The 248,998-nt window shown below is 50.8% G+C and overlaps 18 protein-coding genes across 32 annotated transcripts; 10 read left to right on the top strand and 8 right to left on the bottom strand.

Moving 5' to 3' along the window:
- Positions 1 to 1,426: 1,426 nt before the first annotated feature.
- On the top strand, positions 1,427 to 4,957 carry LOC147224728 (intestinal mucin-like protein). Its single transcript, XM_086162868.1, has 16 exons — positions 1,427 to 1,565; positions 1,666 to 1,913; positions 2,018 to 2,201; positions 2,312 to 2,525; positions 2,639 to 2,814; positions 2,965 to 3,034; positions 3,115 to 3,215; positions 3,299 to 3,330; positions 3,424 to 3,601; positions 3,710 to 3,814; positions 3,924 to 3,964; positions 4,065 to 4,187; positions 4,286 to 4,384; positions 4,483 to 4,611; positions 4,716 to 4,755; positions 4,836 to 4,957. Exons 1-16 carry the CDS (start codon positions 1,427 to 1,429, stop codon positions 4,955 to 4,957), a joined length of 2,001 nt encoding a protein of 666 aa, XP_086018994.1.
- A 2,140-nt stretch (positions 4,958 to 7,097) lies between these two features.
- LOC147224729 (uncharacterized) lies at positions 7,098 to 35,527 on the top strand. Its single transcript, XM_086163662.1, has 47 exons — positions 7,098 to 7,161; positions 7,418 to 7,727; positions 7,822 to 7,936; positions 8,021 to 8,111; positions 8,185 to 8,294; positions 8,369 to 8,591; positions 8,700 to 8,825; positions 10,010 to 10,127; positions 10,219 to 10,357; positions 10,448 to 10,552; positions 10,648 to 10,720; positions 10,798 to 10,935; positions 11,010 to 11,174; positions 11,249 to 11,343; positions 11,436 to 11,562; positions 11,641 to 11,893; positions 13,572 to 13,618; positions 13,703 to 13,803; positions 13,897 to 14,048; positions 14,154 to 14,292; positions 14,375 to 14,482; positions 14,572 to 14,751; positions 14,835 to 15,074; positions 15,193 to 15,349; positions 15,507 to 15,635; positions 15,748 to 15,895; positions 16,072 to 16,112; positions 16,205 to 16,387; positions 18,314 to 29,740; positions 29,960 to 30,177; positions 30,263 to 30,434; positions 30,559 to 30,803; positions 30,927 to 31,110; positions 31,759 to 31,960; positions 32,047 to 32,225; positions 32,303 to 32,372; positions 32,494 to 32,618; positions 32,698 to 32,729; positions 32,804 to 32,972; positions 33,210 to 33,314; positions 33,418 to 33,458; positions 33,556 to 33,675; positions 34,014 to 34,109; positions 34,190 to 34,318; positions 34,529 to 34,565; positions 34,735 to 34,858; positions 34,945 to 35,527. The coding sequence occupies exons 1-47, from the start codon at positions 7,098 to 7,100 to the stop codon at positions 35,114 to 35,116; spliced, it is 17,724 nt and encodes a 5,907-aa protein (XP_086019788.1). The 3' UTR covers positions 35,117 to 35,527.
- Positions 35,528 to 41,825: 6,298 nt separating this feature from the next.
- On the top strand, positions 41,826 to 46,274 carry gtf2h1 (general transcription factor IIH, polypeptide 1). 3 transcript variants are annotated; one of them, XM_086162870.1, is made up of 15 exons: positions 41,826 to 41,974; positions 42,402 to 42,570; positions 42,657 to 42,849; positions 43,267 to 43,432; positions 43,519 to 43,612; positions 43,793 to 43,942; positions 44,050 to 44,129; positions 44,220 to 44,353; positions 44,430 to 44,517; positions 44,621 to 44,709; positions 44,807 to 44,924; positions 45,049 to 45,139; positions 45,252 to 45,367; positions 45,488 to 45,580; positions 45,666 to 46,274. In XM_086162870.1, exons 2-15 carry the CDS (start codon positions 42,417 to 42,419, stop codon positions 45,750 to 45,752), a joined length of 1,653 nt encoding a protein of 550 aa, XP_086018996.1. In that variant the 5' UTR covers positions 41,826 to 41,974; positions 42,402 to 42,416; the 3' UTR covers positions 45,753 to 46,274. The 3 variants fall into 3 exon arrangements, with proteins under 3 accessions (XP_086018996.1, XP_086018995.1, XP_086018997.1); XM_086162869.1 differs by having other exon boundaries at positions 41,826 to 41,969; XM_086162871.1 differs by having other exon boundaries at positions 41,826 to 41,969; positions 45,548 to 45,580.
- Positions 46,275 to 46,359: 85 nt separating this feature from the next.
- On the top strand, positions 46,360 to 56,441 carry hps5 (HPS5 biogenesis of lysosomal organelles complex 2 subunit 2). 2 transcript variants are annotated; one of them, XM_086162843.1, is made up of 23 exons: positions 46,360 to 46,511; positions 49,001 to 49,126; positions 49,214 to 49,324; positions 49,408 to 49,472; positions 49,538 to 49,730; positions 50,625 to 50,755; positions 50,833 to 51,051; positions 51,132 to 51,203; positions 51,305 to 51,393; positions 51,474 to 51,652; positions 51,733 to 51,891; positions 51,995 to 52,154; positions 52,755 to 52,848; positions 53,108 to 53,254; positions 53,362 to 53,430; positions 53,510 to 54,039; positions 54,130 to 54,250; positions 54,318 to 54,467; positions 54,533 to 54,652; positions 54,751 to 54,864; positions 54,932 to 55,038; positions 55,228 to 55,507; positions 56,159 to 56,441. In XM_086162843.1, the coding sequence occupies exons 2-23, from the start codon at positions 49,019 to 49,021 to the stop codon at positions 56,217 to 56,219; spliced, it is 3,279 nt and encodes a 1,092-aa protein (XP_086018969.1). In that variant the 5' UTR covers positions 46,360 to 46,511; positions 49,001 to 49,018; the 3' UTR covers positions 56,220 to 56,441. The 2 variants fall into 2 exon arrangements, with proteins under 2 accessions (XP_086018969.1, XP_086018970.1); XM_086162844.1 differs by lacking the exon at positions 46,360 to 46,511 and adding an exon at positions 46,580 to 46,725.
- A 1,157-nt stretch (positions 56,442 to 57,598) lies between these two features.
- Positions 57,599 to 63,435, top strand: epx (eosinophil peroxidase). The gene is given in 16 exon segments (XM_086163663.1): positions 57,599 to 57,773; positions 57,841 to 57,992; positions 57,994 to 58,177; positions 58,717 to 58,849; positions 58,920 to 59,049; positions 59,119 to 59,325; positions 60,428 to 60,791; positions 60,852 to 61,012; positions 61,079 to 61,337; positions 61,411 to 61,581; positions 61,661 to 61,898; positions 61,961 to 62,172; positions 62,232 to 62,396; positions 63,046 to 63,129; positions 63,207 to 63,297; positions 63,372 to 63,435. Coding segments are annotated over 16 exon segments (2,784 nt in total). The 3' UTR covers positions 63,430 to 63,435.
- Positions 63,436 to 63,974: 539 nt separating this feature from the next.
- rab3il1 (RAB3A interacting protein (rabin3)-like 1) lies at positions 63,975 to 72,688 on the bottom strand. 4 transcript variants are annotated; one of them, XM_086162877.1, is made up of 13 exons: positions 72,624 to 72,688; positions 72,247 to 72,447; positions 69,015 to 69,198; positions 68,782 to 68,877; positions 68,206 to 68,283; positions 67,705 to 67,941; positions 67,410 to 67,529; positions 66,929 to 67,057; positions 66,310 to 66,422; positions 66,083 to 66,106; positions 65,637 to 65,736; positions 65,150 to 65,216; positions 63,975 to 65,067 (listed from the first exon to the last, which is right to left on the bottom strand). In XM_086162877.1, the coding sequence occupies exons 2-13, from the start codon at positions 72,423 to 72,425 to the stop codon at positions 64,982 to 64,984; spliced, it is 1,413 nt and encodes a 470-aa protein (XP_086019003.1). In that variant the 5' UTR covers positions 72,426 to 72,447; positions 72,624 to 72,688; the 3' UTR covers positions 63,975 to 64,981. The 4 variants fall into 4 exon arrangements, with proteins under 4 accessions (XP_086019003.1, XP_086019005.1, XP_086019004.1 ...); XM_086162879.1 differs by lacking the exon at positions 67,410 to 67,529; XM_086162878.1 differs by lacking the exon at positions 66,083 to 66,106.
- Positions 72,689 to 72,907: 219 nt separating this feature from the next.
- Positions 72,908 to 77,127, top strand: best1 (bestrophin 1). Its single transcript, XM_086162859.1, has 8 exons — positions 72,908 to 73,441; positions 73,521 to 73,615; positions 73,782 to 74,015; positions 74,710 to 74,864; positions 74,953 to 75,030; positions 75,388 to 75,540; positions 75,618 to 75,850; positions 75,928 to 77,127. The coding sequence occupies exons 1-8, from the start codon at positions 73,290 to 73,292 to the stop codon at positions 76,979 to 76,981; spliced, it is 2,154 nt and encodes a 717-aa protein (XP_086018985.1). The 5' UTR covers positions 72,908 to 73,289; the 3' UTR covers positions 76,982 to 77,127.
- Positions 77,128 to 77,134: 7 nt separating this feature from the next.
- On the bottom strand, positions 77,135 to 81,144 carry fth1b (ferritin, heavy polypeptide 1b). Its single transcript, XM_086162897.1, has 5 exons — positions 80,986 to 81,144; positions 80,072 to 80,179; positions 79,830 to 79,976; positions 78,475 to 78,600; positions 77,135 to 77,755 (listed from the first exon to the last, which is right to left on the bottom strand). The coding sequence occupies exons 2-5, from the start codon at positions 80,171 to 80,173 to the stop codon at positions 77,597 to 77,599; spliced, it is 534 nt and encodes a 177-aa protein (XP_086019023.1). The 5' UTR covers positions 80,174 to 80,179; positions 80,986 to 81,144; the 3' UTR covers positions 77,135 to 77,596.
- A 257-nt stretch (positions 81,145 to 81,401) lies between these two features.
- On the bottom strand, positions 81,402 to 90,349 carry incenp (inner centromere protein). Of its 2 annotated transcripts, XM_086163101.1 has the most exons (21): positions 90,167 to 90,349; positions 89,333 to 89,481; positions 89,075 to 89,185; positions 88,416 to 88,999; positions 88,277 to 88,316; positions 88,078 to 88,144; positions 87,812 to 87,941; positions 87,654 to 87,693; positions 86,575 to 86,662; positions 86,336 to 86,476; positions 85,369 to 85,386; positions 84,802 to 84,911; positions 84,595 to 84,712; positions 84,421 to 84,519; positions 84,181 to 84,344; positions 83,974 to 84,094; positions 82,429 to 82,542; positions 82,299 to 82,334; positions 82,155 to 82,214; positions 81,925 to 82,075; positions 81,402 to 81,852 (listed from the first exon to the last, which is right to left on the bottom strand). In XM_086163101.1, exons 2-21 carry the CDS (start codon positions 89,470 to 89,472, stop codon positions 81,677 to 81,679), a joined length of 2,508 nt encoding a protein of 835 aa, XP_086019227.1. In that variant the 5' UTR covers positions 89,473 to 89,481; positions 90,167 to 90,349; the 3' UTR covers positions 81,402 to 81,676. The 2 variants fall into 2 exon arrangements, with proteins under 2 accessions (XP_086019227.1, XP_086019229.1); XM_086163103.1 differs by lacking the exon at positions 85,369 to 85,386 and having other exon boundaries at positions 81,405 to 81,852.
- A 522-nt stretch (positions 90,350 to 90,871) lies between these two features.
- On the bottom strand, positions 90,872 to 101,023 carry pgghg (protein-glucosylgalactosylhydroxylysine glucosidase). The gene is made up of 14 exons (XM_086163755.1): positions 100,778 to 101,023; positions 99,193 to 99,475; positions 98,917 to 99,127; positions 98,415 to 98,850; positions 98,225 to 98,344; positions 97,757 to 97,888; positions 97,579 to 97,690; positions 94,803 to 94,875; positions 94,586 to 94,722; positions 92,467 to 92,600; positions 92,294 to 92,389; positions 91,595 to 91,692; positions 91,296 to 91,519; positions 90,872 to 91,122 (listed from the first exon to the last, which is right to left on the bottom strand). The coding sequence occupies exons 2-14, from the start codon at positions 99,428 to 99,430 to the stop codon at positions 91,046 to 91,048; spliced, it is 2,088 nt and encodes a 695-aa protein (XP_086019881.1). The 5' UTR covers positions 99,431 to 99,475; positions 100,778 to 101,023; the 3' UTR covers positions 90,872 to 91,045.
- A 2,148-nt stretch (positions 101,024 to 103,171) lies between these two features.
- On the bottom strand, positions 103,172 to 116,211 carry LOC147224738 (protein phosphatase 1 regulatory subunit 12A). Of its 4 annotated transcripts, none has more exons than XM_086163759.1 (25): positions 115,816 to 116,211; positions 113,145 to 113,275; positions 112,953 to 113,071; positions 112,198 to 112,354; positions 111,983 to 112,127; positions 111,825 to 111,899; positions 111,669 to 111,745; positions 109,597 to 109,814; positions 109,422 to 109,513; positions 109,163 to 109,348; positions 109,008 to 109,090; positions 108,833 to 108,922; positions 108,610 to 108,702; positions 108,472 to 108,540; positions 108,311 to 108,401; positions 108,108 to 108,230; positions 107,923 to 108,025; positions 107,729 to 107,832; positions 107,589 to 107,645; positions 107,496 to 107,518; positions 107,356 to 107,419; positions 107,180 to 107,284; positions 105,486 to 105,536; positions 105,281 to 105,331; positions 103,172 to 104,269 (listed from the first exon to the last, which is right to left on the bottom strand). In XM_086163759.1, exons 1-25 carry the CDS (start codon positions 116,089 to 116,091, stop codon positions 104,183 to 104,185), a joined length of 2,670 nt encoding a protein of 889 aa, XP_086019885.1. In that variant the 5' UTR covers positions 116,092 to 116,211; the 3' UTR covers positions 103,172 to 104,182. The 4 variants fall into 4 exon arrangements, with proteins under 4 accessions (XP_086019885.1, XP_086019884.1, XP_086019883.1 ...); XM_086163758.1 differs by having other exon boundaries at positions 109,163 to 109,345; positions 109,597 to 109,838; XM_086163757.1 differs by having other exon boundaries at positions 109,597 to 109,838.
- A 1,399-nt stretch (positions 116,212 to 117,610) lies between these two features.
- Positions 117,611 to 123,639, bottom strand: pnpla2 (patatin-like phospholipase domain containing 2). The gene is made up of 9 exons (XM_086163761.1): positions 123,305 to 123,639; positions 122,703 to 122,935; positions 122,170 to 122,235; positions 121,294 to 121,503; positions 121,083 to 121,143; positions 120,539 to 120,733; positions 120,055 to 120,187; positions 119,847 to 119,969; positions 117,611 to 119,510 (listed from the first exon to the last, which is right to left on the bottom strand). The coding sequence occupies exons 1-9, from the start codon at positions 123,489 to 123,491 to the stop codon at positions 119,279 to 119,281; spliced, it is 1,440 nt and encodes a 479-aa protein (XP_086019887.1). The 5' UTR covers positions 123,492 to 123,639; the 3' UTR covers positions 117,611 to 119,278.
- A 4,057-nt stretch (positions 123,640 to 127,696) lies between these two features.
- On the top strand, positions 127,697 to 137,459 carry pidd1 (p53-induced death domain protein 1). Its single transcript, XM_086163756.1, has 15 exons — positions 127,697 to 128,729; positions 128,843 to 129,256; positions 129,354 to 129,512; positions 131,512 to 131,560; positions 131,631 to 131,832; positions 131,905 to 132,054; positions 132,664 to 132,837; positions 132,911 to 133,055; positions 133,124 to 133,259; positions 133,347 to 133,497; positions 133,568 to 133,691; positions 133,760 to 133,875; positions 134,698 to 134,805; positions 134,884 to 135,074; positions 136,811 to 137,459. Exons 1-15 carry the CDS (start codon positions 128,192 to 128,194, stop codon positions 137,043 to 137,045), a joined length of 2,892 nt encoding a protein of 963 aa, XP_086019882.1. The 5' UTR covers positions 127,697 to 128,191; the 3' UTR covers positions 137,046 to 137,459.
- A 1,601-nt stretch (positions 137,460 to 139,060) lies between these two features.
- Positions 139,061 to 146,544, top strand: slc25a22a (solute carrier family 25 member 22a). Of its 2 annotated transcripts, none has more exons than XM_086163764.1 (11): positions 139,061 to 139,152; positions 143,714 to 143,897; positions 143,976 to 144,101; positions 144,165 to 144,220; positions 144,300 to 144,390; positions 144,694 to 144,748; positions 145,221 to 145,281; positions 145,451 to 145,595; positions 145,670 to 145,824; positions 145,912 to 145,987; positions 146,062 to 146,544. In XM_086163764.1, the coding sequence occupies exons 2-11, from the start codon at positions 143,878 to 143,880 to the stop codon at positions 146,213 to 146,215; spliced, it is 939 nt and encodes a 312-aa protein (XP_086019890.1). In that variant the 5' UTR covers positions 139,061 to 139,152; positions 143,714 to 143,877; the 3' UTR covers positions 146,216 to 146,544. The 2 variants fall into 2 exon arrangements, with proteins under 2 accessions (XP_086019890.1, XP_086019889.1); XM_086163763.1 differs by having other exon boundaries at positions 139,116 to 139,267.
- Positions 146,545 to 153,769: 7,225 nt separating this feature from the next.
- On the top strand, positions 153,770 to 205,280 carry syt7a (synaptotagmin VIIa). Its single transcript, XM_086163765.1, has 13 exons — positions 153,770 to 153,918; positions 175,071 to 175,174; positions 180,221 to 180,300; positions 181,274 to 181,408; positions 183,002 to 183,172; positions 184,569 to 184,976; positions 187,969 to 188,100; positions 195,708 to 195,810; positions 200,296 to 200,563; positions 201,540 to 201,709; positions 201,909 to 202,023; positions 202,179 to 202,378; positions 204,294 to 205,280. The coding sequence occupies exons 1-13, from the start codon at positions 153,885 to 153,887 to the stop codon at positions 204,396 to 204,398; spliced, it is 2,025 nt and encodes a 674-aa protein (XP_086019891.1). The 5' UTR covers positions 153,770 to 153,884; the 3' UTR covers positions 204,399 to 205,280.
- Positions 205,281 to 216,653: 11,373 nt separating this feature from the next.
- On the bottom strand, positions 216,654 to 219,975 carry lrrc10b (leucine rich repeat containing 10B). Its single transcript, XM_086163766.1, has 2 exons — positions 219,904 to 219,975; positions 216,654 to 218,642 (listed from the first exon to the last, which is right to left on the bottom strand). Exon 2 carries the CDS (start codon positions 218,582 to 218,584, stop codon positions 217,400 to 217,402), a length of 1,185 nt encoding a protein of 394 aa, XP_086019892.1. The 5' UTR covers positions 218,585 to 218,642; positions 219,904 to 219,975; the 3' UTR covers positions 216,654 to 217,399.
- Positions 219,976 to 225,790: 5,815 nt separating this feature from the next.
- fads2 (fatty acid desaturase 2) lies at positions 225,791 to 231,086 on the top strand. The gene is made up of 13 exons (XM_086163915.1): positions 225,791 to 225,969; positions 226,314 to 226,647; positions 226,717 to 226,827; positions 226,908 to 227,105; positions 227,177 to 227,278; positions 227,348 to 227,473; positions 227,545 to 227,605; positions 227,679 to 227,755; positions 227,839 to 227,936; positions 230,123 to 230,219; positions 230,294 to 230,373; positions 230,449 to 230,574; positions 230,646 to 231,086. The coding sequence occupies exons 2-13, from the start codon at positions 226,459 to 226,461 to the stop codon at positions 230,695 to 230,697; spliced, it is 1,317 nt and encodes a 438-aa protein (XP_086020041.1). The 5' UTR covers positions 225,791 to 225,969; positions 226,314 to 226,458; the 3' UTR covers positions 230,698 to 231,086.
- A 190-nt stretch (positions 231,087 to 231,276) lies between these two features.
- eps8l2 (EPS8 signaling adaptor L2) lies at positions 231,277 to 246,332 on the bottom strand. Of its 4 annotated transcripts, none has more exons than XM_086163913.1 (21): positions 246,192 to 246,332; positions 243,611 to 243,661; positions 243,135 to 243,181; positions 239,631 to 239,695; positions 238,989 to 239,150; positions 238,251 to 238,400; positions 237,903 to 237,982; positions 236,608 to 236,708; positions 236,458 to 236,528; positions 236,250 to 236,376; positions 236,060 to 236,148; positions 235,904 to 235,978; positions 235,504 to 235,652; positions 235,255 to 235,423; positions 234,469 to 234,503; positions 234,270 to 234,375; positions 234,092 to 234,193; positions 233,012 to 233,069; positions 232,755 to 232,926; positions 232,545 to 232,677; positions 231,277 to 231,743 (listed from the first exon to the last, which is right to left on the bottom strand). In XM_086163913.1, exons 2-21 carry the CDS (start codon positions 243,643 to 243,645, stop codon positions 231,672 to 231,674), a joined length of 1,998 nt encoding a protein of 665 aa, XP_086020039.1. In that variant the 5' UTR covers positions 243,646 to 243,661; positions 246,192 to 246,332; the 3' UTR covers positions 231,277 to 231,671. The 4 variants fall into 4 exon arrangements, with proteins under 4 accessions (XP_086020039.1, XP_086020038.1, XP_086020037.1 ...); XM_086163912.1 differs by having other exon boundaries at positions 236,458 to 236,531; XM_086163911.1 differs by lacking the exons at positions 243,611 to 243,661; positions 246,192 to 246,332 and having other exon boundaries at positions 243,135 to 243,331.
- Positions 246,333 to 248,998: the final 2,666 nt, after the last annotated feature.

Consider the following 248,998-nt stretch of genomic DNA (forward strand, 5'->3'; position numbering starts at 1 on the left):
GTCTACACCCAAGACTACCGAGCCTCCAACAACACAGCAATCATCCGCAACCACAAAATCAACCATCCCACCAACTACACCTCCAACCACAAAACAGCCAACCACAAAACAGCCAACCACAACCACAGAATCTACATCCTTACCATCTAGACCTCCTGTAACAACTGAAGGACCAAGCACCCCTGTATCCACATCCAGGACGACAGAGCCTCCAACAACAAAACAGACAACCACAACAGGGCCTACTACACCGTCTGGGGAACAAACCACACCCAGATCTACTGAGGCCCCCTCAACACTAAGACCACACACGTCCACCAAATCTACATTGCCACCTACTACGCCTGTCACATCGGAACCAACAAAACAAACCACAGAGTCTACAACACCACTCACTGGACCACCTGGTACTTCTTCAGCGTCGAGCATACCAGTGTCTACACCCAAGACTACCGAGCCACCAACAACACAGCAATCATCCACAACCACAAAATCAACCATCCCACCAACTACACCTCCAACCACAAAACAGCCAACCACAACCACAGAATCTACATCCTTACCACCTAGACCTCCTGTAACAACTGAAGGACCAAGCACCCCTGTATCCACATCCAGGACGACAGAGCCTCCAACAACAAAACAGACAACCACAACAGGGCCTACTACACCGTCTGGGGAACAAACCACACCCAGATCTACTGAGCCCCCTTCAACAATACAACCAAGCACAACCACAAAATCTACAGCTTCACCAACTGTACCTTCAACAACAAAACAATCTACTATAACATCCAAATCTTCAACTCCACCAACGGAGTCAACAACTACAACAGGAGAAGTCCCTTTTGTTTCTACATCTACAACACCATTTGTATCTATTATAACTGGCTCCCCAACAGCTCCAGCAACTTTGCCCCATGTCTCCATAGTTGAAACAACAACAACTGCAACACCGATGAGCAGTACCACAGAATGCTTCTGCATTGTAAATGGTACCCATTATAGACCAGGTAAGGAACTTATATATTACCTTTCAGGTAATGAAATTTCCCATTATTACCCAACTTAAATACCTTTCAGGCGAGACAATATTCGACAAGAAACACATCGGCTCAGGGATATGTCTCACAATGATCTGTACAAATGCCTGCAAACTAAAAAACGACACTGAACCCTGCTGGACCACAGCTGTGCCGACGACCACACCGCCCCCACCAGATTGCCCACAGTGGAACAAGACAGTAAGCATGTTAATGGACCCCATTTAAATGCAAATGACCCTGTCATGTTTTCATGCTTTCAGTATCATAATCATACATAACATCACCTGATCTTTCAAAGTTTCTGAACATAGGATGTTATTTTTCCATATCTTCTTTTTTCACATCAGCAAAATCAGACCTTTGAACTTTGCAACTGTACCATGGCACGATGCATCACTGGCAACGTGGTAGAAATTATTGACTATGAGTGTCCACCCCAAATAATTACTTGTGTCAACAAAAAGAAACCGGTTCCAGAACAGAATAATACAGGCTGCTGCGAGAGCAATGTTTGTAAATGTAAGCGACCCTGTTCATTTTCCACATACCTGTTTTCCGCCTTTCGTACCTGTTTGAAAAAAAAAAAAAAAAAAGCCATTTTCCGGCTGTTTCGTTTCAGGTGTGTGTGAAGGCTGGGGAGATCCTCATTACATCACATTTGACGGTTTGTACTACAGCTATCAAGGAAACTGTACATACGTCTTGATGCAGGAAATTTCACCAAAGTACAATTTGAAAGTGCTCATTGACAACGTCTTTTGCGATCCAACTGAATATGTTTCCTGTCCACGATCTTTAACCATATTGTATGGTGAAAGAGTTTTCAAACTCATTAACCACCAGCTTGTTGGAGCACCAAAATTGGAGGTACAACATCTTCGGTTTTTGAAAGTTCTTTTTGAAAAAAACCGGAATGGCTTTGACCGTGCACCTCTGTTCAATTCACCAATCTTTGCTATTTTTCATTTTAGGCCACCAAAGATGGAGTACCTCTGAAACTACCATATTCTCAAGATGGTGTGAAGATTCTGACTACTAGCCTGACCTTGTATTTTGAGATCAAGGACCTACATGTGTACATTAAGTTCGGACTCACTGGCTTCATACTGGATGTTCCCTTTACCCTCTTTGGTGGAAACACACAAGGCCATTGTGGTAAGGCTTGCCGTCCTTCTAGTGACCGCATGAGTAAATCCTTACTGCAGAGTAAGAGAGAAATTCCAGTTCATTTTTCTCTGCTTCATTTGTTTTCCCTTTGTTGCCAGGCAACTGCAGCAACGACCAGGCAGATGACTGCAGCCTGCCCGGAGGTCAGCTAGTACAAAATTGTGCTGTGATGGCTGACTATTGGCCTGTGGAAGACAAATCCAAACCTGAATGCCGCACTCCACTTGAGCTGCCCCCACACAATATGTCTATACCAAATCTTGTTTTTGAGCCATGCAGGGAGGACTCCATCTGCGATCTGCTGAAGAGCAGGTGCGGTTATCTCACTTCACTCTTGGTCATTTTGCTCAATATTTACGAGTCGCTGCTACGTCTTTTGGTGACACATGAACGGCCGAGTCTGACTCACTTTTCACCCTCAACAGTGTTTTCGAAGCGTGCCACAAAATTGTCTCGCCTGACAACTTCTATCAAGGTTGTATCTTTGATAGCTGCCACGCTTCCAATCCAGAGATGGAGTGCATGAGTCTGCAGAGGTATGCTGACAGCTGTCTGCAGGAAGGGGTTTGCCTGGATTGGCGAAACCACGCCAAGCTGTGTGGTAAGCAGCAACCGGTCCCTTCATCGTAAACACTGGAATCGTTTTGGGGTTTTGTCAAATGTAACTTACGTCAGATAGGCTACATTAGATTTAATGGAACACACAGCATGTAGACGGAATAACACTGACCTCAGTTTTTTGAATAAACAGTGACTGACTGTCCATCAAACAAAGTGTACAAGCCATGTGGTCCTGTAGAACAGCCAACCTGTGCAGATGTGTAAGTAACAATAAAAATACGCATTAGCAGTGGGGTATTTCATGTCTAATTTTGCTAACTTTGCGATGATCCAATTTTAGTCATAATATAGATCACTCAGACTACATGACAGAGGGCTGCTTTTGTCCTGATGGGATGAAACTCTTCAGCAAAGAGTCGGGCATATGCGTGCATGAATGCGGTGAGTGTCATAGCCTGTAGTGCGATCAATGATTACATCACATGGTTCATGAAACTTGACGACATGGCTTGTTTTCTGAACAGGATGTCTCGACCCTGTGGGCATTCCTCGTGCTGTGAGTGAACTCTCGAGGGGAAAACCCCAAAAGCCGTAAGATATATTTTACCAGGTGAGGCCATCGGGTCACTGCTCTGCGTATGCCTTACAGGTAAATCAAATGTTCGAGTACATGTGTCAAAACTGCACCTGCGAGGAGTCCACCTTGACTGTGAGGTGCGAGCCGAAGGTCTGCGACATACAACCAGTTGCCAATTGTAGCCGTGAAGGCTTCGTCCCGGTCAGCAAGACAAATTCAACAGATCCCTGCTGCCCCACTTTTGTTTGCCGTAAGATGTGTAGCATTGGCATCCATTGAGACATCTGGACGCCACACACTAGTAACTACACCTTACCGGAGTTTGTTTGTTGATACCAATGTTTTACGATCTCCACAGAATGCAACACACACACTTGCCCATTACCAAACATGACTTGCCCGGCGGGACATGTTTCACACGTGGTCACTCACGAGGGGGAATGCTGTCCAGAATATAGCTGCGGTAAGCAGGTCAAATCGAAGTTCGAATAAATTGAAGCACCAGCAACAGTTGTTCATTCCCATGTCATACAACTTCTTATGTCTTGACCCACGTCTTCCTTCCATCACAGAGCCCAAAAGAGTTTGTGTTAATCAAAGTGTTGAATACCAGGTAAAGAATCTGAGAAGTACATCGGCTCCACAAGTGATTATCAAAACATTTTCGTTAATCCTGTTTCTTTTCGCGTTCTGAAACGTTGTCCGTATAATAGCCTGGTGCTTCAGTTCCTGGAGATTTGTGCAAGACTTGTATCTGCACCGATGAGGTGAACAACAACACTGGTCTGCTGCAAATTAAATGTGAGCAGGAAAAGTGTAAAACAGACTGCGACAAGGTAAGAAGTCGATAGACTATCCCGGCAGCTCCATGAGAAAAGACCAAAAGGTTAATTCAAAACTGGACTTGGCAACCCCGCCCCCCTCTTTCTCTCAGGGATATGAATACATGAAAGTAGATGCAAGCGTGTGCTGCGGGAAGTGTGTACAGACGCACTGCATCCTAGATAATAATGGTACAGAGGTGTTCCTGAAGGTGAGTTGGATCGTCACCCATGCTACTTAAACTTTGCGTTTAATGGTGAAAGTGGACAATCAGAGAGGGAGCTCATGTCTGAACTTTACGCTCTCCAGCCAGGGGACGCCTTGCCAGCAAATGGGAACATGTGTGAGCATCACAGCTGTGTTAAAAGTGGCCAGATGTTAATGGCTGTCAAGTCTAACACCATCTGCCCTCCATTTCAACGCAGTAAATGCCAGCCCGTGAGTGCCAGTCCCGACGGAGCAGGATTTACGGTGTCTTTGAAAAGACAAACCAACAAGACACTAACGTCATTTCCTGTTTGCTTTATCGTTCGCTTCCGCAGAACACGATTCAAACCACAGCGAATGGCTGTTGTAACGTCTGTGAGTATTTTGGGGTTTTACTTGACTATTTTGAGAAACATGCGAGAAGCTAATAATTGCTCGTCTATTTTGGAAAAAAGGTGTCGAGCGGGACTCGTGTACGCTGGTTTCCAAAATGATCCAAGTGGAATGGGAGAACTGTCAGTCTGAACCGATGGTCATTCCACGCTGTGAAGGATTCTGCAATACTTTCACCAGGTAAGACAGATAACCTTAACAGATTCGGGTCATTTGAAATGTTCAGGTCTGGGTGACAGTGGACCTCTGTTTTCCAGCAGATACTCCAGAGAGGTTTCCGCCATGCAGCACCCCTGTTTGTGCTGTACACAGTCACGCTACAGCAACCGCACCGTCGAGCTGCACTGCCCGAATGGTGATGTGGTTCCTCACACATACATGCACGTGGAGGAGTGTCGCTGCAGGAACACAAACTGCGGCGGAGCAGAAGGACCCTGGGCTCGCAAGAGGAGAAGCATTCCGATGGTGTAACTTAAAAAAACCTGCCCCGACAATCACCAAATCTTCTACAGTGAAAGTACCATTGATTATAGTGTACTGATTACTTGAATAAATAAAAATGAGCAGCAAATGATGCCTTCTTCTACTGTGCATTTTGTTCTTCGCTTGTCATTTTGTCATGTGTGGGAGGGCTGGCAGCACCTGCCCTTCACTGGCCACCTATCATCGTACACAGGCTCATCACTGCCTCTTTCGCACAGAGATAACACAAGACCCCCGTTGACCATGAAGGTCAAACCAGAGGCCGTCATGTTGTGAATGCTAACCACTGCACCATCTAGTTGCCATCATGGATGTTGCCCCTCCCAAGGCAAATTTGCATGGTGCCGCTGCTACAGGTAGACAGCAGAATGATGGGGAGGCAACATCCCTCCCTGACTGCATACAAAGCGTTGATTCAAGGTGAACGGCTGTTTCACCAATTGACATTGATGTAATTGATGTGTCAGGACACTTCAATACATGTTGTAAGACATGTTGACACAATTCTTGTGTTCTTGTGTTTGACTTTCATTGCTTGTTTATGATTCCTCAAACAAGCGCTTGGTTAGTTTCAACAGGCTGAGGAGAACAGGAGTACTCAGGCTCTTGAAACTGCAGGAATACAAATGGCTATTTTAGTAGTGCTTTAACCCTATGTTGATGGAGGGGTCAGTAAGCAAACTCCCCTCACAGCAAGAAGAAGAGAAGGTTCCTGGTTCAAATCTAGTCATCAACTGAGTTGTCTCTGTGTGTACTCCCCATGTTCTCCTGCTAGGGTTACTTCCATGTTCTCCTCCCTGGGTTCACCAGGTTCTCAATCTTGCTCCAACAGTCCAAAACCGGAAGGAACTCTAAATTCTACGTGGGTCTCAATGAGAGGGTTAGGTGACTCTATATCTCTGTGTTAAACCCCACCCTCCCCACAGTGTCAGCTGGGATTGGCTCCGGCCTCCCCTTCCTTCCCCCTTGGTACTCTGCATGTTGGATAAGATTTCATGGGTGGTTGAATAAACTAACAAAAGTAACATTGCAAAAAAATAAATTCACTGATTAGTTAAAATAGTAATTTTACTCTTGAAGTTAAATCAAAATACTCAAATAACCACAAACAAATGCTGAAATACTGACGCTGCTTCCTCGGAGTGAGTGAGTCTGTCTCCCAGACGTCAAAGTTAATCATTATTTTTTTTTTAATGTCTGCAGCCATTTTTGAGATTACATTTCCTCCTGATGCTCAGGTCCTCATTACCTGAACAGAGCATGACATTGAGAACGTGAGATAAATGCACCAATGTGTGTCGAGTTTTGATCCCAGATTTCTTTCACCCAAATCAATGATAAATTGATAGTTGATAAAGTTGATAAAGTCAAGCCCATCAATCACCGTGCGAGTGTGTCTCTGAGACTGAGACCACATTGCCTTCACTAGCATCCTGGATGGGTCCCTGTATCCATTCAGGATACAATGCGGTTCATTGTGGAAGGTATACACTTTATGTTTGAACACAAGTGCGCAATCAACTTCCCTTGCGTAGGGACGGGAGGGGGGGGCAATGATGGAAGCGCAGAGATCGGTCATTTGTCCCACTTCGTGTTTGTCTTCCTCATCGGGTAATGTGTAATTTAAGATTACCGATGAGCGTGATGGGCCGGGCCCACGGGTGGCAGAGGGGAGCCGGAGGGATGGCATGTTGTTTTAGCCTCCTCCAAGCAGAAACCACAAAGGAGCTGACACCCAAAATGACTCGATCGCCCCTCCTTGACTGTAAACAGCCACGGACATATATTACCTGACGACAGTGGCGCCGGGACCATTCGGATTCCTCCGGAGACCGTCCAGGATGTCTCTCCAATGGGCGGCGCCATGGCTCTGCCTCTGCTTTGGCATTTCAACGGTGACCGGCGGTATGTGCACTGACCTGGAGACAAAAATCACACCTAATTTAGCAAAAGTACTGATATATAGTCAATGGATAATATTGTGTAGAAGGGATGCCGGTAGGATCACCGCTGGTTTAGTGGGTGTACCGGAGCCAACCCGGGCCCAAAACTCCCTCAGAAGAACAGCCTTATGTGGAGATTCGATCCTGATCTCCACTGACTAGTACATTATTCCCAACTCTTAGACTGAAACAAAGAAATGTCTCCTTTCTTTTTGCAGGTATGAGTCCAATGGTAACCAAACTTACACCGCTGAAGAGCAAAATAGAAGAGATCCCCGATCACGACAGCCAGTTCTGCAGCACGTGGGGGAGCTACCACTTTAAGACCTTCGATGGGGATTTCTTCCAGCTCCCCTCCACCTGCAACTACATCCTGGCATCCCACTGCAAGGCCTCCTACGAGGACTTCAATATCCAGCTCCGGCGACAGGAGACAGACGGGGTCACCTGGATTAGTCGGGTCATCATGAAGCTGGACGGGGTGGTGGTGGAGCTGGCCAAGTCCTCCATCAGGGTTAACGATGAGATGTGAGTCCGCCGCCGCTGACAGTGCAAATGGTCGCGGTGGTTCGTGATCTGCGGGGTTAATTTTGTTCTGTTTTTTGTTCCTCTTCACTTCTAGCGTCAAAATACCCTTCAGCGAAGCTGGAGTTTCCATAACAAGAACCGGTACCTATGTTAAAATCAAAGCCAACATTGGATTAGTTGTCATGTGGAATGAAGAAAACTCTCTCTGGGTATGTCTGATCATATGGTTGCATCTAGATATATACATATCCATACAAATGTATGATTTTCTCTAACTCCTGTGCTCCATAAAGGTCGAACTGGACAACAAGTACAAGAATCAGACCTGTGGCCTGTGCGGCGACTTCAACGGTCTCCGGAACTACAACGAGTTCATCGACACCAGTAAGTCAGCTGCCGAATCCCGAGGTCCCGAGCGTTCGGTGTTTCCATTTACCGAACGTTGGTGTCCCTGTAGATACAGGGTTTTCGCTGACCACTGAAGAGTTCAGTGACTCCTGGATCAACAACGGTCCCACGGACAGCTGCGAGAAACTCCCTGCGGTCTCATCGACCTGTGAAAATCTGGTACTTTTATATCCCTTCGTTGTAGCTGACCACACAGAAGCAGAGCTGAGAAGTAACTTGACCATGCTTCACAGACAAACGTCTACAACCAACGATGCAACGACCTTCTGTCCGGACCCGCCTTCTCTAGCTGCACAGAGCTGATCGACGGCTTGAGCTTCCTCGCCGCCTGCATAACGGACCTTTGCCACAATGACGGCAACCCCTCCAGCATCTGCTCCACCGTATCGGAGTACTCCCGTCAGTGCGCCCATGTTGGTGGCAGCCCGAAGCAGTGGAAGACGGAACAATTGTGCGGTAAGAACAAATGAAATCAAACGGAAATAAATGAAATCCTCAACGGTTTAACCATTATCTGTTTCAAACGGCTGCATCTACATTTCAATTCCCCATTCACTCGGACAGGAAAATCGTGCGAGTTCAACATGGAATACAAGGAGTGTGGAAGTCCCTGCAAGGACAGCTGCAGCAACCAGCAGGCCAGTCAGGTCTGCGAGGATCACTGCGAGGACGGGTGCTTCTGTCCGCCTGGTAGGCCTTTCTTCTTCCTATAAGACCATCAGTGCTGGCGGGTGTCGTTTGCTTTATTCAGCCTCCTTCATCTCCTCCTCCACTTCTGCATAAGGCAAAACAATATCAAACATAGTCGCCTTCTTAGCATAATTGTTTGAGTCATTTTTTTGACAATTTGATTTTCTTTGCCGATAATTATTATAAAAAGGTGTCAAAATCGTAGTAATATGGAGTATACATATATATATCGGTCTATATTTGAGTTCAGGTTGTTTTATCTTTCACCAAAGTTTGTCGAATAAATCCAAGATCACCTTCTGGTTCTTGACTTTTTACCCCATCATATATCCCAAACATTCAGATCTTTGGTGGCCTTTACTTCTGAGCTGCAGCATCAGAACCTGAAGTTCCAGCTGGTGCTTGGAAATCTCACAGATGTGTTGCTTCATTTTTATTTTGCTTTTTTAATCTGAATATATTTGCGGAACTGAAATGCCGAGCTTAGGGATTCAATGGGTTTGTTGAGATTCCCTGTGGTTTGATAAGAGTATCAGGAAAGGTGTAGAGGACAGAGCAGCCATGGTGTCTGAAGAAAGGGGGGGAAGACATGCAGGCAGCAGAGATGAAGATGGCGAGGTTCCTCTTTGGGAGTGAGGACGCTGGAGAGGATCATGAATGAGTTGATCGGAGGACGAGAACATGTTGGATGTTCTGGAGATAAAGCTGTTTGGACATGGACAGAGAAGGGAAAGTGAAAGACGCTGCAGTTGGAGCTGCCGGGCAGGTGGCCAAGAGGAAGACCAGAGAGATGGAGGCATGTAATTGGCTGTGGGTTAGGTGGAGCCACTGGATTGGCTGTGAGTTAGGTAGAGGCATTTGATTGGCTTTGGTAGGTAGTTGCAGATAATCGGCTTTGGGGACCTATGACGGGAGCAACCCAAAGGACAAGAAGTTTGTTGGTATTCCTTCCCAAAGCCAGGAAAAAGAATATTATGATACAACATGTATATACACCTCTATTATACTCTTAATTTTCAATCGATGTTATGTCACTATTTTGATATATCACAGTTTACCGCACAATTGACTGCAAGGTAACAATATCCCTTAAGAATACAATTAAATTCAACATTGAAAATCAGCCTTAAAATCCTTTCAATCTCTCTCAAACAAAACTATATATTTTTTTAATTTTGTCACAGGGACCATCCTTGACGATGTCACCTACAGTGGCTGCGTTCCGGTGGACGAATGTCCCTGCCAGCACCAGAGCAAGCTCTACAAGTCCGGGGAGTCCTACTCCAAGGCTTGTGAACACTGGTAATAACTCGTAGACCCAGGGAGGGGTTTTATTCTAGTTCTGTTTGATGGAGGGAACGGAGACATGATGTGACCTGCTCTTTGTTGACAGCACGTGCACACGAGGCCAGTGGAAGTGCAAGGACACGGACTGCCCAGGGGAGTGCACTGTGCTGGGCGGCTCCCACATCTCCACCTACGACGACAAGACCTACAACTTCCACGGAGACTGCACCTATGTTCTCTCACAGGTGGGCATTCCCAAAACCACCTGGTCTGAAAAATGAATTTGCAGCAGCAGGGCAGTGGTGATTAAACGCTTTTTGTCTTCCCCACTTCAGGACACCAGCGGTACCTTCGTGGTGCTGGGAGAGCTGAAGAAATCTGAGAGATCCACCCAAGCCACCTACCTGGCTTCGGTCTCTCTGCAGTTGCAGAAGTCCAAGGTGAAGGCGACTGAAAAAAAGACATTGAAGTTTGGGATTAAAAGGCAGAAGTTTGAACACTTTAAAGTGATGCAAGATATTTGTTCTTCGAGCAGCAGGCAATTGCGGTCAAAGCCAGTGGGGATGTTTTGTTCAACAAGGTGCATTCTCAGCTGCCCCTCTTCACCGGTGAGTCATCGGCCCACAAAGTCAACCCTGTTTATCTATCAGATTAAACCCAGTTGCACCCCTTTCTCCTGCTGCAGATGATGTCACTGTCTTCAGCCCGTCCACGTTTTTCATTATCATCCACACGACCTTCGGCCTGGATTTGGAGGTCCAGCTCAAGCCTGTCATGCAGGTTTACATCAAAAGCAGTGTTTCCTATAAAAGGAACCTCACAGGTGCGTTTTCATCCTTTTGTCTTTTGCTTGTTTGCAAAGACGATCCCTGATTGAATCACTGCGCCATCATGCAGGTCTTTGTGGGAATTTCAACGATGTGGAGTGTGATGACTTCAGAACCATCAGTGGACTGAAGGAGGGAATTGCTGAAGTCTTCGCCAACACCTGGAAGAACGAGGCGGTCTGTCCGGACGTAACCTGCTCGCTGAAAGACCCTTGCACTGAGAGCATTGACAGAGGTGGGTCAGCGTTTTGCTTTTGGACCTCCGTCCCGCCAAGACCTCCTTGCTAACCTCTCCACACCGCTTTGCAGAGAAGTTAGCCAAAAAATTGTGCTCCTTGCTGACCGACCCCAAAGAGATTTTCTCCAAGTGTCATTCAGAGATAAACCCTGAGGCCTATCAAGAGGTGAGGATTCTTTGCAGATGAAAGTCTTGTTGGTGCAACTTGAGCCCCTTTGGCATCATTTTTTTTCTTTCTCTCACCCCCTCGCTCCGCAGAACTGTATTTACGACACCTGCGCCTGTGACAACAGCGAGGACTGCATGTGCGCAGCCATCTCCTCCTACGTTCGTGCATGTGCCACTGCCGGAGTCTCATTGAGCGGATGGAGAAACAACATTTGCGGTGCGTTTCACCCAAAAGCATCAAATAAAGGGACACGTTTTTTACCTTAATTCAATGCCGTTGCTCCTTCCCAAACAGAAAAATACACCAACTGCCTGCACCCCTTGGTATACAGCGATCAGCTGACAAGCTGCAGTCCCACCTGCCGCTCCCTGAGCCAGTCGGACCCCTCCTGCGTGGTCAATTTCACCCCAGTCGACGGCTGCAGATGTGCCAAGGGGACTTTCCTGGACAACAACGGGAAATGCGTGCCAGCAGCACAGTGCCCCTGCCACGTGGGCGACATGGTGGTGCGTCCCAGGCAGTCCATCCAGTACAACGGACAAACCTGGTGAGGATTTGAGACATTATCTGCACAGAGTTAGGATGTCAAACTGCCTCATTGCACAGCAGGGTTGGCAAGCAAAATGTACTGTTGAAGTGACACATTATGTTGTTGTTCAAAACTGATAGTTACACCTAAGCAAGTGAGGTACCGGCCTTTCCTGAATATTTCTGTACAGATCAGCAGACTTGTCACCTATTTTGAAATTGTCAGGCTTGTTAGCCAACGGTCAGTCTGCAGAGGATGGACTTACAACATAGGACAAAGAAGCTATTTATGGAAGTGAGTTGGCTTAATATTAAATGACGCAGAATATCCCCAGAGATGAGAGAGTGGTAAATGGTGCAGACTTCAATGGACATGTCGGTGCAGGCAATAGAGATGATGAAGAAGTGATGGGCAGGTTTGGTATCCAGGATAGGAACCCAGAGGGACAGATTATGGTTGACTTTGCAAAAAGGATGGAAATGGGTGAAGTGAATATTTTTTTCGAAGGTAGGAGCACACAGGTACATCTTGTATTATGACTCTGGTGACGAGGAAGATCAAGAGGACAAAGGCAGAGCAGAGGACAAGGTGGTGGAAGCGTTATATGGTTTTCAAGTAGGAGTTGAGAAGGACACTGGGTGGTCAAGGACAGGTTCCAGATGATTGGACAACTACAGCGATAGTCAGGTAGGAGAGTACTTGGTGTGTCATCTGGACGGAAAGTGGATAAGGAGACTTGGTGGTGGAAGAAGTGCAGGGATATATACAGAGAAAGTTTGTAGCAAAGGAGAAGTGGGAACAGACGGGGGTACAGGAAGATACAGCGTAAGGTAGAAATAAAGGTAGCGAAGGCAAAATAAAGGGCGTAAGATAACTTGTATGCTCGGTTGGACAGTAAGAAAGGAGAGAATCATTTATGCAAGTTGGCTAAACAGAGAGACAGAGGTGCAAAGGATGTACAGCAGGTACAGGATGGAGAGGGAAATATATTGACGGATGGGAAAATGGAAAGAGTACTTTATGGAGTTGATGAATGAAGAAAATGAAAGACATGGAAGGGCAGAAGAGGTGACTATTGTAGACCACAAAACAGCAGAGATTAGTAAAAGTGAAGGTAGGTAAACAGTCTAGAGCAACAGAGAGTGTGGAAAAGAGGTAAAGAAACTGGCTCAAGCTGGACAATGATAATGACAAAATGACAGGAGGCAGCTGGAGGTTGCAGAGATGAAGATGTTGAGGTTCTATTCAAGAGTGACGAGGATGTATGCCTGTGACCTGGAATAAGTCCATCAGACGGACAGCACATGTTAGATGTTTTGGAGAGAAAGTCAGAGAAGCCAGACTGAGATGGTTCAGTCATGTACAGAGGAGGGATAGAGAATATATTGGTAGACGTATGGTGGATTTAGAGCTGCCAGGCAGGAGGTCTAGAGGAAGACCAAAGAGAAGATTTAAAGCCATAGTGAGAGAGGATATAAAGTTAGTTGATGTGAGAGAGGAGGATACAGCAAATAGGGTTAGATGGAGATGATTGATTCGATGTGACGACCCCTGAAAGTAAAAGCCAAAAGGAAAAGAAGAAGAAGTTGGCTTAATCTTAAAGCACAGGTTAAATTGCGGATTCCTCGAATTGATATAGAACACTGAAGATGGAAGAGTTTTCCCTTTCCTTCAGTCTCTTGTCGTTCTCTTTCAGCTCCTGTCACAGTGGACAACTGACCTGCAACGGAAGCCATGGAGAAAGTAGGTGAACAGTGTTTCCCCAACACGGTAATGCCAAGCCCACGTGCAATGGCCTGCTTTTTAACACTCGGCCACTGTCTTTAGTCTGCAAGGAGCCTCTGGTTTTCTTCGACTGCCTGAAGGCAAAGGCAGGTGACCAGGGATCGGAGTGCCAAAGAAGCTGCCAAACCCTGGACAAAAAATGTGTAAGACTAGCTTCTGTGTGTCCTCTTCATGTCTACATGGTTGTGGTTTGAAGCAATATCAGAACACATACATGCTTTTGTTTCACTGGACAGGAGAGTGAACACTGCGTCTCGGGCTGCGTCTGTCCGGCTGACCTGGTGTCCGATGGTAAAGGTGGCTGTATTAAGGAGGACGAGTGTCCCTGCATGTACAACCAAAAGTCCTACAAGCCTGGTGAGACCACATCAGTGGAGTGCAACACCTGGTGGGTATCGAGATGCAGATACAGCTCTGCGCACCGCTCCATGGTTGTTTTGGTCACAGCCTCTTAGCTTCTGACCCACAATCCCTCCACATTATCAAACCACAGCACTTGCAAGGACAGAAAGTGGCATTGCACAACAAATGAGTGCGATGCAACCTGCACCATGTACGGAGAGGGACACTTCATCACCTTCGATGACAAGAGATTCAACTTCAACGGCGACTGTGGCTATATCTTCACTCAGGTACGCTTCTGAACTCATGGCCATTGCGATTTTTCATACAGCAAAAGCGAGGCTTGCTGTGCTGAAGTCTACTGTCTTGCAGGATTACTGTACGGAGGGCAACAATGGCACCTTCAGAGTCGTGGCCGAGAGCATCCCATGTGAGACCGGCGAAAGCATCTGCTCCACCGCAGTCAAGCTCTATTTGGGGGTAAAAGCCACAGGAATAGAAAGAAGGAAAATAAAAAAAAATGTTTCTAATGCAACCAGAGAAATTTGCAACTGCTCCTTTGCTTTCAGAACCATGAGATTGTCCTAGCAGAGGAAAATGTCAAAGTCATCAAACGGAGCACAGGGAAGGAAATACCCTATCACATCCACACTGTCGGCCTGTATCTCGTCATCGAGGCGAAAAATGGCCTTGTTCTCATCTGGAACAAGAAGACAACACTCATGATCAAACTCCGCTTCGATCTCAAGGTGGGGGTACCAGGGGTTCAGTCAGACTGATTCTTCATATAGCTGTAGCTCTGACTGATGAACCTAAACTTGCTGTGTCACAGGGGAAAGTATGTGGTCTGTGCGGGAACTATGATGGAAACATCAAGAATGATTTCATCACCCGCAACAAGGAGGTGGTGGTTGATGCCCTGGAGTTCGGAAACAGCTGGAAAGTGTCGCCCACCTGCCCTGATGCGGGCACAGTGAAAAACCCTTGCAAGCTGTACTCACACAGGGAGGCGTGGGCACTGAAGCACTGCAGTATCATCAAGAGCGAGGTCTTTCAAGGCTGCCATACAAAGGTAAAATGAGCCCCATCATTGGATACACTGTGAGCAAATAGCTAGTACTTTAATCCCAGTTGGCTGTTCAGCTGGCAGTTTAGTCTCTACTTGGGTTGATGACGGCATTTCTTGCCAGGTGGACCCCAAACCCTACTTTGACGCCTGTGTCAGAGACACCTGCGCCTGCAACTCAGGTGGAGACTGTGAGTGTTTCTGCTCAGCTGTGGCGGCATACGCAGCCATCTGTAATGAGGCTGGGGCCTGCGTGAAATGGAGGACGCCCACAATATGCCGTGAGTTTTTTATTTGTATCCCCATGTGGAGAGAGTCAAAACAAAATGTCCCCCCAAAGCGCAATTCCCCATGGTGGAAGCTTCTGAGGAGCATAAGGAACATTCAGGGTGTGAGTCTTTGCTGCTCTGTTAATTGGCCCCCCTTCTGTCTCACCAGCGATGTTCTGCGATTACTACAACCCCGACGAAGAGTGTGAATGGCACTACGAGCCGTGCGGAAAACCCTGCATTAAGACGTGCAGGAATCCCTCTGGAAAATGCTACACTGACATACCACCACTGGAAGGTACAAGCACAGTGAGAAAAGTGGTCCAAATCACTTGCCTGTTGTTGTTTTTCAGTGGTGCCTTCTAAAAGGAACATTTGTCCGTTTTTGCTTTTTGCTTTTTTTTCTCCAGGTTGCTATCCACACTGTCCAGCAGAAAAGCCTTACTTGGACGAGTCAGAGATGGCGTGTGTGCCAAAGGAAAAATGCGGCTGCTATCATGATGGGAAACATTACAAAAATGGAGAAATCATGCCCACGAAAGAAAACTGTCAGAAATGGTAGGACACTTTATTTGTTTTGTTTCACTTTGTGTAAACGATGATAACCTTTCCATTAGTTTTAAAAGGACCTTGTGAATTCGGGGTGGTAAATGATCACAACTTTGATAATTGGCATGAAAATGTGCACATTGTTCTTGCTTTTGCGTAAAAACATTCCTCTTCTTTATTTTCAGTATTTGCGCCTCAGGTGTGGAGTGTACCCGTGATGTCCAAGGTGGCAATGATATATTGAATGTATGATTAAAAGGATCTTGCGTTCATTCAACAAAAATATTGATCGCTGTCCCTCTCAATTGTATTTTGCAGAATGTACTTGTATCTATAAAGGGCGTGAGTACAAGTACAATGAAACCATCTATGAAACCCATGATGGAGATGGGACGTGTATCACAGCAGTTTGTAGAGAAGATGGTGAGATCAGAAGGGATGCAAAACCCTGCATTTCAACCACAACACAACCAACCACAACCTTCTCTTTCGAAACAACTGGTAAGTGTAAAAAAAACAAAGGTAAACATGATTTCTATAGAACACATTTCAATCCCTGTAAAAAGGAAATTTGAACTGAGTTTCTCTTTTGGACTATGTCAGAAGCGACTACGACATCAACACCAGAAACTACCAGTGAAAAACCGAGTAGCACACCCCATACCACAACGGCCCTCCAGCATACAACATCCACAGGAGAACCCACACCAGGAACAACAACAGAAAGACCCATCACCACTACACCCACCACCGTCCCAACCACCACAAAAAGGTCTTTCCCAATAGACGAGACAACTACCTCCCTGGTCACTACAACAACTTCTATTACAACCCCAGAAATAGCCACCCCAACAGAAGATAACTGCTACAAGTGTGAGTGGTCAAAATGGCTCAACAACAATTACCCTGAACCCGGCCCTGAGGGTGGAGATTATGAGTCTGTCTCCAACATTACCGATGTTGATCTCAGTGTCTGCTCGCGAGCTCTGGAAATAGAATGTAGAGCAAAGCAATACCAAGATGTATCTTGGCAAGACCTGGGTCAAAAGGTCATATGCGACCCGAAGGAAGGCCTCGTCTGTCATAACAAGGAACAAGGTGTACCGCCTGCTTGTTTTGACTATGAAATACGTGTCAGATGTTGCATTTACACATGTGGGGAAGAGACCACTCCGACAATCACGACGACAACAAGCGCTCACACAACCACCGGAAAACCAACAACAACCGTCCTACAACATACCACAACTTCTGGAACCACAGAAAAGCCCACAACAGAAAAAAGTACAGAAAAGTCCACATCAGCAACCACAGAAAAGCACGTCAGCACAACCGCTCTAACTACAGCTGTCACAGTCACTCAAGGATCCACCACCACAACCCCCGAGGTTTTTACAAATAGCCCTGTAGTGACATTGTCCCACAGTACTGCGGCGCAAATTAGTCAAACCACCAAGGGAGCTCCAACACCAAAAACCACACAGGGGCCTACTACTACAGCTGAAGAAACTACAACCACTCAATCCACGGTTGGGACACTTACTACCACACGCAGTAGTACAACAGCCTTCCAGCATACAACAACCACAGTACAGCCCACACCAGGAACAACAACAGAAAGACCCATCACCACTACACCCATCACCGTCACAACAACCACAGGAAGACCCACAACAACTGTCCAATCCACAAAAGAACTCACCCCCACCCCAACCACCACAAAAAGGTCTTTCCCAATAGACGAGACAACGACCTCCCTGGTCACTACAACAACTTCTATTACAACCCCAGAAATAGCCACCCCAACAGAAGATAATTGCTACAAGTGTGAGTGGTCAAAATGGCTCAACAACAATTACCCTGAACCCGGCCCTGAGGGTGGAGATTATGAGTCTGTCTCCAACATTACCGATGTTGATCTCAGTGTCTGCTCGCGAGCTCTGGAAATAGAATGTAGAGCAAAGCAATACCAAGATGTATCTTGGCAAGACCTGGGTCAAAAGGTCATATGCGACCCGAAGGAAGGCCTCGTCTGTCATAACAAGGAACAAGGTGTACCGCCTGCTTGTTTCGACTATGAAATACGTGTCAGATGTTGCATTTACACATGTGGGGAAGAGACCACTCCGACAATCACGACGACAACAAGCGCTCCAACAACCACCGGAAAATCAACAACAACCGTCCTACAACATACCACAACTTCTGGAACCACAGAAAAGCCCACAACAGAAAAAACTACAGAAAAGTCCACATCAGCAACCACAGAAAGGCACATCAGCACAACTGCTCTCCAATCCACAGAGGAATCGACTATCTTCGAAACAACCACAGAGAGACCCCAAACCACAACAGCCAGCCAACCCACAGAAGAACCTACTACCTTCACAACAACCACAGGAAGACCCACACCAGGAACAACAACAGAAAGACCCATCACCACTACACCCACCACCGTCCCAACCACCACAGAAAGGTCTTTCCCAATAGACGAGACAACTACCTCCCTGGTCACTACAACAACTTCTACAACAACTACAACAACTACAACAACTTCTGTTACAACCCCAGAAATAGCCACCCCAACAGAAGATAACTGCTACAAGTGTGAGTGGTCAAAATGGCTCAACAACAATTACCCTGAACCCGGCCCTGAGGGTGGAGATTATGAGTCTGTCTCCAACATTACCGATGTTGATCTCAGTGTCTGCTCGCGAGCTCTGGAAATAGAATGTAGAGCAAAGCAATACCAAGATGTATCTTGGCAAGACCTGGGTCAAAAGGTCATATGCGACCCGAAGGAAGGCCTCGTCTGTCATAACAAGGAACAAGGTGTACCGCCTGCTTGTTTCGACTATGAAATACGTGTCAGATGTTGCATTTACACATGTGGGGAAGAGACCACGCCGACAATCACGACGACAACAAGCGCTCACACAACCACCGGAAAACCAACAACAACCGTCCTACAACATACCACAACTTCTGGAACCACAGAAAAGCCCACAACAGAAAAAACTACAGAAAAGTCCACATCAGCAACCACAGAAAGGCACATCAGCACAACTGCCCTCCAATCCACAGAGGAATCGACTATCTTCGAAACAACCACAGAGAGACCCCAAACCACAACAGCCAGCCAACCCACAGAAGAACCTACTACCTTCACAACAACCACGGCACAGCCCACACCAGGAACAACAACAGAAAGACCCATCACCACTACACCCACCACCGTCACAACAACCACAGGAAGACCCACAACAACTGTCCAATCCACAAAAGAACTCACCCCCACCCCAACCACCACAGAAAGGTCTTTCCCAATAGACGAGACAACGACCTCCCTGGTCACTACAACAACTTCTATTACAACCCCAGAAATAGCCACCCCAACAGAAGATAACTGCTACAAGTGTGAGTGGTCAAAATGGCTCAACAACAATTACCCTGAACCCGGCCCTGAGGGTGGAGATTATGAGTCTGTCTCCAACATTACCGATGTTGATCTCAGTGTCTGCTCGCGAGCTCTGGAAATAGAATGTAGAGCAAAGCAATACCAAGATGTATCTTGGCAAGACCTGGGTCAAAAGGTCATATGCGACCCGAAGGAAGGCCTCGTCTGTCATAACAAGGAACAAGGTGTACCGCCTGCTTGTTTCGACTATGAAATACGTGTCAGATGTTGCATTTACACATGTGGGGAAGAGACCACTCCGACAATCATGACGACAACAAGCGCTCACACAACCACCGGAAAACCAACAACAACCGTCCTACAACATACCACAACTTCTGGAACCACAGAAAAGCCCACAACAGAAAAAAGTACAGAAAAGTCCACATCGGCAACCACAGAAAGGCACATCAGCACAACCGCTCTAACTACGGCTGTCACAGTCACTCAAGGATCCACCACCACAACTCCCGAGGTTATTACAAATAGCCCTGTAGTGACATTGTCCCACAGTACTGCGGCGCAAATTAGTCAAACCACCAAGGGAGCTCCGACACCAAAAACCACACAGGGGCCTACTACTACAGCTGAAGAAACTACAACCACTCAAACCACGGTTGGGACACTTACTACCACACGCAGTAGTACAACAGCCTTCCAGCATACAACAACCACAGTACAGCCCACACCAGGAACAACAACAGAAAGACCCATCACCACTACACCCATCACCGTCACAACAACCACAGGAAGACCCACAACAACTGTCCAATCCACAAAAGAACTCACCCCCACCCCAACCACCACAGAAAGGTCTTTCCCAATAGACGAGACAACGACCTCCCTGGTCACTACAACAACTTCTATTACAACCCCAGAAATAGCCACCCCAACAGAAGATAACTGCTACAAGTGTGAGTGGTCAAAATGGCTCAACAACAATTACCCTGAACCCGGCCCTGAGGGTGGAGATTATGAGTCTGTCTCCAACATTACCGATGTTGATCTCAGTGTCTGCTCGCGAGCTCTGGAAATAGAATGTAGAGCAAAGCAATACCAAGATGCATCTTGGCAAGACCTGGGTCAAAAGGTCATATGCGACCCGAAGGAAGGCCTCGTCTGTCATAACAAGGAACAAGGTGTACCGCCTGCTTGTTTCGACTATGAAATACGTGTCAGATGTTGCATTTACACATGTGGGGAAGAGACCACTCCGACAATCACGACGACAACAAGCGCCCCAACAACCACCGGAAAATCAACAACAACCGTCCTACAACATACCACAACTTCTGGAACCACAGAAAAGCCCACAACAGAAAAAACTACAGAAAAGTCAACATCAGCAACCACAGAAAGGCACATCAGCACAACTGCTCTCCAATCCACAGAGGAATCGACTATCTTCGAAACAACCACAGAGAGACCCCAAACCACAACAGCCAGCCAACCCACAGAAGAACCTACTACCTTCACAACAACCACGGTACAGCCCACACCAGGAACAACAACAGAAAGACCCATCACCACTACACCCATCACCGTCACAACAACCACAGGAAGACCCACAACAACTGTCCAATCCACAAAAGAACTCACCCCCACCCCAACCACCACAGAAAGGTCTTTCCCAATAGACGAGACAACGACCTCCCTGGTCACTACAACAACTTCTATTACAACCCCAGAAATAGCCACCCCAACAGAAGATAACTGCTACAAGTGTGAGTGGTCAAAATGGCTCAACAACAATTACCCTGAACCCGGCCCTGAGGGTGGAGATTATGAGTCTGTCTCCAACATTACCGATGTTGATCTCAGTGTCTGCTCGCGAGCTCTGGAAATAGAATGTAGAGCAAAGCAATACCAAGATGTATCTTGGCAAGACCTGGGTCAAAAGGTCATATGCGACCCGAAGGAAGGCCTCGTCTGTCATAACAAGGAACAAGGTGTACCGCCTGCTTGTTTCGACTATGAAATACGTGTCAGATGTTGCATTTACACATGTGGGGAAGAGACCACGCCGACAATCACGACGACAACAAGCGCTCACACAACCACCGGAAAACCAACAACAACCGTCCTACAACATACCACAACTTCTGGAACCACAGAAAAGCCCACAACAGAAAAAACTACAGAAAAGTCCACATCAGCAACCACAGAAAGGCACATCAGCACAACTGCCCTCCAATCCACAGAGGAATCGACTATCTTCGAAACAACCACAGAGAGACCCCAAACCACAACAGCCAGCCAACCCACAGAAGAACCTACTACCTTCACAACAACCACGGCACAGCCCACACCAGGAACAACAACAGAAAGACCCATCACCACTACACCCACCACCGTCACAACAACCACAGGAAGACCCACAACAACTGTCCAATCCACAAAAGAACTCACCCCCACCCCAACCACCACAGAAAGGTCTTTCCCAATAGACGAGACAACGACCTCCCTGGTCACTACAACAACTTCTATTACAACCCCAGAAATAGCCACCCCAACAGAAGATAACTGCTACAAGTGTGAGTGGTCAAAATGGCTCAACAACAATTACCCTGAACCCGGCCCTGAGGGTGGAGATTATGAGTCTGTCTCCAACATTACCGATGTTGATCTCAGTGTCTGCTCGCGAGCTCTGGAAATAGAATGTAGAGCAAAGCAATACCAAGATGTATCTTGGCAAGACCTGGGTCAAAAGGTCATATGCGACCCGAAGGAAGGCCTCGTCTGTCATAACAAGGAACAAGGTGTACCGCCTGCTTGTTTCGACTATGAAATACGTGTCAGATGTTGCATTTACACATGTGGGGAAGAGACCACTCCGACAATCATGACGACAACAAGCGCTCACACAACCACCGGAAAACCAACAACAACCGTCCTACAACATACCACAACTTCTGGAACCACAGAAAAGCCCACAACAGAAAAAAGTACAGAAAAGTCCACATCGGCAACCACAGAAAGGCACATCAGCACAACCGCTCTAACTACGGCTGTCACAGTCACTCAAGGATCCACCACCACAACTCCCGAGGTTATTACAAATAGCCCTGTAGTGACATTGTCCCACAGTACTGCGGCGCAAATTAGTCAAACCACCAAGGGAGCTCCGACACCAAAAACCACACAGGGGCCTACTACTACAGCTGAAGAAACTACAACCACTCAAACCACGGTTGGGACACTTACTACCACACGCAGTAGTACAACAGCCTTCCAGCATACAACAACCACAGTACAGCCCACACCAGGAACAACAACAGAAAGACCCATCACCACTACACCCATCACCGTCACAACAACCACAGGAAGACCCACAACAACTGTCCAATCCACAAAAGAACTCACCCCCACCCCAACCACCACAAAAAGGTCTTTCCCAATAGACGAGACAACGACCTCCCTGGTCACTACAACAACTTCTATTACAACCCCAGAAATAGCCACCCCAACAGAAGATAACTGCTACAAGTGTGAGTGGTCAAAATGGCTCAACAACAATTACCCTGAACCCGGCCCTGAGGGTGGAGATTATGAGTCTGTCTCCAACATTACCGATGTTGATCTCAGTGTCTGCTCGCGAGCTCTGGAAATAGAATGTAGAGCAAAGCAATACCAAGATGCATCTTGGCAAGACCTGGGTCAAAAGGTCATATGCGACCCGAAGGAAGGCCTCGTCTGTCATAACAAGGAACAAGGTGTACCGCCTGCTTGTTTCGACTATGAAATACGTGTCAGATGTTGCATTTACACATGTGGGGAAGAGACCACTCCGACAATCACGACGACAACAAGCGCCCCAACAACCACCGGAAAATCAACAACAACCGTCCTACAACATACCACAACTTCTGGAACCACAGAAAAGCCCACAACAGAAAAAACTACAGAAAAGTCAACATCAGCAACCACAGAAAGGCACATCAGCACAACTGCTCTCCAATCCACAGAGGAATCGACTATCTTCGAAACAACCACAGAGAGACCCCAAACCACAACAGCCAGCCAACCCACAGAAGAACCTACTACCTTCACAACAACCACGGTACAGCCCACACCAGGAACAACAACAGAAAGACCCATCACCACTACACCCATCACCGTCACAACAACCACAGGAAGACCCACAACAACTGTCCAATCCACAAAAGAACTCACCCCCACCCCAACCACCACAGAAAGGTCTTTCCCAATAGACGAGACAACGACCTCCCTGGTCACTACAACAACTTCTATTACAACCCCAGAAATAGCCACCCCAACAGAAGATAACTGCTACAAGTGTGAGTGGTCAAAATGGCTCAACAACAATTACCCTGAACCCGGCCCTGAGGGTGGAGATTATGAGTCTGTCTCCAACATTACCGATGTTGATCTCAGTGTCTGCTCGCGAGCTCTGGAAATAGAATGTAGAGCAAAGCAATACCAAGATGTATCTTGGCAAGACCTGGGTCAAAAGGTCATATGCGACCCGAAGGAAGGCCTCGTCTGTCATAACAAGGAACAAGGTGTACCGCCTGCTTGTTTCGACTATGAAATACGTGTCAGATGTTGCATTTACACATGTGGGGAAGAGACCACGCCGACAATCACGACGACAACAAGCGCTCACACAACCACCGGAAAACCAACAACAACCGTCCTACAACATACCACAACTTCTGGAACCACAGAAAAGCCCACAACAGAAAAAACTACAGAAAAGTCCACATCAGCAACCACAGAAAGGCACATCAGCACAACTGCCCTCCAATCCACAGAGGAATCGACTATCTTCGAAACAACCACAGAGAGACCCCAAACCACAACAGCCAGCCAACCCACAGAAGAACCTACTACCTTCACAACAACCACGGCACAGCCCACACCAGGAACAACAACAGAAAGACCCATCACCACTACACCCACCACCGTCACAACAACCACAGGAAGACCCACAACAACTGTCCAATCCACAAAAGAACTCACCCCCACCCCAACCACCACAGAAAGGTCTTTCCCAATAGACGAGACAACGACCTCCCTGGTCACTACAACAACTTCTATTACAACCCCAGAAATAGCCACCCCAACAGAAGATAATTGCTACAAGTGTGAGTGGTCAAAATGGCTCAACAACAATTACCCTGAACCCGGCCCTGAGGGTGGAGATTATGAGTCTGTCTCCAACATTACCGATGTTGATCTCAGTGTCTGCTCGCGAGCTCTGGAAATAGAATGTAGAGCAAAGCAATACCAAGATGTATCTTGGCAAGACCTGGGTCAAAAGGTCATATGCGACCCGAAGGAAGGCCTCGTCTGTCATAACAAGGAACAAGGTGTACCGCCTGCTTGTTTCGACTATGAAATACGTGTCAGATGTTGCATTTACACATGTGGGGAAGAGACCACTCCGACAATCACGACGACAACAAGCGCTCACACAACCACCGGAAAACCAACAACAACCGTCCTACAACATACCACAACTTCTGGAACCACAGAAAAGCCCACAACAGAAAAAAGTACAGAAAAGTCCACATCGGCAACCACAGAAAGGCACATCAGCACAACCGCTCTAACTACGGCTGTCACAGTCACTCAAGGATCCACCACCACAACCCCCGAGGTTTTTACAAATAGCCCTGTAGTGACATTGTCCCACAGTACTGCGGCGCAAATTAGTCAAACCACCAAGGGAGCTCCAACACCAAAAACCACACAGGGGCCTACTACTACAGCTGAAGAAACTACAACCACTCAAACCACGGTTGGGACACTTACTACCACACGCAGTAGTACAACAGCCTTCCAGCATACAACAACCACAGTACAGCCCACACCAGGAACAACAACAGAAAGACCCATCACCACTACACCCATCACCGTCACAACAACCACAGGAAGACCCACAACAACTGTCCAATCCACAAAAGAACTCACCCCCACCCCAACCACCACAGAAAGGTCTTTCCCAATAGACGAGACAACGACCTCCCTGGTCACTACAACAACTTCTATTACAACCCCAGAAATAGCCACCCCAACAGAAGATAACTGCTACAAGTGTGAGTGGTCAAAATGGCTCAACAACAATTACCCTGAACCCGGCCCTGAGGGTGGAGATTATGAGTCTGTCTCCAACATTACCGATGTTGATCTCAGTGTCTGCTCGCGAGCTCTGGAAATAGAATGTAGAGCAAAGCAATACCAAGATGTATCTTGGCAAGACCTGGGTCAAAAGGTCATATGCGACCCGAAGGAAGGCCTCGTCTGTCATAACAAGGAACAAGGTGTAACGCCTGCTTGTTTCGACTATGAAATACGTGTCAGATGTTGCATTTACACATGTGGGGAAGAGACCACTCCGACAATCACGACGACAACAAGCGCTCACACAACCACCGGAAAACCAACAACAACCGTCCTACAACATACCACAACTTCTGGAACCACAGAAAAGCCCACAACAGAAAAAACTACAGAAAAGTCCACATCAGCAACCACAGAAAGGCACATCAGCACAACTGCTCTCCAATCCACAGAGGAATCGACTATCTTCGAAACAACCACAGAGAGACCCCAAACCACAACAGCCAGCCAACCCACAGAAGAACCTACTACCTTCACAACAACCACGGTACAGCCCACACCAGGAACAACAACAGAAAGACCCATCACCACTACACCCATCACCGTCACAACAACCACAGGAAGACCCACAACAACTGTCCAATCCACAAAAGAACTCACCCCCACCCCAACCACCACAGAAAGGTCTTTCCCAATAGACGAGACAACGACCTCCCTGGTCACCACAACAACTTCTATTACAACCCCAGAAATAGCCACCCCAACAGAAGATAACTGCTACAAGTGTGAGTGGTCAAAATGGCTCAACAACAATTACCCTGAACCCGGCCCTGAGGGTGGAGATTATGAGTCTGTCTCCAACATTACCGATGTTGATCTCAGTGTCTGCTCGCGAGCTCTGGAAATAGAATGTAGAGCAAAGCAATACCAAGATGTATCTTGGCAAGACCTGGGTCAAAAGGTCATATGCGACCCGAAGGAAGGCCTCGTCTGTCATAACAAGGAACAAGGTGTACCGCCTGCTTGTTTCGACTATGAAATACGTGTCAGATGTTGCATTTACACATGTGGGGAAGAGACCACTCCGACAATCACGACGACAACAAGCGCTCACACAACCACCAGAAAACCAACAACAACCGTCCTACAACATACCACAACTTCTGGAACCACAGAAAAGCCCACAACAGAAAAAAGTACAGAAAAGTCCACATCAGCAACCACAGAAAGGCACATCAGCACAACTGCTCTCCAATCCACAGAGGAACCTACTACCTTCACAACAACCACGGTACAGCCCACACCAGGAACAACAACAGAAAGACCCATCACCACTACACCCATCACCGTCACAACAACCACAGGAAGACCCACAACAACTGTCCAATCCACAAAAGAACTCACCCCCACCCCAACCACCACAGAAAGGTCTTTCCCAATAGACGAGACAACGACCTCCCTGGTCACTACAACAACTTCTATTACAACCCCAGAAATAGCCACCCCAACAGAAGATAACTGCTACAAGTGTGAGTGGTCAAAATGGCTCAACAACAATTACCCTGAACCCGGCCCTGAGGGTGGAGATTATGAGTCTGTCTCCAACATTACCGATGTTGATCTCAGTGTCTGCTCGCGAGCTCTGGAAATAGAATGTAGAGCAAAGCAATACCAAGATGTATCTTGGCAAGACCTGGGTCAAAAGGTCATATGCGACCCGAAGGAAGGCCTCGTCTGTCATAACAAGGAACAAGGTGTACCGCCTGCTTGTTTCGACTATGAAATACGTGTCAGATGTTGCATTTACACATGTGGGGAAGAGACCACTCCGACAATCACGACGACAACAAGCGCTCACACAACCACCGGAAAACCAACAACAACCGTCCTACAACATACCACAACTTCTGGAACCACAGAAAAGCCCACAACAGAAAAAAGTACAGAAAAGTCCACATCAGCAACCACAGAAAGGCACATCAGCACAACCGCTCTAACTACGGCTGTCACAGTCACTCAAGGATCCACCACCACAACTCCCGAGGTTTTTACAAATAGCCCTGTAGTGACATTGTCCCACAGTACTGCGGCGCAAATTAGTCAAACCACCAAGGGAGCTCCAACACCAAAAACCACACAGGGGCCTACTACTACAGCTGAAGAAACTACAACCACTCAAACCACGGTTGGGACACTTACTACCACACGCAGTAGTACAACAGCCTTCCAGCATACAACAACCACAGTACAGCCCACACCAGGAACAACAACAGAAAGACCCATCACCACTACACCCATCACCGTCACAACAACCACAGAAAGACCCACAACAACTGTCCAATCCACAAAAGAACTCACCCCCACCCCAACCACCACAGAAAGGTCTTTCCCAATAGACGAGACAACGACCTCCCTGATCACTACAACAACTTCTATTACAACCCCAGAAATAGCCACCCCAACAGAAGATAACTGCTACAAGTGTGAGTGGTCAAAATGGCTCAACAACAATTACCCTGAACCCGGCCCTGAGGGTGGAGATTATGAGTCTGTCTCCAACATTACCGATGTTGATCTCAGTGTCTGCTCGCGAGCTCTGGAAATAGAATGTAGAGCAAAGCAATACCAAGATGTATCTTGGCAAGACCTGGGTCAAAAGGTCATATGCGACCCGAAGGAAGGCCTCGTCTGTCATAACAAGGAACAAGGTGTACCGCCTGCTTGTTTCGACTATGAAATACGTGTCAGATGTTGCATTTACACATGTGGGGAAGAGACCACTCCGACAATCACGACGACAACAAGCGCTCACACAACCACCGGAAAACCAACAACAACCGTCCTACAACATACCACAACTTCTGGAACCACAGAAAAGCCCACAACAGAAAAAACTACAGAAAAGTCCACATCAGCAACCACAGAAAGGCACATCAGCACAACTGCTCTCCAATCCACAGAGGAACCTACTACCTTCACAACAACCACGGTACAGCCCACACCAGGAACAACAACAGAAAGACCCATCACCACTACACCCACCACCGTCACAACAACCACAGGAAGACCCACAACAACTGTCCAATCCACAAAAGAACTCACCCCCACCCCAACCACCACAGAAAGGTCTTTCCCAATAGACGAGACAACGACCTCCCTGGTCACTACAACAACTTCTATTACAACCCCAGAAATAGCCACCCCAACAGAAGATAACTGCTACAAGTGTGAGTGGTCAAAATGGCTCAACAACAATTACCCTGAACCCGGCCCTGAGGGTGGAGATTATGAGTCTGTCTCCAACATTACCGATGTTGATCTCAGTGTCTGCTCGCGAGCTCTGGAAATAGAATGTAGAGCAAAGCAATACCAAGATGTATCTTGGCAAGACCTGGGTCAAAAGGTCATATGCGACCCGAAGGAAGGCCTCGTCTGTCATAACAAGGAACAAGGTGTACCGCCTGCTTGTTTCGACTATGAAATACGTGTCAGATGTTGCATTTACACATGTGGGGAAGAGACCACTCCGACAATCACGACGACAACAAGCGCTCACACAACCACCGGAAAACCAACAACAACCGTCCTACAACATACCACAACTTCTGGAACCACAGAAAAGCCCACAACAGAAAAAAGTACAGAAAAGTCCACATCGGCAACCACAGAAAGGCACATCAGCACAACCGCTCTAACTACGGCTGTCACAGTCACTCAAGGATCCACCACCACTACTCCCGAGGTTTTTACAAATAGCCCTGTAGTGACATTGTCCCACAGTACTGCGGCGCAAATTAGTCAAACCACCAAGGGAGCTCCGACACCAAAAACCACACAGGGGCCTACTACTACAGCTGAAGAAACTACAACCACTCAAACCACGGTTGGGACACTTACTACCACACGCAGCAGTACAACAGCCTTCCAGCATACAACAACCACAGTACAGCCCACACCAGGAACAACAACAGAAAGACTCATCACCACTACACCCACCACCGTCACAACAACCAAAGTAATATCAACCACACAGGTATCAACAAAAGAAGTTGGCACCACTTTGGGACAAACCACAGAAAAACCCTCCCCCCCAACTTCCACAACACCCGAGGTGCCAATCTCTACTCAAAAATCTACCTCAGCAGAACGGACCACAATCCCAATTACAACATCCATCCATACCAAAGCACCAACTACATCACCTGAGGCCATAACAACCACCTCAGCCACAGAGTTGCCCTCATCTTCATTAGCTCCAAGTAGAACCACCATTTGCTTCTGCAAGTATATGGGCCAAATTATCTCTCCTGGTAAGCAGTTTTCTCATTACAATTCTGAACCCCAGAGCCGAATTGTGTCTTTATATTTACATTTTGTTGTTACGTAACATTATGTTATGTTGATGATTGGACAGGAATTAGGTTCTTTTGGCCAAATACTGTAGAATTAAAACCACATATCAACTGGGACGGTTTGTGATTCATGTCACTGGTCTTTTTAACTGACTGCATTCATTTTTTCCCGTTAAGGTAATTCAATTTACAATAAGACTGATGGGGCCGGTTGGTGTTTCACTGCATACTGTAATCTCACTTGTTACATTGAGAAATCTTTCGGACCATGCCCGTCCACCACTCCACTAACTCCCACAACCGGCCCAACCCCTGGCTTTACTACAACCAGCACAATTCCTGTAACCACACTGCCGCCCCCGGAGGACTGTACCTATCTCAACCCACCTCGAAAGGTATTTCACCGTAGCTCTCCACAATTTTATTTCAGAGGTATTTTGATTTGATCTTTCACTAAAATCTCATATTTGTTTTTGACAGAATGGGGAAGTCTGGAAAGACAGCAACTGTACGACTGAGACATGTGAAGATGGAAAAGTAGTGACAGAACATGTACAGTGTCCACAAGTGAAGGAACTCATTTGTGACAATAAGATTCCACCAGTCAAAGTGTATGACGAAAATGGTTGCTGTTACCACTATGAATGCAAATGTAAGCTTGGCCGGAAGCAATATAGTCATATAAGAAGTAACCATACCATCAGAATTCTGTTGCTTGTTGTGTATAATAGTCAGTGTCACTGTTTGTTTCTATTTGTTTGTGTTTTTTTTCCCAGGTGTCTGCGGTGCCTGGGGAGATCCTCACTACACCACCTTTGATGGCCAATATTACAGCTTCCAGAAAAACTGTACATATGTCCTGGTCAAAGAAATCGTCAACCGGCACAATTTAACGATCCTCGTCGACAACGAAAACTGCGATGCCACTGGGGCTGTCACCTGTGTCAAGTCCTTGATAGTATATTACCAAAACTACGAGATCGTTCTTCGACAGGAGAGGACGCCAAAGACAGTCAACGTGGTGAATAATGCCAATGCATCCACGCTGACTGAGCCAAGTCTTGTGGTTTGCCTGCAGTATGCTGTCATACAAGTGATGCTTTGCTGTAAGTAAGAAAGTAACGCGAATGCTTCCATCGTCCAGGTATATGTCAACAAGAAGCAGGTTTTCCCGACCTACTCCAATGATGACTTCATCATTACCAGTAGTGCAATCCAAATACTCCTGAGAATCCCAGCGATTCAGGCCGAGGTGGTGTTCAAAGGTCTACACTTGAAGGTCGAGCTGCCATTCTCCAAATTCAGTAACAACACAGAGGGACAATGCGGTAAGCTGAGAATCGATTCATTCAGTTAAAAGGTAGGAGCTGGATGAGGCAAGATGTTGGTAATTGGAGAGGTAACAACAGCGTTGGCTTTGATACAATAACTTCAATGCACTGACCTGCAATAATAATAATATGAGCTCATAATATGAGCTAATGTTGTAGTGAATATTCCTTAGTATGGCATTTTTCAGCAAGGGACCACAACACTTCAGGAAGCAACCTGTTAACACCCTATTTTTTCATCGCCAAACTACCTTTTGAGTGGTGTCCTGACAATGCGGCCCTGGGACCAGTTACAGCGACCTGCCTGTCAAATAGTGACAACAGCTAGCTGAGAATGTTCCTCAGAGACCTCAACAAGTCAAAAAGTCAGAAAGCTAATAAAAGAAGAAAAAGCATGCCAACGGCTGGGTCGCAAATAACTCATGCAATATCTCGTTTTGGTCCGGATCCACTGTCACCCCCACAAGACTGTCCTTCAAATGATGGACATCCTATTGATCCTTTCTCATCAAGAATTGTTGTTTTACATTAGATTATGTCACGATGATGCAATGTCGTGGCTAAAGCTCTGAGATTTTGGGAGGGCATCTGTATTCAGTATCTTACCAGTGACCACGTCAAACAGTCGGTGTTTGTCCTGACCAGGTTACTGCGACAATAAAAAAGAGAATGACTGCAAACTACCAAACAGCCAAAAGGTTGTCCATTCCTGCCAGGAAATGGCCGATCATTGGAAGGTATTGGACAACAAGACCTACTGCAAGGAGTCAACCACGACCGTGGCCCCAGTCTCAACACCCTCACCTGTGCCCTGCAAGGCCGAAATCTGTGAAATTATTAGCAGCGAGTAAGATTGTTTTAATCCACCTGAACAATTTTTTACCAGTTTTGATCACCTGGATTAACAGCATGTTTCAATACTCATCCAATAAGGATTTTCAAGGAATGCCACAAGAAAATCCCGCCGACGAACTATTACGAGGCGTGTCGTTTTGACGTGTGCCAAATGCCAAATTCCACGGTGGGCTGCTCCAGCTTGGAGGCCTATGCAGAACTGTGCGCCTCTGAGTCAATTTGCGTGGACTGGAGGGGCTCCACGAACGGCCAGTGCGGTAAGAAGGCTTTGGTCTTTGGTGAAAATCTCTTGGGTCATTTTGGATCCGTCAGCAAACGCTCTTTGGTTTTACAGATTATGAGTGTCCCGGAAATAAGGTGTACAAACCCTGTGGGCCGACTGTCGTGCCCACCTGCAACGCAAGGTGAGTGCTCCCTTTCATTTTCACAAAAATCAAACAAGACTGTCATTAAACTGCTCTTACATGAAGGAGGGCTCCCTATCCGGTTGGTTATGTGATTATACACGTGTTTCTTCATTAACAGATACAATGAAAAATACACAGACAACACTCAAAAAGAGAAGAGTGAACCAGTCCAAATGGAGGGATGTTTCTGCCCGGAGGGCAAAATTCTGTTCAGCTCGAACTCTGACATCTGTGTCACAGCCTGTAAGAAATTATTTTCACCTGGATGTAAAGAATATTTGTTGACCGAATATATTCAGTAATGTATGTATATTTTCTAAAGGTTGCACTGGACCTGACGGCCAGCCCAAGGAGGTGAGCTAAGCAACTGGTGAGCGAACACCACATTCTTGCTCGGACCCTTAACCCCAGTTTCCTCTCCCGAACAGGTTGGCGACACGTGGACCAGTGGATGTAAGACGTGTGACTGCGACGAGGACACGATGAGTGTCCAATGTAAGCCCATCACGTGTCCCACTCGGGCGCCCGTCATCTGTGACAAGGATGGGGAGGTGCTGGTCAACCGCACCGTGAACTGTTGCAATGAAGCTGCCTGCGGTGAGTTGAGTGCCAGGGAAATGAATGAAGTCTCTCGTTGGTTGCCAGAGGACAGATGCCGACTGTAAATTGGAGTGACACCCACTCTACCAGTTGAGCTGCAGTCTCAACTTAGAACTAGAACTTAGATGGTAGCCTAATTTTGGAACAATTCAACGAAAGCAAAAAGTTCAAACACTCGATTCAAAGAACTCTTGCCATCATAACTCGCGATGCTCGTTTCCATCCACCCGACAGAGTGTGATAGCAAACACTGCAAGATATCTTCCATCACGTGTGAGACGGGATTCCAGCTGAAGGTGACGCCCCCCACCGACGGCTGCTGCCCCACGTACACCTGCGGTACGATGCCTCTGCAGTCATACCAACTTCTGGTATTCAATGTTCCTGGAAAGAAAACACGACTGTCGTAACGGCGCATGTTGTTTTGTTTTTTTTTCTCCAGAGCCCAAAGGCGTTTGTGTCTTCAATGATACTGAGTACAAGGTGAGGAGCACTAGAACCTGCTAGGGGTAACTTTCATACCATTTGTCGCTCTTGTGTCATGACTGTCAGCTTCTTTGCTTGTTTTTTGTCTTCGCAGCCTGGAGTATCATTCACTGAAAGCGCGTGCAAAACCTGTAGCTGCACTGAAGAACAAAATCCAGTGGACCAGCTGAACGTCCTGAAGTGTCAGACGATTTTCTGTGACCACTGTCCTTTGGTACGGTTCCACAGCGATAGGTCTATTTTGGTTATGTTGGTAATGTTAAGATCAAGACAGTCGCAGTGCGACTCCAGCGGTTGACCGGGTTCTCTCTGTATGTTCTCTCCATGTTCTCCTTCCTGGGTTCTCTGTATATGTTTTCTCCATGTTCTTCTGTCTGGGCTTTTCCACGTTCTGCTGTCGGGGTTCTTTCCAGCTTCACTGTCCTCCTCCCACAGTCCAAAAAGGTCTGCAGGTTCACTGACGCCTTCACGTGGTCTGCAGGTGCTATAGGTGAGCAGGAAAAGCAGTGTAGAAAAGGGAATGAGTGATGTGCTCCCTCTGTTCCATGTTAGGGCTACGAGAGGGTGGAAGTGCCTGGTGAGTGCTGCGGAAGGTGTAAGAAGACCAGCTGTGTGGTGAAGATCCTCCCAAAACCAGTGCTGCTCCAGGTCAGCCTCTGGACATGGATTCGTGTAAGCGGTCGCTTGTTGTCCACGGCCACTGACTACTTCTCCTCCGTCTCTCACAGCCGTCTGAGATCTGGTCACCACCGGACGACAACTGTACCTTATATTTCTGCAAAGAGACAGGGGACGACCTGATACTTTCCAGGAATCAGACCGTGTGCCCCGACCTTGACCCCGACAGCTGCGTTCCCGTGAGTCCGCAGAGACACCCTGCAGAGGACCTTGGTCGTTCTCTCGCCTGAACATCTCAATAAGGGCTGGTTTATCGTTGCATGATTAGTCCTAGCATCGTTGTGGAGTGTTAAAGAAATGATTTGAATATCACAACTGATTTAAGTTGAATTGATAAATTATGTTGTCAAGTGTAACTACATACCCAACTGTTGTTGTTTCTGTTGCAGGGAACCGTGCAAATAAAAGATGGCTGCTGCCTCTCCTGTAAGTATTGGCCAGTTGGGTACATCCAATCTGTACGTTGTCTGTTCTAAATATGTAGCTGAAAATATAAACAATGATTGTCTTTCACCGGAACATGTCAACATTGTAGTAGTAGTTGAGGTTGTCAAGAGTTTGAGATGCTGATGACAATGTCCCCTTTCGTCTCCAGGTCAGTCCCGTCATAACTGCAAGATCAGAAAGAGTACCACCACACTGGTGGCAGGGAACTGCAAGTCAGTCGATCAGGTGGAGCTCACATCCTGCGACGGTTCCTGCGGAGAGTCTTCATCAAAGTGAGTTTCGCCAGCAGCGACTTGTCCAGCTGTGCGTGTCTATGTTCATGCCGACTAACGGTGTCCATCTCTGTCCCTGCGCACAGATACTCCGCCGAGAGCAACAGCATGATGCATCACTGCTCCTGCTGCAGGGAACTGGCTACCAGCAAGAAGGAGGTGAAGATGAAGTGCAAGGACGGCACCGAGGTGATGCACTCGTACATTTCCGTGGACAAGTGCGGCTGCAAAGTCACTGAATGTGAAAAGAAGGATTAAAACAATCTTCCCTCTCCGTCCATCTCACCCACAAGATAAGACATATTAACACGTTTTAAAATCTCCTCCATGAAGAAAGTTGGAGTGCGGAAGCCAGACACGTTTCTTTTCTCTTCACTGCCCGGGGTAAAAGGCAGGTGATCAGATATGGAGAACCTTGGAGTCACCTCCACCAGAGAAAATAAAATTCACATTTCAGTTTACTAATAAAACTTCAGAATATAACAAAGTTGTTCAGAAAAGAGTACGTCTGGTGTCTTTGGCGCCAAAGCCTCATACAACCCAAAGCCTCACCGTTCATGGAGTCCCCGTCTTACCCTTATTGACCACTGTTGATTCTTGCATGTGTTTGCGTCATTTTTTTCTGATCGAGGAGAAAAGCTTGATTTCAATAAATGTTTTCTGTTTGCAAAGCATTTTTTTGTCTGTTCTGCCTCTTATTTCTATAAAAGTGGGCCCCTTGTACTGTTATCTGTCAGCTGCAGTCAAGAGACAAGGTAACAAAATCCAAAATCCACATATCTCGAAGTGCAGGCATACAATATGTACAGGAAGTACACGTTATGAGTGTATCGTAAGCAACTCCTGGAAAATATGCCATAAACTAATGAATATTAGTAATTCATCCTCCCATCCATCTTCCCCCCCTTATCTGGGGTCGGGTCGCGGGGGCAGCAGCCGGAGCAGTGAGGCCCAGACCTCCCTCTCCCTTGCCACATGGTTGAGCTCCTCTGGGGGAACCCTGAGGAATTCCCAGGCCAGCTTGCAGACATGGTCTCCCCAGCATGTCCTGGGTCTCCAGGAGGCATCCTGACCAGGTGCCTGAGCCGCCTCATCTGGCTCCTCTCTATGCGGAGGAGCAGCGGCTCTACTCAGAGCTCCTCCTGGATTACCAAACTTATCACCCTATCTCTAAGGGAGAGTGCGACCACCCTGTGATAACTAATACGGGCGCTTGTATCGTGATCTTGTTCTTTCGGTCACTAGTCAGGGCTCGTGACGTGAGGGTGGGATCGACCTGTAAATTGAGAGCTCCCCACTTTGGCTCTTCACCAGGACAAACCGGTACAGAGTCCACATCGCTGCAGATGCTACACCTGTCGATCTCCCGCTCCATCCTCCCCTCACTTGTGAACAAGACCCCAAGATACTTGAACTCCTCCATTTGGGGCAGGACCTCTTCGCCGATCTGGAGTGGGTATTCCACTCGATAGGAGTTCTGTGTTAGAACAGAACTCCTATAGCGCAGAGGGGTGTCACTAACAACCGGAGGTGGCTCAGCTGGCGCGCTAGATCTGATCAAAAGTTACTTGCTATGCTACTTTATCAACTCACTGTGATAGAAAGCACAACGCCAGTATACGTTCTTTGGGTAGAATCAAGAGTGATCCATTTATTCCACCAAAGTCCAATGCATCATATTAAGCAAAATATCCACAGACGACATTCCAACCAAAGCAAGCTAACATAGCGCTTGGCATTTTAGATCCTGCTTTAGCGTCCTACCCGGAAAGGTAGGACACCCAACCAATAACACACAGTTCCCACGTATATACCCAATAATGGCCAATTAACATGCGCCACCTAGTGGACAAATAAATAAATGAATAAATCATCCCCAAAAACAAAACATGCATTTTGGCTCCTTCACAACGGCCCCTAATTGTTGATGGCAGGCAGACACAACAATTCACAAAAAAAAAAGAAAAAAAAGAGAAAACAAAAAGGAACCAACATGTAGCAAAAACCAAGTGGTAAGTATAATGTAATCACACATTCATAATCATACCCCATGTACTAAGCAGAGTTTAGTCACAGGTCTTTCAATAGTATTGGATTTTGTCTGCGACCTGACAGACTGCACCAGGCCCTGACGATCAGGAAATACCTGAGTTCGCTCCATGATGTCATAAGCTGTACTGTAGTGCGCCACTGCTCTCTCATTTCAAATGGCGGCTTTGAGAGAATGGTCCTCAAGTTTACAGGCATGTCCAGCTCCTGCACATATCTCAATTCCTGCATAACATTGCAGTAGCCACGTAAGAAAAAGGAGTAGGCCTGCAGTGACTTCACATCCTCTGCTTTAACAGCTTGCCAGGCCAGTGCTTGCTTCATGTAAGTTGTTGCCAACTTGTATGGATTGCCAAAGTGAGGAGGCCCTTTGCTACTACATAGCCACCCTATGATGGCAGCTGCACACCAACTCCTGGGGCTGACCTTTGGTGAACTACTCTAAATAATAAAGTCTTCCGTTCCAGCCTTGCTCTTCACACCCAGTTCAAAGGCCTTCATGAATGGCCGCAACTGGAGAGGCTCCACATCGAACACTGGTATCTCCCTTGATGGTAGAGATGAGAAGCGCTGCTCATGAACCAGAGTGGCTGTGACGTCATTCTGCCTTTGCATTATTTCCAACAGGTCAGGTGAGTGTGTTGTGTTGGATGCACTACTGGTAGGAAGTGGTTGTGCAGCTATTATATGCTGTTGATGTGCTCCATGTAATGTTGCATGTTGTAAGTGAGGGACATTGTGTTGCTGGCTTAGAACATCGTTGCACCATTGTTCAATTTGTTTTCCCCACATGTCTGATGACGGTTTGTTGGTAGGTGGTAGTGGGCCTTTGGTGGACACACGTTACATTTGTTGTGGTAGACCAGGTTGAAATTCCATTGCATTGGGATTAAGGATAGCCACTTTCCCTTTTTCCTTATGCAGATACAAATTCATGCTATCTGAGCATGAATTCTAACCCTGACTCTAACCCTATTCTCTGTATCCTTCTCTCTCACACCAACTACCTTCATATCCTTTCTCATTATGTCCATAAATCTTCTCTTTGGTCGTCCTCAAGACCTCCTGCCTGGCATTCGTCTCCATTCTTCAGGCATCTTCTCACTCTCTAAGATCCTGTTGAATAATCGAGTCAGAAACTCTACGGCTGCCTCTCCTAGACACTTCCACACCTCCACAATTGTTATAAGTACGCCTCTGCATAAAAATTATAACCTTATTAACATTAAAGGAAACAAAAACGAAAACAATATAGTTCAACTCACAACAAAGAATAACTTCATTAACATTGTTTCTAGGTCTTTCCTCTTCTCCCACTGTAGTCTCAGCGAAGCCAAGCACTACGTACGCTTCGTCATATTTCCTCGTCTTAGCTTTCGGGTGACTTTCTTTTGTCTCATTATCTTCGTCTCTCTCCGCCTTTCTTTTCATCCCTGTTAAAAATGTTTTCATGTTGTCTCTTGAGGGTTTGTTTACTGAACTTCATATCGCCTGCTCGGTGCAAAAAAAAAAACCCTACACCATAGAGCTAATACTCCCTCCGCACACTCTGACAATGAGAGCGCCAATGCCAACTACTGTAGAGGATGTGCAATTACACTTTATTCATGTACGGCAAAAAAAAGCATGTTCCCCCAGGGTCACACGCCCCACTATTTGAGAAGGACTGACTTATACTAATCTGTGCTACTTTGTGGTCTACAATACCCACCTCTTCTACCATTGCCTCTCTTTCATTTTCCACATTCATCAGCTCTTCAAAGTACTCTTTCCGTCGTCCAATCACTCTTCTAGCATCTGTCAATACTCTCTATCCTTAATCACCCTGACCTGTTGTACATCCTTTCCATCTTTATCTCTGTGTTTCGCCAACCTGTGTAGATCATTCTCTCCCTCCTTACCGTCCAACCGAGCATACAGGTCATCGTACGCCCTTTGTTTTGCCTTTGCTTCTTCTGTCTTAGCCTTATGATGTATCTCCCTGAATTCCTGTCTGTTCTTCAGTCCTCTCAGTATCCCACTTCTTCTTTGCTAACCGCTTTCTCTGTATATACTCCTGCACTTCCTTATTCCACCACCAAGTCTCCTTATCTACTTTCCTTCCAGATAACCCACCAAGTACTTTCCTACCTGTCTCCCTGATAGCACTAGCTGTAGTTGTCCAATCATTTGGAAGTGTCAGGGTATCACACCTGGGTCCAATTCGTAATCGGCGCCAGCTGCAGCAGATGCCGCTAATCAAGATCCCTATAAAGGGCAGCGGCACGCTCTGCCTGGGGCCGGGGGATTGTGGCTCCCCCAGACCACTGCGGAGCCCTATCACAACCGGACCCGGCTGGTGTAACAGCTGACCATGACCGGACCCCTACCCCGTTACGACCGGACCCAGCCAGCCGGTGTAACATCTGACCCTGTCCGAGACCCCGTCCTGGTGAGACCCAGCCCTGTGCAACTCTGTCTCGGGGCCAGGGGCTTACCAGCGACACCCTACCTGCCGTTTCTACTCAAAGCGCTTTATCCCAGATTCCTGCTCCGAGGTGTGGTTCCCTGCCCGAGTCCGCCCCCGTGCCTCGTGACAGGAAGCTCACCCTGACCACCCAGAGCCTTTCTCAACTCCTCCCTGAAAACCATACGACTCTCCTCCCTTTTCAGCCTCCACCACTTTGTCCTCTGATCTGCCTTTGTCCTCATCTTCCTTGTCACCAGAGTCATCCTACAAACCACCATGCTATGCTGTCTGGCTACACTCTCACCTACAACTACTTTGCAGTCACTGATCTCTTTCAGGTTACCTCGTCTATACAAGATGTAGTCTACCTGCGAGCTGCTACCTCCGCTCTTATAAGTTACCCTATATTCTTGTGTTTTCTTGAAAAAAGTGTTAACTACAGCCATTTCCATCCATTTTGCAAAATCTACCACCATCTGTCCCTCTGCATTCCCATGCTGTGTACCAAATCTGCCCATCACTACTTCATCCCCTCTATTGCCTGCACCAACATGCCCATTGAAGTCTGCAACAATTATCACTCATCTCTGGAGATATTCTACATCACTTCCTCTAACTCATTCCAGAACTTCTCCTTCTCCTCAAACTCACATCCCAGCTTCTAGCCTACCTTTCCACCTGGTCTCCTGGACACACAGTATATCCACTTCCCTTCTCCGCATCATGTCGACCAACTCTCTACCTTTTCCTGTCATAGTCCCAATATTCAAAGTCCCTACTCTCAGTCCCAGACTTTTGCCTTTCCTCTCCTCTCTCTGCTTCCAAACACGCCTTCCTCCTCTCTTTCTTTGACCCACAGTAGCCCAATTTCCATTGGTTCCCTGTGGGTCATCGGTACCAATGGTGGTCGTTGTTAACCCAGGCCTCGACTGATCCGGTTTGATCTGGTTACTATGATTGATTCACATGTTTGGTTTTGGCAAAAGTTTTATGCCGGATGCCTTCCTGACGCAACCCTCTGCGTTTATCCAGGCTTGGGAACGACTCAGGGAGGCTGGCTCAGTCACCATTAGTGAGGCTGCATTACATGAAATTGTACTCTAATGCTAGCATAAAATGCTGACCATGGATCCAAAAGTATAAATAAATTCGATGATAAACGGCAGGTGAAAGATCGCTAGCATACCAATGCTAATTGAAAGCAATAGATAGTACCATTCATTAGCATCCGGTGGAGTACACAAACTTTTCAGTCACAATTAACAATTTGGCCAAGTAAATTTGCTCCCGTGCAAGACAGCTCACCTACACCTCACTAAACACTAATCTCTGTTACTTTGTGGTTCACAACTTCTGCTCTTTGTTCTCTCTCATTTTCCTCCTTTATCAGTCCTTCAAAGCACAACTTATAAACAATTCACCCTCTCATATAGAGACATGCAATTATTCATTAACTCATTCACACATCTGGGCAATTTAGGATCTCCAATGAACCCCCGGCATGTGTTTAGACCAGACCTGGGCACTTTACGGCCCGCGGGCCACATCCGGCCCGCCAAACAATTCTCTTTGAATATTTTTAACAAATATTTTCAATCAATGATAAATTCAGAAACTCCCTATATTTTTCCTTTTGTTTGATTTTGTATGGATGATTGCATTCAAAATAATGTTGGTGCATTTATATGATCATCAAAGATTAAGTTGAAATAAAATGCCGAAAAATGTAAATATTTAAATTACAGTTTTTATATTGCTCAATTTACATGATATAGAAGTTAAATATAAAATGTAGCCCACTTGCCGAAGTAATTGCCCACCCCTGATTTAGACTGTGGGTGGAACCCGGAGAACCAGGAGGAACCCCAGGCAGACACAGGCAGAACATGGAGATGCCACACACAACGGCCCCCTTTGGGCTCTTCTTGTTTCGGGGCGGAAGCAAAAACCACAACACAACTGTAATGCCCTCTATCTGGTTGTCAAATATTTTTATGTACAAAATGCAAAGCATCACTGACCACAGCATAGCTGTCTGAATAAATGCATTGTTTAAAAAACTCATCAACGAGTATAAGCACCTCTTAACTATACTACTTTGTATAGAATTAATACCCCAAAATCTACTTTTTGGGTATTACTGAGTCACTAATTGTTAAATGTGAGATTTCCTGATTAGAGATTAAAAAAAAAACAAAGAGCACAGAGCCTGGCGACTGCACTTCAAATTCTGATAAATATGGCAAATGGTTATTCACGAAAACAATAACAAATAAATATGTATATTCATGTATATATCATGTATATTTGAGTAGGATAAATGGAAAACTATGAAATGTTTTTTTCTTATGGGGAATAAATGCATTAAAATGCATTATTATTGTCATAATAAAGTAAACTCCCAGAGGCGGAGCTAATATTCTGCCGTTGTACACCGCCGGACCGTTTTAGTGTAACACAGAACTTGTCAGTCATGTCGGCGTTCAAGTCTCCTAGATAGGAGAAGAGTAGTCGAAATTGGGTTTTGGACGACTCCTTCTTCGCTCACATGACTATCGAGCCATGTATTAAGGGGAAACCGAAGTATTCGTCGCGGAATCGATTGAATTCGAGGTAAAGTAAGTCTTTTTTTTTTACCTTTTTCCGCGGACTTCTCCCCCAGGATTCCCCCTCCTCCGCTCTGGACTGCAAGCTAGCTCGACGCCGCTTAGCTAGTTAGTTGATCCGGCGGAACCCGCGGCGAAACCCGGCGAATCGAGCCCGGCCGAGGGTTCTCGGGGAGCGGGCTTTTCCATTCGGGACGTCGGGGAGAGACCACCGGAACTCATTTCCGACGGGCGTCTCGTAGAAATCCCGCTCGATGTACTCGATGTACTACTACCGTAATGTTGCTAGTATCTTCGTATATGTGTAACTCTTGTGTTGTTGCACATGCGCAGCACAGTTTTAGCCAATGTTTCTCTTTGTGTATGTGTGTGCTTGTGCTTGTGTGCTTATGTGTGTGTGTGTGTGTGTGTGTGTGTGTGTGTGTGTGTGTGTGGCCAGTGACGCGTCTTGGACATGGCATCTCTATCTGAAGAGGTGCTTCTGGTGGTGAAAAAGGTTCGCCAGAGGAAGCAGGATGGCACCCTTTACCTCATGGCGGAACGCATAGCCTGGGGCCCGGAGGGCAAGGACCGCTTCACTGTCAGCCACCTGTACGCGGATATTCGCTGTGAGTATTTCCCCACGCCATCTGAGAGAACAGCCTCTTATGCCGACGCCACGCGATAGTGACAGCTCCCCGTCTGCTCTGTTCAGGCCAGAAGATCAGCCCGGACGGCAAATCCAAAGTCCAGCTCCAGCTGGTCCTTCACAACGGCGAGAGCACCACATTCCACTTCTCCAACGAGAGCAGCGCCCTCAAGGATCGGGACGCCGCCAAGGAGCTGCTGCAGCAGCTGCTGCCCAAATTCAAGAAGAAAGCCAACAAGGAACTGGAGGAGAAGAACAGGTGAGGTTCTCCGAAAACCCCATTTAAAGGGTCGGACGCACTGATGACTACCCAGCTTAGCGCGGTTTTGAACCGGGACGAGCCGCACATAACGGTGTGTATCGTGTGTTGTCGTTCTGCAAGCTGAAGGAACTGGCACTACAAATAGCCAGGCTATACGTCTTCGAATGTCCCTGGAAAGAGTCACGCACATCAGAGCAGGCCGGGTCCACAGGGACGTTAGAACCAACCTGCTGCGTTCAGGAAAGTGGGTTAGAACCAGCCGGCCCCTCAGCTCCCAGACATCTCCAGATTTTAGGAGCTGTAAAAGAGGAATTTGTTACATAATGCACACAAGAGGATTTTGCATTTTCTTTTTCTAATTGAATATTGCTTTTTGTGAAAATATAATCATAAGTGACGGCTTTCTGCCTGCAGGATGCTTCAGGAAGACCCGGTGCTCTTCCAGCTGTACAAAGACCTGGTGGTCAGTCAGGTGATCAGCGCGGAGGAGTTCTGGGCCAACAGGTTAGGAGGCCTCAACAGCACGGACCCTGCCGTCTACAGCAGCAAACAGGAAGTCGGCATATCTGGAGCATTTCTGGTGAGCGGCGCCGGCCTCATGTTGACCCCTGTGACCCCTGCACCAACAACATGCATGATGGTCTGGGATTTTTCTGTTGGTTACAGGCAGACATCAGGCCTCAGACAGACGGCTGCAACGGCCTGAGGTACAACCTCACCGCTGATATCATCGAGTCCATCTTCAGAACCTACCCTGCAGGTAAACACAGCTGGGTCAGTAGCTTAGCAAAGGCACGGGGAGGGAAAAACTAGAGCTGGACGGGGAATCCGGCGTGTCGGTGGCGGCTCTGTTTTCCGACGAGATGCTTCTCGTCATGAAAATGTCAGCTCGTGTCCTTTGTTTACAACCCCCCTTTTTTTTTCCCCCCCGAACGTGCAGTGAAGCAAAAGTACGGTGAAAACGTTCCCCATAACCTGACGGAGAAGGAGTTCTGGACCCGCTTCTTCCAGTCCCATTATTTCCACCGAGACCGGATCAACACAGGGACGCAGGACATCTTTTCAGAGTGTGCCAAGCAGGACGAAAAGGGTAAGGGTGACAACTACATGGGTCGCATGCAATCGGGACGAGTTTGCGGCACGCTAACTTCCTTAGCATTCAGCGCTAGGTGAAACTTGCAAATGTTTTAAACACAGGGTTAAAGTCCATGGTGGTCCAGGGAGTGAAGAACCCCTTGGTGGACCTTCTGTCTCTGGAGGACAAGTCCCTGGATGAGGTGGGTCTGCATGAGACGGCGTCTCAGATCGGCCTCTCCCTGGTCCTCCTCATATTCGCTTCCTTTTCTGCTCCCTCCCACGCGACGCAGGGTTACGGCGTCTCCGTCTCAGCGCCCTCGACCTCCAACTCCAGCAGGACGGTGAAAGAGAGCAGTAACCACGCCATCATCAAGAGGTTCAACCATCACAGCGCCATGGTGCTGGCAGCCGGCTCCCGGCGAGGGTACGCACATCACCGCATGGCGACTGAGTAGTCGGCGAGTGTTTTCCCCTCTCTAACCTTTGTCTGATAATTAAAGGGAAACTCCAGCGGACCAGGCCAGCGAGACGGGCAGCGCCGATGGAAACTCCCGCGACTCTGACGTCTTTCAGCCTCCCCTGAAGAAGGTCAAATGGCTCTGCAGCTTTTCTTTGTTTTTATTTTGGAAGAGCTCAATGTTGTGATGGATTCCATCACTGTCTGTTTGCTTGTTTGTTTTTTTTTATCCAGGTGAAATTACAAGAAGCCATAGAGTACGAGGATCTGCAAAGCAGGAATGGGCCAAAAACGGTGGCGTTAAACCTGAAGAAGTCCGACCGGTACGCTTGATCCTCCACGCTCCGGCCGCTCAGCCGCTGTGACCCAAAGCGAGTCAGAAGTGAACTCATCCCAATTTGTGCTTGGTCTCGTTTGAAGCTACGCCCACGGTCCGATGCCCCTTCAGTCCCACCACTACACAACCAGCCAAGACATCATCAACTCGGTCAACTACATCCGCCACGAGATGGCAAATTACAAACCCAACCTCTCTCAGGTCACATCTTTCACACTCTTTGCATCCGTTTCTTGCCGAGGCGCCTCAGCATCCGGCAAGCATCTCTATATTGGAGGTTTTATATTAAACGGTGTGGGATGTTTTTTTTTTTGGCCTCGTGCAGGTTTTGTCCAGCGCCACTGCGACATCTGCAATCGCCACGCTTTCTCCGGGCGGCGTCCTCATGCAGGCCGGAGCTCAGCAAGCCATAAGCCGTATGCGACTTCATCCATATTTTTCTTTTATCGTTTTTCCCCTCCCATCACCTCTATCTTCTCCGCCTGTCCGTCTCTCAAAGCGCTTTTTTTTCCTGGGGTTCTTTTGCAGAGATGATTCCCTCTGAGGTCCAGGGGGAGCTGAAGCACCTTTACACTGCTGCTGGGGAGCTACTGAGACACTTCTGGTCCTGTTTCCCAGTGAACAGCCCCTTCCTGGAGGAGAAGGTGACTTCCTGTGGTTTCCTGTATCATGGACTCAAACGGCTCTCCTCCTGTTGTTTTTATTGTATCAAAACTGCATCCCTTTTTTTTTTTTTTTTTTTGGTTTGCCCTTTGTTTCCATAGGTAATGAAAATGAAAACCAACCTGGAGAGATTTCAGATGACCAAGCTTTGCCCTTTTCAGGAGAAGATTCAACGTCAGTACTTAAGTACAAACGTAAGTCCGCCGCTCTGGATCGCATCAGTTTTCTATTCTCGGGGTGTGTGATCCGCCATCTCTGGGCTCGACCCCGCCTCTGCAGCTCACCGGCCACCTGGAGCAGATGCTGCAGACGGCCTACAACAAGTTCCACGCCTGGCAGACCCGCCGCATGCTGAGGAAAACCTGACGGCGGTTTGTCGGCGAGAGGACGAGGAATACAAACTGGAGGAAGGCGAGGGCCGTCGAGGGCCCCTCCACCCCGACACCGCTGCTGTGAAGACACCAGATGGCGGCCCCGATTGGCTCGCCTCAGCATCACGACGACAAAATGGACGGGCGCCCCTCAGAACTCAGTGACAAAAAAAAAAAAAAAAAACGTTTCTCTCTTTTTTTTTTTTTTTTTTCTTTCCCTCCTCCTGTTTCGTTTTCCTGGACGGAGGCAGAGGAGTGGAGGGGGCGGCAGGCCATCCAAGGAACTTCAGCATCCACTCAGTTTGACCAAAACTTACAGATGGACATCAGAGAGGCCCTCGGGTGGCGGTGGAGGATGGTCTGTGTTTTCAAATATTGCACTGAAGAAAGAGTGTGTGTGTGTGAGTGCGTTTGTGTGTGTGTATGTGCGCGCGTGCTCCTTTGGTGACCCCCAAGCCTCACCTGGCAGCAGGGGCCACTAGATGATGTTTTGAATAAAAATGTAAAAAGTGGATCTAACGTCAATGAGTGTGTGTTATGATGTATGCACGTGACCGGATGTTGCCCTGAGACAGAAGTGCACACACACACACCGGGCCGGGCGCGAACACGCCTCCAGCAGGAAGTGAGTGTCAGCCGAAGCGGTGGTGAAGGGGCTGCAGGGCGGGGGGGCCGCCGACTTGACTCCGCGGAGGCTCGGAGGAAGACGCCGGTGCGGACCGGCAGCGGCACCGGGCGCGTCACCGATCGCACGGTGAGTTCCCGCGGAGGGGGAGCGCGCAGCGGGAGCGCGCCTCCGGCTAGCAAGGCGGCTAGCTTTTTTTTTCGGTTTGTTTTTTTTTTTCCCCCCCGAGCCACGCAGCTTTCACTTTTTGGGGGGCGTTTTGGAAATAAAACAGCCGCACGGGCCGCTTTATAACGGGGGAGTGAGGAGCGAGGGTCTGGGGGAAAGGATACCGGAGGCTGAGGTTCCCGTATTTCGTGTTTTATCGGTGGTTTGATGTGTTTTTAGCCTAAATGCTAGCCCTGGTTATCAGCAGACAGGTCTCGTGACGGCCCTCCCTCTGCGCGTGATCAATAAGGTTTACAGGACTGTGTCAGAAAATTTAAATATTGGGATAAATTTCTTTATTTTCTGTAATGCGATTAACAATACAAAAATGTCATTCATTCTGGATTCATTACAAATCAACTGAAATATTGCAAGCATTTCATTATTTTAATATTGCTGATTAAGGCTTACAGCTGAAGCAAATTCAAAAATCCTATCTCAAAATAGTAGAGTATCATGGAAAAGTATACCAGTAGGCTAATCACTCGAATCGTCTAATTGAGTCGTAACACCCGCGAGTGTGTCCTGAGCCTTGAAAAACACCAATCGCAAGTATGGGGAAGACTTCTGATCTTACTGCTGTCCAGAGGACCACCATTGACACCCTCCATCAGGAGGGCAAGACACAAAAAGAAATTTCTCAAAGAGCAGGCTGTTCACAGAGCGCAGTCTCAAAGTACATTCGCAAAAAGTCTGTCGGAAGGGGGGAATGTGGCAGGAAACGCTGCACGACCAAGAGAGACGACCGCAGCCTCAGCAGCATTGTGAGGAAGAGCCGCTTCCAGAATTTGGGGGAGATCCAGAGACAGTGGATCGAAGCTGGAGTCCAGGTATCAAAAGCCACTGTTCACAGACGTGTCCGGGAAATGGGCTACCTGTACAATAGCCGCATTCCCGTGGTCAAGCCACTTCTGAACTCAAGACAACGGCAGAAGCGTCTGACTTGGGCTACGGAAAAGAAGCACTGGACAGTTGCGGAGTGGTCCAAAGTCCTCTTTTCAGACCAAAGCAACTTTTGTATTTCATTTGGAAGTCAAAGCGCCAGAGTCTGGAGAAAGGCTGAAGAGGAGCAAAATCCGAGTTGCTTGGAATCCAGTGTGACGCTCCCGCAGTCGGCGATGGTGTGGGGAGCCATGTCAGCTGCTGGTGTTGGTCCACTGTGTTTCATCAAGTCCAGAGTAAATGCGTCCGTGTACCAAGAGATTTTAGAGGACTACATGCTTCCGTCTGCTGAAAAGCTCTACGGAGATGACGATTTCATTTTCCAGCACGATCCGGCACCTGCCCACAGTGCCAAAACCACCAGTGACTGGTGTACCGACCATAGCGTCACTGTCCTCGATTGGCCTGCCAATTCCTCTGACCTGAACCCCATTGAGAATTTGTGGGATATCGTGAAGAAGAAGCTGAAAGACTCCAGACCCAACGATGCAGAGGGGCTAAAGGCCGCTATCGAAGCATCCTGGGCATCCGTAACACCTCAGCAATGCCACAGGCTGATCGCCTCCATGCCACGCCGCATCGATGCAGTAATCCGTGCAAAAGGATTCTCAATCAAGCACCGAGTGCATTAACGGACATTTTCAAATGATTGATTTTGTTTTGCTGTTATGATTTTTTTTTTTTTTACTGTGTCCGTGGAAATATTCTAATATTTTGAGATCGAATTTTTGAGTTTTCTTAATATGTAAGCCATAATCAGCGATATTAAAATAGTAAAAGGCTTGCAATATTTCAGTTGATTTGGCATTTTTGTTTTTGGAATTTCATCACAGAACGTAAAGAACTTTATCACAATATTCTAATTTTCGGAGACGGTCCTGTATAAAAGATTTAGGCAGTGCGTGGAACGTGCACGTCAATGCAGGGAGGGGGCACAGGTGGCGCGTTTACGACCGGCGTGGAAGAACGGTGTTGACCTATCACCCCTTAAACACACACACACACACACACACACGGTTTACAATGAAATGTCAACACTTCTGTCACTTTTAAAAATAGTCCCAGTCAGTCAGAATGAGAGGGTGGATTTGATGCACGAATGAGAAGGTCAATGGTTGTATGTCACGATCATTCAGACCCTGGAGGTGTATCTTCTCTTTTCGGAGCCTCCGCTGGCTGCAAACATTTTACCGTGGCATTCAGAGGGAACCGCTAATTCTCACACACACGGGAGGTTGCGACGCCCCACCCCCGAGGAGGTTCTCCACTTGCGTGCAAACATCTCGTTGGTTCCACTTCCTACCTCGGTAGTTTCTCTAGTGAAACCAGTGACTCCACAACAAATTAGGACATGTTTGTTAGCGCGCAGTGTGTGTGTGTGAGTAAGTAGAGTCACGGCTGCTCAATTTGCGACGGCCAGCTCACCAGCGAGAGTCACATGACGACCCCGCCTTTCTTCGCCCTCCCAGGCCTGGACCACGGTGAAGATGGCCGTGGTTCCGGTGCTGCCAGAGAACCACCACCACGTGCTGGCGGAGTTCGACTGCCTGGATCCGCTTCTCTCCACCCTGCGCTTGGACTCGGGCCGGCTCAAGGTGGGTTCGCAGCCGCCGAGGTTCCTCGGGGTTCTCAGGAGGGGATGTGTTTTCTGGTACCTGAGAGGGCTCTTCCACACTCTGCAGTGCACCTGTCTGGCCGTGTCCAGGAAGTGGCTGGCCTTGGGAACGTCTGCGGGCGGCCTGCACCTGATCCAGCGGGAGGGCTGGAAACAAAGACTCATCCTCACTCACAAGGTAAGGGGCCGCCGCCGCCGCCGCACGCAACCGAGGAACGCATCGTCCTGCCGCCTGACCCGCGATTCAACCCTCTCCTCCAGGAGGGGTCCATCACCCAGGTGTCCTGTTGCCCTCATGATGAAGACTTCATCGCCGTGGCGACAAGGTTGGATTCCGCGAAGGCCTCCGTGTCCTTCGCCGTTTGGTTTTTCACCCCCTCTCCTCCTCCAGCCAGGGCCTTGTGGTGGTGTGGGAGCTGCAGCTGGAGCGGCGCGGCCGGCCCGACAGGGCGATGGCGTCCTGGGAGCACCGGGGCCAGGCCGTCACCGCGCTCTGCTGGGACACCGCCGCCCTCCGGGTGTTTGTGGGCGACTCGGCGGGGAAGGTGTCCTTCATTCGAGCGGGATCCTCCAAGCTGGGCAAGGTACTCAAACGGTCTCCACGATGGAACTCGAACGCGGATTATTTGGTGAATTTTATCGCTGGTACATGAACGGGTCAGTCAGCCCTCGAGCAGCTTGGCTGGACGAAAAGCGTCTGGAAGGTTCCGAATAGATCTGATGTTAGCGCTTCTGGACCGTCTGCGCCCGCGGGTCGGCAACCCGCGGCTCCGAGCGGCTTGGGAAAATAAATGATGGATATTTAATCGAAGCGTATTTCATTTGTGTTAATTCCTTTTTTTAACTTTAAGTTCTAAGTTGGAAGATTATTGTGATCTTGAAATATTAAATAAAATTATATTTATCACTTTTCGCCGCTCAAAATAACGTCACACTCGCGGAAGCCGGTATACCCGCCGGCCGGTAAAGTCCCGATTTGCAGATGCTGTGCGCGGAGGTTCAGGAGCAGAAGTCCCAAAAACCAGGTAAAATAAATATTTATGAAGATGTTCTGCAAATATTTATTTCTTATTGTTTACTGACACAGTGATTTTTTTCCCGATTAATTTTTAAAATTCAAGTCAAGGCTCCGCTACACGCTCTGAAAGCCCAAAGCTCAGAATGAGTTCATTACATAAATAAAATAAAATTTTCTCCGTAATACTTTGTGAATTTCCGAAGCAACACACTACACACTTGTTTACACAAAGCGTAAAGGTAATGAAAAGCAATATATACAGCGGTACCTTTATTTTCGACGTCAAAAAGTAATTTCGGCTCCCAGTGTTTTCTTTTCCGAGGAAACCGGGTCCAAATGGCTCTTTGGGTGCTCGGGGTTGCCGAGCGGGGTTTCCTCCCACGGTCCAAAAAACAACAGCTACCCTTTAAATTGTCCAGATGGTTTGAAGTTCTCCTTCCAAATTCTCCTCTGCTTCCAGGGCTCGGCGTTCGTCATGTTCCCCGTCCAGACGGTCACCGTGGTGGACTCCAAGGTGGTCCAGCTGGGGTACCAGGACAGTCGTCTGCTGGTGTCGTCCCTGAGCCGCTGCTACCTCTGCGACACTGAGAGGTCAGGGGTCAAACCCAGAGCGCGACGCTCCCGGGGCGGACAGCGCAGTGAAGACGCTGCCCGTTTTTTGTCTCCAGGGAGAAGTTCTGGCGCGTCGGGTACAAGGAGCGTGACGGGGAGTACGGAGCCTGCTTCTTCCCCCAGAGCCGGGGCCTCTTGGTGGGCCAGCCCCCGCTGCTGTACTGCGCCCGGCCCGGCTCCAGGATGTGGGAGGCCAGCTTTCACGGCGAGGTTCTGAGCACGCACCAGTTCAAGAAGCCGCTGGCCTGCCCCGCGCTTCCCCTCGTCACCTACAGGTAGCCGTCCTCCTTTCCCCCCTGGAGAGGAGAGCCAGAGCGGGAGGTGATCTTCTCACCCCTCCTGTGTCCTCCTGCAGAAACCTGCCACAGTACCACCCGCAGCAGAAGACACCCCAGTCGCTCCAGTTCAGCAAACTGCTGTATTTTGGGTAATCTCGAGCAGACCCGAACATCGGAGATCGCGGGATCTCAAGCGGCTGAACCGGAGATCTTCTCTCTCTCTCTCTCGTTCTCGGTGCGTTCGCGTCAGAGACCAGAACCTGCTGACCTGGACCGACTCCGCCATTTACATCTTCACGCCTCACAACGGCCAGGTCCTCCTGTGGACGGAGATCAGCGGTGGGTCCGGTGGTGCGTTTCACCCGGCCGTTGGTCCGGCGGGGGGTTTCTGATCCCGTCCTCTGTTTTTGGTTGCGCAGACGTGACGGACATAGCGGTCCACCGCAACGAGCTCTTCTGCCTCCACGCCGGCGGTCGGCTGTCCCACCTGTCGCTGCTGTCGGCCGAGCGCTGCGTGGAGCGCCTGCTGCGGAGGGAGTCCTGGCCGCTGGCCGCCGCCGTGTGCTGCATGTTCCAGCACGCCATCGCCCTCGGCCGGGTAAGACGGCCGCCCCGCCGCGGTGGAGCGGCTCCATCAGCCTGCCCAACCGGGATTTTGTCGTTCCTGCTCAAATCCAGGCAAGGAAATCCATCCCCATCGAGCGTCTGGAGCACCTCAGGTCCCAGCTCGGCACCGCCGCTCACCCGGAGCTGATCGGCCAGCTGGAGGAGGTGATCCGTAAGCTGGAGCCTCTGGACTCCGCCTGCAGCAGTCGCAGGAGCAGCATCTCCTCTCACGTGGGTCAAACACCACACGGAATCGACACGCGGCTACTGCCGGTCAACATCCTCGGACGCCGCCGGACGCCTCCGGCGTTCTGACGACCTCTTCCCTCCCCAGGAGAGCTTCAACGTCCTGGACTGCGGGATCTACCGCGTGATCAGCCGGAGGGGGAGCCAGTCGGACGAGGAGACGGCCTCCATCATCAACCCGTCCACGTCCGAGGACGAGCGGCTCAAGGACTTCGGCTTTGTGCAGGAGGACGACCAGGCGGAGCCCGGTAAGATCCGGGTCCTCTCTCGCCCCCGCTTCTCATCAGACCTCGGGGCACCGTTCCGAACCCGCGGCACCACGTAATGCGATTTTCGCCCCGAGTCGGAACTCACATTGTAAGTGGAGGTGGGAGCCACGAGGAAACAAACGAAAGAAAGCGAACGCAGCGCAACCCGATACGGATTTGTAGAGCCGACTAGCTTTAGTCCGAACGTAGCGCAATGATGGAACAACTTTTTCTCAAATTTTGCGGGAGTCGGCGACTTGTTTTCCCCTCGGGTGTAAATAACCGTTTCTCTCTCCTCCTGTATTCTCTCCATCGTGACAACAATCTTCTCCGAAGCCTCGGTATTTGCAGGGAGGATCCTCCCGCTCTCATCTCGAGGTTTTTCTGGATTCTCCTTAAAAGTCTGACGGCCTGTTTTCTGTCTGTTCCATCGTGTCGCAAACACACATCACCACCGCCTTGGTTTTTGTTCTTTTCACCGCAGCGTTCATTTTCCCTCTGTCCGTACCGGCGGCCCGTGACGCCTGCCGCTCGCCTTTTGCCGCCCCCCCCCCGCCACTCCATCCATCTGTGTGTGTTTTCCCTCCGACCGCCGTCCAGACCCGCAGGGCGGCGAGCCGAGCACGCAGTTCCACCTCCCGCTGGCGTTCCGGTCCAAGCCGCCCCGTATGGCGCTGCAGGCCGTCAAGGACAGGTGAGCGCCTGCGTCAGACGGCGCCACTCGACCGCCGCGCCGAGATCGGGAATCAAAAATAACATATCTGGGGTTTCGTGTTCCTTTTTTCTTCTGGGCCTCGTGAGAATTGAGCTGTTTCAACTATCGCTGCTCTTTTCGACTTCCTGTTTCTACAAGAAACCCAACGGGTCTTCTGTATCCTCATCCGTCGGTATCACTCCGACCCGATTACAAGGTGAAGCTCCATTGTTCTTTGTGTTTTTTTTTCCTCACTCAGCGTCTCTAGCTTTGTGAAGAAGACCACGGAGAAGATCAACACCCTCCAGATGAACTCGGAGCTCTGGCAGCGGCCCGACTCGAGGGAGGGCGTCCAGGCAGAACCGCCGACCTCCGCTCCTCCCCTCGTGGAGGAAGTGGAGAACGAGTGAGTATGAAGCGTTCGCTCTTCGCTCCTTCGCCGAGAGAGGGGAAGGTCTTCCTCTGAGGAGGCCGCCAGAAACACCTCCGCTGACTTGACGCCTGGGCTCTCAGGACGTACGTGGAGATGCTGAGCTCGGAGGCCGACTTGCTGGAGCTTCGACTGGCCACAGAAAGAGCCACGTGAGTGCGCTTTTACTTCTCGCCGTCTTAAACCCCGGACGCCGCCGGGTTCTGACCCGCGCCCGCGTTCCGCCTCCAGCTCCCAGATCCAGGACCCCTTGGTACTTCTGGATCCGGCCTGCCTCGGCCAGACCCTGCTGGAATGGCTGCCGGCGCTGGAGCGGGTCCTCGGCCCGGCCACGCCTGCCGCGGCGGAAGGAAGAGCCGGCAAGTTCCCGAGCTCCGGCTCGGAGCGGGCGGAGGAGGCCCCGGCAGAACCCGGGGAGAAGGTGACGGACGAGGAGCCGGAAACGACACCGGAGCCCGGCGAGAAGGACGCCGACGCGACTCCGGGCGGCGAAGAGCGAGAGCCCGGAGCTCCGGAGCCCGTGCGGGTGGCCTCCCCCAAACCGGTACAGTCGGACCTGCGGGCTCAGCTCACGCAGCTGGCCACGCTGTACGCCGAGCTCAGCTGCTTCAGGAGCCCGGCAGAGGAAACGGCCTCGAGCTGCGCCGCCTTCCTGCGTCGCTACTTCTTCTTGCTGGACCAGGAGCGGGTGCGGAGGATGTGCCTGCTCTGCGCGCCGGAGCAGCAGGAGGTGAAGAGCGCCTTCATCCAGGCGATGCTCGGTGAGGAGCTCCATCTCCTTCCTCACGTCTGCCGTGTTGCCGGTTCTCTGCCGATCGGATCTGAGGGAACCCCCTGTCTTCTCTGTGCAGAGGTGACTCAGGCCAGTAAAGTGGTGGAGGTCTTTCAGAAGGGAGACTTACTGCGGTCACTGCGCTGCCTGAGGGAGCTCCAGCCCTGGAGCGCCCCTCTGCTCCTTGCTCACCTGCACAGGTACGTGACCCGTCCTCCTCCCCGACATCATCCCAACACCCGAAGTGAGCAGCCCCTCCACCTCCAGGCTGTACGAGAGGCACGGAGAGGCCGCCGTGCGCGCGTTTTCCCAGTTCTATCCGACCATCGCGCCCGCAGATGTGATGTCCATGGCTCACCGGAGCCACTTCCTGGCGTACCTGGACAACCTGGTCCAGTCGCGGACGGAGGAGCACAGGTACGCGCCCGGGCGGATGTCTATGAAGGGACGTCACCCCGGTATTCATCACCTCCTTCTTCCAGGTCGTCGTTCCTGCAGTCTCTCCTGGAGCCGGAGGCACTGCGGCAGGACTGGCTGGAGCTGGCGCTCACCCACGATGCTCCTCAGCCTTCCGACACCATAACCCCTGACGGACAGCCGAGGTCGGCCCTCATTTTTTATCGCCGGTGAAAAGTCAGTGGAATCAGTGGAAGCTCCACCCGAGGGAGCGGTTGTTGTAACCCAAGGGGCGGCAGCGCAGGCTGCGCTCTCACTGTTTCAGCTGGGGTTACGGGCGGCTGCTGTCTCTGCTGATACGACTCCCCGCAGACCTGGCCTCCAAGGAGAAGATGGCGGAGACCTGCCGCAGTCACGGGTACGCCGTTTGTGGACCGTTTGGTTTTTTTTTTCCGCAACTTGACAGCCGGCGATGTTCCTCGCAGATACTGGATGGGCTACCTATCCCTCTGCCGCGAGCTGGAGCGCCGGGCTGAGGCTTTCTCCACCATCTGTCAGCTCGGGGACACCAGCCTGCTAGAGGAACCTGACGGTACGTGGTGGTGATGGGGCAGCGAGGAGCGTTTTTTTTTTTTTTTTTTAAGTTTCGTTTTCTTCTATGGTTATTTTTAACCGGTTCCTCCTTTTTCGTAGAAAATACCAAACGCCCGGGTGGGGATGCGATGAGATTGGATTTTGATGGAAGGGTCTCACAGTAACTGTGGGTTCTTCTGTCTCCCAGGTGTGGAACCCCAGACCCTGGACGAGTGGAGGCTCCTTATCCAGCTGTCTCAGCGGTACGGCGGAGCGGAGGAGCCCGGCGTCAACGGAAGCGGGCTCGCCAACGGCTCCGCCGGCGGCGGCAGGAGGGTCACCCCGGAGAGCCTGGGCCTGCTGCTGGCTCGGACCGCCGGGCCCGACCGCGCCCTGGTCGTCCTGGAGGAGTGCGGCGTGCGGCCGGTGCTGTCGGATCACTCCAGCCTGGTGTTTGAGCTGCTGAGGGTGGCGGAGAAGAGGCAGAGGTGAGTCCCACGGGGGGGAGGCGTAACCCTGACCAGGACCCCGTCTCACCCCGCCAAAAGTAAAAGCACTGGTTTGACAGTGGGTTTGAAGCCGCAGGACGCAGCCAGGAGAAGGTCATGTGATACTTAAAATTCGTAGTCAGAGGAGGGAGGTCATAAATCCACCCTCACATACTGCACCTCCAGCCTTTCACCCACGCATCTCTCCAGCAATCCATCCATAAGATAAGATAAGATAAGATAAGATAAGATAAGATAAGAACAACTTTATTAATCCCGAAGGAAATTGTTGTGCCAGAATTACAGAAAATATAACAGTAATAAATAATAAAAAGAAAAAGGCAGAATTAGAAGTGAAAATAAACTATAAACTATAAAGTGTCTCAGTGAAACTATAAAGTGTCCTAGTAAACAAGTGATAAAACTATAAGTGTCTTAGTAACAAGTGAGGTAAGGAGTGCATAATAGTATGATAAAAGGAAAAATTGTAGTGTAGCTGTTATGAAATGAAATATTGCACAGTTCTGAATATTGCACATTCCTGCAGGAATGGGTGAATCCCTCCACCACTCTTCCATTTCACCCAGGCGACCCCTGTCGTGTGTGTGTGTGTGTGTGTGTGTGTGTGTGTGTGTGTGTCCCATGTTCCAGGGCCACCATCCAGACCATGCTGGAGCGCTGTGATCGCTTCCTGTGGTCTCAACACGCCTGACCAGCCTCTGAGCGCCTGCTAAATGAAGACACTTGGACTCCCCGGACGCCCCATTCAGCGCGTTGTTTTGCACAGATATTTGCCCAATTTGCTTGCCTGCCTAACGACTCCCCCTCCAGTATTCCGATGCTGCACAGGAAGTGTCCCGCGACCCCTGGAGTGAAACATTCTTCTGCAGTTCAAACTGATGTGAATTGATGTGAATAAAAACTAAGAAGGACAGACTCGTCCTGGTGGGTTTTTTAGTGGGTTCCACTGTGCGTCGCCCTCGGTTCTCGTTCTGTTTACCTGCAGGTTTTTAAAATAACAAGCTCAGTCACGGGACCCGGGTCGGCGGACGCCCCCTCTCCCAACACTACACTCACAGCTCCCGAGACCCTTCTCTATTTTCACCGTTCGTCAGCCAGTGCACGAGGCGCTTGGTATTAAATAGGAGCTAATGAAACGGGGCGCGATGGTATCACGCACCTGGGGCATCAAAGGGACGGGGCGGCGTCAGGTATGGAGGGGATCCCCGCTGACGAATGTTTGACTTTCTAATAACAGCAGCTGCTTTTTGTGAGCCAGAACGGCCCCTGCAATGCAGGACGCTATTATAATGAATTTGATATTATTTTGATTGTATCACCATGATTATTCCAGATTCAATTTCTGGAAACATGTTTCCACGTACAATGACGTTCCTATTTTGGTTTCCACAGTGAAGCCAGATAGGTAGCGAAAAAAAACAATAAATGATAAGTATATCGTAACGAGATATAAACTGTAGAGAAATCTATGTGCAAGTTGAGAGAGTCCAGACTGATATCTTAAAAGTGCAGTTTACGGTGTGCAAACTGAAATTATTTGTTATTACCATGTGCAATCCAATATAAAATATTGCGTAATGATGACAAATACCACCTGGAGCAGCTACAAGTATAAAAGCGAGGTATTTATTTGTTGTTGAAATAATTTTTTTTTTCACCAAATCATCTACCTTTCGCAGAGCTCGGCTCTCAACGAGATTTATTCCTGGATTAACCTGCGGGACATGATTACCAAATGCCTAATTAGTTATAAATATAAAGATATAAAGTACAGTTTGATAATAAAAGCACATGTTAAAATGTTCCTGATCCTCAGACTGGGTGTTTTGTCACCGGTGGAATTTCCACAAGTGTTTCATTAATTTGAAATGGCAGTTGCATGACAGGTCCTTTTCATCGTGGGGGGGGTTAAAAAGGTTTCGGGAGGGGGCGGAGTCTCGGCCGTTTGAAGGTGCGCTCCTGTCACCGGAGCGCCGATAAAGGGATTCTGCACATACCTGCCGCCCTCGGGGGGGGGTATAAATAGGCCCGACACACACCTGCAGGGTCGGGGACGGACGGGCACGAGCGATGAGCGTGTCGGGGCACAACTGCGTGGATGCGGCGCTCCCGGCGAGCCCAGGTTCATTCCTCTTCTCGCACCTTCTGGGGGTGTCTTTTAATGGACCGCCACCCTTCCTCCCGTGGTTGACCCTCTCCCTGCTCCTGCTTCCCGGCACCGGCCGAGCATCCGATGGCCCCCCAGGTAAGGATCACAGCCGGTCGGCGCCGAACCCACCACCTTGGGTCTAATCGCCTCCGTTGCACCCCAGGCCCCCCGGCCACAGGCTCCGGGTTCGTGGAGGACGCCCTTCAGAGGGCGATGGAGCTGACCGACGCGGCCTACACCCGCACCAGGGAGAGGTACGCAAACCCTCGGGTGCCCAGCCCAAGGCCGGAACCGGACAATAATCCGCGGGATTATTGTTTGCAGGGTGAAGAAGTCCCTGTCGGACGGGGCCCTGCGGCCCACGGACCTGCTGGCCCAGTTCAAGCAGAGCGAAAGCCGGACCAGGAGCCACATCCGGGCGGCGGAGTTGCTGGATAACACGGTGGAACTGATAAGGGAGATGGTCTACACGCACACCATGGCGCAACCTGACCCCAACGGTGCGGAGCAGAAGTCGCTGTGGCGCTGTTTCTCCCAAAATAAAACCAAAATAAAATCACAAATGAAATATTTGAATAACTAACAGGAGTAGCCAAATGGAAAATATTATGATGGTTAAAAGTGGGAGGGGAAAAAAAAATGATGGACTGAGAAAGAGGAATGACGTCATGGTTAAGCTAACACCCTTGGAGCCGTTACATTAGCTTGTTTTATTCGTTTCTGTTTTGTTTTGTTTTAACCGTGGTCTGAGCGGGAACACGCCCTGCCACCACACAGCCATGGAAACTTATCTTAACTAGCGAAAAAAAGTAAATTTATATACATTTGTGGTTCGCTTTAATAGCCATTTGCTTGAACGTTTGCTTAAAGTTAGCTCAAATATTAGCCCCTCGCTATTAGCCTAGCTAAAGCGACGACACCAAGTTCAAAAACAAGTGACGTCATTCTACACAATGGAGTGCGATGGAGTGTGAGTGTGTGTGTGTGTGTGTTCTGACCGGTTCGGGCTGACAGTGTTCCGGTATTTCCGCACCATCAGAGCTCATGAGCCCCATGGACATGGAGGCCCTGCAGCAGGGCTCCGGCTGCCGAGCGGAGCTGCAGACCCCGAGCTGTAGCACCGACTGCCTGTCGACGCGCTACCGCTCCGCCACCGGGGAGTGCAACAACAGGTGAGCGCGATGGCAGCGGCGGTACGTCCGGTCTCGGCGATCCTCCTGCAGCGCCATCTGTCCCCTGCAGGCGCAATCCAAGCTGGGGGGCTGCGAACACCCCCTACTCCCGCTGGCTGCCCCCGGAGTACGAGGACGAGTGGGGGGCCCCCCGTGGCTGGGACCCCACACACACCTATCACAACGCTACCCTGCCCCCGGTAAGACCTTCACAAACTCCCCCCTTCCTCTCTCTGTGTGTCCTCGACCTCAACACCTGTGGCGTGCAGGTGCGCGCCGTGTCCCAGGGGGTGCTCTTCACCCGCAACGACAACATCTCGCTGGACTCCACGCTGTCCCACCTGCTAGTGGAGTGGGGACAGTGGATCGACCACGACATGGTGCTGACGCCTCAGAGCTCCAGCACGGCGGCCTTCAGGACGGGGGCCGACTGCACCCACACCTGCAGCCGGGACACGCCCTGCTTCCCCATCCAGGTGAGGCGGATAATAAAGCGCAATATCAATGAACGGGTCCATTTCCATACATAAGGCGCGTGATAAAACATAAAATCAGTTTAGTCGAACTTTATTCAGTCGTACAATTTTGTCCTCTAACTGTAGTTGTTCCCTCAGAAACTCCTCTTTACTTGGTGCAGTTCATCTGCTTGCTTCCTCCACTTTCCGTACCATTGTTTCATTCATTTCTAAATCTTTCGCAGCCGCTTTTTTCATCATCTACTGCGTGACTGACAGCCTTGAGTTTGAAATCCGCTTCATTAGCGTGTCTCTTAACAGGATCCTCATACACACAAATGTACAGTAATGTTCTGTTGAAGCACAGTATCGCTATCACAAAAAGTGGCGGCGGTAAGCGTACTAGGAACTGTTCTTTGATTGGTTTATCACACCAGAAGTTACTGTGTGTTTAGAACAACTGACTTAAATACAACGTCCCCATTTCAAGTGGGAAAAATCCTACAATCAATCAACCGGAGCGGCTACCGGAGTCCCACTAGAATATTTTGACAGATATTTGAGCGCAGTGCACCGCATAAAATTGGTTGGAGGTCAGGAAGCGCAACAAGAATTCATACATGTATTTCATCCTTGTATTTGCAAGTGTTATTTGCAGTCCTTATGTCCTCTATTGTAAGTCGCTTTGGATAAAGGCGTCTGCCGAATGTAATGTAATCTAATGTAATGTAATACATAAGGCGCTCGGCTGATTTTTGAGTAAATTTAAGGATTTTAAGTGCGCCTTATAGTGTGAAAAATAAGGCGTACTGAGATTTGAACCGTGTTTCTTGCAATTATAGTGCACCTGCAGTGCACGTGACCTCATGTTGTGGCTCATCTGGACTCACCTGGCACCAACAGGAGGCAGGCGATCCGGCCTGAAATCAGATAGTTTGCAAGACAAACCCATCAGAGGCAGACATTTGCAAAGCCCGCATGTCTAAACACACACAGCTGGCAGGATCCATATCCATGCAAATCCACCATCTTTGTTTGCGTTCTTCTTCCACGATGACCTGCAAACATCAATCCCGACCCTCAGCATGCTGACTTAATATCTCCCCCCTCACCGTCTCCGCAGATCCCACCTTCAGACCCCCGCAGAGGCGTCCAGACCTGCATGCCCTTCTTCCGTTCCGCTCCGAGCTGCGTCGACGGTGTTCCGCCGATCCGCCGGCGGGAGCAACTCAACGCCATCACGTCGTTCGTCGACGCCAGCATGGTGTACGGCAGTTCGGACGACCAGGCGTCGGCGCTGCGGAACCACTCCTCCTCTCTGGGCGCCATGGCCCTCAACCTGCAGCATACGGACCACGAGCTGGCCTACATGCCCTTCCTGCCCCGCCAGCAGGCTCACTTGGACCCCTGCGGCCCGCGGAACGCCACCACGCCAGGGCCAGGCAGATCGGCGCCGCCGCAGAACACCACGTCCTGCTTCCAAGCGGGTGGGTGACCGGGTTTCGGGGATATAGGCGGGGCGGGTGTTCACGTCTGACATTTCGCAGGGGATTCCAGAGCCAATGAGCACCTGGGAATGGTCGCCCTGCACACCCTGTTCCTGCGGGAGCACAACCGCTTGGCCGAGGAGCTGCACCTCCTCAATCCTCACTGGAGCCCCGACACCCTCTATCAGGAGGCTCGCAAGATCATGGGAGCCGTCCACCAGGTAGGACCCGGATCCCAGAGCAGCCGGGACGCGCGTCGAATCTAACCCGTCCCCTCCGGCCCTCAGGTCCTCACATGGGGACACTACCTGCCGCGGGTTCTCGGTGAGGAAACCACAGCCCGGCGCCTGCCCCCCTACGCGGGCTACGACCCCGGCGTGGATCCCAGCATCGCTAACGTGTTTGCCACCGCCGCGTTTCGTTTCGCCCACGTCACGGTGCGGCCGGTGGTGTCCAGGCTGGGGCCGGGATACGCCCCCGACCCACGGCATCCCCCGTTGCCTCTGCACCGCTCGCTCTTCGCCTCCTGGAGAGTTGTGCAGGAGGGTAAGTTGCGCCGCTGGCGATGTAGCGCAGCGCCGTCGCACGCCGCCGGGTCAGCTGACTGTTTCTCGCTCAGGTGGGATTGACCCGGTGCTGCGGGGCCTCCTGCTGTCGCCTGCCAAGCTGCAGACCCCCGGCCAGATGATGGTGGAGGAGCTGACGGAGCGTCTGTTCCAAGCGCAGGGGGGAATGCCGCTGGACCTCGCCGCCCTCAACCTACAGAGGGGCCGCGATCACGGCCTGCCCGGTACCGGCCTGCCAGATGACCCTTCGACGTGCAACACCTTGTTTTAGATCAACAGTGAAACCCGTCCCTACCTAACCAGGTTACGGCGGGTGGCGTAGGTTCTGCGGCCTCTCCGTCCCAAACACCACCGCGGAGTTGGCCGAGGTCCTTGGCAACCGGACGCTGGCCGACAAACTCCAGCTCCTGTACGGCACGCCGCTCAACATCGACCTGTGGGTGGGCGCCATCTCCGAGCCGGCGGTAGCGGGGGCCCGAGTGGGCCCGCTGCTGTGCTGCCTCCTGGCCAGACAGTTCAGAGCCTTGAGGGACGGGGACAGGTGAGGAATGATCGGAATCAGTGTCACGGTCAAGAGAAGACACGCTGAATTTTGTCCCGCAGGTTTTGGTGGGAGCGGGAGGGGGTGTTCAGCGCCCGGCAGCGAGGGCAGCTTCGCGCCGTCTCCCTGTCCCGCATCATTTGTGACAACAGCCACATCCACCGCGTCCCCCTGGACCCCTTCTCCCTCACGGAGGGCCCCGAGGACATGCTGCCCTGCTCCCACCCTCTCCTCCCCCGCCTGGATCTCGCACCCTGGAAGGAGCCCGACGCAGGTGAGCCGTTGGCAAGCGGGTGTGTGTTTTTCACCGTTCCGCCCTGCACTCCCTTTCAGATCCCAGCTGCGGCCTGATACCCAGGGTCCGGTCGGGATACTCGCTGCTCTGCGATTCCCTGGTTCTCTACCAGTGTCGTGCAGGCTTCAGGCTGCACGGTGCGTCGTCTCTCAGCTGCGACGCCCCCCGGAGGCAGTGGAGCGCATCCCCTCCCACATGCAGAGGTACACACACACTCGAATCGCTGAAGTCATGCAGAGGTCAGAGAAACACTGCGCGATGGCGCCCTCTTGTGGCCAGATTGGGCATTACAATAACACCCGCACACGATATTTTTGCTTCCTGTAAATAATAAATATACTGCTCAAAAAATAAAGGGAACACTTGAACAACACAATGTAATTCCAAGTCAGTCACACCTCTGTGAAATCATAGTGTCCACTCAGGAAGCAACACAGATTCGTTTTGACTTGTTTTAAGGACATTACATCAAAGTCGGATCAGCCTGGAGTTTGTTTTTACACTTTAATTTTGAGTGTGATTCCTAATCCAGACCTCCACGGGTTGATACAATTGATTTCCATTGATCATTTTTGTGTGATTTTGTTGTCAGCACATTCAACTGTGTAAAGAGCAGAGTATTTCATAAGAATATTTCATTCATTTAGATCTAGGATGTGTTTTTTAAGTGTTCCCTTTATTTTTTTGAGCAGTGTACTATCAGTCAATGTTCAGCATGGAATGCGATCGATCCGTAATATCTGCAGCCGTTTCCGACGTCCCGAACTTCAAAATAACTCCACTGAATGATAAGAATGAGAACACCTGTACTGGATGTGGTCCTCAGTGTGATTCTCACCTTGACTGCTGCAGACATCAACGAATGTGAGGAGCAGGTTCCCGCCTGCCCGCAGAACACGGAGTGTCGCAACCTCCCCGGCTCCTTCACCTGCTCAGGTGGGTTCGGACCCGCTCAGATGCTCACCTACGGTTTAAAGCAGAGCGCTCCAATCCTGACCTACGTGTTGCTCCAGAGCCCTCCTCGCTGTCCGCCGTGGTCACCGTGGTGATTGTGGTGCTCGGTGGAGCCGCCCTGTTGCCGATGGTCACCACCTGTTGTCGCAGGTAATGGTCGCATTTGGAAAAGTGACCCGACGCGCAACTGAGTAGATTTGTCAATCACCGCTTTTCTCCTGCAGATATTTCCCCAAGAATGGAGAACTAGGCAGAGCCAGATGTTGTCGAGGGAAAAGTTAAACCCACCCCAAAAAAAATCATTTTTGTTTTTTTTATTTTATTTTTTTTTTCATCTTAATTCGTCTTTGTGTTTAAAACGTTCAGAGGAACTTGAACCATGCAAAAGGGTAAAAATTGTAAAAATAAAAATTGAAAAAAAATTCAATGATCTCCTGAGAATCCTGTTCCAACCTTAGCTGTCATTTCACTGGGCCGCACAGTAACCCAATACACCTTTTCTGACTTGGCTGTAACATTATTCGGGGTTTATGAGCGCTACTCTCTGTCGGTGGCAACTGTTGAACCCTAAACTGCTTTAAAAAGCCTCAATGGCAGCCCGTCTTCCCTCCTTCACACCTGAACACATGACCTCACCGACCCAGGGGTCTACTCATTATCCACCTGGGAAATCATTGATTACACAGACCATTAACACAGACAAGGTCCAAGGCCCTGAACCCCTAGGCTTGTAAGGCAGCTACTCCAGATCCCAAAATATCAAACACACACACACACAAACACACACACACACACACACACACACACACACGCAGACTAGACAAAGGTGGAGTTGTCAGGCTGCTGCACCTGGACTTTTAATGGCATGTTTACACCGGAAGACAATAGTGGGTACACCGAGGTCAAGGCAGCTCAAAGCCTGAGATGAGGCTGAGAAGCAGTTATTGCACTTTCTGGCTCTCAATATTCTTCATTTTCATCTTCAAAATAGTTCCTCAGAAAATGTGACGATTAGCGATAAAGACATCTATACTATGAGGTAAACCTGCATGACCTGGCTGTGTTTCTGCATTCATGCATGCTTATGGCTTATACGGCGTGTGCTTACACTCGATGGCTTACGTGCAAAACTACAGTTCATAATGCCTGAAATAAAGCTTTACCAACTACACGATAAAGCCGACACGTTTGTTCGGAGGAAACTTCCAATCACGACCCCGTATCCCGATAGCTGGGTAGTGATCGCTAAAGAAGGCTTCCTGTCATTCTGACATAGAATTGCGCAAGTGTGTGAGGAAAATTAAGGCTGTGCTGAAAACACCTGCAACTGGAAAAAATGTTTGTCAGCATTTTTTTGTTTTGTTTTTTTGAAAATGAAAAGTTTTGGTAAGGCCTGCCACCAGGATGCTGAGCGACTCACGAAGACTCGGTGACAGACACCCGTGTGAAGTTTGAGGTTCTCGAGGTACGAACAGACGCCTGTCTGGAACAGGATGCGACGATCTCCTGCAGGGACGTGAGCTGTGGAGCGGCTGCAGAGCTCACATTGAAAAGCTTGGTCTGCTCCCCCGCAGCTGGGGAACACACAGCCGGATGTCGGAGTGAAAATAGATTTCAGAAATCTAGAAAAAGCAAAGGGATTCTACTTCTATCCTGCCGCGCTGCTCTTCTTCTAAGAGTCTGAATGCAGCTTATGCAGAAGATGGACCATTCTTTGCAGCACTGAAGCCCGAGAAGAAAACAAAAAAAACCTCCGGAGGCGACACCTGTTTCCACAACCGACACGGCCTGGGCCGGATCCGGTGCCGGTGCCGTCCGGTCCAGAGGGCCTCCTCTAGCCCTGCTCGGTGAGGTAGAAGCCTAACTTGGCCACGGTCATTTCTCTGCGGAGACGCATCACCTCCCAGAACATCTGCTCCGCTGGACCGCAACACAGAGAACAGGTGTTTGTGGAGCCAAAGGCAGGAGATAAGGGGCGCGGGAGGGGCGATCGTGGACTTACCATCGGTTCTCACCAGGCCCTGCTGGATGTACCGGATGTAGGTAAAGAAATTGCAAACAGCAGTGATCTGGAATTACAATGGGAGAGGTCACGTTCACCTGCATGGCCAGGTGTTACACATGTCAAAATGACCTTCCGAATATTAGATATGGTCCAGAGAGGTGCCTTTGGGCTGGATTTGTGGTGTTGCAAATATCCTGGCAGCTAAACTTGCGCAGGCTATTCTGCAGTGGTGAGGTGGAAACGTCAGTATTTATTTGACAAATCAGATAAGCAGTACTTTTCTGGCAGATAAGAGAGACTCTGCTGATTATTTCTTATTCTGAGCCATCTTGATTTTTGTGTTGACTTCTTGAGCGATTTCTCGCCGACTCATTCTACTTTTCCGCAAAAATGTTTGCATTTTTGAAACTCAGTAAGACACACTGAAGTGGAATCAGTCACAGCACGCTGCCCAGCCATATAATGATAAGAATAAAGCAGTTACCCGTGCTCGGCTGGAGGGAGAGATGTAGTAGTAGCTTCCCTTGTCGCCCAGTTTGATCCGGTGTCTGCAGGCCCGTGTCATGCCGCTCAATGCACATTTTCTAAATGCAGAGAAAACACCGGTTGCGGATGAAATCTTCAGCAAACAGTCTTGAACTGGATGTTGGATCTTAAATCGCGTATGCTTAAGTCGTAACACTGAGGCCTGAGTCAGACAGAGAGGGAGGATGTTCAACAGATGCGAGATCAGAGAAAGTGAGGCGACGTAGGAGGAAGAGGTTAGAGGTCACACACTCATGCAGAGCCTCGTCCGGCTCCGTTTGGTTTTGAACATAAGTGTTTAGTTAGCCGACGACATTTTGCGAGCCGGGGAGGCAAATTTTGTTTCATGCTGCGGTGATTGGTGTTAGTGAAAAGCTCAAACGGGTGGTTCCTAGGAGGACTTACGTCTCTACTGCTGCCCTACAGCCACTGAAAATAGATTTATGTACCACAAAAAAGAAAAAAAGAAATAAAATCAGACAGTGATTAAACAAATGTGCCCAGTGATTGAAACCCCTCAGATAAATGGGACAGCAAAGAACCCCAGAAATGAAGGTGACTTTTCTGTGGAGCCACAGGCGACGAGGGGAAAAGACCGCCGGATTTGTTATTTCCTGAACAAGATATCTCACCTGGGGCCTCCGCACTCTATCGCCGAGGCTTTAACCATCGGTAAGACCGACATGGCCACCGGCTCGATGGTCAGGGAGTTGTTCTCCACGGCGGTCTGCACCAGCTGGGAGAGCTGTGGACAGCGGGGGCCGCGTTAGCTTCAGCAGCATGACGCAGCAGCTCTGGCTTCAGCTTGAAGCGCTGAGTGTCTCTCACTCCTTCGCTGGATCGTCTTACTGGGGGACTTTTGTGTGACTTTGAGAGAAATCAGCTTTATTTGAAAATGGGACCTCATAATGCGATTTATGATCTGGGACAGTTACCATGTTTTTGCTGGGAGGTATAAATAAAGTGGTCAATAAATAAACAGGCTGATATTTGGGTCTAATTCAAATGTGTTTGGACACAATATCACCCTCAAAGAAGGCTGAGGTGTCACACCGTGTGGAGTTTTAGTAATTGGAAGACGTCAGACGAAAAAAAAAATCATGAAAAAATAAAACACTCCGAACCTGTACGTTTACACGAGACATTCACCGCCTTTGCTCAATCCATTAAAACGCCTGGCCTACGTTGAACATGCATCTGACTCCGATCTCAGTTGTTTTGTTTCTTAGTTTCCATTCTTTTCTTCCTGACCTCGCATCTCGTGAAGGAGAGGCAGGGCCCGATGTCCTCTCTGTAGATCCGGCTCATGAAGGAGGAGGATCGATCCAGACTCGGGTGTTCTTTCCACAGTAGAAATTCTGCATACAGAACGGAGTCCATCTGTCAAGAGAAAATAAACACTCACTGAGCCCGGCGGACACTGGGGCGAGAGGCGGAGCTTCACCTGGATGGGCCAGCTGTCAGTCACAGGGCCACGCATACAGACATCCAACCATTCACAACAATGGACAGTTCAGAGGCTTCAATGAACCTGCTGACTGTTTTTGGACTGCGAGAGGAAGATGGACAACCTGGGGAGAACCCAGGCGGGAGAAAACGGAGAATGAAGGCAGAACCCTCGAACCCAGGCGGTTCTTCTTGCACCGCCGCGTCACCCTCACACTTTTATTGTCATGTGTTTTTTTTTCCACCGACTACCACATCCATTCTCGGGGTGACGAGACACCGTTACCTGTTTGGCGTGAGACCCTCGCCCCGCCCCCTGCTCCTGCCAGTAAGGGTTACAGGTGACACCGGTAAAATGGCCCGGAACCAAGCAGAGAATCAGAGAGAGGAGAGCGGGAACAGCAGGCTGAAGGATTAGACGGAGAAATGAGGAATAAGTGAAAATGTTAGAAGACACAGAAGCCACGGAGGGGAAACTGACTTTTCCCCTGCACAAAGGAGAAGCACAGAGGAAATAAGGAAGTGAAAGCAGACCGGCAAGTCCGAGCTGACAAAAGGAAAGTCCATCTAATTTGTGTTACCTCGCGGTCCTCTTTGGCCAAAGGCTGGACCGGAAGCGCAGAAGGTTCTGGTTTTCCAGGCACCGATGAGAACGTGTCGCTCACACTCTTGTTGCGAACGTGTCCTCCCATTTTCTTGTGCGCTCCTCTGGTGCCTGCAGCCTGCAGCTGTGGATGGAGCTGGCGATTTGGTGAGGAGGGGGTGGACGTCAGCACCAGGGTCTTGAGGGCCGTCACTTCTGCTTGCAGAACGTCGATCTTACGGGCGGAAACAAGAACCGGCAGTCAGATTAGAGGGAGGGATGAAAGTCCGGTTTAATATCTAAGCCTTCAAATAAAAAGGCTATTTCCGTCCAATTACTGACGCAGCATTGTTCTAAAACCTCTCAAAATAGCAGGATACTTAGTAGAGAAATGAAGGCTTGATTTAGAAACAGTCAAGTGTGACACCGAGGAGCCATTATTGAAAGAGAGATTAAGAAACGTCCTTTTTGAGTGGAGGATCAGAAATGATTCACCCACCTTCCCCTTTGCCTCCGTCAGCTGTTTCTCTGCCGCTGCTTGTTTGACATTGGCTTCACGAACCATCTTGTGCGCTTCCTGTCGCGAATAAATATCGGATATCGGACATGAGGGCAGACGCCGTGTTAGACTACTAATATCGGTTGTCAGGTCTGGACCGTGGCCTTGACAGCTCTGATCAAAGGTCGCATAGGCAGCACTTCTGTACAATACACCTCCTGAAGTCCAGGGGTCAATGGAAGCACTGAGATCCATTCCTGTGAAAGACCTGTCAGCAACATCTTTCTACATAGATGGCTAATGTAATTAGCATGAACGATTTAGGGAGCCTGTCTGCGAAATTACCATCTAACGGTATTTGCTTTCTACAGCAGCCTTTAGAAACAGGTTAGAGAAGCCACGCAGCTTCCGTGAGGAATGTGGCTTCAGCGGAGCATCATTCAGGCCTTAACCTGTTTTGTCATGCACAGATATGTGCAATTCCCAACAAAACCAGGGGGTAGGACTGAGCTGAAAAGGGTCTTTTGGGGTCCTGTAGGCCCCGACCCTTCCTACAGCAGCTGGAACAGTGTTTACCTCAAACAGACTGGCGGTCAGTTCCTCCAGCTCTTGCTCCAGCTGGTTCCTGACCTGCGACAGACGCTCACACTCCTTGTCTTTTAGTTTCAGTTCCTGAGATTAAGGGAAGAAAAGAAAAAAAGAGGTCACAGGCCATTCTAACAAAAGACTACTACATTGACAGTCTGTGCTTTCAGGGCCACTGTGCTTTGTTTGTGAGTATTTGTTAAAAGTAAAGTAGGTCACAACACCCTCTTTGCAGCATCCAGCTCTTCACTGAGGATCTCCGACCCCTTTTCACGGATTTCTTTTCCCCTGATTTCCAGCGAGGATCGCCGGAGCCGGGAAAAGCTTCCGTGGTCGTTGCCTGTGTTGGGCCCATCCTGGCCTCCCCCCTCCAGTCTGGGCTCTGGCTCTGGATCCAGATCTACCAACCTTCAAGGAATCACAAACAGGCAGTCAAAAAAAGAAAAATTAGATTAGGTGAAATACTGTTAAACCACCAGCTTGCGTAATTATCGGCTTCTTCGTTATCTCGTATTTGGTCCGAAACTAATATGCTCCTTCCGCTCGTCTTTTCCCCTTTCAAACAGTTATAAGTAAGCTAAAGGTTGTGAGAGACAGACCACATCATCCTGACGTCCCTGGCTGGAGTTCCGCCAACAAAAAAGAAAACAAGTCCTGATTTGAACCGCTGGCTTTGCATGCACATCTTCTGGATGTCTTTTTAGTCGTAGAGGTGAAAGCACTATTAAATGTGTTGATTTTAAGGCAACTACACGACCGTGCGATGTCAAAGAAAAATTACAGCAGGAATGAGGGGAGGCGAGCAGAAACAGGACTTTGTCTGAAAAGTGAATCCAAAGCATAATTCACATTGAGGTATTGTTCGTAAAGAAATGAATTAATGTATTTATATGTGATAATAATATATACATATATATGACAAAATATGGACAAGTCTACTTGAGTCTATGTTGGTCTTCTACTACTCAGCAGGCACCGTGGAACTCATGGAATGTCCTGGATACGGCACTGAAATATATTTATTTATTTGACATGAAAATATGAAATTAATCTTCACTAATAACCGACGGGGGCCCCGGAGCACAGGGTCCCCTCTACGTCCAGATCCCGACTGGTCCCCCCTCGAAATCCCGCGGTCCCTCAACGGGTGGTCGCGAGATTAACGCCGCAGTCAGGTGCTACTGTCAAGCTAGGCTAGGCTAGCTAGACTAAACTAGCTCATTAGCTTAACTTTATATTTAATATTAAAAGAAGTTATGGCCGGTGTCCGTCCTTACCCTGCCCGCGTCCGGGACAGAAGAAACGGCCGTGGGATGTCAACTTCTCCCCTCCACTGTCTCCACTGTCCGCCCGCCGTCCGTTTTTTTGTTATTGTCGGTTTGTTTGTCTATTTATTTTGTTTGTTTTTGTTTTGGGAAAAATACGGGCTTCTGCGGAGAAGCTAAGAGTTAGCTTCTCCGGCGGTTTTTTAAATAAATCACAGCCGGCGGAGGAATGCGGACGGCGGACGCTGACGTCGGCAACCGATGACGGCGAAGGAGCGGCTGGGACGGGACGGGGCGGGGCGGCCGAGAGTACTCCCTGTGTACTTTTCCAGCCCGGTATTAAAAAACAAAAATAACAAATAAAAGAAGAAGGTAAATTTCCGCCGACGGTCCTCCGGCAACCGGCTAGAGTCTCTGCCCACCCCCCCCGGGTCACGTGATGGAGACTCACTCTTTTACCGGAAACCATCCGGTTAATACGGTTTTAACCGGGTTGATAAAAGTGCACACAGATGATTAAGGTTTTTGATTAAAAAAAATAAATAGATAAATAAATAAATAAAACAAGAGGTGATGGTGAGTGACAGCTGTTGCACACCTGAACCTGCATGCCTTTCAATAGCTGCAGGGGTGCAGGGTCGGCACCCTAGAGATATTCTGGGATGCACAGAGAACTTTATGCGCTCCGCTTTGTGTTACAGCGTGCTGGTGTGTATCAGGTCAATAGGCTCAACAAGCTGGTGAGGAAAGCCCGTTTAGACTAAGGTTGAAACGGTGGCGGCGGGGAGGGCGAAGGACAAATCGGGGAGCGATCCTTGACCATCCTTCCGACCCCCGGCACGATGAGATGTGGCCTATTGGCAGCTCGTTCAGCTGACAGTTCATCCCGACCCCAGAACTGAACGCTTCAGATGCTTCTTTGCATCAGACTGGGCAACAGCAGTCTGGACGGCGCACGACTCTGACCGGCCGCAGGTGCATCTGGGCCATCACTACCTCACTCATTCTCACATATCATATCACAAATCCAGCCATCTTCCACCGGTTATCCGGTCGGGTCCGCAATCTTGTTCTTTCGGTTACCACCCACAGCTCGTGACCATAGGTGAGGGTAGGTGGATCCAGCTGTAAATTTAGAGCTTCACCTTCTGGCTCAGCTCCTTCTTCACCACGATAGACCGTATCGCTGCAGACGTCACACCGATCCACCTGTCCATCTCCCGTTCCATCCTCCCCTCGCTCGTGAACAAGACCCGGAGATACTTGAACTCCTCCGCTCGGGGCGGGATCTCTTCCCCGGGCCGGAGTGGCCACTCCTCCCGTTTCCGGTAGAGCACCGTGGTCTCGGTCTCTCCGGAGATCATGGCCCAGTGAAACCAACAGAACCACATCATCTGCGAAAAGCAGATTCCGCTATCTATTTATTTTTTATCCTTGTTGTTGTCACTTCATTCTCGCCCTGCTTATCCAATTTTTCCCTTGTTGTTTTGTTTCATTCTGTTATTTATCTTTATCCTTGCTGTTGTTGTTTCTTCTATTTACACAGTATGTGTCTCCTAGCTTATATTTATACTCGTATTTAGGGTTAGGGTGAGCACCTCCAACGCCTGGAGCAGCAGGTTTAAGAGGTCCATAAAGTGTGTGACGGCCAGCGACAAGAGGACGGCGATAAACAAAAGGAAATATCTGAACGTCCGAAGAACATTTACATGTTAGCCGGAAAGCCTAGCGAGAGGCGTCTGCATGTCTGGATCTGAAACCGGAAGCCGAATGTTCTCAGTTGGCATAGTCCCACCATGACACTTCCTGCCACACAAATATTCTCAGAGATTCCTCAGCTGGAGGTACTACGTCAAGCGGCGGAGAATCCGCTCCTCGGGAAAAATCCACCTGAGATTCCCGGGCGTAGAGAGTCTCAGCGAGGACGTCTACTGGGCGGCTAACACCTACGAGGAGGAGGAGAAGGAGGGGGCCTTGTCCCGGGGGAAATTTCACCGCTCAACAGGTTCATGCACGGCTGTTAACTTTGTGCACGAACGCAGCATATGAACAACACCGCGTTTAACCTAGCAAGCTAGCTGGCATTGTTTTCCCATTCCATTCGATAAAGAAATGAACCCGCGGAGAGCCTCCACCTTTTTTACCCAACACGTTTTCCACGTGCATAGGTGACGGGGTAGCCGGTGCTCACCTTCCCACCGCGCACGTCGTCTCCCTCCTGGGCGAAGGCGTCCCGAAGAAGACCGCAGAGGAATACACCGCTATCCCGGATTTACCGGCTCTGAGGACTTCGTACGCCGGGCCCGAGGACACCTCAGCGGCTGGCGGCGAGGAGATCTGGACGCTGTGAATTCCCTCGAAAGCCTCCATGGATAGTGACGTTTGCGAGCATCTGGGAGTACGGAGAAGACCGAACGATCCGCTCAACCATTGCGGCGTTAATGAGTAACCGCGTAAAAGTGCCTTTCTTTTCAACCCCGTCGATTCGCAGGAATGCCGTTCTTTTGACGTTTCCCGCCGATGGGCTCTCCGGCCTCTGCGACGCCTCGCCGGTCTAAACGTACTCACCCGCGTCGCCCCGAAGCCGATTCGCGGTCTCGTCCCCGATCCCTCCGAGCGAGTTCGGCCGGGTGCTCCGGCCGGAAAGGGTTAATCGCTAACGCCTTTTGGTTGATAACAGCTCACTTGTGCACATTTCTTCCAGGAGGGGGCGGCGTGCGGGGCAGCGGAAGGAGGCGACACAACCTGACATGAGGCCGATCGCCTCTTGGATGAACGTTGGAACTCAGATATCCAAATAAAGAGCAGGTTTCCGGTGAATCGTTTAATCGGCGCGATAAGTTTCTGGATGGTCACATTTCACCATTTCCGCCACATCCGGCATCTGCGAGCGACGGCGGCGGGCGATTTGCTGAGATTATCCTCCACAATGCAGCTTTGTTACGGCACACAGATTAAGACATCAAGTGACCGGAGGTGTTGGATTCGCCCTCTCTCTCTCTCTTGCTCTCTTTTTTTTTTCTTCCCTGCTTCTTTTTCTCCACCATTCTCCCCCCTGGAGGCCGCGATGGCCGGACGTTTGGATTTCCTGCGGCAAGCCAGCGTTGGGTTTCGTTGACCCGAACACGTGCAAACTTTTGAAAACTCGACCGTATCTGACGATCTCCCGTGACGATCCGCCCTCCTTCATGTCAGGACGACACCAGCGGGGAAGCCGGCCAGCTAGCAGCAGCAATGACGGTCACCTACTCTCGCAGGGTGGCGGACGCCGGCCTCGGCACCTTCTTCCACCTGCTCCTGCGCTGGAAGGGCAGCATCTACAAGCTCCTGTACAGGGAGCTCATCATCTTCACCATCCTCTACTACTTCTTCAGCGTGGTGTACAGGTGGGCCGCCCGCCCTTCCTCTGCACGACCCCGGAGGAGCGAGCAGGAGATACGACCGCTGTTCTGCTTCTTCTCCCAGGTTCGTGCTAAACGACGAGCAGAAGCGGCTGTTCGAGAAGCTGTCCATGTATTGCGACCGCTACGCCGAGCTCATCCCCGTGTCCTTCGTCCTGGGTGAGTGTCCCGTTGGATTCCCACAGTGTTCTCCTTCATGTCTGCATGGGGTTCCTTGGAAGTACGTTGGAGACCCCGCGTTGTCCCGATGTGTGTCCGGTGAATGTTACGCGTCCGTCTCAAAATCAGCCGATTGATAATGAGCGATGGACGGTTTCTCCTGCAGGTTTCTACGTGACCCTGGTGGTGTCTCGCTGGTGGGGCCAGTTTGAGAATGTCCCGTGGCCGGACCGGCTGGCGGCGCTGGTCGGCGGCCACGTCCGCGGCGCCGACGAGGCTGCCAGGCTGACCCGCCGCTCGCTGATGCGATACGCCAACCTCTCCGGCGTGCTCATCTACCGGTCGGTCAGCACGGCCGTCTACAAGAGGTTTCCCACCATGGAGCACCTGGTCCAGGCGGGTAGGGGACCCGCACCTGCACTGCACTTCCGGCTCAGGTTCCTGAGCTCTTGGACGTTCCTCGGGTGAACGTTGTGATATAACAGCTGAGATTAAGAAGTGGGCTCTGGCGGCCAACCGGACCTGAACCGCAAAAACAAGTGGGGCTTAAACGCCCCCCCCCCCCCCCCCCGGCCGGAGAACTAGGAATAAAGAAATCTCTTCTAATGAGGTTTTAATCCAGGAAATGATGGTATCATGGAGAACCAGGATGTTCTCGCCGGAGAACGGCGTGATGGGGTTCCCCACAGAAGTTTTTTGGTTACAACAACATAGTTAGTTCTCTATCCAGCAGTATCTGTGCTTCCGTGCTCTCCTGTCTGAGTTCTTTCTGTAGGTTCTCTCCATGTTCTCCTGCCATGTTCTCTATGTGTGTGTTCTCTCCGGGTTCTTCTGCCTGGTTTCCCTCCATGTTCTCCTTCCGGAGTTCTCCTCAGGTTCTCCTGCTTTGGTTATCTCTGTGATTTCTCTCCGTGTTCTCCTGTATGGATTCTAAGCATGGTCCACTGACGACTCTAAATTGGCTATTTCAGTTTGTGGCTCTTTGATTGACAGCTGTCCCGTCTAGGTTAAGCCCCGCCTTCGTCAACGATCCTATCCTTTTGACCTTTGGTCTAGTGTGACATCAGGACCTTCTGCTCCCCCCCCCCCGCCAGGTCTGATGACGTCCGAGGAGCTGAAGAACCTGGAGGACCTGCCCTCCCCTCACAACAAGTTCTGGGTCCCGTGCATGTGGTTCGTGAGCCTGGCGCTGAGGGCCCGGACCGAGGGCCGCATCAACAACGACGTGGCCCTCACCGCCATTTTGACGGTGGGTCTACGCGGGTGGTCCTCAACCCGCGGCCTCCAGATCCTCCTCAAACCCTCCTCCCGGTCTTGTTTCCTTCTTCGCCATCCAGGAGCTGAATAGCCTGCGGTCCAAGTGCATGAAGCTGTACGGCTACGACTGGATCAGCCTGCCTCTGGTCTACACTCAGGTCCTGTGGTTTGTACCTCCGAGACATGAGACAACCATCTGAATAAAGATATCTTCTCCAGCAAGCTGGACAAGCTGCTGCTTGTTTTGGGGTGTAGCACCACTTTGTGCACACCATCAGCACCGAGTGTACTCTAAATTCTTCTTCTCCTCCCAGCTCAGGCTGGGGAGCCCATCAACGGGTTCATCTCCACCCCCTTCAGATCAGGGGTTTGAATTATGGAGCAGCAGCTTGTCCAGGTTCTGTCTCACGAACCTCTTAAATCAATCATCTCACACTGAATCTCAACCAGACGCGAAATCCGGCCTTAAAAACCGACGACCACCGTGGCAACCAGATATATCTTTGGTCCTCCAGGTGGTGACGGTGGCCGTCTACAGCTTCTTCCTGGCCTGTCTGATCGGGCGCCAGTTTTTGGACCCGGCTCAGGGATACCCGGGCCACGACCTGGACTTCTACCTTCCCGTCTTCACCCTGCTGCAGTTCTTCTTCTACGTGGGCTGGCTGAAGGTACCCGCCGTCGGGGCCTGGCGTTCCCCGCACCAGGAAGCTCCTCGCCTCATGTCGCACCCTCTTCTTCTTCTCAGGTCGCCGAGCAACTCATCAATCCCTTCGGCGAAGACGACGACGACTTCGAGACCAACTGGCTCATCGATCGCAACCTGCAGGTGTCCCTGCTGTCGGTGGACGAGATGTTCGACGGCGTGCCGCTGGTGGAGAGGGACATGTACTGGAACGAGTCGGAACCGCGGCCGCCGTACACCGCCGCCAGCGCCGAGCACCGGAAGCCCTCCTTCATGGGCTCAGCGCTGGACATCAGGTTGGGTCGTCGTCGTCGTCGTACCTTCTCGGAGGTCCTCGGCGGCATCACGCGAGCATCCGTTTGGTCTTCTGCAGCATCCCCAAGGAGGAGATGGAGTTCCAGTCCAACCTGGGACAGATTAAGGAGAACGAGGAGGCCAACTATTCCACGCCGCTGCTCGGCGGTCTGGGCCGCCTCCTCGGCGTCCAGTCCCCGAACTTCCCCCGCTCCTCGCGGGCTTCCCTCCTGCGGCGCCGCCCTGGAGCGCCGCTCAGCCGCTTCCCTCTTTACCTGCACCCGGAGGCGGCGTCCGGCGCCGGCCAGGCCCGCCAGCCCCTCAACCAGGACCGGGACCAGGACTACGCCTTCTCCACCATGCCGCTGTACGAGAGGCCGGGTTTCTACAGCTGCCCGCAGACTCCCATCCACTGCGTGCCGCCCGCCGTGCCCCGCCCACGCCCCGCCCGCCGGACTCAGAACGAATGGGATCGCAGCTGCGCTTCCCTGGCTCCGCCCCTGCTGGGCTCACAGCTGCTGCCTCCCGACACCCCCAACCACCTACCGCCGCCGTCGTCGGCGTTCCCCTGGCTGAGCGAGGACGGCGAGGCGGCGCCCGGCGCCCCGGCCTTCTCCTTCCCCGACCCGTTGCCCCAACTCTGCCCCATTTCCAAGCTCAGGCCCGCGCAGGGCCTGCTTTCCCGCCGCCCGCCGCGCCTCACCCTGGACACCCTGCCGTCAGCCGACGCCCAGCCGGGGCCTCCCAGCGCCCGGGCGACGGGAAGCGCGGGGGAACGGATTTTCTCCTTCACCCCGCCATCTCGCCCGGCGGCACCGACCAATCCCAGTAATCCCAGCAGCAGCTCCGGTAGCATCAACGCAGCAAGCGCTAGCACGGTGGGCGGTCTGTGCAACGGCGCAAGCCTTGGCAGTTTCCCCAGCCACGGGGGTTTCGGCGCCGGCGTGAGAGTAAGTGGCGGGGGCGCCGGCGGCGGGCCGGGCGCCATTCCCGCCTCGTCGTCCGCGCAGCAGGAAGCCAATCAGCAGAACTCGCCTAACGATTCCGGGATCTCGTTGGCCGACGGGGACCTGCTGGGCGTCCTGGTGGACGGCGGCGTTGGCAAGGCATCTGCAGGAAGGAAGCAGGACTGAGGCCGCACCCCGCACTGACAACACACACACACACACACACACACGGTGGAACCAAATCAAGTGTTATCAGTGAAGTACTTCCTTCACCGCCAATCAGTCTGAGCGTCACATTGTGATTCATTTTCAATAAAAAATAAAATGACAAAACTGAAATGGTGTTTGTCGCTGCTTTTATTTACTATTATCTTCCAGAGCCATGATTACAGCGAGGGTTCCGTTCGCGGCGAACCCGCCGACTCTCTCGGTTCACCCTACCCGCGCAGCTAGTTAACAATTCGTTCACTCACGAACCCTACATTAAAAACCTCGCCTCTTTCACGTATTTAAAGCCGTCAGTGCCGAAGCTGCCGCCACGCGAAGGAGACGGCGGCATAACAGAAAAAGAACAGAAAAGGAAGCGAGGAGTTGGACCGCGTGACCGGGAATAATATGGAATGCATTTGAGGAGAGCGTAAACTACGGTTGTTGCAAAGTCTGCACAGGATCCACTGGAAACTACGGACGTGTTGAGCGCCGTACGAGTCACGGCCAGAAGGGGGCAGACCGGCATGCAGAGGTGATCCTTTTTTTTTTTTGGGGGGGGGGGACGGGACGACCGCTGCCACCGCTGCCGCCTCAGCTTCCCTCCTCAGCCATGGTGTGCTTGTCAAACAGGTACTCCGCCATGCCGCTCTGCGGCGCCCCCATGCGTCGCAGGTTGGACACCCAGTCGGCCAGCTGCTTGATGGACTTCACTTGCTCATCCAGGAAGTGAGTCTCGATGAAGTCGCACAGCTGCGGTACACACACACACACACACACACACACACACACACAACAACCCCGGTGAGTCTCGCATTCCCGTTCTTCATCTCCGGCCAGACACTGACCTCTGCTGTCTGCATGATCCTGCAGCTTCCCCTTCACAGTGCAGGGCCAGGATGCAGCTTCCCCTTTCACACACTTTCCAGGTCGGAGGGGGGAGCTACATAACCCACTATGACACACCCAGGATTGAGTCGCAGCTCCTTTTAGCCCCGCCCACTCTGCTTCCCCCTTATGACATCACTTTCCAACATCATAGCGTGGACATATACTGCTCAAAAAAATAAAGGGAACACTTGAACAACACAATGTAACTCCAAGCCAATCACACTTGTGTGAAATCATAGTGTCCACTCAGGAAGCAACACAGATTCATTTTGACTTGTTTTAAGGACATTACATCAAAGTTGGATCAGCCTGGAGTTTGTTTTTACACTTTAATTTGGAGTGTGATTCCTAATCCGGACCTCCATGGGTTGATACAATTGATTTCCATGGATCATTTTTGTGTGATTTTGTTGTCAGCACATTCAACTGTGTAAAGAGCAAAGTATTTCATAAGAATATTTCATTCATTTAGATCTAGGATGTGTTTTTTAAGTGTTCCCTTTATTTTCTTGAGCAGTGTACTATGAACACACGCGAGTGCGTCACGGTGAGGCTCGACTTGTGCGGTCTACGGCGCTTACGTGTGGGTCGTTGTGATCCGACGCCAGTTTCTGCAGGTCCAGGAGGGACTGGTTCACGGTCTTCTCCAGCTGCAGGGCGCATTCCAGCGCCTCCAGGCCGCTCCCCCACTCGTCCCGCTCGGGCTTCTAAGATGCACAACAACACATAACACAATGGGCTTCTGTGGGAACACACGTGGTACAAAATCACACGTTTTATTCTGGACTTAATTTGAACAACAAAAAAAAAGAAGGAAACCGGATGAAACTTCCTGGCATGGAGTTGCAAGGCTTATTTTGTCCTTACAAACAGTAACTAATGTGGAATTACAGCACAAATAACCTTGCTCTACAATGTATTTAAAAAAAAAAATCACCGAAACGTTAAAAAGTGACGTTTAAAAAGGGAATGAGTACAAATATTACTAAAACACATTCTGCAGTGGTGCTGGGCAAGTTTCTGATGATTCAAATCTTTGCAGTGAATCACGAATCACGAGCTGGAGGTCTCCCTTAACGCAGATCCTATGAGTCCTCTGGTTGGCTGCTGCACGAGTGCACGCCGCCAGACGTCGGACTCACTGGAGTCCCTGAGGACTCAACGTTTATTTGAAACGGTTCACTGGCTCGAGTCACCGGACTCACAGGAAAAGCTACTGAATCAGATGATTTGGATGAGCGGGCTCACTGAACGAGTCAGTGGACTAACCGGAAACACTGCTGAATCGGGTGATTCGTTTGAACCGGTTTACTGACTCGCATGCGGACGAACTGGAACTCAGAGGATTCTTGTATATTCAACATATAAACTTTTGTATATTTTGCATTTTACATTTGATATATTTTAATTCGGGTAAACTTAGAACTGATTTGCACCTTGTTTGGTTGTTTTAGGTTATCTAGCTATTTAAACAAATTCATTCTTCAATGACTCGAATGAGCCGGATCACCTAAGTGCAGGGGTGGGCAATTATTTTGTCTGGCGGGCCACATTTCTTATTTGATTTTTATATGCGGGCCACCTGGGTGTCAATTGTAATATGAACAAAATTAAAATTGCAATTTAAAAATTTTTAATTTTTTGACACTTAATTTTAACTTTAAAATCATTGATGATCATATACATGTACTGATATTATTTTGTATAAAATCATCCACACAAAATTAAACGAAAGGAAAAAAATCAGGTGTTTGAATATTTTTAGTATTTTTAATCAATATTGAATTTACAAAGAAAATAGCTCGGCGGGCCGGATAAAAAAGCAAAACGGGCCGCAAAATGCCCAGGTCAGCCTAAGCGAGTGACTCCGATTAACCCGGAACCATCAAACGGACTGAGTTTGACGCTCGACAGTAGCGGAGGTAGAAGCACACACCCTGACGTCCTGCAGGAAAATCTTGCCTCCTCTCTGGTTCTGCATGGACATCAGCTTCTCCGCGTGTTCGCGCTCCTCTTTGGACTGGGAGTTGAAAAACTTGGCGAAATTGGGCAGGGCCTTGTCGTCCCTCTCGAAATAATACGCCTGAAACAGAGGGAGGGGACAAAAATATCAGTTTTTGAAGCTCCGGCGGGTTGAGGGGAAAGCGGCGTCACGTCACGGCGTGGAGTGGCTCTGACCATGGAGAGGTACACGTAGGAGGCGTAGAGCTCCAGGTTGATCTGTCTGTTGATGGCGGCCTCGCAGTCCTGGTGGAAGTTCTGACGGATTTGAGATGCCATTTTCTTCTGTATCGGTCACAGAAAAGACAAAACCACAGAGGTTAACATCCAACCATGTTAGATATTTTGCGACGGATCTGGTTTGGAACCGGCCAGGATTATCGTTGCGCTTTGGAAATCATAGAAATGCAAACTTCCAGGTATATTTGGACACAGTGTCACAGATTTCTAGTTGTCTTTGTGTCATCATTTAAGTGCTATTTGTATGATTTTTTTATGTATCAAAGGTGGTGAGTGACCCAGCTCTCCCATGGTAGTGTCTTATTTACAAGAGATAAGGCCGTAAAAAGCACATGAAATGTGTTATTACTCCGTCATAACTGTTCGATCCTTGAGGAGGAAACATGCATTTCATCGTGGAGGCGGAAATAACTTGTTACGCAAGGATGTTGTGACGAGAAAAACAGGGGAGGGGGGGATATATATTTTTTTTTTAAAAAGTCCTGAACCCTCAGTGGATGCAAGAACAAATGGCGGATCGATATCGGTTTACCAATAAATCGATCACGCGCTCAAGATTCCCAAAACAGGACGAGGTTCGTCTGCAACTATTAATAGGGAGATAAACGGCAGGTGCTTACAAAGCTTGCTAACACGCTATTACACTGTAATAACACAACATGGTTGTCCGGGCGACTGCTAACGGAAGATTGATGATGTCAGGATGGAAGAAATGAGGAATATTATGCAGCCCGTCCAAACAGCGTTGTTTGGACGAATCCCAGCTAATTCTAGCCGGTGTTTGACGTCGGGATACGTTGCACGACCTGCAGGTCTCACACACACACACACGCACACACATACAAACTCACCTGGATGGAAGTGTGTGATCCCTGTTCCTGAAAGAAGAAGAAAAAGGTGAACAGTTCACGGAGAGAATCGTGCACGCCAACCGTCGCTGCGGGGGTTCTTGCGGGAATCTGGGTCGATGTCGCAGGTTTATTTTCCGTTGCGCATCAATTCGAGGCTTTACGGTACGTGAGGTGTTCAGGGACCGCGGGAAAACGCAGAACTCGGGTTTTCTTTGCGCTTTTGAGGCGTGTTTTGAAGCAGCGTTGTAGTTTAGCGTGTATTCAGTTTGAGGATGATTCTGGAATGTAAACGTTTGTTTTCCAGAGCCCGATCCATCTCATCGGTGAAGCTCAAACTGTTTTTATTTACTCTTTACCTGCGAGATTGCCACCAATAACCCGGTGCTCCACCAGATGATCATAAACTAGGCATAAACTTGAGGATAACGTTTTATTAATGTAGGGTAAAAATAAATCCCAAGCAGTGATCCATCCACCGGTAACAAACAGACATTCAAATATGCACATCCCGTCCCCGATTGTGTGAAAAGTCCACCGGCAGAGCGTTGGAGAAAATCCCTGGATATCTGAGAGCCCCTTAACACATGTATTTTTTATTTTTTTTCTTTGGAGGGGGTGATCCAAAGAGAGGAAACTTTATTGGAGTTGAATTTAAAAACAAAATGTATTTTATACAGTGCGATAAACGCGGTCACTTGCCGCCCCCGGGGGGCGAGTTCCACACCGCCGAGCTGGTGCGTTTGTAATAGCGCGGCTTGCTCTTGTAGAAGATGTTTTCCAGTTTCGGGGGCTCGATGGCGCCGAAGAAGGAGTCCAGGTCGGGGGGGTTGAAGTACTGCTTCATGATGATCTGCTGCAAGTTGTGACCTGCGAAGAGGAGCCGAGCGGTGAGCGACGGGCGGCGAGTCCGTATGGGACTGGACGGGACGGGACGCTCACCCTCGGCCCAGGACGGAATGGGCTTCCTCGGCGCGGACTCGTCGTCGGTCGAGTCGTCGCTGTTCTGGTCCATCCCGTAGTCTTCCGTCTGCTTCTGGATCCCGGGTTTGTTGCCTCCATTGGGGGTGAGGGCGTAGGACTGAGGCGACTTCTGCAGGGCACGTGCCAACACATTGAGACGTTAGCGTGGGCATGCAAAGTCACCACGGCGACCGCTGCCTCAATTTTACCTCGATGTCCACAGTGGTGTTGAGGACGCTGCTCTTCCCCGGCGTCCCGATCACAGATTTCTGCGGAAACACCGAGAGGACGGCAGGTGAGCGGACACGGCGGAGCCACGACAGGTGGACGACGACTCCCCCTGAAGCCCTTACCTCCAGATCGACAGTCACATTCAGGAGGGCGGTTTTCTGCGGGAGGAAGCAAAAGGCTTTGGTTATCGTTTCCCCACAACCCCGTTCATTCTCAAGTCCGGAGCAGCTGGATGGAGCCTTAAACGCTTGCCTTGACCTCTGCAGCCGCCCTGGCAGCAGCAGCAGCAGCAGCTTCCTCCTTCTTCCTGGCAGCTTCTCTCTCTTTAGCCGCCTTCTCCTCCGCCGCTCGCCTCAGCAGCTCCTCCTGGTGGCAGAAAACAGGCATGAGCTTGCAGGTCTGGGCCGAACACAGCAGTTCAGTGGAATGATCCAAAAGCACGGAGGACAGGATAGGATATACAGCGGACCCTTGCTACTTTGCAGTTCGAATTTTTGTTTCGCGGTTCTCGGGACTTATCGTTATTTAGCATTTTTTTGCAGTATATGAATTTTTTTCCCTGATTAAATAGCCGCTACGACACCCAGCATCGTGAACTCCCGCTCCTATGATTGTACCAACAAATAACATTGGCTAAGTATAGATACCCCACGCTCTACGATGTCTCCTGAACACCCAGCATCTATCCAAAAGTCTGGTGTAGACTCCAGGTGTAGCAGGAAGATGCTGACTATTGCTTAAAAGATAAAACTTTCACATGTTAAAAGGGCGCAGAGGTTTTGCCGAAGTTGGCAGCCATCACGGCATTAACCGATCACCACTTCGCTCCGTTAAGAAAGACAAAGCTAACATAAGAAGACAGCGACTTTAAGTTTCAGTAAAACGGCAAAATGGGTGATGACGAGACCAAATAAATTAAATGTAAAAAATGGAAAATGCCACCATCAAGAGTCTCATTGGCTCCGCGGTGCCTCGTCAGTATTTGTCGCCATAACTACTGCACAGCCAATTCATCATCATTTAAGTATTTTCAATGGTGAGTACCTTACAAAATGATTAATCAAAAGTGTCAAATTAATTTCCATTTGCATTTAATATTTTTAACGTACTCATTTAATAGTCATTTTGTACTGTATTTCAATGTTTATTGTCCGTTACAATTATCCAAAAGTATTTAGTGTACTGTAAAGGAGTGTTGGAAGTGATAATATCGGGTTAATATATCTGTAAATATCATCAAAATTTCGTCTTGATCTCTAATTGAGCCTGTTACAGTATTGATAGATATGAAAATAAATATAAATAGACAGACAATTAAGATAGCAAAAGACGTCCCCCAAAAAATAAGCAGCAGAGTGAACAACAACAAGGATAAGAATAGACAACAAAATGGAAAGAGGAAAAGAGAAAAAAAAAAGACAGCAAGGGTGAGAATAAACAACAACAACAACAACAAGGATAGGAACATAAACAGGGTAACAATAACAATAACAAATGACAGGGGTAAAAATAGACAACGGAGTTCGGGCATGACATGTGTGAATGGGTGAAGTAGCGAGGTCGTAGAGAGGTTGAGAAGAAGGCGCCGCGGCGCGGGCGGAACAGGGGAGAGGAATTCTACGTCCACAAACTGCCGATGCCTCTTCTCTGAATATGCATTATCACCGGTTCCTCTAGCGCTGCCATGTTTGTTATTGTCTGAGCTCTGCACTGCCCTCTAGTGGACAAGCCGCGACATAACACAGGATGTGGGAAGCAAAACAAACAAACAAACAAAAAAAAAAAGTCTCCCATCACCTGTTTCCTTTTCTCCTCGAGTGCCTTCCTCTTCTCCTCCAGCTCCCTCCTCTCCTTCTCCCTGGCTGCTCTCTCCAGCTCCCTCTGGAGGGCGAGGGCTTTCTCCCTCTCCAGCCGCTCCCTGCAGGGTGGAAAAAACAACAAGGGGCGTCAGGAGAGCGGAGGTCCTCATGGTGGTCGTGGTGACGGCGCCCCGACGCGGCCGACCTTTCTGCGGCAGCGATGGCCTGCCGCTCCCTCTCCAGCTCCCTCTCGCGCTCCTGCTCCCTCTTCAGCTCCAGGGCCCGCCGGGCCTCGGCCAGCTTGCGGGCCTTAGCCTCCTCCTCCTCGGCCTTCTTGGCCAGCAGCTCCTGCTGGCGCTTCTCCTCCTCCTGAAAGAGCCAAACAAACTTGTACCACGGCGTCCGGCACGGCGGGGAAAAGGAGACGGCTTCGGGCTCCTCGGACCTTCTTCCTCTTGGCCTCCTCCTCCTGCTTGCGCTTCAGCTCGAGCTCCTCCAGGCGCTTCAAGGCCGCCTTCTTCTTGGCCTTCTCCTCCGCCTGGCGCTGAGGAAACACAGTCACCTTCAGGCGCCGGGCGTCGCCTCACGCCACCCCGGCGAGCACCCGGCCCACACGCACCTTGTCGTTCTTCTCGATCTGAGCCATTTTCTGCTCGATCTTTTTCTTCTTCTCCTCCTCTTTCTGCTCCTCCTTCACTTTGGCCTCGTAAACTCTTCTCAGCCTCTCGTCCCTCTTCCTGGAAAAAAAAAAAAAGGGTTCACCCGATATCATCTTTGCATGCACATGTGTGTGTGTGTGTGTGTGAGCGCGCAAGACACCACCTACCTTTTAAGCTCGTCCTGCTTCTTTTTCTTCTCCTCCTCCATTTTCCTCATCCTCTCCTCCTCTTGCTCCTGCTTCTTCTTCAGTGCCTCCAGCTTGTGGCGCTCCTTCGTCTGGGGAAGAGGGGGGGATCCACTGTGAGTGGGGCTAGCAGGGTGTCAGTATGGAGACGGGGAGCACACACACACACACACACCCAGGAGAACTGTTTTCAAACAGTGGGTTGGAGAAGAGCGCTCCAACAGAAGACCTCTGACACCAGAGACGTGTAGAGGCGTCACTTCCTGTTAGGACACTATTTTAGATAAACGTGCAACTAGGGGTGGGGAGAGGGGAGAAGCTTCCACCACTTTCACACCAGGATCCAGCAAGAAGCCTTCAATCCCCCGTTCCCTCCACCAGTGAGCTTAGATGTGACACCCCAGGAAGGTGGTGACGTGTTACCGAAGCTGTGGGAGGGGGATTGGTTAAGGAGGGGGTGACGGAGGAGACACGCGGTGGGGTGAAATGATTGGAGACAACGGACCGACGAGCCCAGAGAGCTTCGCGAGGACACAGGAGAACACTTACCACCAGACCAGAGCACAGCTGGGGAGGACACACACACACATATACACACACACACACACACACACACGTAAGATGATGCTCAAATTCAGCCATCTGCTAACTAGACACCTTCAACGTGCTGTGAAGCTTTATCCAAAGGTCTCGAACCCCCCGAAACACGGCAAACAGCGACGCCTTGACTGAGGATTCAAACTCTGAGCGAGCGGCTAGCTCGATGTGCTTATGTATCCATTTGAATTTCCCCGCGAAAATAAAATGTAACGCTATGAATCTGTTCAAGTCCCCTGGTTTTGTTACGTGTTTTTAAATAAGGAAAATGTTCCTTATAATAACAAATGATGTCTTAAAAATTATACATAATAAAAGAAAATGTATAGAAATGAAGTGGTTTTACCTGGCATATTTACCCTGTAGATGGGACATTTTTCCTTAACTTATAATGCTATGCTTAGCATAACTTTGCTCCACTTTATGTCTAAACTCTATCTATGGTTGGAGTCAAAGCCACTCCTCTTTTTAAAAACCAAACAATCACCACCTTTGAATGATTCTTCTGACGCCTCGTCCGGCGCACCAAATCCCCAAAAAGATGTTCTCACAGACGATGCCCTCCGCCACCGTATCTCAACAACTTCTCCATCTCCTCGTGGATGAGTCCACCACACGCATACCTCGTTTGTGTTATTTCCCATGATTTTCTCTGGGCTAGCTAGCTAACTAACGGTAGCGCATCCTATTGCCTTTAAACAGAATTTCACGGACAGCGGCGGCCAAGTCGGTGTCAAATACTCATTCTTCTCGCTCCAAACTCAGATCTGGGCTCCGATCACAGAGCTAAACATCCACTGAGCGACAGCTCAGATCTCGGAAGTTGATAAGCTAATAAGTCGAGGTTCCGTTGTTTATCCAAACGGCGTAATTTACCGGGTGCAACATTAGAAACCACAGGGTGGAGAAGACGACCGACCTTGGGGTCCACCTTCAGCGGGGTGTTGTGCTTGATGAAGGACTTGATGACCACGCTGCGGCCGAGGGAGCTCGGCGTCATCATCAGCATCTGGTTCTTCTGCACCGTGTGGAGGAAGGACTTCATGTTGGGCCTGAGGGCCTGCAGGAGGGGGAGGGCAAAGGTCAGGTTGAATCAAGGGGGTTGTCACTCCTCAAACCATCACGTTCATGATATGAAGACACGTCCGCATGTCTTACACTTTGGCTTTTCTTGGGAGGAGACAACCTCTTGGTGGGACTGTCCTCTGCCGTGTCCGGCGCCTTACGTTTGGTGCTTTGACTTGACCTGCAGACCCACATCGAACAAAAGGGGGGACGGAAATAGTTAGTATTTATCTTCCCCTCAAGCACACTGATGAATATTACATTTATAAGCGTAACATTTATCAGACCTGGGCATTTTACGTCCCACATCCAACCCGTTTTGCTTTTTTATCTGGCCCGCCAATTAACTTTGTTTAATTTTTTAATAAGTATTTTCAATCAATATCGAATTTAGAAACGTCTTATTCTCACTTTTTATTTCAATTTTTATGGATGATTACACACAAAATAACGTCGGTACATTTATATGGTCATTAATGATTTTAAAGTTGAAATAAAATGCCAAAAAATATAAATATTTAAATTGCAATTTTAATTTTGTTCAATTTACATGAAACCTAGTTGGCCCGCACATAAAAATTTAACAAGAAATTTTGCCCGCCTCCCAGCCCTGCTATATACAGTGAACTCTCACTGCTTTGCTGTTCGGCTTTCGAGCCCTTGCTACTTGACAAATTTTAACATTTTTTTCGTGATGAAATAGCCACATTCTAGCTTAAAAAAACAAACAAACAAAAAAAAAAAAAGCAGAAATAGTCAAACTGGACTAGAATTCATTTTGTAAAAATAAAATACAAGATCTCCTTTGCAAAACAAAGATACCCAGCATGTCAAATTCTGCCTTGGTTTGTGAAAGTGGCCAATTTTTTTGCGATAACCCCGCACTCTATGATCCTTCCTAATCGTCCCAGCATCTATCCAAAAGTCTCATATAAACATTAAAATGATCAAAAAGTGTTTAGCGTACTGTATAGGAGCGTGGGAAGCGTAACACAGTCGATGGTGGGTTTGTGGGAGGTTCTTTTAGGGTTAAGATATCTGTAAATACCATTGAAATAAGCACGTCTCTACTTGGCGGAAATTCACTTTTCGCGGGGGGCCTTGGAATGTAACTCCAGCAAAAAGTGAGGGTCCGCTGTAATACATCTTTTCCTCACATACACACCACTCACCTCCGGCCCGAGCTGGAAGTCTGTTCCTTCTCGTCCGCGACTGAAAAGAGAAACAAGGAATCAGAAAGCGAAGGCCTGGACGCTGCTGAGATGTGGACGTGACCTCCGGGACAGAGCTTGTAAAGGAATGGATGATGGGATAAACAAAGCCCTCGTACCTGCTCTCTTGTTCTGAGCGTTCACTTTTCTGTCGGGGGTGAACAGAGACGGCGGGGCCAGTTTGGGGGACTGGGCTGCCACGGCGCGAGTGATGCGGCGGACGGACTGATGTACTGCTTCCTGTTGCACCTGGGAGGAGATTTTTTTTTCCTCATCATGAATGCTCATTTCGAAGAAGTGGCCCTATCGGGGGATTATTTCACGTGGGGTGGAAAGTGAAAATGTCCGTCAGACCACCCACAGAGGGAGGAGGACATCGCCGTACCTCGGCAGGGCTCTCCGATGTCTGATCGGACGTGACCTCCGTGTCCGAGGTCGCTGGCTCCGGTGATCTGCGAAGGGGAGGATCAGAATAAAACACCTTTTTAAACAGAGAAACTCCAGTTTCTATTAATCTCCTGTTGGTTAGATTGAATTCAGGGCTGGCCCGGGTGCAGGCAAGGGGGTTTTGAGTTGTTACTCACGGTTCTCCTTCCTCCTTCACAGAATCCATGCTGGAATCCTCTGCAACCGCAAGCAGAGCAAAGGGAATTCGATGTGTAACATATCCTTTTTTTTCGGGAAGTAAAAAAAAAACAAAAACGTGTGTTTGGTGTTTCTCACCGTCTGTGTCCGTGGCACACATGGAGTTGCCGAGGTGTACCGACTTCCTCTTGAGCATGGAGCGCCGGGAGGCACGGCGGACCGAGTCCTGGGTCATGCTGTGTCGCAAACCCGCCAGCGAGTGACGGAGCTTGAGGGAGCATCGCACCGAGCTGCGCCGTGAGTTCCCGCCTTTGCCCGCAATGGCGATTTTGGCGGCGGTGCGGTCCGAGGAGGCATCCGACGCAATGGCGCGCTCCGCCGACAGGCGATCCGCCGAAGAGATGCTGACCACAGCGTCTGACACACTCTGGGCCGCAGGCTCGGCAGAGCCGCTACAAACATCAGTCTCTTTTTCTCCGTCGCCATTCTCCGTGCTCCTATCCGCCTCCTCCTGCCCGTTGTCAGACGCCTCCGCTGGCTGACAGCTTGCCAGGGCGGACTGGTCGGCATCCTTGGCTTTGTTTTTGCGGGTTGCACGTTTAGGTTTCACGGGCGCGCTGGCTTCTGGCACAGAGACCTCTGAGATGGCCTCTTCTTCATCGATGTAGTTCAGTGATTTGACTGAGGTGCTGCGAAGATTATTGCGTTTCCCCCTGGAGTACCTGGACCAAAAAGGGGAGAGGGGTTAAAAACGCCTATTTGGGTCCTTCACAAAAGTCGTGACAAAATACACGAACCTGCGCCTGGACGAAGCCTCCTCCTGGCGCCCCACAGATACCCGTTTCCTGCGGCTGTTCTTTTTCTGAGACGGTGTTTTGGGCATCAATTCCGGCTCGGCATTAAAATCACTGGCGGGGAAAGAAAATAAATCAAAATGAATCAGATGATTAGTGAAACAATCACGACGACCAGTTCTAAGATGTCATCTCTGGAAGTTCTCAGGTTGATATTCAATGTTGAGATGTTCTCATGCTGTGTGGTTGCTTCCCACCCACCTGGAGAACATGCGGTTGGCCTCCTGCTGAATCTCCTCCAGCCAAACCATGTGGACATTATCAATATCGTTGACGAATTCACGCACTTTGTCGTCAAACAGCTGCATGAGCGGCCGCACCGACGACAGGACGGTGTTCATGTTTGCGGTCTGTGACGGGAAAAGGAAGCCAGAGAAGACAAAGGACGTGCACTGATATTGTTATCTAATATAGATGAAGGAAAAAAATGATTACAAACCACTGCCATAATCGTGTGTTGTAAGATTATTGTTTTGCCTTATACGGATCTCCAGCTATGACAATTCTATATTCTGGGGCCATTCAAAGTCCTATTGCGTTTGGCAGTGTTTTGCAGACACTGCAAAGGAGCAAACAAAGAATCTGGGGAGACTTTGAATGGACTGCATTCTCATCGTGTTGGAAAGGAAATGAACATGTACATGCACGATTCAATTTTAAAGCAACAAAAAGTGATTGACTTCCACTTTGACGTGAAACTACTAAGCTGGGCACCCTTAAACGGCCTTGGTAACAAGGTTGCTGGTTGTAATCCGTCTTGCAGCGTTAATCCCTCTGGGCTCCTCAGGGTGACATTTCACGACAATGAAAAGGCTCGCCTTTACTGTGACGTTAGCTTCAGCGCCACCGAGAGGTTAAAAACCGATCGATCGGTGAAGAAGAGAGGGATTTGTAAATATTGTGATAAGCTGATTAGGCAGTATGGCGTTTATGACATGTAAACAATTATCGGAGCGCTACTGCTGCCCGGTACTGTTTTCCATGCTAGTTAGCGTTAGCCTAGCTTTAGCAAAGGGGCTAAAATTCAAATCTTACCTTGGTTGTCCGAGTGCTTGGGGAGGGGGTTTCAATCCTGACGTCTCTTCTCCGTTAGCTTTGAGACTAAGGCTATCGCATTCTGTCGTGAAAAAAATACTATTTTCGAAACTTATTGGCTCCAGCTCTCGCCAGATCAGGTGTCAGTACTTGGTACTCCGGAGGACGGTAAAAGCAACGCTCAAACCCGCTGAAACCGTTTAACTTCTTCAAAACTTCGCGGGCCAATGGGAAGGCCAAATTTAATGACGTCAACAAAGATGTGTTAGATTTGCTCACCGGGTTTGCCCGTGAGGGCAGCAGGGCTTTTCTGTAAATGCTCCGCCCACCGATGGAAGGCGCCGTTAAACAAATCGTGCGCAGCCTCCCTGAAGTTTTGGGCGGAGTCAAAAGCTTACTCAGATTTAAATCAACAAATCGGGGTGGGCGCTGCCTATGCCCCGCCCACCACACTATGCCCCGCCCACCCCATTCACAGCCCTGCAGATCTGCACTTGATAAATAAAAATAGCTGGAAATCACGTTTTGTTTTGTGACACTGAACCGGAAGGACTTAAAGAAGGACCGTCCTCCTCGAGGTCCTCATGACTCTCTCACAGCTGAGATGCTTGAAAAGAGCATCCTTATGTTCTCCACATGTCACAATGCAAAGCCCATTCACAGTTGCATTAAAATAAACAAAGAATGACCTCTCAAACGTGGAAATGCACTCATTTTTTTTATAATCAAGCAGTACAATTCCCTCTTGTATTGCAAAGTATGTGGTACATGTGGTTCCCGGTGGCGGCGTGCCACCGTTCTGGATTGATTTCCAGGGTTGCACAAGGGTTTCATGATAAAATGTTACTGTCCAGTCGCAAAGAGGAGGCGAGTCCGTTCTCAGAAAGGCCAGCAGGAAGACGGCGATCCCTGTTTACAAACGCAGCCAGGCTCTCGAGGAAAAGTTACCGGCTTCCCTGAAAACAGATAAAATGAGAACTCTTAATCTGTCAATGCGTCATCTATGAAAACAATGAGATACTGAACCAAATAAGGTGGATTATTTTGGTCCTTTTGCCTTTTGAACATTTAAAAGCGACCAGTTCGAGGCCTGCATCTCTGTACTTTAAGCTGTTCAATAATCCGTCACCTGGTATGAGAGGGATTTTGGTCCCTGATGCCTTCAGGACGATCTGCAGCTGGCAGGGCTTCACCCCCTCGTCCTCGCTGGCCTGCTCCCTCAGGATCACGCAAACTTCATCTTTCCTCAGCAGCCAGTCCGTCTGGCAGCCCAGGTAGTTCACGCCGCGGATGCAAAGCTCAGATATGTCACCCGGCAGGAGCGGGGAAAAGGCCAGGCCGCCCTTCTGCACTCTAAACACAATGGGAAACCGGCGGGATTGGTGCACAAACCTCAACTTCGGCGGGTTTTAAACTCAAGGAGCCAACCTGAAGCCGGTGAAGCCGAACAACACGGCCTGCAGGAAGCCTCCCATCCCCGTGAGGAAGTTGACGGCGCCGGAGCCGTCTGACGATTCGCTCCACACCTGCCAACGAAACGGTAATATCGGAGCTCCGCTCAGCTCGCTTCACTTCCTCCAGCGGGAGAGAGCCGACGCATCAGTGTGTTATGAGCAAGAGGCTAATAAATAAATAAGGATCTGTGCAGAGCTCTTTCGGGAAACTGGAAATTAAAAACAAATCCCGTAGCCCGGCTTTGATTGTTATGTTTGATTCATTAGGTTTCACGGCCGGGAAGCGCTCTGAGTCTCGTCCACGTGACGCAGAGAACCCGAAGAAAATAAGACGCCAGGGTTTCTCACGATGGCGTCTGCGCAGCTTCACTGCATCATTTTGACAGATTTCAGATAAGGCTAAGGCTCGGTGTTTACCGCGGCTCCTCCGACGCGGCTGGTGACTGATCGCAGAGGCTCGCAAAAAAACCATCTCACTGTTTTTATCCCGAGTATCAAATCTAAAGAGCTGAACATAAACAGATATTGTTCTCTGGTAACAAAGATTCATAAACTGTTTGTTTTTTGAATAAAAACACTCCCCTATTTGGAATTCTCCACTAAACGTGTCTCCTCTGACCATCCGCTTGGGACGTGTCATCGTAAAAAAGATAAGTTTGTATGGTAATCGTACCTGGAAAGGACCTTGGATGTTCTTGAGGCATCTCCGGAGTAAATTCTGGGCTCTCTCCGCCTCCCCCAGCTCCAGCCAGCCGATGGCAAACATTCCCTATCGATAGAGAAAGAGCCGGATTGCAATCGTGTGTGTGTGTGTGTGTGTGTGTGTGTGCGTGTGTGTGGTCTCACCCAGGTCATGGCCGGTCCCTGAGGGTCCATCACCGGCTCGTACTCCTCCAAGTCGTTCCTGCGGATCTCGGGGGACATCGGCAGGCCGAGAGGGAACCCCAGCATCACCGTGTCCGCCTGTTTCACCGGATGGCCTGCAGGTGAGGTAGGCCACACACACACACACATATATATACACACACACTTTTTTTATTTTTGTTGGTTGGTCCTCGCTAGTGTCTGGTTCCTGGGACAACCCTACCCCAGCACAGCTCCCCATTCGTCCTTGGGTTTGGGTCAGGCTCACCTTCCATTCAACAACATAATCTATTATCTTTGCTGTTGTCGCTTCTTCTATTTTCTGGACTACAAGCCACAACTTTTTTAATATAACGATGCGGCTAATCTATGGACTACGGGGGCGCTCTAACAGGAAGTGCAAAAGAAGACCGGCGCAGGAGCTCAAAGCAAAGAAAACAAGATTTTGGCGTACTCGTATTTTTTCAACAGTTTTTGCAGCCACTCAACATTCAAGTGAATCACGCATTTAAAGCGGTGAGCGGGAGGCTCGGATGACCAACGGCGATAACTAATTCGCAAAAACTGGCCGCATTCGAAGAGCGTCTTTTTCGGAGGTTGGCCAGCGGATCCGTGAAGGAGTCCACCATCACTCTTTCGAAAAGGCTGGACGGAAGAGAACAGCACAACTTCAGAGGTGACTTTGCCTCCAGATGTAAGTGACATTGGGAGCCTCACCAACGGAGTGAAAGGGTTTGTGTGATGGAGATTTTCTGAAGCTCCTCAACTCCCACACTGAAGGGGACTTCAGTGGTTTCAGTGCAGAGGAGGAGGATCAATAATGCCATCGATGACTTTTCTGTTTTGTCTGATCAGCTGTGTTCCAGGCACCATTTGGAAACCATTAAGGTACACTATATGGCCAAAAGTATTCTCCCATCACCCATCCAGATAATTGGAATCAGGTGTTCCAATCACTTCCATGGCCTCAGGTGTATAAACTCAAACACAGAGGCATGCAGACTCTTTTTACAAACATTTGTGAAAGAATGGGTTGCTCTCAGGAGCTCAGTGAATTCCAGCTTGGAACTGTGATAGGGTGCCACCTGTGTGGTAAATGCAGTTGTGAAATTTCATAATATTTCACCGTTAACTGTGTTATAAGGACCTGAATTTGTTTGGGAAGGACACCAACTCAGCCACAAAGTGGTAGGTCACATAAACTGACGGGTGCTGAGGTGCATAATGGCAAGAGGTTGCCAACTTTCTGCAGAGTCAGTCGCTACAGACCTCCAAAACTTCACGTGGCCTTCAGATTAGCTCAAGAACAGTGCACAGATAGTTTGATGTAATGGGTTTCCACGGCTGAGCAGCTGCATCCAAACCACACATCACCAAGTGCAACGCAAGGCGTGGGATGCGATGGTGTAAAGCACGCCGCCGCTGGATTCGAGAGCAGTGGAGACGGATTCTCAGGAGTGACAATCACGCTTCTCCATCTGGCAATCTGATGGATGCGTCTGGGTTTGGCGGTTGCCAGGAGAACCCGACTTGTCCGACTGCATTGTGCCAAGGGTGTAGTTTGGTGGAGGGGGGGGTGGATTATGGTGTGGAGTTGTTTTTGGCCCGTTAGTCCCAGTGAAAGGAAATCCGAAAGCTTCGGCGTACCAAGACATTTTGGACAATTCCATGCTCACAACTTTGTGGGAACAGTTTCTGGCCCCTTCCCTTTCCAACACAAAGCAAGCTCCAGAAAGACATGGATGAGTGGACTGAGTCCTGACCTCAACCCCATAAGACACCTTTGGGATGAATTTGAGCGGACACGGAGAGCCGGGCCAACATCAGTGTGTGACCTCATAAATGAGCTTCTAGCAAAAGGTCAAAAATTCCAATTTACACACTCCTGAAACTTGTGGACAGCCTTCCCAGAAGAGTTGAAGCTGTTCTAGCTGCAAAGCGTGGATGCACATCATATTGAACCCTATGGGTTAGGAATGGGATGTCACTTGGGATGTCATAGTTCAAATACTTTTGGCCATATATTGTATGTAAATATTTCCAGAGTCTTTTCTAAGTATGATCTTCGATTTTTCCTTTGCAAGTGTTTAACGGAAATGACCTCGGACGTAGCCGTCGAACTCCGGGTGGTACCGGTACTCGGGGTCGAAGGGGATGCTGATGTTTCGGGCGACCTCTCCCCAGTCCTCGGGAGCGGGTCGCTGCAGCAGGGCAGCTAACTCCACCGCAAACTCCAGGCTGGGCGGAGGGTTGGAGAAAACGACGCGTAAGAGGGTGAATGTGCCGCAGCCGGAAGGACGTCGCTGTCAGTTCCACACCTCAACTTGGCCACTGTGTTGGTGTACACCGAGTCGCTGACGTCGTAGTAATACTCATCCGGAGGCATCACACCTGCGGAGAACAGGCAGGACACTGGAGGCTAACACTGGACTCACTCCTTAAAACTTAACATTTTGTTAAAGCTTGAGTAAGTACACTGCTCAAAAAAATAAAGGGAACACTTAAAAAACACATCCTAGATCTAAATGAATGAAATATTCTTATGAAATACTTTGCTCTTTACACAGTTGAATGTGCTGACAACAAAATCACACAACAATGATCGATGGAAATCAATTGTATCAACCCATGGAGGTCTGGATGAGGAATCACACTCCAAATTAAAGTGTAAAAACAAACTCCAGGCTGATCCAACTTTGATGTAATGTCCTTAAAACAAGTCAAAACAAATCTGTGTTGCTTCCTGAGTGGACACTATGATTTCACAAAAGTGTGACTGACTTGGAGTTACATTGTGTTGTTCAAGTGTTCCCTTTATTTTTTTGAGCAGTATATTTCCAAACTATACATCGCTACTTTTTCCCCACTTTGAACACAGTGGCTTAAACAATGCGGCTAAATGTATGGATTTTTTTTTTTTTTCTTTTCAACATTTAGCCTCATCACATCAGACCGATGAAAAGAGTGTGAAATTCTGAGGCCGTTCAATTCTGACACAGAAGAAGATGACTTTAACAGTTTTAGTGCGCAAGAGGAAGACCGAGATAGTGATCAGCTGGAGTAGGACAAAGCGGGGATAGAAACTTAATGGACTTTTCCTTGTGTTATTTATTATTCATCTTTTCATCAGCCGTGTTACAGACACTGTTCAGAAAAGCAGCTCCAGTACATATTTGTGGATTTGTTACTGGTATTAATTGAATTGAAAGTTAAAAAAATGTTTCTGAGTAAATATATCGTGTTAGAACATGGACACGTGTGACTTACAGATAAGTGCAGCCTATGTATGTACACATATATGTTTAGTATAAAATAAGTATAAAAATTTAGTGAAGTCTAATATATTATACTTTTACTCTATTAATACATAATATACTTTGAGAATAAAATAAATGTAAACATTAAAATTTTAATTGAGTAAAAATAAATATGTCCATATATTTATTTATTTGTTATATTTAGCTGGTGCAGCTTATATTCAGGGATGCTCAATCAGCTGGAAATTACTGTGAGTGTGTGTATACATATATGTATATATGTATATATATATATATATATATATATATATATATATATATATATATTGGTCTTCCTCTAGACTACCAATTCTAGGATCCGTCTACCAATATATTCTCTATACCTCCTCTGTACATGACCGAACCATCTCAGTCTGGCTTCTCTGACCTTCTCTCTGAAACATCTAACATGTACTGTTCTACTGATAGTCTCATTCCTGATCCTATCCATCCTGGTCACTCCCAAAGAGAACCTCAGCATCCTCATCTCTGCAACCTCTAGCTCTGCCTCCTGTCTTTTGGTCATTGTAACAGTTTCTAGGCCATATAGCATCGCTGGTCTCACCACTGTCTTGAACACCTTTCCTTTCCTTCTGGCCGATAGTCTTCTATCACATAGAACCCCTGACACTTTTCTCCACCCATTCCAACCTGCTTGAACCCGTCTCTTCACCTCTTTTCCACATGCTTCGCTGCTCTGGACTGTTGACCCCAAGTACCTGAAATCCTCCAACTTCTTAATCTCCACTCCCTGTAGCCTCAACGTTCCACCTGAGTTCCTCTCATTCACACACATATACTCTGTCTTGCTGCGACTAACCCTCGTTACTCTCCCTTCCAGTGCATACCTCCATCTCTCAAGATGTTCTTCAACCTGCTCTCTGCTCTCACTGCAGATCACAATGTCATCTGCAAACATCATGGTCCATGGGGATTCCTGTCTAACCTCATCTGCCAGTCTGTCCATCACAACTGCCAACAAGAAGGGGCTCAGAGCTGATCCCCGGTGGAGTCCCGCCCCAACCTTGACCTTCTCTGTTACCCCTACAGCACACTGCACCACTGTCTCACAGCAAGCATACATGTCCTACCCCGTCTAACATACTTCTCTGCCACACCAGATTTCCTCATGCAATGCTGGAGTTCCTTTCTCAGCACCTTGTCGTATGCTTTCATCCATATTGCTGACAAATACAGCTCTAGCGATTGTTGCTTTACCAGGTTTCCTGTTTCTGTTTTTTTGGAGCTCAACTATTGGTTGCCAGTCTTTATGGTGACGTAACACTAGGACTTGCAATAATATCATAATTTTTTGCCCTACGACTGGGCAAACTGAGTTACGAGTGTGCTAAGACTCAAGACTATCAGCTGACACTTTGCGATTGAGATGACGGGAGCGCGCTACGATGTTGGCTACGCCCCTCCACTCTTGTGATTTCCTTACGAATACCGGTTTCAAGTTTGGGACTTGAAAATGGTAAGGTGTTAGCTCGGCATAAAGGTCTGTATTATCATCACTTTCATTTATTCATTAGCTACCGATCCACCCTGGGCCTCCTTGCTGTGAGGCTGAGGTACTAACCCCCGCGCCACCAGAATGACTTTTAAGCGCTCCTTGTTGTCAGACGGTCATTTTTCTGAATCCCAGCTTCTTGCCTAATCTCTCTGAAAACAGGGAGAAGCCCAGTTTTCATTTAGCAGGAATGTTTTGTTGAGATCACTGTGTTTTTCCCTTCTTGACCGCTTGGACCGTTTTCCAGTGAGAAACACAAATGGCCAATCCGGAGAAAACGCGTACCTGTGAGGTGATACTTTTGGTCCTTGGAGCTCCAGGTTACCCTGGAAACCCAGTAATCTGCGACACCCCAGATCACCTGGTCGCCACGTCCGCCGGTGAACACGGACACGTCCTGCAACCCAAGAAGCCCCGGTCAACATCACGGAGCCGGTCGTAGAGGCGGCGTAAAGAATCGGACCTCAGTGAGGTAGAGGTAGTGGCGGAAGGCCAGCACCACGTCCCCGTTGATGTGGATCTCCTGCTGTCCGTAGATGTCCTCCGGGCAAACCTCCCGCCCCGACACGGCACTCTCCCATGGGTACTTCAGCCCCTGAGCGGAGGGAGGAGCGAATGGTTGTAGGTATTGGTGAATGTTTGTCACAAAGAATGCCCGACGGTAAGACAAAAGTGTGCTGGGTCAGACCATTGTGTTTATCACATGTCTGGACCGTATAACTTCTCCAGCTGCTGGGCTGTGGAGCAAACATTTGGTACCCATTAGCTCACGCCCCCGCCAATGACTTAGCGGCTAATGGCTAATTCCGAGCATTTTCCGAGGAGCATGTCATCAACTCCCTGCCAGGAACGCCTGATACCTATCAGGTGTGTGCGGGATAAAAAGAAAATAAAGGTAGGCCGGAGGATGAAGATAAGTTGGTCTTCACACCTTATAGCCCTGCTTCCTGGCGTTGACTCTAGCGCCATCTATAGTCCGCACTCGGTACTCCAGCACGGCGCGGGCCAGCCTGGGGTAGAAGAGTGTCACAGCAGGGTAAATCCAGATGTCCTGCAGTGGAGAAACAGGTAGCTGTTAGCATGCTCCCAGCTAGCTCAGGCTAGGCTAACACTAGCCTTACCTGGTCCCAGAAAACGTGGCCCCAGTAGTCCTGCCCGTCACCCCCATTGGACAACCCCCCGGGGCTGACCCCGCCGAAGGTGTCGAACGTGTCGTGTATGGACGGGAAGGCGCTGAGGAGGTAGAACATGCAGCCGATCACAGCCCTGCAGAGGGCGTCCGACCCGGCCAGCTCCACCTTGCTCTCCAGCCACAGCTCCTTCCAGGCTTCCTCGTGAGACGGGCGCAGGCCGCCGCTCTCCATCAGGCTCAGGCCCCGGTCGAAGCCGGACTCGGCGCCCGCCAGAGAGTCGGCCGCCGCCACGATGAAGCCCCAGCGGCCTTGACTCTGGTTGGGAGGCAGCACCAGGGCGGGAGGGATGGGGGTCCAGATGAGGTGTACGTTGGGCCGGACGCCGCCGGGGAACTCGGCGGTGGCCGTCTGTCCCTGAATGTGTCTGAGAGAGAAGAAGCGGGAGTCCACACCCGGACCCTACTGAGGAGAAGGCCGGCGCCGGACTCACCTCCCTCCTCTGTAATCGGGGGCCGACTCGAAGGCGATGTCTTTGCTGCGGGGGGCGAACGACGTCGACAGGCTAACGGATAGCGGCTGTTCCTGCGCTCCCCGCCGCACCAGCAGCACCTCCATCACCATCAGGTTGGCATGGTGGCGGTGGACGTACAGGGTCTGGGAGGCGGTGAGGTTCGGCGACCCCAGGGTGTGGGTGAAAACGCCTGGGGGTTCAGGAGGGAGGGAGTGAGCCGGGCCTCTGGTTGGTAGGCGGCGTCGGCGAGGCTACCTCTGCGTGCGTCCAGGGCGTAGGAGTCCTGGGAAGAGTCCTCCAGCTCCACCCTCACGGCGAGTGGACAGGGAATGTCCGCCCGGTGGCAACCACCGCCCTCGCCGTTATACACCCCACCCATGTGCATGACGGTGTGGAACACCTGCCATCCCAGGAGGCCGTTGGCCAGCGGAGGCAGGAAGCGGAGGTCAACCGGCAGAGCGTTGCTGGAGAAGACGTAAGGGTCATCCGCCATGGTGGCGGGGAGGGGCGGGGCCAAACCGGAGCCTTTCACTCAGGTCTTCAGTCGGGAGAAATGATCATATCAGTGAGGTTGATGGCTGGCGAGGCACTGACCTCGTCACAGTCAGATTTACAAACATATGAACCCTGAAGAGGCTATCAGACTTTTTCAGTTCCTCTTCCCTCAGCCGCAGGGAATCTTCAAATCTTTGTATTTAAGACCTTGAAACAGTTAAGACGATTTATATTTCATTGTTTTTCTTATTCTTCCTCCTTCCTACTGCTGTCTATTACTGTTATGTTTTTGCTTGGAACTCTGGCACAACAATTTCCTTCGGGATAAATAAAGTTGTTCTCATTCTCTCATTCTCTCAAGAGGAGCTTATTCACCATTTGATTGGCAGCACTTAATCAGCTTTCTTCACACATACAAACTGAGGCGCACAAAAGCATATTTAATTTAAAAAAAGTAATTATGGTCTTATAAAGTCCAATTTAGAAAATTGAGTTTGGATTTGGATATGTTATCCTCCATTTTGAAAGTGAGGAGAGGAAAAAAATAAACGGGTGGCCGCATTTGACTTGCAAATTTTAGCTTGCTGTTGCTGTATTGTGTAGCTGAGGAGTCGCAAGAAGAATCCCTGGAATAATGAGCGCCCCCTATAGTGAGGCAGGAGAACGGCGTGCCTCACGTGGTGGCTCTCTGTAGCCGTTTTATTGTCACTCAGGAAAAGAAATGCCGTACATTGGAAATGTAGGTCATATAGCAAAAGTGTTGAGACATTTTAATAGCGGCATACAGAGAGACAGCAATCCGGTCTTAGTGCAGAGCATGCCAGCAGTCAGCCGACATTTTGCAATCTACATTGAGGCTCAAAAGTCTGCAGCCTCACCGCACTTTTTCTCTAGTATTTGAACGGTAAATGTGAAAATCCAGCCATTTTGAATTAAAAAAAATGACAATCTGACACGAGAGAAGTTAAATGAAAAAATACCTTTATAGTGCAAAACACTGATAAACATATCCATTTTGTTCTTTTTTCATTTTTTTCTTTCCAAAATTGCCAAGTGAAGCACAGTCTCTTCCGTGTCCCCTGACCGCACGTCTCTAAATCACCGGCCTGTGTGTGTGTGTGTGTGTAAAAATTAGTTCACTCACACACACACACACGGTACGCTTTTGTGAAATCACGTGACGAATTTATGTGCCCACCCTGTGACGTCAGAGGCAAGGAGACACGAAAGCGTTACTTTTCTTCCTGCGCGTACTTTTTTTGTTTTTTTTTTGTTTTACAAGTTAATGAATGCGGGGATTTGACTTGCTTAATCGATAAATTAGTCGATCGACGGCCGCTCTCACCTGCAGCCGGGGAAAGTCGCCCTCGCCGGGGGAGGAACCACCATCGGCCCCGACAACAAAGAAGGACGCCCAGATGAAGGGGGTCCGGGTGCAAAAGTTGAGGGTCAAAATCTTTCAGAAGTTTACTTAAAAAAACACGAAACAAGTCCACGCGGAGGAGAACTCCCGCCGAACCCGCGGGTGGAACCCGTGTCAGGCGGTGGTTCCAACTCCGGACGCAGCCTCCCCCCCCTCCCCGCAAAAAAAGTCGGTGCGTGTTTATTTCCGTCGTTGCGGTAAACGGGTTCCGCACCGGATGCCGTCATTACGGTAATAACTTCTCGCCTGGACATGCAAATGCACGAAGGCATTTCCAGGATTAAAACAGATTGTGTTTTTTATTGTTATAATGTAAATACATCTCGTATTATGTCAACGTCACAAACGTTTCATAGAAACGTATTTGTGCATTTTGCATTGAAATATATTCATCGCGTTCATACTGTATGATATTTTAACACCATTTTCCCTCGCTGTTACTTTAAAGTGTAACTTTGACCACTTCAGAAATTAAAAATTGAATATAATTGTGATATTTTAACGCTGGTCGTATTACAATTCATTTCTTATTCTTCACTCTTTGGTTGTTTAACTTGTAAAGGTAACTCACTTTCTCTTTCCTTTTCATATCGTTAGTTTACATTTTTTTAAAAGAAGTATATCTTTCCATATGTAATGAAGGTAATGAAAATTGACTTTGCACAACCTTCACTGTCGTTTCCCAGTAAATAAACACTTAAACTGAGGTCCAGACGCCACTTGAGTTTTAGATATTGCTCAGAATATTTATGAAGGACATTTATTTACTTTTAAAACCGATCCGTTGAGGTCAAATCTTTCTGAGCACGTAAAAAAATCCTGCTTTTTTTTTTTTTTTTTTTTTTTGCGTTTCGTCCTTTTTGGCAGCGTCAGCCAGCCGTACCGCAAACAACCTAAAAAACACGCAACAGAAAATCGCCCCGGGACCGTGTTGCTTTTTCAGATGGAAGAACCCGCGTTGACCCTTTACCTCCCACCGCCTCTCTCTCTCTCTCTCCCGGGAGAAGAAGGCAGGCATTTCCGGTGATGGACGGATAAAAACAATAAAAAAAAAAACGTGCAGCTCAGTCTTGAATGTGTGACATTTCCTTCCAAGCTGCACACCTTCCCATCCGTGCACCTCACTGATAGGTTTTATGAGCTCAAGATGTGTGTGTGTGAGAGTTTCCTCACAAAACCCTGCTTTAACTTTTGTTTTTCCACACCAAACTAGCTTCTGTTCAAGAGTGAAATGAATGACTGAATAATAATGTTCTCACGCCGGGTGAAGTCTTTTTGTTTTTCCCAGCCAGGTTGGAAAAGGCATCGCAGAAGAGATGAATAATAATCTGGAGCTGAGATGTAGAAACTGTTCTGTGTATTTTCAAATTGCAGTTTAAAAAAAAAAAAAAAAAAAAAAAAAAAAGGCAGTCACTTTTGGTGTTTACATATTTACGGCCGCTTGGCTCCAACGGGAGAAATACTCCACAGGTCGCCGTCGGGAGTGTTTACATTTCCACCGCATCTTTTCCTAGAGGACTGCAGCCTTTTACTTTTCACCTGAGAGGAAAGTCCGCTGCGCCCCCCCCCCCCCCCCCCCTCTGGAAAGTAGATGTTTATTCCTGAGGTCTGGAAACCAAAAAAAAAAAAGATATCTACATATATTTGAGTTTTTCCTCCCTGCAGCTGCAGCCTGAGCTTCCGCCCGAACACCAGGACGGCTGAGTTAGAAAGATCGTCGCTTTTTGTACGCCTTAAAAGATGTATAAAAAGTTCTCGGCGCTGCAGCTGGACGTGGCTCAAGCGTACACAATCCGGGGCGGGGATTTCGTTGCGAGGCTTTACCCGAATTGCACCTCTTGGTGGCACTGAGGAGCCGCTCGGGTAGCGTCTGGCATCCCGCCGGGGGTCAGAGCACAAACCCTGGGAAAAGCAGCGCTTTGTCCATATAAGGTTTCAATCCATCCGCTTCCCTCTTCCTCCCCGGCTCCCTGCCTCTGTCTTTCTCAGACCTGAAGGATATTTACAGAGAGCGCGCCGCGGCCGGCCTGCCCTTCCTTATTAGGAGCGGGGCTTGTTGTCGGCGCTTCTGCCCCGCAGGACGGCGGTCCATCTCCTCCCCCCCCCCCCCCGGCTCGTAGATGAGACAAACAGATGGGAGGACGGGAGTCGAGGAGGTTTTGAAGATGAAAAGCGGTCCGGGAGGTGGGGGGTGGGGGGGGCCTTCACCTGTCGTGCAATGCCCCCTGGATACCCCTCGCCCCGGAGGTTTAACCGTACGGTGAAGCCAAACCCCCTCCCACCACCGCCGGCGTGGAAAATAACCAGGCGGCTCCCTACAAACACGCTTTTTATTTTTTTTCGGGTGCGGACATTCATTTAATATATTAGAAAAAAAAAAAAAAACATGTGAAGAGAGGCTACATGGAATCTTCTCTTGAATTTGAAAACGGTAGTCGTCTAGTATTTATACACAGGCAATATACAGGACCGCGCTCCCTTTGCAAGAGAGGAATTGATATCGAAAAACAAACAAAATAAAAGTCTGTCACCGACAACCATTCATGGCGTGAATGCGACGGCGCGGTGACCTTTGACCTTCAGCTTTTGGCTAGCTCTAAACGGTGCAGAGCCTAGCCGATGTTTTTTTTTTTTTTCTTTTCTTTTTTCTTATTGCTTCGCCGAGTAAAGTGCTGCGGCCCGCTTCTGCGGCCGTTCGTCGTCGTTTTAAGAGCATGGAGTGTGTCTGTGGTCACGAAAAAAAAAAAAAAAAAAACTATATTGGGTGGGTGGGTGGGGGTGCAGAGGTAGGTGGGTTCAAACACTTGCATGTGGAAACACAACAACAACCCGACGGAGCTTCACGGACTCGGAGAGACAGCCTGGACGGCGGAGAAAGCGCGGGGGGGGGGGGGAGATGTCGTGAGTGTGTGACGTGAGTGCATCTCGCCTAAAAAAAAAAAAAATTGAAAAAATTGCCAGCTCGCGGAGCGGCGAGATAGTACGCGATGCACGCCGAGGAATGTGTGTGTGTTAAAATGTTTCCCCCTGATGCACATGTCGGTGCTGTCACTCGTGCCCCCCCCCCCCACCCCTCCCCTCCAAGCCATCCCTGGACGTTTAAAAAAAAAAAACAACAACAAAAAAAAAAAGGCACACAAAAGCCACTCCAGCTGCTGGAGGCTGTCGAGGAGTCACAATCCAAAGTGAAGCTGCGGTGCTCGTGTTCGCTCCTCCGGCCCCCCACTCCTGCTCTTTGGCACTGGGAGGAATGGAGGGAGGAGGAGGAGGAGGAGGAGGAGGAAGAGGAGGAGGAGGGGTGGCCCTGCTCTTCCTCTCCCCCCTGGTCTATTTGGAGAGTTTGCTGATGACGCGGATCAGTGCTCCGTTTTCGTCCTTCAGGCGCTGGTTGTCGGCCCTCAGGTCCACCAGAACCTGCCGGCGAAAAAGGAGAAGGGAGTGACCGAAGGATCGATCGAGGGATTGATGATGTGATGGGTGGATCGGGGCCGCCGGGCAGCCGAAGGATGAATAAAAATAAAAAAAAAAAAAAAAAAAAAAATCGCAAGTTTTTTGAGTCCTGGGAAAATGGTCAGATGGCGGGTGATTCGAGAACAAGATGTTGGAGAGGTGATAGCTTAGCGTTAGCGATGGGGGTCCCCCCCCCCCCCCAAGGGGATTCAAGGTGGTATGGCCCGGATGAGTCTAAACACCGGACTGAACGAATGCTCATTATTTTGGGCGTATGTTCTATAATCGAATATAAAATGATTAGTTTCAGCTAATCCTCCGCTGCACCCGGGTTCTTGGTACAAGTCTGGGTTCTTCACTTTCTCCTGCACGGGTTCTCCTCCTCCGTCTTTCTCCCACAGTCCAAAATGAGTCGGCAGGTTCACTGAATTCGTCGGTGTGAGCGGGTGGCTGATTGACAGCTGACCCGTCCAGGTTAAACCCCGCCCCCGACCCCAAGGGACAGCTATGATTGGCTCCCGGGAAATTGGAATTGACGGCGTCCACGTTTTCCAGGCAGAATAAATGGCGCGGCCATTTTTCAGCCGGTGTGTTCGGCGTCCTGGCCTGGCTCTGATAGTGGCGCGGCCCAAAAGGTCAGGGTCGTCCAGAGGTGGTTTTTGCACCAGTAACCTTTGGATATTATGGTCTGACCCCATATTTTCCACGCAGCTTTTCCAGCATTCGGCCTGGAACGCGGTCTTTTTTTCAGTTAGCGATGAAAGACTCTTCTCTGGAGCAAGTTTCCCTGATACCCCCGGTCCGACATGGTTCCTGAACGCATTGTTTCAACCCGTTGTGGTCCTTGAAGTGACACGATTACATCCTTCATTCAAGGAAAAACGGACGCCAACCCACACAAGCTAACCAAGCAAGCTAACCAAGCAAGAGCGTGCAAAGACCAGCCCCCTCCCCACCCGCTCAGCGCATCCTCACCTTCAGCTCCTCCTCCAGCTCCGCCATACGCCGCTCCAACATCCGCCGGTCCTTGCGTAAGAAGGGGGTGGGGGGTTTAAAAAAAAAAAAAAACAGTGGATTGGAGGTGCAGGAGAGGGAAGAGTCACCGGTGAGCGGCGTGGGTGGTCAGTGCGGCAGAGGAAGCTACAGATGCAAGGAAAACCCCCCCGCAGGGGTGCGTTACCTTTCTCTCCAGATCCAGCAGGGCGGAGCAGTCGCTGAAGCGCTCCTGCCTCTGCGGGGCAAAAAAAAAAAAAAGACAAGGTAAGTTCCCGACTGCTTTAAAAACATCAGCGTGGGACGTTGGGGTGGACCTCGGATGGAGAAACAACACGGCGGGTGTTACGACCGCAGCTAATACTGGGAATACAAAGCTGTCAATCATCCAGGGGGCGAGGGGGGGGTGGCACGTACCATTTTCGGCTGTCAACGGGGGTCAACGCAAATACAACCGCGTGGTTCTTCACTTCTGGTTTAACCCGCTGTTAAAAAGTCAGCGAAACAATAAGCTTATTGTATTTTTTCTGTCTTTGAATTTCAGCGTTTAACTCAGGTCAGCGAACGCAGCGGCTCCGCCTACGCCGCCAGACGGTCATGTGATGCTCGGCATAACAAGACGGTTTCATTCTTACTCTGTCCTGGTATTGGGAAGTTCCCAGAAAGAAAACGTTTTTTTTTTTCCTCCTTTCAGTGTAACTCAAAATCTCCTGACGCTGCAGGCTGAGGAGATGCAAGGCACGGTGGCTGAAGAAGCCGTTAGCCGCTCTCCTAGTTCTGAGAAGCGTCCAGGTCGAGTTAGCTTCCAGGAAGTAGCCTCCTCCTCCTGCAGGGGAACCTTTCAGTTTTGCGTTCCCGCAGGCAGCGAGGGATGAGTGACAAAGATGAAGACCACGCGGTACAACATGGGGGCTGAAGCTTCCGCGGTGTTCATGAATTATCAGATGCGTTTTGATCTCCTGCACCGCAGGATCCTGTTAGCTAACTCCGCATTAATCCAGGTCCAAAATGTAGACGTTCCTCTGCGGCGCGGCGGGTCAGAGGAGTTCGGACCCGAGCTCGGTCCGTCTTGGTCCGAGAAAACATCTGACCTGATTTAAAAATCACCACCAATCCCCGAGCGAGTGGCCTAGCTAAGACGGCGCTAGGAGCTGTAGGTCCTCTGCTGTCCCGAGAAAGGGACCAGTTCCTGAAAAGGTTCCAGGGACTGCAAAGAGTCCCTGAACGTTTGCGGAAACCTTTTCCCGGCACGGCGACCAGACGAGAGCGGGAGCTTCTGGAAATTCAAAAAGACAGAAAGGCAAGATATCACGGCAGCTGGTGGTTTTTCCCTGGAGAGTCACGGCTCGAGCCACTTCCAGAAATTATCTGTGTCACTTCTCTCATCTGGCAACGCATGTCTCTTCCCCCCCAGGTGAGTAACGCGCCGGTTGGAGGCCTCCAATCAGGACAAACCATTTTTATTTGCTGTAATTTACGGCCAGCAGGGCCTGGCGAAAAGATTTAAGGGCGCGTCCCCCCCCCCCGAGCCAGGAGCCCCCCAACCGATTGCGCTTTTTTTATTTTTGGAGCGTTGCTCCTGAAATGTTTGTCCGACGTGCTAAGTTATAGCGCCGCAAGCAGAAACGAGACACTGAGAATGAGGTGTGTGTGTGTGTGTGTGTGTGTGTGGAGGGGGAAGGTAGCGCAGCATCTCCACTGATGTTAGCCAAAATTAGCTGCCGCCAAGAGGGACAGGAAGGCGCAACTCCAAGAGAGAATCCTTACAAACTAACTTCATTCATTCATTAGCTTTGGAAAACAAGCGTAGCATGAAGACAGGACCTCTACTGGACCTCTTGCACTCAGTACACCGTGTGTGTGTGTGTGTGTGTGTGTCACCTGCGTGGCCTTCTCTAGGTCCAGCCTGGTCTGGCTGACGATCCTCTGCGTGTCCTGCAGCTGCGTCTGGAGCTGGCTGTTTTCCCGGGACACCTCCTCGAACAGCTGCCGCACAGACAGAGGCGTTAGCGACGGCGGAGGCGCTGATCAAGAAGATTGCGCGCTTGGGCGCCGACCTTCTTGAAGTCCTTGCCCTCGGAGCTTCCTCCCTGGGAGCAGTCGTTGCAGGACGGGTCGGACCTGAGGAGGAAGAGGAGGGTCAGAAACGCTGCGGTCGTCGGGGTGAAGGTGAAAGGGGGGGGGGGGCGGTTCCTACCTGGTGCGCTGGTTCTGCTCCGTCTGCAAGAGGGAACGCAAGAACATCATCATCTGCACCCGCGGGTTCGGACCTCACGTGAGTCCCACCTACCTGAAGGTCCGTCTTCCCCGACAGCTCTTCCTCTCCACCGGGGTCGTTGTCTTCGCCCTGCAGGACGACGCGGACGTTCAAGCTTTTGCGCCGCCGCCCAACTACCCCCCCCCCCCCCCCCCGAGGAGGGTTTTATTTACCTCCCCGGTCCTCTGCGCCTTCCTCCTGGCCCGGGCTTGCCGTCGCTCCCGCCGCTCCTGCGCCCACCGCTCCGTCTCGCTCTCCCCGCTGCCGGCCTCCACAGCTGCAAACCGCCATTTTATTTCAAGAAAAAAAAAACAAAAAACCAAGCATTTGGACAGAAGCGGCAAAGCCCTCCTTGGCTGACGGGTACCTCTCCTCTCCGATGCCTGGGGTCTGGGGGAGCCGGCGGGCTGGGTGAGGCCCAGGAGGTCCGACTTCTGCAGGCTGGCGATACGAGACCTCCAGCTCACTTCCTGTGCAGAGCCCCGCCCCCCCGAGATGTGAGGTCGAAGCGAGACGACGGCGGAACGGGAAGCGCGAAAAGGCGTCTCTCACCCCTTCCTCTCCCTTCTTAGGTTTAGCCTCCTTCTCCTTCTCCTCGTCCTCCCTCCCTTTGTTGTCCGTCTTCATGGTCTTCATGGTCTTCTCCGCCTCCTGCAGGTCCGTCAGTGTCACCCCCTGCAGGGGCGAAGAGGAAGGGGAGCGACGGCGTCACGTCGCCACGTCGCTCCCGGCGACGGACGGCTCCTTCTACGTACCTGGGTGGAGCGGCGGGACTGCCTGGCGTGCCTGGAGCGAGCTTTCCTCTGCGCTTCCGCCTCCTCGTCCCTCACCGGCGTCAGGTAGGACCTAGAGGAGAAAGACGGCGGCTTAAAGGACCGGCCCGGCGTGACGTTCGTCCGGTGGCGGCGTGACTCACTTGCGCCTCTGCTTGGTCTCCGGCTCTCCCGCGGGCTGGTCCTTCTTCTCGGCCTGTTCCTGAGGAAGTCTTGGAGAGCGGGAGGGGGGATCAGCGATTTTGCGGGGGTGTTACGGACGGAGAAGCATCTTCACGCACCTTTGGGTCAAGACGTTATTGAGGCGTCCGAGGCCGGCGGCGCCGGATCCCGAGGACGCGCTGGGGTCGTCCAGTCTCTTTCCATAGGAGGAGCTGGAAAGAAGGAAACGTGAGGGCCGCTGGCGGAAAGGGGAGGGGGAAGCAACGCGTGACAAAGGACAGTGCCGACGCGTGGGGGAAGGGGGAGGGAAGGCGGGGTGGCGAGGTGAGCAGCAACACTGACCTGTGAGACATAAAAGGGGCGGAGCTAGTGAGATCATTCCCTGAGAGATTATGAAGGCGCCGGTTGTAAGAGGAGCTACGGGTTAGCCAGCTGGGAGAGACAAGGGGTGACAGGGGTCAGAGGCGGTGAGGTGGGCGGGGGCGGGGGCTCCGGCGGCGTGCGGAGGCGGGCCCACCTGTTGGAGTTGTCGGGGCTGCTGTCGGGGATACTGAAGAGCCGCCGCGTGGGGATCGGCGGCACCCGGGCCAGTCTGGGTTCCTGAGGGGTTCAAAGGGTGAGCGGTGCGTTCCGGGAGCGTCCGGAGCGTGAGCGTCGGGGCGTTTCACACACCTTGGCGTCGGCGTCAGAGCTGAGCCGCGGGCTGGAGGCGGAGCGGGTCATTCCCGGCCCGGGCTCCGAAGGCCGGGTCGGGTCCTGGGACGAGTCGGCGAGGGTGACGGAGCTGCCCGCCTTCCTCAGGGACGTCCTCCAGGAGCCCGGGGCGTCGGCGGACGCCGGAGGCTTGGCGGGTTCCTGCTGCGAGGAGAGGCAGGAAAGCGTTGAATGGACGCCGCTGGACGGATGCACGGCGACCGGCGTGTGGATTCACCTTCTTTGATTGGCTGGCGGAGGTAGAGAGGAGGCCTGAGGTGTTGCGTTTGTTGTTCAAGTTGTTGATGATCTCTCTATTCTTCGCTTTCTCTGCAGCCGGTCAGACAAACCCGTCAGCGCGCGAACTCGGCGGACGGAGGAGGTTTTTTCGTGACGACGCGCTCGGCGCTCACCCGACTCGGCGTCGCTCTCCGACTCGCTCTCCTCCTCCGAGCTGGAGCTGCTGGACGCCTTGGCCTGACCCGGCTGCGCCGCCGTCGCCGCTTGCGCCGCAGTCACCTGCGCCGCCGCCGCCGCCGCCGCCGCCTCCTCCTCCTCGTCCTCGGCCGGGCTGCTCTGCAGGGCGGGCGGCGGGTGCTTCTCCCGCTCGTGGAGGCAGATCTTCTCCTTGCTGCTCATACGAGAGATAGATGTCCTGCAGGGGCAGGGCCGAGGTGGAGTGGAACGACAGGTGGCATGCAGGGGGGGGGGGGGATCAGTGAGGGCCTTCATTCCATGTGCGGCTGATTAGAGGGAGCATGCGCGCGTCGATAGCGGGGGTCGGGAGGGAGGAGGGGGTGCGAGGTGTTCATCCGTCTCCTGACTAGATCAGAGGTTCCCAAAGCTTCTTTAACCCCTGAAGGACCTGCAGATTTAGCAGAACCTCCATATCTTTTGCACAGATAACCCCCCCCTCCATCCCAACCTGCATTGGGAACCTCTGCGCTAGGTTGCTCACATGTGCAGCTGGTGTATTTTGTTTTTGCCTCATCCCAAAGTTCACCATATCTAAAAGCACAACGCCTTTTTTTTTTTTTTTTTCTTTAGGACAGAATGGATAGATACCGTGAATTTCGGACTTATTTCTATATACTTGTTTTTAAAAGAGAAAACGAAATTGTAGGGCGACACAGTAGCGCCTCACGGCGTGAAGGACCCCGGTTCGATGCGGGAAGCTTTCTGTGCGGTTTGCATGTTCTCCAAATGTCTGCTACCACAGTCCAAAAACATGCAGCTGGTAAATTGGAAAAAAATTGGGGAAAAATTGCCCCAATTGCCCTCTGGCAACCAGTCCAGCGTGTACAGCTGGGAGGCTCCAGGTGCAGGATAAGTGGCAGATGGAAAAAGAAATCGTATATAAATACCCTATATTCGTCTAGAAGCCGCAGGCGTCCCCGTTGATACAGGAGATATTAATGCAGCGAGATGTTACAGGAAAGAAAACTTTGAATTAAATAGATGACGGCGACGTCTACAACTACCGGTACGTAACGCACATCTCTATTTCCTTCCTTGACAGTCAGACTTGATCGCTTAAACAGACTTGATCAACTTAAACAAAAAGCGCAAAACGAGCTGATCTGAAGAATTACCGTAAATGCGAGTGTGACAGTGTCAGCAGAAGGAAGCTCCTGTAATTACCCTTTAAAAATCCACATAGTAGCCGCATTGTTGTAAAAGCCGCAGTTCTCAAAGCGTGTGAAAAAAGTAGCGGCTTATATGCCGGGATTTACCGTATATTCATCTGTTCATTCATTCTCTGAAATGTTTATCATGCAGTTCCAACTGTCCCCCCCTGTCATTCACACGTCTGGACAATTCAGGGTCTCCGATGGACCTGGAGAACCCTGAGGAACACTCAGACACAGGGAGAACCAGGAGGTTCCACACCACTGTGGGAATCCAACCAGGGACCTTCTCGCTAAGCCTGCGCTAACCATCACCGGCCTAAGTATATATATACTGCCATGTCAAGCCACTGTAAACGTTTACACACACACACACACACACACACACACACACACACACACACAGCTCCATTAACTTAAAGGCTGAGCTGCAGCTTAAGGTTTCAGGCACCTCGGATTTACACAACTAAACTCTGACAGCGCGGATGAAACCAGGGTCGGGGAAACCGACACGCCGGTCGCCATTTGAGCTGATCTGGTCGCAGCCGCTTGGCTCGATGGCTAGTTTGCGCTGTCACCTCAGCGGGCCGCATTCCAGCGCAGGTTCCACATCCAAACAAGCTTCTGTGAAGCTCAAGCTAAACCGGGACGAAGCAAATTCTTCAAATCGACCGATGGGACCTTCACGTCAGCTTGGAAAAAGGGGGATGCTGAGGCTGTTAATGTCAGACCTGCATGCAAAATCGGTACTGGGATGACTGGAGGGGGGTGGAGGGTCAGCTGAGGTAAACACACACACACACACGCGCGCGCAAACACACATACACACACACACACACAAGCACCATGGCGCTGACCTGCGTGTGCGTATCGGCGCAGAGCTCTGCGGGCTGGTGTCGATAACGGGCGTCTGCTTCTCCTTCTCGCTGCGCAGCTGAAGAGGAATATAAACAGACATAAACATGGCGGTGGGCGCCATCCATCACGCCAGGAAGGGGAGGAGGGACACTCACGGCGTTCTGCTTCTTCTGCAGCTCCTCCAGCGTGTCCGCCAGGTTTTCATCCGCCACGTCCAGAGGCGTCTGGCCCTGCAGGGAGCGGCGGTCAGAGATGGAAGCGAACCCCCTCCCACACGAACACACACGTGCTTTTACGCTCGCCGCGCGCTCACCACATTATTGACGGCGCTCATGTCACACATGTTGTCGGCGAGCAGCGTGCACACCTCCTCCTGCCCCCAGTGGGACGCCGCGTGCAACGGCGTCCACCCGTCGACGTCCCTGCTGTCCACGTCCACGCCGCACTGCAGTAGCACCCTGCAGAGGATGCGCGGCGTGAGAACAGAAGCGGCGAGCCCCCCCCCGCCCTCGCCACCCGCCCGCTCACTTCAGGACTTCGATGTATCCCTTGGCGGCGGCGACGTGCAGGGCTGTCGCCTTGGTGTTTGGGTGCGGCGTGAGGGTCCCGCCTCCGGCCAGCACCGCCGTGGCATCCTGGAGCATGATCCTTTCCTCCTCCTTCCGTGCGTTGTCCACGTCGATCCCTGTGACGCGCACACACACACACACACACACACACACACACACACACACACACACACACACACACACACACACACACACACACACACACACACACACACGCAGAGGGCATTTTGAAGTTCTACCATGACCAGGTAGAAGACCCAGAGAGGACCCACTACACACCATGTTGGAGGCCTTTAAGTTCACAGCCTGCAGGCAAACATCAGGGCAGACTTGCACCTTGTGGTGACTTCCTGAGCTGAGATCCAATCGGGTTTTCCAAGCAGTGAGGTCAAATTGAGCCGTGTTACTGATCTCCAGAGGTCCTCCTGAAGAGGTTTGTAAGGAAATCTCTGGAAAACCCGTCCTTTTTAAGCGTCTCGAACTCCTGTGAGTTTCTGTTGTGTCCTATTCATAACAGCCCCTTGCCGAATGGCGAGGAAAATGCGCGATGGAGAAGCTTTGACCTCCGCTGTGAGCGCCCAGAAGCTCCAGTCCCACCCTCAGAAAACACCACTTAGGTGTTCAGCCAGTTGTTATCCATGGAGTGGTGAGGGGCGGAGCCAGCCGGAGGCGGGGTTTAATCAGCTGCCAATCGGACGGGGATCTCTGCCTCACCTTGCTTCTTGATCTCGCCCTTGAGGAGCCTCTCCATGGCGTCCTCCGTGGCCACGTCCAGGGGCAGCTCCCCCTCGCTGTTCACCGCGCCCACGTGGGCGCCGTGCTCTATCAGGTACCTGCAGGAGCCACAGACTTGATCAGAATTGATACCGATCAGTAGCCAGGCTTAAAACTGGAGCGAGCGCTCACTTGGCGATCTGGATGAAGCCGCAGGAAGCGGCGGCGTGCAGCGGCGTCCAGCCCTCATTGTCACCGGTGTTGACGTCGCTGCCGCTCTCCACCAGGAACTGCACCATTTCAGCGTTCTCGTCTATGCAGGCCTGCAGGGGGAGGAGAAGCGGGGTCGATGAGCGAGTGTTTACTGTTTACTACGAGAGGCCGACCCCCCCCCCCCCCCCCCCGCCCCTCCGCCGACACCCGCTCCGCGGCGTGCACGGACAAACGGGAACCAGACTGCGTGTGCGTCTCCCGAAAAAGGCGAGGGCGAGCGAGCACCGGAGAGAGTGAGAAAAAGAGAGAGAGAGAGGCCTTTGACCCACTTCATCGGGGTTTGTTGTGAAAGGCGACACTCCAAATACTTAAAAAAAAATCAATTAAAATCCACTAAAGCGCCGGCGCTGAAACAATGGCCGCTGTGTCCGCCCGCCGCTTAGCGCGCTGCTGGAAACCCCGCGGCGTTCCCTCCCTCCCTCCGTCTCCCCGCCGTTTTGTCGCAGCGGGTGAAACAGCAGGTCTATTTAGATGTTTCCATTCCGTCCTCCTCCGGTTCTCTCTCCTGCCGGCGAGTTCTCAATGTGATCCGACACAAGACGGGTCTCATGAGAGCCTCATGCTTCTGATGTGGCCTCCTCAGACGCAGGGCTGATGTTCCTCCTCCCGGGAACGCCGCCGTTTATTCGTTTGTCCGCGCGGCTCAATCACGGCTGAGACGGGAGGCGGGGCTTAACCTGGACGGGTCAGCTGTCAATCAAATTGAGACCGCCAACCATCCATCCTCTAGTTCACACCCAAGGACGATTTAGAGCCTTCGATGGACCGGATGACTGCTTTCGGGTTGAAGATGGAGAACCTGGAGAGAACCCAGCCAGGAAAACATGAAGCCCCACACAGGGAGAACCACTGAGAGAATCCAGGTAGTAGATCCTGGAGGAGCCACACAGAAAGAGTGGACTAAATGAAGACGCAATCCAGGTAGGAGAACATGGGGAAACCACGGTAAAACATGCAGAACTCAGGTAGGAGAACAAGAGGAACCCACAGAGAGACAGCAAGCAGATGAATGGTATGCTCAGCTGGGTTCTCCCTGCATGGGATCTCCACATCTTCAACATCTCCACGCACAGAACAAAACCAGCCAGGAGGTCCACTGAAGACCCAGAATGGTCCACAGGTGTGAACAAGAGAGTGGGAGTGGGGTTTTAGACGCAGCCCTTTGATTGACAGCTGACCCTGTGATTGACAGCTGACCCTGTGATTGACAGCTGACAGGTTCAGCGAAGGAGTTTCTGGAAATCTGGATGATTGTCAAAGGGTGCATTTATGTTTTTTTTTCTTTTTTCTTTTTATTACTTCATTTACAGTTGTTTTGTCGTTCAATTTATTTTATCCGCGCGTCCGCAGCCAAAAATCTCCACGTCACGCCACAGCTGCAACCCGGGGGGTCCACGGGTCGAGTGGGTGACACCCCCGATGAATGAACAGAGCGGGTTTCATGCAGACCCCGACTCACTCCTCCTCCCGTGGACGACGCTCGTGCACGCACGGTCTTCCAGCGGACCCCCAACCCCCACCACCACCCGTGGATCGTCAAGTGACTCATTGTGGAAACAACATTTGACAACGGCGGCCTGTGCTGTCAGAGGAATGTTTTCCATTTCTTCATCCGAAATCCCTAAAGTCCACACCGTGGGGAATTGGCAAGAGGAAGAAGAAGAGAGACAGAGGAAGAGAGAGAGCGAGAGAGAGAATGGCGGAGGGGGGTGAAGAGGAGGAGGAAGAAGAATAAGAAGAAGAAAGGCTTTGGATGGAGAGGATGGAAAGTTTGGGCCTATATTTAATTCTGGTCGCTTAGCAACAGAGGAGCAACAGCAGGGGAGGAAGAAGGGATGGAGGGCAGGCGGCGGGGGGGTGGGTGGAGGAAGAGGAGGTGGCGTGGGTGGGTGGTGGAGGGACACACCGGGTGAAGGCACGACACGTGACTCATCCAAAAGAGGGCACATTTGCAGGAGCGAGGAGCTTCTCGAGCCGGGGGGCGGGTGGGTGAGCGGGGTGTTACGACACCCTCACACACATCCACCCCCAAACACACACTCCTGTCAGGCGGCGGCATAAAAACAGAGGAAATGCTGCATCACTCCATCAGAGAGTGTGTGTATGTGTGTGTGTGGGGGGGGGGGGGGGGGTTTGACAGTGAGCCTGACCAGACTGGTGGGGAGGAGAAGGTGGTTGAGTTCTCCAAGCAGGAGAACCTTCACGACCCTCAACTAGAACAAGCGCATCTTGCGGCAGGAGACAAACAACAATAACAATAACAGACATGTGGGTCACGTGACCGGAGGGTCCCTGAACGCAACACCGTCCCGCCTTTGCGTGGGGAGGGAGGGGTAGGACGAAAAAAAAAAAGTGTTTTTTTTTTCTTTTTTTAAATATTTCACGGATAAAAGTGAAGCGTCTCACACGGAAATGTGTGTGTATGGAAGTGCTGTGGGTGCGAATCCTCACGTTTAACCGATTCACGCTAGCATGAAGTTGTGAAAAGTACCGGGATCCGGCCGGCCATGCTGCGTTCACGGACCCCCCCGGATGTTCCGTGTGTGTGTGTGTGTGTGTGTGTGTGTGTGTGTGTGTGTGTCCCACCGACCTGGTGCAGCGCTGTCAGCCCGTCGATGTTGGCGTGGTTGATGTCCGCTCCCTGCCGCAGCAGCGCCGCCACCTCCTCCCGGTCCCCGGCGGAGCAGGCGGCCATGAACACGGCGCCCTGGGCGAAGCGGACGCGGGCCCTCCGCGTCCCGGGGCCGCCCGCCGTCTCCCGGCCGTCCGTCCGCGTCTGGTCGGTGTCCGAGCCGAGCCACCGCCGCAGCTGATCCTGCCGCCGCTGCTTCGCCGCTTCGGACCGGGAATGGTCAGTAGCCGCCATCTTCCCTGGTCTGCCCGGACAGATTCAGCTCATGGTACGAGGGGAGTGGATGGTTTGGGTTGAACCCCCTCCTCCTCCTCTTCCTCCTCCTCCTCTTCTTCCTCCCCTTCCTCCGCCTTCTCCTCCTCCTCCTCCCGGCCGCAAAGCGCCCCCTGGTGGTCGGACCCCGCAAGCGACCCCCCCGCTCGACTGAGTGGCCGCCCCGCGGTGCCTTCAGGGCGGATCGGAAATCCCCACTTCCGCGCTTCCTTCCTCCACCCAGCAAAGGATCACGGGAAAGGGTTGATCGACTTTATGAATGAAAAGAAATAAAAATAAAAGATCGGAGTCAAATGAGAGCAGCTTGGACGCGCTTGGTTTTATTATGAACTTGAATATAAATCTATTTTCTGAACCACTTTGTCACGTTTATTGTTTTTATTTTATTTTTGTTCTATTCAAAGGAATAATCTAGTCAGTTCATTTTATCTTACGGACCTGTATTTTCTGAATGCATAAATACGGTGTCCTTATTGTTCTTTCCTCTGAAGACAGCACCAAGGAAGAAGACTCCGTTTCTTTTATACAACTTGTTTATACAACACATTCATAGAAGGAACGGATTAACATCAAACAAAACTTCAGTCTTTCTACAGTAAATGGATCCATACAGCGCCACTATAAATGAACTTCAAAACCTGAATTTTATTTTGGAAAAATTTGTTTCATATTTGTGTGTATGTGTATATGTGGATATAAAGTAAGTATTTTAGTCATACTCTTTATAGGACTTTTTAATTTTTGCATATATGTATATTTTTGTGTTTCCCCTTGCTAAACAGATTTGTTGTGTAGATATATTTGTTAATAAAAACAAACAAAAAAATGGTGTCCTTGTTGAACAGAGCCCTAAAATAAAATCCATTATTATTATTGTTGTTGTTGTTGTTGTTGTTATTATTATTATTATATTCACTTATATAAACTTGTACAGACTTTTATACATTTCTTTTTATATAGTTTATAAATTGAATTTCATACTTATTACCTTGTACCCTTTGAGTAAGAACTGCTGCTGTAACAAAAAAAAAAACACCTTTCCCTTGGGCTCAATAAAGTAATTCTTAATCTGTAAAAAGTCACATTTAGAAGAATATTTTTTAATTCAACAAGCAAATAGTAACGTCAGATTCTCAGGAAAAAAATTGCCTTTTTTTATTATAAATAAAAGAGGACGGAAATTAATAATCAGTCCCGGACCGGATGCAATTTTCTCCCGCGACACACGAAGGCATCAACATATGCGCTCAATTTCGTGGGGGTGGAAACATTTGATGCCTTCCAGAAAAAGAAAAGAAAGAAGAAAAGAAATCGTCCCCCGTCCCGCAAACCCGTCTGGTCGGAGGACCCCCGGCGGGCGGATTCCGGCGGTGACCGCCGACACGCAAAGGCCGCGGGTTTCTCACATTGTGACGTCATCCGTTCAGACCCGGAAGCGGGGGCGGTGCGTATCTAGTAGAGTAATTACGGCAAAGATATGTTTGTGGTTTTTTTTTTTTATTTACTTTTTTAATTATTTTTTTTTAACATTATTATTTTTTATTTATTATGAACAAATATATACGCAACAAATCTGTTTAACATGGGACAGTGCAAAAAAAAAAAAAACAATCAAAAAGTCTTATTTGCTTTTTACTTGCTATGCACGTAAACACAAACACATTTTTCCAAAATAAAGTGAATTTTTACTGCCTTTGGGGTTTGCAGTCCATTTTTAAGACTGCAGTATTGATATATTTCCTGTAGAACTTTGGTTTATTAGAAACCATCCCATCCCAATAGAAACCAGAAATCCTTATTTGTTTTGATTTTAGATATTGATCCGACAAAAGCACGCACACACACACACACACACACATGCACATGTGCACACACCAAAATTGTATGAGTTTGTTAGTAAGCATGCTTTGGGGACCTTTTTTATTGTAAAAGCGCTCAGATTCGATCTGCTTGTGAATGTTGAGTGGATTTGAGCGCAATGAAGCGTTAAAGAATATACGTTTTATTTTCAAAGTGTACCACTGCACGCTGATAAGAAGCCAAGGCACTTTTCCAAGAGCGTAATTTATCCGTACAATAAAAAAAAAAAAAAAAACACCATTCACATTTTCTTCTTAACAGTTGGTTTTTCGAGTACTTGGAAGATCTGTATTCTCTTTGCCAGGCCAATCTGGACGCCTCCCAACGAGCCCTGCGTTCCCCACGGAGCTGTTTGGCCACGGGATGTGTACTGTTCCCTGATCTGTCAACGCAATTCATCGGATCTCCTCTGCCTTTCTGGGTACTCGCAGAGAACAGCAAAGTCGCCCTCCTGGACTGAGCTTACTTGACGTGAGGTTTTCACGTTTGCACGGATAAAGGTAAAGGCCCGAGACACTCCCGCAGGACGAGGAGGACCAGAATGCTAACTGGAAAAGGCCGATCGCCTGCGTAAAATATCTCTAAATCCAGTGAGGCAGCAAATTTGAATCAGAAGGTGCATCAGAGTGAGGAAATGAAGTCTTCAGTGGACCTTCTAACTGGTTTTGTTCTGTGGGTGGAAATGGAGAACATTTGGAGAACCCATGCAGAGAGAACACAGCTGAGTGCAACATTTAGAACTTTCCAGCTGTGGGACGTCAGCCTATCATCTGGTGGTCCACTGGGTTCCCTCTCTCTCTCTCCATGTTCTCCTGCCTGGGTTCTCCATGTTCTACCTTGGTTTCCCCATATTCTCCTGTCTGGATTCTCCTTGTATAGAGTCTTCATGTTTTCCTGCCTGGGATCTCCATGTTGACTTGACTCTGTATTAAGTCCTTATGTTCGCCAACCTTGATTCTCCCTGTATGGTGTCTTCGTGTCCTCCTCCCTGGATGCTTTCTGGATGTTTGGGGTCTCCAGGATCTACTCTCTGGATTCTCTCGGTGGTTCTCCATGTTCTCTCACCCGGGTTCTCCGTGTCGAACGGATGAAGTTAAAAGATTCGTCCTGGAAGCAGCGATCCCCAGGACACGACTGATTCCTGTTTGTTTGAGTTTGTGCATATCTTTGTTTCAAAGTTCAGAAAACACAGTGGCAAATTGTAGAGGGTTGGGTTGGGGTAGATGTTAGAATACAAGTATAATGTCTGAAGACTCTCCTGGATGTTCAGGAGGATCCTCTGCGGCTTTCAGGAAGTGCCGATGGCATTCACAGCCGGGGAGCGTGCATCTGAGGTGGCGTCGAAGGACCCCTGCAGGTCCATGTCGATGCACAGCAGCCGCCTCTTGTACCGGTCCAGACGTGTGAAGACGTCCTGGACCGAGGCGTTGCCGCCGTTGACCCAGGAGGACAGCAGGCTGCTGGAGCTGAACTGGGACGGTAGCGACCGGTAGTGATGCAGCTCCAGGTGGCAGGAAAACCTTGGGTGCAAAGTGGAGAAACCAAGAGGAGCCTGTTGGTGACCCTGATTAGAACCATCATGGCATTTATATTGATAATAATCATCTTCCTCTATCTGACCTTCTCCTTTTCTCTCACACCATCTACCTTCCCCTCCATCCATTAACCTTCTGTCCGGTCCTTCTCCACATGTCCTCCAACCTCAGCATCATTCCACCCAGATCTTAACAATCCCTCCCGCCTCTGATTATATCCAAAACATCTTAGTCCGACTTTATCTTTATCATCCCTCTCCTTTCCAGAAATGTTCCTCCACCTGCTCTCACGTGGAGCTGTCGTAAGGAGCTGTCACCTACCGAGCGGACATGTGCTGTGAGATGCTTCTGGAGGCCTGGCGTAGAGCGCGCTGCAAGATCTTCAAGATCTGCTCCCGGATCCATCCGACGTCCTCCGGCACGTCCGGCAGCCACTCCAGGAGCCTACAAGCGTGACGCCGGTCGGAAAGGAGGGAGCGTCATCGTCACCAATCATCATCCGTTTTCAATATGAGAAGTCCAGGAGCACCTCAGGGTCATGGAGACGGCGGACTCCAGGGGGAGGGTGTAGGGGAGCATCATGGCTGAAGCCATCCGGACAGGTAGGAGGTTGCTAAGCGACTGCGCCAGGCTGGCCCGCTCCCTGCAGGCCTCCAGCAGAGCTGCAGAGAGGAGCGGGATGCATGCTAATGCTAATACTAATGCTGACACAAAACCGGCAGACTGTGTGTTTCTCACATGGAAGCCATCTTGGACAAAATCTCAAACGCATGTGTGTGTGTGCCATCTTATTGATGCAGGTCAGGGATTATAAATTAATGTCTATTAATAGATGAAATAACAGAAAGTAGAAAGGCTGGGTGAAACAGATGTATCACACTTTGCATATCAGCCTGTCGCTTCATTCATTTGCTCATTTTCTGCCGGTAATCTGGATCTCAAAGAGCTCGCTGACTGTTTTGGGACCATGGGAGGACGACGGAGAACCTGGACAAGGAGGGAACCTCACACACCTTTGTGCAGGGCGGGCGGGAGGTGCTCGATGATATTCTCCTCGATGCAGTAGCCGGGCGCGGCTACGTTCTCCACGTCTAGCTCCTCGTCCTCCTCGTCACTGCTGCTGTCAACGCCGACGACAAACCCCCTGTCTTCCTCCCCGCGGCGGAGGAGGTGTCTGTCCCTCAGGGGGCCGTCAAAATCGAGCAACCCTGGGATAGGGAGGCAAACATCGGCGCCGGCATGATCAAGGGGAATGCTAACTCCTTAGCGTTCAATCGACACACACCCCACCTGTGTGTAGTTCAGTGATTGATTGAAGGTGTTGATTAAGTGGTTGCGAAAGGCCGTTAAAACAAACAAACAAAGGCGGGGAGCCATGCAACCCCCGCCGCAGGGGACCAGCCATCTATTGATCACGTGCCATGCAGCCGATAACGTATCAGGTTGACACGAGGCGGCGCGAATGTCCCGACGATAAATCAATCAGGCTTGTTGATGGCGCAGAGGATTCTGTTAAAGCGGTTACGGGGGTTGGGGTCACGCGGTAGAAAATCTTACCATTCCTGTTTAGAAAGTGCAGCGCATCTTTATATCCCTGTTTACACATGGCCTTCATCACCTACACTCACAGCAAAACAACACATTTATCTCTCAGGAGGGCCGAAGCTCAGCCTGGTTCATCTGAGCTGATTCATTTGCGGATATCGTATGTGTGTGTGTGTGTGTGTGTGTATGTGTATGTGTGTGTGTGTGTGATCAGTTGACCTACCATGGGGTCCGGAGGGAAGAGCGCCCTAGAAACCCTGTATAGGTTGGGGAGGGTGAACTGGATGCTGGTGTTGGTGAAGCGCAGCTCATGGATGTTGGTGGACGTGTCCCGTGGGCAGATGTCGCTCTCCCCGGAGAACGGCGACACGGTGATGGTGTTCTTCAGCTCATACTGGGGCAGATTGTCCGAAATGCCCCCGTCGACGTACCGCTGAAAGACAGAGAGAAATAACTAATTGGTATCTTCAGGAATCATGATTAGGTGCAGTACCGCCCGCGGCCACCGGGGTGACGTCACCGAGTCAGGTCACGCTGGCTCATGTCGTCCAAACTGATAACAAGTTATTTTTTTGGACATCTGTGACTTATTGGGGGAGGTCATGGAGTGTGTGTGTGCCAACATCTGACCCACAAGAATGACATCATTTTGTGATTTTTGGACAGAACAACCTCGCTGCCCAAGCACACACAAATCCAGGGACTTGAATTGTAGCAAAGGCCGCGGGGTTGGAGATCGGCGGCGAGGGAGGGGAGGCGGTGTGTTGCTCAATGAGATTTCATAGAAAACCTCTGCGCTGGAAGCGTGATCCACAGAGAACAGTGAGGAAGTTCAACTTTGCCCCCACGCTTTTCCAGTGAGCCACGTCCGGAGAACAGCGGCGCCGCAGGAATTCCCAGTTATTGTTTGTGCACGTTCCTTGAGTTGGGGAGCGAGCGTTCCTGCGCGGCTCCTACAAACACGCTTGGTGCCAAAAGTGACAATAACAAAAACCACAATGGCAGGAAATAAAAGCACCTTGCTTGAGCATGCCGCCCCTGTGCGTGATTTACGGCGGGAATTTCTTTCTCTGTGTAAAGAAAAAAAGCGTCTACTCACAACTCCATGTAGTGTTGGAGGAATGAGGCCACAGTACACCGGGATGTAGGCGCTGCAGACGCACGCCTGGTGGACAAGCAGCAAGAGACGGAGTTATTGCATTCCTATTGCTATGCACTGATATTTATAACATTGCCATTGCATATGCTGATGTTTACAACAATGTCATTACTGTTGGATGAACCCTGCAAAAAACACATTTTTATATATGTGAGAAATTAACCCTATGAGTTAATGACTTCCCACGCGTCCAATGTTAATTCTTGTCAAAATCTTCTTGTCGTGGCAACTGGACATGAATTTCTTCACCTGAAGACATTTCAGCCCTCATCTGAGAGGCTTCTTCAGTTCTGAACTTCAAGTCCAGTTACCATGACACAAAATCACCATAACCTGGAAGACTGAGAACCTCCACAGATAATAATAGCCCAAAGATGTAAAACGGTGGACGCCCTGTTAAAAAGGTCAGCGACGTCACAATTGACACCATGTTCCACGTGGTTGTGTTTACGTGCGTCGAGTCAACTGCAAACCTGCACCAGCTCCTCCTTGTTGTTGAAGCTGGACACCAGGACGTTCTCGCCGTCCGTCACCCTGGTGAGGGAGATCCCCAGCCTCCCGCTGGCCTGGCGGTGGCAGTCGTCGGGCAGGATGCGCCGCAGCATGAAACGCACGATTTTCATCAGGTTGAAGGACGGATGCATGGGGCCCAGGAAGCGCTTCCTCGCCTGCTTGGCCACGTCGATGATATTGGCACCAGCCTCCCCTGTGGTCACAGCAAACGCCAAAATAATGACTCATTAGTCAGACCACCTGTCGTGACTGTCGCAGCAACTGAGATGCATTTAAAAATCAATTCAGCGACGGTGAAGCCGACGAGACTTTCAGTAATTATCTGACGGGGAGAGATGATTTGTGTTCATTAGCATATCTGCACGTCAAATCACAGTGTGGTAATTATGAAATACACAGCAAGAGTGCACATCATCCCATTATTTAATTGTTTTAAACTGTGGCTTTGTCTTCTGCAGCTGGCTGTGGAATTTATTCTCATGCTCTTACATAACTTCTAGTAATGAGGAAAAAAAAACATATTTATAGAAATAGTTGAAGCAGACGTGTGTGGAGGTCGTACCCAGACACACTCCGGTGACCAGGGCGGTGGCGGTGAGCGCCCCCGCAGATGCGCCGTAGATGTGGCCGGCATGATGCACCAGGAAGGGGGCCCGCTCCAGCAGGCAGCTCGCCACGCCGACGTGGTAGATGCCCAGAAAGCCGCAGCCCGCGAACGAGATGTTCCACGGCGAGTCGAGCGGGAACATGCCGGCGGTCCCTGTCCGGGTCCGGGTTCTGGGTTCTGGTCCGGGTCGATGGAAGTTCGAAGGATGCGGGAACGAAACAAAACGGCGGCTTTTTGCAGATGCCGTTTACATGCCGGCGGGCTGATGATTATATCACGAGTTTCTCACCAGGTGCTGCAGTTAAAATCGCTAAACTCACATCACTGAACTGAATTAAAAGTAAATAAATTGGGGAGTGCTCGAGCAGGAGGTCGGCTCTGGGCGCTGTGACGGGCAGTGGCGTTGTTGTTGTTGTGGCTGCGAACGTCATGAGGACTCGAAAGAGGGCGGGCTTTTGAGCTCCTCTGGCCAATCACGATCGACAAGGGTGGGGAAATGGCACTCTGACCAATCAGAGGCGAATATTGCTAGCCAGGGAACCAATTGGTGCCCGCGACACTGGAGGGCGGGCGAAGCAACCCAGCGGACAATCGGGTTAGGCGTCAAAAAACTGGACGTTTGATTCAGCATCGTTTTTTAAATTTTATTTTGCTTCTTTCTTTCCATGTGACGGGGAAAACCTATGCAGTTCGTGCCTTTAGAATCTGATGAATGATTTGTTCAGCGGCCGGTGGCAGGTCATGAATCACCGTAAGAGCTAACCCGAAAATGAATTTAAGCAGATTAGTTTGGGATTCTTCCAAGACCTCTACTCAACACATTAGTGTGACCGAAAACATAATTTGACCGTTTTAAATGTATACTTGAAATACACGTACCCTTTTCCCGTTGTCATTTGATGCTGATGTTGTGTCTTGCTCGCCCCAGCTGTCTTTAAATACAGTTTTTTCCCCCCGTTTTACCGTTGACATTTTGCTCTGTTTATTGTCAAGTGCCCGTGTTTGATACACATTCTCATCCTTTCAAAACAAACTTCCGGCTGAACAGGAAGTTTCAAAAATAAGCTTATAGATTACACCAAACCTCAGAGGTCATTTATTGTTTTTTTTTCATATTCTTCCCCCTTTTCTATTCTTTATCATTCATTCATCCATTCATGATCTATTCCTCTTATCTTGCACTCAGGGTAGGCAGTCAGGTGTCATTGGAGGAGAGGCAGGATGCCCCTTGGAGCTGTTGCCATTCAATCAAAGGGCATATACAGACATGCAACCATCAAAAGCAGATATTTATGATTCAGTTAATATTCATCACGCATTAAGGGCAAAAAGTGCACACAATGCACAATAGGACAATAGGACAATAGGACAATAGGAAAGCACTCCTGGCCTGTCAATAGCTTCCTTTTTGAAATCACTTCCAGGAGAGTCTTTTCCCAAGTAATAGTGTGAAATGGCATATTTTCCTGTGCCTGGGGCTCTCCCCAGTGGATATCCCCCAAATTTGTTTCCAGATAGCGAGCCTGACCCCTGGGGGATTTTGAGTTACTGTGAAACAGCTGTGATTTATGTTGAAAACTGACAGTGTTGTACTTGAGGGGACATTCACAGCTAAAACAAAAACTTATCATTGGGCAATGTTGATATCATACTGGCACACATTAGTGTTCTGAATACTTGTTGCTGCTGTTGTTTTCATGATTTGGTTTTCCTGTTAACTGTTGCTTTGCTATACATTCACTACTCCTCCTCTGTACATGACCGAACCATCTCAGTCTGGCTTCTCTTACCTTCTCTCCAGAACATAAAACAAGTTTTGTTCCTCTGATAAACTCATTCCTGATCCTATCCATCCTGGTCACTCCCAAAGAGAATCTTAGAATCTTCATCTCTGCGACCTCTAGCTCTGCCTCCTGTCTTTTGGTCATTGTAACTGTTTCTAGTCCATACAGCATCGCTGGTCTCACCACTGTCTTGCACACCTTTTCCTTTCATTCTGGCTGATAGGTGGCTGGCTGATTCTGGCTGATTCTATCTCTTCGTACCCCTGACACTTTTCTCCACCCATTCCAACCTGCTTAAATCCGTCTCTTCACCTCCTTTCCACATGCTGTTGCTCTGGACTGTTGACCCCAAGTACCTGAATTCCTCCAACTTCTTGATCTCCACTCCCTGTAGCCTCACCGTTCCATCCGAGTTCCTCTCACTCACACACATATACTCTGTCTTGCTGCGACTAACTTTCTTTCCTCTCCTTTCCAGCGCATACCTCCACCTGTTTTCCTCAACCTGTTCTCTGCTCTCACTGCAGATTGCAATGTCATCTACAAACATCATGGTCCATGGAGATTCTGATCTAAACTCATCTGTCAAGTCTGTCCATCACCACTGCAAACAAGAAGGGGCTCAGAGCTGATCCCTGATGGAGTCCCACCTCCACCTTAGAACTTCTCTGTTACCCCTAAAGCACACCTCACCACCATCTCACGGCTAGCATACATGTCCTGGACCAGTCTAACATACTTCTCTGCCACTCCAGATTTCCTCATAAAATACCAGAGTTCCCTTCCAGGCACCCTGTCATATGTTTTTTCTAGGTTTACAAAAACATAATGCAGCTCCCTCTGGCCTTCTCTGTACTTCTCTATTAGCATTCTCAAAGCAAACACCGCATCTGTAGTACTCTTTCTAGGCATGAAGCCATACTGCTGTTCACAAATGCTGACTTTTGCTCTCAGTCTAGTTTCCACTACTCTTTCCCATAACTTCATTGTATGGCTCATCAACTTTATCCCTCTATAGTTGCCACAATTCTGCATACCCCCCTTATTCTTAAAAATGGGCACCATCACATTTCGTCTCCATTCATCAGGCATCTTCTCACTCTCTAAGATCCTGTTGAATAATTTAGTCAGAAACCCTACCACTGCCTCACCTAGACACTTTCACACCTCCACAGGTATATCATCAGTACCAAGTGCCTTTCCACTCTTCATCCTCTTCAATGCCTTCCTCACTTCACTTTTACTAATTTTTGCAACTTTGTGGTCTACAATAGTCACCTCTTCTACCCTTGCCTCTCTTTCATTTTCCACATTCATCAGCTCTTCAAAGTACTCTGTCCATCTTCCCATCACTCTTCTAGCATCTGTCAATACATTTCCCTCTCGATCTTTAATCACCCGGACCTTTTGTACAGCCTTTCCATCTTTATCTCTCGGTTTCGCCATCCTGTATAGATCATTCTCTCCCTCCTTACTGTCCGACCGAGCATACAAGTATTTGTACACCCTTTGTTTTGCCTCTATCTTTACCTTACGTTGTATTTCCCTGCACTCCTGCCTGTTCTCTTCAGTCCTCTCAGTGTCCCACTTCTTTGCTAACCACTTTCTCTGTTTTTACTCCTGGACTTCCTCATTCCACCACCCAGTCTCCGTGTCTACTTTCCTCCTAGATCACACACCAAGTACTCTCCTACCTGTCTCCCTGATAACACTAGCTGTAGTTGTCCAATCATCTGGAAGCTCTCCCTGACCACCCAGGGCCTTCCTCAACTCCTCCCTAAAGGCCATACAACACACCTCCCTTTTCAGCTTCCACCACTTTGTCCTCAACCAATGGCAGCTGATATAAGGTCCTGCATCCCTGCAACCCTAAATGATGGATGAGGAGCAAAGATAGAATGGAACTTCATTAATGCTGAAGGAAATTCTTTTGCCGGAAGGAGCCAACATTACACCTATTCACTTGAAACATGATATTGATTTTATCGCTGTCAGGTTTCCTTCTTGCAGAAAGGGGAGGAGTTATAAAGTTTGATTGCCACAGGTAAGAAGGACCTTCTGTGGCATTTTCTGGTGTTCCTCAAGTTGCTTTGGTAGGACCTCAGTACAGCAAGCAAGGGGTGAGAGGTGTTGTCCCTTTATAACGAGCAGCTTCTTCAGCATCCACCTCTCAGACACGTTCACTAATGAGTCCAATTCAACACCAAGGATGGAGCCAACCTTCCTGATGAGCTTATTTAGTCTGTCAGCGTCGGCTGCCTTCAGTCTACCACCCCAGCACACTCCAATGTTAAAGATGATGCTGCACACCACCATGTGATAAAACATCTGCAGCATGGCTCTGCAGATGTTGAAAGTCATGAGTCTCCTGAGAAATAATAATGAATAATTTAAATAATAATAATAATGATATTAATAATAAAATAATAAAATAATAATAATAATGCATGAAAGAAAAGAAAAAAAAAGAAAAGCAAATAAAAAGACTGAAGCGTTTTAGGAGAACCAACAGCGCCACCTAGTGGTAAGTTACCGTATCTTACCCTGCAGGCCCCGCCTCGGAGGAGACATTTTGGCGGCTCTTGAAACAGGAACGCTCGATGTTAAGTCCAGGGCCGTCAAGCGAGGCGGAGCTAGCCATTATTTTAACCCAAGGCGAACGCTAACATCCCTGCGCCGGCATTCGCAGTACATTAAAACAAATGTACGACCGTATTCCGACGCGCTTGACTTAAATCGAAGGACGGAATCCAGGAAGTGGAGGAAACACCCGAAATTGTGGACATGTGAAAAACAAAACAAGAAAAACCCAAACCTGTGGAGATTTGCTTCTTCCGCCGCCAGCAGCAGCCCGCAAGATCAGGTTCTTGGCCTTTGTATAACATTTATTTAACTCAATTTACATGTGAGTAAATAACGCGTGTGAGTTATAAGCGTTTACGTTAACGCCACAGCGTCTGCCGGACTAGCTAATGCTACCTTTAGCAATGTTGTCTGTCAGCCGGAAGTGACGTAACGGGAGTCGAGCACCTCTACCTGTCGGCTCGACTGCCTGAAGATGGACCGGAGGTTGTGGATGGACAACCGGCAGGAGGAGGGAGAGGAGATCCCGCCGGCCCTACCAGGTGTAGGGACGGGGTGTCCCGTGGCCCCACTCACAGGAGCCCTGGAAGTGGATGATGGGCTGTATGTAGGTGGAGTTGGGTCAGTGATGACCCCCAGCTCGAGCCCGCCTACCTCCTGCTACCGCAGCCTTGTCATCCCCGCCTCCTCCGTCTACTCCTCCTCCTCCGCCTCCGCCTCCTCCTCCTCCTCCTCCTCCTCCTCCTCCTCCTCCTCCTCCTTCTCCCCGGACCTGTGCCTGACCCCCCCCCTGCCTCCCAACGTGGACGCCTCGGCACTGCTGGTTGACACCAGGTTAGTCCTGGACGTGTACCAGGGAGGGTCGGCCGCGCTGGCCCCGCTGTGGGGGTCCTTTCCGGGGCAGCTGAGGGCCCTCCGCTCCCTGAGACTCGGGTCCGAGGACCAACCTGGATTGGACAGCGCCTTGGATGTCCTCCCACATCTGACGGAGCTCCGCTCACTGGCTATCCGAGGTATCCGGTCCGATGCTGGTCCCACCGTGACCTCCGCCGCTCACCTTATGATTTGATATGATTTTTATTATACAGAGTAACGTGAAATGACCTCTTTTCTCCTCTCATTCAAGGACACTGCTTCCACGACTCGAGCGGTGACCCCCTGCCCGGCCTCCTCACCGCTCTGCCCCCGTCTCTGTCCTCGCTGTCCCGGCTGGTGCACGTAGACCTCTCCTTCAACAAGCTTTCGCAGCTGCCGCCCTGCCTGCTCTGCCTCCCGGCACTGTCCACCCTGCTCCTCTGCTACAACCGTCTGCCTTCTCTGCCCGCCGACGTGGGCCGTCTCTCCGCCCTCACCCACCTCTCCCTCCTGGGGAACGCGCTGGTCGCCCTCCCCCCGGGTGTGGGCGAGCTGAAAGCCCTGCGGACGCTGGATGTCTCGTTCAACCACCTCCTACGGCTGCCTGACGAAGTGGGCTGTCTGACATCGCTGGCAAAGCTGAACCTGTCCAACAACAAGCTGCAGGAGCTCCCGGAGACGATGGGTAAGGGCGATGAGGCGCCGTACGAAAAGCAGCGCCCGTTTTTTTTTTTTTTTTTTTTTTTTTTTATCTTGAAACAAGACTCATGTTTGTCTGGCAGGCGCCCTCTCCTCCCTCAGGGAGCTCTTCATCCACAGCAACGACCTCCGCGCAATCCCACAGTGCCTTCAGTGCCTGCCTCTGCTGGAGATGGACGTGCGCGACAATCCTCTTGGGATGCCTGCGAGCCCCCCCCCTCCTCCTCTTCCTGCGACAACTGGTGAGTGACAGCTTGGGGCGGGGAGCTGCACCAGGGGCCCGAAACAAGTATCGGTCAAACCTCGGAAACAATAGACAAAAATATCCACTTCAAACTCGACACGGTGTCAGAAGTGTTGCGATTCTGCGGCCCAAACGGGAAAAGGTTCGTCTGGAAGGAAGAGAGGAGTGTCGGTGAGCAAGTCAAACGAGTGACGGAGAAGACGAGCGGAGTGTGTGAATCATTTTCCTGTCACAAGTGATGTGTGGTGAGGAGGCTGGGGACTACTTTGCAGATTTTTTTTGTAATTCGGGTCTTGCGATTTATCATTCACTAGGTTTTGTTTCGCTGTGCTTTAGTTGTTTGTGTTAGCCCGAGAAATTATCGGTAAAAAATATTGTAAAATTGAACTAAAATTAATTTTAAAGTACAGGATCTCCTTAAAGACACCCAGCATGGCGAACCCTCGCTCCTACCATTGTACCCATGCGAGAGCTTATACATAATAAAAATGACTAAGTATAAATACCCCACGCTCTACGATTGCCTCCTCACCGCCCAGCGGCTACCCAAAAGTCTAATATAGACCCCGAGCATAGAAGGAAGATGCTGACTATTCCTGAAAAGATAAAACTTCTTGATATGTGAAAGGAAGGCAGACATTTTGCTGAAGTTTTCCGCCGTGACTGCATGAATGAATCTATGGTGCGTTACATTAAGAAAGATGAAGCAAACAGTAGGAAGAGCAAATTCATCATCATTTAAGTTTCAGTGCGGCAAAGTATTTTCAATGGTGAGTACCGCATAAAATGATTTCTTAAAAATATAGAATTTGATTTCTTCCCAGAAATAATTTCTATTTACGTTACATTTAATATGATTTTTAATTTATTCATTTACTGTACATTTTGTATTAAATTCAAAGTTTATTGTACATTACAATTATCCAAAATTATTTAGTGTACTGTGTTATAGTGTGGGTAGCGTAATACAGTTGATGGTGGGTTGATAACAGTTTGCGGGAGGTTTGTAAAGGGATGAGTGAGGTTTGTTGAGGGTTCATATATCTGTGAATATCATCAAAATGATCACGTCTCTACTTTGCGGGGGGTCGTGGAACGTAACTCCCGCGAAAAGGGAGGGTCCACTGTAACTTAATTTAACAGTAGCATAAATTCACCTCTCACCGACTAGCTGCTTGCATATTGTCTACTGGTTATGTTTTCTATTCCTTGTCAGCATTCTTTACACACACATAGGTAAGGTACATATTTGGCCAAAGTAGAATATTAAATTTATGTTTTGTTATGGACTGTACAGCAGTGTATGTGTGATCTTACCTCTACTAACCTTATGGACAAACATCTCTCCGACTTTGGTGTAAAAGTCCTTTTTATTTTCCGCCTTCTGTATATATGCATATATGCTCTGTTTGAAACAAGCGTGTTGTTTTCTGTCCCGTTGTTTGAGCCAAATTATTTAGATCCGACATCTGTCTTCCATTATTTACCACTTCTAGTTTTGGGAAGTTTTTTAACATGTGTGTGTGTGTGTGTGTGTGTCTGTGTGTGTGTGTGTGTGATCTTCCTTTTTTGTAAAAAATAGAAGACTGGGCACACTTGACTTTCTCTTCTTGACTGTTTTTTTTTCACAAGCATATTACCACTGTACTTTTTACCTGCAATACGTGAAGAACAATCGCAGCGTGAGCCAGCGTGCTCCCACTGACATGTGAATGCTTATATGTCGAAATAATCTGAATGTTTGCGTCTCCATAATGAGGGAAATGTTGTATATCTGTGTGGGTGAGAGGGTGAATGTTTGTTTCATGTCTCGATGATGAGTGTCTGGTTAAATGTCTGTATGTGTCCTCGTGATTGGCCGGTCCAGGATGAACTTTACGTCTCAACCAATGACAGGCTCTGAACCTCAGTGCGGGATTAGCGGTATCGTTTATGAATGAATGAATATTACTCCCGTTCTTCCATATGGGTCACATCGCTCTTGTTTTTGCGTCCAGATCCAGTAGAAGTTGTCTCGGAGTTGCACCTGGGGTTCAACCAGCACAGGTAGGACCAGACCCGCCGTCTCCGCCGACTCTTTCTGACGCGTGGAGAAACCCGAAGGTGTCCTTCTCAGGTTCATGGTGTCACCGGCGGGCTGCAACGTGTTTCTCCCATGTGGCGCCGAGCTGCGGTTCCCCCCCGGCTGCGTGGCGGCGATCATGAACCTGGAATGGGCCAGGAGGAGGCCCAGGAGGAGTTTGGTGCCCCTGGAGGAGCACGACATCCTGCTCAGCTGGCCGCTGGAGCTCTGCCCCCACAAATTCACGTTCTTGAAGGTGCGTGGTCTTCACCGCAGTTCGCCGCGGAATCTCTCGATTCCGACGCTCACGTCGCTCCTCTCCCGGCAGCCGGTGGAGGTGTGCCTGCCGTACCATAAGCCCAGGAGACGAGAGGTGGTGGTGCGAAGGTTTGACGGACAGGCGGGGAGCACGCTGGCCACCGTCCTGAGGAGGGGGAGCGAGAGCCACAGCAGCCACCCTGGAGGACGCCCCGCCAGGGTAAACTACCCCGTCACCGCTCCTACTGCAAAAGCTGCATGGGTTCTTTCTGTATGGGTTTTCTCCGAAGGCTGAAAATAGTCACAGGGGTGATTGAAGACCTTGAAGTTATCTGCAGGTGTGAATGAGAGGGTGAACGGTTGGATGTGTCAGTACGTGGCTCTGTGATTGACAGAAAGTTGGTCCAGGTTAAGGAATGATTTTTGATAGCTGATGCATGTTTGCCTTCTTCTTAGTCCTCTCAGCCCAGCTAGTTGCGGTAGAATTTCTCAGTTCCCCAAAGGAAAACTGAGGCGACAGCATGACGAAGAAAATTTTTGTGCAAAGTGTAACACATACGCAGGATTTTTATTGTTCAGGGTCGCAAGGTGTCAATAAAAAACACCTATAATGAGAAAGCACCAGCTGCTCTGTGTGTGTGTGTGTGTGTGTGTGTGCGCGTGCATACGTCTCCTCTTTTCAGAATTACATTTTTACGTCTTGAAATGCAACGCTCTCTGCTGATGTAACAGTTAATACACACCAAGAGCCGGGAATGTTCCCATGCTGCTTTTAAGAAAACATAAACTTTGAGAACCCAATCTAGATTCTCTCTGTGTGTTTCCACAGCTGGCCTGCTGCTCGGTGAGCCAGTTCTCCTGGTTCATGGTGGTGTCTCGTCCGGCGCAGGACTCCTGCTCCGTCACGCCGGCAGGAGCCCTGTTGGTGTCGAGCGCCGACTCCAGGATCAAGCTCTGCTTCCCGCCGGGTGCCACCAATGAGAACCGCAACGTGACCTTACAGGTGGGCGCCTGGTGGCGCGTGCTCTGCCGGCGCGGCGTAGCTAGTATTGACGTCCTCCGCCTTCCGTCCGCAGGTGCTCCAATGGGCGTCAGAGGTGCAGCGGCTGTTAGCTGACCCCGGCTCCAGTTTCGGCCCCCTCCTCTGTCTTTCACAGACCTCCAGCTCACCTTTCCTGGAGCCCGTCAAAGTCCAGGTCCCCCTGCCGCCCGGCGTGACAGGTGCGGTGCAGCTTTTTACCTGCGCGTCCGGCAGGGGAGGCCGCTAGCTGACCTGAACTTGTGTGCAGGCCACACCGTGGACAGCGCGCGCCTGCACCTGATGCATGGAGACCCCGCCGCCACTTCTTGGACGGACATTACCTCAGAGGTGTCCCTCCAAGTCATGCACTCATATGTGATTTTCCACGTCTCGCACTTCTCCTGGTATGATCCGCCCGCCCGCTGCCGCCACGATAGCGCCACTCCTGTGGGTCAGAACGCGCCGCCTGACCGCTCCGCCCCTCCCGGCAGGTACTGGCTGTGGTACACCACCCAGCAGCGCATCGGCGACGTGGTCAGGAAGGTCTACCAAAAGCTGAAGCAGTTCCGTGTCCGCTTCATCGCCCTGCAGCTGAAAAGGGACCCGGTGCAGGTGCTGCTGCAGTGTTTACCTGCTAACAAGGTTAGCGCCTTTATCACTCCTCCCTTCTGATGCTTAGGACGCCGTGTGATTTGGCGGAGTTTGTGTCCAGGTGGAGGGCCGGAGGGAGTCTCTGCTGGTGCAGTACGACGGACCCCAGCCGTCGGACATCTGCGACCTCCTGGAAGGGGAGAAGTTCTTCGCCCGCTTCGAGCAAGGCCTGGACATCAGCGCAGGTCTGCACTGGCCCTCCATGCTGTTCCTTTCACACATGCAACACTGTCTCACACTCTTCCTCCATCAGACAGGCCGGACTGCATCGCTGGCAAGCTGAGCTTTGTTTTTTACTCCAACATGACAAACCTGAAGGAGGTTTACGTGTCTCCATCCCAGGGCCTGAGGACCCCCGTCAGAGGACAGGTAAGCCACACAGCAAATAATAAGAATATAGATAATAATAGTCATACCTTAACTCTGACCGAGCTCGTAACTTCTCTGTAAGTCAATTACATGTCCCTGTTTGAAATGAATTGAAATGTTATGAATGCATCCCCACCCCATGTTTTTGTGATTTTCAAACAGAGAAATGTACTTTATGAATAACAGCTAATGTATGAAAAAAAAATAAAAGTGAATGTAAAGAAATAGTGGTTTTGTGAAGTGTATTTACCTTGACGGAGGCGGTTGGGAGTTTTTCATCTGTTGCTCTGTCCTCAAGTTGCTGGCTCACACTTAATGCAACAACGCTATGCTAAATGTAACTTTGCTAGACTTTATGTCTCAACTCCATTTATGGACAGAGTGAAGCCATTCCTCTTTTTAAAACCATCAAACCGTCCTCGACCGGCTTTGAACGACGGCTCCTCCGACGCCTCGTCCGTCCACGTTCCTGCTGTCCGCCGTTCCAAATTCCCATTAAACGCCTCCTGCCTTCTCCCAGATGACGCTGACCATCACAACTTCTCCATCTCTTCATGGACGAGTCCACCATTCGCACACCTTGCTTGTGTTTTTCCGTGATGTTCCACGGGCTACCGAGCTGCGGCGGCAGCGCATCCCACTATCTTGATTAGCCGATAGCGCCAGCCATATTGCTGTCAAATGCTCGTTTCCTTTGCGCCTAACTCAGATCTCGACTCCAACCACAAAGCTAAACATCCACCGAGCGACGGCTCAGATCTCAGGAAACTCTTAAATCCAGGTTCCGCCGTGTTTTGAAATACCAACTGTCTTCTCGTCCAGGTGTCCTTCTACCGAGGGGAGGTTCCTGAGGATTTGCCAGAGGCGGCGGCCAGACAGAGGAAGGGATACAACAGCCAATGGCTCGCCACGCTCCCGCTGAGAGTTCCTGTCAGTTGACAGGCAGATTTCTGTCTTTACTGCGAGCATCCGCAAGAACCCGACGTTTATGGAACGGCCCTCTTGCAGGCTCTGGACGCGGAGAACCGGTATGTGATGGAGGAGTGTCGGCCGCTGAACCTGGGCGACCCGGAGAGCGGCTACCTGACCGAGGCCAACCTGCAGTCCATCGCGCTGCGCGTGGGGAAGGACTGGCAATGCGTCGGCATCAACCTGGGGATCAGCTTCGAGGAGCTGGAAGGAATCCGGTTCAAGCACAGGTGGGGACAAAAAAAACACACAGTCTGCAAACTGCTGCTTTTATGCATCAAAATCATAATGATTTATACTTTATTATGAATCCCTCAACCTGAGTCTGAAGTTCTGGTCCTGCAGAGGACCCAGAAGCTGTGGACCTCCAGCTCCAAGAACCCTTTTATCACCTGCTCCGAGGCAGGGCCTTTTTATGGTTTTTATGGTCAGATGTTTTCTTCTGGCCTGCTGCTCCTCAGAGGGGCTTCCAGGACTCGCAGAGGAACATCGACATTTTGGCCAGAATAAGCGCGGAGTCAGCTCACGGCGGTTCTTCCCACGGCGAAGCAGTGCAGGTTGAAGATAAAAACACACCAGGGTTATTCCATGAGCACTCTGACAGCTTCCGCTTCCATCTTGTCCATGTGGTCCTCCTCCTCCTCCTCCTCCTCTTCTTCTTTGATGGTTTATTTTGGAGTATGGCGCTAAAGGTGCATGTCACCGCGCATCCTAGCGTGGACCCTCCCCGCCTGTGGGAATGCACAACTAAAATGGTTCCCCTGGATGAGGCTACTTCCTGGATTTCCTTTATTTTGAGCCCTGGCTGGAGCTCCAGGAGGAGGCCGGGCGCCGCCGTCTCCTGGGGGTGTTCCTTAAGGCGCCCAAGTGCTGACACGGGATCACGCCAGCTTAACGTGCTGCTGTAGCCCACTTACTGCAGGTTTAATGCCGTCAAACATGGCACACACACACACCCGCTCGATAGCGCGGCGGCCTTCCATCCTCCCCCCGCCGATCCGTGTTTCTTTTGAACTTGGATTGCAGACGTGCAAAGACTGGAGCAGCCTTCTTAAACCGGAGATCTTGTTCCTTCTCCTGACATTCATCAGCAGGTTTCTCTCAGGAATGTCCTCCAAGGAGGTCAGATGATTGGTTTCCACGCAGGTTGAAACGCCTTCCTCTCCAGCAGAATCATTATTACCGGATGGATGTTGAATAGAGAGCCTACATCTGAGGGGGCCTCTCGGCTAGGAGGTTCCAGATTGTGTTCAGATGGCGTTCTCCCCATGTTCTCCGGGATCTCCGTCTTCCCCCCACAGTCAAAAAAAAAAAACCGTCATCGGGTTCGTTGAAGCCGCTAACCTTTCAGTAGGACAGCGGTTGGATGTCTGTGATTGACAGGTGACCTGTCCAGATTAAGCCCCGCCTCTCTCCCATATTCCTAAAAGATGGTTTCATCGGTCAGACTTGGGGTGGACGCATGCCGTCGTTCCCGGTCTGCTCAGCTCCTCCTGCTACCCCTTTTTCGTTTTTCACCCAAGGCGTCTTTGAGCTCAGCACGCCTTTGGCGACATCACCGTCCAACCTCCTTTATCTCCCTATGAGGCGATTCCGTGCACCCTATCCCATCATTTTTCTTACTCTGTTACGTAACCCCCCCACCCCTTTTTGGCGAGGGGGGGGTTAACCGCCGTTTTCCACTGGGAACACGACAGAATTGCGATTGTTTGTTTTTAATCTGCGCTGTCAGACATCACTAAGCCATCTGGGACACTGCAGGAGATTACGCACAGGCTGATGCTCATCTTCCCCCACCAGCTCCTCATGCTGTCACGATGCATCCTGGAGGAAACAGGCGTTACGTGCTTGCATGCAGATCTGAGGAGGCGGCGTGAAGAAGAACAAGATGAAGAAGCCCACCCCCCTCAGCCCCAGTTCTTGCTTTCATATATATTAAAGAATGTCCTCTGCCCTCCTTTGGCAGGGACAACCTGAAAGCGATGGTGCTGGACATGCTCTTCCACTGGGCCCGGCGGCAGACGAGGAAAGGGCCCGGCGCCGTTGCCAGCCTGGTGGCAGCCATGAGAGAGAGTGACCGGCAGGACCTCGCAGAGGAGATCGAGAACATCCTGGCCCTGGGGAAAAAGAAGTACAGCGAGTCGCTGAGGAGGGTGGGCCTCGACGACGTAGAGGAGCCGTCCCTCGGGGAAACACCGTAGATAAACGGGAGGGCGGGTACTTTGGTCACTGTTGACGGGATCCAGTCCTGTTGGCTAAACACACATGGTATTATTTTATTTTAAATCAATGGGGAGGAAGGGGGGTGTCCTGGGTCACCCTGGAAAGGTCAAAGGTCGTGCTTATTTAAAGTGCAGCCACAGAAAATACGTAAGAATGACAAGGGAGGGAGCCCGAATCTTCTCCTTTCGGCTCTTCTCTCCAGAGGTCGCCACAGCGACTCAACCATGTCCATCTAACCCTATTCTCCGTATCATCCTCTCTCACACCAACTACCTTCATATCTTCTCTCACTACATCCATAAATCCCTTTGGTCTATCTCCAGAGCTCCTGCCTGGCAGCTCCAATCCCAGCATCCGTCTACCAATATATTCACTATCCCTCTTCTGTACATGACCGAACCATCTCAGTCTGGCTTCCTCTCTCCAAAACATCTAACATGTGCTGTTCCTCTGATAGACTCAATGCCTGATCTCACCTCAGATCACAATGTCATCTGCAAACATCATGGTCCATGGTCTAACCTCATCTGTCAGCCTGTCCATCACCACTGTAAACAACATCAACACTGTAAACATCCCTGATGGACTCCCACCTCCACCTTGAACATCTCTGTTACCCTGTTACCCCAACAGGACACTGCACCACTGTCATAACAGCATTACATTAACATTGTGCCAGACTCTTTTAACCAAAGCAGTGTAGATGCCGGAGACTGAACGCGGTACCTCATACATGTCAAGCATGCGCTCTACCTCTGACTACACGTTCACAGCGGGCATACATGTCCTGCCCCAGTCTAACATAGTTCTCTGCCACTACAGATTTCCTCATACAATACCAGAGTTTCCCTCTTGGCACCCTGTCGTGCTTTTTCTAGGTCAAAAAAATGCAATGCTGTTCCCTCTGGCCTTCTTCTGCAGCACATACTGTATCTTTAGTACTCTTTCTAAGCTTGAAGCCATTCATTCATTCATTCTGCTCCTTATATGGGAAGCTGGAGCCTATCCAAGCCGTCATTGGACGAAAAATATGGAATTCACTCTCACATTCACACATCGGGACAATTCCGGGTCTCCCAAGAACCTCCATTATGTGTTCGGACTGCGGAAGGAACCCAGAAGAACCCCGCACAGACACGGGGAGAACATGGATACTCCACAAAGACAGGCCTCCTGCTCGAAGCCAACCGGGGACTGTACCCTCTGGCTGGAAAAGGAGATGGAAACACAGAACCCTGTGGATTTAAAGCGGCCTTCTGAACATATCGTGGCCTTAAGGAGGGCAAGTTGCTGTTGTCTCAACAGGATTGGACAAAGTCCAACTTTTTATTCTTTTAACTTCTGGAAGAGTCTGTCCGCGGCCCTCGGCCGTGAACTTTGACCCAAATACTCCAGTTTGTACATTGAGCCCCATGCAGTATTTCAACATAGCTATAATGATTGCTCAGCAGGGTGAGACCTTGGGTCGTTGACCCTTCTAAGCGTCGGTGTCCCGGCCTGGACCTGCCGGGCACCCGTAGATCTCAGCCTGGGGAGAAAGAGCAAACACTGGCAGCTGTTTCTACTCAGGGATGGACAGAGCCGACCATTTTAATGCCTGATTACATTTCCTGTGTGTGTGTGTGTGTGTGTGTGTGTGTGTGTGGATATATATGAGTGTGTGTGGGTGTGTGAGGAAAACCCATTTTGAGCTGCCTCCTCCACCTCACATCAGGGTTTCTATTTTTTATTAAAGATTTTAATAAGCAATAAACGTGCACTACATTAAAACGCATGGCCGAGAGCCGTGGCTCCCCGTTTGATTTATTTATCTTTTTTTTATGCATTTTGACGCTCAAGGTCGTCGGTGAGACGAGTCGTGATGTCAGGGTGACGCCACTCCCCCAGCGCACACACACACACACACACACCTTTCCTCCACCGCTGCACATGGATATTGCGCCTGTAATTCCACTACTCGCCGCTAGAGGTCACTGTTTCACCCATATACTGCTTTTTTTTTTCCTCTAATTCCAGTCCTCCATCTCCTCCTCTTCCTCCACCTCCTCTACCTCCCCTTTGCTGGACTCCGTGCTAGTAATACCGGTAGGTTTCTCCTGCAGGCGAACACACACACACACATACACACACACACACACACGCATACAGTCTTCCCAGCGGAGCTGCTTCGGAGAGGATTACCGGGGACCCAGCCTTTATGGTATGTACATACCGGGATGCAGTCACGGGAGACCGGCGTGTGTTTTAATCTCCATGGACGTCGTTTTTATAAAAAAAAAAAAAAAAAAACACCTGAGAATGACGTAACAGCGTGTTTTTTATGTGTGTGGGTATGGGGGGTGCGGTTCGTCGGTTTCCCGGTGTGTTCCGGTTCGCGTGAGGCAGCAAAGTCGTTTCCCGTTACGCATCCCGATGCTCCACTACACACACACACACACACACACACGCACACACACGCCGGCGTCGGGATGCGCAAGACACCAGCGTCTTCCGTAACCGTTAAAATGGACGGGCCGTTGAGGCGCAGGTGTATCTCCGGTTAACGGACACACACACACAACCTCTTCTTCCTTTTTTGGGGGTGCAGGGAAAGGGGGGGGGGCATCGGTAGTAACGGCAAGGTTAACCGGAACCGGAGGTTTGGACCGTCAACGGAGCATCATGCGTAATAATAATATTATTACTATATATGTGTGTGTGTGTGTGTGTGTGTGTGTGTGTGTGTGCATGCAGACTCCCCACCAACTGTCGGTCATGGGGGGCACACTTGCGGTAACCCCCCCCCCCATTCAAGTACACGTCACAGTGGGTGTGGGGGGGTCAGTGACGTCAGGTGGGCTCACCCGGAGGGACCCCGGTGCACCTTAAATCGTGAAAGTGAAATCACGAGTGTGTTGCAGGTCAGTGGCGGGTCAGGAAAGGGTTTTAAATTAAATGTAATAGATTGCATTTCTTGTTCTAGTGACAAATTGAGTAAATTAGCAGGATTGAATGGGCACAACTGCGATTTTAGTTATACACACACATTTATAGAGAGAAAATTTCATTTTATTTCAGTGTCACTCCAGTTTACACGATGTACCTGAACTCACCACTGGAACATAAACATATAGTTTCCTTTTTTTTTCCCTTTTTCGGTGAAACACAGGCTTCAGGAAGGTGCTTGGAGTTTTTAGTGCGTAAATATGTTGTACATTTACTGTAATACTACTATTTGTAGTATTTTACATGTTTTCCTGCTTCGCTCGGGCTAGAATCTTCTAGACGTATGGATGCGATGGAGAGTGAATGGAGAGCCATAGGGATGGCGAATTATTCATCAGGCCGGTGAGCGCAGGGTGTCAGGTGACCCCCCCCCCCCCGCCCATCCCTTCGCTAATCTGTAACCTGAAACCAGATTAATCCACACCAACGTTTCCCATCCTGATGCCAGGGTCGTTGTAGGTGGCGGAGCTACAGGGAGGGAGGGCGAAACAGGAGGCGCAGGAGCAAAGCCCCAGGTGATTTGGGGAAACAAGGCCACCGTGGACACGTCTGGTACGTCAAGTACGCGGGGGGGGGGGGTCTGGCTCCTCGCCGCCGCCTCTGCACAGAGCCGGCATTTTCTATTCTGAAATTTGACCCGGGCGACATTTCTAGATTTCTCAACGATTGTGCAGCTTTGTCTTCCGCAGCCCGGAGCGGCGTGCAAGGGGGGTGGGGAGAGGGTGGCTGAGGCCCATGCGGTGTCCAACGCCGCCGCGCCACAGGGCATCCGCCAGCAGGTATTAGGCTCATAATCCCGGCAGCGGCGAGGGGATGGACGAGTAATCAGATTTATCCGTGACACCGCCAAAATTTCATCCCTTATTTCCAGCGCGATGACTAAAAATAGGCGTCTTATAAATCATGCACGAGCGCTGCCGTGATGATGGCGGCGGTGGCGGTGGCTGACCTCCGCGCCCGATGTTGGCGTACGTCTCATCACCTTGATAGAACGTCGGGACGCTGAACTTATCACAGATCAATACTTGATCGGTAAATCTCCCCGGCGCCGGAGGGGATCGATCGTGGTTCCCACTTGCAAGGGCACCAGAACGTGTGGGTCAGTGTGTGTGTGCCGTCCACACACACACACACACGCACGCACCAGATGGGCCGCTAGCAGCAGCCGGCGAGGATTTTCCCTCCTTTCCTGTGTTTCTCAGTGCGGATCTGGCTCAGCAGCAGCAGCAGGCGGGGTCACATGACCTCGCCGACAACCGCCGCCGCTTTCACTTCCTCTTAGAGCTCGGATAGAAAAATTCGAACTCTTTCTGACACAGCAGGGAGGGAGGTCAAGGGGGGCGTTAGAGTGACGTCGTCAATTATGAGTTATCACTTTTTCTCTTTGAAACGGCATGAGGCCTGGCGGCCATCTTTGTTTCTCTTTAAACGAACGCCACAAACAGCCTCGACCTTCAAACCCTGCCTCCTCTCACGCTTAATAGATGATGATGACGATGATGATAACCATTCATACTGTGAAATAAACTGACCAATCAGAGGGCAGGGAATAAACGAACCAATCAGCTTGACATTTACATTTTTCCCTCAAAGTTTGAATCCATGCCGCCATTAGATACCGCAACCGGTGCACAGCGGGGTCACATGATGTCAGCCGGCGGGCGTGCACGGGGCGTTGGCACGGCGCGCACTTCACCCCGCGTCGGCTCATGTTTCTCCCGGCCGTTTGACGTGCGCAAAAGGGCGACCTTCATGAGGAGCCGACGCCAGGTGTTGGGACCGCCATAAGCCCCGCCCCCCGATGATGTCATCGATTGAGGAGGCGGATGAGGATTTTGTTGTTGTCGACCGAACTCGCCAGCTTCCTGGTCGGGCCCATTGTCCGCTGTGTTGTTGTTGTTTATGCGTCCGTGCTCGGCGTCACGGACGGTTGGGGGTCATAGGGGTCAGTTGGGGGTCATGGAAGTCAGCGGGGGGTCGCCGGCAGTTGCAGGGGTTAAAGTGCCATTTCAAGAGGCCGCTTGCACAACCACCATGTGTGGTGTTTGCTCATCATCGCTTATCTGCAGGGGCGAAGTCAAAATATCACCTGCCTGTGTGGAATGTGTGTGTGTGTGTGTGTGTGTAAGAGAGAGAGAGAGCGTGATGCGTTTAAAGTACAGGTTGTTGGATTTCATTTCAACTCTCCCACCCTTTTTGCTGGTTTTGAAAGTGCTCAGTGAGGTCGGAGGCCCGTCAGTCTGGCGGTCCGCGACACACTGAGGCTGTTTGTGAGTGCACAGACGCCGATTGTGGTACAAGGACAAATGTGTGTGTGTGTGTGTGTGCGGGGTGGTGCGGGGGTGTATGCATCTCCCTCCGCCAACGTCTATCTGGGACGTTCATGCTAGCCCTGATGGCTAAAGCTGCCTTCTGCGGCGTCAGCGGCGTTTGGGGACGCATGGCTTTCCAGGATGGGGTCACGTGAAGATCGTCACGTGAGGCTAGCGTGATGTTCCGGTGTGAACACATCCACGCGCCGCATGTGTGTTTTCTTGAGGAAGTTGCGGACAGGAAGCAGGGGAACAATGGTGTAAGATGTGGGGCCCGGTAGGAGGAGGAGGAGGGGAAGGGGCTCCATGCTGGGAGGAGGACATCCAGAGACCTGATCTCCACTCCTCCTCCTCCCCTCACCTCTCCTCCACCTCAGGAACTCCAGGCAGGGGCCTCAAGTCCCCATCCAAGCTAAACACACTCCACCCGCAGCTGCACACACACACACACACATAACAAACACTGGACTACAGAAAGCAGAACCCTGGATGTGTGTGCGTGGTGGAATTGGGGAACGCGGCGATTGGCTAGAAACCAGCCGGTGAGGATCTGAGTGAGCGAGAGAGAGAGAGTCGTGACTCGTGACAGAGGGAAACGATGGCGGCGGAGGAGGAGGAGGAGGAGGAGGAGGAGGCTGTGATTGGTCGGCACAGTGGGTGGAGGGAGCGAAAGGGGAAATGTGAAGCATCTTTTACACACTGAGCGTCCACTGTACCGAACACGGGCAGCATCTTGGCTCCATCAGAAGCGTTTCAGCCGCTCAGTGGCCCCCACCTCCGTACACACACCCCCACCCGTCTGACTGCACTTTCACAATAAGAGCGTATGCATTAAACATGAGTGTTCAAGGACAGGAGGCACAGATGTTCCAGCGGCGATAGGGCTGTTTGTCCGAGAGATAACCTGGCACACACACACACGCACACAGAGGTCCAGACTCCTGAGCTGAGGGTCGTTGCTCTGACAGCTTCCTGTCTTTTCCTGGACATTCTGGGCTGCGTATGTGTGTGTGTGTGTGGGGAGGGGGGGGGGGGGGGTCGGTCTCATTTTGAGTCGGTTGTCATGGCAACGGATTCTTCTGCACCTTATTATACTCTTTGATTTGTTTCCCTTGCGTGTTTTTTGAGAAACAAAAGCAGTGAGGAATTACAAAACAATTCACCCCCCCCCCCGGTGACCCTGCACGCATGGTACGGCCCGCTAACCCGACCCGGGTCGTACCATTGCAGCCGAGTCAAGTAAATGGTCGTTGTTTTCGTTACGTGGCGGTTTCACGGTAGCATCACGGGTTCGGAATTGAACGGGCGACCAGGTCTAACAATCAAATCACCGATGAACTTCTCCTCAGAAACCGTCGCCGAGTGTTTCCGAGAGCGGGCCCACGCCGGCGCGCACCTGAAGGCAGCACGCCGTCACGAAGCACAACCCCGAGGCGCGATCAGCCCAGCTGGGCGGCGGCGGTCACAGACGGGCGGACAGGAACGCGGCGCAGACGCACCCACCGCGGGATAAATGGCTGACAAGCAGATCAGGTGAAGCGGGGGACTCGGACGCTCACCGGCCAGGGATCCGCCGCTGCACGCTCACGGTTTTCCCTCTCCCGCCGCCAGTTTGTCCGCCAAGTTGATCAACGGTGGTGTGGCCGGCCTGATCGGAGTGACCTGCGTGTTTCCCATCGACTTGGCCAAGACGCGGCTGCAGAACCAGCAGAATGGATCGCGCCTCTACACCAGCATGTAGGTCAATTCCTAGCACACCATCATGCTAAAACGCCATTTTTTTAACATTTTCCTTCCCAGGTCCGACTGCCTTATCAAGACCATCCGCTCGGAGGGGTATTTTGGGATGTACAGAGGTGAGTTCATGCAGATCCGCACCCCCCCCCCCGCCCCACACTTCCTTTCATGCTCCCGCCGTGCTTTTCATCCTCTCAGGGGCGGCAGTGAACCTCACGCTCGTCACGCCGGAGAAAGCCATCAAACTGGCCGCCAATGACTTCTTCAGGCACCATCTCTCCAAGGATGGGTAAGGCCGACGCCGTTTACACCCGGCGCTAACAGGACGCAAACGGCGCCCTTTTTGAAGACCACCGTGGCATTGATCTCTATCCCTACCTCCACACACACACACACACACCGGCTAATGAATGATTGACTCGTCTGGACTCGGCTGCGTGTAAATGATTAACATCCCCCTTGTGCCTGACGTGTTTATGGCGGCGGAGAGAGATTAGCGGAGATAAAGCCGTCTGACTCTCACGCTGTCACTTACAGGCTCTCATTCTTTATTTCTTCTTCTTCTTCTCTCCTCCCCCACCCCCGCCTGCAGGAAACTCACTCTGGTCAAGGAGATGCTCGCCGGGTGCGGGGCGGGTACGTGCCAGGTGAGTTAGCATGCTCTGTTAGCGCTTTGCCCACGTGAAACGGCTACCGCCGTTAGCATCGCACGCGTGCGGGCCCTAAGTAGGACGACATGTGACACAACGTTGACCTTTAACCCGCCGTTTTCATGAATCGGCGTCAAGGTGCGTGCGGCCAGATAGCGGCGTGACGGCGCGCGGCTGCGTGCACGGTAGAATGAGGTGCTGTCAATGAGGCCCAAGGCTCGTAGCCCCGAGAGGCGTGATTAGATTAAGTGCAGCAGACCTTGGATTAAGATTGCAGCTGAGAACATGACCATCTCCCGCTTAATCCAGTTAACTAGTTACCACCGCGTGGATTAGGATGGAAAACAAGAGTGCGCGCTTGGCCGACGCATGCCAGTAGATTTGCAAAAGGAGCGGCGCCGCGTAGCTGTGAGCGCTCGCCGCCGGTGTCCACACGCAGCTCTAACGCGCGGCCTTTTTAATCCCGCAGGTTGTCGTCACGACCCCCATGGAGATGTTGAAGATACAGCTCCAGGACGCCGGACGCATCGGTAAGTGGAGTAATACGGGTAAACCCGGGGAGATAGTACCCTCTTGTGGCCAAATATGGGAATTAAAGATTTTATTAATATGACACGTGAGGTTCAAAATGTCCCCCCCCCCCCCACCCGGGTTGTGTGTGTGACCTCGGGGCTTGAGAGTGTGTCCGCTGTTCCACAGCTGCTCAGAGGAAACTGATGCCGGAGACGGTGGCGCCGGGCGTCGTCGAGGCCAAGTCCCCGACCGCCATGCAGCTCACCAGGCAGCTGCTGAGGGAGAAGGGCATCGCAGGGCTTTACAAGGGTCTGGGGGCCACGTTGCTCAGGTAGGACCGAATGGGAACGAATGAGAACTCTCCCATTGGACGATCAAGGGGTCACCCGCCTCCTCTCCCGCCAGGGACGTCCCCTTCTCCATCATCTACTTCCCGCTGTTCGCCAACCTGAACGAGCTGGGCAAACGGGGTGCCGAGGGGCCGGCGCCTTTCTACGTGTCTTTCATTTCGGGATGCCTCGCCGGGAGCACGGCCGCCGTTGCCGTCAACCCCGTGGATGGTGAGCGGCGGCGGGGGGGGGGCGCAGGAGGGGTTGGCGTGCAAGGAAAGGGGGTGCATCCGCATTCACCTCACTCTTATGTTGCAGTGATAAAGACCCGGCTGCAGTCCCTGAACCGCAGCAGCACCGAGGACACATACAGCGGAGTCGGCGATTGTATCAGGTGACCCGTCAGGCTAGATCCGGTCACGCCGCCGCCCCCGCCGGCGGTTTCTAACACGCCTTTTGCCCTTGCAGGAAAATCCTTCGCAACGAAGGCCCGTCTGCCTTCCTGAAGGGAGCCTACTGTCGAGCTCTGGTCATCGCGCCACTCTTTGGTATCGCCCAGGTGGTCTACTTCCTGGGCGTGGGCGAATTCATTCTCAGCCTCTTGCCCAAAAGAGACACCTAAGAAGGAGCCCCCCCGCCTGCCACGGTGTGAAGAATCATCTCATCCCCAGTGAATCGTGTTTTCCTTTCCCCGTCACCCACCGCTTTTCCACGGTTGTCGCGTCGAATGTTTTCCGGGGGGAAAAAAAAAAAACAGTTTTGGAAAGAGCCTTTTATTTGCCAAGCTGCCTGTGGGGAGGGGGAGGGGCGTCCGACCCCCCCCAGCCCTGTTCCCCCCGGACGTGGAGCCACAAATATCAGTTTTGGATCTTGACGGATTATTGTTGTCTGATTATAATGTGGTGTTTTTAATATGATTGTGGAAGTTTTGTCACACACTGCCCTCGGGTGCTGCACTTACGCTAGCTCCCCCCGCCCGCGTCGCCCGTAGATCTTTCAACCAGCATTGTCCTCCGATGGAGAGCGGTGTCATTGAGCGAACGGCCAACACACCGAGGCGGAACCTCAGATTGTGTCGATTGGGACCGGGACGGGAGATAAGATATCCCGCTTTCTCAAAAAAAAAAAAAAAAAAATCCTCTGACCCCAAGTGAGGATCAGACTTGTCGCCCCCCCCGTGTCCCTTCCTGTAAAGCGGCCGTCAAGACGCCGGTTGGCCGGGATTTGAAGTGGATCGGGGTTTTTCGATCCGATAACTGCTGTAATGGCTGCGGGCCAAGGAGGGGGGTCTGTTGATGGGGCGTGATGCCGACGCCAATCACATGCACACTAGACTCACAGGAAGTCCTGCAGAATGACCTCCAGCAGGGCTGGACAAATTATCAGTAGAAAAAAAAAAAAAAATATATATATATATATATATATATATATAGAGAGAGAGAGAAAAAGAGACATTTTTATATGTGTATAGACACGTATATATACAAACAATAGACGTGTGTATATATGTATGTATGGCAGATATTTATCACTTGCCAGTCCTGCTGTCAATCATCCTCTGCTTTATCTACTCTTTGGCTCCGCCCCTATCAGTGACATCACGTTGGGGGGGATGAGGAAGCCCCGCCCCCTGAAGAAATGCTTTTAATCTCCCTCCGGGAGCAGCCCCCTCCACCCCACCTCACTTTAATTCTTCATCAAGGTCACGTTGACGTGCACTATCCGACCACATTCCTTCTCCTGTGCCCGTCGCCAGCGTGCGCGTGCTCAGTGGCAGTACCACGGTGAATATTTGTACTCGTGCGTGAGTGTGTGCGCGTAAAAGTACCTGGAGTAACTGTACTGTAAATATGCAGGTGATATCAACTTTGTGTTTATAGGTATTTCATTTGTTTTTGTAATGTGGCGGCTTATTTGCACACCTACCTCTCCAGCTAACCCCTCCTCCTTAGCTATGCACCATGATGGTGATCATGGATGCATAAGTGGACTCTCGAAACCAAGCGGAGAGCTTCATTCCACGAGGGTTCTTGCGGAAAAGCAGGGTGTGAGTCCTCGCCCCCTCTCAAAGCTCCGCCACAGTCAGCCCTGTTTTCCTGTTATACATGCGTTTAATGTCAAAAACACGAACCAAATGAAGCTAGAAAAGAACCCTGCCCCTCCTCGACCACCACGGCCATAAAACCCCGGCGTCGACCTACTCCCCCCCCCCCGCCCCCGCCCGGCCTCAGAAGGTCGCCGGGTAGGAAGTGGCCGATCTTCCATCGGTGTAGTCCTCCCAGCGTGGCGGCGTCCGCCTAAGCCCGCCTCCCTGCTGTTTGTCAAGACGTCTTCATGTTGTGAACTTTTTATTGTTGCGATTTCTTCAACCTAGATTTAATTTTTGATGAACTTTCACTGACCTTGTGCATTCGGTGTGAGTGTGTGTGTGTGTGCGTGCATGTCTGTTTGACGTGCTGTGTAGTTTTTACTGTATTTCCTTTTTGTTGTTATTTGACCCCCCCGTCACACTCCCGTGCCACCCTCTCTCACCTGCACCCGACACTGTGGTGCAGGATCGTGCAGAGGACCCCCCCCTCCCCCCACACACAAACACCAAATGTATGACCCTAATGTTCACAATCAAAGAAAGCACAAGGAATTGTTTTGGCACAAGAGGGTCACGTGACCTCAATGTACTGCTGTTATGTTTATTCTAATGTGAGAGTGTTTCTTCGCCGCGAATGTGATTGAAAGTCCCAGTGTATCGGATGCAAGAATGTAACTGGCTTTTTTCGCACCTACATGAGCCAGCTCACTGAGATGCAATAAGTACAAAAGAAAAAATCCCCCCCCCCCCCCACACACACACAGAAAGTCAATAGAAGGACACACACACACACACATGCCTAACCTGTCAATCACGTCCCACATTGGCTGGTCGACGCCGGCCTCCGCCATCTCCCTCGAAGGAGGAACTGTGCGTTGTAGCACTTTAAAAACCTGGGCCAGGTGGAGGTGCAGATGGAGGGAGGCTGATTAATGAAAACGTGTGATCGTCAGTTTACAATGCAATGGGAAAAAAAAGATGAAAATATATAAAAAGCTATATAAATATAAATATATTGTGATCCCTGTCACGGTGTTGCTGTTGAATAAACTTCAAGAAAAATGACCTTGATTTCAATATTATTCATTTTTAAGTTCCGAGTCACATGACCAGCGGGGCGGAAGTGGAGAGCGAGCGTGCCTGCAATGCCACCTGCCGCCACTAGAGGGCGCCAGAGAACCAGGCTGCAGGTGAGAGGAGCCCGGCCCGTGGGAGGTGGCCCACCCGGCCTCGGTCCCGGTCCCCGTCCCGCGTGGCGTGGCTCTAAATCACGTTTTCTGTCCCCACCCACCCCACCCACCCATATGATGCCGGGACATGCAAGGACAATGTGGTTTCCATTGTTTGGGTGCGGGAGTGATGTTAACCTTCCCTACACACACACACACACACACACACACACACACACAAACACAAACACACACACACATCACCTTTACAACCCCCCCCTTGCACCGCTTGACGCGCATTCAACACCAGTCGGGGGCATTAGTTTCCAGGAGTGCAATTTCGCAGCACCCTGCAGAATAATTACATCACAGCGGCTTCATATAACCTCCACACACACACACACACACACACACATGCACACACAGCAACCCATTAATGTTTTTTAATTCCCTGTCAAAGTGAGATGATACCCCCCAACCCCCTCCCTCTGCAGCGGGACCAGGTCCCACACCGGAAGTGCAGAAATCGAATCATGTCCCCTTCACGTGTCGAGACTCGACTCGGCCTATTATTAGCCACGTCTTCTGGCTCTCCAGCTGCAGCAGCAGGAGGAGGAGGAGGAGGTGCGGAGGGGTGGAGGGAAGAGAAATCAGGAGGAGGAGACTAACGGAGCATCGATGGAAGGAGCAAAGAGCCTGGGGTGGGGGGTGATGTGTGTATATAGGTCACTAAATCAATGGGAATCAGGTTTTTGAAGGGGAGAGGAGGAGGGGGGGTATTTATAGACGCCGGTGGAGACGGACGCATCAGTGGCAGGGATGCTGGGAGTAAGGGGGGGTGGAGGTGGAGGTGGAGGTGGAGGTGGGGGGGATGCAGAGCGGTCAAATGAGTCTTCAGAGGATTGGTACAAGCAGCAGCCAAAGATTCTCTATATCAAACAAGAGCAACAACAAAAGAGCAGGAAATCACTACAGGAACAAACGGCCCCAGCCCCGGGGGAGGGGGGGGGGGTTTGTGGGTGGGTTTTGGGGGTTGCAGGAGATCCCCACTAACCGTCGAACCCCTCGGATGGATCGAAAACTCCTGCATGACCCGGATGTGGAACCGGAGGCTCCACGCAGCAGGAACACAACAGGTCAAACCACCTGTCATTTTCTTTTCTTTTCTTTTTTTTTAATTTTTTTGTTTTGATTCATTTTACTCTATTCTACCTATTTATTTATTTTTGTTACATTGTATTATATTTTGTTGAATTTTCATATTTTATCTCGCTTTATTTTTTGTTTTGATTCATTTTACTGACTTCTCTTTTTTTTTATTTCATTGTATTAAATTCTCTTTGTATTTTCTGTAAAATTCTGTAAAATTCTCTGATGTATTTTTATTTTATTATTCTATCTTATTTGTTTTGATTCATTTTATCTTTCCTCTATCTATGTTTGGTGTATAATTCATTTATCATTCATGATTTTATTTGTAATTTGATTTAATTCCATTTGAATTTAATTAAATTTCACTCATTTTCTTCTTAAGTAATAATAATAAAAATAAGTAAACTACCATTTCTTCAATCATTATTTCCATCTTTTTCTTTTCATATCATTTTCATTATTATCTACCTTATCTATCTATTATCTATCTTATCATGTGATTGGGCGAAATCGAGTACATTATTCTATTTTATTTATTTTATTTTTCAGTCTCCAGGCTGGCTGCGGGTCCCGTGCCCTGAATGGGAGCCCGGAGCTCCTCGCCGTCACGGAGGCCCCTTATTGGTTTAAATTCTTTTCCCCGTCTCACCGCGTTCTGCGTCTCCGCGGGATCGGAGCGAGGAGACGTCTCTGGAAAATCTGCAAAATTAAACAGAATTAAAACGTTAACGGGCTTTGAGGGATAGCGCCTTCTGATTGGCTGCGACCGAGTCGCTCTGTTAATTTTTGAAATTCCACTCTCTGCGCCGGATTGAAATGTTCTTTTTCCAGTAATAAGTTATTTTCTGGAGATTTGACTGCAACCCTCATGTCTGCAACCGCCAGTAACTCTGCTTTACCGCGTATTTATGTGCTAGCCGCCTTCAAAAACTGTCTGTGGTCCTTTACAAACACCTCTCTGTTTAGGTCTCCTCTCGTGGTGCGTTCAAAGACATGCATTTCAGACAAGATGTTTGCGTGCGTGGCCTGCAGTGACCCTACCCCCCTCCGTGCACGCCAACACGTGCTTCCTGCACATACTTCCTGTACGTCGTGGAGGGAGGTGGAGGGTACCTGGCTAGCTAGAAGGTCCCTGGTTGGAATCCTACAGACTGTATGAGGTTCCTCGGGTTCTCCGTTCTCCATTTTCACCGAGGGCCACGTCAACATCCACATGTAACGGTAACAGTATAAATGTAACCAAATGTAACGTAAAATAAATGTACCGTATTAAGCACATCACGTTATAAGGCGCGATATCAATGACGAGATCTACTCTCATACAAAAGCCGCACCGCATTATAAGGCGCGTGATAAAACATACGGTAGATAAAGCGAAACAAAACAGTGAGTTTAAGAATAGGAATAAGAATAAGAACAACTTCATTCATTCCTGAAGGAATTTGTTGTGCCAGAGTTTCAAGTAAAACATAACAATGATGAATAATAGGAGGAAATTGTATAAACAGAATAAAAAAGGGGGGAGAATAAGAAACACAAATAAAACTATAGCGTCAAAGTAACAAGTCAAGGCTATAAAGTGTTTTAAGGTCTTAAGTACAAAGATTTCGAGATCCCATTTTGCTTTGTTTCCTCTTACTCTCTATTTAGTCTTCTTTATTTGGCGCAGACTCACCTGCTTACTTCCGTGCCATTGATTCATTCATGCTGAATTATTTCACAACCGCTCTACTTTCATCATCTACTGCATGACTGATAGCCTTGAGTTTGAATTCTGCTTTGTAAGCATGTCTCTTAACAGGTGCCGTTTTTGGGGGCCTCAGTAGTATTATGTCGAAGCGTAGTTCGGTAAGTGTACAACGTACTGTTCTCTAATTGGTTTATCGTTGCCGACGATAGCAGACACCTGAAGTGAGTGTGAGGTTGGAACAACGTTATATTCCAGCACTACATTATTAGTTATTTAACATTGTCTTACGTTGCAACCCATATTCAACCGACTTGGTCCGACAATCGATCGAGCGGAGCGGCTTGGTCGCTTACCAAAGTCGCACTAAAACATTTTGACAGCCGTTTGAGCGCAGTGTACCTCATAAAATTGGTTCGAGGTCAGTAAACACAACAAGAATTCATAATACTTGATGAAATTTTTGTGTTTTAAGTGCGTCTAATAGCGCGAAAAATACAGTGACTGTTCCTTAATGTTGAATAATTCCAAAATGTTACATATGCATTTGCACAGATGCAAAAAAACAATGTTAACTAGTTGCTCTGTTACAACATGAATCATTTTATATTGCCAGGTTAAGAAACCCACATTTCTCAGTCAAACTGTTCACGTGAATAAAGAAAATTATCATTTTATATCAATATAAATTTGTTGTTTTTCTGGAAGTCTAACTTAAGTATTCTTAACTCACTGGTTTGGTGTCAAAATGTATGACGTATTTCCCATCTTTCTTGAAAACAGCCGTCCATCTGCATCAACTTTTCTCTCCCCGGATCATTTGTAATTCTCGGGCCACATAAAATAACATAGCGGGCCACGTGTGTGTGTGTGTGTGTGTGTGTGTCATTTCTCTGACGGATGCTACACCTCGGCCTTGGGGGTCAAATGTATGGCCCGCGGGCCAGCGCTGGCCCGCCAGGTGGTCCACTCCAGCCAATGGAATAACTCTACAATTAAAAAAAAAAAAATAAATAAAAATCGTGAGCTACTTTTTTTTTTAAATCAAATGGAGTTCCCTTATTGTCTGCTAGGGTTGCACTATTTTAGTCAGTATTAGCGATGTGGCAGAACGCTATGTGACTCAGAACTTACAGCAGATGGCAGCGATGCGGCTGCAAATAGCATTTTTACTTACTGTTAGAAATTTACATGCTTTTCAGACGGCCACGACACCCTCATCAGCAAGATGCCGTTGACCAAAAAGAGAAAAGCGGAAATGGAGCGAAGGGTTTTCCAAGAAAAACGGGCCACTTCTTATTTATTCGTTGAGGTTAATAAGAAAACCTGGATTCTTGGTGTGGATGCAGCCAGTCATGGCGAAAAACACAACAAAATGCTGGGAGAAGTGAGAAGACAAAACGCGGGCATAGTATTGTTGAAATGTAACTTACTTTTTCTTTTCTCTCAGGTGCAAAGGAGCATGGAAAGATTTGTAGGAAAAAGAAAAATTTGGATTTAGCGTTACTTCTTGGTAATTGCACTATGATTTTACTTGATCAAATTAGGCCGTATGCGGCCCCAGGACCGAAATGAGCCTGACACCTTTGACCTCGGCTGCTGACTGTCGCTAATGCTAACAGGAAAACAGGAAGGCGGACCGGCCAATCAGAGAAGGGCGTTCAAAGGGATCACAGGAAGTGACCTTAGGAATCAAAACAAACAAACACACAGGGAATGAAATGTTGAAATTAAACCAATCCTGCAGGAGCTCATTGGATGGGAGGGGAGCTCTGCAAAAGTCACTTCTCCCCATTTTGTCATCGGAGCCACTGAGAAAAGAGAGAGAGAGAAAGAGAGAGAGAGGGAGGAGGGAGGAAGAGGAGGAGGAAGAGGAGGGAGATAGTGAGTGAGAGGCTCCCGCTGGTGAGCCCACCTTACCCGCTAGGAGGAGAGGAGAGGCTGCCGAGGAGGAGCAAACAAAACAAGCCAGCAGCCTCGCCGAGGAGTGGAAAGCCCCGCACGCCACGCACGCCACGCCGCGCCACGCAACGGGAGAGGAGCACGAGCGCGCGAACGCGAGCGAGCGAAGCCGCCGTCACCGTTTTTTTTTTTTTTTTTTTTTTTTTTTTTTTTTGGTTTGTTTGTCATTTTTTTTTTTTTTTTTTTTTTTTTTTAATTTATTTTTGTATTATTTGCCGCCAAACTGACAGCCATGTATCTGAACCGGGAAGAGGACAACGGCAAAGGTAGGAGCGGAGGTTGTCTCCAGGTGTTTCCACCCCCCCCCCACTCCACTCCCTGAGGTGACACCATGGGTGTGTGTGTTTGTGTGTGTGTGTGTGGGGGGGTCTTCTCCCCCCCCCCCACCACCACACACACACACCCACCCACCGTGTTTATCACCGTGCGTGTGTGGAAAGTGTCTGCTGTCATTATGTAATGTCAGTGCAGTTAATTGCCTCCCCGTCCCCCCGCCTGCGTGTGTTTGTGAGCGTGCGTGTGCGTGCGTGAACCTGTTGTATCGCCCCATTGTGTATATATGTGTGTGTGTGTGTGTGTGTGGACGTTTGCACTTAAGGACATCATAACACAAGGTCACAGCCGCGGAATCCCGGAGGTGCGTCCCTCTGCGGGCGCGGGGACGCGCGGGCAACGATCGGTCGTTTCCCTAACCGGAAGGTGTGTGTGTGTGTGTGTGTGTGTGCGTGCATGGAGGGGTAAAGAGGGTACAACGGAGGCGCATTTGAGTGATCTCTCCCACGTGTTTCTGAGGCGTGATTTGTGCTCACGCACGGCCGGCGTGCGTGCATACGTGCATTGGCGCGCGTGCGCGCGTGTATGTGATGTTGCTGCACAAAAATCATCTCCAGAGCAAAAAAAAAAAAAAAAAAAAAAGGTGTTGCTCATTTACCCGCCCGAAATCTTCAGGTTACACGGGAATAACACCTGCTGCTGCCGAGGACAGTGCGTGTGTGTGTGCGTGAGTGTGTGTATTGATGGAAAGGGGGGTGTAACGGAGTAAAAGAGGGGAAAAAAAGAACTGCGGAGTGGGAGGAGCCGTTTTTGTCCGTTTCCCTGCGTCGTGGGCAAACACAAGTGTGAACGGGGTCCGTGAACGCATCACGGGCTCCCTATCAATCCTGTTGAGAGAGAGAGGGAGGGAAGGATGGAGGAGGGAGGGAGAGCACTGTAAGGTGACTTTAAAAATCTGACCTCTACAAGCTGTGTGTGTGTGTGTGTGTGTGTGTGTGTGTGTGTGTGTTCTCTTTAAACCTCTTAAAGTTTGAGCTTTCAGGTTGAAATGCCTGCAGGAAACACAAAGGAGGAAAAAAAAAATGCACTTTGTTTTAAAAATGCTCTGATTTAACCGTAATTTACATTTATCCTGGATGATAATATTTTTTAATAAGTTCATCCCTCCCTCAGTCGGTTAAAACATTTCTTTGTGTTAAGTGTGAATTTATTTATTTTTTTCTCTACATGTGTGTTTTCACGTTGGGGCTCCGCGGTGGATGGGTTCGTCCTGCTTTTGAGGGCGTTTGTAGCCACTAGGGGGCGGAACAAGGGTCTCGAACCGATGCACACTGTCCGTGAACGCATGGGCTGGGGGATGGTGGTCTCCCAGGCCGTATCCAGGATTCAATTAGTGGTGAAAGGAAACAAAGACCCAACAGGACTGATGTGAGAAGCTGGATGATCTGACAGGTGATAAGGAGTACAGTTGTCATGGTGCATTCAAGGAATGTCTATCTGTAAATATGTGTGTGTGTGTGTGTGTGGTTATGTAATATTGTTCTGAGACATCATCTCAGGTTGACCTCTGTGGTGGTGCCCGGAGTTGTGCTGTTCCTGAATCACCCGCTTTGATGATTCGAATCTTTGTACCGAATCACGAATCCGACGTTTCTGGTAACCCAGATCCTGTGAGTCTCCGGTTTGGTACAGCAAGGTGAGACTCGGATGATTCGTTTGAATCTGTTTCGCTGACCTGAATCGGTGGACTCACTGGAAACAGTACTGAATAAGATGATTCGTTTGAACCGGTTCACTGAGTTGAATCGGTGGACTTACTGGAAACAGTTCTGAATCAGATGATTCGTCTAAATCGGTTCACTGACTCGTGTCGGAGGACAAACCGGAAACACAAAGGATGATTCTTATATATGACCCATAAATAACTTTAGCAAGTTTTGCAATTTTTGCTGTTCTCCATGTGCCATATTTTAATTTTGGTTAACTCACTCATATTTGCATATTCTGCATTTTTATTCTTTGGCTCTTTTTTCTCGTACAGCAATTTGAAATATTGTACGGCGAGGAAAACGAAGCGTTGGAGCCTTTGCTTCGGGACGTCTGCAGATTACAGTTGAGGAAATGATGTCACCAGTAGCTAACGGGCTGCTCGCTCTTTTTAACGAAGCGTTTGATTGACAGGTCATTAACTGGTTGAGAGCCCTCCTCCGTGGCGGGTGCTTCCCCTCCCCGCACTGCTGTTTCCTTTTGATTCCCACCGCGTCTCAAGGTGGAGTGGCAGCCATGTGTGTGTGTGTGTGTGTGTGTGAGGGGGGGGGTTAGTCTGCCGTGGACGTATTGATTATGGCCTCACAGGATTACGACGGGGGGGGGGGGTTGATCATACGTGAGGCCGACAATCACAGAAAGTGCCGCCGCTGCCGCCGCCGCCAAGTAAACATCTGAAGTAAAACCCGAACGCGTGCTGCGATCAATACCGAACTGAGGATGAGACAGAGGGAGGGGGTGGACACCGAAAGTAGGCGGTGGAGGGGTGAAGGCTGGAGATAATGTGGAACCCCGCCGCCGCCGCCGCCGCCGGCTCCCCGGCCTGACCAGTAAATGCTTTGTTATTCATGCCGACTGTCGGGAGAGCGGAAACCGTTTAACAACTATTTGGACGCGGCGCTGCAGCAGCGTGAGGGCTGGCGAGGCCAGATCGCCGCCCGGGTTCGCAGACAATTTGGATATTTGCAGATACCCACTTGCACACACACACACAGACGCATGCATGAACGTGCACGCTCCTCTTAATGGCGATGGAAGCTATAAATACTCAGCCACTGACGCCGCCGACGCCGCTTGCACGACAAAGTGATAGTTTCCCCTCTCGGGCTTCTCGGGTTTCAAAGTGGAGGCGTCTCCTCCTCTTCCTCGGAGGTGATCTTCTGTTGCCGATGTTCTGCGGCGCTGTAAACAACGCTTCCGCTGCTGCGCGTGTGTCTTAATACCTGGCGTAGCGTGAAGCGCCGCCATGATTTCACTGGGTCCCGGCCTCGAACGGGTCAGAGTCGCCAGCAAAGCTAAAACACCAGTTGCTGCTTCTGTCGATGAGTTTATCGTCGTGGAAATTGATGGCGGATGTTATGTTCGTGATCCTGTTTTGGGAGTGGGGATTTTAGCTGCTGTCGAATCTGGGTGACGACGTTTGAGATCTGGAGATCCGGAGATCCGGTTCCCCTTCACTCTGGAGCTTCTCTGGCTGTGTCTGCAACCAGTGGATAAAAAGGGTGTGTGTGTGTGTGTGTGTGTGTGACAGACCAAAAAAAAAAAAAAAAAACAAAGCCAGTCTGCAGGAGTGGCGTACGGTGGAGGGCTCATTCGCACAAAGATTACTAATTGGAATACCAGCAGGGGCATTTTAATTTCCCCACTAACATGCCCGATGAGGAATAGAATAAGGGTTGCCATGGCGACCACACCTGCACAATCCACAAGCCCCCCCCAGGAAAAAAAAAAAAGAAAAAAAAGATAGAGATCGCACGACTCCTGCAGCCTGGGGTTCTCTGTTCGGGTTCTCCAGGTTCTCCCGGTGCTGAGACAGTGGAGGGACATGATCCTACAAGGGTGGATCTGACGCCTGAGAGTGAGAAGGTTCTCGGTTAAAGTTCTGCGGTAGCTGGGGTTCTCTCCATGTTCTCCTACCTGGGTTCTCTCCATGTTCTCCGTCTTTCTTGCAGTCTTTTGCAGACTGAGCTGTCCATAGCTGGGAACGAGAAGACTAACGGATGGATTCCTTTAAATGCAACCCTGTGATTGACGGCTGCCGTTCCAGTTAAACCCCGCCTCCCACTGGATTTAGCCCCGCCCCCTTAGAGGAAGACAACCTGTTGTGACACTCCCGTTTCCGCCCACTGGGGCGAGGGGGGCAGATCGGGGCCCCGACCCGGATCGACCGGGCCCTCGGTGAGCGTCAGAGGAACATTCCCGGACGGATCTCCGCCGTCAGCATCGGGAGCGAGAGCGCCGCTTCTCTTCCGTTTACCTCCTGCGCGTATCGGAGGTGGAAATGTCGCCCTCCCGGCTGAGTGCGATGGGTTCTGCGGGTTCCTGCGGGCCCAGGTGCTGCGGAGACCTTTTAGATCTGCCAGATAAAAACCCTCACACGAATGGGGTAATTACGGCGAGGCGCGCCGTACGCCGCCCGCCTGGCATTTAATAGACGGCGCCGTCACTTGAGCTTAAGTTTGTTTAGCTGTGAATGGTTAGCGGAACGGTTAAACGGCGCCGATTTGTTCGGCGGGTGGATGTTGCCGGTTAAGCCAATCGGGCGGATCTGGAGGATCAGCGGCGCCCGGAGGAGCACGCCATAATGCCGCCGCGCAGGCAATTAGAGGCTTTTTGTGAGAACACCTGCAGCTAAGACGCAGATTTGAACCTGCTGCTCCTTCTGGAGAGCTCGCCACCTCCATCACCACCGCCGCCACCTGATTGGTGGAGAGCTTTCAACGGCGTTGCAGGGAAATAAAATTGGATTTGGAAGGAAACCGTCGCGAATATATGGTGGCGTGGAAAGCGGCGCCCAGGTGTTCAAGTCGTGCACATTCCATGTGTGTGTGTGTGTGTGTGCACGTGCACAGGGAAGACAGGATCAGTGCAGCAGACTTGTTGATAGCGGCTTCAGAACGAAGAGGGTTATTTTTATAGTGGACTCTCAGCTGACTGGATCGCCTGGGGAGGGATGGATGGATGGAAGGAGGGAGGTGGAGGGGGGTCACTCACTCTCCTCCATCCTCCATCCCTCGCTCTCTCTCTCTCTTTTCTCCCCGTTACGATACGAAGGGGAAGAGCACCGGCACAGGTTCAGCATCAGCTGACGGCGAGTGTGGGGTGGGGAACGAGGGATGATAGACCGGAGGCCAGCGCTAGAAAGAGAGAGAGATGGAGGGAGACGGAGGAGGAAGAGGAGGCGAAGAACGAGCCCCGGAGTGCTAGCCAGTCAAGGTCACGCAGAGGAGAGGAGGCCCGGCGGTGGGAAAGAGGAGGATGAAGAGCGGAGGAGAGGAAGCTTGTGATATGTATTCACAACACAACCCGAGTGCTTAATATTCCCTTCAGTCCCGTTTGTTTTTTGACAGGAACGGCTTAATGGAGACGTAGCTCCGCCTCACCGCCGCCGCCGCCGCCGCCTGTCGGTGGATGTTTCCATTTAGCCCGTTGTGTAACATCAACCGCCACTGTAATTAGATTCATCCCGCTCTCGCTCTTCTTCTTCTTCTTCTTCTTCTTCTTCTTCTGAGCCGGCTTTACCCCCACGCTCGTGTGTCCCCCGTCGCCATGTTGCTCCAAAAGCCCCTTCAGGTGTGTTGCCGCCATTTTCTCTCCTGGTTTAACGTCGAGCCGTCGCCGAGCGACGCTATCGCCGCTGATAAGGCACGGTGACCTCGATGGCGAGTTCGCCCTCGATGTGGCGTTCGCCCTCCCTGACCCCAGCGCTTCGGCAGTATCGTGATACGTGCTAATGCTAAGATATGCTAATTATCATGACGCTAAATCCAAAATGCAGCTTATCCCGGCGTTAAAGCCCCGGCGGTCCCGACCAGCGGGCGACTCCCAGCCAATCGGTGGCCAATGATCCCATTGACAGACATCGTTAGAGTCCTGAGGCCTAATTAATTACTTTCCGCGGCGCAGATGAGTGGGAAATCGCCGCCGCCGTAATGGCTCCGGGAGGGTGGGGGGGGGGGGTGGACCCTGTTGGAGCTAGCCGAGCAGCTAAAGCCAGGTTAGCCTCTGTCGAGGAACTAAAGAGGAACCGAAGCGGAACCCGTAGCCTAGCTGGCCTGGTTCTTCTTGTCAGTGTTTCTAGGTTTGGGATGGTTTGTTTGGGATGGAGTTTCCTCCAGTGTTCTCTTCATGCTCTCTTTCTTGGGTTCTTTCCTTCTCTTCCTTCTTGGGTTCTCTGTGTGTTCTCTCCATGTCCTCCTGACTGGGGTCCTCTCCAGGTTCTCCATCTTCCTCCCATGGTCCAAAATCTACCAGCAGATTCACTGAAGACTAACTTATCTGTAGCTGTGAATGAGAGAGAAGATGAATGGTACCCTTTGATTGACAGGTGATCCCTTTGATTGACAGACGACCCCTGTGATTGACAGGTGATCCCTGTGATTGACAGGTGATCCTTTTGATTGACAGGTGACCCCGGTGATTGACAGGTGATCCTTGTGATTGACAGGTGATCCTTGTGATTGGCAGGTTATCCTTATGACTGACAGGCGACCCCTGTGATTGATAGGTGATCATTGTGATTGATAGGTGATCATTGTGATTGATAGGTGATCATTGTGATTGACAGGTGATCTTTGTGATTGACAGGTGATCATTGTGATTGACAGGTGATCGCTGTGATTGACAGGTCAAAGGTCATTCCACAGGACCGCCCCTGTACTTCTAAGCCTTCTAAGCTGAAGGCCTCTGCACAAATCTCAGGGGAACTCTGGCCAAGTCAGAAGCGCCGAGTTCAACTGGGGATCGACTGAAGGTCACTGGATTTATCCTTCCACATTTTTAGCTGGGAGTACGGAGAACTTCTCCGTGACCTTAATTTTCCCGGCCGTCTCCAACCTTTATGATTCAGTGACCGGATTGTATTTTATGCCGCGGGAGTTCCACTGTCGGGTTTGAGGATGAATCCAGTGGTAATGGCATCCGTGGCCGGGCCGTCGAGGCGCCTCCTCCTCGGGGCGCGTCATTTTCTGCCGGACGAGCCGTCGAAGGACACTCGGGACATCTTACTCAGCCTGACGGAGGAGGGAAGGTTTAATTGGGGCTCAGAAGGAGACGGAGGCGTCCCGCCGCTCCGGTCAGACAGAACCATCACATGAAGACGATGAGGTGTGCGGCCATGAAGGTCGCCACGGTAACCGGTTGGAGGTGTGCGAAGAAGGAAATCAGAAGTGTTTAATGGGAACGGGGGGGGGGGGATTCAGATGTCATAAATCAGACAAAACAAAAAGGGTCCACAATTACCATAATGACTTTAAAAGATGCAAATCAGAAAAATTCCACAATTACCATAATTGCTATAAAAGATGCGAATCAGAAAATTGCAAAAGGGATTAAAATGGATTATTATGATTATTGTAATTTTTTTTTTTTTTAACTAATTCTCCAAATTCAAAAAGTGATCCCAAATAAGCCTGAAGATGTCGCTGCGTTAATGAGTGCTATTATAAATGCACCCCCCTTCAACAAGTGTTGGCCTCCAAAACAGAAAGTAACTATCTGACAACATGCACGAAAAAAAAATAATATTGCCTTTAAGTACGTGCTTTCACAAAATGATGACGAAAAGAAGTGTGTGTGTGTGCGCCGACTGCAAATCAACCGTAAATTATAACGATAATAAATCAGTAAGCAGTTAAACAACCCTGGCAGTTGTGCACATATTAATGAAATAAAGTGAGCGTGCAGGGGGGGGCGGGTTGGAAGTCCTTGCACAGGAGGAGCACGCAGGTGTGTGTGTGTGTGCGTGTGTGTGTGTGCATACTAATGTGTGTGTTTCCACGCTGTCCTTTGGTATTTATTGAGTGTGGGATTCTGTGAGCTGCCGTATCTGGCATGGTAGTCAGACTGACAGATTGGGCTGTACAAGTGCCATCTCCTCATTTTGGCAGCCGGAGCCCCCCCTCCAACCCCCCGGCTCCTCTGTCCTTGGTCCCTCCGAGCCCCCCCCTCCGCCCCTGACACTTACACACACACACACACGCACCCGTTGGCCGTCTCATCTCCCATTACCCTGCTTCAGTGGCGTCCGGCATGCTCCTTATCTGGCTGGGATGTGTATGTAGACCCTCTCCCAGGATTAAGTCCACTTGCTGTTCCGTGACAGCGGGTACAATACCTGCAGGTCTGTCAACCCCCCCCTGCACACACACACACACACACACACACACTGCTTAACCAAAGAGCTGGCGTTTGACAGGCTGGAACGCCTCAGATGGCGGCGGGTGCTCCGTGTGTCCTTGCATCGCCGCCGGCCATTAGAGTTGTCCTCACTTTGGCTGAGACGAGTTAGAAGCTACACAGATGCAGGAGGAGGAAGAGGAGGAGGAGGAGGGAAAGGAGGGTGGTGAAGATGCGAGGAGGGCTCGACGGAGAGAACGTGTTTCTCCGCCGCTCTGAGAGCTCACAGAAGTTTGTTTAACAGCCGGTGTTTCCGCCGCTCTCAGTCAGCCTGAGTTTGGAGGAGGAGAAGGAGAAGGAGGAGGAGGAGCAGGCAAACCAGGAAGTAATGATCCAAAGCAGGAGGAACAGATGATGTGGGAAAACGCCACGGTCAACAGATGAGACATGGAGCGGAGAAGGATGGGCTCTCTGATGATTGACAGCTGGAGGGAGTCCTTAGATCCCCCTCTAACACACACACGCACACACTCACACACACACTCTCCATCTGCAAGGAAAATAACCCCCCCAGTCTGGATCGGTATTTGTGAAGCTCCTTCTGAACGTTTGCACTCGGAGCTCGGCCAATCGGGCGCGAGCGGCTCCGGATTGAGTCCCCCCCCCCCCCCCCCCCCCGATCGGCCTCGTACGACAAAAGGCCGAAATCTGCGTGCGCCGCCGGCTTACGGACCATCTGACCTGCGGGGGCGGATTTTCTTTTCTTCTCCCCTCTAATGAGCGGCGAAGCTTTTCTGCATCTGCAGATCACATTTCAAGACGAGCCATTGATTAACGCCATCCCAGCGCTGGGAGGGGGCGCCGGAGGGGCCGATAATGACTCATAAAAAGGCAGAGAATTATTCACGGCCCGACGGCCCCGTCACTGGACGCTATTTCAATATTTGGCCCCTCGCTCTCGGAGTCTATTTTCCCAGAGAGTTGGCGTGACTCAAACGCACCCCCCCCCCCCCCTACCCCGGAGACACACATTTGCACGAGCAAACACAGATTTCTTGACTCTGCGTTAGAGGAAAGAAAACAAACGGGTCGGACGCAGCGCTCCCAGGATGCACCGGGACGCTGCCCACAACATATAAGCAAGTTGATTACATAATCAAAACAAGGCGGCGGCGGCGGCGGCGGCGGCGGCGGCGGCGTGCTGACTCCGGCGTGCAGCCGGCCTGTCACAATTCTCCTGGGTGGTTTGTTTGCCTTCTGTGGAGAGCGGAGACCCATCGGTTGGGGGGGATGTCGCGGTCTCCACCTGCCGCCGACGGACCCAGGTGGAGGCAGGGGGAAAAAACAAAAACAAAAAAAAGGGATGGAAATGATAATATGTGATGAGGGCGCTGTGGAAAACACACCGCGCAAAGGACGTGGCCTCGGATTGACAGGCATGCGGCCCCCCGGCCCTCTCCTGCGGCTTCTTAAAGCGCCTGACAAAGCTCATTAAAGAGGGTCCAAGCTGTATTGACATGAGAGAAGCCAAGGAAAAGGGTCATGTATTAAACATGGCGGGGGAATGGCGGCGTGCGGTGCATCCGTGGGCTTTTTCGGGTCCCGGTGCTGTAAACAAACCTAAGGAATTAAGATGGGATATGATAAACTTTGGGTAAGAAAAAATGTATCGACCCCCGTAGTGGGAAATTCTTTTCCCAGAGCGGCGTAACAGTTACAAGTGTCAATGAATATCAGTATAAATATAAAAAGAGAGACAATTAGAAAAAGCGGAAGACATCCACAAATACATAGAAAGCAGAGAGAACAATAACATCAAGGATAAGAACGGACAACAGAATGGAAAAAGACACAAAAAAAGCAAGGGTGAAAAAATAGACAACCAAAACAACAACAACAAGGATAGGAACATAAACAGAGTGACAATAGCGATCCTGCAAAGTGCATCTGTGTTCCCTGTCCAGTCCAGTTTGTTGACGTGGGCCGCAAGGTACTTGTAGGAGGCCACTATCTCCACCTCCTCACCCTGGATGGTGATTGGTGCGCGTCTCCTCCGATTCTTCTTGAAGTCCACAACCACCTCCTTGGTCTTGGAGATGTTGAGTAGGAGGTGATTCTGGTTTTTCCACTCAACAAAACTCGTGATCAGACCTCTGTCCTCCTCCTCGTCGTCATCGTTCATGCATCCATTGGAGAACTTCTGGAGGTGGCAGGACCTGGAGTTCAAGGAAGTAAAATAATAAAACAGAATAAAAATGACAAAATAATATAAAATAAATGAATATAAAATAGAAACAGTTATAACATTTTAAAATATAAAATAAATAAAAATAAAATAAGTTAAAATACTCGCCCCTTTTTCAGTTACCCTCCCACTTGCATCAGGCCTTAATTCTCCCCCCGCTTTGTAATCCGGTATTTCCAGCACAGCTCCACCTTCTCCTCCCTTTCCTTAGTTTTCCATGCCTTCTTGCAGGAGTGCGCTGGAAATCCCTCCTGCCTCCTCCTGAAGTTCAGAGGAAGAGCGCCTTCCTCCCTCCTCGTCCTCCTCCCACCACTCCAATGTGGCTCTCCGCTCATTACACGCCGCTTTGTAGAAGCACTTTGCGTAATGTCCTCCGGACGCCATCCTCAGCCCCGGACGTGGACCATAAACCCCCCCCCCCCCCCCCGCCCCCACAAACCCCCGGGCGGTGTCATCCCGGGGAATCGCGGGGGCAGGTACTTAGAGGTTGGATGTTTACAAACTGGGAGGAAGCAGATGAGGCGGAAATGAGGCGCGTGGATGGAAATCGGGGGGGGTTTAAAGCGATGGATTTGCCTTTTCTCCAGAGAGAGGCTCCAGAAGACGGGTGGCGCTGCTGATAAAGGTGTCGCTGAGCAGCATCACGCTTCCCCACGGCACGGATGATTGACGGCTCCTCTGGGGGCTAGCGGCCAATCCCTGGCTGCCAATTGGACAAGGGGCGGGGCTTACACCGGACAATCCGTCTGTCAATCACAGAGTCAGCTTCACCCTCTTGTTTACACCTGTGGACAATTTTTAGTGTCGGGTCATATGAAGGCCTCCGACAAAAGCGGGCGGAGCCAACAGGGGACCCTTCATGGGTGTGGTGTGTGTATGTGTGTGTGTGTGTGTGTGTCATCTTCTATATTATTGAAGAGTTTCAGTGCGTTTTTGTGCTCAGCTAATGGTGTGTGTGTGTGTGTGTGTGTGTGTGTGTGCAAATGCTATTGGATTAAACCATTGTAAGTAATGTGAGAGGAGACGAATGAGAGAATGAAGTGAAGAGAATGAGAAGTAAAGGCCTAAAGTGCTATCCAGACTGAGGGCCATCAGATAGCTGCATCTGGCCGAATCATCGGGCCGTGAGTTAGCTTTAGAACGTTCCCTCGGACCAGAACGGGGCTGCAGATGCACGCCGAAGGGCCGGACGCCCGAGTGTCGGACCGACGGGTTCGTCCGAGACCAGGAGAGGAAAAAAACAAAATGTCCGTGTTGTTGTTTTTGCACGGGAGCCGCGCGTCAGAAACCGTTAGCAACGTGCTAAAATATTCAAAGTTGCTTTTAGAGGGTGGTTGCATTAAGCAAGTCCTGCCTTGTCCTTTTTTGGCTTTGCAGCGGAACGCTGGCTCATGAAAAGCCTGAAGCGTCCGTGGGCGTACATGCACATGCTCACTCACCGTGCGCCCGGTTTGCACCCCCACCAAACCCGTCCCACCCCCCTCGTCGCTAACATCTCCCCCCGGCGTCCGGCACGCCAGTGGCCAGCTAGCAGCTAGCACAGCCTAGAGGTGGGGCATGCTAGCCGTCTCCCCCATTTCTAGTTCTTGCTTGACATGCGCTGGATGGCTCGGTGAAGAACCCTTTGCACGGGAACTGAGATGCAGGAAGTGGCGGAACCCTCTAGAACCCTTTAGAACCCCCCCCCCCCCACACACACACACACACACACACACACGCCTGCACAGATGTATACGAGCACTCAACCGTTCAGTCACACATCTCCCCGGGACACTGCAGAAGTGACACTTGTCATTTCACCAGTTGTATGGGTTGCACGTGTGCAAACACATGCACGTGCGCAAGCACACATGCACATGTGCGCGTTCAGGTTTTCTCCATGACTTTCTGCTTGCAGAAGACACACACACACAAACACACACACACCCCAGCACAGTCCGATGAATCAGCCTGCATGCACAGGCTACCGACAGCACGCACTGTTTACAATTCCATATATAGAAACACAAACACACACACACTCTTGCATACACACACACACACACACACACACACACGCGCTGAGCTCTTGCATTTTGTCTTTTCAAATGGGTGCCGCTTAACGCAGCATTAAACAAATGTCAGGTATTGTATAAAACCTTGCCATTAGCTGAAATTTATATTAAAGCCGCTGAAGCACTTAACTGCTCATTTGATCTCTTTCCCTATATATACGTATACATATTCTGCATATATTCATGAATATATATTTTAGTGGCAATATTTACTCTCTGTGTCTTTGCGAGGCTGGAGTGGCACTTTGAATTTAACCGCGCCGTAAACTCTTCACAGGTTTTATGGTAGCATGTTAACGTTAGCATGACCTTTTTAAAAGACGCCCGGCGGTCCGGTTCGCCGAGAAAAGCGGAGAGCGCGGGAGATGTGCACTGGAGTGCAGGACGGAGTCGCCTCCATCTCAATTTCCTGTGTTTCAGGTGCGATATTTATTCCCACATTCATCGTCGCCTGATTAGCCATGTGCTCATCTGGCCCTGCCTCCTCCTCCTCCTCCCGAACGCTTGGCCCTCAGCTAAAGTGAGCGCTTAAATGGGATTCTCTGAAAACCTCAGCCCGGTATTAAATAATCTCAGCTGAATCATCATCTGAAGAGCCTCCCCGCCTCCCCCTGTGTTTGGACGCCGCGTCTCCGGAGCGCCTCGGCTCAGCTTAAAGGTCAGCTAGCATACAAATCACACGACCCGCCTGTTTCGTCCTTCCAGTAATTTAACAAACCTCATTGAGACGCGGGCCTGAGAGGCCACCGCCTGCCACCGCCGTTAGCGTTTGTTACTCCTCGCCCACTCCATCGGGCCCATTACGCGTCCGAAGACTTATGGCGCTCTCCAAGCCAGTTAATAAATCAGCGGCGGATCAGGTTAGCTCTGCCTCTTTGTTTTCCAATCCAATCACAATAAATAATCTCAGTAGGTCCGGTTTTGCCCGCGCCCCGGGTCGGCGCTCCCGGCCCTCAAGATGGGAAAACAACGGGCTCATCACAGTTTCACGCGTCCGGTCGTAAATTTGTCAAAAAAAAAAAAAAAAAAAAGCGCGCGGCGGCCCGATAATCACGGCGCTCAGGAGACGGCGATTTCTGCTAACGACTCGGATCTCCTCTCCTCTTCGACCTTAAATCGTCTCTGGCATGATTCCCCCCCCCACCCCCCCTCCCGCCGTTAGGCAAATGACATACTCGGTGATTTCCAGGTGATAATGTCAAGTGGGTGTGAGAGCGCCGGACGTGTGAGCCTGCCCGCCGGCGGGGAATAAGTGACAGGGCGAAGCCGCTCATCCTCCCGTCCGTCCCCCGTCAGAATATTGGTCTGAGGTGACAGACGTGTGGGAGGTGTAACGGCGGCGTGCCTGGGTGAGGGTCAGGCTGGAGCCCGCGCGACCATTTCTATTAATACGCCGGTGAGTGAGAATTAAGAGCGGCCGCTGCGCCGCGGAAATGTCCTCAGGTGCCGCGTAATTGAGTTAATGCGAAAGGAAAATTACAGGCGGCGGTCACGGGAACTATATTTCCCACGAGCCCCCCCCCCCCTACGGAGGGTAGCTAGCAGCGGCGTCGTTGCCGAGTATCGGGCCGCCGGGCTGTAAATTGTTGACGGTCACGCGAGCGAACACATCAGCGGGCGGCGAAGCAACGGACAGTTGTGTTCGGGGAGGGGTCCCCGCATACTGGCGATGGGGAAAGGATGTTAATGCACAGCTGGTCTCCGTGGGAACATGTTTCCACTTTTATGGTTAGTTATGGAGTGTGCCGGCTGCAGCAGGGAGCCTTCGCTTACTGGAGATGCCCCCGGACGCACTTTTCATTTCTCCTTCCTCCGACATTGGCCGGATGCTAATGAGGGCTATTTTTAGGTGGCGCTCGTCCAGCTGGAGTCAAAACACGGATGGCGGCAAGGGGGGGCGGGGGTTATTTAAATCGCTCCCCGATGGTGTCTCCGGGGGTCTCCCGGACGAGATGGCAGCGGCAGCGGGCCTGGCTGATGACAGCGAGAGGTCACCTGTTTGGTTCGGGGGGCGTTTGCGGGGGAAACGGTCTCAGCTTCCAGCTGGTGTCTCCGGGAGTCGGACGATGTGCACCTCACTAGCACGCTAACGTGGGTTTTAGCATAGCGACGGAGGGGGAGCTCCGCAGCTAACAGGTGGAGCAGCAGAGTAGCGTCGACCCGGATGCGACAGAATGTTCGCGTGATGATTGACAGCAGAAGGAGACGGGGACGGAAATAGCCGGACGTGTCGGATACCGACTGATGCGGCTCTCGCGTCGAGCTACGCTAATGCTTATCTGCGATCTGCGAAAAAGCGGCAGAAGTGCTGCTAAAGATGCGGTCGTCCCTGCGTCTGCATCCATGCAGAGCTACAAAGCATGAAGAATCATCTGTGACATAAATGCTGCTCATTCGGTTAAAAATCCAATATAGCGTAAATATTCCGGTGTTTGTTTGGAAAACAGTTTGACATGCTGAAGCTGCCGCATCTTGCCGCCTCTGCAAAATGCCTTTCAGCAGAAAAGTAGGAAATAGCGCACTGATAAAGATGTTTAGCCCGAGCAGCTTTTATTTTGAAAAGCCGTGTGGGCTCCTTCATGAGAGTGCATGTAGGATTGGGCAAAGAAGGTGCTAGCGTTAGTATTAGCAGCTTAAAAACATCTCTGGCAGAGCTGATAATGCAGACGGAGGCCTCGCTTTTCACACGGGGTTTTTAGCGCCCAGTCCTTGCAGATAATCTACTCTTTAGCTCAATTATTCATACTGCTAGTCGCGCAGAGGGGGCGGAGCCTGTCCCAGCCGGGTGAGACAGTCGCTCATTCACACGTCCAACAGAGACATGCAACCATTCACCTTCTCATTCACGTCAGGGTCTCCAGTGAACCTCCTGCTTGTGTTTGGACTGTTGGAGGAACCCGGAGAACCCGGAGGAACCCGGAGGCTCCACACAGAAGCCGACCGTGGGACCTTCTGGCTATGAGCTGGCACCGCTAACCGCTTAGCCTAATGACGTTAGCTTATTTCCGTGTGTGTGCCAGAAAGTGTGCCGTGAGAAACAGCTCTGTATTTACACAGATTTTATTTTTAAAAACAAAACACAACAAAACCCCCATGATGCTGCCACCACCGCCGCCGTCACTCCCCCGCCATTTAGCCGTCATTCAATTAAAGTTGCACTTGTCCTGCCGATACTTTAATTACACCCTCAATAATTGTTTTCCCGCTTTTGAAGGGCCGAGAATATTAAGGCAATTTGGTGTGAAGAGGAGCACAGGAAATTGGATATGGATACGAAAGCCGGCGGAGGCTGCATGCGCACACACACACACACACACACACACACACACACACACATGCACACACACACACAGACATACCATAAGTGCATGCAGCTCGGCCCTGTACCCTTAGGCAAATACAATTGACTGTGACTTGGATTAGATTTTTATAATGCCACCCACAGAAAGCATCTGGAGCTGCAGAGATCTCTTTGTCTTGCCGGCTGTCACCAGCGGTGAGCTGACGGCGTGGGCTGGCGGAGAAGGGGGGCGGCGGCGGCGGCGGTGGACTCGTACGCAGATTGCACTAGCCGCGCAAATTGCTCCTCAATAGCATTACGGGCCGGTGCCTTTAACTCTGCAGGTGTTTCCACTGCATCTGCAGGTGTGTGTGTGTGTGTGTGTGTGTAGAAGAGATGTCCCCGTCCTCGACTTCAGTGACGCCGGTTGCTTTAAAGAAGTGTTTTTCCCATATGCCAGGATGAAGGTGTCCCTCAGGGGAACCTGAGAAACACCGAAGTATATTGGACTGTTGGAGCTTTTCAGGAACCGCGAGGTTTGTTGGTGCTGTGGGACAGCAGAGGAACCGAGGAACCAGGGACCTCCAGCTCCAAGAACCGTCTCGGCTCCTGCTTCTGGTTCTAGAGGTGCTCGGTTGATGGTGGAACTCATAAGTCACGTTAGCAGATAGCATTTTTAAAAAATATCCTGGTCACTGGTCAGATGTCTTCTACGCACTAAATGGACAGAAGCGACGACGAAAAAAGGTCCATGCCCTTCTGGTCTGCTACACCTCAGAGGGGTAGAGGAACATCTACACTTTGGACCAGAATAAATGCAGTTAGTTGACGGCTAACAGGGTTCTTCTCACAGCGAAGCAGCGCAGGGAGAAGATAAAAACATCTCAATCATCTGATGCGGTCCATGGAGAACACGGGACTCTGCATGTCGTCCTTGTCATCATCTTCTTTTTCTGTTACGGTTTGTTTCTGGGTGCTGTTGGAAGTGGAACCACAGGAGGTGTTCTCTCAAGGTTCTACCACCCGGTTTCTCTCAGTGTTTTTCTTCCCGGGTTCTCCTTCTTGGGTTCTCTCCATCACATGGTGCGTGCCCGGACAGGAGAACATGGAGAACATGGAGAGGACCCAAGCAAGACAACATTAAGAGAAACCAGGCTGTAGGTCTGGCGGATGAGGTGAGTGTATCCTCTCGTTCCTCGTTGTAGAACACTAGGACGTTGCTGTGGTTTCCTCTGCTGGGATTCATGTTCCTCCCTATCAGATCATCTCCATCAGATTATTCCAGAATGCTGCCGTGAAATCGGCTCCCCGCTCCTCACTTCTGCTGAGAAAACTCCATCGTATCTGCGGGGGGGGGGGGGATCTCCTGGTTCCCGGGGTTCCTGGAACCACGGTCTCGGCCGTGGAGGTCAGATGTCGCGCGGTGGTGTGGAGGAGGGCGTCCTCCTCGGCCTTCCGGCGGCGTTGATATGAAAGTCATCCGTTTCCGTCTGACGGGTTAATTCCGGCGTCTCCGAAGCGTGAAGACGGATGGTTCTGTGGAAGGAGACCACGAGAGCCGGAGGAAGTCTCTGCAGAGCGGGCCCCGAGGAGGAGCTGCTCCGCCGCCTGCTCCTCCACCCCCCTTCCATCATTAGAGAACACACTCAGACGACCTTCATACGCCCCGCTAGAACCTCCTCGACGGGTTCCTCGCCATATTTCCAAATACTAGAACTATGTTCTCCAGCCTGGGTTCTCTCTATGTTCACCAAGCTGTATTCTCTCCATGTTCTCCTACCTGGGTTCTCTGAGGGTGGACAGTTGGACGTGTCCGTTTGATTGACAGCCAGATTAAGCCCCGCCTCTCCCGCCTCCAGGTAGAGGATAAGTGGTGGTTCCCTTGTCTGAAGTGTCAAAGGGACAAGTTATGGATCAAACATCAGCGTCATTTCCATAAGAACCTGACTCACCTCTTCATCTAGAGGAGGAGGAGGAGAAGGAGGAGGAGCGACATGGCGGTTTATAACGCGTCTGAGCCAGTGAGTCACAGGAGGTGCCATGGAGCCCCTCTGGTGCCTGCAGACGTGTCGGAGATCCAGATACCCGCGACAGCTGACAAACCTGGCCAAATGATGGACGATTGATAACTAATAATCAATTAAATAATCTCAGCGTGTGAACGTCCGGGAGGGAGCCGTCATCTCGTTCCATCTCAGAACAAAGTAGACGAGTCGGGAGAGGGGGGGGGGGGGACCTTCTGGCGTCTGTGTGAAGGAGATGGCTGTCCATCAACGCCCGTTCGGGCCCCCGGAGTCCGTCGCCATGGAAACCGGCTCCGCTCTCGCACGAGGTTGCACCCGTGCGGAGAAGCCGCCTCGTGCATTTGTGTAACAACCAGACCGCCAGGAAGTAAACAGTACCCGCTTCTTACACGCTTACCGCAAGAACGTTAGCTCTTTTGGATCTTCCGAGCTCCTCGGCCAGAGCACGCCGCCGTAGCTTTGCCATTCTGGTTGCGCCTGTCCAATTAGCGGCCTGTCTCGCCACGGGCAACTATGGCGCCGCCGCTTCCTGCGGGCGGTGCTAATGGTCAGCGGCATTCCATGTCGCGCCGCTAACCCAGGAGTCCATATTTAGCCTCTCCGGAGACCCGCTCCTCTCCGGTCGCCTGTTTATTGGCCGGCTTGTCGACGCGGCGGCGGTCGCCTCTCACCTCCTAGCATCGTGTCATCTATTCAGCCTTTTATCCGGGCACAAGAGAGGGCGGAGGGGAGGGTGGCGCTCAGATCTGAAGGCCAGAAGTTAAGTTGGGCGGCGGCGCTCCGGCTTCTGAAGGCTCCTGATCAAAGAGCCAAGCAGCTTGTTCAGCTCACTTGTCAGTTTCACTCATTACGTCCAGCAAGGAGCGGGCGCACACACTCACACACACACACACGCGCGCGTGACTGTCATGTCATGCCGCTCCTGTTCGTCTCCAAGGAGACGTCCCTCCCGGCTGCTTCCGAGTTTGACTCGCCGCCGGCCGCTCGGCCCCGCGATTGAACTGAGGCGAAAACAACGGAAATGGCGGGCGCCGTTTGCACGTCGTGGGTGCGGAAACGTCGGCCGTCCGCACGGGGACGGGCGTTTGCGACGCCCGACGGACGGATCGTGGCGGCTTTACAGAAGTGAAAGGTTTTAATGATGCGCCCCCCGTTTCCATGGAGACTGGCAAAATACGACTCTTTGAAAACGAGCCAACGCACAGAGGAAGCAGCAAATCGCCATCCACGGGTGGCTCGACAGCAACAGTAATGGCAGAATACTCCGGAGTACTCGGGAGTAGTTCATCCTTCTGGAATCCCCCCCTTCTTGTCCTGCAGCGACTCGGTAGTCGCTCCTCGGCAGCGCCACCTACTGCCCCGGCATGTGTACTGCAGTGGCTCTGGTGTTTCCTCCATCCTATGGTCTGGCGGTTCCCTGCAGTCCTGGGGTTTCATACTTTCTGTTTCATACTAAATGTGTTTCCCCATTGGTCTGCTGCTTCTTTAGGACTACTCTTTCCAGAAGTCAGGTGTTTCTGAAGGTCCTGAGGAAGTTCTGAAAACCGCCTGCGGATGGCGCTATTCGCAAAGGGCTACTGAAGACGTAGCCTTTGTAACCACGTCCGGTTCTGAGGGCGGAACTCACAGCGAGAAGCTTTCTGGGTGGAACCTGGTAGTCCAACCACGCCTTCCTTCATGGTCCTGTCTTCATATAGAACAGAAGAAGCTATACCTGCGTCTGATACTCTCACTTTTCTTCTCATTTTCTCCACCTGGTTTCTCCCAGTGTTTTATTTCAAGGGCTCTCTCCATGTTCTCCTGTCTCAGAAGGTTCTCCATCTTGGTGTAGATGATAGGGTGAATGGTCCGGCGTCCATGATTGGCAGGTGGCCTGTGCGGGTTAAACCCCGCCCCCTGGTGACTAGCTCCGCCCCCCCGCGCGAGTAGGACAATCCGGACAGATGATGAACGAGTTCCTGCTCCTCACGTCGGGAAGATGCGTCTGTCAGGAGTGGGCGGTCGGCCGTCACCTCCGCCGTCGACCTCTACGGTTCCCGACGCTTTTACGGTCGCCGTCCGCGTGACTGACGCGCCTCGTAAAGCACGTCCCCCTCGCGACCTTCCAGCGCGACCTTGGCGGCGTCCTCGCATCCGCAGCTCTCATCCGGCCACTCTGCCGTTTGTTTATCTTCGCCATCTAATGGATGCACGTCATGGAGCACACGCGCGGTCTTTGTTCATCTCTGAAGGCGTTTGAATGGAAGCCTTCTTCTCCGGCTCGACCTCCCCGTGACCTGCTGCCGCCGCTGACGGCGAGGCTGAGTCACATCAATCATCTGAACCAGGAACCTTTCTGGCTTGGTTCTCCAGGTTCACCAGGTTCTCTATGTTTGCTCTCCGCATGTTCTCCTGCTCCTGCGTTTACTCTGTGTGGGATTTCCAGGTTCTTCAGTTTGGGTTCTCTCCATGTGGAGTCTCCATGTTCTCCTACCTGGGTTCTGTCCAGGTTCTCCATCTTCTCCTCACACAGTCCAAGCTTCAGGGTCTGCAGATGTTCCGTGGGTGTGAATAAGAGGGCGAACGATTGGATGATCCTGTGATTGACTGCTGACCCGTCCAGGTTAAGCCCCGCCTCTTACCCTAAAATCTTCTAAATATTCACATCCAAATATGTTAGCGAATGCTATATGTCAGAGGCGGTGGAAGTAAGTGGCATTATCTGACGGGAACAACCGCAAAGCAAACACACACACACACACACACACACCTACACGCTCGGCAGGGAAACCTCTGCCAGAACTGAGATCCGACTTATTTTCATCTGTGAGGAAAAGAACGGCGGAGATGTGGAGCTGATGACGTTCTTCAGCGCACCTGAGGAACCTCGTGAGCTCGGCGAGCGGCGGGCTAACCGCTGAGCGGCCAATGACATCGCGGCTCGGGTCGGCCATATTTCTACCTCTGGGAAGGAGATGTAAAAACATATAGACTGGCTGGGGGAGTTATGCAGTTATGGTTTAAACCGGTGTTTAAAAAACACGCAAGCGCATCTGTGTGCACACACACACACACAGACACACACACACACACACACACACACACACACACACATACAAACCTTCTTCCTCATCAGGCGCCCGCTGATACCCATTAATCATGAGCTCTCTCGTATTGTCAGCTCCCCCTCCACTTCCAGGCTGTCAGTTAACAAGCTGTGACACAGTGACAGTGATGTGTGTGTTGTGTGTGTTTGTGTGTGTGTGTGTGTGTGTGTGTGTGTGTGTGTGTGTGTGACCCCCTCCTCCCCCGATTGGAAAGGTATTGAAATGCTCCAGCTCGGGGGGGGGGGGACGCCGATGAGATTGTGTTTCTCAGCTGACAGAATGTAAAAATGGCAGTCGGCCTTGGATGTACCATTACACACTTGGGGGGGGTCGCGGATTGGGATTGGGATTGGGATTGGGATTGGGATGGCGGGGGGTTTGGTCCGCCCCGCTTTTGACAAGATGATTTAGTGTGGCGTGAAATCAGCTTTCCTGAAAAAAAAAACCCCATCAGTTTTAGATGCAATAAGCAGAGGAGAAATTGCCATCACTCATGTTTTCTTTCCTTGTGTGTTTGTGTGTGTGTGTGTGTGTGTGTGTGTGTGTGTGTGGATGTGTGTGTGTGCGTACAGGCTCGGTGTCCCTCAGCGTGTTCCTGGTCTCCCTGGCGGTGACAGTGTGTGCGGTTTGGCTGGTGGCTCTCTGCGGCGTCTGCGGCTGGTGTCAACGCAAGCTGGTGAGTTCACACACACGCACACACACACACACATGCACACAAACGTGCGCACCTCGAAGAAGAAAGGCGGCGGTCACTCCCGTTCTTCACCTTCCTCCTCTGGTCTTCATCTCCAAGAGTGGAGTCGGGTCCATCCGTTGGGTGTGTGTCACCCTAATGGAGGGTGTGTCATTGTGCTGATGATCCATGAAATGTGATTGATTAAATTGCCACCGCCGCCGATTCTCTTTCCTTTCTTTTTAATTTGCGCGCCCTTTAAAAAGGAATTGATTCCTGATTGTGAGCCGGCGGCCGTGCCTGTCTTAAAGACCGAGCTGATCGGGACCGGATTACTGGTAAAGACACGTTCGTCAAGCCGTTTTTATCGCGGTAAACGCCGCCGTCCTCCGTTTCGATCGCCGTATCTATAATTTCCCACGCCCCCTGAACGCGCCGTCTAAATCCTCTTTTTTTTTTTTTTTGCCCCCTCCCCAAACGTCCGAGTGTTCTCTTTGACAGTGTCAGCTTTCATAAGGACAAACGTTTGCCCAGAGCGCCGTGTGTCAGCGGCTTGGGGTGCGGCGGCGGCGAGGGGCGGGGGGTCGGGCGGGGGCGAAGGGGGAGCACGGAAGCACGCCAGCTTCGGTTATGATTCATAGGCTAATAGACAAGACATTTTGAGTAAGTGTTGCTTTCGGTGTTCTAGCCTTGGCGGCCGACGGAGCGGCCTTTTTTTTTTTTTTACATTTTATTTCAAAAGTCCCGGTGTGCCGTCATCCCTTCCCCCCTCCCGTCTGCCCGGCGAGCTGCTTCCCCAGCGCACGCCGCCGCTCGTACGCAAACACGCTTCTCTTTCTTCTCGTGTTTGTTTTACCAGCCTCAGATGCTTCAACGGTCGTTATTATCTTGGCGGCGAACGAGCGAGCGCCCGTGTTTGTTCTCCCTTAAGTATCCGCAAGCGTTTCGGTGACTGCAGGAACCCTGCGATCCGCCGCCGCCGCCGTCGCCCTCGACTGGCAGCGACAACTCACTCCCAGCAGGTGGCTAACGCTAGTTAGCATACTAGCCGCTTCTGCAACTGAGATTGTGGGTAACGGCCGGGAATTGAACCGGCAAGCGTCTGAAATTGAATTGATTCGACCTCATTTCTGAGCCGCAAGCTGATTCTCGTGCTCTGAGTCTCCGAAATACGTCGCCATGGTTCCGGGTGGTTCTTTACGCTTCCCACGGAAAGTGGCTTTTACTCACACACACACACACACACACTCCTGGTGCGTGTGTGTGTGTGTGTGTGTGTGTGTGTGTGGACTGCGGGACTCCCGGTCGTCGTTGTGCTCCGGAGCCCCTTTCCTTATTTTCAGGTCCGGCCCCCCTCGGGACCACCTGTCACTCTCGCGTTCTCCCGGTTCGCTCTTCGCACCTGCCACTCCTCCTCCTCCTTAGCAATTTTCCAGCCTTCCTCACTGTTTTTTTTAAGCCTTCTGCGCTTCATCTTTCTCTCTCTCTCTCTCCTTCTGTTCACCACGGTAACCACCCTGAGCTCCCGTCTTCTCGCCTCGCCTGAAACCTCCTCGCCGGCCGCTGAATGATGCATGAGCCTCTTTTGATAGCTCCTCAGCAAAAGCCGAAGCAGCCCCGCCTCCTCCTCCGGCTTTGAGTTAGCCCGCATGTTAGGAGGACCTGCTGATTTACCCCCCGACGGACGGCGTCCACCAGCCATCTTCCGCTTGACCTCCGGAAACCGGTGGTTCTTCCGGCTTTTTTGGACGTTTTGCCCCGCGATGTTAGCAAAACAGATGCACCGTGTTGAAGTCGGCGGTTCGATTCCGACCCGGGGTTGAGCGTACATGTTCTGCACATGTTTGCATGAGGTTCTCCACATGCGGGACCTTCGCTGGCGACCAGTTAAGCCCCGCCTCCTGCGCGACGACAGCGGAGATAGGCCGCCGCGGTGTAGATAACGAACGAACGAACGAACGAATCTTTCACACGAATCCGCGGAATGAAGTGGGCCCGCGGAGAACGCTGTCGGTTTCCCGCATCGGGAAGGCGGTTCCAGCGATTTAGACGGATCCCAGCCCGGACAATAGGGAATTAAACGGGCCGGGAACAAGCTGACGCTTTGAGATATTGCCAGTTTATTGGTTTTGTTCTTCATCCGCGGCTCACAAAGGGATCGTTTGTCTAAATTCAACGTTCGAACGGCAGCCAGATCCGGCTCGCCGTACCTGTCGGGCGTCTGCCAACACCGTCTGTTGACTTTTCCGCTTCAGTTCGGTGCTAATCACACACTCCGGACGAGCCGCCGCATGATGGATGTCATGTTTCCTCAGCTGCGCTCGTGTCAACGCCACTTCCGTCACCCTGTCCCTGTACCGCGGCTCGAACCCGGTACCGGGACGTTTGCCGCCGCCCGCCCGCCCGCCCGCCCCGCCACGACTTTGCATCTCTCCGGGTTCCAAAGCCGCTTCCCGTGGAGTTTGTGTTTACTCAGATTGAGTGAAACCGGGTTGGATTCGGTTTGCGGAAGCTCATCCTGCTCAGATTAGCGCTCCACGGACCGCCGCTCCCACCGGAGGCATCGGAGCAGAACGCGACCGGACCTGCCGGTCAACACCGACCGCCATCGATAACGGCGGCTGCAGCGGCGCTCTGCTGAAAATAGCTACGGCCCTATTTTAAATGGGATGATACCACACTGTGTGCGGGTGTGAGTGTGTGTATGTGCGTGTGCGTGTGCGTGTGTGTGTGTGTGTGTGTGCGGGTCACTGGCCAAGAAATAACTTATCCGATCATGTTATCAAGAGTTAAATATTTATATGTAATCATTTATTCGTTATCTGTACTGCTAATGCGTGCCGGGCGAGAGGCGGAGCTTAGCCTGTCAATCACCTGACCGTTCCCTCTCTCATGAACACCGAAGGAGAATTTAAGTTCTTCACCGAACCTGCTGGCTGAGGAGAACTTTGAGGGAACCCAGAGTGGAGGAGAATGTGGAGAGAACCAAGACAGGAGAACGTGGAGAACCCGCTCATCTGCCCCGCTAACGAAGCTAGCGGCGTAACACCGCCTGTAAACCCTCTTCCAGTCTGGTGTTTGTCAAACAGAAGCTCTGACTCCGCCTCTCGGTCGCCTAGGAAACGGCCGGGGCTGGAACTCTTTGTTCTGCCGGCCGAAGAGCATCCCGAGGAACCCGCGCCGGCGTTCAACAAAGCTGGCGCGGGCCGATAAATTTGCGGCCTCGTATTTAAAGCTAATGAGACGTGATGAGCAGATATACAGTCCGGCGGACGTTCTCCGCCCGCGGCGCCTTAATGCGATGGCATTTCCAGCGAGAAGTAAACACTTCTCGCCTTATCAGGCTCCTCGCGTCGGTAAAATGTCGCAATAATACGGTTATGATCGTGTCGTGACGACGCCTCGGCTTCGGCTGCAAAACGCCAAGCGGGAGTACCGTCTTTGTATTTGACGGAAGGCTCTCGCTGCGACTGCCGCACTACGTCGAAGTTGTCCGATGATGAAGGTGAAGGCGACGGAGGCCTCGACCTGAGCTCCGGCGTTCGGACCGGGAAGACGAGAATACATCGGGGATCTGCTCTGGCAAGTTAGACAAGGACCTCCGTGGACTAGGATGTTTGCCGATCACGCTGGGAGCGAGTGGAGGAACATCTAGAGAGGTGGAGGTGCGACCTGGAAAGGAGGGGGTGGGAAGGTGGCTAATGGCTAAGGGGAACGGTGAGGCTACGTAGCGGTTCAACCGTCCAGTGCGCCGGAGAGAGTGGAGAAAAGGTGGAGAAATGTATGGACGCTTTTTTGGAGCTTCAGAGCTTCAGGAAGGTGAAGAAGATGGAGGTGAGAACAGCCATGTTGTCTGGAGAAACTGGAGGAGGCAAAGCTGGAAAATACCCTTTTGGGAGTGAGGACACAGCACATGTTCTGGAGATGAAATCAGACCAAGTAGGTTTGGACATTGACAGAGAAGATGTAAAGATCTGGGCAGAAGGATGCTGAGGCTGGATGGAGGGAAACAGGACAAGAGGATGCGGATGATTGTCTGCGGCGACCTCCGAAGGCAGCAGCCCGGGGGAGCAAAAGCAGACAGCGAGGGGGCGGGACATCACATCCGGCACGGCGCTATCGCCCGGACGGGACGAGATCGCTCGCCGGAATGAAATAAACGCCGCTCCCGAGCATTAGAAAAACAAAAACAGAGTGACAGGATTGATCTGCATCCCCGCCGACCGGAGCCACGGGGATCGGCTGCGCCGCTCGCGACACGGCTTAGCAACTGTCCCCCGAGGCGGCGGCTAGGATAACGCCCGGATGAGGGAATTACAGCTGGGAAATCCGGGGGCTGTCTGAAACCCGGGCGGACCAGACGCTACCCTGCGCCCGGCGAAGTACAAGCATACAAGTCCATTTTCAACACCCGCTTGTTGTCCCAGAGGCCCCCGAGGTGAACCGGATGAAGGGTTTTAGCCACCGATGGTGACTGATGTACTTCTCTTGTGTTCAGACACAGGACGCGGTGAAGTGCCGCGTTTTCCCGCATGTTCGTACCGCTCCTGTCCAATCAGGGTCTTAATCTCTCTGTAAAATCAGGCCCGTCCTCTGATTTTCATGTATTCCTGGAGCGATTACCGACGGTTAATTTAACCTTGTTCCGGACCTTCGGCGCCATTTTAATCAAGGTGTTCTTAATCGCCCCGAGATTGGAAAAATAATGGGCCAATCAGAGGTGATTAGGGAAACCTCCAAAACGGGCGTCCTCCGTGTCTTCCGGAGTTCGGGTTTTGTTGAAATCGCGTCCCGAAACGCGCGACAACCTCGGCCGCATAAAGTATCGGAATCAAGACGGAAGGGCAGAGGGGCTGAGGTGGCCTGAAGGTCACCTGGAGTTGGAAGGTGGCGGTGCAGCCTCATCTGAGGAGGCTCGCTAGGAAGTTCTCGCAGTAATGGTATATTACTGTTATATATATTATTATATTATATTATTTAATCACCGGCATCGGAGCTAACCTTCTGGCTCTCCTTTCTTTTGTTTTTCTGCGCTCCTCCCGCCTCCAGGGGAAGAGGAACAAGCCCGGGGTGGAGGCCGCCGACACTCCGGACTCGGCTCGCGGGCGAGGGGAGAAGAAAGCCATCAAGTAAGTGCCCCCACCCCTCCGTACCGCTAAGCGCTCTGGGTTGAACGGTGCGGCGGCGCGAGGAGGCCCGCCGCTCCCGAGGAGCACCTGCGCCAAGACGTCGAACGCGCGGAGGCGCTAAAGATTAGCATTATCTTACCTGCAGGGGCTTCTGGCTGGAGGAGCCTTATCTTAGGGGCCACCTAAGCCCCGCCTCCACGGCGCTCTAATCCGAACGAGCGCGACTCCTCGGGGCGCGACTGTCGTCGCCTAACATCTCTTGCAGGGCGCGGAAAGTAGACCGAGGCCTCTACCCGCCTCGTAGGTCGGCGCCCGAAGGCGTCGGCGTTGTCGCGTCGACGCACGGTAACGTTTTCCAGCCGATGCCTTCACTGACCTGCTCATCCCTTCTCTTCTGTAGCCTGTCGTTCTGCGCCGTCTCTGCCGGCGCTCCGATGGTCGGGGCGCCGGCGCCGGCTTTGTGAATGTATCTTGACTATTTGTGCCCTCCCGCCCTTAACACTCTTTGTAATTGTGCGTTGTTCTTCTTCTTTCGGCGCCGCAGCTCCGACCGCCGCTGTGTGACATCAGTGATTCTGCTCACCTTCTACTTTTGACTCTGTGTGATTTCTCTCCTCCGCCCTCCTCTTTTGCCTTGTATGTCATGCGTCCCGTGTTGTTTTTTTGTTTAACCTCCCGAACGCTCACGCTCATGGACCGGGGGGGGGGGGGGGGGGGGGGGGGGGGGTCGGGGGCGCCGCCTCCTCCCGCTCGACGCGTCCACCTCGGGGGGTGTTTCTCTCCCCCCCCCCCAAAAAAAAAAAAAAAAAAAAACAGCCTCTCCCCACTTCACGCCATTCCACGCAGCTGCACCGCCACCGGCCGCCGCCCCGTCACGCAATAAAAAAAAACAAAAAAAAAAAACGGTCGGTCGGCGCCGAAGGCCTCCCGCCGGTTGTCTTTTGCTCTGACCTGTCTCTCTCTCTGGCCCCAGCGATCTAGACAGAGACTTTTGGAATAACAATGACAGCAGCACAGTGCAGCAGAGGTGGAGCTCCTATCCGCCCAAGGAGTTCGTACTAAACATTTCTCCCTATGCCCCGTACGGAGATCCTCGCCTCACACTCAAGTGAGTCTTGGTCAAAGGCTGGTAAGAGACCCCACCCCCCCTTTTCCCTGAGCAGGGCTGTAAGGAGGCAGCCCCCCATTTCCTGACGGGCTTTCCCATTATCCCACGTAATAGCAACGGTAGTAGCGTCTCCAGACGGTGTCGCTACACCGGGCGAGGGTCGGGGGGGGAACAAACAAGCCCCGATGGTCGTAATGTGCGCGGCGAAAATGTCACGCCGCCGCGTTTGACGACTTCCCTCAGCTCCCTGCAGCCCTGCCAGCCTGACTAACTTCTGACCTCTAACCTCTCACCTCTCTCCCATGGAGCGTTACCATGGAGACGGACAACCCTCGTAAGCCTTCCTCCCTTAGAGGCCCGTGCTCTCCGCCTGCCGTCCTCCGCCCCGCACGAGCCGAGGGTTTCGTCGTGGAGGGTTGACCGTTGCGGCTCGCTCGCCCGTGGCTCCGCCCCCCCTCCGATCGCGCCGCACTCGCACCTCGCCGCTCACGCCGCACCCATCGCAAGGGTTTTTTTTTTTTTTTCTTTCGCTCAATGAAGGTAAAATCTCTCAAGCAAGCAAGGTCACGCTGACCCAACACCACCATCACCACCCGCACAGGCTTAGCCGTCTCATATCTGGTCACCTTTAATGGACTCGGCGTGTTAAATCGCCCGGGAAAAGGAGGCGATCGGAGCGATTTCACCCCCAAACAGGACGCCGCGAGATCACTCCCTCCTCCGGCCCGACCCCGGGGTCAGACCCCATCGCTCAATTTTGGCGCTATTGTTAACGGAGGAGGGGTTTAATACCGCCGGCGGTAATGGCCGCCGCTCGTTTTTCACCGCCTCATCGACAGAACACCGCCGCGCCGTCGCTCTGCGTTTGAACGCCATGATTCATGGCCCCATTGATCTTCAAGCTCCTACTTTTAATTTGGAGTAGGACCTTGCCCCCCCCCCCCCCCCCCCCCCCGTCCAACCTCGTGTGTTGACCACCAAGCCTGCGCGTGATTGATGGCTCGTCTACATGCGCTATCAGGTCAATTGGTCCGGATTAAATGTGAAAAGTGAAAAAACCTCCTCCGATGCATATTCATGGCGGCCGTGTCACCAGAGGGCGCCGCCGTGCTTCCTCCGCCGATCCTCAGGTGTTCCTCGTCTGGACGTCGGTGCGGATCTCCTCGACCTCCGACGTCGATGGGTTGCTCGCCGAGCCAAAAACCGAGAGTGTAAGCGGCCGGCGTCCACGCGCTGTGCAGCTGCAGGATCCGTCCTCCAGGACGCCTCTGTTTTTTTTTTTGTTTTTTTTTGCACCCTCCACAGGCTCGCCGTGACACACTCCACCCCCTCCTCCTCCTCCTCCTCCTCCTCCTCTCCCGCCGCCCCGTGACTCCGGACCTTTGCATCCGCCTGCTTCTCACTCGGCTTGGGAGGACAAAAAAAAAAAAAAAAAAAAAAAAAATCCCGCCCCGTCGCGGTGCTGTTCTACCTCTCCTCCTCAGCCACGTGGTCGCTCAATCTCTTCTCCTATGTGTTTGTGTGTGTGTCTTTCTCACACTCCTTGGTCTTCTGCCTGCCGTCACCACCCCCTCCTCCCCGTCTCCCTGGTAGCGGGGCGGTGTCGGGGGGTCAGAAGGGGGCGGCGACGGGGCACGGGGATGATGAAGGGGGGGGTCCTTATCGCAGCGACAGCGCGAGGAGCGTGGCGGGAGACGCGGCCCGGCCCGGGAGGTGGCAGACGGTCCAGGGCCACGCGCAGGCCGGAGGACCCAGACCCAGCAAGTGAGTCCAGACGTGGGCGGGACTGGCACACCTGTCAATCGAGGCAGTCCACACACACACACACACACACATACAGACGCCACCTCATTTTCAGTCCTTTGTGCCGCCTCCCTTTCATTCCTCAGCACCTTCCCTCTCTCCTTCCACACCTCCTGCATGTCATTTCTTCTTCTGCAACACATTTGCTCCCTCCTCCTCCTCCTCCTCCTTCTTCGCTCATCTTTCTCTTTTGCCCCCCTCTCTCTATAATTGGATTCTATTTCCAGGCCTCTATAAGTGTCTCCTGTGTTTGTGTCTCGCACCCCATCTTCTCCTTCACCGTCACCCTCCCCTGCTATCGCTCCCTCCATCTTTTAGTTTCCTGCTAACCCCCGCCCGCCCGCCCGCCCGCCCGCCCGCCGCCACCGCCCTTTTCTTTTTTTTTTAATCTTTTATTTATGTGAGCGTTGTGATTTATGGCTGGCAGGAAAGCGAACTGGCTAAATGATGTCGGGCGGAGCGGCGCGAGGGTGGGGGTAAAAAAAAACTGCGCCCGGCCGATAGGGAACGGCTGACCCAATTCCGGTCGTCTGGGTGACACAGCCGGCTGAGAGGTGGAGAATATATTTAGTGAGTTGGAGAAACCTTGACAGGCGGCGTTGGCGGCGGCGGCGGCGGCGTGGAGATGTCTAAACTGGGAGCGGCTAGGTGTAAGTCCTGATGTGGCCGAGGCGGGTGGAGTCTTCGACGGCGGGCGGGGGGGCTAATTAACGGCGGGCGAGCGGGAGGGAGGGAGGGAGGATGTGGTTGGCTGGCGGCTGCTCTCCGGAGACGTGGCGTGTATTTAAAGGAGGGAAAAGGCAGGAGGAGAAGATCTGGGAGATGGAGATGTTTCTGCAGGAGTAGAGATGGGGATCTCACGCCGCGTCAGGAGGCCCTTACCGGGGCGGCCGGGCGCCGGGAGGACCGTCGGCCGCCCGCCTCCGGCCCGGCCGGCGCCTCCGCGCAGACAACCCGCCAGGCCGCACGGGGCCGTCCAGCAGGGGGCGCCCTGCTGCACGCCGCCGCCGCCGCCGCCGTGCGACTCGCACGCGACGCACGCCGACCGCTCGGCCTGCACCTTCTACTGCTACTTCTGCTACTGCTGTTACTGCTGCTGCCTCACGGTACTCTCCCTCTGTCTCCTCCTCCTCCTGTCCCCGACCCCCTCCACCTCCAACGCCACCCTGCCTCCGTCCACTTCCTGTCCGGGCCGACTCTCCTGTATCTCTCCGAACATCGACCTGCCCTACTTTGCCGTCGTCCACGGCTCCGCCGCCCCCGACCGCCCCGCCGCGGCGCCCCCGCGGCGCCCCCTGCTGTGCCGGCCCTGGCCTTCCTCGCGCTCCCTGTCCTCCCTGCTCCTCTGCCCCCCCAGCTTCGGGGATCCGGTCCTGTCCTACGCCTCCACCCTGGAGCACCTCCCCAGCGGGCCGGCGCGGCCCCGGACGCTGCTCCGCCAGCAGAGCCTCCAGCAGCCGCTCATCCAGCCGCCGGGCCCCGGCCTGGGAAACCCGCCCACCACCTCCCAGAGCCTGGGGCAGCTGCACACGGCGCCCGGCGGGGGCGGGGGTCCGGGGAAGGCGGAGGGCGGCGGCGGCGGCGGCGAGGGTAGGGGTTCGGGTACGAGAGGCGGCCCGCGTGGGTCGCGGGGCAGCCCCGCGGGAGCCGGCGCCTCCCGCTATCGGGGAGGAAGTTCGGGAGGGCGCTCGCGCGCGAACCCGGGCAGCTGGGAGTACATGATGGACCAGATCCGGAACCGAGGCCTGGACGTCAAATCCTTCCTGTGAGTCCCTCGCCGGTCCGTGCATCCTCACACGCCTGCCGCCGCCCCGCCGCCGCTCGCGCACCTGTTAGCCGCTGTGGTATTTAGCGCTCAGGTGCTAACCGATGTGTGTCTTCACCGTCTGATTTCCATCTCATATCCAGTGGAAGGATATTACATCTGTCAATCAAAACACACAGCCTGGGCGCATACACACACACACACCTACGTGTGTGTGTGTGTGTGCGCGCGTGTGTGTGTGTGCTGTGTGAAATTGTGCATCGAGAGAAAAACTTTACCAATTACCCGCCCCCCTCGTTTAAGCTAATCCCGTTGAGTAGCACTGTGTTTATATTTGGATGCTACCCGCAGCTACGGCTATGCTAATGCGGGATGCATAGGATGAATGCTAATGAGCCGTAGGTTGACATATTTGAAAAATCTGTAATATAAATGTTAATCGGGGTGGATGGGACGCGGCGCTGTGTGGGAGGCAGATCCAGATGTAATTCTACAGAGAGACTATCGATCACGCCGTTAACCGTCGGAGGTGTTTGTTTGTCTCGTCTGAGGCGGGAGGAGGCGGGATCGCCGTCTGAAAATCGGATCTTTGATTACAACTTAATCCCGATTAATTAATACGCGCGTTTTTTTTCATTTAAAAAATGGAAATGATTCAAGGTCCCATCGTTCGTCTCTCTGGCGCTGTACGGGAACTAGCCGTCGCGACCTGAAGCACTTCCTGTTTAAACCGCCGCTTCACAGGGCGCAACTCCAGACGAGCGGCGTCGCCCGCCTCCCGAAAAAAAAGAAAAAATTGGCGAGGAAGTTGCGCCATATTGCGGTCTATTCTTATCCCGCTCTGTAATAAATCGCTCCCGGTTTGCGCCGCACGCTCCGCTAAGCAGTGACATCTGTCCGGACGGCGCTCATGACTTTACCACACTCGCGAGGAAGCGGTGCGCACGTAGACGCTTCAGACCTGAAGCCCCTCGCGTTAGCAGCTGTCCTCCATGTGCGCGCGTGTGTGTGTGTGTGTGTGCGTGTGTGTCACCCTCCATCAGAACAGGAACGAGGGTTAAGCGTCTGCAGCATTGATCTTGTGTCACCAGCACCATTACTCCCACGACATATTGTCTCCATGAGGAGGAGGAGGAGGAAGGCCAGCGCCGCCGTACGTGTGTTTAATGTCCCTTTACAGCGAAAGTGTGTCAACGCCTCTCCGGGTGTCGGAGTGTGACACAGCTGGATCGGCGCCACCGGCTAGCCGAGCGTTAGCCGCGTAGCACGTGGCGCCGCCAAGGTCGTGGAGAACATCCCCGCCCGCGATGATCGGTTGTCACGCCGGCGGAGGCCCCTCACCGCCGCAATCGTTGCGCTTCCCGCCGTGCGCCCCCCCCCCGTTCACACACGCACACACACACACACACACCTATGATTGACGACGTAGCGCGCCCGTTATAGACGTGAGTCATCGCTCAAGCCGGCTAATTTCATTCCCGGCCAAATTCTTCAATTTGCGTGAATCACCGCTGAGCGGAGGCGCTGATGTCACCGCCGCCGCCGCCGTTTGACCGAGCGACTCTCCCGGGCGGCGGCGCCGCCGCGGGATAATTCTCCCTGGCTCGTATCTAACACCCCCCCCCCCCCCCACCCAGGCACCCCCGACTCCTAAATGCTCGGCGCATTGATTTAAGTGTTCCACCAATATCCCTAAGTGTAAATGCCCTTATCTTACAAAGTGATGAGAGGACGGCGATCAATAACCGTTGGGTCAATGCGAGCGCGGCGTCTTCTGCGCTCAGCCGCCGGTGATTCCCCCGTCGGGGGTGCGTTGACCCCCTTCCCCAGGGGACGGGATGGGAATGGGAATTATAATGTACCGTAATAGTTTGAATTGCGATAAACAACATCACGCCGCCGCTGCTGCGAACTAGCAAACATCCGCTTAACCTTCTCCAGGCGGATGTTGCGGATTTGCGACGGCCAAATATCAGATTTTTCCTGCAACTACGACTTAATTTGAGCCTGAGAGGGTTAAAACGCCAGTTCCCTCCCTTCTTGCCCCCGTCCTAAAAAAGAAAGAGGGATTGCTTTCAAACTGTGGCTAAAGGTTATTGATGATGAGCTGCGGAGAAAGTGACGACAGCTGCTCCGGGTGCAGATATTCTGCACGCGCCCCAATGACAACCCGAGAAATCCCGCCTCCCGACGCCCTTAGAATTTGTCCCTCTTTCATGGCCAAGCGTCGATTATTACAGTTTCCCGTCCCCTCACCTGAACGCGTCGGCGAAGGTAAATGACGAGGCGGGGTTCGCGGCGGTCCGATTTGGTTATTATTATCCCCTCCCGACTCCAGGCTGCCGCCGCCATATTTTCCCCAGCTGGAGTTATTGTGCCTCCGTCAGGCTTAAGCTATAGAGCCGTGTGTGTGTGTGTGTGTGTGTGACAGTCGGGAGGAAGCAGCTGCTTTAAAGCGAGGGATCGGGATGACGGCTGGAGGTGGGGGCGGAGGTGGAGATTTGGGGAGCGAAGTGTAGCTTAAAACGGAGGAGATGAAAGTGGCGGCGGGAGTGCGAGAGCGGTGACCCAGAAAACGGCGTCGCCCTCCGACCACCTCCAGACTGAGTGTCACTCAAATAGAAAGCAATTAGTCCAGATCTCCTTAATGACCCTTAATTCAATCTTAAATCTGGAGGAAGCGTGTGTGTGTGTGTGTGTGTGTGTGTGTGTGCGCCCGCCGTACACCTTGCCGCCGCACATCCCGCCCGTTCACCGATCACCCCCGTTTTTCCCTTAATTGCTCGCCGCCTTCCGGGGCGGGGTCGGCCCGTCGCCGCCTTCCTCACCCCGCCGAAACGGTCTGGGTTTCCTGCCGCGCCGCCTTCTCAAAATGACCTGTCTTTTCTCCTCCGTGTTCAAACTTCTCCGTCCTCCCTCTTTCTCTTTCTCTTTCGCCCGTTTCTGTCTTTTTCACCTGACTTTTTGTGTGTTTGCTCACGGGGGGAGCCAGCGAAGGGAAGCTGGTGGTCCTGGCTCTGGCCATCGGTGTGGCCGAGCAAGATGACTTTGCCAATATCCCCGACCTGCAGGAAACAGCGCAGGCGGCGCCGCCGGCCAATCCGGAGCCCTCTCTTGAAAAGAGGTACCAGAGAGTGACACGAGAGCGTTTGCAGAGTGAGAGAGTGAGAGAGAGCGAGCGAGCGAGGGAGGGTGTGAATGGCGACGCTGAAGGGGAAAAGGGATGATTTCGTCCGGGCGGGCGGGCGGGTTTTCGGCTTTCCGGCGTTTGAATCGTCGCACGGCGACCCGCCGCCACGTCGGAAGAGGAAACCGAAGCCCGCGCTCCGCCCCTGGGAAAATCTAAGCCAATCCAACGTCTCGATAATCACCATCCGCGGCGTCTATTTGTTTGCCTTCCTCGCCCCCCCCGCCGCAGGTTTTCTCTCGTATTCCCGCGCTTTTATCATGTCTTTTTCAACACCTCCACCTCCTCCACCCTTCCGCTCATTAGCTCCCTTCAATCACCCTCTGAGAGGCCCGCCGCCGCCGCCGCCGCCGCCCGGAGAGCCTCCTCATTATTCCACAACATGTTAGTCACTTACATAAATACGCCGCTAAAAATAGAGCCCTTCCCTCGCGCCGCCACCTGACAGACTACGAGCCCAAAAAGAAAAAAAAAAAAAAAAACGTCTCTACTCGTCTGTGAGGATCCTCCCCCCTTTCCTTCCCCCGCCGCCGTAATTGGTATCGCATTCTGTTTAGGATGGAGGAGGAGGAGGAGGAGGGTGACGCCGAGCCAAAGTCTCTGGGAATCGGCCGTCCAATTAGCCGATTTTTAACCCCGCTCGGACAAATTCGTAGATCCGTGTTGGGCTCCACGGAGGAGGAGGGGGGCCGGATTCATCCGTCACGCCCATTTTTCCCCCTTTGCCAAGTGTTTCATCAATTTAATACTTGATTTTATATCCGCGGCTCCATTACCGCTCAGATGGTGACTGTTTTGTTATCGCCGGCGGGCAGCCGCGCTCCAAGGACGCGCCACGGAACCACTTTGGTGATTCTCAAACCGAATCAAAGAGGACCGGTATTGTCGTAGAGGAATTTATTACACGAAACTGGGATCCTCGGGTTGTTCTCCGCCCCCGTCGGTCATGTGACCCCCCCCCCCCCCCCCCGGCTCTAAATTCAATCCAGGACGTCCAAATAAGCATGACGCGTCTTTTGTGATGCGGGATTACCGCCAAAGTGGTAATTTCACGCCGCTGTCATTTGCGCCCCGTATCTCATTATGCACTCACCTGGATGTATTCTAGCCCATAATAACCCCCGCCCACCAGTTCCCTAGTCATAGGCCCCGGTCCGGGAGAGCCCGCCACCGTTGATGACGGGCAAGCGGCGCTTTCGGAATTAACCCGAAGTCCATTGTGATGCGTGGCGGCAGTGGGACGGCGAGCAGCTCGCCACTCCTGAAGTACTAATGTAACGCCCCCCCCTCGCCTCATGTTGTTTTCCGTGATAAATTACAAACCCAAACGCTCGATGAATAATTTAGCCCGGCTCTAATTGGATGCTAAATATATCCTGAGCGGCAGCGGCTGCTGCCCGTCGCTGTGCTGCGGTGGCCAGGTGACGGCTCGTCGGGAGTTTACGGCTCCCCGCGGCGGCGCCGATGGCATCAATCACGCCGTACCGCTACTTCCCTTTAGCTCGGAGAAAAGTCAGCCGCTTCACGCCTCATCCGGACACGTGTCTTTGCGTCGGCGCTTGCAAGCATACAAGTGTCGTCCCAAGCCTCTGTGAGGCCGGCGGTGGATCTCCAGCTCCGTCGTTGCACGTGCTCCCGGCGAGGCGGCCCGGAGCCGCGGGCTTCGAGTGTTCGCCGCTCGCGGCGGACCACATTAGCGGAGGGGCGAGCGGTGGGAGGCGTGAAGTAGATGTACTCGAGTACTTCACGACTGCAGCTTTCCAGCGCGGCGTGATTCCGCCAGCCCTCCGAGGCAGCAGGGGAGGGGGGGAGACGTCAGACAGGGATGTTCATCAGACTGTCGCTCAGAAACACATCCGCTAGTTAGCGATTTATCAAGTCAGCAGAAGCAAGTGGACAGCTAACTGCTGGATAAGCCAGTAAATAATGAAAAGGCGTCGCCACCTATGACGCTCTGGCCAGGCTAGCGTTAGCTGTACTCGCCGCAACCAAGGATAAGTACCCAAGACAAACGAATGCTGATTAAATAAAGACGAATTTTGAGGCCGCTACTTTGATTGGCGCCCGTGAGAGGAATGACGACATCTCAGAAAAGCCACGGCGAGCCGATGGACGAGCTTTCGTCTTGGACGGGGAAAGCGTTACTGTGAATTTGCATCCGGTCGTTTCCTACAAGATAGAAATGATTGGCTTGTTTTTTCTTCTTCTGCCTCACCGAGGGCGACGACAGCCGTGACCTTCCTCAGCGATTAACCGAAGGAGCCCTGGTGACGGGGACAAGTATGTTAAGTGCAGAGAAAGGTCAGAGTCCGCGCTCGGTGCTTACCTCGCAGCGGTGCATTCACATGTTGCCCGTCCGCCGCTGAAAGCGAGCCAGGCCGACCGGCGGCGGCGTCCCTCCTCCCCGCCGGCCAACAGGAGGCGTCGGAGGGCAACGCGATCATCGCGCCAACCGCTAACCTTGCGCGCGGCTCCTTCGCGTAGAGGACGAGCCGCCAGCAGAGGCGACGGCTATCGCCCCGGCGTCTCGAGGAGGCCGGACGGTCGGTTTACGCGGCTCCCGGCGTCACGCGGGCTAGGACGCCTCCGCGGCGGGCGCCTCCGAGCCACCGACGCTCTTTGAAAGCTTAATTAGGATGCCGGAGTGGCTTCTTAATGCCTCATTGGCCACTCGCACAATGCACTCGCGATTCAGTGCGCCTATACTTTACGCCCCCCACGTCCACCGCTCCTGCTATAAACAGAGGCCGTATTCCTCAAGAGCTTTGAATCTAGATCTCCCTCTGAGCGGCGGGCCGGCCAGCCAATGAGGAGACGGGAGGGGGACGGTCCGCGACTCGTTGCCACATTAACATTCAGCCCCCCTCGCCTGTGGTCCTTCAATTATTCATCCATGCATGTTACATCATTCTGCGTAAGCCTGTGGAGTTCCTGTTTTAGAACCCATCTTGCCGATATTAATAGATACGGATGCATAATTCTCTGGCCCCCCCGGGGGGGAAGGGGGCGGGGCCCGCACATCGCCACCGCCGCACGCCGCTGCGCCATTCACGAGCCGATCCTGCGTTAAAGGCGAATAAACAAACCGGGCGAGCGAAGGTCACGACCTTTCATAAACCGATCAAATCCACGCAAGGTAATAAAAAAAAAAAAGACCACTAGGGGGCAGCGCCGCTCACCGAAGAGCAGGTTTTCGCGACACTACGAGATAACGCAACATCGGCGCGTGCTAGCATGTAAACATGTAAATTGATTACGCGGCGCTCGGCTAGCTCTGACAGCGCCGGTGGCGTTGCAGGCGCGGGCTAATCAGCAGGGTCCCGTGCATGTGCACGCCTCAGCGGCTGCGACGTGAAGGTGCGCTCTGTTGGGGGGAGGGAAGGGGGAGCAAGCAAGGCGGAAAAAGACTGGAGGGGCGGCGGGCGGGCGGGCGGGCGGGAGGAGGCGTATATCCATTCAACCATCCATCCATCCCTCCGTCCGTATGTCAGGAGCGGCCGAGGGAGAGATTTCAGAGTGGAAAAACAAACACTCGTCTTCCCGGGGAGCAAGAGGAGGAAGTACTTACCGGCGCCCCGCACCTGAACGCGCCGCGGGGTCAGCGCTCTCGCCCGCAGGTACATCCCCGGCTGCGCGCGCGCGCCCTCGCCACGTGCGCTCGGAAGTCTTCCGAAACGCCACCTCGGCCCGGCGTACTACAGCGGCGTATCGCCGTCAAAGTCCTACTACCTCCGAGGATTATTTACGGCCTGATTTGATTTGTCCCTCCTTACCGACCGGCACCGGATCCGCTCGGTCACATTCGGAGCGCCGGTAACTGAAATGTGATTAGAGTACTGCATTACAGGCGGAGGCAGAGTACCCGCCGCGCCGCCGGGGGGCCGGAGGCGGAGCTGCCGTCAGATCCAGGAAATGCCCAGTTCCTCTATGGGCTTCAGACTAATCACGTTTGCCACGCCGGATGGTAGATTTTAATATTTCAGAGGTTGTCCGCAGGTCACCCCTCCGCCCCCCCCCCCGAAAAAGTAAAAAGGAGTAAATCGGCATCTCAAGTACTCTGAACGGAAGTACACCGCATGGCTACGTTAGCGGGGGCGCGCACGAGCTGGGGGCGCCTGTCCTGATTGGAAATAGGGGCGCGGGGGTGAAACCAAGGCGACATGTTTGCAGAAATGTGAGTCCGAGTGTGTGTGTGTGTGTGTGTGTGTGTGTGATGGGATGGGATGGGGTGGGGCTTGGGTTTTTTTTTATCTCGCGTCTCTCTCCAGCCTAGAAGTGGAGTGTGTTTCCCTCCCCCTCCCCCCACTTCTTCGAGCCGCCGGCCCCCGGTCAGGTAACAAAACAGGATAGTATCACAGGACGGTGACACCCAGTGGCCCCGCCGCCTCCATGTGTCTGTTTGTGAAGGTGTGTGTCTGCGAGGCTCTCACCTGTACCTGTCATATATCCTGTGCCTTAGTTCTTTGTTCTCATTGTGTTTGCCTGTTTGCTGCAACCCCCCTCCCCTTTTAACACCCCCCCCCTTTTGAGTAACCCCTGGTTACACTCGCCCTGATCCCCCCCACCGCCACCACCGACCGCCCCATATGTATGGTCTTATGTTTTCCGGAGCCGTTGCTATGCCAACAGCCCACTTTCTCCAGCCGTGGGAGAATCAGATCTGTAGCTCGAGCCCGCTGCGCCCCCCACTGGACACAGCAGGAAACTGCAGGCTGTAAAGCTTCAAAATTCCCTCATGGCGGGAGGGGGAGGGGGGGCAGACGGAGAAAACAGCATCGGCGGCAAAAACAGTCGAAATCAAACGATAGCAGTGGATGATCTGGAGGGGACCACGCCTGCAGCCCCCCTTTTCCCCAACACCCCCCCCGGACGCTCTGCTCCACCCAGCCTGCAGGCGGCGCTGGAGCAGAGGAGCATCTCAGGTGTCGTCGAGCGGGTCGACCCCCCGCGACCCCCCCACATCCAGCCGTCCACGGCGGGGCCGGCTCTTACCTGAGAATGCGACCAACCTCCCCTGAATGGAGCATGAAACTGAATGAATAATTAAAGACCCGCGAGGAGGAGGCGGAGGAGGAAGGAGGTGCCTTACTTTACCTCAGAATCCCCAAGTCTCGCCCCCATAACCACCTCCACCCACCCCACCCGGCGACTAATACGACTAACACCAATTGATGAATCCCCGTCCCCCCCCGTCCCCCCAGCTCAGTGAGGCCTCCGTCTCCTCCGTTTCGCTCCTCTTTTATTTTATTTAATTTTTTTCTGTCTGTCTCCACGTCAGTAGGTTTGTCCTCTAAACAAAACAAAACAAATAAAATTTCAATGAATGGCGTGAACTTGCGTGCGGCTGCAGAACGAGGATGCTGGCCAGACAGACAGACCCCCCCCCCCCCCCCGACCCCTGACCCCTGACCCCCGACCCCCGTCCAGGCATTGCCCTCCCTACAGGCATATGTTGACCGCATATATGCACATGTAGCCAATGCCCACCCGTCACTTTTAGAGTGTCGCCGGGAAACCGAAAAAAAAACAAAAAAAAACATAAAGGTGCGATTCGGACCAATCGGGTGGCTCCGCCTCCTCCTCCGTGACACTCTAAATGTGCCCCCCCCCCCACCCCACCAGTGTTTTTTACCGCGCCCCCCCCCCACCCACCCCCCACCTCGCTGTGTGGTGCCGATTGTCACATGATCACACGTTTATTGGTTGCTCTCTGAAGAAAGATGGTTCTCGCTCCTTATTTTTTTACTTATTTATTGTCTCTTCTCCTTCTTCTCTTCCTCCTCCTCTCCCCCGCCCTTTGCATGTCTTCCCCCCTCCCTTTTTTTAAAAATACTGTGTGTGCGTAGCTCTTTATTTCCTCTCTTCTTCTTCTTCTTTGACTTATCAGACTGACCAAACTAAGCCTCTCTTGTGTTTCCAGGCTTTCCTTCCTTCGTCCTTCCTTCCTCCCTCCCTTCCCTCCTCCATTTCTTATCTCTTCTTGCAGCTCTTGTTTATTATTATTATTATTATTATTATTATTATTTAGTTTCTATCTGATGTGCTCTGGTTCTTGTAACAATCTCTCGCTCTCTCTTTGTTTTTTTTTTTCCTTTTTGGGTTTTGTCGTGACCTCACTGTTCATGCTATTAATACTTGCTATCTTCTCCTCCTCCTCCTCTTCCTCCTCTTCTTCTTCTTTTTTTCTTCTACAATGAATGTTTTTTTTTTCTCTGCTCGCTTTTTTTTTTTTTCTTTCTCACGTTCCTTCCGCCACGCGGAAAACCTTCAATCTAATCTACAGTGTATATGATTTCTGTTCAATGGATGTGTGTGTGTGTGTGTGTGTGTGTGTGTGGGTGTGTGTGTGTGTCTGCAACTTCAGCATCCTCTGGTCACATCGCTCTCTTTCTCTTTCTTTTTTTCCCTTGTTTCCTGTTCATTTATTGCCTAACAGTGTTTCAGTGTCCGGCCTCTCCATGTGCCTTCGACCAGTCGTCCAATGTGTGCCGTTGCATTGGCCAGGATCTTTGCATTGTTCTCTCTCTCTCTCTCTCTCTTTCTCTTTTTCTCCGTCTCTCACTCGTTCATTCTCCAATCCCACCTGCGAGCTCCGTATTTCCTCTCCGTCTCTCACGGCGGCTCTTCCTTTTCTTTGTTGTTTTTTTCTTTCTCCCAGAACACCACCCCTCCTTCCTCCTCCTCCTCCTCCTCCCTCCACGCTCTTTTATTTTGCCCCCCCCCCCCTTGAGTGAAGGATCTAAACGTGACGTGTGCCGCTTTCTCTTCTTCTTCTTCTTCCTCCTCTTCTTCTTCTCCTCCCGCTCACTAATCTCTTGTTTTATTGATGCCGGTCGAACACGCCGACGCCGTTAACGGAGATCTTTAAGCGTTTTTTTTTTTTTTTGTTTTTTTTTGTGGCGTCTGCTGTTCAATGTCCTCTCCATGTTGCTGTACATGTCTACCCCCGCGCCCCCCCCCCTATGTTAATTATAGTAACGCCATGTTGCTATACATGTCATTTTAACGTGTGTGTCTTGTTAATGTCCGTGGGAACGACAAGGGTCGGCCATTCACTCCCAGTAATAAATGGCTTTCTAAATTTAGCCGCTCTCTTCTGATGTCCTGCCTGGCGTTCTTGTCGAGGGGGGTGGCTGGTAGGGTGGGTGTTACGTGGACATTGGCGATCCACGCTCCCATTAGACGCCGCCCCGGCGCGCCGAAACGGTCTCAGTTCCAGCGCCTGCCGCTAATTGGCGCATCGTCTGGCGGGTCTCAGTCGGGCACCGCTAACGATGCTAATGATAGCTAGAGAAAGAACAGACCTCTTTGAAGCCGCGAGCTTGGATCCGATTGGCAGCTATTTTTTTTCTTTTATTGTTTTTTTTTTTTTTTTTTTTATGCCAAAGCAGGTGGAGGTTTGGACTCCCCCGTCCTCCCCCCTCGCCCCCTCCCTCCCCTCTCCCCCCACCCCCGGCGTTCTCTCTTTACCGGAGACGTCTCTGTGCGTGTCGTCGCCGCCGTTCCCCCCCCGGGTTAACTTTGCCCTCTCTTCTCCCTCACAGGGGCAACAAGCCGGCCAACAGCCCCAAAGGCCAGCCCCCGGATGCCGACGGCCACTCCTCCGTGACAGACCTTGCCAACTCTCTCACCGGGGACATGGTGATGGTAAGACACTTAAGAAGTTGGATTTAGCGATAAAAAGCGAAGGGCTAAGTGACTTGGAGGGGTGTGGCATCCAAACCACTGCTCCTGATCTGGCGGTGGACTGGGTGCCAACCAGGATTCTGAACCTTCTCTTGGTGTGGAGAAGGCTGGAGCGGTCGGAGTTCTGGAATTGATTGACCGCTCCGGTGAGGAAGCTTTTCGGTCGCAGTGGGCGGAGTGCTGGAGCCCATCCCGGCCGTGATTGGCTGAGAGGACATGTATGAAGACGAATGAAGACGAATGAAGAATAAACAGTGTTAACAGTATATATAAACAAGTAGGGCTCATATGAACAAGTTGCACCTAAACAATATGACAATATTCAAACAGTATAAACGTGCAAAAATTGCGATTAGCAGTGAACAACAGCGGTAGTGACACTCGAAAGCAGGAGTGCACACACCTTAGTAGCGCGCAAGCTACTATTATCCTTGATGTCGTTGCTTGTTCCCTCTGCTGTCTATCTATTTATTGATGTCTTTTACTTTTTCTAATTGTCTTCTGATTGTCTCTCTGTTTATATTTATATTCATATTTATTGACAGTGTCACACTGTTGTGACAAAAGAATTTCCCCGATGGGGATCAATAATTTTTTTCTTATCTTATCTTACTTATAGACATTTCCAGTCAAAATGATCTACCTGCTATGAAAATGCAAACCATATTTGTTTATAGATATATTGAGAATTCTTTCTATGTGCAATATACGTTGGTGTACCTTGCATAATGGCATGAACCCATATTGCGCAATACAACTCTGCACATTGTTTGTCATGACCTTAATCTGATGATTTGCACTGAATGAAATCAGCCAGGGACGTATCGTTCGAATAGTAGCTACTGCTAGCCAGCCTCAAGCGCCATGCCAAACGATCATCAGTCATGGTAGAACGATATTTGGACTTAATGATCTTCACGTGGGAAAAGATTGACACGTAAATAAGTGGACTACTGTGATTTTAGGTCCTTCACACTTCTCCTCGTCAGCTCGCTTTTTGGAGGGAAGTCAGTTTTGCCGTTTTTATGAACAGTTGGAAAATGTTGCAATGGTAGACTGGCAGATGAGGCAAACGCACTTCGAAAAAAAGTCCTCCTCCCACTCCCTGTGGAAGGGGTATGTTTTTGGCTTCTTACTCGGTCCGGCTCCTCCACTTATTTTACTACCCTTTCTTATGTTTAAAATAAATACATTGGAGGATAACGAGGTAACTCGCTAGCTTGCTTGAGCTTTGTAGCACTTAGCGCCGTTGTGCGTGTATGTGTCAGAAAAGGTCAGATTTCAGACCGGTCGCCCTGTACTTCAATTAATTGACAAATTTCATCCTGATGACGGATAATAGGCTGACATTTATTTTTTGACATCATGCGAACTATTCACGCTACCTCTGCCATCAACCGGTAGACGGCAATAGATGTTTTGGGCCCCTCTGACCTATGGTGTCCAAGTGAGTGGATGTGTAGAAGAGTGAATGAATGGACACATGAGTAGATGAATGAATGAAAGAGAAGTCTATTGAGAGTAGAGCTGGGTGTTAAATGCACACTCCTTCACACACTTGGGGCGAAGGAGTGTGTTGCTGAAGGAGCTGCTCAGCGCCATCATGATGTTCTGCATGGGGTGGGAGGCGTTGTTCATCAGAGATGATAGCTTAGCTACCACCCTCCTCTCTCCCTCCCAAGACGGAACTAGCCTTTCTCCGCAGTTCTTCCTGTCAGCCGCTGCTCCAGCGGACTGCTCCAAAGAAAACGGCTGATGCCACTACAGTGTCGAGGAAGGTCCTTAGGAGAGCACTCCGAAGGAGTCTCCTCAGCACATACGACTGCAGACGCTAACCTCTGCGCCGCCGTAATTCCCATCCACACATTTGTCCATTCATTCTGGATCATAATGAATCGGTCCACTCCTCCATTCATGAAGGTGCATACCATTGTTGTGTTATAAGGCGCAAGACACTTAACCCCTAACTGCTCCCCTGGCGCTGGTGGACGGCATGATCGGTTAATTGCAGAGAACGCATTAATAAAGGATATATTATTGTTCGGTTGTCAGAGATGAAGATGTTGAGGTTCTCTTTGGGAGTGACCAGGATGGATAGGATCAGGAATGAGTCTGTCAGAGGAACAGCACATGTTAGATGTTTTGGAGAGAAGGTCAGAGAAGCCAGACTGAGACGGTTCGGTCATGTACAGAGGAGGGATAGAGAATATATTGGTAGACGGATGTTTGAATTGGAGCTGCCAGGCAAGAGGTCTGGAGGAAGACCAAGGAGAAGATTTATGGACGTAGTGAGGTAGTTGGTGTGAGAGAGGAGGATACAGAGAATAGGGTTCGATGGAGAAAGTTGACTCGCTGTGGCGACACCTGACGGGAAAAGCCGAAAGAAGAAGAAGAAGAAGAAGATATTATTGTTCAGTTGTAACAAATACAGAAATTTTAAATCTTTCGTCTTCCACAAATCCATCAAAAATTCCTCTTCAGCGTCTAACAGTTGGGCGATTTCGACATCCACGGGCAGATCGTGGTGTAACTCGCCCGGCGCCGCTTTCCCCGTCTCTGTAAAATAGTGTTCGCCTTCGGTCACCCAAAGCTCCCACGCGGCTCTCAATTTAACCTTGAACTCCCTGTTGACACAAATATCCAGCGGGTGGAGTTCTTTGGAATGACGGCGAGCTCCGAATTCGTTTTCTTCACTTCGTTTTTAACGGTATTGGCGAGATGGGTGCACCTGCAGTCGTAGATCAATAGGGATGGAGAGGTGTGGGAAAAAAAACATCCGGTCTCTTCTCTCATTTTCTTTCTTATCCATCTGACCCTTTGGGTTGGCCTTGACAACGACCCGGCTGGAAACTTTTCTTTCGGCAAAGTCGTCCTCTTAAAAAATAACTGAGCCCATCACGCTTTGTTACCACGGAAACTCCATTTAGTCTTCTTTACTCGGTGCAGTTCACCTGCTTGCTTCCTCCACTTCCGCGCCATTGATTCCCTCACGTTGAATTATTTCGTTGCCGCTCTATTCCAATGATCTACTGCGTAACTGAAAGCCTCGTGTTTGAATTCTGCGTTGTAAGTATGGCTTTTAACAGGGGTCCTCACACACTCAAATGTACAGTAATATTCTCTCGAAGCACAGTACGGTAAGTGTACTACATACTGTTCTGATTGGTTGATGGTTGCCAGAGTAAGCAGAAACCTGAAGTTAGTGCGAGGTTAGATCAACGTTGTATTCCAGCACTACATAATCTAACATTGTCTGACGTTGCAACCCATATTCAACCAAGGACCAACTTTAGCACAAGGTGGGAACGATCCGACAATCAATCAAGCGGAGCGGCTTTGTCACTTACCGAAGTCGCACTAAAACATTTTGACAGATTTTTGAGCGCAGTGTACCGCGTAAAATGGGTTCGAGGTCAGTAAGCACAACAAGACCTCATACATAAGGCTGATTTTTGTGACAATGAAAGAATTTAAGATGCATCTTATAGTGCAAAAAAATACGTTATCGTGTTTTTTTAAGCCGTCTGGGATCGCTGTGACATAAGTGTGGACCGTCGGACTCCGTCCCCACACACACACACACACACATCCCCAAGGTCAGATGGTCTAGCGGCCAGCTTCACTTCCTCAAAATCAGCCAAGCACAGAAAACACGAGCAGCAGGTGGCGTCGCAGTAAAATGGACTGATTAGACAGTCGATACTCAAAATCAAGGCGATGTAATGGTGAGTAGTTGTAAGTCCCTGTGATGGAGCAGTCCGGGATGAACCAGAATTGGCTCTAGCCCCCCACCGGGTGTAACATGAGGGGTGTAGATAATGAATGAATGAATAATTTGAGTAACTAAAACCAGTGTCCGGTTCTCCAGCGGGGACGGGAAGACAGGAAGTGACAGCAGGTGGAGCTACAAGGAGAAAGGAAGTGACCAGGAAGCCTCAAGTGCAGGCTGCCAACCTTGAGCTCTCTCTCCATTCCCTGTCTCTCTTTCTCTTTCTCTCTATCTCTGCTGTTTTCTATCAGATAGTGGCCTTTTTTTTTTAGTGCTCGTCATGATAAAGCGGTCTTAGTGGCTGAGAGGGAGGAAAGTGTGGTCTAGAGCTCCCCTATCATCAATCTGGGCGCCTCCCGCCTCTTAAGAACATTAGTAAGGAAATTAAACTCCGTCCGTCTTCTTAATGTCACACCAATCTCTGCCTTTGAGCAGCCGCTCGAGTGCGTCGCCGCTGCCGCCGCCGCCGCCGCCGCCGCCGCCACACAAACCCTGCTTTAATATCTCCTCTGCCTTCAGAGCTTCCCCTGTCATGTTCTGTCTTGGAGTGTGTGTTCCTCGGAGAGTGTGTGTGCCCTTGTGTTGAACTTCTGTGGCCGACTGGCTGATTTCCCGGCCGCTGCACGAGCGTGTATTTATTCTGTCGCCATTATCCCCCGCACCCCTCTTCCTCGCAGCTCTCCCCGGGTTCGGAGGATGACGACGGCGAGGGGCCCATCAGCGAGAAGCTGGGCCGGATCCAGTTCAGCATAGGCTACAGCTTCCAGAACACGACCCTCACCGTCAAAGTTCTCAGGGGCCAGGAACTGCCTGCCAAGGACTTCTCCGGCACCTCGGACCCCTTCGTCAAGATCTACCTGCTGCCCGACAAGAAGCACAAGCTGGAGACCAAGGTCAAGAGGAAGAACCTCAACCCGCACTGGAACGAGACCTTCCTGTTTGAGGGTCCGTGTCTTCTCCCTCTTTGCTCTTGGTTGTGTAGAGACAAAATTACACAACTGTATTTCTGTATATCGAAAGAAGCATACGACCGGGTGCCAAGAGAGGAGCTATGATACCGAATGACATGCGCAGGCGCAGGACATGTATGCTGGCTATAAGACAGTGGGGACGTGTGTCATAGGTGAGATGGAGTTTACCATGGAGGTGGGAGTGCATCAGGGATTTGCTCTGAGCCCCTTCTTGTTTGCTAAGGTGATGGACAGGCCGACAGATGAGATTAGACAGGCACCTCCGTGGACTATGATATTGGCAGATGGCACTGTGATCTGTAGTGAGAGCAGGGAGCAGGCGGAGAAACATCTGGAGAGGTGGAGGTATGCTCTGGAAGGTGTGTGAATGAGGTGGACCCAAGTGGAACGGTAAGGCTACAGGAAGTACTAAGGGTCAACTGTCCAGAGCAACGGAGAGGGTGAAGAAGAGGTGAAGAGACGCGTGGAAGCACGGTGGAATTGGTGGAGAAATTCCAAGAGATGACAAAAGAGATTCAGCCTGCCTGAAAGGAAAGGTGCTGCCATGTTGTCCGGTTTAGACACTTAGGAGAAGATTTGGGGCAGCAGAGGTGGACGTGGAGGCTCTCCTTGGGACTGAGGAGGATGGAGAGGATCAGCAATGAGTCCTTCAGAGGGACAGCACATGGTAGATGGCCCGGAGATCACGTGGTTTTGATATGGACGGAGGAGAGACAGCGAAGATCTGGGTAGAAGGATGATGAGGTCGGAGCTGCCTGGAAGGAGGTCTGGAGGAAGGCCAGAGAGGAGGTTTTGGAAAGAGGACAAGAAGTAAGTTGTTGTGCAAGAAGAAGTTGTCGAGGAGAAGGCTAGATGGAGCAAGATGATTTCGTTTGGTCACCCCTAAGGGGAGCAGCCTGAAGACACCCCTCCATTCACCCCCGCCGCACCTTCTCTTTCCTTCTCCTCAGGTTTCCCCTATGAGAAGGTGCGAGAGCGTACGCTCTACCTGCAGGTGCTGGACTACGACCGGTTCAGCCGGAACGACCCCATCGGGGAGGTGTCCATCCCGCTCAACAAGGTGGAGCTGGGGCAGATCAAGACCTTCTGGAAGGAGCTCAAGCCCTGCAGTGATGGCAGCGTAAGGATGGGGGAGGTCGTTTTAAAAAAGCCCCATGTTATCTCCCGGTCGATGCAAATTCTGGGTTGAGGAATGGCTTGGCCCGTCCGTGAACCGAAGAGCAGACGCTCCCAGACAAAATCCGACATCAGAGCTGCATGTGTGTGTGTGTGTGTGTGTGTGTGTGTGTGTGTGTGTGTGCGCGCGCGCGCTTCCACAGGGGAGGCGAGGGGACCTTCTCGTGTCGCTCTGCTATAATCCCACCGCCAACACCATCACTGTGAACATCATCAAAGCCCGTAATCTCAAAGCCATGGATATCGGGGGCACCTCAGGTAGGAGCTCTACTTCCTCTCCCATTTGTCATCACCGAAAGCCCTTCTCTCATGCCGAGAACCTCCAGGCTTCCAGCTGAAGGCGTGTCTTGCTTCGAGGTGGAGGTATTAGCATGAGTGGACTTCACGTATCACCTTCCGGGTCCGTGTTGCAGATCCCTACGTGAAGGTGTGGCTGATGCACAAGGACAAGCGCGTGGAGAAGAAGAAGACGGTGACGATGAAACGCTGCCTGAACCCCGTCTTCAACGAGTCCTTCCCCTTCGACGTGCCCGCTCACGTGCTGAGGGAGACCACCATCATCATCACCGTCATGGACAAGGACAGGCTCAGCCGCAACGACGTCATCGGCAAGGTAACGCCCTGGTCTTCTTCTCAAGAACGTCTCAAGAATCACCCTTTCACAAACAGTGACACCTTGACTCAGGAGTTGAATGAGTTCCCCGGGCGAGATAGTGGCTCCGCAGCTCGTGGATCAAATGACAGTAATTTCCGGACTATTGAGCGCTCTTGAATATAAGACGAAAAATAATTAAGAATATATCAAGAATCGAGATTTTCGATTGTCATTACGCAGGCAGTGACAATTTGAAACGAGAGCTCCCCCGCTCGGAGCATGCGCAGGGTTTTTATAAAAATAAAAATACATAAACACGTAATAAAAATGAAAATAAACACGTTATTTACATACTGCACTGTTTAAAGAGTTTAAAGTGGGTACATATATATATATATATATATATATATATGCACATTTATTTATTTTTACTGAATTTAACATTTTCATTTTTTTATATTTATTTTATACAAATGTATTATTATCATATAATAATACAGTGACGTATGATATAATGTTATACTTCACTAAATGTAAAATGTTTATATTTATTTTATACTAAATATATATCTATACATATATAGACTGCACTTGTCTTTAAGCCACAGGTGTCCACTTTGTAACATGAGATATTTACACAGAAACATTACTTTTACTTTTTATTGAATACATAGCGGTAACATCCACACATGCGTGCTGGAAATGCTTTTTTTTTTTTAAGCAGTCAGTGCCTGTGACATGGCTGCTGAAAAAGATGAATAATAATTAACCCAAGGAAAAGTCCATCCGTCCATCCATTTTCTATCCCCGCTTTGTCCCTCTCAGCTGATCGCTATCTTGGTCTTCCTGCGCACTTAAACCATTAAAGTTGTCTTCTTTGGTGTCGGAATTGAACGGCCTCAGAATATCACGATAATTTCAGTGGTCCGATGTGAAGAGGCTAAATCTTTTGGCGGCGTGAAGCTTGTTAGGGCCCAAAAAATCCATAAATTAGCCGCGTAGTTGTTTAAACCGCTGTGTTCATAGTGTGGAAAAAAGTAACGGCTTTTAGTTTCCGGAAATTATGGTAAATTCCCATATTGAAATAAATTGAAACACCGTTTATCTGTTCCAGACCGACGGTTTTGTTATGTATTTTTTCAAGCAGACAAATGTTCTTTGTAGATAGATAATGTAGAAAAAAAGTTACAAAACAGAATTAAGATAAATAAACTGGTTTCATTAAGTGTGTTTACCTTGAAGATCGGACAAAGATGCCAGTGGAGGGAGTTTTTCATTTGGTGCTCCATCCTTAGCTTGCAGGCTACAATGTGTTGCTCAATTAGCTACATTTTAGCTACATCGGCTGGATTTTAGCTACACGTGTATTTACCTTGAAGATCTGATTTGGTGCTAACTCAACTTTCGCTAGCTGCTACAATGTGTTGCTAAATGTTACTTTGCTCCACTTGGTGTCTAAACTCCATTTATGGACGGATTGAAGTCCCTCCTCTTTCTAAAACCGTCAAACCGACCCCGACCGGCTTTGACCGCCTGCCGCACCAAATCCCCGTAAACATCTCCTACCTTCTCAGAGATGACGCTCTCCGTCACCACATCTCACTGATTTCTCTTCACGAACGAGCCCATCACATGCACACGTCACTGTTTTTCCATTATTTTCTCTTGGCTAGCTAGCTAGCTAGCGGCGGCGCATCTCTCAGTCTTTAAACGCCACTTCAGGGACAGTTGATGCATCTAACCCAAAAAAAAAAAAAAAAAAAAAAAAACGAAAGCCAATGCACTCGGACGTCAAGGTTCCACTGTAAAACCCCAGCTGTTCCGTTTAGCGTTAGCATCACGATACCCCTTTTGTAATTTGTGTGTGTGTGGAGTTGGTAAAGCCCCAGATGAGCCGGTTAACCCCTTAGCGTCCATCTGTTCTCACCCCCAGATCTACCTGTCGTGGAAGAGCGGACCGGCCGAGGTGAAGCACTGGAAAGACATGCTCGCCCGGCCGCGCACTAACGTCGCCCAATGGCACGCCCTCAAGGCCTGATGGCGCTCCCCCCTTCCCCCCCCCATCACCCCCAACCACCCCGCCCCACCCCCTCCTCCCGTTCCTTATGCACAAGACTGACTTGCTGCCAGGCTGTGAAACACGGGTACAATTAGCCATCTGCTCTCTTTAGACCTTTAAAAACGCTTCCTCCTCCTCCTCCTTAAGTTAGATACCCCCGTCTCTACCTGTCTGCCCCACCGGCCCCGAACCCTCTTGTAATCCTACGACTACTCCAGGTACACCATGCTATACAGTTTGTACTGTATGTACATAAAGGTATAAATATATTAGGCGTATAGATTGGCAGCCCCCTCCCGTCCCAGTACACTTGACTAATACAAGGTATCCATAGCCTTTTCCGCCATTTTTCCGCCCCGTCCATCTCAAGTGTACTTACCCCCCCCCCCCCCCCCCGCCCACACACACACACACCCAGCCGCCACATTTAATTTTCAGCCAAAGGTGTGAAAAACAACCGTTTCTGATAGAAGCAGCTGGAACTCACCCTCTCCACCTCCTCTTCTTCTTCTTCTTCTTCGTCATCTTTTACTTTTCCTCTGTTTCCACTTCCTCTGGCACAATATTAGAGACCCCCCCCCCCCCCCTTCCCCGACCCCTCGAACTCCCGCCCTCCGAACCTTCACCCTTGTCGTCTGTGTGCCGTGGGTGCTGTGCTGTAGCTCCAACAAAAAAAAAAAAAAAGAAAAAGAAAAAAAAGAAAATAGATGAAAATTATATATAAATATATAAATATATAAATGTATACGGGACTTTTACGGCGCCGGGGAAGCGGGAACGTGGCGGGATCCTGATTTCCGCCCCCAACCGCCCAACCACCGCCCCTTCCCCTCCCGATATATGGAAGAAAAAAAAAATAAACGACGTCAAAAAGGAGAGAATCCACGGAGGAACGAACAGAACCCGGCCGGCTGGAGGAAGAGGAGGGAACAGAAAAACCCCATGAATCCCAGATGATACAATGATGTCACTTTCCACGCCGCCGCCAAGATCTTCCTCCGCCACCAGGTCTTTGCGCTGCTCTCGTTTCGCCCTGATACGTGTGCACAAGCGCGCACGTGTGTGTGTGTGTGTGTGTGTGTGTGTGTGCGTGTGTGTGCAACACAGACAAACTCTTCTTTTTTCTCTCGGTCACCCGGCGCTCTTCCTCTTACTGCCATCGTTCCCCCGCCTCCTCCCGCCAACACCTGCGACCGAGGGGGGGGTTCTATCTGCACTTTTTAATAATGTAATAACAATAATGATGACGATGATGATGATGACGACCGCGGTTGTTCTGTTTTATTTGTTTTTCGGAGAAAATATAAGGGAGGAGCGTGGGAGAGGGTGAGCCGTGACCGGTGGGAGGGGTCGCGAAGGGGACGCCCGTCTGCTCGGGGTTTGGATCGGAGGTTTTTTTTTCCTCTTCGTTTGTAGCTGCGCGTGCTTGGTTCGCATTGGTTCCCGCGCCGCCGAAATGAACAGCGCGTCCGGGCTTTGCAATAAACATAGCAATATACGTCGATATGATATGCTGATTTGTAACTTTTACGTCTGCGGCCTCGTTCAGCCGATCGCTTGGTTTGTCTCGCCGGTGTCGGTTCGGAAGTCCAGGGGCGTTTTTTTGGCAACATTTTGGGCAAGGAGCCCGTCCAGATGCTGGTCAAGCTCTGCGCACATGTTAGCCTTTAGCACATAGCGTCCCTTTTCACCCACATGGCAAACTCATCCCAGTCTAATCTGCACCAGGTTAGCCATCTTCCAGTTTAGCTAGCATGACAAGGAGGCTAACTATACAGGGTAGTGATTTGCGTTACATTTTACCGACTCATGAGTCATGATTCCTGGTCTCTATTAACTCGTCCACAAACTCAGACAGCTATTGTGCGACCTTTATTTTTAACAGAATTTGTTAGAATACGTCAAGTTCATCAGTGCGTTAGCCCCTTACCCTCCCTGCTATCAGCCGTGAACAAAGAAGCAGAGTTCTCACAGTCGCCCGGTCACAAAACAAACGAATCACTCAGTACCGCAGTTGCGATCCTCACTCACAAAATGAACGACTCGCTCAGCAGCTCACGTCAGGCCTCCACACTTGCAAAAGAGATGGCTCGCTCCGTGAGTCGATGACCGAATCGCGCGATAGCTCACATCAGCCCTTCCCCCCGTCACAAAACAAACGGCTCACTCAGTAAGTCAATGGACGAATCACTCGATAGCGCACATCAGTCGTCCCCCAGTCACAAAACGAACAGCTCACTCAGTAAGTCAATGGATTCAATGGACGAATCACTCAGCAGCTCGGAGTAGCACTCCTCACCCACAAAATAAATGACTCACTCGGTAACTAAATGAACTAATCACTCATTAGCTCGCAGTAGTCGGCTGCGCTCCAAAAACAAATGATTCCCCCAGTAACTCAACGAACGACTCGCTCAGTAGCTCTGAGTCGCGAGCGATATAGAAATTCTCCGTTCTCTCCGCCGATACGCAGCGCTACTGGCCGGACCAAAGGCGGACGAGTACTTTTAGCAGCCGTTTAGCAGTACTTTGGTCTGGGAGTACTCAGAGAGTCCTTCTAATCTATAGAACAAACACACATTTCCTCTCAGCCCTCGATTAATCAAGAAAATTGAGGTGCGCCGCTTCACTGCAGTCTGGTCAGTTTGTGTGCGTGTGTGTGTTTGTGTGTGGTCAATTTCACACTAATTAGCTGATTTTTTTTTTTCCTCTTGGCATTTTGTCAACATTGTAAATCAACAAAACATTAAACCCAAACCCAAAAGAAACATCTCCGTACATGGTCATCATGTAGGTGGTGGACGGGGTTCTCCAGGTTCTCCATCTCCCACGATCCAGTCATTGAAATTGCCCGCAGGTGTGAATGAGAGGGTGAATGATGGGACGATTGACAGCTGACCCGTCCAGGTTAAGCCCCGCCTCTTTCCAATAGATAGCCACTGAATGAATGTCATATTCGATTATTGATGAGATGATCGGATATCAGCCTTGACTGAGAGAGTGATGGGAGCGTCTAGGAGGATCAAAAAAATAATAGCCTGAAAACACTCACCTGCAGCGCCCCCTGCTGGTCAACCCGTCTGGCGTTCGTCTCCCGATTGGCTGATGAGGTCGCGCGTTCGCCGATGGATCGGCGAGATATTAGTTCGTCCTTTTTGCCCCACCGCCGCCCCGGATGGGCGCGGCGTCTCCGAGCGCGAGCGCCCGTGACTCAGTTCCTTGGAAAGGTGCCTGCTCCGCTGTAGTTTGTGCAATATTGAATTAGCGGCGCGGCGCCGACGTCCAGGGGAATGGCGGCGGATTAACCCCCCCCACCCCCACCCCCACCCCCCACGCTGTATTGGATTTTGCTGAGTCATGGCGGCGCGGCCCGCTCAGTCCTTACCGGTCACCTTCGCAAATCTTGCCCTCTTGCAGACGGACGCCCCCCCCCCAAACACACACACACACACACAAAAACACACAACGCCGCTGGCTCGCCCTCCCAATCATTTCCGTGACTCCTCCCACTCCGGGTAATTTCTTCATATCCGAGCGCGCCATGTTGTCGAAAGAAAAAAAAAGGCGTTTTTTTTTTTTTTTTTTTAGAGAATATGTAAATACGGTCAGTGAATCTGTTGATTTTTCATCTGTGGCTTTGAAACGATGAAGACGAGTCGCTCGTGGCGACGACGACAAAGATAACGATGATGATGATGATGTCGCTGTTTTTTTTGTTTTTTGTTTGTTGGAGGTGCGGCGAGATCGGAGTGAGGGCCGGGGAAGGGGTCGGAGGGGGGGGGTATGAGAGGGGAGGAGGGGAGGGTCGCCGCCCAGTCACGTCCCTCGGACTCGCCGTAGCAACACTGCCACACGACTTCACCCCTTCTCCAGGAAGTAGACCGGCCCCAGATCAGGGAGCAGCTGGCATTTCCATTTCCAAACAATCGGACGCAGGGTGGGAGAACCTTTCTCCGCCGGGAGCTCGCCAACCCACCCCCTCCGCTTCTAGCCTGGAAGGGGGGGGGATTTACTGTAATGCCATTGTCTTAGACAGGATTGATCCTGCGCCGACACGGATGAAGCCTCCTTACCTGGATCTGGAGGCTGGAGGCGGGCGCGTGCACGTGTAGGCTGGACATCTGGCTCCCTGGAAGCCGTTCCGGTGTTTTCCTGTGTGTGTGTGTGTGTGTGTGTGTTTGGGTGTTGGGGTCGAGGTGGGTGGGTTTTGATGAAGCACAAACTGTGCGCTCGCCAAGTCGTAGACTCGTCCCGCCCGCTCACACAGGTGTGACGGGCGCGAGACGCTCAGGTTCGACGGAGGAGGAAATAAACAAACAGCCATATTATCTCCGTGATTTGGGAAAAAAAAATGGGGGTCAGGGGTCAGGGGTCAGGGGTCGGGGGTCGGGGGGTTGATATGTCGTCCAAAATGTGCCCTGTGCCTTTCCAGGAAATAGTCGGTGTTCGGCCGCTGCATCGTCCGGATCTGAGCGCGCTCAGTAGCCATAGCCTTCCTCATCTGGGTGGATCCGGGGGCCTCGTCAGTATCCCATTACTTTTAACACACACACACACACACACACACACACAAACGCGCGCACACTCTTTTCGTTTACGATCAGGTAGGTAACAAGCAATACGGTCCCGCCGATCATGGCGCTCATCCGTTCTGATGGCGGCGGCGGTGGTAGGCGGGGCCAGGGCAGGTGGGCGGAGCCTGGGCGGTGGGCGGAGCCTGTTGGGCGGGTGGTTGGCTGGATCGGTCCTTCTTACGGTTCCCGTGCGGTCTTCTGGGTCCGCCGCGGTCCCGCCTCTCCAACAAAGAACTCCATGTGCTTTTATTTGTGAACTTTTGTATAGTGTACAAACACCTATAAATACGGCGGCGCTGGCTCTTTTTATATCCCCCCTTTCGGTTTTGTTTCCCGGCCAGCGGCTCCCACTTCCTGTTTTTCTTCTTCTTCTCCATCCTTCCATCCTTCCATCCCTCCGTCCCTCCTCCTCCTCCTCCGTGGAGACCCAGCGAGGCCTCGGCGTCCAGGAGAGCGGTGGAACGCAGACCGGGACCCTGTGCTGGTAGCGCGTGTTCGTCCTGTGTCCGTCCACCGTAGTGCTAGTGATCTCTGTGCAGTGACCTCCTCTTCCTCCTCTTCCTCACACACACACACACACACACACACACACACACACACACACACACACACACACAGTCCCGTGATGTAGTTTGTCATGTGACAAAGTTTGAGTCAGGGATGACTGTTAGCGGGAGCTTGCAGCTGCACCCTCTCCCCTCCTCCTCCATCCCTCTTAGCTTCCCCTCTCACCTTCTTCATCCCTCACTCCTCTTTTCTCCTTCTCTATCTCTCCATCCGTCCCTCTCCTTCCCTCCAATCTTCCTCCATCCCAGCCCCCTTCCTCCCTCTCTCCATCCACACCTGACTCTGTCCTCCCTCTCTCTCTCTCCATTACGTCGCTCCCTCCTTCCTAATCCTCCAGCAAGTATAGATTTCTCCTCCGCCGCTCCTCCGGAGTCCGATTCTCTCCGTAATCCCGCCGTCCTCGTCTCCGGGCGGCTCGTTCCGTCCATTAGCCTCCTCTTCGTCCTCTTCGTCCTCCTCCCGAGAACGGAGAACGGAGGGGAGCGTCTCTTTGTGTCCCGAAGCCGTCCTCCCGGAGCCGCCGAGGCATGCAGGTTCCGGGTCGATGCCGAATCACAGGCTCCGTTTCCTGGAAAATGGCTCGGTGGCGGCGGGATCAGCGGCGTGAAACCCGAGACGGGCACCAGGGGGAGGAGGTGGAGGAGGAGGAGGAGGTCGGTTCGCCGCTTCGGCTCCTCAGAAACAAAAAACAAAAGAGAGAATCAGAAGGCGTCGGGGCGAAAACACCGGCAGACACCATGAAAGATGTGGCCGGACTGCAAACTGTCACGACGGCGGCCGTGATGTTATTCAAACATGGTTTCCATGGCGTTTGCGCAACACCTCCTTTGCCTGTTGGCTTATTCCACTTTTAGTTTTGTTTTCCACGCGCGCCGTTTAGGATGTAGCCTCGTCCCCAACATGGCAGAGGAGGGTCAGCGTCCGAAACAAAGCGTCTCGTTTTTCCTCCGAAGCCAGTTTCATATTCGTTGGTAGCTAGAAGAAAGAGAACAGCCTTGACAGATTGGACCAAACACACACACACACACACACACACACACACACACACACACACAGAGTGTCATGGCCGCCCCCTCCCCCTTCCCCCTCTCTAGATTTATTATTGGTATTTGGATGTGTTGCTTGGTTACCGTGTACATACTCTGTGTGGTACTTCTGTTGATGTCCCTGTGTTAGCATCGTGACGGGTTCTCGCTGGGGCGACCTCCGCCGACACCCCCGCCAGCACCGAGCCCCGCCCCCGAACCCCCGTCGACCCCGCCCCATTTCCTCAGACCTGAAAAAAAAACTTCAGACATTCCATCTTTTAAGAGTCCCGACGGCCGCGGATGAGCCGCGCCGCTCCTGCGAAAACCCGCCGCTAACGCTAGCAGGAGGTCACTGGGTCAACGACTGGCTTGAGGAGCCACTGACCTCCCTGAGCGGCGGCGGCGGCGGCGGCGAAGGATGAGCGGCGGGGCTCGTACACGGCTTGCCACTGCAGGGGACGGCGTTTTCAAAAAGGCGGGGGCGTCTGGAGGTCAAAACCCCCCGGCAGCACTTGGGTTCTGCGTTCCAGGTTTTTTGTTTTAGCCTCTCCTGTGTCGGCCGAGCGGCTGCGGTCTCACTGGTTGGTCCTCCTCCTCTTCTTCTTCTTCTTCTTCTTCTTCTTCTTCTTCTTCTTCTTCTTCTCCTCCACCCGTCGGTGTTACAGAGTGCGGCGGGTGGGCGGAGCCAAGGAGCTGCGCTCTGGAGTTTTGTTCCATATTAAAGAGTCATTTTTACTACGTTGGTGTCCAGGAAGTGATTTGTGTCTGAGAGGGCCCTCGGCCAATGAGAAGCCGGCGTTTGCAAACATGGCGACCCGTCATCATCGGGCCATGAAAACTCGAATCGGGGAGGAGAAAACTCATTTCAGGAAGCCAAAGAAAGAAAACTCACAGTGTGTGTGTGTGTGTGTGTATTGGGCGCGCACACAAACACACACACACATACACACACACACACACATCAGTGTAATTAACTTGCCACACAAATAATTAGAAACTAATCAACCGACTGAACGTGCACATCATTTACTGATAGAGAGGGCAATTTGCGACAGGGTGTTTATAAATATATACAAATATGTATTTATATAAATAAATAAAGCCATGAAGCGGAGGGTGGTCGCCACGGTAACGCAGCCATCGTTCAGAGTCTGAAGTTCTGGTCTGCGTCCTCCAGCACTTTGTGTGTGTATGTGTGTGGTTTTGGGGGTCACTTTGACTCTTTAACACACACACACACACACAGACACACACACACACTTGCGCCTTCATGAACATTTCAAAGGCAGCCCTGTGAAAACAGATGGGCTTCTCTTATTCATTTCACTGCGTTCTGGAACGTTCCGTCCCGCGTATGAATATGAAGCAGTTCTGACTTTAAATAGATCTTATTCTTGACCTCCTCTGACACACACACACACACACACACAACGCACACACACACCAAGCCACCCCCACAGTCCATCTCCTTGGAAGTACCTACGTCCTTCACTTAAGGCTCCGCCCCCTCCAGACAGGAGGCCCCGCCCCCTTCTTCTCCTGGTTCCTTCCACAGGCTGGAGGAGGAGGAGGCGTCGGGTTCCAGGCGGAGGCGTTTGCACCCTGGCCTGTCCTCGTGCACGCCCACAGAGGACCTGGAGGTAACGTCGCCAGGAGGAGGACTTCAGGCTTCCTGTCTGCTGGAATGCAGCTGACCTCTGAATGGACGAATGTTGAAAACATGACGAACCTTCTCATCTCCTGTCAATCAACCGGCAGGTGAACCATCTGGAGGTGTGTGTGTGTGTGTGTGCAGTTAAAAGGGAAGCTAGGAGGGGGTTCTCCTTCAGGAGGCGGGCCGGGGCGCGGCGTCGGGTTTGGCGGGAGGTTGTGGCCCCTCCCTGAACAGACGGCGGGCACGAGCCCAGCGCGTCGACGCTACAGGGGACCCTCGCTTGCATCACCTCCACCTATTTTTAGCTGCATTGCACCCTCCAGTGTCCATCCTCCACCCGCGGGTCAAGTGCAAACCTGCAGCATGTGCACCACACACACACACACACACACACACACACACTTTAAACACAAATTTTTTTGCTAGCATCGTAGCGTGGCCTCGCTGCAGAGCAAACACAGGCGGCTTTATTTGCACAGATGAATCAGTCCTGTGTGTGTGTGTGTGTGTGTGTGTGTGTGTGTGCGTGAGGGGGGAAAGCAGGTGCCTCCACTGATGATCCTCCACTGTCTGAAGTTGCTCTAATGGTTGGAGTCACCTGCTGGAGCCTTCGCCCAATGACAACACGACGGATTTAAAATTAGAAAGAACAAAAAAAAAAAAAAAAAGAAAAAGAAAAACCCAGAGGATGCGTATATTTGTTTTGTAGAGAAAGGGAAGCCGGAAAAAGGCTGTCAGTTTCAATGACGCGGGCGTCCCTGGGCCCCCACGCCACTTATTCTCTTTTTTATTTTTGCAGAGAGATAATGAACAGTTGCAGGCTCGGCATGACAGCATGTCAGGGGAAAAAAGAGAGAGACGGAGAAGATAGAGAAAGAAAGGCAGCACCCATTTCTACACCTCCTCGGATGGAGGAGAAGAAGAATGAGCGGCGTCTGGCTCAGGTGTTCTCTTCCTTCTCCATCAGGATGTCAATGCAAATTCCCGGCCGTCCATCGGTTTTTACATAACCTCGAATCCCTGAGAGTCGGTGCGGCGCCGCACTGTCACCCAGTGGCCACGGAGAGGTACTTCAAGGAGAGCAGACATCGAAGAGGGAGTAAGAAGCGATGGAAAAGGTCATCTCGGAGGTGTGGATGCCGCGTTCGAGCTTGAGTCACCTGAGGTGTGAAGTATTTAATGAGCGCGGGGGGGATAGCGGACGAGGGTTCGGAGGAGAGGTCAGGATGCAGAGCGAATTCAAGCAGGACGAGCGCCCGAAGGCCTGTGGTCCAGAAAGAGGCTCCGACAACCTGCTGCTCGGGAGAGCGCTTCGCGATCCGTCCGCCCGTGTCCACCCCAGATGGTAGAATTCGGTGATTTCCTTCTTTGTGTGCCGGTTTCTGAATCATCTGGGTCAGTGATTTGAATTTTCACGAGTTCGAGGCCTCCGTCAACCTGGATGCTCTTAGTCTTCTTCTGCGAAGTACGCGAGGCAGGACCTCAGATGATTTGTTTGAAGCGGTTCACTTACTTGAATCGACAGACTCACAGGTGAATCAATTCGCCGTTTCAAATCGGAGGACTCACCAGATCGGGAAACACAACTGAATCAGATGACTCAGGTGAATCGGTTCACTGTTTCGAGTCGAACGAATCACTGGAAACACAACTGAATCAGATGATTCAGGTGAACCGGTTCACTGTTTTGAGTCGAATGAATCACAACTGAATCAGATGATTCAGGTGAATCGGTTCACTGTTTTGAGTCTGAGGACTTACCAGACACATGACTGATCAGAGGATTCTGATGAATTGGTTCACTCACTCCAGTCGGCGGACTCAGTGGAAACATAGGGTTAGAAACAGTTCACCAACTGGAGTCGGCAGACTCACTGCGAATACGACAGAATCACATGATTCCTCTGAATCGGTTCATTGATTCGAGTGAATTGGTTAATTTACTCAGATAAGCTGACTCAACAAACATACTGCTGAATCAGATGATTCAGGAAAATCTGCTCGTGACTCAGGTCAGCAGATTCACTGCAAACAGAGAAACTCAGATGGTTCTTATCTATTCAACATAAATTGTTTTGGTGTACTTGCATTTTAATTCCGTTTGCTTGTTTTTGGTTATTTAAAATTAGTTATTTGTCCCCCAAGTGATTCAAGTGAACCGGGTGACTTCAGCAAGTGACTGAGATCAACCATAAAACCAGCACTGCTCCCCGCCCATCGGAGTCTGAAAGAAGCTGTGTAATAACACAGGCGTATGTTTGTTATTACCGGGTAATAAACATGCAGAAGGTGCAGGTGTGCAGATTAGAGCTGAGATCATTTTTCCTTATTTCTCTGGGGTTTTTCTTCTGCATCTCGTTACACCCTGGTGTCACATCTCCTAGCAACAGAGACCGGCTTTGCGGGAGAGAGAAAGCGGCGTTTAGCACTAGAGGGCTGAAGTGGCGTCTGGGAGGCAGACGAGACCTTTTGCCTGCACCGGGGGGTTGGAGGGGGGGGTTCTTGGTTCTTCGTCTCCCAGACGGCACGGATCCACGGAGAGGAAGAAAAGACTACAGAAGATACACAAAGTGCCGTTTTCATCAATCTTTTTTTTTCCAGCAGGCCTTTAAATTCACCGACTTGCAGTTTGAGCCGAACCCCCCCTGTTGTTTGCTGATTTATCTGTGGTTACAGAACCAAACCCAGCGTGTCCTGAGGACTTTGCGATCCATCAGCGTTGTCACCGAAGGTTTCCATTACAGCCGGTCACAGATGGCGGAGCAGGTGGGGGGGGTGGGTGTGTGTGTGTGTGTGTGTGTGTGTGTGTGCGAGTGAGGGTGGAGGGAGCTGACCAGCAGCGATACAGTGATGGGGAGAGGAACTTTTTTTTTCCTCTTCCTGAGTTGAAATGTAAATAAGGAAGTACCTCAGGCTCCAGCAGCCAATCAGCATCCACCCTGGAGCACCAGGTGTGTATGTGTGTGTATGTGTGCGTGTGTGTGTGTGTTATGGGGTTATATGCTTCATCGGCGCTGCTAATCCTGCACGGGAGGTCACAGAGGAGTGTGTGTGGAGAGGTGGATCCAGTGTGACGGGCTTTGGAACCCCAAGGTGATAAAACTGGTGACCATTACTCTGCTTGACCGGGAGGCGCACTTAACCCGGACAGCTCATCTATCAATCACGTTGATCGCTAATCTAAGATCACGGGAACGATGGAGAGAATCCAGGCAGAAGAACATGGAGAACCTGCAGAGAGAACCAAGTCAGCCTCTGGAATGAAACCCAGAAGCATGGAAGATGTTGTCCTCCTTTGTCAAGCAGCTATGTTGGAGGTCAGAACCTTCTGTGGTTCCTCTGACCTCCAGGGAAAATCAAGGACAGGCCTTCCTGTGTGGAGTCTCCATGTTCTCCCTATGTCTACGTGGGGTTCCTCCGGGTTCTCCGGGTTCCTCCTACAATCCCTGCATTTTCTCCAGACGTGTGGATGGTTGGATGTCTCCACATGATGAACGGGATGAACGTCTCACCATTTCAGGTTCCCCCTTTGCGGACACCTTTACCTGTTTACCGTGACTCCGCCCCTTTCCGGCATGCCTTCCTCTGGCAGGACACACACACACGGAACACCTGCATTTCACCTAGCTACAGAAATGAAAGCTGTGTGTGTGTGGGTTTTTTTTTCCACAGGAGGCTTCACAAAGCTTTTAAATTCATTTTTTACAAAATGTATCTCAGTCGATGTGAACCCGATACAATTGCCAGGGCTGTGTGAGGTCTGTGAATGTGTGTGTGTGTGTGTGTGTGTGTGTGTGTGTGAGGCGGGGTAATTACACTCAGTGTGGCACAGATTCCTGTGGAGGTCTGTGGCGCCACCCACAGCTGAAGGGAACTTTTCAAATTTTGAATCGAGCTGCGAACAAGCCTTCACAAATACACACAAATAAAGTTGTGGGGTTTTTGGCAGCAGTTGCTCAGGCTACTACGCGTTTTTTACGTCGCGCAGCATTTTAATCTACTGTTGGAACGCTTTTTTCAGTAAGCTAGCCCTCATTTTTCCTCCAAGAAAAGTGAAAAATGCTCATGCTAGTGGTGTTAAATGAAGAATTACAGTGGATCTGAAGAAGGAAATACCAGCTAAACATAAGAGCGGTGTCGGTGTTACCACGACACAGCTAAGTCAACCGTCTGGACGATCCTGAAGAACGATGATGGGCTAAAGACCGCTGATGTGGCTAACGGGGCGGCTACGCTAACAAAGAAAAGGTCTCAAGTTATAGAAATGTTGTTTGGATAAATGAGGGTCTCACAGAAGGCTGTATTTTTGCTGATTTCTCAAAGGAAACGGTGAGTACAAGCGCCGGTGAGACGAGAGAACACCAGAAATACAGCAATAATTAAGGTTAGCTTTAATTTACGTATTTTTGCCCCAAACAAACCCTTAAAAACAAACCCTTCGAAAGAGTGCAGGATATTTTTGGTGCCGGAGAACCGATCAATGGGATCGATTCGATTTCAGTCGATTTCAACGGGAAACATCGATTCGGTTTGCGAACCGAGTCACAGAACGAATTGACTTCGTGAGCTGCGGATGAGGAACCCGATCGCTGATCCCGCAGAACCGAACAAAGGGAACCCCATTAATGGATTAGAACCTCTTTTCTGACAGAAAAAAAAAAAAACCAAACCCTCCCTCGCCAAAATTTATTTACTTACTTAAAGTTCGATTCCAGCAAAGCAATCATCAGATTGAATCCGTTCGGCGGTCGAAAAAAAAAAAAAAAAAAAAAACATTGGCGGCGCCCGGCGGTCCCCCATCAATATTTCAGCGGCGGGATGAATATTTCACTCTTTGAATGAGAAGTGAAAAGGAGACGGGCGGAGGAGGAGGTGGAGGGGTGACACCGGAGCCCCGCCATGAATAATGACTGCGGAGATGAGAGGGGGACAAGCGGAGGAGGGGTGGCGGCGGCGGTGGCGGCATGGGGTCACGCGAGACCCGGGCGCCGGGCCTACAAGGAGATCAGATTTTCCTCCTTGTTGAAACCAGTCCCACTGTGTGATTCATCTTCATGCAGTGGCTAAATCCCAAGGTTTACATGCAGGCTTGTGACGAGCGACCGTGGAGGCCTCGCCGTGGGGAGAAGGTGAAGGTGACCCCCCCACCTTCTCCTCTCATCTCCGCGGGCTTCCATCTCCCTCCTCCTCCTCCTCCTCTTCGTACTCGTAGTCCACCGGCGCCGCGTCGTACTGCAGCTCGCCGTCGAACGCCTCCATCTCCGCCTCGCAGATCATCTCCTCCGTCTCGTACTCCACCTCGTCCCGGTCGTACTCCAGCCCGTCGTAGTCGCCGGTGGGCGCCTCCTCCGGCTCCGCCCCTTCCGTCGCCTCATTGGCCGCCCGGCCGGAGGCGCTGTTCTTCAGAATGCCATGGATGACGGGTTCCTCTCCGGCCGCCGCCCGCTCCTCGGCCTCCTTCTCCGCCGCCTTCCGCCGCCTCTCCTTCCGGGCTTCGCGCTCCTCCAGCAGCTCGGCCGCTCCCTCCCCGACCAGGAGCACCTCCTCGCCCACCCGTGGAGGTTCCTTCACCGGGTTGTGGTCGTAGGAGAACAAGCGGAGGCCGCGGAGGCGCCTCAGGCTGGGGAAGCGGGAGATCTTGTTACGGTCCAGGTCCAGGATCTCCAAGGCGTCCATGCGGAGCAGCGCGGCGGGGAAGCTCTGGAAGCGGTTGCCGTAGAGCCAGAGTCCGCGGAGGGCCTCCATGCGGCCCAGGTCCGAGGGCAGGGTCTTCAGCCGGTTGTCCCCCATCTGCAGCGAGCGAAGGTTGGGGAGCTCGTACAGCTCCCTGGGGAAGATCTGGAAGTAGTTGCTCTCCACCCACAGGCAGCGCAGGCTCCTCAGGTTCCTCAGCTCGGCCGGCAGGCTCATGAGCCGGTTGCTCCCCAGGTAGAGCCGGGTGAGGTTGTCCAGCTGGCAGACGGGCGGAGGAACGTCCTCCAGCTTGTTGAAGTCCAGGGCGAGGATGCGCAAGCCGCGCAGCAGGGCGACGCTCTCCGGCAGCGAGCGCAGCCCGTTGCCGCACAGGTAGAGCTTTTCCAGGTGGGCCAGGCCGCAGACGCGGGACGGAAGACGCCGTAGACGCCGTTGACTCAGGTCCAGCACGGGGTCCCCGCTCTCCAGGAGCTCCTCCACCCCCAGAGGCAGCTCCGCCTCCTCCGCCTCCTCCTCTGCCTTCGCCTTTTCCTTCTTCTTCTTCTTCTTCTTCTTCTTCAGGACTATTTCGGCCTCCTCGCCCTCCTTCTCCTCCTCCTCCCCCTCCTCTTCCTCGTCTCCCTCGCCCTTCCTGGAGGAGTTTCCCATGAGACTCAGTGAGTCAAGACCCGTCGCTGGACGGAGGAGCTTCTGCTGCTTCCACAGGCTGCGGGGCGCAGGGGGATTAGAATACTACTACTACTACTACTGCTAATACTACTACCTCTATGACGACTGCTATTATAAGTACTATTACTACAACCACTACTACTATGACTGCTACAACACTCTAACACAATTATAACTACTTGTTCAACAAATATAACTACTACTACTACTACTACTGTTAATACTACTATCACTACTACTACTACTACTCATGACTACAACTACAACAATTACTACTACTAATACTATCAAGACTACTACTACTCCTAACGCTCTAATATGACAACTGTTATTCTACTACAAATATGGCAACTACTACGACTATCATTGCTAATACTACTACGACTACGACTTCTTCTACCACATCCATCACTACTACAGCTATTACTATTCATACTTCTACTTCTACTACTACTATTACTACTGCTACTATCACTACTACTGCTTATACTACTACAATCACTACTACTACAACTGTTAATACTACTACCACTACTGCTATTGCTACTGCTACAACTATCACTCCCACTACTACTACATCTACCACTAACATCACTACTACTACCATTATGACTTCCTCTGTAACTACTACTGTTATTATTGCTACTCCGTCTCCCACTACTATCACTACTACTACTACTACTACGACTATCACTACTTCTACTACTGCTTCTTCAACCAAAACCATCACTACTACAACTATTACTATTCATACTTCTACCACTACTGCTATGAATACTACTACTATCACTACTACTACTTCTACCAGTACCATCACTACTACTCCCATTATGACTTCCTCTGCAACTACTACTGTTATTATTGCTACTCCGTCTACCTAGACCACTACTACTATCACTACTACTACTACTATAACTACGACTATCACTACTTCTACTACTGCTTCTTCGACCAAAACCATCACTAAAACCACTACTAGTACTACTAGTTCTTCTACCAATGCCATCACTACTACTACCTCTTCAACTACTACTTTTATCATTGCTACTCCCTCTACCACTACCACTACTACTACTGATAGTTATGATGCTAATAATTATTTCTATTATTATTATTGTTGTTCTTAAACAATAATAACAGTAATGATATCAGCAATTCTGTAACAATTATGAAAAAATATAACAATACTACTACTAATAATAATCATAATGATGATAACTGTTGATACTAATTTTATTTATTCTTATATTTATGCTATAATAGCAGGTGAGATGTACAACTTGAAGTTGAATTCTTACCTTTTCTTTCTCTCTTCCTTGGACCTGCTAACGCATGCGCAGTGCACACGAAGGTCACCTGCCCAGGTGATCCAGGCTGCAGGTGGAGGTCCAGGTAGGAGGTGCAGGTCGGGTCGGAGATCTTCGCCCGCAAAACCGCCCGCAACTCCCGCCCCGGCCCACGGGTGCGGGTGTTCCCGCGTGGAGAGAGTCCACGGTGCCCGGTGCGTGTGTGCGCGTCGGTGCCCGGTGACCCGGCGGAGGCCGCGGACGCGCGCTTTAACGGTCCGCAACGGAATGAACGTCCCGGTGCGAAAAACAAACCTCGCGGGAGTGTGTGAGAGAATGTGAGTAAGTCAGGGTGTGTGTATGTGTGTGTGTGAGAGAGAGAGAGAGAGAGAGAGAGAGAGAGTTGGAGTATGAGTGTGTGCGTGTGCGTGTGCGCGTGCGCGTGAGTGGGAGAAAGGGTGCCGTTGCTCCTGATGTTGGCCGGTTGTTCCCAGCAGTGTGAGGGTTTACACTAAGCTGCTGCTTCACCCCCCCCCCCCCCCACACACACCCACTTCACACACACCCACACACACACACACACACACACACGTACACTCTAACTCTGTAACCGGAACGGAGGCATCGCATCACATGGGCTCAAAAGAACCCGGATGAAATGTTTTTAAAAATAAATCAATGGGTACTGTAAAAGTAGTTTTAATGATAATTTTAAGAATTTAAACATCGGGTTAGATGTTTATTTTATATCGATGTATTTAAAATGTAGTGATGAAATGTATTCTGCCATAATTGTAGTTTGGAGCAAACCGTGTGGGACCGTGTAGTTGCGCCGACCACCGCGAGAGGGTGCCAGTAGTGCCACCTGTCATTTCCTGTCCAAAGATTTTGAAATTATGACGTTCTCAAACTCTTTGGTATTTATTATTTGATAAAATTAAATCGGATTTTAAGATAACATTTTTAATTCAACGGGAACGTTTTGTCTTCAGTTTGGGCTTTCAGGAAACGCCTGTAGCCAATCAGAGGGAAAGAAACTAGTGACTAACTGCTCTAGGTGTTTGGAGCCAATCACAGCTGTTGTAGGAGCGGGAGGCGGGGTTTAATCTGGACGGCTCAGCTGTCAATCACTGGCTTCCAATCGTTCACCTTCCCATCCACGAACAATTTCGAGTCTTTAGTCAACTTGCTAGCTGTTTTTTGGACTGTTGTAGGAAGTAGGAGCACCTGAAGAGAACATGGAGGGACCAAGATAGGAGAACGTGGAGAGAACCCAGTCAGGAGAACCCTGAGGGAATCAAACCAAGAACTTCCTCGACATCATTGGAGGGTATTTGAAGCCGCCAGTAAAAGCCTGTGATTGACAGGTGACTTTTCAAGTCCCGCCCCCCTCCTGCCAGTGTCATCTGTGATTGGCTGCATTTCCTTCCTTAGAGTAATAGACCTGAATCCATGTTGGATTTCTCAAACACTATATACCCGTAGTAGATATTATTGTTATTATTAATATTATTATGATTATTATTTTTACTTTCAAGTAATAGTAGTAGTAGTAGTAGTAGTGGTATTGCTAGCGGTAGAATTAATATAATGATCATAATAATGCTAATAGTTATTATTTTTTGATAGTAATAGTTAGTAGCTGTATTAATATAACAATACTATTAATAAAAACAATGTATAGTTATTTGTCTTTGTCAAAATTTTCGGGGAATATATATTTAGAATTTCTGTGTTTTGATTTATGGGATGTTGCCTGGTAGTAGTAGTAGTAGTAGCATTAATATGATGAAAATATCAAATAATTAATCATAGTAATTAATCTTCTCTTATTTATGATACTTTGGGGGGATTTTTTTTTATGTTTCTGTGTTTTAATTTATGGTATGCCGCCTTTTAGTGGTAGCAGTGGCATTAATATAATATTAGATCATTAATAATAATAATGGTTATTAATTTTTGTCTTACTTATGATATTTTGCTGTTGGTGGAAACAGCGCCACCTGTGGCCGTGGACCTGCAGGCACGTCCTTTTCATGGGGCTGATGAACCCGGGGCGACAGCCTCCGCCTGAACATCCGCCCGTCTCCAAGAATAGGAGCCAGAGTAAGCTTTGAAAATCACAAATTTTAATCCGGTGTGGGGGGGGGGTGTTCTTGTATGTTTATGTAGTACTTTCTCAGAGAAGTACTCGTCCTCTGCATGACTAAAACTGCAAACGTGGGCTCTTCATCGGACGGGTGACGTGTTGGGGGAGAGGGCTTGGGGTCGCAGCGCCCCTGTCAGCCTGATGAGCGGCGGCGGCGGGGAGATGGGCCCGCCACCGCTTGAGGATAATCCCGCTTGATAGGCCGCGGACATCGGAGAGCTGATCTGCGCATTTCCACGACACGTCAGAACGACCATGGGATGACACGGCGAGCGCCGGATGGACGGAAAACGAGGGCGGAGACGGGGGTTGGAGGTTTGGGGGGGTGATGTGACTATAGAGGTGACTGCTGATGAAGAACCATATGACCTCGCCTTCTCCTCTTCTTTTCTAATCCCGTCCTCTGCAGCATCTCAGTAGGTAAGACCAGGTTTTTTCTCTTTTAAAGAAAAGCTGCTTATATTCTCCGACAATCCTGCGTGCGACATGGAATCGGGGTCACCTGTGATGGTAAGGGGGGGTCAGGTGAGGACAAGAACCCTCTCTGAGTGACTGAGCGCAATACCTTCCTCCTGTGGCGGAAGACGGTACTGCAGCCGTATTATTGTGACTATTTGAGGAAAAAACACATCTGTCAATATTATGTCATTTTGCTAAAGTATAAATCATTTGACCAAACAGACCAAGAGGGTCAGGTTCAGTGTAGCTCTTGGAGCACCTCCTCTTTTTGCATTCTTCATATGGGAGGGACAAAAAGTATCACCATGTCGATCAAAGGTTGGTAGATGTAAAGCAGAAAGCCCTCCAGAAGGAGGATGTGGGTCCTCTCCTGATTGGGCATTGAAAGAATCTCAGTGTCCAGAGTGTTATTGACGCCATGAGTCTTCTCAAACTTCACCAGATTCTCCAGCTATGCATTTGGACTGGACTCATCATGGCGTCCATGTCTGGAGCAGCGATGACATCGCGCTGCTTAAAGCCATCTTCGACTTCGATCTGATCTTGGGGCTTGGAGAAGTCATCCTGGTGGACAGCGCGACAGTTGGGCAGGTTCTTGATCGGTCGGTTGGTGAGGGTGTTTTGCTACTCCGTTGGCCGATGGTGTACTTCACGATTTCAGGTGGCTGCTAGCAAAAATCGCGGGGGGGCAAGAACGTCAATAAACCCGAACGCAGTGATCGGACGGAAGAAAGCTCAAAAAGAGAAGGTTGGCAAAAAGGAAACGTCAACAACTTGACTCTTCCATGGCACTTGAGTGAGTAACCTTCTTCTTCTTCTTCTTCTTTCGGCTTTTCCCTTCAGGGGTCGCCACAGTGAATCAAACTCCTCCATCTAACCCTATTCTCTGGATCCTCCTCTCTCACACCAACTACCTTCATATCCTCTCTCACTACGTCCACAAATCTTCTCCTTGGTCTTCCTCCAGACCTCTTGCCTGGCAGCTCCAATTCCAGCATCCGTCTACCAATATATTCACTATCCCTCCTCTGTACATGACCGAACCATCTCAGTCTGGCTTCTTTGACCTTCTCTCCAAAACATCTAACATGTGTTGTTCCTCTGATAGGCTCATTCCTGATCCTATCTATCCTGGTCACTCCCAAAGAGAACCTCAACATCTTCATCTCTGCAACCTCTAGTTCTGCCTCCTGTCTTTTGGTCATTGTAAAAGTTTCTAGTCCATACATCATCGCTGGTCTCACCACTGTCTTGTACACCTTTCCTTTCCTTCTGGCTGAAAGTCTTCTATCACATAGTACCCCTGACACTTTTCTCCACCCATTCCAACCTGCTTGGACCCGTCTCTTCACCTCTTTTCCACACTCTCCGTTGCTCTGGACTGTTGACCCCAAGTACCTGAAGTCTTCCAACTTCTTGATCTCCACTCCCTGTAGCCTCACCGCTCCACCCGAGTTCCTCTCATTCACACACATATATTCTGTCTTGTTATGACTAACCTTCATTCCTCTCCTTTCCAGAGCATACCTCTGTCAGGGTTCACAGCTGATCCCCGTTGTAATCTGCGCCAGCTGCAGCAGATGCCGCTAATCAAGATCCCTATAAAGGGCAGCGGCACTCTCCCCCTGGCGCCGGGGGATTGTGGTCCTCATGGACTACTGTGGGGCCCTGCTACGACCCGGACCTAACCCCTGCCAACCCGGGCCTCACCCCTGCTATGACCGGACCCCAGGTGTGACCTCTGTTCCCTTCCCGAGTCACGGCCGGACCCAGTTGGCCGGCGTGACCTCTGTTCCCTTCCCGAGTCACGGCCGGGCCCAGTTGGCCGGCGTGACCTCTGTTCCCTTCCCGAGTCACGGCCGGGCCCAGACGGCCGGCGTGACCTCTGTTCCCTTCCCGAGTCACGGCCGGGCCCAGACGGCCGGCGTGACCTCTGTTCCCTTCCCGAGTCACGGCCGGGCCCAGACGGCCGGCGTGACCTCTGTTCCCTCCCGCAACCCGTACTGTTGAGGCCCAGCCTCTGCCGTTCTGTCTGCAACTCGTCGAGTCTGCAACTCGTCCCGTCGAGTCTGCAACTCGTCCCGTCTAATCTGCAACCAAATAAAAGCGCTTTCCACCCATCTCTGCCCCGAAGTGTGGTTCCCTGCTCGAGTCCGCCCCAGCACTTCGTGACAACCTCCACCTCTCTAGATTTTCCTCTACCTGTTCTCTGCTCTCACTACAGATCACAATGTCATCCGCAAACATCATGGTCCATGGGGATTCCTGTCTAACCTCATCTGTCAGCCTGTCCATCACCATTGCGAACAAGAAGGGGCTCAGAGCTGATCCCTGATGGAGTCCCACCTCCACCTTGAACTTCTCTGCTACCCCTACAGCACACCGTACCAGTGTCTCACAGCTAGCATACATGTCCTGCACCAGTCTAACATACTTCTCTGTCTTGAGTGAGTAACCTGACGTGACTTACTCAACAAAGTCAAGACTTATTTAACCGGACCTTTACTTCTCCGCTCACATTAGACTGGTCCTTCAGCCCGAACGATCTGATTCCTTTTTTCAGCCACAAGTTTCAAACCCAGATGTTCCTTCCTGTCTCATATTCATTCATTCATCATCTGTCCAGCTTACCCTTCAGGGGCGCGAGGAGGCCGGAGCCTCTTCCAGCTATCGTTGGACAAGAGGTTCAGAGATGTATGTATAGAGATGTATGTGATACATACAGAGATGTATGTATCACACAACTGGATAATTTAGTTTTAATTCTGCAGGGTTTTAGAGTGCGGGAAGAACCTGGAGAACCCAGAGGAACTCCACGCAGACACGGGGAGAAGATGGAGACTCTAAATAGTAAATCCAAGCGAACCACCTCGCCTCGAGGGAGAGCAACTGCACATTTGGGGTTTTATGCATCATAAGAACCATAACCCAAAATGATATGTCAAGGTGTGTGTATGTTTGTGCACGTACGCGCGTGTAAACCCTGTCCTCACCAGGACTGTGCTGCCCCCTGCAGGTGCAGAGACCCAGAAACATGCCCAGTGTAAAGATGGAGTCCGGTGACTTCAGTTGAATCCACTTCCGGTTCGGGTGAGTTCTTGTTCTGTTTTATTGCACACACACACCCAGCCCAATTTCTGTCGGGGACGAGCGGGGAGCGCGTTCACGCCGCCTCTCACGGATGGGCTGATGATCTGGCCAATTGCGCAGCGGCCGGCGGGCCGGGACGCTCTGCGCGCCCATTGGCTCCCAACGCCTCGAATGATCAGCCCGGAATTTCGCACTGAATGAGAGTGAATGAGTCAGTGAACGCATCAGTGTGTGTCTGTGTGTAGGTGTGTGTGTGTGTGTGTGTGCAAGGCGGGGGTTGAATTCCCAACCCCCCTCCTTTTTTTTAAAAAAATAATTGACGTGTACGGAGGAGACGAGGTGCGTTAACGTGTTTGCGAAGGAGCCGGAACACGCAGCGTGTAAGTCGCCTCCCCTCCCTGCACACACACACACACACACACGCACACACTCCCACCGCGCATCGGCCGCCGTGCACGACGGACACGGAGATAGCGGTAACCCACGGTCACGACGGCGTCGTAATTTTTTCCACGGTGACATTTTTTTCTGCGCTTTTTTTTTTTTAATTCCTCAGCGCGTGTGAACGGTTTGCGTGCACGTTTGGATTCCTAGTAACGCGATATCGGTATTTAAAAAAAAAAAAAAAAAAAAAAGCCTCGATCTGTCCACGCACGCACACGCGCACGCAACCCGACGTCGGATTTCTCCATGAATTATTTGCGCGGATGTTCTTGTGTTTCAGGGAGCAACAGGTCAAAAGAGTCGGTTCTTCCAGCGACTGCAGCAGCAGCAGGAGTGTGACCGGAGATCCGGGAGGAGGAGGAGGAGGAGGAGGAGGGTCTGAGGGGTCTTCAGGTGTGGAAGCCCTGGAGCTCCGACCCGTGGAGATGGGAGGCGGAGGCCAGCTGGCGGAGGCCGGGGAGGTCGGCTTCACCTGGGAGGAAGTGCAGCGCCACTGCAGCAGGAACGACCAGTGGCTGGTGATCGACCGGAAGGTCTACAACATCACGCAGTGGGCCAGGAGACACCCCGGGGGGTTCAGGGTCATCCACCATTATGCCGGGGAGGACGCCACCGTAAGCGCCGTTCCGGAATAACCCTTTATCCTCTGCAAGATCTCCATCTTTTATCTGCTCCCGCTCCAGGACGCGTTCACGGCCTTCCACCCCAACAAGAAGATGGTGCAGAAGTTCCTGAAGCCGCTGCAGATCGGCGAGCTGGCGGCCTCGGAGCCCAGCCAGGACCGGAACAAGAACGTGAGCTTGACGGGAAGCGTGCCGTTCGCTGGAAATGGAGGTTCCCAGATGGTGACCGCCTCCATCTCCGTCTCCACCAGGCCGCCCTCATCCAGGACTTCCAGATGCTGCGCGCCCGAGCCGAGCGCGAGGGCCTGTTCCGCGCCCAGCCTTGGTTCTTCTGCGCCCACCTGGGTCACATCCTGGTGCTGGAGGTCCTGGCCTGGCTGATGGTGTGGTGCTGGGGAACCAGTTGGACCCTGACCCTGCTGTGCTCCGTCCTCCTGGCCACGGCGCAGGTGAGCGTGGTACCGCTTGTCCTTCTCCGTCCTCCCGCGCCGATCCGTGAACATCTCCCCGCCTTCTGCAGTCCCAGGCCGGATGGCTGCAGCACGACTTCGGCCACCTCTCCGTCTTCAAGGAGTCCAGGTGGAACCACATTTTCCACAAGTTCCTCATCGGCCATTTGAAGGTAGAGCGTTTCACCGGCGTTTGGCGCCGACGGTCCGGAGCCGTCCTGAAACGTCTTCTCCTTCCCCAGGGAGCCTCCGCCAACTGGTGGAACCACCGGCACTTTCAGCATCACGCTAAACCCAACATCTTCAGCAAGGACCCAGACGTCAACATGCTGCACGTCTTCGTGGTCGGAGCCACTCAGCCGGTGGAGGTGAGTAGACCTTCTCCGCCCTGGAAGTAGCCGCCCCGCCGCTAACTCCCCCCTCCTCCTCATCTCCACAGTTCGGCACCAAGAAGATCAAGCGGCTGCCGTACAACCGGCAGCACCAGTACTTCTTCCTGGGTGCGTGGATCGCTCGCCGAACACGAGAGCCAATCACACGATGGCTTACTGACGCCTTCTCTCTCCTCTGCAGTGGGACCGCCGCTGCTCATCCCCGTGTATTTCCACATTCAGATAATGCAGGTCATGATCTCCCGTCGCGACTGGGTGGTAAGACGCCGCCGTCGCGCTGGTTCTCCAAAATAACGGGCGACGGCGACCATCTTCATCTGCATCTTCTGGTTCCTCTGCAGGATATGGCCTGGTCCATGTCCTACTACCTGCGATACTTCAGCTGCTACGTCCCCCTCTATGGGCTGCTCGGCTCCCTGGCGCTCATCAGCTTCGTCAGGTTGGTGTCACGTGACCGCCGACGGCCAATCCCAGCAGAGGGTGGATGGATGAGAAGATGGACGGCTGAATGTCTTTTTATGGTTTTATGTTTGTATATGATGAGTGAATGAAAGGGTGAATTATGTTTTTCTATATGGTGTCTGGATGAGAGGGTGACTGGTTGTATGAACCATTGACGTGGATGAGAGGATGAAAGTTGTCTATCTATATGTTGTGTGAATAAGGGGATGAATTGTGCGTTTCTATAGGATGCGTGAATGAGAGGATGAATGGTTGAATGTCTCTAGATGAGTTGCGGATGCTTGTATGTTTCTATATGACATGTGGATGACAGGGTGAATGCTGTATGTCTAGTGACTTGTAAATGAGAGGAGACATGGTTTTATGTCTCTGAATGAGAGGGTGAATGTTGTATACATATGATGCTTGAATGAGAGGATGAATGCCTCTAGATGAGCTGTGGATGCTTGTATATTTCTATATACGTGGATGAGGAGATGAATGTTGTATATCTATATGATGCATGAATGAGAGGGTGAAAGGCGGCATGTCTGACTCGTGAAAGGGAGGGTGAATGGTTGCGCATTTCTGTTTGTTGTCTGGATGAGTGAGTGAATGGTTGTATGAATGAGTTTATATGATTTGTGAATAAGAGGGTGAATGTTGTGTATTTATATATATTGCATGAATGAGAAGATGAGTGGTTGAATGTCTATAAATGAGCTGTGGATGCTTGTGAATTTCTAAATTTTGAGAGGGGGAATGGTTGTATGTCTGACTTGTGGATGAGAGGGTGAATGGGTGTGTGAATGAGTGTGTTTCTATGTATGTAAATGAGAGGATGAACGCTGTATTTCTTCATATGAAGTGTGAGTGAGAGTGAATTGTAGGTTTCTATATGATGTCTGGATGAGAGGGTGAATGTTGAACGTCTGACTTGTGGATGAGCGAGTGACTGGTTGTATGAAAGAGTGTATATTTCTCTATGACTTGTGAATGAGAGGATGAATGTTGTATATCTGCATATGTTGTGTGAATAAAAGGATGAACTGTGCGTTTCTTTGTTGTTTGACAGTATGAATGACTGTTCCTGTATGACATGTGGATGAGAGGATGAATTTTGTATGTCTGACTTGTGAATGGTTGAATGAATTGTCGTTCATTTCTATATGACATGGAGAGGAGAGGATGAATTTTTTGTCCCTAAATGAGGTGTGAATGAGAGGGTGAATGGCTGTAAGTCTATGAGGGTTTGATGAGACGTATCCAGGGGAACCCCCTCTCAGCCTCCCTGCACGATAGGCTCCATAGATAGCCAATTAATTAATGAATATTCAGCCCCAGTTAATTGGTTTTGGAGTAAAAAATGGTCTCAATTCTATTTTGATTTATAATATATTCTATTAAACACGCAGCTCCTCCAATGGACATCCCTTCAGCGCTATCAGTTATTCTCCATGTACTGGACAAGGGAGGTGTGTTTGTTTTAGAAGGTCAAAATCACCTCCTGTTCCGGTTTGCCGTCCGAAGGGGTTGATGCCGACATTGTGGAGGACTGCAGATACCCGAACGTCCACATTCATAGCAAACAGAGCGCTATCTGCAAGAAGGGCCAGAGCCGTCAGCTGAGCCTCTACTGAACTCAATCTGTAAGGCCAGCGAGGCGATGGCGTCTGAGCCGGACTCTCTGATGGAGAGGAAAGATGAGGGCATTTCTCGACATCTCTTGCCCACCCCACAACCTGCTGACCTAGGAACACTAAAGATAACACATCCTCACACATGACTAATTCTTATTAAATACTTTGTCCCTTACTTATCGACTGTGCTGATAACAAAGTCACATAAAAATGATCAATGGAAATCAAATGTATGAACCCATGGAGATCTGGTATGGAGTCACACTCCAAATTAAAGTGGAAAAACACTCCAGGCTGATCCAACTTTGAAGTAATGTCCTTAAAACAAGTCTAAAGGAATCAGTTTTGCTTCCTGAGTAATCTTTAAAAATCTTTAATAATTTACTCTCGCTAATCTCTTCCCTTTTTAAATGTGATTTCTTTCTGTATGGAGCATCTACCACTCCATTTCCTGTGTTCCTATGCTGTAATACCCCTTGCAGCCAGCAGGGGTCGCTGTTGCTCTTCAAGAAAAACATCTCAGCCTCGTATTTTGGGCCTGCAGGTTCCTGGAGAGCCACTGGTTTGTGTGGGTCTCCCAGATGAACCACCTGCCGATGGACATCGACCACGAAAAGCACCGGGACTGGCTGACCATGCAGGTGAAGCTCCACACACACACGCACACACACATCTGCGGTCCTCCCTGACCACCCCCCCCGAACCCTCCCCTCAGCTTCAAGCCACCTGCAACATCGAGAAGTCGGCTTTCAACGACTGGTTCAGTGGACACCTCAACTTCCAGATCGAGCACCAGTAAGTTCTCCGGTGCTGAAAACATTTGAATCCTTTAAATGTGGCGCTGACAAACCCTTCCGCCTCCTCCTGAAGTCTATTCCCCACCATGCCGCGCCACAACTACCACCGGGTGGCGCCGCTGGTCCGCGCCCTGTGCGAGAAGCACCACATCCCGTACCAGGTGAAGACGCTGAGTCGAGGCCTGGCCGACGTCATCAGGTGAGATTTCGTCCTCAGGCTCCAGGATGAAGGTGATGTAGCGTCTGAGCTTCTCTTCTGCTGTCTCTCAGGTCCCTGAAGACCTCAGGGGACCTCTGGCTGGACGCCTATCTCCACAAATGACCGCCACCGCCGCTGCTGATCGCCTCTTCTTCTTCTTCTTCTTCTTTTTCTTCTTCGGTGCTGACGTTCTCTTTCTCTGTTTGAGGTACAATCAGACAACATGGTGTTTTGGAGGTTCTGCCCCTCGGGTCCTTCATCAGAGGTATCAGTGGACTCGTTCTCCACATCCTCATCTTTCAAAGTGACAATCTGGAAAACCCGGGGGTGGGGCCTCAGACGTCCATCAACCTCTGACTTTTAAAGGTTTTTTTTTTAATTATTCCATGTAATGACAAGTTTATTAACTAAAGAGGCAACTCTTACATCTGGTCTCGGTGGAGATTTCATTTTGGAATTATTTTAATGAGTGTATTCTGGAGATGTTTTCAAATTAAAAGACTTGACTGGCAGACGCTGGGGTCTATTGGACGCCATCCTTCCTGTCGTTCCATCCTACCTCCCTCCCGACAGGGTTGCCGGGGGCGACAGGCTGACCCGACGACCTTTAAGAAATAAAAGATGGTTTTATCTCGGAGGATCCCATACCCTGCCGTCTCCTCTGTCTCTGGGAAGCCAAAACAAACATGGGGGCCGCCGGCAGACATTTACCCAGTTTATTGTTTTCATTTGATAAACAATGCATCCCATAATATTTACAACCCCGGTGATTCATTGCACGGATACATTACTAGTAATAATAATAACAATAATATATATATTTATACGTATGTGAGCGGCGGTGCGGGTTATCAGCCGGAGAAAACGCAGTGGCAATACTGACGGAGAACGCCAAGTACTCTGCGAGTAATCTGAGTATACTGCGAGTAATCTGAGTACTCTGCCAGAACGGCGTCTTCTTCTTCACGTGGACAGAATCAGAAGAAGGGAGCACATAGAAAATATATATATACACTTCCAATCGTGGGTTTCTACTGTGACGGTTTGATTCGGGGAGGAAAAGGGGGGGGGATGGTTGTCACGGCGACGCCAGGGTCTTAGCTGCCGGAGTCGATCCTCTCCTGCCGGCGCTTCATGATCTCCTGTAGCTCCGAGCTCCCGCTGTTCATCTGCAGAGGAACCAGACGGAGAGCAGAGGTTACTGCAGGGTTGGGCAGAGATCTCCAAGGAGGATTCAGGTTCAGGTCCACGGCTGGACCAGGTTCTCTGAGGTCTACAGCTTCTCCTGCCGGGGATCTCTGTGTGATTTCTGTGTTCTGGGTTTGCCTGCCTGAGTTCTCCATGTTCTCCTGCTTGGGTTCTCCATGATGGGACCCGTGAAGGTCACCTGTCCCATCTTACAGCTTATGTGATTGACAGGTCACCCTTCCAGGTTAAGCCCCGCCTCCTGCCCAAATGACAGCTGTGATTGGCTCACATTTTCAGATTTTGACGGTTAATCCCACCGGCAACGAGAAAGACGTTAACTGGAAGGACCGGATACAGACTCAAGTTGAAACAAGTGTCCGTTCCCAGATGTTTAATTCCACGTTATAAAAAATGAACTCAAAAATGAAAATCTTATTAATGACTTGGCTGTCAGTCACACAGAGAGGAAAAGATTCACGCCTGCAGACGGTTAAGACACTTTTGAGGGCTGGAAGGAGTTGGAGAAAACCCAGTGGAGAACTGGCTTAGAACCACCAATCATCTCGCTGTCGGGAGAGGGAACAATCAAAAATTCTTTTCCGAACCTACTGTCGCGTTGCTTGAAACATCTTATTTCGGTTCCCCGGGGAATATCTTCACTCTGAGTGCAGTACCCAGAGTGGCCACAAGGGGCAGCACTCAAATAAACCATCTCCTCTCCTGCATTAGAGGACACACACATGCACATACAGCTTGTGCACAGGTGCACCTGCACAACTCACCTCCAGCTGCGTCTTCTGCACGCTTATCTGGCTGAATACCCGCGCACCCTCGTCTCCGCACACCGCCTTCAGCTCCTCCTTGTTGAGGGAGAAGAGCTGGGGTCCTGTCAAAATCCCGAGACATTCCACCGTTCTGCGGAGAAGGACGGGAAGTGGTTCAAACATGGAAGTCGTGCACGTTTACCAACGCGGCAAGGAGGATCTACTCACGGCTTGGAGAATCCCTTCGCGCCCAGCCAGGCCTTGACCTGCGCCGGGCTGGAGTCGAGCAACAGCGGCACCTGGCTGCAGGCCGGACGCTCCACGCGGAAGTTCTTGCCCGCCGGCTGGCTTTTATTGTCGGTGATCTTCTTCAGCAGCTCCTTGGTCACGTCATCCATCACTGCAGAGGAGAAGGTTGAAGACCGTCATTATTGTTGTTATTATAATTAGCGTTTTTATTTCAACGTGTGTGTGTGTTTGCCTACGTCTGTCTTTGCCAGATCCGTGGTTCATAGTGTGTGGGGCTGACGTCTTGAAGGTTTGCTGTGCGCACACACACACACACACACACACACACACACACACACACACACAATCCAAAGCTGTCATTCAATAGTACAATGGAACCTTGACTTCTGATTGACATAAAGTACAGCAAAGAAAACATAGCAACACATTGTAGCCTGTAAGCTAAGTTAGCACCAAATCAGATCTCCAAGGAAAATATACTTAGTAAAATCAGTTTATTTCTTTACATTCTACCGTATTATGGAACACTATTTGCTAATTATAAATAACCATAATTACCTGGCTATAAGCCGCTACTTATTTTACATGCTTTGAGCACTGCGGCTTATACAACGATGCGGCTAATTTATGTTTTTTTTGGGGGGGCTAATAAGCTTCACGTCACCAAAACATTAAGCCTTGTCACATTCGACCGATGAAATGACCATGACATTCTAATGCTGTTCAATTCTGACACTGGAAAAGATGACTGGTTCAGCGTGCAGGAGGAAGACCAAAATAGCAATCAGCTGGAGTGGACAAAGCAGGGCTAGAAAATGGATGGACTTTTCCTTCTGTTATTTATTATTAATCTTTTTCATCAGCTGTGTTACGGGCACTGTTTGGGAAAAAAAAGCATTTCCAGTATGTATTTGTGGATGTTGCTAATATGTATTTAACTGAAAGCTAAAAAAGTGTTTCTGTGTAAATATCTCATGTTACAACGTGAACACCTGCGGCTGAAGTGCGGCCTATATATGTACACATATATATTTAGTATAACATAAATATAAACATTTACTTTTTAAATGTAGTAAAAATAATGAATGTACACATATATTTATTTAGTTATTTCTAGCCGGTGCAGCTTATATTCAGGTGCGCTAAATAGTCTGGAAATTACAGTACATTTTTCTCATTGAAAACATGTACCAGGCGGAGTAATCGATTTATTTCAATGGGGATATTTAATTTGAGATGCGAGCAAACTGCGTTCCCCACCTGAGTAAAGGTGTGACTGTATCTCGCCCCCATCCCCATGGAACCCAATCCCTCACCTGACTGTAGATGATCTCGGGGTCCAGGATCCCCTGCGGGACGTAGCCCGTTTGGCCGCTGCTGTTTCTCAGCTTCCACCACTGGTTGTCGTCCTCCAGCACCTGGGAGAACACACCCCGTCTTAGAGTCGGAGGAGAACATATCCGAGAACATCTGGGATGGGATTGCCGCCCTCACCTCCAGCATTTCGTCCTGTAGCACCGACAGCTCGTTGGCATTCCGCGCCACGAAGTGGTAGCAGACTTTGGCGTACTTGCGGGTGGGCGGAGCCCCGTTGTAGGAGCTGGCGAGACAGGCGGCGCCCAGTTAACCTTATCGGATAAAAAAAAATACAATCCCTACCTTCTGGGCGGCGAGGAGTGTCTCCACCACTGACCCGTTGGGTGAACTTGAGGAAGGAGGCCAGTGGTACTGCAGAGACAGGAGAGGGGGATAGCCTCAATTAGTTAGCTTCAAGGGGTTAGCCACAGGGGTAAGCTTGAGGGGGTTAGCCTCAAGGGGTTAGCTTAAAGGGGTTAGCCTCAGGGGTAAACTTGAGGGGGTTAGCCTCAGGGGGTTAGCTTCAAGGGGTTAGCTTCAAGGGGTTAGCAACAGCGGTAAACTTGAGGGGGTTAGCCTCAGGGGGTTAGCTTCAAGGGGTTAGCTTCAAGGGGTTAGCCACAGGGGTAAGCTTGAGGGGGTTGGCCTCAGGGGGTTAGCTTCAAGGGGTTAGCCTCAGGGGTAAACTTGAGGGGGTTAGCCTCAGGGGGTTAGCTTCAAGGGGTTAGCAACAGCGGTAAACTTGAGGGGGTTAGCCTCAAGGGGTTAGCTTCAAGGGGTTAGCCACAGGGGTAAACTTGAGGGGGTTAGCCTCAGGGGGTTAGCTTCAAGGGGTTAGCTTCAGGGGGTGAGCCTCAGGGGTAAACTTGAGGGGGTTAGCCTCAGGGGGTTAGCTTCAAGGGGTTAGCGTCAAGGGGTTAGCCACAGGGGTAAACTTGAGGGGGTTAGCCTCAGGGGATTAGCTTCAAGGGGTTAGCTTCAGGGGGTGAGCCTCAGAGGGTTAGCATATGGAGTTTAGCCTCGGGGGGTTAGCTTCAGAGGGTTAGCCTCAGGGGATTTAGCTTCAAGGGGTTAGCTTCAAGGAGCACCACGTTGGCGCCGCTCGCCAGCACACAACACTCACGTCGTCAACTGAGTGCTTCCTGTGCTCCTGGCCGGCGGGCGACCTCAGCGGCTCATCGGCGCACTCTGTCTCCCACGGTGCCGTGTTGAAGAGCTCCGGCGGCGGTTCCCAGCCGTTCCGGAAGCGGGGATAGTAAGTCGGGGCGCACTTGTCCCTCGGCCACTCCGACCTGCAGGGGGCGGTGGAGGAGCGGGACGTTTAACGGGTCGACCTTGGAGCCGCGGGCGGAGAGTTCGCTCCGCCCCTCACCTGGGTTTGGTCCATCCCTCGCCGAGCAGCTCGAAGATGGTGGATTCCTTTGGCACCAGGTGCCCTCGCAAGAAGTCCACCGCATCTTTGGAGAGGTGGGGGGAGATGATGGAACGGGCCAGCTCGGGGCTACCGCAGCTCTGCAGCACCTGCGAGGGAGAGGGCGGCGTTGGTTTGGACGACAGGAAGTGCCTCTTGCTTTGATTTTCAAAACAAAACGATCAAACATGTATCAGTGATATATCTGAGGCAAGCGGGTGTTGACTGATAGCGAACAAGGCGACGCCTGGATATTTTTTGTTTCTTATCACTTATCTCCGCCTTATCAAACCAATCCATGGCGTTCAGAGGTCACAGTACCGCGAACAAGGAATGCTACGCTAGCAGATCTTCCGCTCACCAGCTCCAGGGGGCCGAAGAGGAAGTGGACCAACTCGGACGCGCTGGGATTCTGGATGTGCCTCTTCAGCTTGGCCTGCAGGAGGACGGGGTCGCGGTCAGGGCGATGGAAGGAGGGAAGTGACCGATTTTTTTTATTTGGAGCGGAGGATCTCACCAGAAGGTTCAGGGCCAGCTTCAGCTTCTGCAAGCTGTCGACGAACTCCGCCTCGGAGGGCGGTTTGGCCCGCAGGGTCAGCATGCCCTCTGGAAACACAACTTTGCATTAAGAGCAGAACCTCTGCAGGCTGCAGATCCCTGGATCCCCAGGAGGAGTCTGGAGCTCAGAAGAAGAAAGGGAGACAGACCTGCCGGTCCTTTCTTCTTGTTCTTCTTACTCTTGTTGCGCTGGTTGAGCTGTGAAAATGCCTCCGCCGCCTTTTGCAGCCGTGACACGAATATCTCGATGTCGTCAAGTGCGAAGTTGAGGATTTGCTGCCGGCGGCGGAGACAAAATCCGAGGGTTAAAGGCGAACGCGGCGCCTGGGCGGCGACACGGAGGAGACGACCGCTCACCACGTCCTTCTCGATGCGCTGCGCCAGCGTCCCGTGGGACTCGGCGTCGACCTGCATGGACAGCCGTCTCTCTGCTTTCAGAGGAACAGAAGGGTCAGAACCCCGATTTAAAGCGGAACCCACGTCTGTTTTAGCGCGACGTCCTCTCACCCTTCGTGTTGGTGGTCGCCACGCGACCCTTGGCAGCCGGGGCCGGGCCCCTCGGGGGGAGGATGGTCTCGCGGTGGCGCTTCATCTTCTCCTGGTTGACTCTGCCGGAGAGGAAAGGATCATCAGGTCACCTGGAAGGACCTCAATCAGTCCTGATTATTGCCGTGTGTTAGAGTAGTACTGTAATTTCTTGTTTGTAAGCCACTGCTGTTTAAACAACGATGCGGCTAATTTATAGTTTTTTCGGGCTTCATCCCGCCGAAACATTTAGCCTCCTCACATCGGACCAATGGGGCTGTTCAATTTCAACACCGAAGAAGACACACACTCACGCGTTCACACACACACACACACAATAATACAGGATAACACGCACAATAATACACACAGAATCACACAAACGCTCACAATAATACACAATAACCAACACACACACAATACACACACATTCCCGCACACACACAGTAATTCACGATAATACACACACACGCACACACTCAATAATACACGATAACACACACAATAATACACACAAAATCATACACAATAAACATACTTTCACACACTAAAACACACACAGTCAGACACAATAATACTCACACAATAATACACGATAACACACACACACACAATAATACATGATAACACGCGCAAACACACAATGACAGTTACTGCAAATATGTTCATTCAGTTGAAAGTTTATATCACATAGATAGATAGATAGATAGATAGATAGATAGATAGATAGATAGATAGATAGATAGATAGATAGATAGATAGATAGATAGATAGATAGATAGATAGATAGATAGATAGATAGCATAATTTCCAGACTAGAAGCTGATCGTTTTTTTCCCACGCTCTGAACACTGCAGCTTAAACAACGATGCGGCTAATTTATGGATTTTCTTGGGCTAACAAGCTTAATGCCGCCAAAACAATTAGCTTCATCACATTGGACCGATGAAATGAGCGTGAAACGCTGAGCCAGTTCAATTCTGAAACCGATGAAGACGACTTGAATGGTTTTCGTGCGATCAGCTGGAGTAGGACAAATCGAGGATAGAAAAAGGATGGACTTTTCCTTGTGGTACTTATTGTTCATCTTTTTCATCAGCGGTGTTGCAGACACTGTTCAGAAAAAAAGCCTTTTCCAGCACGTATTTGTGGATGTTACCACTATGTATTTGATTAAAAGTAGAAAAAAAAAAATTATATATTTTTTTTCAGGTGCGCTCAATAGTCTGGAAATTAAGGTAATACTCTTAATACTAATGTGTCGAAAGCTAGCTCACTTGAGCGTCTGCGGCCTCATCTTCTTCCCGTGTTTGTTGTCTCCGATGGCACTGTCTATATCGGCATGAACCATCTCCGCCTGCGGGGGGAGAGGGAGACAGACTGGATCAAACCACCGGTGCAACATCCTGGGGTTTTTCACAGAAGTGGCGCTGGTTCTCGATCTGTTCCCCACTTCTCTTAAGCTACGTCCCATCTGCCGCCCTTGCGTTAGCGCTCTCACTTCCTTATCCTCAAACCTCCATCCTGATCTCAAGGCATTGCTAATCTTGGAGAAACGATGTGTTTAGGTGACGTTTGATTGTTTGAAAAACTGTTTGCACAAAAGAAGGTAGAGATAACCCTACCTCCACCTCATCGCAGTGGAAGAAGTGGATGTCCGGCTTGTGCTGGTCCTTGTCCTGGCACACCAGCAGCAGCACCGACGGGTAGCGGGTCTGGTTCAGAACCGCCTGACACATGTGGATGGTGGGCAGGGGGAAGTTCTCAAGCTCCTCCTGCAGGAGACAAGAAGACGCTGCATGGTGATGGACATTATCCGGACAAGCCTGGTTATTTTCTCTATATCTATTGATAAGTTTATCCGGCTAGCTAGCTTGTTAATGTGACATCTGGTAGGCTTGCTAACTAGCTTTTTCATATGACATCAAGTCGGCTTGTTGATTAGCTATTTCATATGACATTTAGTTGGCTTGCTAACTAGCTTTTTTATATGATTTCTAGTAGGCTTGTTGATTAGCTATTTCATATGATATTTAGTTGGCTTGCTAACTAGCTTTTTTATACGATTTCTAGTAGGCTTGTTGATTAGCTATTTCATATGACATTTAGTTGGCTTGCTAACTAGCTTTTTTATATGATTTCTAGTAGGCTTGTTGATTAGCTATTTCATATGACATTTAGTTGGCTTGCTAACTAGCTTTTTTATATGATTTCTAGTAGGATTGCTAACTCACTTTTTATTGTGATATCTGGTTTGCTGGTTTGCTCAATGTCATATCTGACTGCAAGGTAGCTAGCTACTTAGCTGTCACATATGGCATTGCTAGTTTCCCGTGTGTGTGTGTGTGTGTGCGTGTGTGTACCTGTGTGTCGCAGTCCAGCAGCCGGACGGCCTTGTCGGTGACCTGCAGGAGCATCTCCTGGGTCCAGATCTTGTCCTTGGAGTCCAGCAGCATCAGCTTCTTGACGGCGTCGTCCACCGTGACAATGCTCTCCGTCTTGTCCATGATGAAGGTGGAGAGATGCTGGAGGAGGGAGAACGTGGGAATTTGGGATCTCGGACAAAAAGCCTATGGCGATGCATCAGTGTCGTGCGAGCGGGCGGTTAGCATAGCTTAGCACTCAGAATAGAAGGCATGCTAGCCTACTGTTAGCATCTGTCAGGCCTATGAGGCACGGCTGGTGGATGTTCCAACGCTATTCTAAGGATTCCCACAAAACCCCAGCCATCTGCGCTCGGCTAGTGCCTGCATTGGTGTCGAATAGTGAGCGATAACGGGAGTTATCCAGTTATTCAGCCCCCCTCTTCGCCACCGCTATCATCACCCTCATCAAGAGGTTGCGTGCGTTGTATGATTAATTGGTTACTTTATATTCTTATTGCCATTATTCACTGCCTTCGTTACCAATTCCTTTTCCGTCTGGTGACAAATCCGACCTTTGACCTCCACCTCACCTGGACGTCTTTTCACGCCCAGCGACAGTAAACGGGAAGTAGGCCTCACCTCCACGTGATACTGTGACGTTTCCTGCATGATGTAGTTGGAGTTGGAGTACTTCTTCCTCTGCTCTGCGGACGACATTAGAGAGAGAGGTGATTCGTTTGGATTCCATGGTGTGAGGACGAGGAAGTTTATGCGTGCGATTTGTGTAACTCCAGCCCAGGTGCACCCCTAAGGGTTAATCCCCGCCTCTCAGCCTGTATGACAGCTAGGATTGGTGACGTGAATTTCAAAATATTTGAATTCAATGACATAGCTGACACAAGGCTAATGTGGCCAGGTGACTGACAGGTGACCTCTCTCGTTTAAGCCCTGCCTCCTGCACAATCACACCAAGGACATACTTATATACTATAAATCACGGGTGTCCAAAAATACATAAAAATCACAAACTACTTTTTTAAAACGTAAATGCAGTTCCTGTATTGTCTGTGTTCGCAACATGGCACGACACTACGTGACTCCGAATTTACAGCAGATGACAGCAATGCAGCTTCTGGGTCTGTAAATAGCATTTTTACTTATTGTTAGAAATTTACCCGTCGGGCACGACACGCTCATCGGCAAGATGTTGTTGTCAAAAAAGAGACATACGGACATGGAGTGAAGGGTTTTCCTAGAAAATTTGACCACTTCTCATTTGTTTATTGAGGTTAATAAGAAACCCGTATGCTTGGTGTGGATGCAGCAAGTTTCGGTGCTACTATGAGACTCACCATGGCGAAACTGAACTTAGAAGACACAACTGAGGCATAGTGTTGTTGAAATTGCACTTACTTTTCCTCATGAATCTCAGAATATTTCTCATGCATTTTTTTAAAGAAACACCTCATTACATAGAAATATTTGTATAATGTTCCTGTTCTTCTTTGCACTAAAACAAAGGTGAAATTTGGATTTAGTGTTACTTTTAGGTAATTACGCTATGATTTTACTTGTCCGGCCCCCTTGACATCAAGTTAGGCAAATTGGCCCCCGAACCAAAATTAGTTTGACACCCTTGCTGTTTTATTCTTTTTTTAAATAGACCCTAAATAAATACTAGCCAATACGTTTGCTCCACCTTGCTGAAAACACAAGGCTGTAAGACGTGCTCCGCGTCAACATAAACTTTTATATACCGTATAAATCAAAAGCCGTATCGCGGTGAATGATTGACAGTCGTGCTGCCTCTCATCACATCTATCGGAATAAAACCATGCTGATTTGCCGGCCCTTTATGGCCGCCCCCTTATCTCGCCCTTCGCCTCGTGGCTCCCCTCCAGGTTGGCGATCGTATCGGCGTGAAGGGCGATACACACATTTACCACCGTGCCAAAGATCAGTGCCGGAAAGGGGGGGAAAAAAAAAATAACAAAAAACTCAACAAGATCTGGTAAATCCTGCCTGACCGGATACCGCGCTTCCAAAACATCTGTTCCAGAGCGAATCTCTTCATAGGTTTCCACAGAAACGGGGTTGAGGCTTACATTTTTTTAACCCCCCCACTCCGGCTCCGGCTGACCTGTTTACCAGCTGAGCGGTTTGCAGATAAGAGTTACGGTTAAATGAGAGCGTGTTCCCGTCGGCGCCGGATCTCCACCTCCACCTCCACCTGTCGTCGTGCCAACGCGGCACGTCGGCCGTCACACAACGCGGTGGAATTCCAGTAACGCCTGAGGAAAAATGTCCACCGCACGTCGCGTCCACTTCCTGCTTAACCTCGCCACGCTTGTCGATCAAAACAAAACAACCCCCCCGCCCCCGCTGATCCCCCCCGTTCCCGATGGCCGAAAGACAAGCGTTGGGTGTCTCTCCGAAAGCCGAGACGGCCCTCATGTTTTATGGATGACCGACGTTAACGCCGTCGCGCAGCGGCGCTTGCAATAAGAGCCACTTAGCGGGGCGGGTGGGCAACTCCGGCTGCACCAGGAGGATCTGAAATTTACTCCTTCAAGCGACCGTTCACCCTCTCATTCATACGTCATACGGACAGAGAGATAAAGAAGGTGGAGGATGTCGAGTCGACGGTCCAGGGCAATGGAGAGTGTGGAGAAGGGGTGAAGAAACGGGGCCAAGCAGGTCGGAACGTCCGGAGAAACGTGTCAGGGGTGATAAAGGAGTGTCAGCCAGAATGAAAGGTGAAGAAGGTGGTGGTGAGACCAGAGATGATGTTTGGTTTGGAGACGGTGACAGTGAAGAGAAGACAACAGTATTATAACTCTGTTATAACTATGTTATTACTGTGTTATAAATGCATCCTGATCAGAAAGACCACAAGGAAGTTCTGGAGAATCAGGAGTAATAAATCCTACAGCCACCTATTAATCAGCCTATCAATATTTACCTGCTGGCTGCAGAAAACATGAATAATAGGAGTGATTGACAGGTAGGAACCAATCCCAATCCTGGGATTTGTAGTTCGGTAGTTTCTAGCTTGGTGTTTTGCTTTATGGCCGTCACATTTCATTGCCGTTGGCTTGTTCCTAACGGTCAGCGCCGTCGTGGCGTCCGTCCAGGTTTGTGTTACGATATCAATGGTTCTAGAAATAGGACGTTCATTTTGCCATCAGGTTCCTGTCGGCGTTATCTGATTTGTGATCGGCGGCCATTTGCAAACATCCACCACGCCGTGTTTTGGTTATCAGATCTGAGCCGGGCCTCCCGCTTTACATGTTTATTCAAAGTGTCTTCCCGCGGCGAGTGGGTCGGGCGACCATCTGCCGCACAAGATGCCACGGGCCGAGTTGGAACGGCGTCCCGCGGGGGGGATTTGGCGTCAGATGACACGACGCGCAGTCGGACGCCGCGGTTCTAAATTTGGATGTTTGTTTTTTTTTTCTCTCGGGCCCTGTCCATGTGCAGCACAGTATTCCTCTGTGGAGGGAGGCGCCGGCCGCGGATCGGTGAGCTCACGTCTGCGTCGGAGGTGAGAGCCGGGCGGGGTCCACCTCCCGTTTCCTTCGCCGCTTTTCAATGCGCCTTCTATCCGCCTGGAGGACGCGGCCGCCCCCACCCTGTTCCAGCCACGCATTCAAAACAGGCACACCCTTCACCGCTGGCTAATGTAAGCTATGCAAGCTAGCATGCGCACAAACACACCTTTGCGTCGGCTGACGGGAATTTCCTGCCGTGAGTGCACACCCACATTTAATAGCGGCCATATTAGATCTGATCGGAGGGAGCCAACACAAACTTAAACACACACACACCCAAATCCATGTGAAGTTACACTTTATAGCCCTGTGTATGTGTGTGCATCTGGGTGTGTATGTGTGTGACTGGCGTAGCCTTGTCACGTCTGGAGGGGAGGGACGGCCATGATTCCCCCCCCCCCGTTAGCGTTAGCGTCAAATCATTGCAAATTGATTTGATTGGAGGACTCGTGGAGGACAAAACCCTCGCTGCGTCCTGGTTATTTCCGGAACAAAAGGCGCAACCCAGGACTATTTTGTCGGTAAAACCCGTGGAAGGACACGGCCAGGTGTACCCGAACAACCGGGAAAAACAAACAAAAAGGTAACTCACCGTAGAGGGCCTTGGCGCTCATCTTGCTGTTGGACCTCGCCACCTCGCTGCAACGACAAGAACACGGGACGGGGTTACGCTGCGAGCCCTTCATCTTCTCCGCCCACGGGCGCCAGGTGGCGGAGCGCCGACGCCTGTTACGGTGAGCGTCCGAGCGGACTGGCCGCGGATCGGCCCGAGAGCCCGAGCATATGGGTCGACCACGGAGAGGGAGGGCCGGTGGAGAATTGGGAGGGAGGGGTAAAAGAGGGGGGGGCCGGAGCCAGAAACCAAGGGAAAGCAAATAATTCTCAACAGAGCGCCTCTGTGCCCGAGGTCCCCGACCTGAGTACCAACCCCTCCTCCTCCACACACACACACACACACACCGGGTTAGCGATTTCCCCCCGGCCTCCGGTGTGACACTCACTGATAATTAGCCAAACGCAGAGAAAGGTAAATATGTGTAAGGACGCAGGAATGCGTCCCGCACTCACTTGGCTGTCCTGGATGGAGATCCCAGGGCACTCATGGCTCGGGGTACCCACCTGGGGACGGAGGGGGAGAGGGTGAGACGGGTGAGGGGAGGGGGGTGACCTCGGACCAACGCCCTCCGGCTCCATGACGTTAGCTAAATATCGCATAACCATCTAACCTAAAACAGAAATATAGAATAAAAGAAATCTCGAAATACGTAGGAATCATTTGAGTCAGTGAACCGATTCACCTGAATCATCTGATTCAATAGTGTCTGCGGAGTGAACTAATACTGGTTAGTGAACTGATTCGCCTGAATACTTGTGTCTCCGCTGAGACCTGAGTCGGTGAACTGTTTCAAATGAACCATCTGATTCAGTGGTGTTTCGGTAATGTTTATGGTGAGTGTGCTGATTGGAGCTGATCAACTGATTCCAAAAAAAAAAACCCATCTGAATCTGCCAGCTCTAGTGAGTCAACCGGTTCAAACGAATCATCTGAATCTGCTGTGGTTCTGGTGAACCAGTAACATCTGGGTAAAAGGAGATCTCGGACTCTTGAATTGTGATTCAGTGTGATGATTCGAATCATTAACCCGGGTGATTCAGGAGGGTCAAAAAAGCTGCAAACAAAACGATGGAAAGGAAAGTCAAACAGTCATAAAAATAAACATCAAAAACTAACACGGGAAATATATGTATAGATACACACAAATACACACACACACATACGTATGGATATATATACTGCTCAAAAAAATAAAGGGAACACTTGAACAACACAATGTAACTCCAAGTCAATCACACTTGTGTGAAATCATAGTGTCCACTCAGGAAGCAACACAGATTCATTTTGACTTGTTTTAAGGACATTACATCAAAGTTGGATCAGCCTGGAGTTTGTTTTTACACTTTAATTTTGAGTGTGATTCCTAATCCAGACCTCCATGGGTTGATACAATTGATTTCCATTGATTATTTTTGTGTGATTTTGTTGTCAGCACATTCAACTGTGTAAAGAGCAAAGTATTTCATAAGAATATTTCATTCATTTAGATCTAGGATGTGTTTTTTAAGTGTTCCCTTTATTTTTTTGAGCAGTGTATATTGCTTGTAGTGCTTGTAGTGTAGTATGCAGGCGTGTCCTGCTAAGCAGGTGTTGGGCCATGTTGGGACCATCGCCCATCCGGAGGCCGCGCCGCCACAAAGGCAGACAGCAGGCTGCCGCGCTCCGTGTAATCAGAGCTGCAACGCCGGCGTCCGTGGATTCATTTCGAGTGGGGGGTGGGAACCGAAAATGAGCTGCGTCTAAACGGCCGCAGGTGAACGTCGGCGGATTGGGAGGAAACATAAACACCCCCCCCCCCCCTCCTCTGCGGTGCCTCGACACGTTTCATAACACATTCCTGCACACATGGCGGCGGCGGTGGTTGCGCACAGCCTGACAACACGCCGCCCCCCGCTGAGGCCCCTTAAGAAGTAGTTTGTAGCGACAGGCGTATGTAAACGTAGATTATCTGTGGGAACATCTCTGAGATAATCTGGATCGTGGGTTGGAGTTCAGGGATTGGGGGATGCAAATGAGCAAAAACGAGCGGCCTAAGTGTGTAGTGTGTGCGTGTGTTTGTGTGCGTGTCCTCCTGCTGTCTTTATCTGAACGGTCATCTGCCCTACAGGTGAACCAACACACCCCAGGGATGTACTGTCTCGTAACAACTAGGCTCTTATTCCTGGTAATTACACGGTAATACAGCAATAATTACACAAGAGAGGCGCAAAGCAAAACCGGCTCGCTCGTTGAAGCAGGGCGGCTGGACGACATCCGACCGCCCTGCATTTTCACCTGTCACAGAATCCGGTCGGACGACTTTTGCCATATTCCTTTCAAAGACGACAAATCTGCGTCGCCATGCCGAAGCTCACGTTGCACGGCGTGCTTTTCTTCAAATCAAAAATAAAACACTCAAAAAAAAAAAAAAAAAAAAAAAAACTGCTGTCAATGCCTGTTGACAACTGCAGAACTGGATGAGGAAAAAAAACACAAACTGAGAAAGAATTGTCAGATTAAGACCTTCTCTGGATTGAAATATGTCTAATTTACTGCGTGTGTGTGTGTGTGTGTGTGTGTGTAGCATCTGCAAAACCTTTTTTTCCACCAGGCTTTTTGCTCTATTTTCCTGAAGGCCCCCCCACACCCACCCTTTACTGCCCTGGCCTCCCTGGCTTGTGTAATCCACCAGCGGGGACTCAAATCTGACGTCTGTCCTGATAGGAGCAGGGTGGACTTTGTCCCCCACCCCCCACCCCCCCGCGCTCCACCGTAAGCGTTTTGCAAGAGATAACAGTTATCTCATTTTATGTATTCATCAGTGGTGAATCATGATTAGGCCCCTAGGGGCCGGTGGGGACCCTCAGTGGAGGATTTTTTAATTTATCTATATCAGAATATTAATGATATTAGACACCCCCAACACAAAAAACACACATATCCGCTGGCTTTAAGATGAAAAGTTTTCAAGTTTTCCACACTCGGATTGTGCCTGATGGCAGCATGGAGAGCATGAGAAGTGCACACCGAGGGGTGTGAAGGATAGAAACTTACTTAAGGTCTTTTCCAGGAAGGGATGCTCAAGGTGACCAACATGGGCGGGACCTCACGACCAACCCGCCGCCGGTCGGTTAATCCCCGCAGGTGAGAAAAAAAAAAAAGAAAAATGAACCCGGTGAGAAACGTTTTATTCCGAATCCTGGAGGATTAAGAGTGGAAGGTGGACGCACGGAGCGCACGGAGCCCTGCAGAGGCTGTGACGCCGGCTCAGGTGAGTGACAGGTAACTCTGTACGGGAGGGTGGGGGGGTGGGGGGTGCTGCTTTCTGATTGGCTGAGAGGCTGCCGGGGCGGTTCACTTTGAGAGATTGCCGAGCGACGGCAGGCTGAAAAAAAAAATCAAAATAAAAAAAATATTAAAAAAAAAAACTACAAACATGGCGGGTGATAATAACCTACTTCCGGTGTACCGCCGCTTGCACGCATGACGGGTTGCCATGGAAACCTCTGCACCGGGTTTGATGATTAACCGTCGGCGCGGTGAGAAGAGGCTGACTGAGGAATGTCAGGGAAGTACTACTGTGAGTTTTACTACTCTTAAGCAGTACGTGGAATGGTAACACAATAGAGTCGGAGTATTTTGTGTATTTGTGAATTCATCTGAAACCAAGAACGAAGTACTGTTAAGATACTGGAAATGTACGCGGGATGACGTCACATAAACTAGACTAGAAGGATTCCTTCGAGAGAGGGAACCGTATACGAGTGTGTTTTCGTGTCTACTAACACACTGGAAGGTATGATAAAGTTATTTCACCTCCCAACAAAAACAAATCAGTGTTTACATCGTTGGAATCTCGATGGCGTCCCCTGCGGGACATCGATATACACAACAGCTGCAAGGTGGAAGGTGGAGGGACGGTTTAAATTAGAATTCAACTCAGGAACAAGTTGATAGTTGGATTCCCAAACATACAGGAGGCTAACCGGAGACCCTACACGGTCCAGACGTGTGAATTACCGTATGTCTTTTAATTTACCGTGAACGAGAGGTTGAATGGTTGTATATACCAATATGTGGCCCTGTGATTGGTCCACGGAAAACCCCGTCTCTTCTCGACCAATGACAGCCATGATAGGATTCAGCACCATTCAGAGTGCTGGACGAGCAGAATCGATGAATGGACGAATAATAAAAAGAAAAAAGGTGCGTGAAAGGAGAAAAAAAATATACTTTTTATGAATATAATTATATTCATGCGCGATGAATTGATAGGAATGATAGATATATTGATAATCATGGAGGGGAGAATCTGTGTAAGAGCGCCCTCTAGTGACTGCAATGTGAACTTTGCGTCAAACAGCAGCTTTAGACGTTTTAAACACATAAAAAAGAGAGAAAGCAATTTAAAATCATGTTTTGTTGTCGTTGTCAAGGTTCCTTCTGCATGCCCCTTTGGAAAAAGAGCGCTCGTCCCCGTCGGCCATCTTGGAAAGGGTGATGGGAGGACGTGGCGGCGGCGGCGGCGCTGCGCGAGGTGTAAAGTGTCACCGCGGTGAATGGAGGCCCCATCCATTATTCAGGAGGGCCCTTGTGGGACCCGGGGCCGGTTTCCTTCAGGGACAAAAGGAGGGGCGGAAAGAACAGCTCCCGAGGACGAGGAGATCATTACCTCCTCGTCTCCTCCTGTCGGTCAAAGGAGATGTGATGTCACAACCTGCCGAGATGGTTCCTCAGTTGGATGAGGAACCGGAGAACGTGTGACGTTTACGGGGCTTGGAGAGGCGAAGCTAGGACGAGAACATCTCGTATCAGTATCCTTACCCGAGGAGCTCAAGGGTCTGGTTCTGACTGGGTTCCACCTGCAGGTTCTCCCACGTGGGCCGGGTCTATGTGGGTCCCCCATGTTCTCCTCCCTCGGTTCTATCTCTACGTTCTCTCCATGTTCTCCTGACTAGGCGTCCTGAGTCTCCTCCACCTTCTCCTCCCTGGGTTCTCCATGTTCTCCTGCCTGAGGTTATCATGTGCAAAGATGTGCATAAACCTACTCTCTGGTCCTCCTCCAGACCTGCTGCCAACCTCAGCACCCTCCAACCCAGATCTCCACAGCCCCAAACCATCTGAATCTGACTTTTCCCCCAAGAACATCTAACGCGTGCCTCCTGATCCTCTCCTCACTCCCAAAGAGGAACCTCCTCATCTTTACCCCTGTCTCCTCATGCTCTTCCATCACGTTCCTCCACCACTCCGAAGACCTGACTCGTTGAACAAGTGTGTGTGTGTGTGCGATGGGGGGGGTTGTTGTACACGGCCATCACTTGGTCCTAGGAGATCAGACCTTCCAGAGGAGCCAAATGAACTGGTTCAGCGCAGCCAGCTGTTTCATTGTCCCCCCTCCCCCTCCTGCCCCCCCGCTTTGCCCCCCCTCTTTGCCCCCCCCGGGTCTGTTTCTCTTTCTCACTTGTCCTCGGAAAACAATCTCCACAGTGTGGATGGCAGAACGGGGCCTTGTTCCTCCTGAATGGAGGAAAGAGCACAAGGGGGGAGGGGGGTCCAGCTGTGTGTGTGTTTGTGTGTGTGTGTATGTTTGGGGGTGTAAGACAACACAACAGTATCTCACATGTGGGTGTGTGTGTGTGGATGTGGATGTGCAACACAGTGGCATTGTTGAGTGTGTGTGTGTGTGTGTGTGTGTGTGTGACAGGATGATAAGGAGAGGAATGGACCCCTGAACCCCCCCCCCCCTGCAATGGTACAACCCGCTGTTGCCATAGCGCTGCTGAGGATTTTAAAAAAAAGGCATTTTACAGTGAATCATATGTGGGTTAAACACACACACACACACACGCACACACACACAC

The sequence above is a fragment of the Fistularia commersonii genome, chromosome 17 (assembly GCF_037954325.1).
Source record: "Fistularia commersonii isolate RoL2024-O1a breed Wild chromosome 17, RoL_Fcom_v1.0, whole genome shotgun sequence".
NCBI lineage: Eukaryota > Metazoa > Chordata > Actinopteri > Syngnathiformes > Fistulariidae > Fistularia > Fistularia commersonii.

Excerpts from the sequence above, each read along its gene's own strand:
- syt7a (XM_086163765.1), top strand. The coding sequence starts at position 153,885 with ATGTATCTGAACCGGGAAGAGGACAACGGCAAAG. Across the intron at positions 183,173-184,568 it reads GGAGGACCCAGACCCAGCAA|CTTCGGGGATCCGGTCCTGT; the intron begins GTGAGTCCAGAC and ends CTGCCCCCCCAG. Across the intron at positions 200,564-201,539 it reads CGAGACCTTCCTGTTTGAGG|GTTTCCCCTATGAGAAGGTG; the intron begins GTCCGTGTCTTC and ends CCTTCTCCTCAG.
- pnpla2 (XM_086163761.1), bottom strand. The coding sequence starts at position 123,491 with ATGTTCCCGCTCGACTCGCCGTGGAACATCTCGTTCGCGGGCTGCGGC. Across the intron at positions 120,734-121,082 it reads GCACTTTCTAAACAGGAATG|GGTTGCTCGATTTTGACGGC; the intron begins GTAAGATTTTCT and ends TCCCTATCCCAG. Across the intron at positions 119,511-119,846 it reads TCACAGCACATGTCCGCTCG|GTTTTCCTGCCACCTGGAGC; the intron begins GTAGGTGACAGC and ends TTTGCACCCAAG.
- pidd1 (XM_086163756.1), top strand. The coding sequence starts at position 128,192 with ATGGACCGGAGGTTGTGGATGGACAACCGGCAGGAGGAGGGAGAGGAG. Across the intron at positions 131,561-131,630 it reads CTGGGGTTCAACCAGCACAG|GTTCATGGTGTCACCGGCGG; the intron begins GTAGGACCAGAC and ends TGTCCTTCTCAG. Across the intron at positions 134,806-134,883 it reads CGCTCCCGCTGAGAGTTCCT|GCTCTGGACGCGGAGAACCG; the intron begins GTCAGTTGACAG and ends GCCCTCTTGCAG.
- fads2 (XM_086163915.1), top strand. The coding sequence starts at position 226,459 with ATGGGAGGCGGAGGCCAGCTGGCGGAGGCCGGGGAGGTCGGCTTCACC. Across the intron at positions 226,828-226,907 it reads GCCAGGACCGGAACAAGAAC|GCCGCCCTCATCCAGGACTT; the intron begins GTGAGCTTGACG and ends CGTCTCCACCAG. Across the intron at positions 227,606-227,678 it reads GCACCAGTACTTCTTCCTGG|TGGGACCGCCGCTGCTCATC; the intron begins GTGCGTGGATCG and ends TCTCCTCTGCAG.
- LOC147224729 (XM_086163662.1), top strand. The coding sequence starts at position 7,098 with ATGTCTCTCCAATGGGCGGCGCCATGGCTCTGCCTCTGCTTTGGCATT. Across the intron at positions 7,937-8,020 it reads ATGAAGAAAACTCTCTCTGG|GTCGAACTGGACAACAAGTA; the intron begins GTATGTCTGATC and ends TGCTCCATAAAG. Across the intron at positions 8,592-8,699 it reads GAAGACGGAACAATTGTGCG|GAAAATCGTGCGAGTTCAAC; the intron begins GTAAGAACAAAT and ends TCACTCGGACAG.
- best1 (XM_086162859.1), top strand. The coding sequence starts at position 73,290 with ATGACGGTCACCTACTCTCGCAGGGTGGCGGACGCCGGCCTCGGCACC. Across the intron at positions 73,442-73,520 it reads TTCTTCAGCGTGGTGTACAG|GTTCGTGCTAAACGACGAGC; the intron begins GTGGGCCGCCCG and ends TTCTTCTCCCAG. Across the intron at positions 74,016-74,709 it reads GGAGCACCTGGTCCAGGCGG|GTCTGATGACGTCCGAGGAG; the intron begins GTAGGGGACCCG and ends CCCCCCCGCCAG.
- gtf2h1 (XM_086162870.1), top strand. The coding sequence starts at position 42,417 with ATGGCATCTCTATCTGAAGAGGTGCTTCTGGTGGTGAAAAAGGTTCGC. Across the intron at positions 42,850-43,266 it reads GAACTGGAGGAGAAGAACAG|GATGCTTCAGGAAGACCCGG; the intron begins GTGAGGTTCTCC and ends TTCTGCCTGCAG. Across the intron at positions 45,581-45,665 it reads GTCAGTACTTAAGTACAAAC|CTCACCGGCCACCTGGAGCA; the intron begins GTAAGTCCGCCG and ends CCGCCTCTGCAG.
- fth1b (XM_086162897.1), bottom strand. The coding sequence starts at position 80,173 with ATGGCATCTCAAATCCGTCAGAACTTCCACCAGGACTGCGAGGCCGCC. Across the intron at positions 79,977-80,071 it reads CCTACGTGTACCTCTCCATG|GCGTATTATTTCGAGAGGGA; the intron begins GTCAGAGCCACT and ends CCTCTGTTTCAG. Across the intron at positions 78,601-79,829 it reads TTTTCCTGCAGGACGTCAGG|AAGCCCGAGCGGGACGAGTG; the intron begins GTGTGTGCTTCT and ends TGTGCATCTTAG.
- lrrc10b (XM_086163766.1), bottom strand. The coding sequence starts at position 218,584 with ATGGGAAACTCCTCCAGGAAGGGCGAGGGAGACGAGGAAGAGGAGGGG.
- LOC147224728 (XM_086162868.1), top strand. The coding sequence starts at position 1,427 with ATGGCACGATGCATCACTGGCAACGTGGTAGAAATTATTGACTATGAG. Across the intron at positions 3,035-3,114 it reads CAGCCAACCTGTGCAGATGT|TCATAATATAGATCACTCAG; the intron begins GTAAGTAACAAT and ends ATCCAATTTTAG. Across the intron at positions 4,612-4,715 it reads AACGCAGTAAATGCCAGCCC|AACACGATTCAAACCACAGC; the intron begins GTGAGTGCCAGT and ends TCGCTTCCGCAG.
- incenp (XM_086163101.1), bottom strand. The coding sequence starts at position 89,472 with ATGAACACCGTCCTGTCGTCGGTGCGGCCGCTCATGCAGCTGTTTGAC. Across the intron at positions 88,145-88,276 it reads GTGAAGGAGGAAGGAGAACC|ATCACCGGAGCCAGCGACCT; the intron begins GTGAGTAACAAC and ends TCCCCTTCGCAG. Across the intron at positions 82,076-82,154 it reads ACACCACTGTGGACATCGAG|AAGTCGCCTCAGTCCTACGC; the intron begins GTAAAATTGAGG and ends CGTGCCCTGCAG.
- pgghg (XM_086163755.1), bottom strand. The coding sequence starts at position 99,430 with ATGGCGGATGACCCTTACGTCTTCTCCAGCAACGCTCTGCCGGTTGAC. Across the intron at positions 94,876-97,578 it reads CCAAAAGTATCACCTCACAG|GTGTGATGCCTCCGGATGAG; the intron begins GTACGCGTTTTC and ends TGTTCTCCGCAG. Across the intron at positions 92,601-94,585 it reads GTTCGACGGCTACGTCCGAG|GCCATCCGGTGAAACAGGCG; the intron begins GTCATTTCCGTT and ends CCTCACCTGCAG.
- slc25a22a (XM_086163764.1), top strand. The coding sequence starts at position 143,878 with ATGGCTGACAAGCAGATCAG. Across the intron at positions 144,221-144,299 it reads GTATTTTGGGATGTACAGAG|GGGCGGCAGTGAACCTCACG; the intron begins GTGAGTTCATGC and ends TCATCCTCTCAG. Across the intron at positions 144,749-145,220 it reads GCGGGGCGGGTACGTGCCAG|GTTGTCGTCACGACCCCCAT; the intron begins GTGAGTTAGCAT and ends TTAATCCCGCAG.
- LOC147224738 (XM_086163757.1), bottom strand. The coding sequence starts at position 116,091 with ATGGCGGCTACTGACCATTCCCGGTCCGAAGCGGCGAAGCAGCGGCGG. Across the intron at positions 108,703-108,832 it reads GCCCCTTTTATGTCTCACAG|CTCCTCCTATGGAAAGAGAC; the intron begins GTCAGTGTTGCT and ends CCTTCTTTCCAG. Across the intron at positions 108,402-108,471 it reads GAGACCAAGCAGAGGCGCAA|GTCCTACCTGACGCCGGTGA; the intron begins GTGAGTCACGCC and ends TTTCTCCTCTAG.
- eps8l2 (XM_086163910.1), bottom strand. The coding sequence starts at position 243,228 with ATGAAGGGCTCGCAGCGTAACCCCGTCCCGTGTTCTTGTCGTTGCAGC. Across the intron at positions 239,696-243,134 it reads GAGCGCCAAGGCCCTCTACG|AGCAGAGGAAGAAGTACTCC; the intron begins GTGAGTTACCTT and ends TGTCGTCCGCAG. Across the intron at positions 231,744-232,544 it reads TGCAGAAGACGCAGCTGGAG|ATGAACAGCGGGAGCTCGGA; the intron begins GTGAGTTGTGCA and ends GTTCCTCTGCAG.
- hps5 (XM_086162843.1), top strand. The coding sequence starts at position 49,019 with ATGGCCGTGGTTCCGGTGCTGCCAGAGAACCACCACCACGTGCTGGCG. Across the intron at positions 53,431-53,509 it reads CTGGCCACAGAAAGAGCCAC|CTCCCAGATCCAGGACCCCT; the intron begins GTGAGTGCGCTT and ends TTCCGCCTCCAG. Across the intron at positions 54,653-54,750 it reads ACCCCTGACGGACAGCCGAG|GCTGCGCTCTCACTGTTTCA; the intron begins GTCGGCCCTCAT and ends GCGGCAGCGCAG.
- rab3il1 (XM_086162877.1), bottom strand. The coding sequence starts at position 72,425 with ATGGAGGCTTTCGAGGGAATTCACAGCGTCCAGATCTCCTCGCCGCCA. Across the intron at positions 65,737-66,082 it reads TGTAGGGCAGCAGTAGAGAC|AAAATGTGCATTGAGCGGCA; the intron begins GTAAGTCCTCCT and ends CTCTGCATTTAG. Across the intron at positions 65,217-65,636 it reads CTCCCTCCAGCCGAGCACGG|ATCACTGCTGTTTGCAATTT; the intron begins GTAACTGCTTTA and ends TTGTAATTCCAG.